The sequence below is a fragment of the Rattus norvegicus genome, chromosome 5 (assembly GCF_036323735.1).
Source record: "Rattus norvegicus strain BN/NHsdMcwi chromosome 5, GRCr8, whole genome shotgun sequence".
NCBI classification, from domain to species: Eukaryota; Metazoa; Chordata; class Mammalia; order Rodentia; family Muridae; genus Rattus; species Rattus norvegicus.
This window is the reverse complement of record NC_086023.1, coordinates 121,399,667-121,688,024: the sequence shown is the minus strand read 5'-3', so window position 1 is coordinate 121,688,024 and position 288,358 is coordinate 121,399,667. Positions and strand designations below refer to the sequence as shown.

The 288,358-nt window shown below is 40.9% G+C and overlaps 2 protein-coding genes and 2 pseudogenes across 8 annotated transcripts; 2 read left to right on the top strand and 2 right to left on the bottom strand.

Annotated features, from left to right (window-relative positions):
- The first annotated feature begins 35,622 nt into the window (after positions 1-35,622).
- Positions 35,623-38,346, top strand: Pramef12-ps1 (PRAME family member 12, pseudogene 1; annotated as a pseudogene).
- A 50,417-nt stretch (positions 38,347-88,763) lies between these two features.
- On the top strand, positions 88,764-91,486 carry Oog3-ps1 (oogenesin 3, pseudogene 1; annotated as a pseudogene).
- A 3,337-nt stretch (positions 91,487-94,823) lies between these two features.
- Lepr (leptin receptor) lies at positions 94,824-278,290 on the bottom strand. Of its 7 annotated transcripts, none has more exons than XM_039109265.2 (19): positions 213,843-214,095; positions 203,727-203,786; positions 200,092-200,421; positions 197,581-197,704; positions 187,621-187,826; positions 183,472-183,614; positions 181,728-181,872; positions 172,276-172,566; positions 172,007-172,124; positions 169,154-169,353; positions 166,994-167,142; positions 165,456-165,615; positions 165,258-165,340; positions 134,808-135,024; positions 132,209-132,391; positions 127,983-128,078; positions 126,373-126,478; positions 125,249-125,324; positions 94,824-97,717 (listed from the first exon to the last, which is right to left on the bottom strand). In XM_039109265.2, the coding sequence occupies exons 2-19, from the start codon at positions 203,764-203,766 to the stop codon at positions 96,896-96,898; spliced, it is 3,489 nt and encodes a 1,162-aa protein (XP_038965193.1). In that variant the 5' UTR covers positions 203,767-203,786; positions 213,843-214,095; the 3' UTR covers positions 94,824-96,895. The 7 variants fall into 7 exon arrangements, with proteins under 7 accessions (XP_038965193.1, XP_038965192.1, NP_036728.2 ...); XM_039109264.2 differs by having other exon boundaries at positions 213,423-214,094; NM_012596.2 differs by lacking the exon at positions 213,843-214,095 and adding an exon at positions 278,237-278,290 and having other exon boundaries at positions 96,812-97,717.
- Positions 270,752-282,855, bottom strand: Leprot (leptin receptor overlapping transcript). Its single transcript, NM_020099.2, is given in 4 exon segments — positions 270,752-272,399; positions 274,461-274,647; positions 278,237-278,312; positions 282,821-282,855. Coding segments are annotated over 4 exon segments (396 nt in total). The 5' UTR covers positions 282,837-282,855; the 3' UTR covers positions 270,752-272,282.
- Between the last annotated feature and the right edge of the window lie 5,503 nt (positions 282,856-288,358).

Sequence of the window (288,358 nt, the reverse complement as noted above, 5' to 3'; positions counted from 1 at the left end):
ATCAGAATTGAAAAGGGAAAACACTCTGAGGAAAATTCAACAACACTCTGATGATATTTAAAAAATCATCAGATACAACTACAAAAGCCTATATTCAACAAAACTGGAAAATCTAGAGGAAATGTACAATGTTCTAAACAAATACAAGGTCCAAAAGTTAAATCAGGAACAAAGAAACCATCTGAACAACCCCAAAAGGCCAAAAGAAATAGAAGGAGTTATTAAAAGTCTCCCATCCAAAAGAGCCCAGGAAAGATGGGTTTAGTGAAGAATCCTAGCAGACCTTCATAGAAAACCTCAGATCAATACTATCTAAACTATTCCACAAAATAGAAAAAGATTGAGCACTACCAAATTCCTTCTATGAAGCCACAATTACCCTTATACCAAAGCCACACACAGATCCACAAGGAGAGAGAACTTCAGACCAATTTTCCTTATGAATATCAATTAAAAAATACTCATTAAAATACTTGCAAAATAAATCCAAGAACACATCAAAATGCTCACCCAGCAAGATCAAGTAGACTTCATAGCAGAGATGCAGGGATGGTTTTAATATACAGAAATCCATCAATGTATTCTACTATATAAACAAACTCAAAGATAAAAACCACACAATCATTTCATTAGATGCTGAGAAAGCTATTAACAAAATTCAACACCCATTCATGATAAAAGTCCAGGAAATATCAGGAATTCAAGGCCAATATCTAAACATAGTGAAAGCCATATATGGCAAACCAATAGCTAACATCACACTAAATGGAGAGAAATTTGAAGCAACCCCACTAAAATCAGGGACTAGACAAGGCTGCCAACTCTCTCCCATATTTATTCAATATAGTACTCAAAGTCCTAGCCAGAGCAATCAGACAATGAAAGAAGTTCAAAGGGATACAAAGTGGAAAGGAAGAAGTCAAAAAAGCACTATTTGCAGATGGTAAGATAGTATACTTAAGTGACCCCAAAAGTTCCATCAGAGAACTACTTAACCTGATAAACAACTTCAGGAAAATATCAGGATATAAACTAACTCAAACAACTCAGTAGTCTTCTCTACACAAAGGAAAATAGGCTGAGAAAGAACATGAGGGAAATGACACCCTTCACAATAGTCACAAATAGCATAAAATATCTCAATGTGACTTTGAGCAAGCAAGTGAAAGATCTGTATGACAAGAACTTCAAGTCGATGAGGAAAGAAATTGAAGAAGACCTCAGAATATGGAAAGACCTCCCATGCTCATGGACTGGCAGGATTACTATAGTAAATATGGCCATTTTGTCAAAAGCAATCTATAGATTCAATGCAATCCCCATCAAAATCCCAACTCAATTCTTCATAGAGATAGAAAGAGCAATTTGCAAATTCATTTTCTACAGAATTCTACCAGACTCAAAAAAGTCATAGCTCCTATCCAAACTATTCCACAAAATTGAAACAGATGGAGCACTACCGAATTCCTTCTATGAAGCCACAATTACTCTTATACCTAAACCACACAAAGACCCAACAAAGAACAAGAACTTCAGACCAATTTCCCTTATGAATATCGACGCAAAAATACTCAATAAAATTCTGGCAAACCGAATCCAAGAGCACATCAAAACAATCATCCACCATGATCAAGTAGGCTTCATCCCAGGCATGCAGGGATGGTTTAATATACAGAAAACCATCAACGTGATCCATTATATAAACAAACTGAAAGAACAAAACCACATGATCATTTCATTAGATGCTGACAAAGCATTTGACAAAATTCAACACTCCTTCATGATAAAAGTCCTGGAAAAAAAAGGAATTCAAGGGCCATACCAAAACATAGTAAAAGCCATATACAGCAAACCAGTTGCTAACATTAAACTAAATGGAGAGAAACTTGAAGCAATCCCACTAAAATCAGGGACTAAACAAGGCTGCCCACTCTCTCCCTATTTATTCAATATAGTTCTTGAAGTTCTAGCAGAGCAATCAGACAACAAAAGGAAATCAAGGGGATACAGATCAGAAAGGAAGAAGTGAAAATATCACTATTTGCAGATGATATGGTAGTATATTTAAGTGATCCCAAAAATTCCACCAGAGAACTACTAAAGCTGATAAACAAATTCAGCAAAGTGGCTGGGTATAAAATTAACTCAAATAAATCAGTAGCCTTCCTCTACACAAAAGAGAAACAAGCCGAGAAAGAAATTAGGGAAACAACACCCTTCATAATAGTCCCAAATAATATAAAATACCTTGGTGTGACTTTAACCAAGCAAGTAAATGATCTGTACAATAAGAACTTGAAGACTCTGAAGAAAGAAATTGAAGAAGACCTCAGAAGATGGAAAGATCTCCCATGCTCATGGATTGGCAGGATTAATATAGTAAAAATGGCCATTTTACCAAAAGCGATCTACATATTCAATACAATCCCCATCAAAATACCAATCCAATTCTTCAAAGAGTTAGACAGAACAATTTGAAAATTCATCTGGAATAACAAAAAACCCAGGATAGCTAAAACTATTCTCAACAATAAAAGGACTTCAGGGGGAATCACTATCCCTGAACTCAAGCAATATTACAGAGCAATAGTGATAAAAACTGCATAGTATTGGTACAGAGACAGACAGATAGAACAATGGAAAAGAATTGAAGACCCAGAAACTAACCCACACACCTGTGGGCACCTGATTTTTGACAAAGGAGTCAAAACCATTCAATGGAAAAAAGATAGCATTTTCAGCAAATGGTGCTGGTTCAACTAAAGGTCAACCTGTAGAAGAATGCAGATCGATCCATGCTTATCACCCTGTACAAAGCTTAAGTCCAAGTGGATCAAGGACCTCCACATCAAACCAGATACACTCAAAGTAATAGAAGAAAAACTAGGGCAGCATCTCGAACACATGGGCACTGGAAAAAATTTCCTGAACAAAACACCAATGGCTTATGCTCTAAGATCAAGAATCGACAAATGGGATCTCATAAAACTGCAAAGCTTCTATAAGGCAAAGGACACTGTGGTTAGGACAAAACGGCAACCAACAGATTGGGAAAAGATCTTTACCAATCCTACAACAGATAGAGGCCTTATATCCAAAATATACAAAGACCTCAAGAAGTTAGACTGCAGGGAGACAAATAACCCTATTAAAAATGGGGCTCAGAGCTAAACAAACAATTCACAGCTGAGGAATGCCGAATGGCTGAGAAACACCTAAAGAACTGTTCAACATCTGTAGTCATAAGGGAAATGCAAATCAAAACAACCCTGAGATTTCACCTCACACCAGTGAGAATGGCTAAGATCAAAAACTCAGGTGACGGCAGATGCTGGCGAGGATGTGGAGAAAGAGGAACACTCCTCCATTGTTGGTGGGATTGCAGACTGGTACAACCATTCTGGAAATCAGTCTGGAGGTTCCTCAGAAAATTGGACATTGAACTACCCGAGAATCCAGCTATACCTCTCTTGGGCATATACCCAAAAGATGCCCCAACTTATAAAAAAAAGACACGTGCTCCACTATGTTCATAGCAGCCTTATTTATAATAGCCAGAAGCTGGAAAGAACCCCGATACCCTTCAACAGAGGAATGGATACAGAAAATGTGGTACATCTACACAATGGAATATTACTCAGCTATCAAAAACAACGAGTTTATGAAATTCATAGGCAAATGGAGGGAACTGGAAAATATCATCTTGAGTGAGGTAACCCAATCACAGAAAAACACACATGGTATGCACTCATTGATAAGTGGCTATTAGCCAAAATGCTTGAATTACCCTAGATCCCTAGAACAAATGAAACTCAAGAAGGATGATCAAAATGTGAATGCTTCACTCCTTCTTTAAAAGGGGGAACAAGAATACCCTTGGCAGGGAATAGAGAGGCAAAGATTAAAACAGAGACAGAAGGAACACCCATTCAGAGCCTGCCCCACATGAGGCCCATACATATACAGCCACCCAATTAGACAAGATGGATGAAGCAAAGAAGTGCAGGCTGACAGGAGCTGGATGTAGATCTCTCCTGAGAGACACAGCCAGAATACAGCAAATACAGAGGCGAATGCCAGCAGCAAACCGCTGAACTGAGGATATGACCCCCATTGAAGAAATCAGAGAAAGAACTGGAAGAGCTTGAAGGGGCTCGAGACCCCTTATGAACAACAATGCCAAGCAACTAGAGCTTCCAGGGACTAAGCCACTACCTAAAGACTATACATGGACTGACCCTGGACTCTGACCTCATAGGTAGCAATGAATATCCTAGTAAGAGCACCAGTGGAAGGGGAAGCCCTTGGTCCTGCTAAGACTGAACCCCCAGTGAACGTGATTGTTAGGGGGAGGGCGGCAATGGGGAAAGGGTGGGGAGGGGAACACCCATAAAGAAGGGGAGGGGCGGCAGCAGCTCTCTGCTCCCAGACCCGGTGAGAGAGAGACCCAACCGCCTGGTCAGGTGGGCACTCCTGAGGCTGCAGAGCGGAAGAGACCACCAACTCTGCTCACCCCTGCCCACATCCCTGGCCCAAGAGGAAACTGTATAAGGCCTCTGGGCTCCCGTGGGGGAGGGCCCAGGAGCAGCAGGACCCCTGCCTGAGACACCACCGGAACCTGAAAGAAACAGACTGGATAAACAGTTCTCTGCACCCAAATCCCGTGGGAGGGAGAGCTAAACCTTCAGAGAGGCAGAAAAGCCTGGGAAACCAGAAGAGACTGCTCCCTGCACACACATCTCGGACGCCAGAGGAAAAAGCCAAAGACCATCTGGAACCCTGGTGCACTGAAGCTCCCGGAAGGGGCGGCACAGGTCTTCCTGGTTGCTGCCACTGCAGAGAGCCCGTGGGCAGCACCCCACGAGCGAACTTGAGCCTCAGGACCACAGGTAAGACCAACTTGTCTGCTGCAAGAAAGCTGCCTGGTGAACTCAAGACACAGGCCCACAGGAACAGCTGAAGACCTGTAGAGAGGAAAAACTACACGCCCGAAAGCAGAACACTCTGTCCCCATAACTGACTGAAAGAGAGGAAAACAGGTCTACAGCACTCCTGACACACAGGCTTATAGGACAGTCTAGCCACTGTCAGAAATAGCAGAACAAAGTAACACTAGAGATAATCTGATGGCGAGAGGCAAGCGCAGGAACCCAAGCAACAGAAACCAAGACTACATGCCATCATCGGAGCCCAATTCTCCCATCAAAACAAACATGGAATATCCAAACACACCAGAAAAGCAAGATCTATTTTCAAAATCATATTTGATCATGATGCTGGAGGACTTCAAGAAAGACATGAAGAACTCCCTTAGAGAACAAGTAGAAGCCTACAGAGAGGAATCGCAAAAATGCCTGAAAGAATTCCAGGAAAACATAAATAAAAAAGTAGAAGCCCATAGAGAGGAGACACAAAAATCCCTGAAAGAATTCCAGGAAAACATAAATAAACAAGTAGAAGCCCATAGAGAGGAGACACAAAAATCCCTGAAAGAATACCAGGAAAACACAATCAAACAGTTGAAGGAATTAAAAATGGAAATAGAAGCAATCAAGAAAGAACACATGGAAACAACCCTGGATATAGAAAACCAAAAGAAGAGACAAGGAGCTGTAGATACAAGCTTCACCAACAGAATACAAGAGATGGAAGAGAGAATCTCAGGAGCAGAAGATTCCATAGAAATCATTGACTCAACTGTCAAAGATAATGTAAAGCGGAAAAAGCTACTGGTCCAAAACATACATGAAATCCAGGACTCAATGAGAAGATCAAACCTAAGGATAATAGGTATAGAAGAGAGTGAAGACTCCCAGCTCAAAGGACCAGTAAATATCTTCAACAAAATCATAGAAGAAAACTTCCCTAACCTAAAAAAAGAGATACCCATAGACATACAAGAAGCCTACAGAACTCCAAATAGATTGGACCAGAAAAGAAACACCTCCCGTCACATAATTGTCAAAACACCAAACGCACAAAATAAAGAAAGAATATTAAAAGCAGTAAGGGAAAAAGGTCAAGTAACATATAAAGGCAGACCTATCAGAATCACACCAGACTTCTCGCCAGAAACTATGAAGGCCAGAAGATCCTGGACTGATGTCATACAGACCCTAAGAGAACACAAATGCCTGCCCAGGTTACTGTATCCAGCAAAACTCTCAATTAACATTGATGGAGAAACCAAGATATTCCATGACAAAACCAAATTTACACAATATCTTTCTACAAATCCAGCACTACAAAGGATAATAAATGGTAAAGCCCAACATAAGGAGGCAAGCTATACCCTAGAAGAAGCAAGAAACTAATCGTCTTGGCAACAAAACAAAGAGAATGAAAGCACACAAACATAACCTCACATCCAAATATGAATATAACGGGAAGCAATAATCACTATTCCTTAATATCTCTCAATATCAATGGCCTCAACTCCCCAATAAAAAGACATAGATTCACAAACTGGATACGCAACGAGGACCCTGCATTCTGCTGCCTACAGGAAACACGCCTCAGAGACAAAGACAGACACTACCTCAGAGTGAAAGGCTGGAAAACAACTTTCCAAGCAAATGGTCAGAAGAAGCAAGCTGGAGTAGCCATTCTAATATCAAATAAAATCAATTTCCAACTAAAAGTCATCAAAAAAGATAAGGAAGGACACTTCATATTCATCAAAGGAAAAATCCACCAAGATGAACTCTCAATCCTAAATATCTATGCCCCAAATACAAGGGCACCTACATACGTAAAAGAAACCTTACTAAAGCTCAAAACACACATTGCACCTCACACAATAATAGTGGGAGATTTCAACACCCCACTCTCATCAATGGACAGATCATGGAAACAGAAATTAAACAGTGATGTCGACAGACTAAGAGAAGTCATGAGCCAAATGGACTTAACGGATATTTATAGAACATTCTATCCTAAAGCAAAAGGATATACCTTCTTCTCAGCTCCTCGTGGTACTTTCTCCAAAATTGACCATATAATTGGTCAAAAAATGGGCCTCAACAGGTACAGAAAGATAGAAATAATCCCATGCGTGCTATCGGACCACCACGGCCTAAAACTGGTCTTCAATAACAATAAGGGAAGAATGCCCACATATACGTGGAAATTGAACAATGCTCTACTCAATGATAACCTGGTCAAGGAAGAAATAAAGAAAGAAATTAAAAACTTTTTAGAATAATGAAAATGAAGATACAACATACCCAAACTTATGGGACACAATGAAAGCTGTGCTAAGAGGAAAACTCATAGCGCTGAGTGCCTGCAGAAAGAAACAGGAAAGAGCATATGTCAGCAGCTTGACAGCACACCTAAAAGCTCTAGAACAAAAAGAAACAAATACACCCAGGAGGAGTAGAAGGCAGGAAATAATCAAACTCAGAGCTGAAATCAACCAAGTAGAAACAAAAAGGACCATAGAAAGAATCAACAGAACCAAAAGTTGGTTCTTTGAGAAAATCAACAAGATAGATAAACCCTTAGCCAGACTAATGAGAGGACACAGAGAGTGCGTCCAAATTAACAAAATCAGAAATGAAAAGGGAGACATAACTACAGATTCAGAGGAAATTCAAAAAATCATCAGATCTTACTATAAAAACCTATATTCAACAAAATTTGAAAATCTTCAGGAAATGGACAATTTCCTAGACAGATACCAGGTATCGAAGTTAAATCAGGAACAGATAAACCAGTTAAACAACCCCATAACTCCTAAGGAAATAGAAGCAGTCATTAAAGGTCTCCCAACCAAAAAGAGCCCAGGTCCAGACGGGTTTAGTGCAGAATTCTATCAAACCTTCATAGAAGACCTCATACCAATATTATCCAAACTATTCCACAAAATTGAAACAGATGGAGCACTACCGAATTCCTTCTACGAAGCCACAATTACTCTTATACCTAAACCACACAAAGACACAACAAAGAAAGAGAACTTCAGACCAATTCCCCTTATGAATATCGACGCAAAAATGCTCAATAAAATTCTGGCAAACCGAATCCAAGAGCACATCAAAACAATCATCCACCATGATCAAGTAGGCTTCATCCCAGGCATGCAGGATGGTTTAATATACGGAAAACCATCAACGTGATCCATTATATAAACAAACTGAAAGAACAAAACCACATGATCATTTCATTAGATGCTGAGAAAGCATTTGACAAAATTCAACACCCCTTCATGATAAAAGTCCTGGAAAGAATAGGAATTCAAGGCCCATACCTAAACATAGTAAAAGCCATATACAGCAAACCAGTTGCTAACATTAAACTAAATGGAGAGAAACTTGAAGCAATCCCACTAAAATCAGGGAAGAGACAAGGCTGCCCACTCTCTCCCTACTTATTCAATATAGTTCTTGAAGTTCTAGCCAGAGCAATCAGACAACAAAAGGAGATCAAGGGGATACAGATCGGAAAAGAAGAGGTCAAAATATCACTATTTGCAGATGACATGATAGTATATTTAAGTGATCCCAAAAGTTCCACCAGAGAACTACTAAAGCTGATAAACAACTTCAGCAAAGTGGCTGGGTATAAAATTAACTCAAATAAATCAGTTGCCTTCCTCTATACAAAAGAGAAACAAGCCGAGAAAGAAATTAGGGAAACGACACCCTTCATAATAGACCCAAATAATATAAAATACCTCGGTGTGACTTTAACCAAGCAAGTAAAAGATCTGTACAATAAGAACTTCAAGACACTGAGGAAAGAAATTGAAGAAGACCTCAGAAAATGGAAAGATCTCCCATGCTCATGGATTGGCAGGATTAATATAGTAAAAATGGCCATTTTAACAAAAGCAATCTACAGATTCAATGCAATCCCCATCAAAATACCAATCCAATTCTTCAAAGAGTTAGACAGAACAATTTGCAAATTCATCTGGAATAACAAAAAACCCAGGATAGCTAAAGCTATCCTCAACAATACAAGGACTTCAGGGGGAATCAGTATCCCTGAACTCAAGCAGTATTACAGAGCAATAGTGATAAAAACTGCATGGTATTGGTACAGAGACAGACAGATAGACCAATGGAATAGAATTGAAGACCCAGAAATGAACCCACACACCTATGGTCACTTGATTTTTGACAAAGGAGCCAAAACCATCCAATGGAAAAAAGATAGCATTTTCAGCAAATGGTGCTGCTTCAACTGGAGGGCAACATGTAGAAGAATGCAGATCGATCCATGCTTATCACCCTGTACAAAGCTTAAGTCCAAGTGGATCAAGGACCTCCACATCAAACCAGACACACTCAAACTAATAGAAGAAAAACTAGGGAAGCATCTGGAACACATAGGCACTGGAAAAAATTTCCTGAACAAAACACCAATGGCTTATGCTCTAAGATCAAGAATCGACAAATGGGATCTCATAAAACTGCAAAGCTTCTGTAAGGCAAAGGACACTGTGGTTAGGACAAAACGGCAACCAACTGATTGGGAAAAGATCTTTACCAATCCTACAACATATAGAGGCCTTATATCCAAAACATACAAAGAACTCAAGAAGTTAGACCGCAGGGAAACAAATAACCCTATTAAAAAATGGGGTTCAGAGCTAAACAAAGAATTCACAGCTGAGGAATGCCGAATGGCTGAGAAACACCTAAAGAACTGTTCAACATCTTTAGTCATAAGGGAAATGCAAATCAAAACAACCCTGAGATTTCACCTCACACCAGTGAGAATGGCTAAGATCAAAAACTCAGGTGACAGCAGATGCTGGCGAGGATGTGGAGAAAGAGGAACACTCCTCCATTGTTGGTGGGATTGCAGACTGGTACAACCATTCTGGAAATCAGTCTGGAGGTTCCTCAGAAAATTGGACATTGAACTGCCTGAGGATCCAGCTATACCTCTCTTGGGCATATACCCAAAAGATGCCTCAACATATAAAAGAGACACGTGCTCCACTATGTTCATCGCAGCCTTATTTATAATAGCCAGAAGCTGGAAAGAACCCAGATGCCCTTCAACAGAGGAATGGATACAGAAAATGTGGTACATCTACACAATGGAATATTACTCAGCTATCAAAAACAACGAGTTTATGAAATTCGTAGGCAAATGGTTGGAACTGGAAAATATCATCCTGAGTGAGCTAACCCAATCACAGAAAGACATACATGGTATGCACTCCTTGATAAGTGGCTATTAGCCAAAATGCTTGAATTACCCTAGATCCCTAGAACAAACGAAACTCAAGATGGATGATCAAAATGTGAATGCTTCACTCCTTCTTTAAATGAGGAAAAAGAATACCCTTGGCAGGGAAGGGAGAGGCAAAGATTAAAACAGAGACAAGGAACACCCATTCAGAGCCTGCCCCACATGTGGCCCATACATATACAGCCACCCAATTAGACAAGATGGATGAAGCAAAGAAGTGCAGACAGACAGGAGCCGGATGTAGATCGCTCCTGAGAGACACAGCCAGAATACAGCAAATACAGAGGCGAATGCCAGCAGCAAACCACTGAACTGAGAATAGGTCCCCTGTTGAAGGAATCAGAGAAAGAACTGGAAGAGCTTGAAGGGGCTCGAGACCCCAAAAGTACAACAATGCCAAGCAACCAGAGCTTCCAGGGACTAAGCCACTACCTAAAGACTATACATGGACTGACCCTGGACTCTGACCCCATAGGTAGCAATGAATATCCTAGTAAGAGCACCAGTGGAAGGGGAAGCCCTGGGTCCTGCTAAGACTGAACCCCCAGTGAACTAGTCTATGGGGGGAGGGCGGCAATGGGGGGAGGGTTGGGAGGGGAACACCCATAAGGAAGGGGAGGGGGGAGGGGGATTTTGCCCGGAAACCGGGAAAGGGAATAACACTTGTAATGTATATAAGAAATACTCAAGTTAATAAAAAAATAAAATAAAATAAAATAAAAAGAAAAAAAAGAAAAAAAAAAAGAAATACTCAAGTTAATAATAAAAAAAAAAAGGAAAAAAAAAAGAAGGGGAGGGGCAGGGATTAGGGGGGTGTTTGCCTGGAAACCGGGAGAGGGAATAACATTCAAAATGTAAATAAGAAATACTCAAGTTAATAAAAAAAATTCATAGCTCTATGACCAGGAGTTTATTTACTTTTTCTTTTCTTGTACTTTTCAGGGATGGTGGAACTTGGAGACAGGCTTTATCTGTGTACTCTTGGCTATCCTGAAGTGTGCTCTGTAGACCAGATTGGCACCAAATTCCCAGAAATCAATCTACTTCTCAGTGAATGAATTAAAGTTTTCCCTTTCAACATGCCAAGTTCTACTCAATTCTTCTTATAAAGAAAGAAGATAAGGAAACAGAAGAGGGGGAGAAGTGGTAGAGGAAGAGAAAATTGAGTAGGAAGATGAGGAGAAACAGTAGGAGGAGGAAGGGGAAGGAAAGGAAGAGGAAGAAAGAGAAGGGGAGGACAAGGATGAGGACAATGAGGCAGAAGAGGATGAGGAACAATGGGAATAAGAGAAGGAGGAGGGGGAGGAAAGGGACAGTGAGGAACAGGAAGAGGAAGGTAAGCGGTAGGAGGAGAAAAAGAAAGAAAGAAAAGAAAATTTAAACAATTTGACAGAACCCCTTGCCTGACCAAAACTAAGGTATCATTTAAGGTTTAATAGATATGCCCAGTGGATATTTTTTCGTCTGCCCTTGAACTTAAAATAAATAATTACTTCCCTTAGTGTGCCATTCAGGAAATGATCATTACCAATCCTATATACAATAGATGGTTAATATCTAATATATGTGATGAAAGTAAGAAGGTAGACACCAGAGAAACAAATATCCCTAATAGAAAATGGGGCACAGAGCTAAACAAATAATTTTCATGTGAGGAATCTCAAATGGATGAAAAGTACATCAAGAAATGTTCAACATCCTTAGTCATCAGGGAAATCAAAATCAAAAGAACCGTGAGACTCCATCTCACACCATTCAGAATGGCTATGATAAAAAACTGAGGCAACAGCAAAGGCTGGCAAGGATGTGGAGAAAGAGGAACACTCCTCCATTTTATGTGGGACTGTGAGCTGTTAAAACCACTCTGGAAATCAGTCTGGAGGTTCCTCAGAAAATTAGACATTGTACTACCTGAGGACTAAGCTATACCACTCCTTGGCATATTCCCAAAAGATGCTCTAACATACAACAAAGACATGTGTTCCACTATGTTCATAGCAGCCTTATTTATAATAGCCAGAAGCTGGAAAGAACCGAGATGCCCTTAAAAAGAATGGATACAGAGAATATGTTCTACACAATGAAGAACTACTCAATTATCAAAAACAATGACTTCGTGAAATTCATAGGCAAGTGGATGGGACTAGAAAATATCATCCTTATCCTAGTAAGAGCACCAGTGGAAGGGGAAGCCCTGGGTCCTGCTAAGACTGAACCCCCAGTGAACTAGACTATGGGGGGAGGGCGGCAATGGGGGGAGGGTTGGGAGGGGAACACCCATAAGGAAGGGGGGGAGGGGGATGTTTGCCCGGAAACCGGGAAAGGGAATAACACTTGAAATGTATATAAGAAATACTCAAGTTAATAAAAAAAAATAAAAAAATAAAAAATTTTATTAAAAAAAAAAACAGTTAAGTAGCTTCCATGTCCTGTTCTCTTAGATAATGGTGTTCATTTTATATAGTCACTCAATAAATCTTTACTGAACATAAAAAAAAAAGAAAATATCATCCTGAGTGAGGTAACACAATCAAAAAAAAAAAAAAACCCACACACAATGTATGCACTCACTGATAAGTGGATATTAGCCCTAATGCTCAGAACCCCCAAGATACAATTGAAAGACCTTATGAAACTCAAGAAGAAAGACAATAAAAGTGTGGATGATTCAGTAGTTATTAAAAACAGGAACAAAAATGTTCATAGGTGGAACCATGGAGACAAAGTTTGGAGCAGGGATTGAAGGAATGGCCATTCAGAGCCTGCACCAACCTTAGGGATCCTGCATATATGTGTGTGAGTGTGTGTGTGTGTGTCTGTGTGTGTGTGTGTGTGTGTGTGTGTGTGTGTGTGTGTGTGTGTGTGTGTGTACAGCCAGCAAAACTAGGAAATATTGATGAAATCAAGAAGTGCATACTGACAGAAAATTGATATAGCTGTCTCCTGAGAGACTCAGCCAGAGCAGAACAAATACAGAGGCAAATGCTAGCAGCAAACCATTGAACTGAGAACAGGGTTCCCATTCAAGAGTTAGACAAAGGAAAGAAGGAGTAGAATGAGATTCAAGCCAATAAGAACATCTATACCAATCAACCAGATCTCTGAGGGACTAAAGCACTATCCAAAGACTACACATAGACAGACCCATGGCTCCAGCTGCATATGTAGCACAGGATGGCCTTGTTGGGCACCAGTGGGAGAAGAGTTCCTTGGTCCTGCCAAGACTGGACCCCCAGTATATAGAAATGTCAGGGCAGGAAGGAAGGAAGGGAAGGTTGTTGGGGAGGAGGAACACCTTTAAGGAAGAAGGGGGATGGGTTAGGGGATTTATAGATGAGAAATCGTAAAAAGGAATAACATTTGGAATTTAAAGAAAAAATATCCAATATAATATAAATTTTAAAAAAGGAGAGAGAAATGTGTATCTTATAGCATTTTGGTGTACCTTTATCTTCTTTTCTCTTCATTCCTCCTTCATATATATCTTCCCATTTCTCCCTTTATTTCTTCCCCCAAGATCCCATGCTTTTGTGTGACACTTTCATCATCCCAACCCTGTTCTTATTTGTATATTTATCTGAAACTTGCTATACTGAGGTTAATAATTCAGTTTATTAAAAAATCTAAATCTAAAACCAAGAGCCCAGGAACTTACCCTTGGATCTAAAGGCTTCTTTAACTTTAGACTTGCCATACCAATCCACACAAAAACTGTGATCTGGGTAGAAAGCACCTGGAAACAGTTTGATTCTCCCTGTGAATGTATGGAAAAGCAGGCTAGTATTTGGTGTCAGAGTTTTAGTTACAGAGAGCCACTCACTGTCAGTCATAAAATTGGCCTAGCAGCCTGTTTCTCGAAGCCTGGATTTCCTCCTCCCTTCATATTCTCGAGTGATAAGGAGACAGGAGAGATCATGAACTAATCAGGTTAAGTCTACCTCTGCAGTCAGGAAAAGAAAGATGGAGGGTCTCTCTTCTTCCTGCCTATGTTTAGGAAATGATTTTTTTATTTTTATTGTATTATAAAAGAGAAATAGGTGAGGATAATCACTTCACTAGTTATATGCATGATTGTAACATAATAGTCTTGCAGTCTTCAATCCATAGTTCAAGAAAAGGAAGAGATTTGTATTAGAAGATTTATGGAGAAATGCATTTTGAAAGTTCATATCTCAGTGATTCCACTCTTGATTACCATGTCACTTTAAATTCCTTTTTTTGGATATTTTTACTTACATTTCAAATATTATTCCCTTTCCTGGGGGTAGAAACATTCTAAAAGCCAGAGGACCATGATTTCCAATATGAGGTAGTATTTTCCATATATGACAAAAAGGTGCAACCATCTGTAACAACATGGCCACCAAAAAGATCTGCACAAAGACAGCATCAGTTGACATGTGATAGTAGATGAGGATAATCATATCCCATATGGTTTGTTGATATCTGTCTTCTTGACTTCTTTATATATTTTGGAAATTAACCCTACGTCAGTTGTAGAGTTGTTAAAAATATCTTGCCATTCTGTAGAGTACTGTTTTTCACCTTGATATTGCCTTTTGCATGGCAGCAGATGCATTTCATTTTCATGATGCACCATTTATTAGTTGTGAGTCTTAGTGACTGTATTATTGGTGTTGTGTTCAGGAAGTTGTCTTCTGGGTCAATGAATTCAAGGCTATTCCCCATGTTCTCTTCGATCCGGTTCAGAGTATCTAGTTTTATGCTGAGGTCATTGATTTACTGGGACTGTCCTGATGGGTTGGAGTAAAATAGCCCAGAAATTGTGAGAGTGGCAATCCAATGTCTGGTCCAGTGTGAGATATACGTGAAAAAAAGGAAGCACACTCTTGAAACAGCCTGGAGGACCATAAATCAGAGGCCAGATAGCCCAGAGACCTAAGACAGAATCAAGCAAAACTAGCTAGAAAAAATAAAACCCAATGAAATGATACCAAATGGTATTCTGCTATACACATAGATTGGTTCCTAACCCAGTTGTCATCAGAGAGCCTTCATCCAGTATCTGATGGAAACAGATGCAGAACATACCTTAGGTTTGGAAAGAGAAGCTCACAGTGTGAAAGAATGGTTTATGAACCAGTGGGGTCAAGATAGTTATAAGAAAACCCAGAAAATCAACAGTGCTGAACTCAAAGTGGCACACTAAGTTTTAACCAATGAGAGACCCCGGCTTAGCAGCAGTAACGCCATTTTGCAAGGCTGTACTTAGATGACTGGTTCAGGGAAGGGTCAGAACACTGACAACATGGCGGCTGCCAAACAGGATGTTTGTAGTTGAGAGCCTGGCAACAAAAGGGAGAAATGAAAAGCCCCGGGAAGGTCCCACATCCTAGTGGAGGGCCGAGTCAGCCGTTATGTTCCAGGAAGGCAGCCAGGGAACTTGCCCCTGGGCTGAACCCTCGCCTCATTAGAATCCACCAACTATGTCCCTGTAACCATGCATCTGCTTCTGTATGCTTGCTTCTGCTCCCGAGAATCCTATAAAAAACCCGTCCCTGGTTCTGCGGCGCTCCAGTCCCCCGAGTTGACTGAAGCGCCCACAGGTGCCTCACACAGTCCCAAGCCTCAGCTTTTCTTTATGACACCTTCAGGTGTTCAAAATCAGTGCCACCTGGGTGAGGTTTACATATAACCAAGTACAGCTGCAGCATGAAGTACAACCTTGGCTATCTCCAGAATAGAGCTTCTTTGTTATCTAAGAAAGCACTTCCCAGAAGTTTTCACCTCAAAGAGGCAGACCTCTTCTCAATCACCACCAATTTCTTGGCTCCACCTAACTAGCCTCAATTTTGCCCATAGTCTCCTTCTCCACTTGTCTTTAAAGCAAGAAACTCATGGCCAAATCTGCCAAGTTCTGCTGTTTGCAGGAGAAGAAATGTGGCCCTCTTGCTCTTTTATTTTATCAGTAGCTTCCTCATTTCCAACTGCTTCAAAGCCCAAGACTTCCCATCCTGGATCACATTCTGTAGATTCCCCTTATTCAGAGATCCTGAAAACTGTTTCTAGGGATTAAAGTTGCATACCTCCACACCTGGATTTAAGCTTTTCTTCACCTAGAATGCTTTCTGTCACATCCTGGCCTTAAACTCAGAGATCTGCTTGTCTTTATCGCATGGGATTAAAAGTGTGTATCACAAGACATAGATCAAATTAAGCTGGGTGGGATCTTGACCCAAGGTTACCACTCCCTTAATTCAATTTCCTATCTTTGAACACAGGAGTAAGCTCCATTTCACTTTCAGCTGCCACTTTAATGGTTGATCTATATTTTATATCTTTCCTTTCTAGGTGTGTTCTGCTTATTCAAAATGCTCTTCATGAGACTTAACCAGAGAACAGGATCTATGATTGGTATTTCAGAGACTTCCTTTGGCAATTCAATTATTCTGAGTCTTTTCACCTTAGCCTCAGGATGACTCTCCAGATAAGGCACAAAGTAGCCATGTTCTTCCCCAAAATACCAGAAAAACAGTATGTAGGCCACATACTGAAATTCTTCCCTATAACCTGTTGGGACTTTTTGACATATGCAACATACACTGAACTAATAAAGTTTCATAGATATAAGAAACAAAAATGTAAAAACAAGGTTTTCAGAAATACATCTGATGTCAGATTGCCTAATGTTATGATAAAGTTTTGGTGATCAAGATAGTGAGGCAATTTTGAGTAATCTAAGACAAAAAAAAAAAAAAAACTGTTTTTGGGAAGACTCTCCTTACACCTCCCTGTGGTGAATCCTGAGAACAACCGGAGGGTGTCATCCTGACCCTGCCTGACCACCCGGTTCCTCCCCCTCTAAGGTATGTGCCAACTTAGTCCTTTCCCAGTGATTCTCCAAGGCCAGTATAGGGCTGGATGAGGAAATGGACTAATTGAGCCAAGAACAGCACCTTAACAGGCCAGTCAATACCTGACCAGATCTTTTTTTCCTGTGTACCACCAATGAGAATAGGCCAGCTCACCCTGTTGCTGAAGTCTGCCCTCTGTAACGAATAATAGTTGTTTCCTTTTTGGGTTCAGAGTTCCCTCTCCCTGCGCTGATGAGCAACCCCACATATTAACACTGTAAAATATGTGCCATTACAAAGACAATCTTTCTGGAGTGCCATTTCTGTATGTAAAACTCACTACTCAAATAGTGTTCCAAATAATAGTTGGGTGAGCAGAAAGGGAAAATTAATGATAAAAGTACTTATATTATCAGCTTGGAAGGATCTGTGGAAGAAATGATTAATGCCAATCAATGGCACATTTCTTAGATTCTAATCTCATCTGATAACAGAAATAAATGGCATCAGCAGTAAGAGGAACAGATGAAATTTACTTAAAGTGAACATAATGGGCTCAAAGACATCTACAGTCTTAGCCATGGTATCTGTTGTAGGTAATCAATGTGGTATATGTGTGTGCTCTTGAGGAATCACTCAACCTGAAATTATTCCATTTTGTCTTTGGATGTCTCTCCTGTGAAGGACAACTTATGAGATAACGAAGATTCTATGTAATAGTAATATATTTCTGTTCTCATTGTAGGTCACTCATTTTATGTGATTTTCCAAAATTATTCTGTCACCATATATTGTAAATTGGCCATATTATTTCCTGTTATGCATGAAGTATAAATCATTATTATCTAATTGTAATTTATAGCCAAAGATGAATAGTTAGGAAAATGTTAATTATTATACATACCAACAAAAATTCTTACACACATGCATACCTGGACTCTCTTAATGAAGCCTTGAAATAGCAACAACCCTTTTGTTAACCTTTACAATAAATGATAAGCGTTCTTTTGAGGGATGGAAAAAAAGAAAATATCATTCTGAGTCAGGTAACCCAATCGCAAAAGAACACACATGGTATACATTCACTGATAAGTGGATATTATACCAAAAGCTCGGAAGACACAAGATTCAGGCACAGACCATATGAAGCTCAAGAAAAAGAGGACCAAGTATGGCTTTTTCAGTTCTTGTTTCAAGGAGGAAAAAGTACTCACAGGAGGATATGCACAAAATATGGAGCAAAGTCTAAAGAAGAGGCCATCAACCATGAGACCATCCACCTTGAGACCTATCCAACTCAGCAAACCCAGACTCCTTTTCAGAGGCCAGGAAGTACATGATGCCCAGAGGCTGAATAGCTGTCTACAGAGAAGCTCTGCTAGAATCTGACAAATACAAATGCAGATGCTCTCAGGCGACCATTGGACTGGGAAAGGAAACCCTAATAAAGGAGATAGGGAAAAGAATGAATGAGCTGAATTATTTTTGGAACTCATAGGAAGAACAACATATCAACCAACCAGATGATCTCCCCCAGCACCAGCCAGATATCACAGGGAATAAACCACCAAAAAAGGTGTCTACATGGAGTGACCAAAGGCTATGGTTGCATATGCATTAGAAGATGACCTTGTCAGGCATCAATGGGAGCAAATGACCTTGGTCCTGAGAAAGTTCCATGTCCCAGTTAATGGTACTGCCAGGGCAGGGAGCCTGGAGAGAATGATTGGGGGAGGGGAGTTGGAACAACCTCATAGAAGCAAGGACAGTATAATTGAGACTGAGGTACACCATAGAGGAAATTCCAAAAGGGTTTAACATTTGGAATATAAATTTTAAAAAATCTAAAGAAAGAAAAAGGGGGATCCCGGCCCGCAGCAGCTCTCTGCTCCCAGACCCGGTGAGAGAGAGACCCAACCGCCTGGTCAGGTGGGCACTCCTGAGGCTGCAGAGCAGAAGAGACCACCAACACTGCTCTCCCCGGCCCACATCCCTGGCCCAAGAGGAAACTGTATAAGGCCTCTGGGCTCCCGTGGGGGAGGGCCCAGGAGTGGCAGGACACCTGCCTGAGACACCGCCGGAACCTGAAAGAAACAGACCGGATAAACAGTTCTCTGCACCCAAATCCCATGGGAGGGAGAGCTAAACCTTCAGGGAGGCAGACAAGCCTGGGAAACCAGAAGAGACTGCTCCCTGCACACACATCTCGGACGCCAGAGGAAAAAGCCAAAGACCATCTGGAACCCTGGTGCACTGAAGCTCCCGGAAGGGGCGGCACAGGTCTTCCTGGTTGCTGCCGCTGCAGAGAGCCCGTGGGCAGCACCCCACGAGCGAACTTGAGCCTCAGGACCACAGGTAAGACCAAATTTTCTGCTGCAAGAAAGCTGCCTGGTGAACTCAAGACACAGGCCCACAGGAACAGCTGAAGACCTGTAGAGAGGAAAAACTACACGCCTGAAAGCAGAACACTCTGTCCCCATAACTGACTGAAAGAGAGGAAAACAGGTCTGCAGCACTCCTGACACACAGGCTTATAGGACAGTCTAGCCACTGTCAGAAATAGCAGAACAAAGTAACACTAGAGATAATCTGATGGCGAGAGGCAAGCACAGGAACCCAAGCAACAGAAACCAAGACTACATGCCATCATCGGAGCCCAATTCTCCCATCAAAACAAACATGGAATATCCAAACACACCAGAAAAGCAAGATCTATTTTCAAAATCATATTTGATCATGATGCTGGAGGACTTCAAGAAAGACATGAACACACTTAGGGAAACACAGGAAAACATTAATAAACAAGTAGAAGCCTACAGAGAGGAATCGCAAAAATCCCTGAAAGAATTCCAGGAAAACACAATCAAACAGTTGAAGGAATTAAAAATGGAAATAGAAGCAATCAAGAAAGAACACATGGAAACAACCCTGGATATAGAAAACCAAAAGAAGAGACAAGGAGCTGTAGATACAAGCTTCACCAACAGAATACAAGAGATGGAAGAGAGAATCTCAGGAGCAGAAGATTCCATAGAAATCATTGACTCAACTGTCAAAGATAATGTAAAGCGGAAAAAGCTACTGGTCCAAAACATACATGAAATCCAGGACTCAATGAGAAGATCAAACCTAAGGATAATAGGTATAGAAGAGAGTGAAGACTCCCAGCTCAAAGGACCAGTAAATATCTTCAACAAAATCATAGAAGAAAACTTCCCTAACCTAAAAAAAGAGATACCCATAGACATACAAGAAGCCTACAGAACTCCAAATAGATTGGACCAGAAAAGAAACACCTCCCGTCACATAATTGTCAAAACACCAAACGCACAAAATAAAGAAAGAATATTAAAAGCAGTACGGGAAAAAGGTCAAGTAACATATAAAGGCAGACCTATCAGAATCACACCAGACTTCTCGCCAGAAACTATGAAGGCCAGAAGATCCTGGACTGATGTCATACAGACCCTAAGAGAACACAAATGCCAGCCCAGGTTACTGTATCCAGCAAAACTCTCAATTAACATTGATGGAGAAACCAAGATATTCCATGACAAAACCAAATTTACACAATATCTTTCTACAAATCCAGCACTACAAAGGATAATAAATGGTAAAGCCCAACATAAGGAGGCAAGCTATACCAGAGAAGAAGCAAGAAACTAATCGTCTTGGCAACAAAACAAAGAGAATGAAAGCACACAAACATAACCTCACATCCAAATATGAATATAACGGGAAGCAAAAATCACTATTCCTTAATATCTCTCAATATCAATGGCCTCAACTCCCCAATAAAAAGACATAGATTAACAAACTGGATACGCAACGAGGACCCTGCATTCTGCTGCCTACAGGAAACACACCTCAGAGACAAAGACAGACACTACCTCAGAGTGAAAGGCTGGAAAACAACTTTCCAAGCAAATAGTCAGAAGAAGCAAGCTGGAGTAGCCATTCTAATATCAAATAAAATCAATTTCCAACTAAAAGTCATCAAAAAAGATAAGGAAGGACACTTCATATTCATCAAAGGAAAAATCCACCAAGATGAACTCTCAATCCTAAATATCTATGCCCCAAATACAAGGGCACCTACATACGTAAAAGAAACCTTACTAAAGCTCAAAACACACATTGCACCTCACACAATAATAGTGGGAGATTTCAACACACCACTCTCATCAATGGACAGATCATGGAAACAGAAATTAAACAGTGATGTCGACAGACTAAGAGAAGTCATGAGCCAAATGGACTTAACGGATATTTATAGAACATTCAATCCTAAAGCAAAAGGATATACCTTCTTCTCAGCTCCTCGTGGTACTTTCTCCAAAATTGACCATATAATTGGTCAAAAAATGGGCCTCAACAGGTACAGAAAGATAGAAATAATCCCATGCGTGCTATCGGACCACCACGGCCTAAAACTGGTCTTCAATAACAATAAGGGAAGAATGCCCACATATACGTGGAAATTGAACAATGCTCTACTCAATGATAACCTGGTCAAGGAAGAAATAAAGAAAGAAATTAAAAACTTTTTAGAATTTAATGAAAATGAAGATACAACATACCCAAACTTATGGGACACAATGAAAGCTGTGTTAAGAGGAAAACTCATAGCGCTGAGTGCCTGCAGAAAGAAACAGGAAAGAGCATATGTCAGCAGCTTGACAGCACACCTAAAAGCTCTAGAACAAAAAGAAGCAAATACACCCAGGAGGAGTAAAAGGCAGGAAATAATCAAACTCAGAGATGAAATCAACCAAGTAGAAACAAAAAGGACCATAGAAAGAATCAACAGAACCAAAAGTTGGTTCTTTGAGAAAATCAACAAGATAGATAAACCCCTAGCCAGACTAACGAGAGGACACAGAGAGTGCGTCCAAATTAACAAAATCAGAAATGAAAAGGGAGACATAACTACAGATTCAGAGGAAATTCAAAAAATCATCAGATCTTACTATAAAAACCTATATTCAACAAAATTTGAAAATCTTCAGGAAATGGACAATTTCCTAGACAGATACCAGGTATCGAAGTTAAATCAGGAACAGATAAACCAGTTAAACAACCCCATAACTCCTAAGGAAATAGAAGCAGTCATTAAAGGTCTCCCAACCAAAAAGAGCCCAGGTCCAGACGGGTTTAGTGCAGAATTCTATCAAACCTTCATAGAAGACCTCATACCAATATTATCCAAACTATTCCACAAAATTGAAACAGATGGAGCACTACCGAATACCTTCTACAAAGCCACAATTACTCTTATACCTAAACCACACAAAGACACAACAAAGAAAGAGAACTTCAGACCAATTTCCCTTATGAATATCGACGCAAAAATACTCAATAAAATTCTGGCAAACCGAATCCAAGAGCACATCAAAACAATCATCCACCATGATCAAGTAGGTTTCATCCCAGGCATGCAGGGATGGTTTAATATACGGAAAACCATCAACGTGATCCATTATATAAACAAACTGAAAGAACAAAACCACATGATCATTTCATTAGATGCTGAGAAAGCATTTGACAAAATTCAACACCCCTTCATGATAAAAGTCCTGGAAAGAATAGGAATTCAAGGCCCATACCTAAACATAGTAAAAGCCATATACAGCAAACCAGTTGCTAACATTAAACTAAATGGAGAGAAACTTGAAGCAATCCCACTAAAATCAGTGACTAGACAAGGCTGCCCACTCTCTCCCTACTTATTCAATATAGTTCTTGAAGTTCTAGCCAGAGCAATCAGACAACAAAAGGAGATCAAGGGGATACAGATCGGAAAAGAAGAGGTCAAAATATCACTATTTGCAGATGACATGATAGTATATTTAAGTGATCCCAAAAGTTCCACCAGAGAACTACTAAAGCTGATAAACAACTTCAGCAAAGTGGCTGGGTATAAAATTAACTCAAATAAATCAGTTGCCTTCCTCTATACAAAAGAGAAACAAGCCGAGAAAGAAATTAGGGAAACGACACCCTTCATAATAGACCCAAATAATATAAAGTACCTCGGTGTGACTTTAACCAAGCAAGTACAAGATCTGTACAATAAGAACTTCAAGACACTTAAGAAAGAAATTGAAGAAGACCTCAGAAGATGGAAAGATCTCCCATGCTCATGGATTGGCAGGATTAATATAGTAAAAATGGCCATTTTAACAAAAGCAATCTACAGATTCAATGCAATCCCCATCAAAATACCAATCCAATTCTTCAAAGAGTTAGACAGAACAATTTGCAAATTCATCTGGAATAACAAAAAACCCAGGATAGCTAAAGCTATCCTCAACAATACAAGGACTTCAGGGGGAATCAGTATCCCTGAACTCAAGCAGTATTACAGAGCAATAGTGATAAAAACTGCATGGTATTGGTACAGAGACAGACAGATAGACCAATGGAATAGAATTGAAGACCCAGAAATGAACCCACACACCTATGGTCACTTGATTTTTGACAAAGGAGCCAAAACCATCCAATGGAAAAAAGATAGCATTTTCAGCAAATGGTGCTGCTTCAACTGGAGGGCAACATGTAGAAGAATGCAGATCGATCCATGCTTATCACCCTGTACAAAGCTTAAGTCCAAGTGGATCAAGGACCTCCACATCAAACCAGACACACTCAAACTAATAGAAGAAAAACTAGGGAAGCATCTGGAACACATAGGCACTGGAAAAAATTTCCTGAACAAAACACCAATGGCTTATGCTCTAAGAAAAAGAATCGACAAATGGGATCTCATAAAACTGCAAAGCTTCTGTAAGGCAAAGGACACTGTGGTTAGGACAAAACGGCAACCAACAGATTGGGAAAAGATCTTTACCAGTCCTACAACAGATAGAGGCCTTATATCCAAAATATACAAAGAACTCAAGAAGTTAGACCGCAGGGAAACAAATAACCCTATTAAAAAATGGGGTTCAGAGCTAAACAAAGAATTCACAGCTGAGGAATGCCGAATGGCTGAGAAACAACTAAAGAAATGTTCAACATCTTTAGTCATAAGGGAAATGCAAATCAAAACAACCCTGAGATTTCACCTCACACCAGTGAGAATGGCTAAGATCAAAAACTCAGGTGACAGCAGATGCTGGCAAGGATGTGGAGAAAGAGGAACACTCCTCCATTGTTGGTGGGATTGCAGACTGGTACAACCATTCTGGAAATCAGTCTGGAGGTTCCTCAGAAAATTGGACATTGAACTGCCTGAGGATCCAGCTATACCTCTCTTGGGCATATACCCAAAAGATGCCTCAACATATAAAAGAGACACGTGCTCCACTATGTTCATCGCAGCCTTATTTATAATAGCCAGAAGCTGGAAAGAACCCAGATGCCCTTCAACAGAGGAATGGATACAGAAAATGTGGTACATCTACACAATGGAATATTACTCAGCTATCAAAAACAACGAGTTTATGAAATTCGTAGGCAAATGGTTGGAACTGGAAAATATCATCCTGAGTGAGCTAACCCAATCACAGAAAGACATACATGGTATGCACTCATTGATAAGTGGCTATTAGCCCAAATGCTTGAATTACCCTAGATCCCTAGAACAAACGAAACTCAAGACAGATGATCAAAATGTGAATGCTTCACTCCTTCTTTAAATGAGGAAAAAGAATACCTTTGGCAGGGAAGGGAGAGGCAAAGATTAAAACAGAGACTGAAGGAACACCCATTCAGAGCCTGCCCCACATGTGGCCCATACATATACAGCCACCCAATTAGACAAGATGGATGAAGCAAAGAAGTGCAGACAGATAGGAGCCGGATATAGATCGCTCCTGACAGACACAGCCAGAATACAGCAAATACAGAGGCGAATGCCAGCAGCAAACCACTGAACTGAGAATAGGTCCCCTATTGAAGGAATCAGAGAAAGAACTGGAAGAGCTTGAAGGGGCTCGAAACCCCAAAAGTACAACAATGTCAAGCAACCAGAGCTTCCAGGGACTAAGCCACTACCTAAAGACTATACATGGACTGACCCTGGACTCTGACCCCATAGGTAGCAATGAATATCCTAGTAAGAGCACCAGTGGAAGGGGAAGCCCTGGGTCCTGCTAAGACTGAACCCCCAGTGAACTAGTCTATGGGGGGAGGGCGGCAATGGGGGGAGGGTTGGGTGGGGAACACCCATAAGGAAGGGGAGGGGGGAGGCGGATGTTTGCCCGGAAACCGGGAAAGGGAATAACACTCGAAATGTATATAAGAAATACTCAAGTTAATAAAAAAAAAATGAAAAACAAAAAAAGAAAAAAGAAAAAAGAAAAAGGGGAAGAAACCAACCACACACACACACACAAACTAAAATGTATCCATCTACAAACAAGTACATGTAGATATACAGATAAGATGATTCAATCAAATAAACACCAGGAACCAGACATTCTAGTTCTGTGTTTTTTTGTCTTTCACACAAGAAGGTCTGATACAATTAACCAACAATAGGGAAAAACAGATCGTTGATAGGATTAAGTGGGTGGAGACTCAATGAACCCATGAGAGAGGAGCATGTGGAAAGGAGGTGGTGCTACACCGGGAGGGGGAGGAGGAAGGTGTATAAAAGGGTCAGAGGAAGCCAAGAAGAATGTCAGAGTCCTAAACCTTGGAGTAATTACCTGGTCCTACTGGAGTGGAGTCCTGTAGCCAGAGTCCATAGCAGGTAAGTCATTTACTTCCAAATGAAGTCTTCATGCTTGCTAGGCTAGCCTTACCACCATCTAGCTACAACTCCATTTCTAATTAAGATTTCTATCTCGGATAGAATCCAGTTTTAATGAGAAATGGTATTAGACCGGAATTTACTTTGTTTGATATTTTATAATTCATTCCATTCATTTACATCTCAAATGACATCTTTTTCTCCATGTTGCTTCTACGCAAAACTCTCATCCAACACCCATGCAGTATAACCCTCTTCCACATTGTGTCCATGATGGTGTTACCCCTACAACCCACACTCCCCTGGCCCACCACACCAGCATTCACACTTCAGGATATCAAACCTCCACCGGACCTATGGCCTCCCCTCTCATTGTTATCTAGAAAGGACAACCTCTGCCACATATGTATCTGGAGTCATTGGTCGCTCTCTGTAAACTCCATGGTTGGTGGTCTAGCATGTAGGAGCACGGGGTGGTCTGCCCAGTTGTTTTGGTCCTTTTGATGGGGTTGCAGTCCCACTCAGCACCTCCATCATTTATTTAACTGCCCCATGTGCCCATGAGCTCAGTCTTATCATTGACTCTAAGCATCCACATACGCATTGGTCAGTTGCTGGAGAGATATCCCAAGGAGCAGGCACTCCTGATTCTTGTCAGCAAGCACCTCTTGATCATAACAACAGTATAAGTTTTGGTGCCTTCAGACAGGATGGATCTAAGAGTGGGATAGTCTCTCCTCTAGTTTTTGTCCCTTATCCTCTTTTGGACATGAACATTACTGGGTTAAAACCTTTGAGATGTGTGGGTGCACCTAGCCCTCGAACATGACCCATGCCTATAGGTAGGAGGAAGTCTGTAAAGGTTCTATCAACCCTTATTCTGGGCACATTTGCCTAAGTCATCTGTGTTGTTTGCTGTGAGCCATTCTTTTACCTGGTATCTGGGAACCCCAAGTGGCTATCTGCATTCATCAGACCCACCTGCTACATACTTTTATTCAATTCCCTGACCCTCTCTACCTCTCTCAAACACCCTTAGTTACCAGATACTGCTCACTTATTTTATGCTCTCCTCCCTCACTCCCATCTGACCTTCTCCTTCTACCTCCCATGATGATCCTATTACCTTCTCAAGGCTGGACTGAAACATACACACCCTTCTTCCTAAGATTGAATCCTGGGCATTGTGAACTTTTGGGATAATATTCACTTATTCGTTGAGTACGTTACATGTGTGCTCTTTTGTTACTGGGTTACTTCACTCAGGATGAATTTTCTAATTTTATCCACTTGCCTAAGAATTTAAGGAATTCATTGTTCTTAATAGCTGAGTAGTAATTGCTTGTGTAAATATACGACAATTTATTTGTCCATTCTTCTGTTGAGGGACATCTGGGTCATTTTCAGATCCTGGCTATCAAAAATAAGGCTGCTGTGAACATAGCAGAGTATGTGTCCTTGGTATATGTTAGAACATTTTTGGGTATACGGCCAGCAATTGTATATTTGGGTGTTCAGAAATATTTTAGATTTTCTCACAAACCACATGGTTGATTGCCAAAGTAGTTTTTCCAGCTTGCTGTTAGTCCTAACAGAAAGGTGAGGAAGGTTCCTCTTTCTCCAAATCCTATCATTTGTTGTCACCTTCATTTTTTTTTTTATCTAAGCTGTTCTGATAGGTATGATGTGAAATCTCAGGGTCATTTTGATTTGTGTTTCCCTGAGTACAAAGGATGTTGAACATTTATTTTCTTTTTCTTTTTTTTTTTTTGTTCTTTTTTTTCTTTATTAACTTGAGTATATTTTATTTACATTTCGATTGTTATTCCCTTTCCCGGTTTCCAGGGCAACATCCCCCTAACCCCTCCCCTTCTGTATGGGTGTTCCCCTTCCCATGCTCCCCCAATTACCGCCCTCCCCCAACAATCACGTTCACTGGGGGTTCGTCTTAGCAGGAACAAGGGCTTCCTCTTCCCCTGGTGCTCTTACTAGGCTATTCATTGCTACCTATGAGGGTGAAGCCCAGGGTCAGTCCATGGTAGCACATAGTGGCTTACTTCCTGGAAGCTCTGGTTGCTTGGCATTGTTGTTCACATGGGGTATGGAGCCCCTTTAAGCACTTCCAGTCCTTTATCTGATTCTTTGGACAGGGGTCCCGTTCTCAGTTCAGTGCTTTGCTGCTGGCATTCGCCTCTGTATTTGCTGTATTCTGGCTGTGTCTCTCAGGAGAGATCTACATCCAGATCCTGTTGGCCTGCACTTCTTTGCTTCATCCATCTTATCTAATTGGGTGGCTGTATATGTATGGGCCACATGTGGGGCAGGCTCTGAATGGGTGTTCCTTCTGTGTCTGTTTTAATCTTTGCCTCCCTATTCCCTGCCAAGTGTATTCTTGTTCCCCTTTTAAAGAAGGAGTGAAGCATTCACATTTTGGTCATCCTTCTTGAATTTCATGTGTTCTGTGCATCTAGGGTAATTCAAGCATTTGGGCTAATAGCCACTTATCAATCAGAGCATACCATGTGTGTTTTTCTGTGATTGGGTTACCTCACTCAGGATGATATTTTCCAGTTCCACCATTTGCCTATGAATTTCATAAAGTCATTGTTTTTGATAGCTGAGTAATATTCCATTGTGTAGATGTACCACATTTTCTGTATCCATTCCTCTGTTGAAGGGCATCTGGGTTCTTTCCAGCTTCTGGCTATTATAAATAGGGCTGCTAAAAACATAGTGGAGCATGTGTCTTTGTTATATGTTGGGGTATCTTTTGGGTAGATGCCCAAGAGAGGGATAGCTGGGTCCTCAGGTAGTTCAATGTCCTATGTTCTGAGGAACCTCCAGACTGATTTCCAGAATGGTTGTACCAGTCTGCAATCCCACCAGCAATGGAGGAGTGTTCCTCTTTCTCCACATCTCCTGCATGTGCTGTCACCTAAGTTTTTGATCTTAGCCATTCTGACTGGTGTGAGGTGAAATCTCAAGGTTGTTTTGATTTGCATTTCCCTTATGACTAAAGATGTTGAACATTTCTTTAGGTGTTTCTCAGCCATTCAGCATTCCTCAGCTGTGAATTCGTTGTTTAGCTCTGAACTCCATTTATTAATAGGATTATTGTCTCCCTGCAGTCTAACTTCTTGAGTTCTTTGTATATTTTTTGGATATAAACCCTCTATCTGTTGTAGGATTAGTAAAGATCTTTTCCCAATCTGTTGGTTGCCCTTTTGTCCTACCCACAGTTTCCTTTGCCTTACAGAAGCTTTGCAGTTTTATGGGATCCCATTTGCGATTCTTGATCTTAGAGCATAAGCCTCTGGTGTTTTGTTCAGGAAATTTTCTCCAGTGCCCATGTGTTCGAGATGCTTCCCCACTTTTTCTTCTATTAGTTTGAGTGTATCTGGTTTGATGTGGAGGTCCTTGATCCACTTGGACTTAAGCTTTGGGTGATAAGCATGGATCGATATGCATTCTTCTACATGTTGACCTCCAGTTGAACCAGCACAATTAGCTGAAAATACTATCTTTTTTCCATTGAATGGTTTTGGTCTTTGTCAAAAATCAAGTGACCATAGGTGTGTGGGTTCATTTCTGGGTCTTCAATTCTATTCCATTGGTCTATCTGTCTGCCTCTGTACCAATACCATGCAATTTTTATCATTATTGCTCTGTAATACTGCTTGAGGTCAGGAATAGTGATTCCCCCAGAAGTCCTTGTATTGTTGAGGATAGCTTTAGCTATCCTGGGTTTTTTGTTATTCCAGATGAATTTTCAAATTGTTCTAACTCTTTGAAAAATTGGATTGGTATTTAATGGGGATTACCTTGAATCTGTAGATCGCTTTTGGTAAAATGGCCATTTTTACTACATTAATCCTGGCAATCCATGAGCATTAGAGATCTTTCCATTTTCTGAGATCTTCTTCAATTTCTTTCTTCAGAGTCTTGAAGTTCTTATTGTACAGATATTTTAATTGCTTGGTTAAAGTCACACCGAGGTATTTTATATTATTTGTGACTATTATGAAGGGTGTCGTTTCCCTAATTTCTTTCTCGGCTTGTTTCTCTTTTGTGTAGTGGAAGGCTACTGATTTACTTGAGTTAATTTTATACCCAGCCACTTTGCTGAAGATGTTTATCAGCTTTAGTAGTTCTCTGGTATAACTTTTGGGATCACTTAAATATACTATCATATCATCTACAAATAGTGATATTTTGACTTCTTTTCCAATCTGTTTTATGACCAATTATATTGTCAATTTTGGAGAAAGTACCATGAGGTGGTGAGAAGAATGTATATCCTTTTGCTCTAGGATAGAATGTTCTATAAATATCTGTTAAGTCCATTTGCTTCATTATTTCTCTTAGTTTGTCTATGTCTCTGTTTAATTTCTGTTTCCATGATCTGTCCATTGATGAGAGTGGGGTGTTGAAATCTCCTGCTATTATTGTGTGAGGTGCAATGTGTGTGTTGAGCTTTAGTAAGGTTTCTTTTATGTATGTAGGTGCCCTTGTATTTGGAGCATAGATATTTAGGATTAAGAGTTCTTCTTGGTGTATTTTTCCTTTGATGAATATAAAGTGTCCTTCCTTATCTTTTTTGATGACTTTTAGTTGAAAATTGATTTTATTCGATATTAGAATTGGTACTCCAGCTTGCTTCTTCAGATCATTTGCTTGGAAAGTTGTTTTCCTGTCTTTAAATCTGAGGTAGTGTCTGTCTCTGTCTCTGAGGTGTGTTTCCTGTAGGCAGCAGATTGCGTACCAGTCCTCATTGCGTATCCAGTTTGTTGATCTATGTCTTTTTATTGGAGAGTTGAGACCATTGATGTTGAGAGATATTAAGGAATAGTGCTTATTGTTTTCTGTTATATTCATATTTGGATGTGAAATAATGTTTGAGTGCTTTTCTTCTCTTTGTTTTGTTGCCAAGATAATTAATTTCTTGCTTTTTCTAGGGTGTAGCTTGCCTCCTTATGTTGGGCTTTACCATTTATTATCCTTTGTAGCACTGGATTTGTAGAAAGATGTTGTGTAAATTTGGTCTTGTCATGGAATATCTTGGTTTCTCCATCTATGTTAATTGAGAGTTTTGCAGGATACAGTAATCTGGGCTGGCACTTGTGTTCCCTTAGGGTCTGTATGACATCTGTCCAGGATCTTCTGGCTTTCATAGTCTCTGGAGATAAGTCTGGTGTGATTTTGATAGGTCTGCCTTTATATGTTACTTGACATTTTTCCCTTACTGCTTTTATTTATTTTGTGCAGTTGGTGTTTTGACTATTATGTGATGGGAGGAGTTTTTTTTCTGATCCAATCTATTTGGAGTTCTGTAGGCTTCTTGTATGTTTATGGGCATCTCTTTCTTTAGGTAAGGGAAGTTTTCTTCTATGATTTTGTTGAAGATATTTACTGGTCCTTTGAGCTGGCAGTCTTCTCTCTTTTCTATACCTATTATCCTTAGGTTTGATCTTCTCATTGAGTCCTGGGTTTCCTCTATGTTTTGGACCAGTAGCTTTTTCTGTTTTACATTTTACATTTTGACAGTTGTGTTGATGATTTCTATGGAATATTCTGCTACTAAGATTCTCTCTTCTATCTCTTGTATTCTGTTGGTGATGCTTGTATCTATGGCTCCTTGTCTCTTCCTTCCATTTTCTATATCCAGGGTTGTTTCCCTGTGTTCTTTCTTCATTGCTTCTATTTCTATTTTTAATTCCTTCAACTGTTTGATTGTGTTTTCCTGGAATTCTTTCAGGCATTTTTGTGATTCCTCCCTATAGGCTTCTACTTGTTTATTTATGCTTTCCTGCGTTTCTCTAAGGGAGTTCTTTATGTCTTTCTTCAAGTCCTACAGCATCATAATCAAATGTGATTTTAAATCTTGATCTTGCTTTTCTGGGTGTTTGGATATTCAGTGTTTGCTTTGGTGGGAGAATTGGGCTCCAATGATGCCATGTAGTCTTCGTTTCTGTTGACTGGGGTCCTACGCTTGCCTCTGGCCATCAGATTATCTCTGGTGTTACTTTGTTCTATTTCTGACAGTGTCTAGACTGTCCTATAAGCATGTGTGTCAGGAGTGCTGTAGACCTGTTTTCCTGTTTTCTTTCAGTCAGTTATGGGAACAGAGTGTTCTGCTTTTGGGTGTGTAGTCTTTCCTGTCTACTGGTCTTCAGCTGTTCCTGTGGGCCTATGTCCTGAGTCCACCAGGCAGGTCACTTGGAGCAGAAAACTTGGTCTTACCTGTGGTCCTGCGGCTCAAGTTTCCTCGTGGGGTGTTGCTTTTGAGCTCTCCATGAGGGCGGCAACCAGGAGGGCCTGCACAACCGGGAGCCCCCATGCACCGGGGTCCCAGATGGCATTAGGTGTTTTCTTCTGGAGTCAGAAATGTGGGCAGAGTGTAGTCTCTTCTGGCTTCCCAGGCGTGTCTGCCTCTCTGAAGGTTGAGCTCTCCCTCCTATGGGATTTGGGTGCAGAGAACTGTTGATCTGGTCCCTTCAGGTCCTGAACATTTCTTTAGTGCTTCACAGCCACTCAACATTCCACAGTTGAGAATTTTATGTTGAGCTCTGTACTACACATTTTAATAGGGTCAACTGGCTCTCTGAAGTCTAACTTCTTGAGTTCTTTGTATATTTTGGATATTTGCACTCTATCTGATGTAGGTCTGGTAAAGAACGTTTCCTAATCTGATGGTTTACATACTGTCCAACAGATAGTGTTCTTTGCCTTACAGAAGGTTTCAATGTTATAAGGTGCCATTTGTGAATTGTTGACTTTAAAGCAGAAGTCATTTGTTGTTCTGTTAGAAAGTGTTTGGCTGTTCCCAAGTATTCGAGCCTTTCCCCCACTTTCTCTTCTATCACATTCAGCATATCTGGCCCCAAAAATTCTACCAGAGAGCTCCTACACCTGATAAACATCTTTGGAAAAGTGGCCGGATTAATATAGACATGTAACTCTAACAAATTGGTAGCCTTCCCCTACTCAAAGGATACGTAGTCAGAGAAAGAAATTAGGGAAACAACACCTTTCCAAATAGTCACTAATAACTTGAAATATCTTGGCATGACTCTAACCAAGTAAGTGAAAGAACTCTATGACAAGGACTTCAAATCCATGAAGAATGAAATCAAAGAAGAAATCAGAGTATGGAAAGATCACCCATGCTCATTGATTGGGAGGATAAATATAATAAAATGGGCCCCTTACCGAAAGCCATCTGCAGGTTCAATGCAAACCCCATCAAAATTCAAACTCAATTCTTCATAGAGCTAGAAAGAGGAATTCTCAAATTCATTTGGAATAACATAAACTTAGTATAACAAAAATTATTCTCAACAATAAATTAACTTCTGAGGGAATCAGAACCCCTCACATCAAAGTATACTATAGAGCAAAAGTTATCAAAACTGCATGGTATTGTTACAAAGACAGGGAGGTAGATCAATGGAATAGTAGTGAAGTCCCAGAAATGTATCCACACATCTATGGTCACTTGATATTTGACAAAGAAGCTAAAACCATCCAGTGGGGGAAAAAAGCCAGCATTTTCACCAAATGTTGTTGGTTGAACTGGTGGTCTACATATAGAAGAATGCAAATGAATTCATAATTTTCTCCTTGCAGAAAGCTCAAATACAAGTGGATGAAGGACCTCCACATAAAACCAAATACACTGAAACTTCGTTTTTCAAATATGATGTTGAGGAATACAACTGAGATCAAATGATCCATGCTTCTGGTGCTGTCTGGCTTTGTAGACATAGTCTGGAATTTCTCTTAGGATCATCTTTATAAATCAATCACTCCATACTCTCTTAAATTATTTTTCATATATTATGCTTTTGCAATTATATGAACTGGAATTTCCTCTTAACTATATCTTACCAATTGTGCTGGGGAAGGATTCAAGCACAGAAACACCAAGATCTTGCTATTTGCCTTGTGTCTCTGAAGCAACAACTCACCCAGGAACCAAAGCAATAGGCATGTTCTGATTTCAGTATTGTTCAGGTGACTAGACATTGTATCAAATATGGATAGGTGTATGTATGTATATATGTATGTATGTATGCATGTATGTATGTATGTATGCGTGTATGTATGTATGTATGCGTGTATGTATGTATGTATGTATGCAGGTATGTTTTTTATGAAAAAATTCCTACAGCAGTCACACCAAAAAACTTGAATTATAGTCCTAGGCACAAAATATCATAATCCAGGCTAGTACTGATAGATATATTGTCTCATCTCTTTCTGCATGAGGAATTCAAATTGTCATGGAAAACTCTCCTTCCCATAGCCTATGTAAACTTGTTTCTCTAAGACTCACATGAGCAGGTCATCTCATTCCGTAGAATAGATTTCCAAAAGGTCTGGTTAAAGTTGCACAGATTAATTATGTTTGCCACTTCAGAGATGGTCTGATTGCATAGCCAGGCGGCCATGAATTAACAAACTTTAAAGCTCACATCCTAAATAAATATAATATAGTCCAGTTTGTGCACACTGGTCTCTAAATTGTTAAGTAAGTAGCACAATCTACAACAATGACTTCATGAAATTCATAGGCAAATGGAATGAACTAGAAAATATCATCCTGTGTGAGGTAACCCAACCACAGAAAAACACACTTGGTATGCACTCATCGATAAGTGGATATTAGCCAAAAAGCTCGATTACCCAAGATGCAATCCACAGACCACAGGAAGCTCAAGAAGTGGATGACCAAAATGCAGATGCAGATGCTCCCATTCCTTCTTAAATGGAGAAAAAATCCATAGGAGGGGATATGGGAGCCACGTTTAGCACGGCGACTCAAGGAATGGCCATTCAGAGTCTGACCCATATGTGGCATGGAGATATATATATATACCAAAACTAGATAAGATCGATGAAGCTAAAAAATGCATGCTGAAAAGGACCGGATATAGATCTCTCCTGAGAGACACATCCAGAGCATGTCCAATACAGAGGTCACTGCTAGGAGCAAATAATTGAACTGAGAATAGGACCCCCTTGAGGGGAATTAGAGGAAGTATTGAAAGAGCTGAAGGAGCTTTCAACCCCATAAAAACAAATATGCCAACCAGCCAGAGTTTCCAGGGATTAAACCACTACCGAAAGACTATACATGGACTGAGCCAGGGCTCCAACTGCATATGTAGCAGAAAATAGCCTCGTTGGGGCATCAGTGGAAGGCGAAACTCTTGGTCCTGCCAAAGTTGGACCCCCAGTCCAGGGGAACATGGGGGGTTGGGCAAAAAGGGGGGATGTATTCGTGGAATACCCATATGGGGGAGGTGGAGGGGAGGGAATGGGGGCTTATGGACAGGAAACCGGGAAGGGGAATAACGTTTGAAATGTAAGTAAAGAAATATATCTAATAAAAAATAAAAAAAACACCTGGACAAACAAAAAGCAAAACAAACAAACAAAAAAAAGTAAGTAGCACATAGGAGTTTCTCTTTAGCTCTTCACAAGAGAGATCAATCTGTTGAAAATACAATAAGGCTGGTCTGGAACTGTAACATTAGCAATATATTCTGTTAAGGGCCCGCATCCTTGTTCAGTGTGTTTTTCCTGTAATAAAGTTCTGGTCAGATTGTAAGCTACAGAATAACCCTTCTGAATAGGCATGCAATTAAGAGGAGAAGAGATTGGCATCCTATGGAACAATGGTTAATATTTTTTCCTCAGTGGGTGCTTACTGGAGAATTGGTGATGAATGTCTAGCTTGGAGACCACAACATTGGATGATTTGTTAGACTGAGCTCTCCATTATTGCTATGCTGGTTCCTGCAATGAGTAAGAAATAGGAATTTCCAAAACTTAGCCTGAAATTATGTTTCCTAAATGCATGTTTTCCAGGTTCTGTCTGATTGAATATTTACCAGAATGAGCAGCTACAACCCTCCCACACTCGTGCAGCTGGAAGTGAAGGCACTGCTGAAGAAGGATGCCATAGACATCTCTGATCTGGAAGACCTGCCCACTATGGTCTTCCCACCACTCTTCATAGAGGCCTTCAACCGCAAAAACACAAAGCTCTTGCAGGCAATCGTAGTGGCCTGGCCCTTTCCCTACCTCACTGTGGGGCCACTGTTGAAAACCGCCAGTGTGGAGATGATGAAAACTGTGTTGGATTGCATAGATATACTGCTGACACATAAGGATCATTCCAGGTAAGTCAGGCCCAAGGAGGCCTGAGGGGGAATCCCCGGGTTACTTGTAAGAAACATACACACACTAGGGTACAAAAAATGGGTACAAGCAGAACAGAGGCTAATGATGTCATCTCCTTGGGGGTCTGTGGTGTTACTGCTGAAGCTGGAAGCTGATGTAAATGACAGTCATAGGTGGAGGACAGCTCAGAGTACAAGTAGCCATAGTAGGAGGAGCCTACAGAGACTAGATATGGAAGAGACTAGTCAAGAGCAACTGAATGGAGGGAAGCAGGGCATGTGTCCAGATGCAGCTCATGCAGTGACCTTGCCTACATGGGGAGAGCCGCTATGGTGGAGCTGACCTTAGACAAGTGGGGTGTAACCTGATACCATGTTGTTTCTTCTTTTACATTATAAAACACTATCTTTTTCCCTCACATCAGGGGGAAGCTTCAAGTGTTGGACTTGAGAGATGAGCACCAGGATTTCTGGGATGTATGCAATGGAAGAGAATATGGAGACTGCTCAGCAGACTCTTGGAGCATGAAGCAAGTTCCTAAGAGCCTTCCTACTTGTGTACCAAGGCAGAATTTGCAGGTGGTCACTAATCTGAGCCTCTGCTTCTATCTGAACAAATACCAGAAATGCTTGCTGCAGTGGGCCCAGAAAAGAAAAGACATTTTGCAGCTATGCTGTGTGAAGATGTCGATTTTTGCCTTACCACAGGAGATTATCAAGGAGGTCTTGAACATTGTCCAGCAAAACTATATTGAGGAATTGGAAATACACACACAGGAGGTCCGGTCCTTCCTGGATTTCTTTGCACATTTCCTTGGCCAGATGAGAAATCTTCTCAAATTTGATCTAAATCAAATAGACTTCAAACATAATGTTGTGGACACAGTGACAGATGTAAAGAAGTGTGCTGGCAAATTCTTTTCTCAGTTCTCCCAACTTAGACATCTCCAGCATCTCTCCATGAATGGTGCCCACTTTGCCAATGACAACATGAAAGAGCTCTTCAGGTAAGCAAGGATGCTGAGCTGTTTATGCTCTGGTAGCATAGCTTTCCCTTTATTTGGAGCATTAGTGTTAACCTGGGGTGTGCCAGTCACAGAGGATGTTACAATGACAGACACATTACTGGAGTAATACAACTGAGGATTGTTTGTTTCTTAACCGATCTCACTTGGTTCAATTCCCATTTGGATAGCACAGTCTGAGCTAGGGTAGGGGATATTGAAAGAGCTGCCCTGCAAGCATGCCCAGGGTGTGCTTCACATGAATCCTCTTTGACATCCATGTACAGTTACATGAGGGGAAAAAAAAAAACAAAGCCGATGGCTGTAAGATGTAAAGGCTCCACACCTGCTCTCTACAAAGATACATGTGAACAGGTACCAGCTTTTCCTCTTTTGGAGTCAATCAACCTCTAATTCTCCCTCAAAGGGAGAACAAAAGTAAGGACTAAGTGGATAGACACTGGGCTCCAGGTCATCAAATTCAAGAGTGGAAAATTAAATCAGGAATACAGATTGTGGACATAACAGACATAGATAAACTCTGCAGGACATTAGCTAAGATGTTGCCAGAAGCTTTCTGTGATAATCCTTTCTAGTTATGTTCTCCTGACATGATGGGCAAGCTCTAGTTCTCTGAAAGAGTGTCGATGGTAAGTTTCAGATGTCTGTGCTGAGCCCATCTCACTAGTTAATAATATGCATCAGTAGACAATACGTTGAGCAGAAACAAACATGCAGCACACTAAGATTTGATCTTCACCATAAGCATAGATTGACTCTACATGTCTGGCTTCTCTGGGTCAGTGTCAGTCTTACTAATGTCCTCCAGCACCCTGACCGTGAACCAATTTCTTGTTTTTTCTCTAGATGCCTGAAGAGCCCCTTGGAGTCCTTGTCTATTACTTTCTGCCATCTCTCAAAGTCAGATTTGAAACACATGTCAGAATGTGAGAGTCTCTTTCAACTGAAACACCTGCACTTCAATGATGTTGTGTTTTCCAAGTCAAGTTTCGAGAGTCTCCAAATTCTCCTAGAGAATGTATCTGAAACGCTGCAAACACTGCAGTTAGAGCACTGCAGGATGAAGGATTCAGAGCTCAGAGTCCTCTTGCCTGCCTTGAGCCAGTGCTCCCAGCTGTCCAGCATCAATTTCTATGACAATGACCTCTCCAGTCTTGCAATTAAGGACCTTCTGCCATGTATAGCCAATCTCAGAAAGTTGACCTTAGAGCTGTAGCCTGCCTGTCTAGAGTCCTATGATCACTTGAGTTATGTCATGGTAGAGAGATTTTCCCAACTGTGTCCTGAGTTTGTGGATATATATACTCAAGATCACAAGGCAACCCAAGTGAATCATATTTGCTGCTGGCCCCTTCCCTCCTTGTTGCATGCACTGTGGCTATAACATGAAGACCAGTCTTTGCCATTATTGACAGTAAGTAGGAGATTGATTCTAGAAGCTGGGAAATGAAATCTGAGGAAGTACATTCATCGCAGAATACCAGAATTCAAGGCTTCAGATGCATTGGAATCAAAATGGTATTTAGTGGATTGAGACCACAGGGTTGATTTGACATCAAAGATATTTAATATCTTATGGAAATAAAGACAATATTACCTTTGTAAATGTGCCTACTTCAAGACAGGGTCACCAGTGGCTTCTCCAAGTTGTAAATATATGGCCAAACTATTAACTGAATGTACTACTGAATCACTGACCTTACTCTGTTGTTTACATCCTCATTTTGTATGTACAAGAAAATTGTCATTTAAGCCATGTTGGTAGCAAAGTGCATTAAAATCAATTATGATATTTCCGTATAAGCTTGACCTCTCTATGTTTGACTTGTTGCTGTTTTATGTGCTCAGAATTTTCAAACTAATTGTGAAAGGCACTTGAAATAAACCCTCTGTTCAGATCCTTTCTTTGGATGGGATGTGATTATAAGCACAGTAACATTCCTTTTTCTTTTATGTGTGCATAACCTTATTTCTCCATCTTTATTAAATTGGGTATTTCTTATTTACATTTCAGTTGTTATTCCCTTTCCAGGTTTCCAGGTCAACATCCCCCTAACACCTCCACCTCCCCTTCTATATAGGTTTTTCCCTTCCCCGACCTTCCCCCATTACTTCCCTTCCCCCAACAATCCTGTTCACTGGGGATTCAGTCTTGGCAGTACCAAGGGCTTCCCCTTCCATCAGTGCCCTTACAAGGCTATTCATTGCTACTTATTCAGTTGGAGCCCAGCATGACAAAAATTACAACCTCTCCAGCTATTCCTGGGACATAAACTATCCCTCCATCCAGAATTTCCATGGTATCTACAGTGCTATCAGCTACCCATAGCACTGTGGCCATACTCTAGTGACACGAGAATAATGTCTTCCAAATCTAAGAGGAGCAATGCTGCTGATTTTACTATGGTATGTAACTACAATTGTGCTAAAGGCCACAGTACATTTACAGTTAGATACCTGCAGACATATTCCCTCCTTGCTGCTTCCTATATTGCTTTGCCCTAATTGATATTCAGGGTTCCCCCACCCCAAGCAAATTGTCCTTTTTGATGGTGGTGTGTTTTAGGGGTCCATCTAGCTTAAATAGAATAAAGACCTGATGTGAGTTGCATCAGATCTGCTCCTGTCTGTGTTTTGGGGGATCATTAACATCTTCCTGACACTAAATTTGGTGAATTTGCCAGGAATTCCCCCAATGACACACAGGACTCCAGATCTGGTTGTCCTTGAAGCCACCCAAATCAGTCTAGGTATTTGTCTTTTTATGTTTGTAACAAGGTCTTAAATTTCCTTGTTCTTGCTGGTCTGAGGACTGAATTTGCCCAAGTTTTCTATGACATATTTTCTGGTTCTTTTTTTTTTTTCTTTTTTTTCGGAGCTGGGGACCGAACCCAAGGCCTTGCGCTTCCTAGGTAAGCGCTCTACCACTGAGCTAAATCCCCAGCCCCCTTTCTATGACATATGTTGAGCAGGCAGAAGCCAGCTCTATAGACGTAAATATTGTAACTCTTACAGTCGTTCTCAGATGATTTACCTGTATAGATCCTGATGCCTTGTGTTGCTATGGTAATTCTTTTAGTTTTGAGCTGTGCTGAGAAATCTAAGTGTCAGAAGTTTTCTATGTGGTTTGAGAAGGTAAGTACTTGCAAAGTGCTGCAAAAACTTGTGATATGTGTGGCATATGTGTATGAATGTTAAAAGTTTTCTGTGAGATCTATAGAGTGGAAGGAAAATTTGCTTAAAGATAAATGACATTTGTTGCCATGGTAAATTCTCCAGCTGTGAGTAAACATCTCTGCAGTAGGATGGATTGTCTTGTGTGTGATTGCCGAGTTTTGGTTGGGTATTGCCATCTTTTGGTTGGTTCTTGTTACAGCAGGCTGTTTCTGTTTCTGGCTTTGTTTCTTATTGCTGGCTGTCTCTGTTCACACTTGTGTCATATTCTTCTATGAGGGCCACCTTGTGGTTATTTTTTGTTACTACAGTCTGCATCTTTTTCTCTTTTAGTTGGTTTTTGTTTCTGGTTGTACCTTTCCTGTTCCCTGTTTCTAAATGGTGCCACATCTTTCTGGGAAGAAGGACTTAGAATTTGTTCTGTGGCTAAATTTCACTTAGGACAGACATGTCTGGCAGTCATGACAAGGGCATTGTCTGGAGACAACCTGAGCTTGGGTGTGGGTCACTGAGGCTCAGGGAGATGAGGTGTAATGCCCACCTCGGCCGGCAAGGAAGACGCAACATAGTCGGATTCTTCTCAACAGCCTTTATTGCAGGAACACCTCATTGTTGATACAGGGACCCTGAGCAACAAAGGCACTCACCTTATATACATAACAGGCTATGGCTGTATATTTGTCCTCTAGGGATTGGTGGAGCATGAAATACCTCATTAGCATGAATATCACCCTGGCCTTGTTGATGCTAGAGGTATGCCAACACATGCGCTGTAAGGTTGTTTACCACAAAGGACCACCGGATGTCAGCGCCATCTTTTTATCTATATTGCAGCTCCCTACAACTCCTCCTTTTTTGTTTTATTAAAAAAAGCCATTAGATGGAAGTAGTGGTCTGAGAGAGATCAGACATGTCTCACAGAGTGCCCAGCTCGGCCATGGTGAGTCACTCTTGCAGTTAGGACTGCACCCCAATGGCGAGAAATGAACTTATGCTGTAACACACCGTTCTGGGCTATATATGTGTTTGTATTGGGGAGAAACTGGGCAGAGGAGCATTTGACCAGCCCATATGTTTAAACGGGGTATAGCCACCTCTGTCTATGACTGGTCTAGATCAGGGTATCAAGTCAATATTGTCATTGCTCCTGTTTTAGGCCATTCCTCTTGGCGACTCAGACTTACCTATCATAGGGTTACCCTATCACCACCGGGCCCCGTGTCTTAGGTTGGTCTGAGCCCAGAGAAAGTTGCCCGTCTCTGGATACATGACTTCACATGACAGTGACAAAATACGATCTAGGGCAAACTCTTAATTTTTCAAAGAGGCCAGCCATATGTTGGGAGAAGCACCACTTTCAACGGCGACCATAGCCTGGTAGACAATCGCTTTGTGTCTGGCATGCTCTCTTTTTAAATGGCAGAAGAGCCATAGACATACTCCGCATCCCAAGAGGACAATGCCCCCCCCAGGCAAACATGCCAGCCCATTCTTTAAAAAAGGAGAAAGCATGGGTAATCCATGAGGTGAAATCTCCAAACGTGATAGGTTCCAATCTAGTGTTGTTAAGGACAGCAATCTGCATCAGCAATTGTCTCGATAGTTGCTCTGCTTTCATGGACCAGTTTCCTTTCAGATACTTCGAGATTTCTTTGCTCTGTTGAGAATACTGAGAAAAATTAGCTTGCAAAGGAGTAAAGCATAAACCTCTAAGGGAGGAAATGCAGGACATCTGTGTCATATGATATAATGCTTCAATTTGTTCTTGGATTAAATCTATCCGTTGATTAGCTAATAGAAAGCCAGATGCCAAGTGCGTATTAAATTCTTCTTGTATCTCTAGTGCCACTGCAGTTCTTTCCACAATCTGATAGTCTCAGCCGTCTGTACTTGATTAGTATAGCAATTGCAGCTGTAGTTGCTGCAGCGACTGATAGTACAATGGCTGAAATTATAGCTGCCGTAATACCAAAATCCCTTTTGGTTCTTAGTAAATGAAGTATGGGAAAATTATCTGGATTTGCTTCCACAGGGATAGGCACAAAAGAGGGAATCTTGATCATCACTGCGGTATTATTTGTGCCATTCCAGCATTCAGCCAAATTCAGCAGACTGCATCAGAGTTATTACAATTCAAGACATCATTGCTTACATTAGTGCTTATCAGAAAGAAGAAAGGTGGCCTAACACATACTGAAGCACTAACGGCACTATCATTTGCTAAAAGGCCACTAATCTTTACATTTACTAAACTGGTTTTGTTATTTGTTCTAGTGGCGGAAATATTATACAATGTAAAGTCTTCACCTAATAATCAGGCAAAAGGAATTAGAGATGTGTATGCTCCCTGCTCATTTGATAATGCCCATTGATACCACGGCCAAAAATTATGCTTGCCAGTCTTATTTTCCCCCCAATCATACTGTACATGGCCAAGAGGAGGGGAAAAGTCAAATCCCGGTAGGAATTGTTTTGCTCTATGGAATGGACTCTGACATGGGGTAAAATCAGGTGGAAACTCTTGATATGGGGGGCAAGTAGGTAGGACTCAACGACAGGTAGAGTTATCCAGTGTGTGATTGCCTTGCCCCGGGCGTGATGGAAAACTACAATTATGCATCATAATCAAAGTTGTAATGTTCAACTCAGCAGAATTATTGATTGATGTGTCTCCACTGCCTGAAGAGGCTCCTTGGGTAACTTATCCCAAAGCAGCCAGGATGGTCCCAGTGCCCATAGCACTATTTCTCATAGGATCCAACCAATTAGCCAATGTGGTCCTTTGCAGCCATATACAAGGCTGGGAGGAATTTTTAAGAGTAAAACATAATGCATGCAACAAAGAAAGATTAGTGGCAGTATACCATTGGGGCAATTCTCCATTTGGCACTCTACAAGGAACATCACGCAAACAGGAGGTGGAGAAAAAAGTTGGCAAAACAGTAGAATTGCTATGAACTGGCCTAAGTACTGGCCAGGATCTGGCAATAGCCCACAGCGTGAGCGAATCAACCTGGATTACAATTCCCAGCAATAATAGAGTGTGTAGTTCCATTGTCAGGAATAGCAGGAGGCACTTTGCAAGTCAAATGCTCAGGCACCCAAATTGGATTGTCTTGATTCTGTGGAAAAACACAAACAGCTCCCCTAGATCTCAAAATCACGGGATCTGGGCCACGTCATTCATCAGTTAAGACATAATATTCAAGGGTCTTATTAGGAGAAATATGAGGATAAATCCAAAGAAGCAGTCCTTGTTGCCATAGCACTCCTGTAGGCTGACGAAAGGTTCTCAGTATACACAAAAGGAGATCTTCCTTTTCCTTGTACCTTCTTAGCATTGCCTTTTCCAGTCTTTCTTCTACTTTCCTTAAGGATAATAGTGCTTCCTTGGTTAAAGCACGGGGTGAAGTAAGCTGAGAATCCCCTTTCAGGATCCCATAGAGTGGTTGTAACTCTACATTGGGCATTTTAATATAGGGTCGAATACAATTTATGCTTCCTAGTAATTTTTGAAAATCATTTAATGTTTTTAAATGATTTTTTTCTATTTCTTATTTTTATTATTTTTTTTACATTTTCTTTTTTATTATGTTTTTTAATTTATTTAATACTTAATAATAATTCTTTGGTTTCCAGGCAAAAATTCCCCTCCCCCCTCCCCTTCCTTATGGGTGTTCCCCTCCCAACCCTCCCCCCATTGCTGCCCTCCCGCCAACAGTCGAGTTCACTGGAGGTTCAGTCTTAGCAGGACCCAGGGCTTCCCCTTCCACTGGTGCTCTTACTAGGATATTCATTGCTACCTATGAGGTCAGAGTCCAGGGTCAGTCCATGTATAGTCTTTAGGTAGTGGCTTAGTCCCTGGAAGCTCTGGTTGCTTGGCATTGTTGTACATATGGGGTCTCGAGCCCCTTCAAGCTCTTCCAGTTCTTTCTCTGATTCCTTCAACGGGGGTCCTATTCTCAGTTCAGTGGTTTGCTGCTGGCATTTGCCTCTGTATTTGCTGTATTCTGGCTGTCTCTCTCAGGAGAGATCTACATCCGGCTCCTGTCAGTCTGCACTTCTTTGCTTCATCCATCTTGTCTAATTGGGTGGCTGTATATGTATGGGCCACATGTGGGGCAGGCTCTGAATGGGAGTTCCTTCAGTCTCTGTTTTAATCTTTGCCTCTCTCTTCCCTGCCAAGGGTATTCTTGTTCCCCTTTTAGAGAAGGAGTGAAGCATTCACATTTTGATCATCCGTCTTGAGTTTCATTTGTTCTAGGCATCTAGGGTAATTCAAGCATTTGGGCTAATAGCCACTTATCAGTGAGTGCATACCATGTATGTCTTTCTGTGTTTGGGTGAGCTCACTCAGGATGATATTTTCCAGTTCCAACCATTTGCCTACGAATTTCATAAAGTCATTGTTTTTGATAGCTGAGTAATATTCCATTGTGTAGATGTACCACATTTTCTGTATCCATTCCTCTGTTGAAGGGCATCTGGGTTCTTTCCAGCTTCTGGCTATTATAAATAAGGGTGCTATGAACATAGTGGAGCACGTGTCTCTTTTATATGTTGGGGCATCTTTTGGGTATATGCCCAAGAGAGGTATAGCTGGATCCTCAGGCAGTTCAATGTCCAAATTTCTGAGGAACCTCCAGACTGATTTCCAGAATGGTTGTACCAGTCTGCAATCCCACCAACAATGGAGGAGTGTTCCTCTTTCTCCACATCCTCGCCAGCATCTGCTGTCACCTGAGTTTTTAATCTTAGCCATTCTCACTGGTGTGAGGTGAAATCTCAGGGTTGTTTTGATTTGCATTTCCCTTATGACTAAAGATGTTGAACATTTCTTTAGGAGTTTCTCAGCCATTCGGCATTCCTCAGCTGTGAATTCTTTGTTTAGCTCTGAACCCCATTTTTTAATAGGGTTATTTGTCTCCCTGCAGTCTAACTTCTTAAGTTCTTTGTATATTTTGGATATAAGGCCTCTATCTGTTGTAGGATTGGTAAAGATCTTTTCCCAATCTGTAGGTTGCCGATTTCTCCTAACCACAGTGTCCTTTGCCTTACAGAAGCTTTGCAGTTTTATGAAATCCCATTTGTCGATTCTTGATCTTAGAACATAAGCCATTGGTGTTTTGTTCAGGAAATTTTTTCCAGTGCCCATGTGTTCCAGATGCTTCCCTAGTTTTTCTTCTATTAGCTTGAGTGTATCTGGTTTGATGTGGAGGTCCTTGATCCACTTGGACTTAAGCTTTGTACAGGGTGATAAGCATGGATCAATCTGCATTCTTCTACATGTTGACCTCCAGTTGAAGCAGCACCATTTGCTGAAAATGCTATCTTTTTTCCATTTGATGGTTTTGGCTCCTTTGTCAAAAATCAAGTGACCATAGGTGTGTGGGTTCATTTCTGGGTCTTCAATTCTATTCCATTGGTCTATCTGTCTGTCTCTGTACCAATACCATGCAGTTTTTATCACTATTGCTCTGTAATACTGCTTGAGTTCAGGGATACTGATTCCCCCTGAAGTCCTTTTATTGTTGAGGATAGTTTTAGCTATCCTGGGTTTTTTGTTATTCCAGATGAATTTGCAAATTGTTCTGTCTAACTCTTTGAAGAATTGTATTGGTATTTTGATGGGGATTGCATTGAATCTTTAGATTGCTTTTGGTAAAATGGCCATTTTTACTATATTAATCCTGCCAATCCATGAGCATGGGAGATCTTTCCATCTTCTGAGGTCTTCTTCAGTTTCTTTCTTCAGTGTCTTGAAGTTCTTATTGTTCAGATCTTTTACTTGCTTGGTTAAAGTCACACCGAGGTACTTTATATTATTTGGGTCTATTATGAAGGGTGTCGTTTCCCTAATTTCTTTCTCGGCTTGTTTCTCTTTTGTGTAGAGGAAGGCTACTGATTTATTTGAGTTAATTTTATACCCAGCCACTTTGCTGAAGTTGTTTATCAGCTTAGTAGTTCTCTGGTGGAACTTTTGGGATCACTTAAATAAACTATCATATCATCTGCAAATAGTGATATTTTGACTTCTTCTTTTCCGATCTATATCCACTTGACCTCCTTTTGTTGTCTGATTGCTCTGGCTAGAACTGCAAGAACTATATTGAATAAGTAGGGAGAGAGTGGGCAGCCTTGTCTAGTCCCTGATTTTAGTGGGATTGCTTCAAGTTTCTCTCCATTTAGTTTAATGTTAGCAACTGGTTTGCTGTATATGGCTTTTACTATGTTTAGATATGGGCCTTGAATTCCTATTCTTTCCAGGACTTTTATCATGAAGGGGTGTTGAATTTTGTCAAATGCTTTCTCAGCATCTAATGAAATGATCCTGTGGTTTTCTTCTTTGAGTTTGTTTATATAATGAATCACATTGATGGTTTACTGTATATTAAACCATCCCTGCATGCCTGGGATGAAGCCTACTTGATCATGGTGGATGATTGTTTTGATGTGCTCTTGGATTCGGTTTGCCAGAATTTTATTGAGTATTTTTGCGTCGATATTCATAAGGGAAATTGGTCTGAAGTTCTCTTTCTTTGTTGGGTCTTTGTGTGGTTTAGGTATAAGAGTAATTGTGGCTTCATAGAAGGAATTCGGGAGTGATCCATCTGTTTCAATTTTGTGGAATAGTTTGGATAATATTGGTATGAGGTCTTCTATGAAGGTTTGATAGAATTCTGCACTAAACCCATCTGGACCTGGGCTCTTTTTGGTTGGGAGACCTTTAATGACTGCTTCTATTTCCTTAGGAGTTATGGGGTTGTTTAACTGGTTTATCTGTTCCTGATTTAACTTCGGTACCTTGTATTTGTCTAGGAAATTGTCCATTTCCTGTAGATTTTCAAGTTTTGTTGAATATAGGCTTTCATAGTAAGATCTGATGATTTTTTGAATTTCCTCTGAATCTGTAGTTATGTCTCCCTTTTCATTTCTGATTTTGTTAATTTGGACACACTCTCTGGGTCCTCTCGTTAGTCTGGCTAAGGGTTTATTTATCTTGTTGATTTTCTCAAAGAACCAACTTTTGGTTCTGTTGATTCTTTCTATGGTCCTTTTTGTTTCTACTTGGTTGATTTCATCTCTGAGTTTGATTATTTCCTGCCTTCGACTCCTCCTGGGTGTATTTCTTCTTTTTGCTCTAGAGCTTTTAGGTGTGCTGTCAAGCTGCTGACATATGCTCTTTCCTGTTTCTTTCTGCAGGCACACAGTGCTATGAGTTTTCCTCTTAGCACAGCTTTCATTGTGTCCCATAAGTTTGGGTATGTTGTACCTTCATTTTCATTAAATTCTAAAAAGTTTTTAATTTCTTTCTTTATTTCTTCCTTGACTAGGTTATCATTGAGTAGAGCATTGTTCAATTTCCACGTATATGTGGGCATTCTTCCCTTATTGTTATTGAAGACCAGTTTTAGGCCGTGGTGGTCCGATAGCACGCATGGGATTATTTCTATCTTTCTGTACCTGTTGAGGCCCGTTTTTTGACCAATTATATGGTCAATTTTGGAGAAAGTACCATGAGGAGCTGAGAAGAAGGTATATCCTTTTGCTTTAGGATAGAATGTTCTATAAATATCCGTTAAGTCCATTTGGCTCATGACTTCTCTTAGTCTGTCGACATCACTGTTTAATTTCTGTTTCCATGATCTGTCCATTGATGAGAGTGGGGTGTTGAAATCTCCCACTATTATTGTGTGAGGTGCAATGTGTGTTTTGAGCTTTAGTAAGGTTTCTTTTACGTATGTAGGTGCCCTTGTATTTGGGGCATAGATATTTAGGATTGAGAGTTCATCTTGGTGGATTTTTCCTTTGATGAATATGAAGTGTCCTTCCTTATCTTTTTTGATGACCTTTAATTGAAAATTGATTTTATTTGATATTAGAATGGCTACTCCAGCTTGCTTCTTCTGACCATTTGCTTGGAAAGTTGTTTTCCAGCCTTTCACTCTGAGGTAGTGTCTGTCTTTGTCTCTGAGGTGTGTTTCCTGTAGGCAGCAGAATGCAGGGTCCTCGTTGCGTATCCAGTTTGTTAATCTATGTCTTTTTATTGGGGAGTTGAGGCCATTGATATTGAGAGATATTAAGGAATAGTGATTATTGTTTCCTGTTATATTCATATTTGGATGTGAGGTTATGTTTGTGTGCTTTTCTTCTCTTTGTTTTGTTGCCAAGACGATTAGTTTCTTGCTTCTTCTAGGGTATAGCTTGCCTCCTTATGTTGGGCTTTACCCTTTATTATCCTTTGTAGTGCTGGATTTGTAGAAAGATATTGTGTAAATTTGGTTTTGTCATGGAATATCTTGGTTTCTCCATCTATGTTAATTGAGAGTTTTGCAGGATACAGTAACCTGGGCTGGCACTTGTGTTCTCTTAGGGTCTGTATGACATCTGTCCAGGATCTTCTGGCCTTCATAGTTTCTGGCGAAAAGTCTGGTGTGATTCTGATAGGTCTGCCTTTATATGTTACTTGACTTTATTCCCTTACTGCTTTTAATATTCTTTCTTTATTTTGTGCATTTGGTGTTTTGACTATTATGTGACGGGAGGTGTTTCTTTTCTGGTCCAATCTATTTGGAGTTCTGTAGGCTTCTTGTATGCTTACGGGTATCTCTTTTTTTAGGTTAGGGAAGTTTTCTTCTATGATTTTGTTGAAGATATTTACTGGTCCTTTGAGCTGGGAGTCTTCACTCTCTTCTATACCTATTATCCTTAGGTTTGATCTTCTCATTGAGTCCTGGATTTCCTGTATGTTTTGGACCAGTAGCTTTTTCTGCTTTACATTATCTTTGACAGTTGAGTCAATGATTTCTATGGAATCTTCTGCTCCCGAGATTCTCTCTTCCATCTCTTGTATTCTGTTGGTGAGGCTTCTATCTACAGCTCCTTGTCTCTTCTTTTGGTTTTCTATATCCAGAGTTGTTTCCATGTGTTCTTTCTTGATTGCTCCTATTTCCATTTTTAATTCCTTCAACTGTTTGATTGTGTTTTCCTGGAATTCTTTCAGGCATTTTTGCGATTCTTCTCTGTAGGCTTCTACTTGTTCTCTAAGGGAGTTCTTCACGTCTTTCTTGAAGTCCTCCAGCATCATGATCAAACATGATTTTGAAACTAGATCTTGCTTTTCTGGTGTATTTGGATATTCCATGTTTGTTTTGGTGGGAGAATTGGGCTCCGATGATGCCAAGTAGTCTTGGTTTCTGTTGCTTGGGTTCCTGCGCTTGCCTCTCGCCATCAGATTATCTCTAGTGTTACTTTGTTCTGCTATTTCTGACAGTGGCTAGACTGTCCTATAAGCCTGTGTGTCAGGAGTGCTGTAGACCTGTTTTCCTGTTTTCTTTCAGCCAGTTATGGGGACAGAGTGTTCTGCTTTCGGGCGTGTAGTTTTTCCCCTCTACATGTCTTCAGCTGTTCCTGTGGGCCTGTGTCTTGAGTTCACCAGGCAGGTCACTTGCAGGGGAAAAGTTGGTCCTACCAGAGGTTCCGAGGCTCAAGTGTGCTCGTGGGGTACTGCCTAAGTCCTCTCCGCTGTGGCAAGAACCGAGAAGATCTGCGCCGCTCTTTCCGGGAGCCTCCATGCACCAGGGTTCCAGATGGTGTTTGGTGTTTTCCTCTGGCATCTGGATGTGCGCAGAGTGCAGTCTCTTCTGGTTTCCCAGGTGTGTCTGCCTCTCTTTAGGTTTAGCTCTCCCTCCCACGGGATTTGGGTGCAGAGAACTGTTTATCCGGTCTGTTTCCTTCAGGTTCCGGCGGTGTCTCAGGCGCAGGGGTCCTGCCGCTCCTGGGCCCTCCCCTACGGGAGGCCTTATACGGTTTCCTCTTGGGCCAGGGATGTGGGCAGGGGTGGGCAGTGCCGGTGGCCTCCTCCACTCTGCAGCCTCAGGAGTGCCCACCTGACCAGGCGGTGAGGTCTCTCTCCCATGGGGCCCGGGAGCAGAGAGCTGCTGCGGGCCAGGATCCGCAGGTGTGGGACTTCCGGTAAACACAGGAAGTGCCGGGTCCTAGAGGAATTTTGCCTCTGTGTGTCCTGAGTTCACCAGGCAGGTCACTTGCAGGGGAAAAGTTGGTCCTACCTGAGGTTCCGAGGCTCAAGTGTGCTCGTGGGGTACTGCCTAAGTCCTCTCCGCTGTGGCAGCAACCGGGAAGATCTGTGCCGCTCTTTCCGGGAGCCTCCGTGCACCAGGGTTCCAGATGGCGTTTGGTGTTTTCCTCTGGCGTCTGGATGTGTGCAGAGTGCAGTCTCTTCTGGTTTCCCAGGCATGTCTGCCTCTCTGTAGGTTTAGCTCTCCCTCCCACGGGATTTGAGTGCAGAGAACTGTTTATCCGGTCTGTTTCCTTCAGGTTCCGGTGGTGTGATGATTTTTTTTCTTAACCTTAGCCAGATTGGTGGGGCATTTCCCAGGCCCTCTGAGACCCACCCTTGGAGCCTGGCGGTAGACCTGGGTGTTAGATGTCAAGTGGCTGACAAAAGAATTGTAACCAGTTCACCTGGGACTTTCAGGGCCTCAGTAGCAGCCCTTTATCAAACTGTCTCATTGGTCTAAAAGCCCATGGAAAAGAAAACATTAATCTTGACCTTGGCCACAGCCTCCAGTTGGAGTAAGCTGAAGAGCTGGTGCCAAGACTTTCTCCTCTTATCATCCTAGAGTAAAGCCTGTTCTGTCTGGCAAAACAAGGTTACTCACAGTCTGCTGTAGACTTTTTCTGAAATTACTTTAGGGGCTCCCCTGTCCCCAAACCTGGGGCATTTTGACCACAGAGGCAGGAACTGGCTGCTGAGAGGATAGGATCAAAGGCACTCTCCATGTTAATGATGACCAACGGGAAAGGTAACTTAATGATGGAGATCAACTCCTCTCTTGGAATAAGGCCAGCAGATAAGTTAGACTCCCTTAAAGAACTTCTCTTAATGAACGCTCTCTTTCTGTGAGCAAGAATTGAAGGTCAGGCCACTAAAGGCAGCAACTGGAATGTCTTTTTTTTTCTCTCTCTGACCCTGTTCTTTGAGGGATGGATAAATTCCTTTCTTGTTCTTGTTTTCCTTAGAGTCCTCCCATGCCTCACTCTCAGCATTTTCAGATCGTTCCTCCTATAGCATTTCTAGTGCAGCTTGTCCCTTTTCTATAGCCTGCTGACAGCATTTCTGATCTTCTAGGCAGCTACGCACTAAGCACCATACTGGCCGAACCCCTGCCTTCAAGGTTCTTTGCTCCCAAGGAAAATCTAAATCCTTCCCCAGCTTATCCCCGCTGTCCACCGTGAGATTCCCAGAGACAGCTAACCAAGGTGCAATGGCATCGCACTCACTAAGAAATCTCTCTATAGTGCTTCTTTTCATCCTAAGCCTTTTTCTTTCAAACAGCTCCTGAAGAGCCAGAAAAATTGGGTGAGACTGAGAAGTCTCCATGCTCACTGCAGGAGCTCCGCAGGTAGTTTTTCTCCCCCCTACTGTGTGGGCTGTGAGCACAAGCACAGATAAAACACTATGATTCAAAAAATAACGTTGGCTATCAACCAACACACCGCCACTAGAGCAGGGTCCATAAAATTAAATTTCCTTTCAATTTTAAGCTTACGCTGACCAAGAAGCTCCTGAAGAGCCGACAGGAGCGGGGTGGAGTGTGAGTTTCCCATGCTCTACGAGCTTATTTACGATCGATTTATGAGCAGGGCAGGTTGACGTGTTTATTTACACACGATCTTGTAGCTCATTAGTGGGCTCTTTCCAGCAAACGCACTCATGCCCGGGACGGTGGCAATTCAAACAGTAACAACGCCACCACACAAAAAGGGTAAAAGGCAAAAGTGTGAGTCCGACCCACAGGGGATCAATAGGGGAAAACAACATTGCCGTGTACCATAGACCTTTTAGCCTCTAAATCAAGGCTTTTATAGTCTCTGCTTACCTCCAGAGAACTTTATAGTCCCTTACCTGGGAGCTTCCTGACATCACCGTCCTGAGTTTGAAGAGTTCTGAATCCATGAGGATGTCCTCGGATCACATAGTCGGATTCTTCTCAACAGCCTTTATTGCAGGAACACCTCATTGTTGATACAGGGACCCCGAGGAACAAAGGCACTCACCTTATATATATAACAGGCTATGGCTGTATATTTGTCCTCTAGGGATTGGTGGAGCATGAAATACCTCATTAGCATGAATATCACCCCGGCCTTGTAGATGCTGGAGGTATGCCAACACATGCGCTGTAAGGTTGTTTACCACAAACGACCACCGGATGTCAGTTTTATCTATATGTGCCGCTCCCTACAATGAGGTATCCAGCTGTCTGAAAACAAGACCTTGATTTTGATTTTATATTCATGGCCAGTTGCAGTTAGGGATAGACATATCTGGGAGCTGTAACTACAGAGAGGCCAGGAGACATCCTAAGTCTTGATCTGGGAAGTGCATGGGCACAGAGGAGATGAAAAATGCCACCAATCCTGTTCTTTTCGTGTGTGTGTGTGTGTGTGTGTGTGTGTGTGTGTGTGTGTGTGTGTGTGCGTGCACGCGCGCACACCCCTTCTGGATGTTTTTAATTTCTCCCTGATAGAGAGAAAAGATTGGACTTGTGTTTTGAGTGGCATAGAGAAGTCTTTTTCATGAATGCCTATTTCTGGTGTTTCAGGTATGTGTCCTTCAGAGAGGAAGGGTTGTATATGTGTTTTTTATGTTGTGCTTGTACTTCTCCTTACAAGATGACTTTGAGAAAGTAACTTTGACAAGATAATTTTGAAGAGATGACTTTGACAGATGACTTTGTTGGACTTACTAATGTTTGACAGGCTATATCTATCATATTCTGCAGGTTCCCTTCACTTTGAAGGTAAGACAGGGATCTTGGTCTACTGTCAGGCTCTGCTGGCAAGTCTCAAGTTCGATCCCAGAAGGCCCACAATTATGGCCAGAGTATATGACATTAGACAGAGAGAAAATAAACAGTCATACAACTTTTATAGAAAGGGTCATAGAGACATTTTAACAATAAACCTTCATGGATGCTGAATCACCAGAAGAAATGGCAGCATTCAATCTAGTTTTATCAATCAGTCAGTGTCAGATATTAAGAGAAAGCTCCAGATGGTTGAAGGGTTAGGAGAAAGGAGTCTGTGAGACTTAGTGATAGTGTAAGAGTATTTAATAGAAGAGAGACTGCAGAGGAGAAGAAGATGTGAGGACAAGAGCAACAGACTCAAGACCTAGGAAAGGTCCTTTTGGCAGCCACAGCCAAACCAGAACACTGTAGGAGAAACCTAAAAGAGATAGCTTCAGAGGAAGAAAGAAAGGAGGGCCCTGAAGATCAAAACTGATCCCTCTCCAAGCCCAGGATAACTCTAAAAGTAAAAGACAGATCCATTTTTGTTGAAAATTAATAAAGTTTAATATTCTGTCTTTCTAAAACCCGAAGATAAATTATCTTCATCACTCTTGACTGGCAACCTGGACAAACTCACATATATCCATGTGATCGCAGATTCCTTACTCTCCTATCTCATTACAGCCACTGCTCCCCTCAATCCCATTTTCACTGGAAAGTGTACCCTGAATCCTCAATACTTAGAGCCACTAGTTATGGACAATTTATCAACTCTCCAGGGCCCCAAAACCAGCTCAGAACCACAGGCCCCAGCCTGATAGTTAGATTAGGCCTGGACCCTTTAAAGTTTACTTGTTTTTTATTATTATGTAAATTGATTGAATCAGATACCAATGAAGGAAAAAGAAATATTTGACTTTGTCATTGGGTACCTCCATAGAGTTTCTCTACACACTCTGACATCCAACTTTTTAAACTTTAAAATATTTTGGATTTTCTTTTCAGAGAGGGTTTCATAATACATCTTAGTTTGTTGTGCCAGAGAAATGTTAGCAATCCCTAAAAACACAGACAAGATCCAAACTGATGCAACTCACAGCAGGGTCTTTATTCTGTTTCACCTAGCTTGGGCTTCCCCAGTGCACCACAGGCACATAGGATGTTTTTGGCGGTGGTGGAGCCCTGAATACCTATCTGTGCAAGGCTTCATGGTAAGCATCAAACAGGAGGAAAGTGTATAAGCATCTAATTCGAAAACTACCATAGCCTTTAAAATAGGTGGCTGATGCTGGGATTCATAATGTTGTAAGACTTCATAGTGTCCTTGCCTCAGGAGCACAACTCACAAAGGACAGATTGACAAAGTTACTGCTGGAATAGCATGAGGGTATAAGATTTTTATTCCATATACTTGAGATTGCTCATCCATGCAGGGAGAGGCAACCCTGAACCCAAGAAGCACACAACTTTTATTAATTTCAGAGGGCAGACTTCAGCAACAGGGTTAGCTGGCCCATTCTCATTGGTGGTACACAGGACAAAGGATCTGGTCAGGTATTGGCTGCCCTGTTCAAGGGGCTCTTCTTGGCTAAATTAGTCACTTTCCTCATCCAGCCCTACACCTGGCCTTGGAGAATTACTGTGAAAGGGCTAAGTTGGCACTTCCCTTAGAGGGGGGAGGGTGAACTGGGTGGTTAGGCAGGGTCAGGATGACACCCTGTTCTCAGGATTCATCACAGGGAGGAGTAGGGGGGGTCTTTCTGAGAACAGTTGTTTTTCCTTTGTTTTGTCTTAATTAACTTAGTCAGAATCTTGATCACCAAAACTGATTTCATATCACTGGACATCATGACGTCAGATGTATCTCTCAGAAAGGTCACAAGTTTGTCATAGGCATCCTGATCACCAGATATACTTCTCAAAACCTTGTTTTTATAACTTTGTTTCTCATATCTATAAAACTATTAAACTTTGTTTCTTCATTCTTCCCTTTTTCTTTTGTCATGGTTTTAATCTTAAAATCATAACTTGATTTCATCACCAGTGATGGGCCCATATTTTTGTCTTAACAATACGTTCTCTAATAAGCAATAAACCAGAGTTGTGAACCAAAGGGAAGAATTGAACCAGGTTTCAAAACAACTTTTGCCTTCAGTTTTCTCTCTCTTCTTAAAAATTTTGTTTTAATCTTTCTCTCTAATCTCAGCCAAATTGCCTTTATCTCTTTCTGAGTGATCTATATAAAACTTTTTTTTTCATGTAGCGCAGAGGCCTCCTTTTTTAAGGAATAATAGTAGGTCTAATGTTCTCTTAGTCTGAAGGACTATCTCTGAGAGGGAGGACAGGAATTCTTGGAGGTCAGCTAAAATCTTTTCTATCCTTTCAGTATCTAAGTCAACGGCGGTTTTTAATTTTCTATAAGCATTGTGTTTCAGGGCAATGGCATATGTCCCTGTAGCTGCCCGTACAGCACCTAAACTCAGCCCTAAGATAATTGCCAGAGTAATCCCCAACTCTCTTTTGTGTCGCACTAAGTCTCTAACATCAGGATCCTAATAGTTCAGTATGTTCTCATACGGATGGTATAACAATCTGGACACTATCTGATCCAACATACAAAAGTCATGATTGCCTTTTAGAACTTTCAAACTTATAGGGCTTGTGATTCCTGAGGCAGAGGCCCAAGAAGTGTTAGGAGTACTAACATATGCAATGCCTTCATAGGAAGGGGATGTTACATCATTTGCAATAGAAAGCACACGCTTACGTTTGGGGGGACCTATCTCAATGGAACACAGAACAAACGTAAAATTCTTGTTTACAAAGCACACTCCTCAAGTGAGGATTACAGCAACCCCATCACAGCAACTCCCCAGTTACCTCTCTGATGTATCCACTTATTTAACATATAAGTCTAGGGAGCTTTTTAAAGATCTGAGTGTCCCTCTAGGTCCCAGCTCCAGAGCCCCAACAGTTAATATGTGGCTGGTGAGGGCTGACACATGATGGCTGTCAGGGTGGTCAGCAGTACTGGGTACAGTCCTTTCTAGCGAGGCTCAAATATCTGGGCCTGGGATTGTCGAACATGGATGGAGTCTCCAGTCTGGAACTGGTGAGATGTCTCAGGGGTCCCTGGAGCATAGGCTGCTGTCAGCTGCAACCAGACTTCTTTCTGGATCATCTGTAGGACTTTTAGACTGACATACAAATCATTATTACAATGACATGTTGGTTCAATAACATCATCTAATACAGTCAGAGGAGCTGGGACCCTGTATGAGATCTTAAAGGGGCTAAGACTGAATCTGGAAGGGTATTTCTTGCTCTGAAGAGAGCAAGAGGGAGGGAGTGCCACCCAGTCTGTGCCAGTCTCCATGTTCAATTTGGTCAGGGTCTCTTTTAGAGTTCTATTCATTTTCTCTATCTGTCCTGAGCTTTGAGGTCTGTAGATGTAATGTAATTTCCAAACCCTGGCTTACCTTGGCAATGAAACCAAGGCCGTTGTCTGATCCGATTACCTTGGGCACCTCAAACCGGGGGAAGATTTCCTCCAGTATCTTCTTGATGACTACCGAGGCCATCTCTTAGCAGGATCTTCTTTCCCATTGAGGTGTACCAGAATCTCTTCCTCGGCTTGGCTGGGTCATGGAGGGCCCTTAACAGAGCCAGAATCTCTTTTTTCTTGCTGTCAGATGTCAGCAGGTCCTTCTGTTGGTGGGCTTTAGCAAAGGCATACCTGCTGTCCACATAGATGTTAAGTCTCTTTCTCAGCTCAAGGGCTTTGGGGAGGGGAGTAAGCTCTGCTCTCTGAGCAGAGGTGCCTTCTGGTAGGGCCTGAGTCCAGATGACTCTGTTTCCATCTACCACTGCCACCTCAGCCCGTCTTTTTCCTTCCTATAAGATGCTCCTGTCTGTGAACCAGGTGACATCTGGCCCTTCTAGTGGCTGGTCAGTCAGATATTTATGCCACCCCTGTGCTTCTGTGAGCACCTGCTGACAGTCATGAAAGGGGGGTCTAGTTTGGGCTCCAGGAGCAGGGTTGCAGGTTCAGACTTAGCAGAGCAGTCTGGGATCACAAGGAACAAGTGGGATACCCAGCCTATGCCAAGGTCCAACGTTCTTCAGGTAGTCCATGAGTATTGTTTGTTGCTGGTAGTCCTCCGTATCCAAGGTCTTTTGTTAGACAGTAGCCCATTTGGTCTTAGGAGCACAGAGTGTTGGGTTCCCATATTCACAAAACAAGTCTGGGTGGGCTTCCCTTCTATCTTTGTGCATAGTCAGCATTCTAGGACCGAGAGGCTTACCTTTGAGGCTGCTAGAGAGGCCCCTCTTGTTTCTACTGGGGCAGTCCCTGACCCAGTGTTCTTTTTCCTTGCAATAGGCATACTGATCTTTAGCCAGGAATTCTCTTCTGTTGCCAGGTATTGTCTTCCTAGTCTCTCTAACTACTGTGGCTAGTATAAGTTCCTCTCTTGTCTTTTATCTCTCTTTAGCTCACTAGCTTCCTCTTCTTTCTGTCTCTTTTCTTCCCTAGCTTCACTCTCTTTTTGCCTTCTTTCCTCTTTCTCTTCTTCAGTCTCTCTGTTATGATATCCTCTGCATCTTCCTTTGCAGCTCTTGTCTTTTATCTCTCTTTAGCTCACTAGCTTCCTCTTCTTTCTGTCTCTTTTCTTCCCTAGCTTCACTCTCTTTTTGCCTTCTTTCCTCTTTCTCTTCTTCAGTCTCTCTGTTATGATATCCTCTGCATCTTCCTTTGCAGCTACTAAATGCTGTCCACTTATGTGCACAGACCCTGAACCACACTTCAAACTTACTTTCTCTGCAACTTACACTAACTCTCTCAGTGACTTAGCTTAATCCCTCAAGTTTCTGCAACTTTCTCTTCATATCTTTCTCTTACCTTAGCTAAATTAGTGGGGGCATTTTCCAGTCCCTAAAGACCCACCATTGGGGCCTGGCGGTAGGCCAGCAGCACTCCCTACCTTCAGGGGTATTGAAGTCAACAGGCAGGAGTGAGAGCCTTCCATCCATGTCTGGAACATTCTTTCTGGCCTCTAGTAGGATTCTGTCTTTCCTCAGTGGTAAAGAAGACTTGTAGCAGCTAACTAACAAGCATCTCAAATGGGCTGGTGAGGAAAAAAGAAGAGAGTCTAGAAAAAAGAGGTCCGGGGATTGGGGATTTAGCTCAGTGGTAGAGTGCTTGCCTAGCAAGCGCAAGGCCCTGGGTTCGGTCCCCAGCTCCGAAAAAAAAAATAGAAAAGAAAAAAAATAGAGATCTGCTGAAGAGGACAAATAGCATTCAGTCACACAGCTAAAAGGGGAAGCTTTCTTGGGACGAAACAGCCAATGCAAAAATAAGCACAAGCCTTGTGCCTGTGAAACAGAAAGGCAAGAGGAGGGGCAGCTGTTCTGTTACTGACTGTCTCTCTGGAAGTAGATTTTCCCTTAAGGAGTACCTCCCTTAAGTGTCAGCTTGGTGGCTTCATCTCTCAAGAGACCCAACCTCCATACAACACTAGGCTTCCAGTAAGAACTAATAACAAAAGGATGGAGACATGGTTAGGACCTGGATGCTACATGCCAAGTGGCTGACAAAGAATTGTAACTGGTTCACCTGGAGCTTTCAGGACTTTTTCTACTCCCATTCCTGAGGCAGGAGTTAAACTGGGCTTCCTGCATTTTACATCCAATAAAGAGATTACTAACACTGGAATACTAACCTTTAATAAAACTACAGCCCACCCATACCTCGGAGTTCCAGCACTGCAGTAGCAGCCCTTCACCAAGCTATCTCACTGGGTTAAAGGCCCATGGAAAAGAAAACATTAATCCTGACTTTGGCCACAGTCAAAGTCTGAATTCTGACTGGCAAAACAAAGTTCTTTGCAGTCTGCTGCAGATTCATTCTGAAACTTCTTTAAGGGCTTCCCTGCCCCCCAACCTGAGGCATTTTGACCACAGGGGCAGGACCTGACTGCTGCGGGGATAGGATCAGAGGCACTCTCCATGTCAATGATGACTTAATGGGAAAGGTGACTTAATGTTGGAGACTGACTCCTCTCTTGGAATAGGGCCAGCAGATACGGGGAGGGAGGCAGGCTCCCTCAAAGAAAGTTCTCTTAATGAACACTCTCCTTCTGTGATCAAGTATTGAAGGTCTGGCCACTGAAGGCAGTGACTGGAATTTTTTTCAGGGCCAAAGGTCTCATAATAGTCTTTAAAACAATCACTAACTCTGCACTATCTTTTTGCTGTCAAAGCGTCAGCCCCAGCTGACGGCCCCTTCGCCTTGAAACTCCTCTCGCACCAGCTCGGCCTGAGCTGTGCCATTGCCCATGCGCAGCCTGCAGCTTGCTTCATAGTGGGCCTGCATGCTTGCCACCCTTAGTCCCACATTTCCTTACTCTATGTCATCCCTTCCTTAGAAGCTGTAAATGTCTAAGCAACAGGGAGATCCTTTCTTCAGGATCCAAGGCAAAACCCCCAGATTCCTGGCAATGCCCCCTTCGGACAGATTCACTCACTAACCTGGAGTCCTTCATACACACGTGTGATGAACTGTTGACAGCAGCTAGACTGGGCAAGGGGAGCAAAGGGAGGGGCATCTCTCCTCCCGGATGAGGCTCAAGGGAGAAAGACAAAACTCCCAGGCAGAAAACAATTTCTCTCAAGCAACTATTCCCAAGTTAAGCACCAAGAGGACCAAGTAAAACTCTTTGACAAACAAAACAAACAGTTCCATGATTTCAAACACAGTCATCAGCCCAAGTCCAAAAACAAAACAAAAGCCAAAAAGACATGACAATACCACAGAGAACAAACATGACAAATAAGACCAAGACAAGGCATCCTAACAGATGCCTAATACCTTTCAGTGCCTGGCCCAAACTGCAGCTTAACCTTAGCTTCATCTGGGATGAGTTAGACCATCTGATCCCACCTCCCAAGTACTCTAGAGCATCCTCTAGAGCCTTTCTCCTCCTAGAGCACCCTCTAGGGCCTGTGGCCTGTGACAACTAGCATATCTGCCTCTGACAGCTGGAAGCCCCTTATGGGACCAACAGTGACCACTGAGGGGACTCTAATCCTTCTCCAGGGGGACTCAAACCCCTCTCTGAAGGGATTCAAACACTCAGACAGCAGACATGAACAACATAAGACAACATGAAACAAAGACAAGACAACATGACATAGAGACAAAACAGAAAATAACACAGAACACAGATTTGCTTGAGCTTACCTCCGATCTCTTGGCCAATTGTGGTATGGGGGGAGCGCAGTTTCTGGCCAATGTACCAAAATGTTGTAAGAACCATAGTGGCCTTACCTAAGGAGTGCAACCCACAGAGCTCAGATTGACAAAGTGACTGTTGAAATAGCATGAGGGTATAAGATTTTTATTCCACATACGTGAGGTTGCTCGTGATGCAGGGAGATGCAACCCCAAACCCAAAAAGCACACAACTTTTATTTGTTACAGAGGGCAGACTTTGGCAACAGGGTTAGCTGGCCCATTCTCATTGGTGGTACACAGGACAAAGGATCTGGTCAGGTATTGGCTGGCCTGCTCAAGTGGCTGTTCTTGGCTAATTAGTCACTTTTCTCAAACAGTCCTACATCTGGCCTTTGAGATTCACTGTGAAAGGGCTAAGTTGGCACTTCCCTTAGAGGGGGGAGGGTGAACTGGGTGGTCCGGCTGGGTTAGGATGACACCCTGTAGTTGTTCTCAGGATTCACAACAGGGAGGGGTAGGGGGGTCTTTCTGAGAACAGTTGTTTTTCTTTGTTTTGTCTTAATTAACTTAGAATCTTGACCAAAACTGATTTTATATCACTGGACATCATGACGTCAGATGTATCTCTCAGAAAGGTCACAAGTTTGTCATAGGCATCCGGACCACCAGATGTATTTCTCAAAACCTTGTTTTTATAACTTTGTTTCTCATATCTATGAAACTATGAAACTTTATTTCTTCAATTACCTTAACTTAATTTCTATTGCCCTCTGCATTAGTGGATGTTGGACCTGGCCCCCACGCCTGTGGGATTAGTTGCTCTGCTAGCTTGTTGCCCAAGGCTATTGCACACAATGAACCAGCCTTGGTTAGAATGGCCAAATAGCAAAGTCCCAATTGATTTTGGTGTTCCTGTTTTTATCCTGAGAACATAAACTTATGCACCTAGTGTTTTTCCACTGTGCTGCCTGGGTTATTCCACCAAGGGATAAGATAGAGAGATAGATAGATAGATAGATAGATAGATAGATAGATAGATAGATAGATGATAGATAGATAGATAGATAGATAGATAGATAGATAGATAGATAGATAGATAAATAGGCCTGAAACCTTGAGTAAAGGGCATTCTCTTAGCATGAATGACCTATTGTTACAGTTTTTTCAAATCCTTAGGCTTTCGCCCATCTCTGGGCAACTCTGGTAGTACAGGTACCATCAGACGGTCATCAGGTAAGGGCCTTGTAACCAAGGGATGCAGGTTTGTTGGGGGAATAACCTAGAGGCTGATCTTCTTGAAGGTATAACCAGGAAACACTGGTCTTGTTGGAGATTAGACTAGAGACAGGAGCTAGGCTTTGGTTTTGTTGGGAAGGGGAGCTTAAAGACTAATGCGAGGTACCAGCCCATTAGTTTACCGGTGTTTAAATGTAGGTCAGGTTTGCTAAAATGTGTTCTGAACTTAAAATATTTGGCTTCATAGTACATGGCACAGCAGTGGTGTTGCAGAAAGACACCCCAGCACTATTCTTGCTTTTATCCTCCCTCCATTCCTACATTACTTCCTATGTTTCTTTATTTTGTTTTATTTGGGTATATTGAGAGAGGGTCTCTCAGTTTAGCCCTGGGTATGCTGTAACTCCTTTATAGATAAGGCTGAAATTGAACTCAGTGATCCTCCTGTCTCTGCTTCTAAACAGTGGGATTAAAGCTCTTGGTCATCACCTGGCTCCAGTCCCTTTCATAGTATCTGTCTCAGCAGATGTTTGCCACAGCCTCCAGCTAAGGCAAGCTAAGGCATAATTCAGGCAGACTGATTATTTTGACAGGGACACAGTCACCTGGATCATGGTAAATTTAGATTCATGTGTTCTGTCTTTCAGAAACACACTACAAACATTTCTGCAGTGTAATCAGAACATCAGAGAACTGACATTGTGCAGCAGCTCTCATTTATAATTATATTTCATAGGCAAAAGTGAAGGCGGGAGGATTACGAAGAGTTGGAAGGACACTCATTGGAGTTCCAGGTTGACGTAGGGTATGGGACACTCTGTAAAAAGAAAATCCAAAATCAATAAGTTTTTTTTAAAAAATAGAATTCAGAGTCTGCGGAGAGAATCCATGGAAAGCCAACTGACCATAGAGACAGTTATTTCTCTTTTACCTCATGGAGATATGATTCAATCAATATACCTAATAACAAAAAACTATCAGATTACAGCATCTGGTTGGGAGCTGGTGTTGGGGTCCTGGAGAGTTGATCAGCATCAGTTGTCCATAAATGGGTGGTCTAAGCATTTAGATTCCACGTGAGAAAAGGATAAACAGGAACACTGGCTATAATGAGATGGGACAGGGGAATGTGTGATCTCATAGGTAACTTTCATGGGTTAATTTGTTTTTAAATTAATGTTTGTTACCAACAGATATTAGGGGCAGAGAGTAAAGGGCATTGTCTTAATTGTGACTCTGGCCTTCAGAGACTCTGATTCCTTTGAATGGAGAGATGAAAGACTTCCCAAGCCTTAGCCTGACATTGTGTTCCTTTGGAGGTGTCTACCCAAAACTCTGGACCCTGAGAAACAATCAAACTGAGTGTCTCAGCTCAGCTCACATCCCTGCAGGAGGCAGGGCAGTGGCTGCTGACAGGCAAGGTTTGGTCATACCTGCTCTGGAGTACATCAGCAGGAGTTTTCCCACAATTCTTCAATAAGGCCTTGACTGGCAGACTTCCTAATATGTTGAGGCAATGGTGGAAGCCTGGCCCTTTCATTGCCTCCCATGGGGGCCTCACAGGTGGAGACTTGCAAAGTTGTGCTGGATGAACTTGATGATCTCCTTATACAGAAGACTTAGTTTAGGCAGGCAAGACCCACCTAATGGTCCACAAAGTTCAGTCACAGGTCAACTAGGGTCAGAAAATTTGGGATCACATGTGGATAGGAAGTTGCTCACTGAGCCAGGTTGGAAGTGTGCCAAGGCATCTCTGCTTAAAGAGGCTTCTGCAAAGGTCAGTCAAGCTTGGGGGGCAACATAGTTCATATTTAGCCACAGAGGAGTAAGACTGTCTCAATTCCAGGACTCATGGGAAGGAAAGTAGAGAGCAGTTAAACAGAATTATATTCAAGAGAAGAAAAGGGCATATTCAGGGCATGATGCCTGGACTTAATGGCTAGCACTGAGAAAATATAACTCTCTCTAATAAAGTGTAAAAGGAAAGGTGACAGCTTTATCTATGAAAGAATAGCAGATTATGTAGACCCTGAAATTGTTACCTATTTCAATCCTTCCCTCAGGAGGTGTGAACACAGAGTGCTTCATTTTCAGAATAACCACAAGGACTTCTGGAAGGTTCAGTTAGCAGCTAAAACCCACAGGTCCTGAGTCAAAAGCAAATAAGAGAGGACCCTCCAGAGTGTGGCGAGGAGAAGCCCTTGACGGGTTGGTTGTTCTAACCTCTTTGGCAATATCTCAAGGAATTTGACAAATACCTGATGACATGGCCCGGGCTGAGAGAACATTCGGTGCAGCTTTGCTATGAGAAGCTGAAGATCAGAGCATCACAAGCCTGCATTGTATACAGGTTCTGAAAGTTCTGGGCAAAAGCTGTATCCAGAAGTTGGAACATCATTCCCTGTGGCATCAGGGAAGCCAGGCCTTGTTTGTGTGTTACTTGGGACAGTTGAAAACTATTTGGAAACTCCTCCAGACAATCTACAAGATCTTTAATGATGAACACGCCTGATCAAAAATGAAGATACGTGCCACTGTGTCTGTTCCTGAGTCCCCCATCCTCACCTGTCTCTAGCATCTCTACCTGAATAATGTACACTTTCTATAAAGCAATTGGAAAACATTGCTAGGTTAAGATGGGAGCTATGCTGCAGACAGGAGCAAAAGCTTTCTCTGGAGTGGACAACTCTATCTGCCCTTTTGGCACATATGTTTGCCAATCATAGTGGACTCAACACTGCTGAAGGGACTGAAAGTGTGGCAGCCTGTCTCTGTCTTTGTGTGGAGCACAGATAGAGGATGAGAAACTGACAAACCATTCCTTGCATTAAGGTTGATGTCAGAGGCTGGGGTGAAGCAATGTGAACTGGAATTCAGTCTGTGTGCACATGTACAGATGTTCTGCAGAGACATCCCAAGCATATGACTAGGCCTAGACTGGTGTGGTCCTTACATTGTGTGCTCTGTAGCCCTGAAGTGCTCACTACTGGGGTATGCTCCTTTAGTAAAGTAGCAGCAGTGCGCAGTTTCTGAACTTTTCCATTATCATATTAAGTGACCTTGGTTTAGATTGCTGTAACTTGAGTGAGAAGACACAGACCTCATCCTGCTGAGCATATCCATCATGTAGTAAGGTTGAACTTGACCACTGTAACTCTTCCCACCTCTTGTCAGTCCTGTCACCTGTATGCCACAAGTCCATTTATCTCTCCCTAGGTGCTTGTACACCCCCTTAGAGTCCCTAGCCATCACTCACTCTCAGCTCTCACAGGGAGAATTCAATCATCTAACCCTGAGCCTGGTCTTCAATCAGCTAACACTCTTGACCCTCAGTGTTGGGGTAGTATCCCAGTTAAGTACTGGTATCCTCAATGTTCTTCTGAAGAAAGTTACAGCCACTCTGAAGATCCTGATTTTGGAAGGCTGTAGGATGAAAGTCTCCCAGCTCAGTGCTTCCCTGCTTGCCCTGACTCAATACACTTAGCTTACTGAGATCAATTTCTATGACAGTGAGAGCCCCATGGCTGTACTTCAGGACCTTTTCAACCACTCAATTAACCAAGGTCAGCTCACCATGGAGATAAAGTTTGCTCCTTGGGAATGCTATGATAACATAGACATGCCTTTGGGGAAAAATTTGCCTGACGCTGTCCTCAGTCCTTAGATCTTCCCAGGGCCATAAGGCAACCCAAGTCTGTCTGCTTTCCTCTTGATGACATTTTCTGTGTTATAACTAGAGAACAGACTTATCTTCCTTGGCAGAAATGGCAATGGGTTACTCTATGCACTGTGATGTGAAGTCCACAGGAATGTTGTCTCATCAAGCAGGCACAAAGTGTGGAAAACTGCAGATTCCAAGACACCAAGCAAGTTAAAAGTCAAAAATATACATTATTACTAATAAAAAATTCATCAAATCCAGATTAGTGAAATGCTCTTCATTACATCATGTTTGTCTCCTTCTTTTTTCGAAATCCATAATATGGAGATGTGAATGTTTACCACCTGACTTCCTTTTGCACATTATCCTGAACACCTGTTGGAGGTCTTATGATTTTGTATGTGAAGGAAAAAGCACTGAGCTTTTGGGTCTGGGAGGGTGGGTCCAATGAACTCCTGCCTTCAAATATGTTGGAAACAACTTCTGGGAACAAAGACAGATTTTGTGTGCTACATTAAAAAATTGCAGTAACACTAAAACTATTAAGTAAACAAACTCATGAAGACCAAAACAATTTGGTAATTCATGGTGAATGGGATTACAAAAACCATGAAGGAAAGAAAGAAGAAAAGAAAGAAAGAAAGAAAGAAAGAAAGAAAGAAAGAAAGAAAGAAAGAGAGAGAGAGAGAGAGAGAGAGAGGGAGGGAGGGAGGGAGGGAGGGAGGAAGGAAGGGTGAGAAAGAAAGCAAGCCCTGGAACTAAAGTAAAATGAAAAGAAAGCTCATTTTCTGAGATACTGAGAGCAGTACTATAAGGGCAGATTATAGTTCACATATCCTGTATGAAAAAATATATATACTTATATATTGAAAATTAAACAAACAAATCATTGAAATTAATAAACTGAAACAAAGAAAACAATACAAAATATTAAAAATCTGAGGTGAGTTTGAAAAAAGATAAACAGAATTGACAGAACTTTTGCCCAACCATCCAAAAAAAAACCAAAAGTAGACACCAAATAACAAGATATGAGGTCAACCAAGATTGAAGTTTACAACAATCAGCAGAGAAAATGGATGTTATAATATTCTAAGAATAACTATGTATCATTACTTTAAAAACTTTTACTCTGGGGTTGGGGATTTAGCTCAGTGGTAGAGCACTTGCCTAGAAAGCACAAGGCCCTGGGTTCACTCCCCAGCTCTGAAAAAAAGAAAAAAGAAAAAGAAAAAAAACTTTTACTCTATTAATTTGGAAAACATAAAGGAAATTTTGAGGTTCAGCCAAACCAACAAATTTAAACCAACTAGAAGTCAACAGCCTGCTAATGGTGATGGCATACACCTTTAATCCCAGCTCTCCTGAGGCACAGGTAGGCAGATCTCTACCTGGGTTCAAGGCCAGCCTGGTCAACATAGTTAGTTTCAGGACAGCCAGGCCTACACAAAGCAACCTGTTCTCAAAACAAAAACAAACAAAAAAGTCAGCAACCTAAACAAAACAATAACACATGAGGAAACTGATATAAAATCAAAATACTTCCTGTTAAAGATATCTAAGATGTCAAATCCTATGGGAAAGAGAGATGAACACTCAGAAGTGCAGACATCCTGAGACATCAGGACAGACTGCCACTTCTGCACACCTCTGCCCACATCCCTGGTCTAAGGGGAAATTACACAGTGCCTCTGGAAACAGGAGTGCAGCAACAGTCAGCTGCCAGTACTGTGGTTCTGGTCTGTGCCGAGGAACGAAGTGAACCTGTCAAACAAGCTACATAAATCCCATTGAAGAGAGCTGGAGTCTCGGAAGCCCGGACACTCCTGAAAAATCATAGGATACTACCCTCTGCCCACATTCCAACCCAAAAGAGACTTGCCTAGTGCGAACTGTGCCCCCTGGGTGCAAGGACCTAGAAGCGATCAGGGGCAAGACACTTCTGAATCCTGCCTGTGCCTAGACCTGAAAGACAATCACCAGGAGTGCCTACACACCTTAGATCAGAGCACCAGTTCTCAGAAAAGGCTAAAAGAAAATAAGAAAACAGTTCTACAGGAGTGCTGACACAAAGGACTACAGGAGGGTCAACCCACTCTCAGAAACAGCAAAACAACCAAACACCAGAGACAACCCTATGGTAAGGGGCAAGTGCAGGAATCTAAACAACAGAAACCAAGAGTTCTTGACATCATCAGAGCCCAGTACTCAACCAAACAAAATACTGAATATCCAAACACACTGCAAACACAAGATTTAGGTTTAAAATCACATTTTATAATGATGATGGAGGACTTTAAGGAGGACATAAATAACTCCCTTAAAGAAATGGAGGACAACACAAGTAAACAAGTAGAAGCCCTTAAAGAAGAAACACATAAATCCCAAAGAATTACAGGAAAACGCAAACAAACAGGTGAAGGAATGGAACAAAACCATGCAGAATTTAAAAATGGAAAGAGAAACAATAAAGAAAGCACAAAGGGAGAAAACACTGGAAATAGAAAAACTAAGGAAGAAACCAGGAGTCATAGATATTGGAATCACCAAGAGAATGCAAGAGAAAGAAGAGAGAATCTCAGGGGCAGAAGATACCATAGAAAACATCGACAAAACCAACAAAGATAATGAAAAACACAAAAAGTTCCTAGCCAAAAGCATCCAGGAAATCCAGGACACAATGAGAAGATCAAACTTAAATATAATAGGTATAGAAGAGAGTGAAGACTGCCAACTTAAAGGGCCAGTAAATATATTCAACAAAATTATAGAAGAAAACTTCCCTAACATAAAGAAAGAGATTCCCATAAACATACAAGAATCCTACAGAACTACAAATAGATTGGACAAGAAGAAAATTCCTCCCATCACATAAGAGTTAAAGCACCAAATGCACAAAACAAAGAAAAAATGTTAAAAGCAGTAAGGAAAAAAGATCAAGTGACATATAAATGCAACCTATAAGAATTACACCAAGGGGTTGGGGATTTAGCTCAGTGGTAGAGTGCTTGCCTAGGAAGCGCAAGGCTCTGGGTTCGGACCCCAGCTCCAAAAAAAAGAACAAAAAAAAAAAAAAAGGAATTACACCAAACTTCTCCCCAGAGACTATGAAAGCCAGCAGATCCCAGACAAAGGTCATACAGACCCTAAGAGATGACCTCAAAGATAAGAACCACATAATCACTTCATTAGATGCTGAGAAAGCATGTAACAAAATTCAACACCCCTTCATGATAAAAGTCCTGGAAAGATCAGAAATTCAAGGCCAATATCTAAACATAGTAAAAGCCATAGATGGCAAACTAGTAGCTAACATCTCACTAAATGGAGAGAAATTTGAAGCAATCCCATTGAAATCGGGGACTAGACAAGGCTGCCTAATCTCTCCCTACTGATTCAATATAGTACTCAAAGTCCTAGCAGAGTAATCAGTCAGAGAAAGGAGTTCAAAGAGATACAAATTGAAAGAGAAGAAGTCAAAATATCACTATTTGCAGATGGTATAATAGTATACTTAAGTGACCCCAAAAGGTACACCAGAGAACTACTTAACCTGATGAACAACTTCAGCAAAATATCAGGGTATAAATTAACTCAAACAAATGAGTAGCCTTCCTCTACTCAAAGGAAAAACAGGCTGAGAAAAAACTTAGGGAAATGACAGCCTTCCCAATAGTCATAAATAGCATAAAATACCTCAGTGTGATTTTAACAAAGCAAGTGAAAGCTCTGTATGACAAGAACTTCATGTCGACTAGGAAAGAAATTGAAGAAGATCTCAGAATATGGAAAGACCTCCCATGCTCATGGATTGGCAAGATTAATATACTAAAAATGGTCATTTGCCAAAAGCAATATATAGATTCAATGCAATCCCCATAAAAATTCCAATTCAATTGTCGTAGAGATAGAAAGAGCAATTTGCAAATTCATTTGGAATAACAAACAAACAAGGATAGCAAAAACTATGCTTAAGAAACCCCGTGGGAGAGAGATCTCACCGCCTGGTCAGGTGGGCACTCCTGAGGCTGCAGAGGGGAGGAGACCACCAACACTGCCCACCCCTGCCCACATCCCTGGCCCAAGAGGCAACTGTATAAGGCCTCTGGGTTCCCGTAGGGGAGGGCCCAGGAGCGGCAGGACCCCTGCGCCTGAGACACTGCCGGAACCTGAAGGAAACAGACCGGATAAACAGGTCTCTGCACCCAAATCCCGTGGGAGGGAGAGCTGAACCTTCAGAGAGGCGGGCGCGCCTGGGAAGCCAGAAGAGACTGCACTCTGCGCACGTCCAGACGCCAGAGGAAAACACCAAACGCCATCTGGAACCCTGGTGCACGGAGGCTCCTGGAAAGAGCGGCGCAGATCTTCCCGGTTGCTGCCACAGCGGAGAGGACTTAGGCAGTACCCCACGAGCAAACTTGAACCTTGGAACCGCAGGTAGGACCAACTTTTCCCCTGCAAGAAACCTGCCTGGTGAACTCAAGACACAGGCCCACAGGAACAGCTGAAGACCTGTAGAGAGGAAAAACTACACACCCGAAAGCAGAACACTCTGTCCCCATAACTGGCTGAAAGAAAACAGGAAAACAGGTCTACAGCACTCCTGACACACAGGCTTATAGGACAGTCTAGCCACTGTCAGAAATAGCAGAACAAAGTAACACTAGAGATAATCTGATGGCGAGAGGCAAGCGCAGGAACCCAAGCAACAGAAACCAAGACTACTTGGCATCATCGGAGCCCAATTCTCCCACCAAAATAAACATGGAATATCCAAACACACCAGAAAAGCAAGATCTAGTTTCAAAATCGTATTTGATCATGATGCGGGAGGACTTCAAGAAAGACGTGGAGAACTCCCTTAGAGAACAAGTAGAAGCCTACAGAGAGGAATCGCAAAAATGCCTGAAAGAATTCCAGGAAAACATAAATAAACAAGTAGAAACCCATAGAGAGGAGACACAAAAATCCCTGAAAGAATTCCAGGAAAACACAATAAAACAGTTGAAGGAATTAAAAATGGAAATAGAAGCAATCAAGAAAGAACACATGGAAACAACCCTGGACATAGAAAATCAAAAGAAAAGACAAGGAGCTGTAGATACAAGCTTCACCAACAGAATACAAGAGATGGAAGAGAGAATCTCGGGAGCAGAAGATTCCATAAAAATCATTGGCTCAACTGTCAAAGATAATGTAAAGCAGAAAAAGCTACTGGTCCAAAACATACAGGAAATCCAGGACTCAATGAGAAGATCAAACCTAAGGATAATAGGTATAGAAGAGAGTGAAGACTCCCAGCTCAAAGGACCAGTAAATATCTTCAACAAAATCATAGAAGAAAACTTCCCTAACCTAAAAAAAGAGATACCCATAGGCATACAAGAAGCCTACAGAACTCCAAATAGATTGGACCAGAAAAGAAACACCTCCCGTCACATAATAGTCAAAACACCAAACGCACAAAATAAAGAGAGAATATTAAAAGCAGTAAGGGGAAAAGGTCAAGTAACATATAAAGGCAGACCTATCAGAATCACACCAGACTTCTCGCCAGAAACTATGAAGGCCAGAAGATCCTGGACAGATGTCATACAGACCCTAAGAGAACACAAATGCCAGCCCAGGTTACTGTATCCTGCAAAACTCTCAATTAACATAGATGGAGAAACCAAGATATTCCATGACAAAACCAAATTTACACAATATCTTTCTACAAATCCAGCACTACAAAGGATAATAAATGGTAAAGCCCAACATAAGGAGGCAAGCTATACCCTAGAAGAAGCAAGAAACTAATCATCTTGGCAACAAAACAATGACAAGAAAAGCACACAAACATAACCTCACATCCAAATATGAATATAACAGGAAGCAATAATCACTATTCCTTAATATCTCTCAACATCAATGGCCTCAACTCCCCAATAAAAGGACATAGATTAACAAACTGGATACGCAATGAGGACCCTGCATTCTGCTGCCTACAGGAAACACACCTCAGAGACAAAGACAGACACTACCTCAGAGTGAAAGGCTGGAAAACAACTTTCCAAGCAAATGGTCAGAGGAAGCAAGCTGGAGTAGCCATTCTAATATCAAATAAAATCAATTTTCAACTAAAAGTCATCAAAAAAGATCAGGAAGGACACTTCATATTCATCAAAGGAAAAATCTACCAAGATGAACTCTCAATCCTCATCTTCGGTTTGTTTATATACAAGTGTGCAATTTCTAGGCTTGAAAGTAAAATGATGCTATCTGGTGCTGGATAGAGGAGCCTTATTTTTTATTATGGCAGCTTGCAATTTTGTAACATGGTGATTTGGTTGAACACAATAAAGTACAGTAGTAACTGATCTCCCCTTCTTCCTGGATGAGTGAGGAGATGATTAAATGTTGATGTCAGCATCCTTGAGCATATTCAGATGAGCTTCTGCTTCTGTTGAAAAGGATGCTGTGTTTGATTGTGGTCCGAAGCTTTGAAGCACTACTTGGCATCTCCTTCCTTGGAGGTCTCACTGTTTAAACATAACAGATTTGATAGATTGTTGGTAAGGTGAGGTCCAGCTTGTCTCCACTAGGTCATCTTCATGTGAATCCGGTGGTTATACGGTTTTGTTTTAGGGATATTTCATTTTTTTTAATAACGGTTTTAGCTGACATTCATGGAGAGAATGAATCCTTAGAACTGTGCCACTAGTGAAAGGAAATCCTGTCTAGAGTATGTTTCTTTACAAAGCTGTGTCACACCATCCTTTGGGCCCTCTGCTGGAAAAGTAGAATCAAGTCTCAAATAATGCCTTTTAAATTGTATCCTCTAGTATTATAGATGTAGGACAGTCCTGTATCATACCTCTGTGGATGTAAAATAGCTTGTACCTGCTTTATGATACGTAGTAGTGACCGTGCTTTATCAGAGCTGTTTTTAATGATGTTGCTCAGAATGTTTTCTTTCCAGATGATGATTGAGAAGCTAATTTAAAAAAAAATGGTGCCAGGTACCACAAGAGTAACAGAACTGTGCTATTTTCCCGGGTTTTGTTTTTTTACTTTTTTTTTTTTTAATGGAGTGTGCTGGATGTCTCTACAGTTTTGTTCAGATGGCTGCAGAACCTGGAAAAGCTGTTGCTGCTGTTGATGCATAACACACTGCTATTATTGGTCTTTTTATATAAATATAAATATATATATACAGATTAAAAAGAACTATGCTTAACAATAAAAGAACTTTGGGGGAATCACCATTCCTGACCTCAAGCAGTATTACAGAGCAATGGTGATAAAAACTGCAAGGTATTGGTACAGAGACAGACAGATAGACCAATGGAATAGAATTGAAGACCCAGAAATGGACCCACACACCTATATGGTCATTTGATTTTTGACCAAGGAACCAAAACCATCCAATGGAAAAAAGATAGCATTTTCAGCTAATGGTGCTGGTTTAACTGGAGGTCAGCATGTAGAAGAATCCAGATCAATCCATTCTTATCACCCCGTACAAAGCTTAAGTCCAAGTGGATCAAGGACCTCCACATCAAACCAGATACACTCAAACTAATAGAAGAAAAAGTGGGGAAGCATCACGAACACATGGGCACTGGAAAAAATTTCCTGAACAAAACACCAATGGCTTATGCTCTAAGATCAAGAATCGACAAATGGGATCTCATAAAACTGCAAAGCTTCTGTAAGGCAAAGGACACTGATGTTAGGACAAAATGGCAACCAACAGATTGGGAAAAGATCTTTACCAATCCAACAACTGACAGAGGTCTTATATCCAAAGTATAAAAAGAACTCAAGAAGTTAGACTGCAGGGAGGCAAGTAACCCTATTAAAAATGGGGTTCAGACTCCTCCATTGTTGGTGGGATTGCAGACTGGTAAAACCATTCTGGAAATCAGTCTGGAGGTTCCTCAGAAAATTGGACATTGAACTGCCTGATGATCCAGCTATACCTCTCTTGGGCATATACCCAAAAGATGCCTCAACATATAAAAGAGACACGTGCTCCACTATGTTCATCGCAGCCTTATTTATAATAGCCAGAAAATGGAAAGAACCCAGATGCCCTTCAACAGAGGAATGGATACAGAAAATGTGGTACATCTACACAATGGAATATTACTCAGCTATCAAAAACAACGAGTTTATGAAATTCGTAGGCAAATGGTTGGAACTGGAAAATATCATCCTGAGTGAGCTAACCCAATCACAGAAAGACATACATGGTATGCACTCATTGATAAGTGGCTATTAGCCCAAATGCTTGAATTACCCTAGATCCCTAGAACAAACGAAACTCAAGACGGATGATCAAAATGTGAATGCTTCACTCCTTCTTTAAATGAGGAAAAAGAATACCCTTGGCAGGGAAGGGAGAGGCAAAGATTAAAACAGAGACTGAAGGAACACCCATTCAGAGCCTGCCCCACATGTGGCCCATACATATACAGCCACCCAATTAGACAAGATGGATGAAGCAAAGAAGTGCAGACCGACAGGAGCCGGATGTAGATCGCTCCTGAGAGACACAGCCAGAATACAGGAAATATAGAGGCGAATGCCAGCAGCAAACCACTGAACTGAGAATAGGTCCCCTATTGAAGGAATCAGAGAAAGAACTGGAAGAGCTTGAAGGGGCTCGAGACCCCAAAAGTACAACAATGCCAAGCAACCAGAGCTTCCAGGGACTAAGCCACTACCTAAAGACTATACATGGACTGACCCTGGACTCTGACCCCATAGGTAGCAATGAATATCCTAGTAAGAGCACCAGTGGAAGGGGAAGCCCTGGGTCCTGCTAAGACTGAACCCACAGTGAACTAGTCTATGGGGGGAGGGCGGCAATGGGGGGAGGGTTGGGAGGGGAACACCCATAAGGAAGGGGAGGGGGGAGGGGGATGTTTGCCCGGAAACCGGGAAAGGGAATAACACTCGAAATGTATATAAGAAATACTCAAGTTAATAAAAAAAAAATGGGGTTCAGAGCAAAACAAAGAATTCACAGCTGAGGAATGCTGAATGGCTGAGAAACACCTAAAGAAATGTTCAACATCTTTAGTCATAAGGGAAATGCAAATCAAAACAACCCTGAGATTTCACCTCACACCAGTGAGAATGGCTAAGACCAAAAACTCAGGTGACAGCAAATGCTGGCGAGGATGTGGAGAAAGAGGAACACTCCTCCATTGCTGGTGGGATTGCAGACTGGTACAACCATTTTGGAAATCAGTCTGGAGGTTCCTCAGAAAATTGGACATTGAACTACCTGAGGAACCAGCCAAACCTCTCTTGGGCATATACCCATTAGATGCCGCAATATAAAGCAAAGGCACATGCTCCATTACGTTCATAGCAGCCTTATTTATAATAGCCAGAAGCTGGAAAGAACCCAGATGCCCTTCAACAGAGGAATGGATACAGAAAATGTGGTACATCTACACAATGGAATATTACTCAACTATCAAAAACAATGACTTTATGAAATTCATAGGCAAATGGAGGGAACTGGAAAATATTATCCTGAGTGAGGTAACCCAATCACAGAAAAACACACATGGTATGCACTCATTGATAAGTGGCTATTAGCCCAAATGCTTGAATTACCCTAGATGCCTAGAACACATGAAACTCAAGATGGATGATCAAAATGTGAATGCTTCACTCCTTCTTTAAAAGGGGAACAATTATACTCTTGGCAGGGAATAGAGAGGCAAAGTTTAAAACAGACACAGAAGGAACACCCATTCAGAGCCTGCCCCACATGTGGCCCATACATATACAGCCACCCAATTAGACAAGATGGATGAAGCAAAGAAGTGCAAGCTGACAGGAACCAGATGTAGATCTCTCCTTATAGATAGCCAGAATACAGCAAATACATAGTCAAATGCTAGCAGCAAACCACTGAACTGAGAACGGGACCCCTGTTGAAGGAATCAGAGAAAGGACTGAAAGAGTTTGAAGGGGCTCCAGATCCCATATGAACAACAATGCCAAGCAACCAGAGCTTCCATGGACTAAGCCACTACCTAAAGACTATACATGGACTGACCCTGGACTCTGACCTCATAGGTAGCAATGAATAGTCTAGTAAGAGCACCAGTGGAAGGGGAAGCTTTTGGTCCTGCCAATACTGAAACCGCAGTGAATGTGATTGTTGGGGGGAGGGTAGTAATGGAGGGAGGGTGAGGAGGGAAACACCCATAGAGAAGGGGATGTGGAGGGGTCGGGGGATGTTGGCCTGAAAACTGGGAAAGGGAATAACAATCGAAATGTAAATAAGAAATACCCAAGTTAATAAAGATTAAAAAATAAGACAGCATTTTCATAAAATGGAGGTGGTCCAACTGGCTGTCAGCATGTAGAAGAATGCAAATCAATCCATTCTTATCTCCTTGTACAAAGCTACCATCCAAGTTGACCAAGGACCTCCACATAAAACCAGATACACTGAAACTAATTGAAGAGAAAGTGAGGAACTGCCTCCAACACATGGGAACAGGGAAATTTTTCCTGAACAAAACACCAATATTTTATGCTCTAAGATCAAGAATTGACAATTGGGACCCCATAAAACTGCAAAGCTTCTGAAAGGATAAAGATACTGTCATTAGGACAAAAGAGCAACCAACAGATTGGGAAACCTATATCCAACACATTTCTAATATCCAATATATAAAACCAATTCCAGAAGTGAGAATCCAGAAAATCAAATAGTCCTATTAAAAATGGGGTACAAAAACTAAAGGAAGATTTCTCAACTGAAGAGTATCAAATGGCTGCAAAGCACCTAAAGAAATGTTCAACATCCCTAGTCATCGGGAAACACAAATCCAAACAACACTCAATATCTACCTCAAACCAATCAGAATGGTTAAAATAAAAAACTCTGGTGTCTGAAGATGCTAGTGAGAATGTGGAGAAAGAGGAACACTTTTGACTGTTGGTGAAAACGCAAGCAGGTACAGCCACCCTGGAAATCAGTCTACCATTTCTTCAGAAAATGGGACACAGTTATACCATTCCTGGACATAGACTCAAAAGATGCTCCAACATACAACAAGGACCCATGCTCCACGATGTTCATAGATGCCTTATTTAAAATAGCCAGAAGCTGAAAAGTGGCCAGATCTCCTTCAACAGAGAAATGGATACAGAAAATGTGGTACATCTACTCAATGGAGTATTACTCATCTATTAAAGACAATGACATCATAAAATTCTTGGGCAGCTGGATGGAATTAGAAAATATGCTGAGTGAGGTAACCCAATCACAAAAGAACACACATGGTACACACTCACTGATAAGTGGATATTAGCCCAAAAGTTCAGAATTCCCAAGATACAGTTCACAGACCATATGAAGCTCAAGAAAAAGGAAAGAGTAGCTTTTTCAGTTCTTCTTACAAGGGGAACAAAATACTCACAGGAGGATATGAACAAACAAAGTGTGGATCAGCGACTAAAGGAAAGACCATCAAGAGGATGCCCCTCCTTGGGACCCATCACTTCTACAGCCAGCAATCCCAGACACCTTTTCAGATGACAAGAAGTACATGCTGACTGGAGCCTGATACAGCTGCCTCCTGAGAAGCTCTGCTAGAATATGACAAATACATAGGAAGATGCTCTCAGCCCACCTTGGACTGAGAAAGGAAACCCCCAGAAAAGGAGATAGGGAAAGAACTGAAGGAGCTGAAGGGTTTTGCAACCCATAGGAAGAACAAAAATATATCAACCAACCAAGTCCCCCAACACACACACACACACACACACACACACACACACACACACACACACACACACACCCAGAGCTCACAGGGACTAAACCACCAACCAAAGTATTCTAATGGAGTGACCAATGGCTCTGGTTGCATATGCAGTAGAGGATGGCATTATCAGGCATCAATGGGAACAGATGACCTTGGTCCCAAGAAGGCTCCCTGAACCAGTAAATGGTAATGCCAGGGCAAGAAGGCTGGAGAGCTGGTTAAGTGGGTTGGAGAACAACCTCATAGAAGCACGGGGGGTGTGGGAATGGGACTGGGGTTTACAAGAGGAGAAAGTGGGGAAGGGTTTAACATTTGGAATGTAAATAAAGAAACTATCTAATGAAAGAAAAAGGGGAAGAAAACACACACACAAACACACTCTAAAATGTATCCATCCATAAACAAGTACATGTAGATACACACAATGATTCAAATAATTACTAGGATCCAGACATTCTAGTTCAGTGTTTTTTTTCTTTCCCACAAGAAGGTCTGATTCAATTAACCAACAGTAGGAAAAATGAATCTTTAACAAGATTAAGTGGGTGGAGCCTCAGTGGACCAATGAGGTAGGAGCTTGTGGAAAGGAGGTGGTGCTACATGGGGAGGGGGAGGAGGAAGGTGTATAAAAGGGTCAGAGGAAGCCAAGAAGAATGTCAGAGTCCTGAACCTTGAAGTCAATGTCTGGTTGTGCTGGAGTGGAGCCCTATAGCCAGGGTCCATAGCAGGTAAGTAATTTACCTCCAAAAGGAGTCTTCATGCTTGCTAGGCTAGCCTTATCACCATCTAGCTACAACTTCATTTCCAATTAAAATGTTTATATAGAATACAAAGCAGTTTTAATGAGAAATGGAATTAGATGGGAATTTTTTATTTTTTTTGTAAGTCATTCTATTCATTTATATCTCAAATGATATCTTGTATCTGGGTTACTTCTCCACAAACCCCTCATCCCACATCCATGCACCATAACCCCTTTCCCCATTGCCTCCATGATGGGGTTCCCCCACCAACCCATACTCCCCTGTTCCACCACTCCAGCATCCACTTCTTTGGGGCATCAAACCTCCACCGGACCTAGGGTATCCCCTCTCATTGTTATCAGGAAAGGCCATCCTCTGCCACACATGTATCTGGAGTCATGAGTCCCTCCTTGTGCACTCCTTGGTTGGTGGTCTAGTCTCTAGGAGCACTCAGTAGTCTTCTCAGTTGTATCTGTCCTTTTGATGGTGTTGCAATTGCCCTCAGCACCTTCATCCTTTATCTAACTGCCCCATGTGCCCCCTGAGCTCAGTCTGCATTGGTCAGTTGCTGGTGAGACATCCCAAGGAGCGGCCACTCCAGGTTCCTGTCAGCAAGCACCTCTTGATCACAGCAACAGTGTAAGATATGATGTCTTCACATGGGATGGATCCCCAGGTAGGGCAGTCCCCAGATGGCCCTTCCTTCACTCTCTCCTCTAGTTTTTGTCCCTTATCTTCTTTTAGACAAGAACATTTCTAGGTTAAAACATTTGAGGTGGGTGGGTGTCCCTAGCCCTCTACCAGGGCCCATGACTATACGTAGGAGAGGTCTCTGAAGGTTCTATTTCTCCTCTCTCTGGGAATTTTACCTAAGTTATTTGTGTTGGTTCCTGGGAGCCATTCTTTCCCCTGGAGTCTGGGACTCTCAAGTGGCTATCCACATTTCTTCATACCCACCTGCTACATATTTTTAATCAATTTCCTGAACCTCTCTATCTCACTCCAACCCCCTTAATTACCTGAGACTGCCCACTTATTTTCTCTGCCTCATCCCTCACTCTTTACCACCCATGATAGTCTTATTACCTTCTCAAGGCTGGACTGAAGCATCCACAACTTCCTCCTAAGGTCTATATACTCAGTGAGTTGAATCCTGAGCATTGTGAGCTTTTGGGCTAACATCCACTTATTAGTGAGTACATACCATGTGTGTTCTTTTGTAACTGGGTTACCTCACTCAGGAGGATATTTTCTTTTTTTTTTAAATTTATTTAATACTTAATAATAATTCTTTGGTTTCCGGGCTAACACCCCCCTCCCCCCCCTTCCTTATGGATGTTCCCCTCCCAACCCTCCCCTCATTGCCGCCCACCCCCCAACAGTCTAGTTCACTGGGGGTTCAGTCTTAGCAGGACCCAGGGCTTCCCCTTCCACTGGTGCTCTTACTAGGATATTCATTGCTACCTATGCAGTTGGAGCCCAGGGTCAGTCCATGTATAGTCTTTAGGTAGTGGCTTAGTCCCTGGAAGCTCTGGTTGGTTGGCATTGTTGTACATATGGGGTCTTGAGCCCCTTAAAACTCTTCCAGTTCTTTCTCTGATTCCTTCAACGGGGGTCCTATTCTCAGTTCAGTGGTTTGCTGCTGGCATTCGCCTCTGTATTTGCTGTATTCTGGGTGTGTCTCTCAGGAGCGATCTACATCTGGCTCCTGTCTGTCTGCACTTCTTTGCTTCATCCATCTTGTCTAATTGGGTGGCTGTATATGTATGGGCCACATGTGGGGCAGGCTCTGAATGGGTGTTCCTTCAGTCTCTGTTTTAATCTTTGCCTCTTTCTTCCCTGCCAAGGGTATTCTTGTTCCCCTTTTAGAGAAGGAGTGAAGCATTCACATTTTGATCATCCGTCTTGAGTTTCATTTGTTCTAGGCATCTAGGGTAATTCAAGCATTTGGGCTAATAGCCACTTATCAGTGAGTGCATACCATGTATGTCTTTCTGTGATTGGGTTAGCTCACTCAGGATGATATTTTCCAGTTCCAACCATTTGCCTACGAATTTCATAAAGCCATTGTTTTTGATAACTGAGTAATATTCCATTGTGTAGATGTACCACATTTTCTGTATCCATTCCTCTGTTGAAGGGCATCTGGGTTCTTTCCAGCTTCTGGCTATTATAAATAAGGCTGCGATGAACATAGTGGAGCACATGTCTTTTTTATATGTTGGGGCATCTTTTGGGTATATGCCCAAGAGAGGTATAGCTGGATCCTCAGGCAGTTCAATGTCCAATTTTCTGAGGAACCACCAGACTGATTTCCAGAATGGTTGTACCAGTCTGCAATCCCACCAACAATGGAGGAGTGTTCCTCATTCTCCACATCCTCGCCAGCATCTGCTGTCACCTGAGTTTTTGATCTTAGCCATTCTCACTGTGTGAGGTGAAATCTCAGGGTTGTTTTGATTTGCATTTCCCTTATGACTAAAGATGTTGAACATTTCTTTAGGTGTTTCTCAGCCATTCGGCATTCCTCAGCTGTGAATTCTTTGTTTAGCTCTGAACCCCATTTTTTAATAGGGTTATTTGTCTCCCTGCAGTCTAACTTCTTGAGTTCTTTGTATATTTTGGATATAAGGCCTCTATCTGTTGTAGGATTGGTAAAGATCTTTTCCCAATCTGTTGGTTGCCGATTTATCCTAACCACAGTGTCCTTTGCCTTACAGAAGCTTTGCAGTTTTATGAGATCCCATTTGTCGATTCTTGATCTTAGAGCATACGCCCTTGGTGTTCTGTTCAGGAAATTTTTTCCAGTGCCCATGTGTTCCAGATGCTTCCCTAGTTTTTCTTCTATTAGTTTGAGTGTATCAGGTTTGATGTGGAGGTCCTTGATCCACTTGGACTTAAGCTTTGTACAGGGTGATAAGCATGGATCAATCTGCATTCTTCTACATGTTGAGCTCCAGTTGAACCAGCACCATTTGCTGAAAATGCTATCTTTTTTCCATTGGATGGTTTTGGCTCCTTTGTCAAAAATCAAGTGACCATAGGTGTGTGGGTTCATTTCTGGGTCTTCAATTCTATTCCATTGGTCTATCTGTCTGTCTCTGTACCAATACCATGCAGTTTTTATCACTATTGCTCTGTAATACTGCTTGAGTTCAGGGATACTGATTCCCCCTGAAGTCCTTGTATTGTTGAGGATAGCTTTAGCTATCCTGGGTTTTTTGTTATTCCAGATGAATTTGCAAATTGTTCTGTCTAACTCTTTGAAGAATTGGATTGGTATTTTGATGGGGATTGCATTGAATCTGTAGATTGCTTTTGGTAAAATGGCCATTTTTACTATATTAATCCTGCCAATCCATGAGCATGGGAGATCTTTCCATCTTCTGAGGTCTTCTTCAATTTCTTTCTTCAGTGTCTTGAAGTTCTTATTGTACAAATCTTTTACTTGCTTGGTTAAAGTCACACCGAGGTACTTTATATTATTTGGGTCTATTATGAAGGGTGTCGTTTCCCTAATTTCTTTCTCAGCTTGTTTCTCTTTTGTGCAGAGGAAGGCTACTGATTTATTTGAGTTAATTTTATACCCAGCCATTTTGCTGAATTTGTTTATCAGCTTTAGTAGTTCTCTGGTGGAACTTTTGGGATCACTTAAATATACTACCATATCATCTGCAAATAGTGATATTTTCACTTCTTCCTTTCTGATCTGTATCCCCTTGATTTCCTTTTGTTGTCTGATTGCTCTGCTAGAACATCAAGAACTATATTGAATAAATAGGGAGAGAGTGGGCAGCCTTGTTTAGTCCCTGATTTTAGTGGGATTGCTTCAAGTTTCTCTCCATTTAGTTTAATGTTAGCAACTGGTTTGCTGTATATGGCTTTTACTATGTTTAGATATGGGCCTTGAATTCCTATTCTTTCCAGGACTTTTATCATGAAGGGGTGTTGAATTTTGTCAAATGCTTTCTCAGCATCTAATGAAATGATCATGTGGTTTTGTTCTTTCAGTTTGTTTATATAATGGATCACGTTGATGGTTTTCCGTATATTAAACCATCCCTGCATGCCTGGGATGAAGCCTACTTGATCATTGTGGATGATTGTTTTGATGTGCTCTTGGATTCGGTTTCCCAGAATTTTGTTGAGTATTTTTGCGTCGATATTCATAAGGGAAATTGGTCTGAAGTTCTCTTTCTTTGTTGGGTCTTGTGTGGTTTAGTTATAAGAGTAATTGTGGCTTCATAGAAGGAATTCGGGAGTGCTCCATCTGTATCAATTTGTGGAATAGTTTGGATAATATTGGTATGAGGTCTTCTATGAAGGTCTGATAGAATTCTGCACTAAACCCGTCTGGACCTGGGCTCTTTTTGGTTGGGAGACCTTTAATGACTGCTTCTATTTCTTTGGAGTTATGGGGTTGTTTAACTGGTTTATCTGTTCCTGATTTAACTTCGGTACCTGGTATCTGTCTAGGAAATTGTCCATTTCCTGCAGATTTTCAAGTTTTGTTGAATATAGGCTTTTATAGTAAGATCTGATGATTTTTTGAATTTCCTCTGAATCTGTAGTTATGTCTCCCTTTTCATTTCTGATTTTGTTAATTTGGACACACTCTCTGGGTCCTCTCGTTAGTCTGGCTAAGGGTTTGTCTATCTTGTTGATTTTCTCAAAGAACCAACTTTTGGTTCTGTTGATTCTTTCTATGGTCCTTTTTGTTTCTACTTGGTTGATTTCAGCCCTGAGTTTGATTATTTCCTGCCTTCTACTCCTCCTGGGTGTATTTGCTTCTTTTTGTTCTAGAGCTTTTAGGTGTGCTGTCAAGCTGCTGACATATGCTCTTTCCTGTTTCTTTCTGCAGGCACTCAGCGCTATGAGTGTACCTCTTAGCACAGCTTTCATTGTGTCCCATAAGTTTGGGTATGTTGTCCCTTCATTTTCATTAAATTCTAAAAAGTCTTTAATTTCTTTCTTTTTTCTTCCTTGACCAGGTTATCATTGAGTAGATCATTGTTCAATTTCCACGTATATGTGGGCATTCTTCCCTTATTGATATTGAAGACCAGTTTTAGGCCGTGGTGGTCTGATAGCATGCATGGGATTATTTCTATCTTTCTGTACCTGTTGAGGCCCGTTTTTTGACCAATTATATGGTCAATTTTTGAGAAAGTCGTATGAGGAGCTGAGAAGGAAGAAGGTATATCCTTTTGCTTTAGGATAGAATGTTCTATAAATATCTGTTAAGTCCATTTGGCTCATGACTTCTCTTAGTCTGTCTATGTCTCTGTTTAATTTCTCTTTCCATGATCTGTCCATTGATGAGAGTGGGGTGTTGAAATCTCCTACTATTATTCTGTGAGGTGCAATGTGTGTTTTGAGCTTTAGTAAGGTTTCTTTTACGTATGTAGGTGCCCTTGTATTTGGGGCATAGATATTTAGGATTGAGAGTTCATCTTGGTGGATTTTTCCTTTGATGAAAATGAAGTGTCCTTCCTTATCTTTTTTGATGACGTTAAGTTGAAAATTGATTTTATTTGATATTAGAATGGCTACTCCAGCTTGCTTCTTCCGACCAGTTGCTTGGAAAGTTGTTTTCCAGCCTTTCACTCTGAGGTAGTGTCTGTCTTTGTCTCTGAGGTGTGTTTCTGTAGGCAGCAGAATGCAGGGTCCTCGTTGCATATCCAGTTTGTTAATCTATGTCTTTTTATTGGGGAGTTGAGGCCATTGATGTTGAGAGATATTAAGGAATAGTGATTATTGCTTCCTGTTATATTCATATTTGGATGTGAGGTTATGTTTGTGTGCTTTTCTTGTCATTGTTTTGTTGCCAAGATGATTAGTTTCTTGCTTCTTCTAGGGTATAGCTTGCTTCCTTATGTTGGGCTTTACCATTTATTATCCTTTGTAGTGCTGGATTTGTAGAAAGATATTGTGTAAATTTGGTTTTGTCATGGAATATCTTGTTTTCTCCATCTATGTTAATTGAGAATTTTGCAGGATACAGTAACCTGGGCTGGCATTTGTGTTCTCTTAGGGTCTGTATGACATCAGTCCAGGATCTTCTGGCCTTCATAGTTTCTGGCGAAAAGTCTGGTGTGATTCTGATAGGTCTGCCTTTATATGTTACTTGACTTTTTCCCTTACTACTTTTAATATTCTTTCTTTATTTTGTGCATTTGGTGTTTTGACTATTATGTGACGGGAGGTGTTTCTTTTCTGGTCCAATCTATTTGGAGTTCTGTAGGCTTCTTGTATGCCTATGGGTATCTCTTTTTTTAGGTTAGGGAAGTTTTCTTCTATGATTTTGTTGAAGATATTTACTGGTCCTTTGAGCTGGGAGTTCACTCTCTTCTATACCTATCATCCTTAGGTTTGATCTTCTCATTGAGTCCTGGATTTCCTGTATGCTTTGGACCAGTAGCTTTTTCCGCTTTACATTATCTTTGACAGTTGAGTCAATGATTTCTATGGAATCTTCTCCTCCTGAGATTCTCTCTTCCATCTCTTGTATTCTGTTGGTGAAGCTTGTATCTACAGCTCCTTGTCTCTTCTTTTGATTTTCTATATCCAGGGTTGTTTCCATGTGTTCTTTCTTGATTGCTTCTATTTCCATTTTTAATTCCTTCAACTGTTTGATTGTGTTTTCCTGGAATTCTTTCAGGGATTTTTGTGTCTCCTCTCTATGGGTTTCTACTTGTTTATTTATGTTTTCCTGGAATTCTTTCAGGCATTTTTGCGATTCCTCTCTGTAGGCTTCTACTTGTTCTCTAAGGGAGTTCTTCACGTCTTTCTTGAAGTCCTCCAGCATCATGATCAAATATGATTTTGAAACTAGATCTTGCTTTTTTGGTGTGTTTGGATATTCCATGTTTATTTTGGTGGGAGAATTGGGCTCCGAAGATGCCATGTAGTCTTGGTTTCTGTTGCTTGGGTTCCTGCGCTTGCCTCTCGCCATCAGATTATCTCTAGTGTTACTTTGTTCTGCTATTTCTGACAGTGGCTAGACTGTCCTATAAGCCTGTGTGTCAGGAGTGCTGTAGACCTGTTTTCCTGTTTTCTTTCAGCCAGTTATGGGGACAGAGTGTTCTGCTTTGGGGCGTGTAGTTTTTCCTCTCTACAGGTCTTCAGCTGTTCCTGTGTGCCTGTGTCTTGAGTTCACCAGGCAGGCCACTTGTAGCAGAAAAGTTGGTCTTACCTGTTGTCCCGAGGCTCAAGTTTGCTCGTGGGGTGCTGCCCAGGAGCTCTCCGCGGCGGCAGCAACCAGGAAGATCTGTGCCGCCCTTTCCGGGAGCTTCCGTGCACTAAGGTTCCAGATGGCGTTTGGTGTTTTCCTCTGGCGTCCAAGATGTGTGTGCAGAGTGCAGTCTCTTCTGGTTTCCCAGACGTGTCTGCCTCTCTGTAGGTTTAGCTCTCCCTCCCACGGGATTTGGGTGCAGAGAACTGTTTATCCGGTCTGTTTCCTTCAGGTTCCGGCGGTGTCTCAGGCGCAGGGGTCTTGCCGCTCCTGGGCCCTCCCCTATGGGAACCCAGAGGCCTTATACAGTTTCCTCTTGGGCCAGGGATGTGGGCAGGGATGGGCAGTGTTGGTGGTCTCCTCCGCTCTGCAGCCTCGGGAGTGCCCACCTGACCAGGCAGTGAGGTCTCTCTCCCACGGGGTTTGGGAGCAGAGAGCTGCTGCGGTCCAGGATCCGCTGGTTTGGGACTTCCGGTAAACACAGGAAGTGCCAGGTCCTAGAGGACTTTTGCCTCTGTGTGTCCTGAGTTCACCAGGCAGGTTTCTTGCAGCGGAAAAGTTGGTCCTACCTGTGGTTCCGAGGCTCAAGTTTGCTCGTGGGGTACTGCCTAAGTCCTCTCTGCGGCGTCAGCAACCGGGAAGATCTGTGCCGATCTTTCCGGGAGCCTCTGTGCAACAGGGTTCCAGATGGCGTTTGGTGTTTTCCTCTGGCGTCTGGATGTGTGCAGAGTGCAGTCTATTCTGGTTTCCCAGGCGTGTCTGCCTCTCTGTAGGTTTAGCTCTCCCTCCCACGGGATTTGGGTGCAAAGAACTGTTTATCTTGTCTATTTCCTTCAGGTTCCGGCGGTGTCTCAGGCGCAGGGGTCCTGCCGCTCCTGGGCCCTCCCCTACGGGAGCCCAGAGGCCTTATACAGTTGCCTCTTGGGCCAGGGATGTGGGCAGGGGTGGGCATTGTTCGTGGTCTCCTCCGCTCTGCAGCCTCAGGAGTGCCCACCTGACCAGGTGGTGAGGTCTCTCTCCCCAGGAGGATATTTTCTAATTCTATACATTTGGCTAAGAATTTCCTGAAGTCATTGTTTTAATAGCTGAGTAGCACTCTCTTGTGTAAATGTATGAAAATTTCTGTATCCATTCTTCTACTGAGGAACATCTGGGTGGTTTCCAACTTCTGGCTATTATAAGTAAGGCTGCTATGAACAGAGTGGAGCATGAGTCCTTGTCTATATGTTGAAACATGTTTGGTATATGTCAAGTAATGGTACAGTTGGGTCTTGGGAAATATTTCCTATTTTCTCAGAAACTCTCAGGGTGATTTCCAAAGTAGTTTTACCAGCTTTCATTCCCACCAGAAATGGAGGAAAGTTCCCCTTTCTCTACATCCCAACTTGCATCTCCTGTCTCCTCCATTTTTTATGTTAGCCATTCTGATTGGTGTGAAGTGAAATCTCAGGGTCATTTTGATATGTGTTTCCCTGGTTACTAAGGATGTTGAACATTTCTTTAGTGCTTCGCAGCCACTGGAGATTCCTCAGTTGAAAATTTTATGTTGAGCTTTGTATTCAATATTTTAATAGGGATATTTGGCTCTCAGAAGTCTAACTTCTTGAGTTCATTGCATATTTTGGATATTAGCCTCTATCTGGTGTAGGTTTGGTAAAGATCGTTTCCCAATCTGTTGGTTGACATACTGTCCTACAGAGAGTGTTCTTTGCCTTACAGAAGGTTTCAATTATATGAGTTCCCATTTGTGGATTGTTGACTTTAAAGCATAAGCCATTGGTGTTCTGTTCAGGAAGTGTTTCCCTGTGCCCTAGTGTTTGAGGCTATTCCCCACTTTCTCTTCTATCAGACTCAGTGTATCTGACCCCAAAAATTCTACCAGAGAGCTCCTACAGCTGATAAACAACTTGGGAAAAGTGGTTGGATCTGGATAGAAAATTAACTCTAACAAATCAGTAGCCTTCCTCTACTCAAAGGATAAATGGACAGAGAAAGTAATTAGGGAAACAACACTCTTCCCAATAGTCACTAATAACATGAAGTATCTTGGCATGACTCTAATCAAGCAAATGAAAGATCTATATGACAAGAACTTCAAATCCCTGAAGAAATCAAAGAAGCAATCAGAATATGGAAAGATCACCCATGCTCATTGATTGGCAGGATAAATATAGTAAAATGGACCTCTTGCTGAAAACAATCTGCAGGTTCAATGCAATCCCCATCAAAATTCAAACTCAATTAATTCTTCAGAGATTTTGAAAGAGGAATTCTCAAATACATTTGGAATAACATACAACCTAGTATGTCAAAAACTACTCTTCACAATCAAAGAACTTTGAAGGGAATCAGAATCCTTTACATCAAATTATATTATAGAGCAATAATTCTAAAAGCTGCATGGTATTGATACAAAGACAGGAAGATAGATCAATGGAATAGAAGTGAAGGCCCAAAAATGAACCTACACATCCATACTCACTTCATTTTTGACAAATAAGCTAAAATCATCCATTGGGAAAAAAGGAAAGCATTTTCAACAAATGGCGCTGACTTAACTTGTGGTCTACATATAGAAAAATGCAAATGAATCTATTTTTCCCTGGTAGAAAGCTCAATTCAAGTGGATCAAGGACCTCCACATAAAACCAAATGCACTGAACCTTCATTGTTCAAGTAGGATGTTAAGGAACTTTCCATATTTCTGGTTCTGTCCAGTTTTACAGACTTAGTTTGGAATTTCACTTAGGATCATCTTTATAAATTACTGGTTCTGCAGTCTCTTAAATTATTTTTCATATATTATGCTTTTTCAATTATATGAACTAGAATTTCCTCTTAACTATACCCTACAGATTGTGCTGGGGAAGGCTTCAAGCACAGAAGCAACAAGATCTAGTTATTTGCCCTGTGTGCCTGAAGCTACAGCTCACCCAGGAACCAAAGCTATAGGCATGTTCTGATTTCAGTATTGTTCAGGTGACTAGACATTGTATCAAATATGGATAAGTGTATGTATGTATGTATGTATGTATGTATGTATGTATTGTGTGTGTGTGTATGTATGTATGCAGGTATGTATTTTATGAGAAAAATCATACAGCAGTCACACCGAAAAACTTGAATTAATGTCCTAGGCACAAAATATCATAATACAGGCTAGTACTGATAGATATACTATCTCATCTCTTTCTGCATGTGAAATTCAAATTGTCATGGGAAACTCTCCTTCCCATAGCCTATGTAAACTTGGCATCTCTAAGACTCACATGAGCAGGTCATCTCATTCTGTAGCACAGATTTCTAAAAGTTCTGGTTAAAGTTGCACAGTTTAATTTGGTTTGGCACTTCATAGATGGTCTGATTGGATAGTCAGGTGGCCATGAATTAACAGACTTTTAACCTCACATGCTAAATAAATATAATATAGTCCAGTTTCTGCACACTGGTTTCTAAATTGTTAAGTAAGTAGCACATAGAGAAAGGCAGCACATAGGAGTTTCTCCTTAGCCCTTCACAAGAGAGATCAATCTGTTGAAAACACAATAAGGCTGGTCTGGAACTGTAACATTAGCAATATATTCTGTTAAGGGCCTGCACCCTTGTTGAGTGTCTTTTTCCTGTAATAAAGTTCTGGTCAGATTGTATGCTACTGAATAACCCTTCTGAATAGGCACTCAATTAAGAGGAGGAGAGATTGACATCCTATGGGAAAATGGTTAATAATTTTCCTCAGTGGGTGCTTACAAGAGAATTGGTGATGAATGTTTGGCTTGGAGACCACAACATTGGATGATTTGTTAGACTGAGCTCTCCATTATTGCCAGAGAATGGGCTGGCCTTCTGGTTCTGGGAATGTGTGAGAAATTGGAATTTCCAAAACTTAGCCTGAAATTATGTCTCCTAAATGCTTCACCAGGTTCTGTCTGAATAAATATCTATCAGGATGAGCAGCTACAATGCTCCCACACTCGTGAAGCTGGAAGTGAAGGCACTGCTGAAGAAGGATGCCATAGACATCTCTGATCTGGAAGACCTGCCCACTATGGTCTTCACACCACTCTTCATAGAGGCCTTCAACCACAAAAACACAAAGCTCTTGCAGGCAATCGTGGTGGCCTGGCCCCTTCCCTACCTCACTGTGGGGCCACTGTTGAAAACGGCCATTGTGGAGATGATGAAAACTGTGCTGCATTGCATAAACATACTGCTGACACAGAAGGATCATTCCAGGTAAGCCAGGCCCAAGGAGTCCTAAGGAGGAATCCCTGGGTTACTTGTAAGAAACATATGCACACAAGGGTATGAAAACTGAGTCCAAGCAGAACAGAGGCTAATGATGTCATCTTCTTGGGGGTCTGTGGTGAATGGAAGCTGATGTAAATGACAGTCATAGGTGGAGGACAGCTCAGAGTACAAGTAGCCATAGTAGGAGGAGCCTACAGAGACGAGATATGGAAGAGACTGGTCAAGAGGGAAGGGACTGAATGGAGGAAGCAGGGCATAGCTCCAGATGCAGCTCATGCAGTGGCCTTGCCTACATGGGGAGAGGAGCTATGGTGGAGCTGACCTTAGACAAGGGGGATCTAAGCAGTTTTATATTATAAAACACTATCTTTTTCCCTCACATCAGGGGGAAGCTTCAAGTGTTGGACTTGTGAGATGAGCACCAGGATTTCTGGGATGTATGCACTGGAAGAGAATATGGAGACTGCTCAGCAGACTCTTGGAGCATGAAGCAAGTTCCTAAGAGCCTTCCTACTTGTGTACCAAGGCAGCATTTGCAGGTGGTCACTAATCTGAGCCTCTGCTTCTATCTGAACAAACACCAGAAATGCTTGCTGCAGTGGGCCCAGAAAAGAATAGACGTTTTGCAGCTATGCTGTGTGAAGATGTCGATTTTTGCCTTACCACAGGAGATTATCAAGGAGGTCTTGAACATTGTCCAGCAAAACTATATTGAGGAATTGGAAATACACACACAGGAGGTCTGGTCCTTCCTGGATTTCTTTGCACATTTCCTTGGCCAGATGAGAAATCTTCTCAAATTTGATCTAAATCAAATAGACTTCAAACATAATGTTGTGGACACAGTGACAGATGTAAAGAAGTGTGCTGGCAAATTCTTTTCTCAGTTCTCCCAACTTAGACATCTCCAGCATCTCTCCATGAATGGTGCCCACTTTGCCAATGACAACATGAAAGAGCTCTTCAGGTAAGCAAGGATGCTGAGCTGTTTATGCTCTGGTAGCATAGCTTTCCCTTCACATGGAGCATTAGGGGACACCTGAGGTGTGCCAGTCACAGGGGATGTTACAAGGATGGACTCATTACAGGATAAAACTGTGGATTGTTTGTGTCCTATCGAGCTCACTTGGATAAATTCCCACTTGATTTGTACAGTCTGAGCTGAGGTAGGGAATATTGAGTGAGCTGTCTTGCAAGCATGTCCATTGTGTCTTCAGATGGGTCCTCCTTGGGATGCATGCAATGCTAATAGAAGGGAAAAAAACAGAGAAGAGGGCCCTAAGATGGGGAGGCTCCACACCTGCTCTCTACAAAGATACATGTGAACAGGTACCAGGTTTTCCTCTTTTGGAGTCAATCAACCTCTCTAAAAGGGAAAACACAAGTAGGGACTAAGGAGATAGACACTGGGCTGGGGGTCATCAATGTCAAGAGTGCAAAATTAAATCGGGAATACAGATCGTGGAGATAAGTGAGACATGGATAAACTCTGCAGGACGTTAGCTAAGACGTTGCCAGAAACTTTCTGTGATAATCCTTTCTAGTTATGTTCTCCTGACATGATGGGCAAGCTCTAGTTCTCTGACAGAGTGTCGATGGTGAGTTTCAGATCTCTGTGCTGAGTCCATTTTACCAGATAGTAATAAGCATCAGTAGACAATACTATGAGCAGACACAAACATGCTGTATCCTCAGGGTGGACCTTCACCATAAGCATAGATTGACTCTACATGTCTGGCTTCTCTGGGTCAGTGTCAATCTTACTAATGTCCTCCAGCACCCTGACCCAAAAAAATTTCTTGGTTTTTTTTCTATAGATGCCTGAAGAGCCCCTTGGAGTCCTTGTCTATTACTTTCTGCCATCTCTCAAAGTCAGATTTGAAACACATGTCAGAATGTGAGAGTCTCTTTCAACTGAAACACCTGCACTTCAATGATGTTGTGTTTTCCAAGTCAAGTTTCAAGAGTCTCCAAATTCTCCTAGAGAATGTATCTGAAACGCTGCAAACACTGCAGTTAGAGCACTGCAGGATGAAGGATTCAGAGCCCAGAGTCCTCTTGCCTGCCGTGAGCCAGTGCTCCCAGCTGTCCAGCATCAATTTCTATGACAATGACTTCTCCAGGCTTGCAATTAAGGACCTTCTGCCATGTATAGCCAATCTCAGAAAGTTGACCTTAGAGCTGTAGCCTGCCTGTCTAGAGTGCTCTGATCACTTGGGTTATGTCGTGGTAGAGAGATTTTCCCAACTGTGTCCTGAGTTTGTGGATATATACTCAAGGTCAAAAGGCAGCCCAAGTGAACCATATTTGTTGCTGGCCCCTTCCCTCCGTGTTGGATGCACTGTGGCTATGACATGAAGACCAGTCTTTGGCAATATTGACAGAAAATGGAAGATTGATTCTGGAAGCCGGGAAATGAAATCTGAGCAAGTACATTCATCGCAGAATACCAGAATTCAAGGCTTCAGATGCATTGGAATCAAAATGGTATTTAGAGGATTGAGACCACAGGGGTGATTTGACATGAAGGATAATTAACATTGGGTGTCTTATGGAATCAGAAAGACAATATTGCATTTGTAAATGTGCCTCCTTCAGGACAGTGTCACCAGTGGCTTCTCCATGTTTTAAATATATGGCCAAACTATTAACTGAATGTTCTCCTCTTGTGTGCTACTGAATCATTGACCTCACTCTTTGTTTACAACCTCACAATGTATGTACAAGAAAATTGTCATCTAAGCCATGTTCGTAGCAAAATGCATTAAAGTTAATTATGACATTGCCTTCTAATCTTGATTTCTCAATGTTTGACTCCTTGGTGGGTTATGTGCACAGAATTTTCCAACAAATTGTGAAAGGCACTTGAAATAAACCCTCTATACAGAACCTTCCTTTGGATGGGATGTGATTATGAGCAGAGTAACATTCCTACAAAAGACCCTGAAGGTGAAAACATATAGAAATTGTGGTGGGAGGTAGCTGCTAGCACTTACAGCTCAATAAGTGCTCAAAGGTGGGCTATCATATGACTTGCTGTGACCATGGGGCATCTTGCTCTTCCAAAGTGTTGCATAGTTTTATCCATGAAATTGTGGCCCCACAAAACAACTCATTCAACACAAGTAGAATATATTGTGTATCCATCCCTGAGAGGCTGAACCCTCTACTGCTCAATTCATTCACAGAAATGTAGAGACAATGTAAGCAGGTTTCCCATGCCTCAGGCACATCTGGGATTTCTATTCTTCATGTCCAGACACTGTTTTTAAGACTGTTTTTAAGACAGTTGTCTTAGTTTTCCTGTGGAGTAGATTCATCCTCCTACATCTTTTGGTTCATTCTTTCTGGGTTCAGCTTCAGTTCAAGACTGTTTCCTCAGCCTTTTAGCTCTGCCTCAGCACCTCAGAGAATGAGCACACACACACACACACACACACACACACACACACACACACACTGTGTTTAGGTTGTGTTGTCCAGATGATTCCAGCCTATAGAATAAATGCATCCTCTATTTCCAGACTACTGAGTACCTCTCCCTCAGGTGTGTACCCTACTTCAAACAGGGCATCTTAGGGTCAAGAGCGATGACCCAGCAGATTAGAGTTTTTGCTATACTTTTAAAGGACTTAGGGTTCTTGTCTGCTATGAACCTGAAAATTTTCATTCATCTATCTCTCTGTAACTCCACATCCATCTGATTCTATGCTTGCTTCTGACCCACTATGTGATACATATAAGTGCACACCAGTGAAATATACACCTACATTAAAATAAATAAATCTAAAATATATATTCACAGTTTGAAAATACTGTTCAGCACTGGACAATCATAAGGTTTTCCCTAGGGAAAAACACCTCTTTTATTTATTTATTATGATACAAATCATCATTAAACAGAAAGATTTCCTTGCCCTGTACTTATATACATGTTTCAAAAGTAAAGTATTTACAACATAGGAATCTTAGTACTAAATTAAACATCTTCCAAGTTTATCATCAGGTCCATGTTGTTTGATTAAAGTGTTTTATTTACAACAAACACACAGTGATTTTTATAACATTAAATTTAATGTCATGCATCTTAAGCTCAGCAAATTTTGAAAAATAGACATTTTCAAAAGCAGCTTTCCAAAATAAATATTGATGAATTTTGTATAAAAATAATTCATTCCTTATAAATGCTCGTCCATGGAATTCACTTCAGGCTGCTCATACAAAGGCAGGTCACATTGTATCAGTGGTAAAACAGTTGTATGTTAAGTTGCTCCCTCCACATTGACAACTGCAGAAGCACTTTACTCTTCCAAACTAGAGGCTCTAGAGAGTAAACTTACTGATGGCTCTCCACATGCTTTCTAGCTACAATTGGGAGCTATCCCACATGCGGTCTCAGCTTAATCACAGTACAGTAGGCCATTTTAATTTTGTGCTTTCAACTTTGAGAATAGCTTTATTCAGGAATTACTTCTGAGTGCTCACTAAAATAATTGTCAAGATGAGTCCTGGAAGATGAAGAAAGATTACATTTCTTCTGAAAGTCACTGGGAATTAGAGGTTTGTTAACACTCGCTGGTGGTGACATAGAATTGTAGCTATAGTAGGTCTTGACTCATCAGTAGACTACCAATACTTCCGGGTGTACACCTCACAATTCTCCCAGTCAAAAATGTGTTTTCCTGCCGCTCTGGGTATCTAATATCCTCATTACTGAAGGAATGTGAACATATTTTTGATGTTAGAAAGAAAAAGATTAGTTTTACAGGAAAAGGATAAAAAGAGTCGCAAGACTGAGTGGAAATTCTGACACTAAGCCCAGGCTCTTCCACTGGCTTGGGAACTTGACTCAATCTATATAGTGTCTGGCACTCATTTTAGGGAGAAAGGGAAATCTCTTGTCAAATGCAGAACATCTGGAAATGGAACATAAGGCTGCAATAGGAGCATGGCTCCCCGAGAGATGCAGAGTGACTTGCTGTGCGTCTTTGCTCTTGGGAGTGTACATTTAATCTATAAACAAAATCTTGCCACTCCTAACACACAATTTATTGTCTGGTTGTTATAAGGTGAAGCAATAACTCAAATTATGGGTTCTCTTTCTGTAAAATTTTAATTTAAAGACACTTGTTGCTTTTCAACTTAAGGCCTTTAGAAGACAGACATATGCAAAATTCCATATTCATTGAAAATCTCTAAGAGGCCAAGGTTGGAAGTTGTATCTCAATGTGTTAGAATTCTTTCCAGACGTGTGTGAGGCTTGAACCCACACCCAAACACTGATAACACAAAAATAAAATTCAAAAGCTTTAATAAAACAAAACTCTAAAATTTATGTTGAACTCCTAGATCTCTGGAAACTTTATAGAACCCTTGGGAAGAAATGTAAGATTATTCTGGAATATCAAACATCATACACACCCCATACATTTTTAAAAACTTGATTTAGGGGGTTGGGGATTTAGCTCAGTGGTAGAGCCCTTGCCTAGCAAACGCAAGGCCCTGGGTTCGGTCCCCAGCTCCGAAAAATAGAAAAAAGAAAGAAAAAAAAACTTGATTTAGTGAAAAACAGTTTTCAAAAGGACACAGTAACTAAAGTGTAGTAATACTGAAATATAGTTTCCAAATGGAAAATCAGATATAAAGCTCACTGGCAAGAAATACAGTCTTATCCTGTGGGTATTCATTGGCCAAATTCTATAATTCAGTCCCTGTTCTGAACTTGGTGAAAGATGTCTGTTTGTGATGTAACTTTTGGTTTTGTTTTTTTTTTTTTGATTTGTTTTTTTTTTAAATAGAACCAAACATGTGCACAGTATCATTGAGCTCAGACCAATATGCTGTCTCTAGATTACTCTAGCTCAAACCTGCAGCATAACAATAACTCTTGTCCTGTGAATTCACTGTAGCTCCCATACTAGATGTACCCATGAACTGACTAAAATAGCCATTGGTTTGTCTTGCCCATTGTTCTGGGCCCCAAAGCCCAAGCCAATGCTTATACAGTTGACATGCTAAAGGTTAATCCCCAATTACACACGGACTGGGGCAATTTCAAATTTTCCATCTCTCCTATACTGAGAGATTTACAGACTTCAATTGATACTCTACCCAATAAGCAAATATTAAATGTGATAGGTCAACTTCAACATGTAATAATTTGTTAGTGAATACCAACAGAAACAAAAACATATCTTAAAGTAGAACACCAACTAGTGGTCTTCAGCCCACTGCCTTCTCATGACAAAGCAGGTGTCAGCTTGTGTGGGGACCGTGAGACATCTTACTGACTCAGGACATATGAGAGCTTTGCTGACTTCTGAACATCAAATGAACATGAAGTCTGAAAACAAATCTGACTAGTGTCAGGGATCTCTCTCATCACATAGAACACTTCATCCATAAAGCTAAAATTGGACTAGAGAGCCAATGGCAGGATTTACTTAGGTTAATGGTAAAATCAGCAAGCCAGTGTCAGGTTAGTAAGAATGCTGATGATGCTTGGCAATACATAAGCATAGGTTTCAGCACTGATGTACTCACATTGATGATTCTGATATTATTGGAATTCTTCTAGCCATTGAACTTCTGAGTATAAGGGAGTTTTGAATTTCTTATTTTTCAGGCTGTCATTGAATCAGCTTGCCATATCAAACACTGAAATGAATAATACATCCCCAAACTCATTTTGAAGTCCAACACCAGGTCCCAATCATTCATGTATCACTGTGCTTCCTTGTATTAGGTCTTCTTTGATAGCATCAGTTGGTTTGTTTTTAAGGATGGCGATGTAATATTTAGATTAAAATTTGATAGAACCATTAAAAAGATGTGAGTTAAATCTGAATTCTGCTTCCATCAACCACTAAATCTGGAACTTTTGGGCAAATGATGTAATCGCCTCATTCATAATATCAATAATACAGTGAGAATATATAGCATGTACCTTGTGCAATTATTGCTGTAATCAAGTTAATGTACACAAGTTGTGAAGTACAGTGGTTGTGAATCCCACTGTAGATTGGGAGTGATGATGATTCTTGAATAGTAAGGAGTAACATGTGTCAATCTGTCCGGAAGTCATCACTTCAGTGTAATAGAGAGGTAAAGCCTGACAAGTCTTGGAGCTGTTCATACTGCAAAGTGCTGGTGATAAAACTGTAAAAGGATTAGTTAACCTATTCCTCTTCAAAAGAGTACTTCTTGACCTAAGTTCAATTCTCCCCTTAAATTCAACATTTAATGGAGTGATAAAGGGGATAACATTTGAAATGTAAATAAAAAAGCCAATAATAAAGTGATATTTCAAATAGCATGGTCAGAAGGCACAAACTACAAACATGTCACATATTTCCAAAACATACAAGGATACCTATTCAGTTTAGCTGTGCACTGCACAAGTGAATTTGCACAACACAAGACAATTCAAGGTAAAACAAATACACCCCTGAAACAACTATGTCTCAGAGATGTTAATTTGAAGCCTTTTTTTCAGCTGCCAATATAATGTTGAAATTTGTTCTTTCCTCAGAGGTCAGATGTTTAGATAGACTATAGTTCCTGAAATTATTTTTAGCTAGAATCAGAAGACCCTCTCTGCAAAAATATCTTGGGAGTGTGTTCAATAGGAGTGGATCTACATCACTAGATTCATGAAGAATTCCTCAAATGCTTTGTCCAAATTACTGAAAGAAGATAGGCACACTTAATTCAGAAACAATAATTTTCAAACTAGACTCTGGTAGTTTTCTCCCACATCCACAACAATAAAAGAACATATTATACATGACACACTCTACTGGAATGGAACCTGGAAGTTTTTGGACAAGATTACACAGTTAAGTCACACATCTTATTTTCTATTATCTTATGACTGTGAGTGGAACAGGATTGAAACTGGGGCATGTAAGGTACAAAGTTCTTACCAGAGGTCCCTAAATTCAAATTATTTTCTACAAAGTGTGAACAACTCTCCTGGAGGATTCTGATGTCACTGAACAGACAGTGAGCTGGGAATGGGCACAATACCCCTGCCTCATCAGTCAAAAGCATATCATTCTCTCTTTTGTTTCCTGAGGAGACTCCTAGATAATACACAGATTTTTCCCCGTGATTTTCTTCAGGAAAATTTCCCTCCAGTTCCAAAAGCTCATCCAACCCTGAGAATGAAAGTTGTGGTGAAATCACATTGGGTGGATGATCTGATAAAAGGAAAAATGCCTGGGCCTCTATCTCCCAGGAGCTGCTAGAAAAAGACTGTCTCAGCGGGGAATGTTTCCTGGCGATGCACTGGCTGACAGAACTATGTATAGCCCCTTGCTCTTCATCAGTTTCCACTGGTTTCACGTTGCTGACCAGCGTTGCATATTTAACTGAGGGTTGACTCTGACACTCATCCTCACAGGTTCCCTGGGTGCTCTGAGCCCCAGAGAAGTTAGCACTGTTACACTGGTCACTGATACAAATAGAACCCCTTGTGGAATCTGGAGTGGTCAAAAGAAGTGAGACCATAGCTGCTGGTACCATCTCATCTTTATTTTTCCAAGCTGTATCGACACTGATTTCTTCTGAAACTGGTTCAGGCTCCAGAAGAAGAGGACCAAATATCACTGATTCTGCATGCTTGGTAAAAAGATGCTCAAATGTTTCAGGCTAAAAGAAAAGATACATTGAACGCTCAGTATGTCAAATCTTCATTCAGTCACATTTGCAGAAAGGCACGTGTGTAAGGTTCAAAGCAAGGTACATCAGTCAGCCACAAATGACACAGTTGGCGACCGGAGAGACAGCCTCAGTTTTTCAAAATCCAACAAGAAAAACTCTCAGGCTTCAGTTCTTCAAATGCAATGAACACAAACACATGGTCCTCTCTTCATGGGTAAAAATTAATTTGATGCTTGATCATGGTCATGGGATATATTAAGTGAGCCATGCCTGCCAATGCTTAGTTCTTGGGAGACACTGGTTACTGTGGCTGGAAAATACTCTCTTCTGAAAAATCATCCCATTCTATAGTAAATTATATTAGCACAAAATGAAAAGTTAATCTTAATGGATAAAAAAATAAGCAAAAACAAAAATCAATCAAACAAACCAAACCAAGCCAAAAAACTCAAATGAAAACAAGAACATGTAATACAGGAGAACGAGCAAAACAAGTCTTTCAAAGATGGTAGCAACATCTACTTTGTAGCTCATAACTTGGAAAGGTAAAGCAACTGTGACTGACTTAACATATCAGGTCACAGTGAGAATCTGCTGGAGGCTGTCTGAAAATAACAACTGAGGGTACCCACTGGCTGAAGGTAACGAGAGCGAAAGAGACATCAACAAACTTGAAACTGTTATTCTCTATACATAACTTCATGTAAAGATATAGCCTATGGAACACATGGAATGAAGACAAGCACACAAGACAAATGTACAATATGGTGTTTTATAAGAACAAGGGTTACATAACAATGAATTCCTGCTAAGCAGCTAAAAATCAGAACTTCATGTACATAAAACTCAGTACAAACAATGCAAACATGTCAAGATGCAAAATGAAAGCTACTACAGATATATCACATTTAATAGTTAACACAACTAATAGAAAATGTGTTCAATTCAGAGGTTGTACATGTAACTTGGCCTTTCCATGTTACAGTGTTTTAAGCTAATAGAATTAAGTATACTAAACACTAAATACAGTAATAATTGCATAGCCCTATGTAAGTGCTAAAATACTGAAGGATAAATACAAGTATATGATGAGTAAATTGATCCTACTCCCATCTTGTGTCTCTCAGAACCTTTGTGATTTTATTCAAACATTTTGTTCCTTAATGCTTCTATTACTTAGATATCTTCATAGGGTTCCAAAAATTTAACTGAGTTCAGCATCTGATCGACTTATTGTCTTCATTCTTCAATATGGAAAAATCAAAGCAATACAGAGCACGCAGTTGAGTTCATGCCTCTATCTGAAATGATCTGTTTCATATACTCTATGGTTCCCAAAGCTTCTTAATGAGTAATTAGTTGTGAAATAAGTCATTGCCATCCTAAACAGATTCATGGGGAAGGTTTCACTAAGCAATGTTTTTCTTTTTTATAACCACTATGTCTGAACTATATCTGATCAGTGGTCAGGAAACTTCTACAAAGTTTACTTCATCAAATTTTGGTTCCCTCTATTGGTGAAAAAATGAAAACAATTTCGCAGTTGGATTTTATATTATAATGATATCTGTTAATAGCAAATGAAGAAGAAAAAGGGATACTGCCTTTGTGGTGTCTAAATTTTAAAAATTTAGACATCCAAATAAAAATATTGAACACCTTTAAGTGACTCACATGTCTTAAACATTTTAATGTTACTTGTGTCGGTCAGTTTGGTTTATTTTGAATGTAAGCAATAAAGTCTATGCTATATTACCATCATACAGACATGGCAATTTATCTGTTTTTCAGGGAGAAAAACCCCATCCTCACCATGGAGTATTTGTAAAACTCCAGAAAGTCTCCCTTCCCTGCATATTTCCCTATTTGCCAGAAGTCTTGGCTGTGACAGTGGAAATAAAATAGATTTATGTAGGTTGGTACCCTTTTTGACTCTAAGCAATCTGACCTGAGTGTGTAGGGTTATCCTAATAGCTACCACTGCCCTGTGATCTATAGTGATCTTTAATAAAATAGGTTCTGAAAGCAAGAGTCATATCATTATTATTTTATGACTTAATAAAAATAGAAAGTAGAGTACATGAATATTAACTTTAGAATCCCTGAAAATCAAGCATATGCCCCAACTGAACTACATCAAACCTACATTGTGACCACAAAGATACACTTCTCTATTAAGCTCATCAAATGTCATTTCTTAGTCATTCAAACCATAGTTTAGGTTTGCTTCCTTCCTTCAAAATGTAAACATCTTCTAATATTCTATGGACTGTTGGAAGGTTGGTAGATTGGATTCATCTGTAGTGGTCATGAGATACTTCAAAGAGTGTCCGCTCTCTGTTTAAATAAAATAGAACAAAATAAGAAAGCAAAAATAAAAACCTTGTTTAGAAGGCTAAAGACAAATGATCTCCAACACCTTGTTTTTCGTGGTTGCAGGCTTGAGGGACAGTGTCTGGAGGGACTACTCTCACTTTACTGGATGTCATACATACTTTAAGGACAGCTTAATTACTCCAGCAAGGAAGACCATAGTAGCATTGGCAGAATAGGTACAAGTACAAGGGTGCAATGAATAAGAGGTGAGGTAAAATCAACATGCACACTGAAGAGTTTGACAGGATAGCAAAAAGTAAGGATTGAGACAGGAAGAAAAACTGAAAGAAAATAGACTTTGTAAAAAAAACAACACAGTGACCTTAGACAGTGATTTTTTTATCATCATCATCACCATCATCATCATCATTACTATTACTATTGGTTTTTTGAGATAGATTTGTCTGTGTACCCCTGGTTGTCCTGTAACTCACTCTGTAGTCCAAAGGAGATCAACAGCCTATGCCTCCCAAGTGCTGGTATTAAATGTGTGCATCAACACCACCTGGCTAGAACAGTGATTTTTAAGAAATTAAAGTGACAACCCAAAGCCCTTTGGGGGAGAGACCTGGACTCTCAGAAGTGCAGACAATCCTGAGAGCTCAGGGGAGACATCCACTTCTGCTCACATTCCTGACCCAAGAGGAACCTGCCTAGTGCCCTCTGGATACAGGAACCTAAGAACAGTCAGGGGCAGGAACCTTCCGGTTCTGCCTATACCCAGAGCTGAACCAGTCCCACAGCTCTCTGTATGCAATTCCCAAGGGAGAAAGAGCTATACTCTCAGAGGTGTGAACACACCTGAGAGCTCAGAGGAGACAACTACTTCTACTCATATTTCTGGCCCAAGAAAAACCTGCCTAGTGTCCTCTGGGCCCTCTGGGCACAGGAACCTTACAGCAGTCATTGGCAGGACTCTTTCTGTTTCTGCCTGCAACCGGGGCTGAAAACCAGTCACCAGGAGACCTGACACACCTGAGACCAGAGGGAAGACAAGCTCATTTACTCCAAGCAACTCCCCTGAAGGAGCAGCTCTCTGTTGCAAGATCCACAAAAATGCTTAAAGGAATTACAGGAAAAGAAAATCTAACAGGTGAAGAAATAGAACAAAACCATCCAGGATTTAAAAATGGAAATACTAACAAAAAAAAGAAATCACAAACTGTGACAAACCTGGAGAGAGAAAACCTAGGAAAGAGATCAGGAGCCATAGACACAAGCATCACCAACAGACTATAAGAGATAGAAGAGAGAATCTCAGGGGCAGAAGATATCATAGAAACCATTGACACAACTGTCAAAGATAATGTAAAACACAAAAACTTCCCAACCCAAAACATCCAGGAAATCCAGGACACAATAAGAAGATTAAACCTAAGGATAATAGATAAAGAAGAGAGCAAAGACTTCCACCTTAAAGGGCCAGTAAATATCTTCAACAAAATTATAGAACAAAACTTCACTAACCTAAAGAAAGAGGTGCCCATAAACATACAAGAGGCCTGCAGACCTCCAAATAGATTGGACTAGAAAAGAAATTCCTCCCATCACATAATAGTCAAAACACCAAATATGGAAAACAAAGAAAGTATATTAAAGGAAGTAAGGGGAAAAGGTCAAGTAACATATAAAGGCAGACCTATCAGAATTACACCAGACTTCTCACCAGAGACTATGAAAGCCAGAAGATCCTAAATAGATGTCATATACAACCTAAAAAAACACAAATGCCAGCTGAGGCTATTAAATCAAGCAAAACTTGCAATTAATATAGATGGAGAAAACAAGATATTTCATGACACAACCAAATTTACACAATATCTTTCTACAAATCCAGCCCTAAAAGTGGATTTAATAGATTTTTATAGTGGAACCAAATGGATTTAATAGATTTTTATAGAATAATTAATCTAAAACAAAAGAATATACTTTCTTCTCAGTACCTCATGGTACCTTCTCCAAAAGTGACCATATAATTAGTCACAAAAAGGCCTCAAAAGATACAAGAAGATTGAAACAAGCCCATGCATCCTATCAGATCATCATGGAATAAGGCTGGTCTTCAATAACAACAAAAACAACAGAAAGCCCACATACACATGGAAGTTGAACAACACACTACTCAATGATAATTTGGACAAGGAAGAAATAAAGAAATGAAAGACCTTTCAGGATTTTAATGAAAATGAAGGCAAACATGGCCAAACTTATGGGGCACAATGAAAACAGTGCTAAGAGGAAAAGTCATAGCTCTGAGTGCCTCCAAAAACAAACAGGAGAAAACATACATTAGCATCTCTACACAATACCTAAAAGCTCTAGAACAAGAAGAAGCAAATACACCCAAGAGGAGTAGATGGCAGAAAATAATCAAACTCAGGGCTAAAATCAACCAAGTAGAAACAAAAAGAACTATACAAAGAATCAACAACACCAGGAGCTGATTCTTTGAGAAAATCAACAAGATAGATGAACCCTTGGCCAGACTAACTAGAGGGCACAACGATTGTATCCAAATTAACAAAATCAGAAATGAAAAGGGAGACATAACTACAGAATTTGAGGAAATTCAAAAAATCATTAGATCCTACTACAAAAGCCTATATTCAAGCAAAGTGAATATAACAATGAAATAAACAATTTTCTAGAGGGATACAAGGTACCAAAGTTAAAGCAGGATCAGATAAACCATCTAAACAGTATCATAACTCCTAAAGAACTAGAAGCAGTTATTAAAAGTCTCCCAACTGAAAGAAGCCCAGAACAGGAAGGGTTTAGTGAAGAATACTATCAGACCTTCATAGAAGACCTCATACCAATACTATCCAAACTATTCCACAAAATAGAAACAGAAGGAGCGCTACCCAATTCCTTCGATGAAGCCACAAATGATGCTTATACGTAAATCACACAAAGACTGAACAAAGAAAGAACTTCAGACCAATTTCCTTTATTAATATTGACACAAAAATACTCAATAATATTCTCCCAAACCAAATTCAAGAATACCTCAAAACGATCATCCCTCATGATCAAGTAGGCTTCATGCCAGGCCCAGGGATGCAGGGATGGTTCAATATATGGAAATCAATCAACATAATCCACTATATAAATAACCTCAAAGAAAAAACCACATCACTATCCAATTAGATGCTGAGAAAGCATTTAACATAATTCAACATGAATGTCAAAAGAAATAGAGAGAAACTCGAATCAATCCAACTAAAATCAGGGACTAGACAAGGCTGCCCACTCTCTCCCTACTTGTTCAATAGTTTCCTCAAAGTCCTAGGCAGAGCAATTAGACCACAAAAGTATGTCAAACGAATAAATACTGAAGAGGAAGAAGTCAAAATATCACTATTTGCAGATAATATAACAGTATATTAAAGTGATCCCAAAAGTTCCACCAGAGAACTTTTAAATCTGATAAGCAACTTCTTCAAAGTGACTAGGTATAAAATTAATTCAAACCAATTAGTACACTTCCTCTAATCAAAGGATAAAAAGGCTGAGAAAGAATTAGGGAAATGGCACCATACACAATGGTCACAAAAACATAAAATCTGTCAGTGTGACTCTAACCAAGCAAATGAAAGATCTGGATGACAAGAACTTCAAGTTTCTGAAGAAAGAAATTGAAGATCTCAGAAGATGGAAAGGCCTCCCATGCTCATGGATTGGCAATATTAATATAATAAATATGGCCATTTTGCAAAAAGCAATCTACAGATTCAATGCAATCATGATCAAACTTCCATCTCAATTCCTCATAGAGTTAGAAAGAACAATGTTAAAATTCATTTGTAATAACAAAAAACCCAGGATAGGGAAAACTATACACAACAATAAAAGAACTTCTGGGATTCCTTCTATGAAGCCACAATTACTCTTATACCTAAACCACACAAAGACCCAACAAAGAAAGAGAACTTCAGACCAATTTCCCTTATGAATATCGACGCAAAAATACTCAATAAAATTCTGGCAAACCGAATTCAAGAGCACATCAAAACAATCATCCACCATGATCAAGTAGGCTTCATCCCAGGCATGCAGGGATGGTTTAATATAAGGAAAACCATCAACGTGATCCATCATATAAACAAACTGAAAGAACAGAACCACATGATCATTTCATTAGATGCTGAGAAAGCATTTGACAAAATTCAACACCCCTTCATGATAAAAGTCCTGGAAAGAATAGGAATTCAAGGCCCATACCTAAACATAGTAAAAGCCATATACAGCAAACCAGTTGCTAACATTAAACTAAATGGAGAGAAACTTGAAGCAATCCCACTAAAATCAGGGACTAGACAAGGCTGCCCACTCTCTCCCTACTTATTCAATATAGTTCTTGAAGTTCTAGCCAGAGCAATCAGACAACAAAAGGAGATCAAGGGGATACAGATCGGAAAAGAAGAGGTCAAAATATCACTATTTGCAGACGACATGATAGTATATTTAAGTGATCCCAAAAGTTCCACCAGAGAACTACTAAAGCTGATAAACAACTTCAGCAAAGTGGCTGGGTATAAAATTAACTCAAATAAATCAGTTGCCTTCCTCTATACAAAAGAGAAACAAGCCGAGAAAGAAATTAGGGAAACGACACCCTTTATAATAGACCCAAATAATATAAAGTACCTCGGTGTGACTTTAACCAAGCAAGTAAAAGATCTGTACAATAAGAACTTCAAGACACTGAGGAAAGAAATTGAAGAAGACCTCAGAAGATGGAAAGATCTCCCATGCTCATGGATTGGCAGGATTAATATAGTAAAAATGGCCATTTTACCAAAAGCAATCTACAGATTCAATGCAATCCCCATCAAAATACCAATCCAATTCTTCAAAGAGTTAGACAGAACAATTTGCAAATTCATCTGGAATAACAAAAAACCCAGGATAGCTAAAGCTATCCTCAACAATAAGAGGACTTCAGGGGGAATCACTATCCCTGAACTCAAGCAGTATTACAGAGCAATAGTGATTAAAAACTGCATGGTATTGGTACGGAGACAGACAGATAGACCAATGGAATAGAATTGAAGACCCAGAAATGAACCCACACACCTATGGTCACTTGATTTTTGACAAAGGAGCCAAAACCATCCAATGGAAAAAAGATAGCATTTTCAGCAAATGGTGCTGGTTCAACTGGAGGGCAACATGCAGAAGAATGCAGATCGATCCATGCTTATCACCCTGTACAAAGCTTAAGTCCAAGTGGATCAAGGACCTCCACATCAAACCAGACACACTCAAACTAATAGAAGAAAAACTAGGGAAGCATCTGGAACACATGGGCACTGGAAAAAATTTCCTGAACAAAACACCAATGGCTTATGCTCTAAGATCAAGAATCGACAAATGGGATCTCATAAAACTGCAAAGCTTCTGTAAGGCAAAGGACACTGTGGTTAGGACAAAACGACAACCAACAGATTGGGAAAAGATCTTTACCAATCCTATAACAGATAGAGGCCTTATATCCAAAATATACAAAGAACTCAAGAAGTTAGACCGCAGGGAAACAAATAACCCTATTAAAAAATGGGGTTCAGAGCTAACAAAGAATTCACAGCTGAGGAATGCCAAATGGCTGAGAAACACCTAAAGAAATGTTCAACATCTTTAGTCATAAGGGAAATGCAAATCAAAACAACCCTGAGATTTCACCTCACACCAGTGAGAATGGCTAAGATCAAAAACTCAGGTGACAGCAGATGCTGGCGAGGATGTGGAGAAAGAGGAACACTCCTCCATTGTTGGTGGGATTGCAGACTGGTAAAACCATTCTGGAAATCAGTCTGGAGGTTCCTCAGAAAATTGGACATTGAACTGCCTGAGGATCCAGCCATACCTCTCGTGGGCATATACCCAAAAGATGCCTCAACATATAAAAGAGACACGTGCTCCACTATGTTCATCGCAGCCTTATTTATAATAGCCAGAAACTGGAAAGAACCCAGATGCCCTTCAACAGAGGAATGGATACAGAAAATGTGGTACATCTACACAATGGAATATTACTCAGCTATCAAAAACAACGAGTTTATGAAATTTGTAGGCAAATGGTTGGAACTGGAAAATATCATCCTGAGTGAGCTAACCCACTCACAGAAAGACATACATGGTATGCACTCATTGATAAGTGGCTATTAGCCCAAATGCTTGAATTACCCTAGATCCCTAGAACAAAGGAAACTCAAGACGGATGATCAAAATGTGAATGCTTCACTCCTTCTTTAAATGAGGAAAAAGAATACCCTTGGCAGGGAAGGGAGAGGCAAAGATTAAAACAGAGACTGAAGGAACACCCATTCAGAGCCTGCCCCACAGGTGGCCCATACATATACAGCCACCCAATTAGACAAGATGGATGAAGCAAAGAAGTGCAGACCGACAGGAGCCGGATGTAGATCGCTCCTGAGAGACACAGCCAGAATACAGCAAATACAGAGGCGAATGCCAGCAGCAAACCACTGAACTGAGAATAGGTCCCCTGTTGAAGGAATCAGAGAAAGAACTGGAAGAGCTTGAAGGTGCTCGAGACCCCAAAAGTACAACAATGTCAAGTAACCAGAGCTTCCAGGGACTAAGCCACTACCTAAAGACTATACATGGACTGACCCTGGACTCTGTCCCCATAGGTAGCAATGAATATCCTAGTAAGAGCACCAGTGGAAGGGGAAGCCCTGGGTCCTGCTAAGACTGAACCCCCAGTGAACTAGACTATGCGGGGAGGGTGGCAATGGGGGGGAGGTTTGGGAGGGGAACACCCACAAGGAAGGGGAGGGGGGAGGGTGATGTCTGTCCGGAAACCGGGAAAGGGAATAACACTTGAAATGTATATAAGAAATACTCAAGATAATAAAAAAATAAAATAAAATAAGATATCACAGGGAAAAAAAAAAAGAACTTCTGGGGAAATCACCATCCCTGAACTCAAACTGTATTACAGAGCAATAGTGATTAAAAACTGTGTGGTATTAGTACAGAGACAGCCAGGTAGATCAATGGAATAGAATTGAAGACCCAGAAATGAACTCACACACCTACAGTCACTTGATCTTTGACAAAGGAGCTAAAACCATCCAGTGGAAAAAAGATAGCATTTTCAACAAATGGTGCTGGTTCAACTGGAGGTCTAAGTGGATCAAGGATCTTCACATCAAACCAGATATACTCAAACTAATAGAAAAAAGTGAGGAGGAGTCTAGAACACATGGGCACTGGGAAAAATTTCATGAACAAAACACCAATGGCTTATGCTCTAAGATAATCTAAGAATCAATAAATGGAACCTCATAAAACTGCAAAGCTTCTGCAAGGCAAAGAACAGTAGGACAGTAGGACAAAACAGAAACCTAGAGATTGGAAAAAGATCTTTACCAATCCTACATCTGATAGAGGGCTAATATCCAAAATATTCAAAGAACTCAAGAATTTAGACTCCAGAGAGCCAAATAACCCTATTAAAAAATGGGAGGGGGCTAAACAAAATATTCTAAGCTGAAAAATATGGAACGTACATAAAGCACCTAAAGAAATGGTCAACATCCTTAGTCATCAAGGAAATGCAAATCAAAACAAACCTGAGATTCCACATCACACCAGCAGAATGGCTAAGATTAAAAACTCAGGTGACAGCAAATGCTGGCAAGGATGTGGAGAAAAAGGAACACTGCTACATTGTTGGTGGGACTGCAAACTGGTACATCCACTCTGGAAATCATTCTGGAGGTGCCTCAGAATATTTGGACATTCTACTACCTAAGGACCCAGCTATAACTTTCCTGGGCAGATACCCAAAAGATGCTCCAACATACAGCAAAGACGAATGCTCCACTATGCTCATAGCAGCCTTATTTATAATAGCCAGAAGCTGGAAAGAACCCAGTTGCCCTTCAACAGAGGAATGAATTTTAAAAAAATGTGGAGACACGCCTGGGAAACCAGAAGAGACTGCACTCTGCACACAGCTCGGACGCCAGAGGAAAACACCAAACGCCATCTGGAACCCTGGTGCACGGAAGCCCCCGGAAAGGGCGGCGCAGACCTTCCTGGTTGCTGCCACTGCGGAGAGCTCATAAGCAACACCCCACGAGCAAACATGAGCGTCGGGACCACAGGTAAGACCAACTTTTCTGCTGCAAGTGACCTGCCTGGTGAACTCAAGACACAGGCCCACAGGAACAGCTGAAGACCTGTAGAGAGGAAAAACTAAACACCCGAAAGCAGAACACTCTGTCCCCATAACTGACTGAAAGAAAACAGGAAAAGAGATCTACAGAACTCCTGACACACAGGCTTATAGGACAGTCAAGCCACTGTCAGAAATAGCAGAACAAAAGAACACTAGAGACAATCTGATGGCGAGAGGCAAGCGCAGTAACCCAAGCAACAGAAACCAAGACTACATGGCATGATCGGAGCCCAATTCTCCCACCAAAACAAACATGGAATATCCAAACACACCAGAAAAGCCAGATCTAGTTTCAAAATCATATTTGATCATGATGCTGGAGGACTTCAAGAAAGACGTGAAGAACTCCCTTAGAGAACAAGTAGAAGCCTACAGAGAGGAGTCACAAAAATCCCTGAAAGAATTCCAGGAAATCACAATCAAATGGTTGAAGGAATTAAAAATGGAAATAGAAGCAATCAAGAAAGAACACATGGAAACAACCCTGGATATAGAAAACCAAAAGAAGAGACAAGGAGCTGTAGATACAAGCTTCACCAACAGAATACAAGAGATGGAAGAAAGAATCTCAGGAGCAGAAGATTCCATAGAAATCATTGACTCAACTGTCAAAGATAATGTAAAGCAGAAAAAGCTACTGGTCCAAAACATACAGGAAATCCAGGACTCAATGAGAAGATCAAACCTAAGGATAATAGGTATAGAAGAGAGTGAAGACTCCCAGCTCAAAGGACCAGTAAATATCTTCAACAAAATCATAGAAGAAAACTTCCCTAACCTAAAAAAAGAGATACCCATAGGCATACAAGAAGCCTACAGAACTCCAAATAGATTGGACCAGAAAAGAAACACCTCCCGTCACATAATAGTCAAAACACCAAACGCACAAAATAAAGAAAGAATATTAAAAGCAGTAAGGGAAAAAGGTCAAGTAACATATAAAGGCAGACCTATCAGAATCACACCAGACTTTTCGCCAGAAACTATGAAGGCCAGAAGATCCTGGACAGATGTCATACAGACCCTAAGAGAACACAAATGCCAGCCCAGGTTACTGTATCCTGCAAAATTCTCAATTAACATAGATGGAGAAACCAAGATATTCCATGACAAAACCAAATTTACACAATATCTTTCTACAAATCCAGCATTACAAAGGATAATAAATGGTAAAGCCCAACATAAGGAGGCAAGCTATACCCTAGAAGAAGCAAGAAACTAATCATCTTGGCAACAAAACAAAGAGAAGAAAAGCACACAAACATAACCTCACATCCAAATATGAATATAACAGGAAGCAATAATCACTATTCCTTAATATCTCTCAATATCAATGGCCTCAACTCCCCAATAAAAAGACATAGATTCACAAACTGGATACGCAAGGAGGACCCTGCATTCTGCTGCCTACAGGGAACACACCTCAGAGACAAAGACAGACACTACCTCAGAGTGAAAGGCTGGAAAACAACTTTCCAAGCAAATGGTCAGAAGAAGCAAGCTGGAGTAGCCATTCTAATATCAAATAAAATCAATTTTCAATTAAAACTCATCAAAAAAGATAAGGAAGGACACTTCATATTCATCAAAGGAAAAATCCACCAAGATGAACTCTCAATCCTAAATATCTATGCCCCAAATATAAGGGCACCTACATACATAAAAGAAACCTTACTAAAGCTCAAAACACACATTGCACCTCACACAATAATAGTAGGAGATTTCAACACCCCACTCTCATCAATGGACAGATCATGGAAACAGAAATTAAACCGAGACGTAGACAGACTAAGAGAAGTCATGAGCCAAATGGACCTAACAGATATTTATAGAACATTCTATCCTAAAGCAAAAAGATATACCTTCTTCTCAGCTCCTCATGGTACTTTCTCCAAAATTGACCATATAATTGGTCAAAAAAACGGGCCTCAACAGGTACAGAAAGATAGAAATAATCCCATGCGTGCTATCAGACCACCACGGCCTAAAACTGGTCTTCAGTAAAAATAAGGGAAGAACGCCCACGTATACGTGGAAGTTGAACAATGCTCTACTCAATGATAACCTGGTCAAGGAAGAATAAAGAAAGAAATTAAAAACTTTTTAGAATTTAATGAAAATGAAGGTACAACATACCCAAACTTATGGGACACAATGAAAGCTGTGTTAAGAGGAAAACTCATAGCGCTGAGTGCCTGCAGAAAGAAACAGGAAAGAGCATATGTCAGCAGCTTGACAGCACACCTAAAAGCTCTAGAACAAAAAGAAGCAAATACACCCAGGAGGAGTAGAAGGCAGGAAATAATCAAACTCAGAGCTGAAATCAACCAAGTAGAAACAAAAAGGACCATAGAAAGAATCAACAGAACCAAAAGTTGGTTCTTTGAGAAAATCAACAAGATAGATAAACCCTTAGCCAGACTAACGAGAGGACACAGAGAGACTGTCCAAATTAACAAAATCAGAAATGAAAAGGGAGACATAACTACAGATTCAGAGGAAATTCAAAAAATGATCAGATCTTACTATAAAAGCCTATATTCAAAAAAACTTGAAAATATACAGGAAATGGACGATTTCCTAGACAGATACCAGGTACCGAAGTTAAATCAGGAAGAGATAAACCAGTTAAACAACCCCATAACTCCTAAGGAAATAGAAGCAGTCATTAAAGGTCTCCCAACCAAAAAGAGCCCAGGTCCAGATGGGTTTAGTGCAGAATTCTATCAAACCTTCATAGAAGACCTCATACCAATATTATCCAAACTATTCCACAAAATTGAAACAGATGGAGCCCTACCGAATTCCTTCTACGAAGCCACAATTACTCTTATACCTAAACCACACAAAGACACAACAAAGAAAGAGAACTTCAGACCAATTTCCCTTATGAATATCGACGCAAAAATACTCAATAAAATTCTGGCAAACCGAATCCAAGAGCACATCAAAACAATCATCCACCATGATCAAGTAGGCTTCATCCCAGGCATGCAGGGATGGTTTAATATAAGGAAAACCATCAACGTGATCCATTATATAAACAAACTGAAAGAACAAAACCACAGGATCATTTCATTAGATGCTGAGAAAGCATTTGACAAAATTCAACACCCCTTCATGATAAAAGTCCTGGAAAGAATAGGAATTCAAGGCCCATACCTAAACATAGTAAAAGCCATATACAGCAAACCAGTTGCTAACATTAAACTAAATGGAGAGAAACTTGAAGCAATCCCACTAAAATCAGGGACTAGACAAGGCTGCCCACTCTCTCCCTACTTATTCAATATAGTTCTTGAAGTTCTAGCCAGAGCAATCAGACAACAAAAGGAGGTCAAGGGGATACAGATCGGAAAAGAAGAAGTCAAAATATCACTATTTGCAGATGATATGATAGTTTATTTAAGTGATCCCAAAAGTTCCACCAGAGAACTACTAAAGCTGATAAACAACTTCAGCAAAGTGGCTGGGTATAAAATTAACTCAAATAAATCAGTAGCCTTCCTCTACACAAAAGAGAAACAAGCCGAGAAAGAAATTAGGGAAACGACACCCTTTATAATAGACCCAAATAATATAAAGTACCTCGGTGTGACTTTAACCAAGCAAGTAAAAGATCTGTACAATAAGAACTTCAAGACACTGAAGAAAGAAATTGAAGAAGACCTCAGAAGATGGAAAGATCTCCCATGCTCATTGATTGGCAGGATTAATATAGTAAAAATGGCCATTTTACCAAAAGCAATCTACAGATTCAATGCAATCCCCATCAAAATACCAATCCAATTCTTCAAAAGTTAGACAGAACAATTTGCAAATTCATCTGGAATAACAAAAAACCCAGGATAGCTAAAACTATCCTCAACAATAAAAGGACTTCAGGGGGAATCACTATCCCTGAACTCAAGCAGTATTACAGAGCAATAGTGATAAAAACTGCATGGTATTGGTACAGAGACAGACAGATAGACCAGTGGAATAGAATTGAAGACCCAGATATGAACCCACACACCTATGGGCACTTGATTTTTGACAAAGGAGCCAAACCATCCAATGGAAAAAAGATAGCATTTTCAGCAAATGGTGCTGGTTCAACTGGAGGTCAACATGTAGAAGAATGCAGATCGATCCATGCTTATCACCCTGTACAAAGCTTAAGTCCAAGTGGATCAAGGACCTCCACATCAAACCAGACACACTCAAACTAATAGAAGAAAAACTAGGGAAGCATCTGGAACACATGGGCACTGGAAAAAATTTCCTGAACAAAACACCAATGGCTTATGCTCTAAGATCAAGAATCGACAAATGGGATCTCATAAAACTGCAAAGCTTCTGTAAGGCAAAGGACACTGTGGTTAGGACAAAATGGCAACCAACAAATTGGGAAAAGATCTTTACCAATCCTACAACAGATAGAGGCCTTATATCCAAAATATACAAAGAACTCGAGAAGTTAGACCGCCTGCAGGGAGACAAATAACCCTATTTAAAAAATGGGGTTCAGAGCTAAAGAAACAATTCACAGCTGAGGAATGCCGAATGGCTGAGAAACACCTAAAGAAATGTTCAACATCTTTAGTCATAAGGGAAATGCAAATCAAAACAACCCTGAGATTTCACCTCACACCAGTGAGAATGGCTAAGATCAAAAACTCAGGTGACAGCAGATGCTGGAGAGGATGTGGAGAAAGAGGAACACTCCTCTATTGTTGGTGGGGTTGCAAACTGATACAACCATTCTGGAAATCAGTCTGGAGTTTCCTCAGAAAATTGGACATTGAACTGCCTGAGGATCCAGCTATACCTCTCTTGGGCATATACCCAAAAGATGCCCCAACATATAAAAAAGACACATTCTCCACTATGTTCATCGCAGTCTTATTTATAATAGCCAGAAGCTGGAAAGAACCCAGATGCCCTTCAACAGAAGAATGGATACAGAAAATGTGGTACATCTACACAATGGAATATTACTCAGCTATCAAAAACAATGACTTCATGAAATTCGTAGGCAAATGGTTGGAACTGGAAAATATCATCCTGAGTGAGCTAACCCAATCACAGAAAGACATACATGGTATGCACTCACTGATAAGTGGCTATTAGCCCAAATGCTTGAATTACCCTAGATGCCTAGAACAAATGAAACTCAAGACGGATGATCAAAATGTGAATGCTTCACTCCTTCTCTAAAAGGGGAACAAGAATACCCTTGGCAGGGAAGAGAGAGGCAAAGATTAAAACAGAGACTGAAGGAACACCTTCAGACCCTGCCCCACATGTGGCCCATACATATACAGCCACCCATATAGACAAGATGGATGAAGCAAAGAAGTGCAGGCCGACAGGAGCCGATGTAGATAGCTCCTGAGAGACACAGCCAGAATACAGCAAATACAGAGGCGAATGCCAGCAGCAAACCACTGAACTGAGAATAGGACCCCCGTTGAAGGAATCAGAGAAAGAACTGGAAGAGCTTGAAGGGGCTCGAGACCCCATATGTACAACAATACCAAGCAACCAGAGCTTCCAGGGACTAAGCCACTACCTAAAGACTATACATGGACTGACCTTGGACTCTGACCTCATAGATAGCAATGAATATCCTAGTAAGAGCACCAGTGGAAGGGGAAGCCATGGGTCCTGCTAAGACTGACCCCCAGTGAACTAGACTGTTGGGGGGAGGGCGGCAATGGGGGGAGGGTGGGGAACACCCATAAGGAAGGGGAGGGGGGAGGGGTATGTTTGCCCGGAAACCGGGAAAGGGAATAACACTCGAAATGTATATAAGAAATACTCAAGTTAATCAAAAGAAAAAAAAAGAAAATTATAGAAAAAGTAACATTTCAGATAAAATAATGATTTTAAGGGAAAAGCTATTATACATCAAAATGTTTTTTATTGTGGGCAATAAAAAATATAACAAAAAATGTGGTACATCTACAAAACAATCAAAAACAATGACTTCATTAAATTCATAGGCAAATGGAATGAACTGGAAAATATCATCCTGAGTGAGGTAACCAAATCACAAAAAAACACACTTGGTATGTACTCATTAATAAGTACATATTAGCCAAAAAGCTTGAATTACCCAAGATGCAATCCACAGACCACAGGAAACTCAAGACGAAGGATGACCAAAATGTGGATCCTCCTACCGCTTCTTAAAAGGGGGAACAAAAATATTCATTGGAGGGAATATGGAGGCAAAGTTTAGAGCAAAGACTGAACAAACAGCCATTCTGAGCCTGTCCCACACGTGACACACACACACATACACACACACACACACACACACACATATGTGTGTGTGTGTGTGTGTGTGTGTGTGTATGTATCCACCAAAACTAGATAAGATTGATGAAGCTAAAAAGTGCATGCTGAAAGGGACCAGATATAGATCTCTCCTGAGAGATACATCCATAGCATGTCAAATCCAGAGGTCAATGCTAGCAGCAAATCACTGAACTGAGTACAGGACCCCCGTTGGGGGAATTAGAAGTAGGACTGATAGAGCTGAAGGGGCTTGCAACCCCATATGAGCAACAGTGCCAACCAACCAGAGCTTCCAGAGCTTCCAGGGACTAAACCACTACTCAAAGACTATACATGGACTGGCCCAGGGCTCCAACTGCCTATGTAGCAGAAAATAGCCTTGTTTGGGCACCAGTGGAAGGGAAAGTCCTTGGTCCTGCCAAGTTTGTACCCCCAGTTCAAGGGAATGTCGGAGGGGATGAAGTAAAGGAGGTAGATGGGGGGAACACCCATATGGGGGAAAGGGTGAGGATGGGGGCTTATGGACAGGAAACCATGAAAGGGAATAACATTTGAAATGTAAATAAAAAAATATATCTAATGAAATAAATAAATAAAAGAAATTCTGGGGGAATCACCATCCCTGACCACTGTATGGGAATGGTACAGAGACAGGCAGGTACATCAATGGAATTTAATTGAAGACCCAGAAATGAACTTGATCTTTGACAAAGGAGATAAAACCATTCAATGAGGAAAACGATAGCATTTTCAACAAATGGTGCTGGTTCAGCTAGAGGTCAGCATGTAGAACAATGCAAATCAATCCATTCTTATCCCCCTGTACAAAGCTTAGTCCGTGTGGATCATGGACATTCACATCAAACCAGATATACTCAAACTAATAGAATAAAAAGTGGGAAAGAGCTTAGAACATACATGCACTGGGTAAATTTTCCTGAACAAAACACCAAGATCAAGAGTTGAAAAATGGTACCTCATAAAACTGCAAAGTTTCTGTAAGACAAAGGACACTGTCAATTGGACAAAATGGCAACCTACAGATTGGGAAAAGATCTTTACCAATCCTACATCCTACAGGGGGCTAATATCAAATATATACAAAGAACTCAAGAAATTAGACTCCAAAGAGCCAAATAATGCGATTATAAAATGGGGTAAAGGGCTAAACACAGAATTCTCAGCTGAGGAGTATAGAATGGCTGAGAAGTTCCTTAGTCATCCAGGAAATGGGATTGCAAGCTGGTACAACCACTCTGGAAATCAGTCTGGCAGTTCCTCAAAAAACAGGATATAGTAGTAGCGGAGGACCTAGCTATACCTCTCTTGGTCATATTCCCAAAAGATGCTTCATCATAAAACAAAGACACAAGCTCTATTATGTTCATAGCAGCCTTATTTTTAATAGTCAGAAGCTGGAAAAAACCCAGATGCCCTACAACAGAGAAATGGATACATAAAATGTGGTACATTTGCATAATGGAGTACTAGTCAGCTATCAAAATAATGACTTCATGAAATTCATAGAAAATAGATGGAACAGGGCTGGGGATTTAGCTCAGTGGTAGAGCGCTTACCTAGGAAGCACAAGGCCCTGGGTTCGGTCCCCAGCTCCGAAAAAAAGAACCAAAAAAAAAAAAAAAAGAAAATAGATGGAACTGGAAAATATCATCCAGAGTGAGGTAACCCAATCACAGAAAAACACACATGGTATGTACTCATTGATAAGTGGCTTTTAACCCAAATGCTTGAACTACCCTAGATGCACAGAACACATGAAACTCAAGAAGGATGACCAAAATGCGAATGCTTCACTCCTTCTTTAAAAGGGGAACAAGAAAACCCTTGGCAAGGAATAGGGAGGCAAAGTTTAGAACAGAGGCAGAAGGAACACCCATTCAGAGCCTGCCCCACATGTGGCCCATACATATACAGCCACCAAACTAGGTAAGATGGATGAAGCAAAGAAGTGCAGGCCAACAGGAACCGGATGTAAATCTCTCCTGAGAGACACAGCCAGAATACAGCAAATCCAGTGGCGAATTCCAGCAGCAATCCACTGAACTGAGAACGGGACCCCCATTGAAGGAATCAGAGAAAGAACTGGAAGAGCTTGAAGGGGCTCAAGACCCCATATGAACAGCAATGCCAACCAACCAGAGCTTCCAGGGACTAAGCCACTACCCAAAGACTATACATGGACTGACCCTGGGCTCCAACCTCATAGGTAGCAATGAATAGCCTAGTAAGAGCACCAGTGGAAGGGAAAGCCCTTGGTCCTGCCAAGACTGAACCCCCAGTGAACATGATTGTTGGGGGGAGGGTGGTAATGGGGGGAGGATGGGGAGGGGAAGCCCATATAGAGGGGGATGGGGAGGGGCTAGAGGTATGTTGGCCCAGAAACCGGGAAGGGGAATAACAACCGAAATGTAAATAAGAAATACTCAAGTTAATAAAGATAAAAAAAAAAGTATCATCCTGAGTGAGGTAACCCAATCACCAAAAAAAAAAAAAAAAAAAAAAATCATGGTATTCACTCACTGATAAATGTATATTAGCCCAAAAGATCGAATTAACAAATAGACAATCCATAGACAAGAAAAACAATTACCAAAGTGAGGATACTTCAGTTCTTCTTAAAATGGGGAACAAAAATATTCATAGGAGGAAATATGGAGAAAAGGTTTGGACCAGAGACTGAAGAAATGGCCATTTAGGGCCTGCCCCACCTGGGGATCCAGTCCAAACATACATACATACATACATACATACATACATACATACATACATACATACATACATGTATGCGCGCGCACACACACACACACAGCCACCAAACCTAAACAATATTGGTGAAGCCAAGAAGTACATGCTGACAGGAGACTTATATAGCTGTCTCCTGAGAGGTTCAGCCAGAGCAGGCCAAATACAGAGATGAATACTAGCAACAAACCATTGAACAGATAACAAGGTCCCCAATGGAGGAGTCAGAAAAAGAAATGAAGGAGGTAAAGGGGCTTGCAACCCCACAAACTAAAATACCAACCAACCAGAGCTTCCAGAGACTAAACCACTACACAAAGACTACACATGGACAGACCCATGGCTCCAGCTGCATATGTAGCACAGAATGGCCTTGTTGGGCAACAATAGGAGGAGAGGCCCTTGGTCCTGCCAAGGCTGGACCCCCCCATTATAGGGGAATGTCAGGGCAGGAAGGTGAGAAGATGGATATTTTGAGAGAAGGAACATCCTTATAAAAGAAGAAGCAGGGGGATGGTATAGGGAGCTTATGGTCAGTAAGTGGAAAAGGGAAGAACATTTGAAATGTAAATAAAAAATTTCAATAAAAATGCTAAAGAAATCAAGTAAATAAGAAATAAAACGTATAATGTGTGTATGTATTTTTTTAAAAAGTAGTGGTTTAAATGTTTCTCTTTGGAAAATAATAACTCAGTTTATCGAAAGGTTCAGAGAACTGAAAACCTTACAGAACAATGTGCACATAAGTAAATGCCCCAATGTTGTGAGTATGTGGTACCATCCACATGCTGTTGTAAGAGCACTAAGTATTCAGGGACACATAAGTGACCTGTCAAGAAAAGTAAAACCAAAACAATTGAAAGTACTGTCATTGTGGGAGGGATGAAACAGGAGGCTATACCATTAATAGTCTTCTGTACAAAGCTACACACTTGTATTCTTTCAGACCCATAAAAGAGCAAACAGAAATCAGAGCATGCACCAGAAAAAAAAAACAAAAAAAAAAAAACAAAACTCTGGCACCCATGCTTCTACTAGCAGGGGTGGTATATTGCTCAGGGAAGGGAAATCTGGCAAATGATGAACTCTCCCATGGGGCGAGAAGGGTGACCATAAATATGCAGTGTTCACAGGATCAAGGAACCACCAGGAGACAGCTCAACAGAGTCTGGAATGACAAGGGCAGTATGCCAACAATCAGGACCCCTCAAAGAATTACTGATCATTAGTGACACAAACCTGAGTGCAGGCAGGAAAGTCTGGGAGTATGAAGTGAAAGGGGGAATCTATAGAGGAAAAGAAGGGGTCAGCAAGAAGAACAAACTGGATCTCTACTTATTATGAGGAATGAAACAAATACGGAAAAATCAAAGATATAATATTAAGTCATTTGTTTTGGTTTTTAAGATACTATGTCATTATAGAGGCACTACTTTTTTCTAAGCTGAAGACTGAACTCACAGCTCCTACATGCTAGACAAGTACTCTGCATGAAGCAACACCACCAGATCTTTTATTCCTCTAGTTTGGTATGTGTTTATCATATGAAATTTAAAAGACAACAGGAAGTATTGTATACAAAAATATCTTGGGAGAAATATGTTTAATGACATGGTACTGCTGTACTATTTATTATCAGGGCTGACAGGTAATTAAAAAGTATATTTGAGAGTGAGTCTAAGAGAGTGGGAGTCAATGGGAAAGTTCAGGTGCTTGTACTTGCCTTCCACCTTGTTTGAGACAGTGTCTATTAGTTTTCAACCATTGTTTCTATCAGCTACATGGCCTGAAAACTTCTTGGAATTTTCTGTGCCCCTGCTCCTACTATACCCTAAGAGCACTGGGAATATAGACATCATGCCACTCTATTGGTTCCAGTGGGTCAAACTCCAGTTCCTTCTATAGTAGGTATTATACAAACTGAGACATTTCCGAAGTTCTTTTTCTTTGAAAAGATTTTATACTGCTGCCTTTTTCACCTTAAACTCACATCTTTAGTTTAGTATATGTGGTGGTTTGAATTAAAGTGGGTCCCATAGGCTCACATGTTTGCATGTTTATTTCCTAGTTGATGATCTGCTTGAGAGGATTAGGATTCAGGGATATTGTCTTGTTCAACCAGGTATAAACTTGTTGGAGAAGGTCTGTCACTGTCTTGTTCTTGTCCTAAGAATATGATAGATGCTAAAATGGAAGAATTAGATTAATGGCATTGGCAGAGGAGATTCAAGGACAGTCTAGTATTGACTGTGTCATGTAGTTATAATTGATATACAATAAAAACAAAGCAAGTGAGGCAAGGAAAAATACAAAATGTACAGTTTGAGTAGAAAAGACCAATCAGTAAAGGTAACAGAGCTAAGTCCTGTGCTCAAAGAAATAAAGTATTTAAAGACACTATTCTATTTAGTTTGATTCTAAACAGAAAAAAAAGAGGAGTGGAATTTCAGGGCAAGATCCTACCCAGTTAAGTTTTGAACTTATGAAAAGAAATTAAAGGAAAGCTTAAGTAGCACAGAAATCCACTAACAAATGAAAGTTTATGCAAATACAGTACAAAAGAGGGCCCAAGTTGCAGCCTCAGCAAGCAAAAGAACTGGCACCTTCAGTTATAGAGTCAAGGATACATACAGGAAAGGGATTATAGACTCTTACTCCAAGCTTAGGAAAAGCTAATGAGACCATGCATTTAATGGGGAAGCCTTCTGCATGGAGACCCAGAGGAGTCATTGTGTGAAGCTGTGAAGATGAAGCCTGGATTGTGTTGCAGACCCCAAGATGTTAGAGATGCCAGAGTCACTGGATGCCTGCCGAGGAGATCTCTAACATGGGACTGAACCAGCCTCAGAGAGAGAAATGTGTGGTAGTCAATGAAGCTAAAAGAAGATGGACATATGAAGAGCTCTTAGACATCACACATGGAAGATTCAAAATTTGGACTTTGCCCTGATGGGTTTCGGTCTTGCTTTGGTCCAATAGTTCCTTACTATGAGCCCTTTCCTTCCTTTTGGAATGGCAATATATATTTTGTACTGTTGTATACTGGAAATGTGTGGTGTGATTCTTTTATTTTGATTGTACATGGGGTTATAGTTAAGAGATTTCCTTGAACCTCAGAAAAGACATGGACTTTGGACTTTGAAGTAGTGTGGACACTATGAAAGACTAAGAAGACATTTAAATTTCGACTGAATGAATTTTAGCATTATGATATATGTATAAGCTTATGGTTGCAGTGGAGTGGAATGTGGTGGTTTGAGTGAAAATTGCCTCCATGAGTTCATATATTTGAATGTTTAGTTCTTGATTGATGAATGGTTTTGGAAGTATTACAAGGATCTAGAGGTAGGCCCTTGTTGAAGTAAATGTGGCAGTGTTTTAAGAGATATGTCATTGGGTGAGCTCTGAGGTTTTGAAAGCCCACACCAGGCCTCTTTTTGCCTGTAGTATGTGGTTCAGAATGCAAAACTCTCAGCTGTGTTTCTAGTACCAGGTCTATCTGTGTGTAGCTACATTCCTCGCCATTATGATAATGGAGTAACTTTCAGGAACTGTAAGTAAGCCCCTAAATGAATGTTCTCTTTTATAAGAGTTTCCTTGATCATAGTATCTCTTCACAGCAAGAAAACTGTGACTAAGACAGTATAGCTTTTGTTATAATACAAACCAAAGGAAAGGAAAAATTTTTAAAGTAGACGGAATTAATTTCAAAAAAATCTTAAGAGATTAAATGCCCAGAATTTATAGGTATAGTGCACATTCGTAAAGAGCAACGTTCATGAAAATTAGGATTCAAAGAACAAAATAGTTTTATATAAAAGACATATTTATTTACAATTGTAAATATTAAAAAACACCTTTAAAAAAAACTACTGCATTTTATTTTTTAAAATAGTTTCCCATTTGCTGTTTGGTGTGCAGTATCTAGGGTGTATATATGCACATTTATTCATTTTTCCGTTTATTTTTAATTGGATATACCATATTTGTTCATCCATCATTTGAAGGCCATTTGGATTTTTTTCAGGTTCTGGCTACTATTAATAACTCCTATATGAATATTCAAGAATATTCATCTGTAAGTTTCGTCTTCTTTTTTGCTAGATATGTTAAAATGGATTGTTGAGTCCTGAGTTAAGCTGGGAAGAACTGCCAGGTCCTTTAAAAGGCCAGCACTGTTTTTACATCCCCACAGCTGTCTGAAAGCCTAGGTGTCTGTGGATTGGTGTTTCTGTCCTTTCAGTGATGGACATCTCACAAGCTGTGGAGAGCACCTTCTGATTTTGATTTCCATTTCCCTGATATCTAAAGATATTCACTACGTGTTCCCTTGCTGTGATGGACATCTCCAAGCTGTGTAGCCTAGCTTGTGCTCTTGACTTGCACTTCCCTGATGTTTAAGGATGTTGATCATTTGTTTACTTGTAAATACAAAGGAAATTTTGTGTTTTGTATATATTGTCTCTAGAAAAATGCACAGTCAAAGCTCATACCTATATTTTTTTAATTGTATAAAGGTATATGTAACACATAACGGACAATTTCATCTTACTTTGAGAGTTGATTTCAAGACAATTAACTACATTATGGTTAAAATGTTAATATAAAAATGATGGCAAGGTTAACACAATGTCAGAAGGATTTGTGTTTGAAACCAAGTTGGGTATGTGGCCAGCGCAGGGTATCAACCCATCTTCAAACTGTCTTATCATTGATTGATTCTTGTTAGTTAGTTTGTTTTTTTCTTTGATTGTTTGGCATTTTTTGAGACAGTGTTTCTTTGTAGATACCCCTAGATGTCCTGAAATTTCTTTGTAGAACAGGCATGTCTCAAATTCATACAGATTTACCTATCTCTGTTTCCTTAGTACTGGGATTAAAGGTGTCTGTCACTACCATCTGGATTATTGATTTATTCTTTTCCTTTATTTATTCTTAATATTACATCTTTGTTATGCCTTAGAAATACTTAAAAACTGTGACCACATATATTGAAAATGAGACAGTAAAATATGAATACATATACTAAAAATGAGAAAAAGTGTTTGCAAAGGTAAGAAAGAATTTCTCACAAATGAGGATCTTCAAACCCCAATTTTTTTTAATCTATACATGAGGGACTGAAAAGATGGCTCAGCAGTTAACAGTGCTTGCAGCTCTTCCAGAGGACTGAGCTCATTCCCAGAACTCATATCAGGCTCACAACTGTCAGTTCCAGCTCTGGGGCATCTGATGCCCTCTGCAGATTTCGGTGGGTACCTGCACACATATGTGCACACACATAAATACAATAATTTTTGAAATTCACTTCAGTTTACCAGAATCTGGAAATTTAGGGTGATATTTCAATTAACTTAAAATATCTGCCAGATACCCTGCTAAATACAGCACCACACTTAGCTCCAATAGGGGAGATGTGAGACAGCCAGGGAAGCCAGAGTCTAAAGGCATTTGTCGGCATCCACTCTATATCCTCTAATTTCTGCCAGGCATTATCTGGAAAGGAAGAAACATTTATCCAGTACAGGTCCAAACTGCATTTGCTCATGACAGACAAGTATGTCTCTGTCTCAAGTAAAACTTAAATTACTTTTTCACTGTAGTATGAAGAAAAATTGACAAATACGCCTCACTGGAGGGAGAGAGTTCTAACTTCCTCTTACCACGCAGTCTGATGACTGACCTGATTCATCTGTTCCCACTTAGTGAAGCGTTCCCATATTTAGATAGAATTTAGTCATTTTTGGTTTTAAAAAACACTCATATTTAAAAGGAAAATGTGCACAGTCTGTCAACTATGTTTCCTCTTGAAAACGTATTATCAGTTGACCTGCCAGGTGTCTACCCTTTGCATCACAGAGCCAGATACTGACTAGACACCAGCCAGATCTGACTCAAGTATCAATTTCTCTCCTCCCCCAGCCCTCTTCCTTTAAACTTTTATCATTTTTTCCCATTTTGTTTGTTTGTTTAGACACTGTTCCTATGTAACCCATGCAAGACTCAAAATCATTATGCAGCACTAGCTGGCCTGGAACTCACAATAATCTTCCTTCCTCAGTTTTCCAAAAATTGATATGCATTCCAGGTGTACAACACAACCCCTAGGTCCAGTGTCACCCTGTGCCCACTCATACCCATCCATGCTCCAAGCCAGGTTCCCACATCCTAACCCAGAGCACATTGTAGCCTATGGCTGTGACATTAGTTTTAATGATCTATATTCTTTATCTTCCCCACCAGATGATACATACAACACAGGAGAATATACAATTTTTCTTCTCAATATAGCTCCAAGGTCTAGCAATGAGATTGGCAGAGGACAGGTTTACAATGATATTGTAAGATAATAAAAATTAGTATGAATGAATATATGTGTGTAAAATGAACAGACGTTACAAAAACAAAAGGACAAGTTCTTATTCCTTCAACCTGGCCACTCTGCTCAGCCCTACTCTTATTTCTTGGAGTGCAAAGATGATTTCTTAAAAATCTGTTCATGTAGAGTTGAGCAGCAATCTCTCCTTACCTATAAACATGCACTCTGAGCCTACAGAACAAATGCACGAATGACAGATACACGCATCTGAGATATTACCACAATTATGATAAATGTTATTATATGAATTAATTGTGAAAGAGAAAGAAGAGTAATGTTGTTTGAAAAAAATGAGTAAAACTACCAAAAGAAAGGAGTCTATGGTTAGACAGAGGGAGAGTACAGCTGAAGGGCCAGAGGCATATGGCTAGCATTAGGAAAAGCAAAGACTAGATGCAATGGTATCAGGATGATTAAACGCAAAGTTGCACAGTGACCTCTTTGAGAACAAGGTTTTGTTTCATCTGTTTGAAAAATGCTTCCAACAGAGCTGTTGATGGCGTGTGCTTGGTTCGTGGTGTGTACAGGAGCGTGTGCTTGTGCATTCATGAATAAGTTGTAGAGCAGTGCGATGTGGACTGCGAGTCATATGCCACTTGAATGTTGACAGATTGGCTCAGTGGGTTGCAAATAGCACTTTAAACAAATGGAAGAAAGTTTTAAAAGCACTCTATTTTCTCTCCTCCCAGCAATTTTTCTCCTCCTATCTTCCAAGCAAGATGTTTTCCGCAAATTTCACTTCATTCATGGGGGGGGGCATGTTTATTCTAGGCTGGAAGGTAAAATATTTCTACAAATGGAGAAAGTAACACTGATTCTGAAATAAGAACCTAACCAGTATAAGCATTGGGTTTTTTTTTTCTTTCTTCCTCTCTCTTTCTCCCTTTCTCTCTCTTTCTTTCTTCCTTTCTTTTCTACATTTATGACAGAATAGCCCAGGTTCAATACAAAGGCTGCATTAGTCTACAAGGTATAAATGTGAAGCAGTAACATAAAATAATAACATATTTATTATAACCTTTAAGTACTGCCAAGTGTCTCCTACTCTCATCTACAAATCTCCATCACTCTGAGTTTTATTATGTTGTATCCTGAAGTCAGATTGTAGTGTCTAAAAATAACACTGTACTTGTAAGTCATGATGAATTTTGAATAGCAGAAACTCATAATATTGATCCTAAACTTTTTGACTAAAGAAAGCCCTTTTAGTCAGTTATCTATTCTCCATCTATAATGTTCCTTCCTCTTGTAGTATTTATTTTTTTATGTACAGTGACGAGAAAAAAAAAAGACACCTTGTCAACTCTCATGTGATAAATGACTGAACTTTGTTTCCTCTGATCAAATCCAAAACCCAGCTATTGCTATAGACAAAGGATAAACGGGATTAATAAAGTGAACAGGACAAAATAAAGCCTTTTAAAGATGTTTAAAGATCTCTATGTAATAGAGTATCTAAACTGCAACCTTAGATATCTTGGGTAAATACTTAAAAAGTGACCTTTTGGAAATTAAGTCCTTGTGCCCAGGAACAATTCTTGGGGTTTGGAACATCATCCCAAAACAACTTTTTCATTCTGCAAAGGAGAAATAAAGCACAACGATTACAAAAATGTACAGACTTAAAATATTAGCATTTAACATACATGATAAGCATCAGCTCAGTAGGGTCAGATCCACATTTACATTTGAATCCACAAAATGTTCAATAAAATTTTATGAAGACCCTCTCTTATGCTGTGTGCCAGGCTCTGTACTCCCTTACATAGGGTTCGCTTAGAAAATATTTTAAACGGCCACTATATGAAATATGAGAAGTAAGTTCATGGGATATGGTACTACAGCACTCATTCAACTGAAACACAAGGTCAGAATGTAATGCCTACCCTCCTCACTTGTTTGATAGAGGACTTAAGCTTTTGTACATCTGACGTGTGTGAGATCACCCTGTGGTCTAGGTGTCTCGGCAGTGTGGTATGATCCCTCAGAGCCACCAGAGAACTTAAGGCCATTTACTAAACCAGACAGCTTAGAGCTTTCTGAAGCAATGTGGAACCCCTGGAGCCCTGTGAGGACAGAGTGCTGCCCACTGCCATGATGGAATGCATCTGGTTCACAGTGAAACAACTACTTTTGGGTCTCATGGTTACACTAACACCTTCTCTCCCAACTGCAGAGCTTAAAGGCCATTTTTACCAAGTCTAGGAGCATGCCCTCATGGATTTCCGGTTATCAGTCAGCTAATTCCTGAATGCATATACAAAACTTCTGTTGTTGTTTCTTTTGAAACAGTGTTTCTCTGTGTAGCTCTGGTTGTCCTAGAACTCAGAGATCCACGTGTCTGCCTCCTAGGTGCTAAGATTAAAGCCACCAACACCATTCAGTTTACAGAAAAACATTTTAAAGCTCAGTTCTGCCTTTAAGTGTACTCTTTCATATCAAGACGAAAAGGGATTTCCTGAAAACGACCTTCCTTTTCTGTCGTTTAAATTGCATAGGGAATATATGCAAAAACCTTATTAGTGCATCTATATTTGTTAATATTGTGAGTTAGGGTTTATGTCAGACTTTCAATATATTTAAGTTACAATCTTTATGGCAAAAGCCCTTATCCAAGTGCAATACCTCTGGTGTGAAATTAACAGTGTTCCGAGCAGCAGGACACAAGAGGAAATAATTATCGGTACAATGACATACAGCCCTGCATCATTTTGCTGTTTGGCGATATCATCTGAAAGAGACATAAAACTATTCTGTAAAATCATGCTCAGGACACATTCTAACTCCACACATGTCTACAGTACTTCAAACATAAAGAAATTGATAAAGGAGAAAAGAGGGGCTGCAGAAGTGGAACGGGGCTAAGAACCCAAGCTCTCAGTGCTCTTACACAGGGCTGAGCTCCAGTTTCCAGTAACCGCCGGGCAGCATACAACCATGTGTAACTCTAGAGTCAGGATATCTAATAACTGATTTCCTCTGGCCTCTGAGGTGATCAGGAATGTATGTTACACATGCATACACATTCAGGAAAACAGTCATACATGTAAAAATTAAAATAAATATTGTTAAAGGAGAAATGAAAATACAATGTAACCACTCTAATAGTTGTTTTTTCTAGTATTGTACTTGAAGTTAAGTAAAAACATTGTTTAGCATGCATTGCCCCGCTGCTCCACCTTTTAAACTGTGAGACAGAGCAGCAGTTAAACTGCTGTGATGAACTGACCACCAGCTTCTGCAGACCCTGCTGCCAGCACCTGCCCATCTCCATCTTTTAAGCTGTAGGCACACCTGGATCTTTGTTGCTGAAGGTCTCAGGTTATTTGCATGAGCCATTCTGGCATGATGTTCTTGATACTGCTTCAGCTACCACATTCAAGCCTTGGGGTGTGGCACATGGCCCCCCAGCCTACAATGTTCTTCTCTTCTGTACTCAGACTTTGCTCGAGCACTGGAGCCCACAGGAAATCATCTCTATCCTTTCCCTGCCACATTTTAACTTTTCTGATACTCACTGGATTTCCCTTCATAGCATCGACTTGCACCTGGTGCTCTATCTTAAATAATGCATTGAGTGGCCATCACTGCCCAGGCAGCGATGAGACTTAAGTTCCACAAAGACAGACTTATGTTCACCACTTGGTCTCCAGGCTAGGGAACATGCTCAACATATATTGTCCAGTAATAAATCAAGATGATTCTAGAAGCCATTAAAATGCTTCACTTTGAATTCTATTATTGGTTTCTTTGGGTTTAATAACTTAAGAAGTAATAAATATTAAAACATGGGTAAGTGCAGTAATCCAAACAAAAGGTGCCTGCTGAATATAACTATCCAATTCCACACCAAAAATAAATAAATAAATAAATAAATAAATAAATAAATAAATAAACAAACAAATAAATAAATAAATAAATTTCCTTGAACTACACAATGACACATGTAGCTCTTCCATGATCCTATCAGGAAGAGATTATCCAGTGGTAGCCTAACTTCTGACAAACCTCAAAGTATACAGTGAAAAGAAGAGTAAAGTAGGGTCAGGGAGTCATCTCAGTAGCAAAAGTATTTGCATGCAAACCCGAAGACCTGAGTTCAACCCCCAGGACCTGGAGTAGAAGGAGAGGAATCCTGGCCTCTAGTTGGGTGTGGGTCACTTGTGCAGAGCATCAGTACTCCACTGTATCATACACAAATACATTTTTAAAAAGAATGTACGTATTTTTTTTACCTTTGGTGAAACCATTAATTATCTTTGGTTTTCCAACTCCTTCCATAAATACTGGGTAAAGACTAAACTGATATTTCTCGATAGGAATAAAATTATCTGAAAAGAGAAAAAAGTTCGTGTAAATTAAGAATAAAACCTATAGAGAAAACTGAAGGCTATTCTGTCTGAACATTAGTCATTATTTAAAGATTGGCTTGATGGCTATCTTAGTTAGAGTTTCCATTGCTATGAAGAGACACCATGATCAAGGCAACTCTGATACATTCAGATTGAGGTTGGCTTACAGGCTCAGAGGTTTAATCCAGTATCATCATAGCAGGAAGCATGGCAGCATGCAGGCAGACATTGTGCTGGAGAAGGAGCTGAGAGTTCTGCATCTTGATTTGAAGGCAACCAGGACAGACTGGTATCCTCAGGCAGCTAGGAGAAAACCTTCTTCGACAATGGGTGGAGCCTGAGCATAGGAGGAGACCTCCAAAGTCCACGCCAACAGTGCCATACTTCCTCCAACAAGGCAATACCTCCTAATAGAAGGGCCAAGCATATTCAAACCACCACATTCCACTGCCTAGTCCCCATAGGCTTGCTCAAACACATGAGTCTATTATGGGGCCACACCTAAACATAGCATAATGCAAAAATACATTTAGCGCACCCTTAAAAATCCCCAAGGTTCCAGAGTCTCATCAATACTTAAAAGTTCAAAGTTCAAAGTTCATGCCATCTCTGAATCGTAACCCCTTATAAAACTGAAATCAAAAAGCAGATCAGATATATCCAACATATGATAGAACAGGATATACATTACCATTCTAATGTCATAGCGAGGAAATACTGGACAAAAGCAAGACCAAAAACCAGCTAATAAAACCCCAAACTTTACGTCTCCATGTCCAATTTCAAAGCACCCTACAGCTCTCCAACTGCTTTCATTCTCTGTGGGCAGATCTGCGATTCAGCAGCAACAAATGTCATTCTTGTAGGCGGTTCCACTCCCTGTTAGCAGCTTCTCCTGGCAGGCATGCCACAGCTTTGCCAACTAACACTTTGGAGTCCCCAAGGCAACTTCAACTTTAGAGCTTCTTATTCCAGGATCTTCTGGCCTCTTCCAAAAGGCTTTGGTCACATGTCAACCTCCTCCCTCTGTAGAATTCTAAGATCAGGTTGACTGACTCCATTACTGCTGTTCTTGGTGATCACCCCATTATACTGTCATCTTGAATACACTCAAGTCTTCCACAAAAACTAGGCTTCACCAATAGCCTCTCATAGGCTCCAATCATCATGCCAAGACTCAAAATCTTGGATGACCCTTTTGGTCCTAAACTATCAACTGCACCTGAGGCTTCGCCTTCACCAATGGCCTTCCCTGGCCTCTCACAGTGCCAAGTCCCAGCTGCTCTCCATGACCCTTTCATTCCTCCAAAACCAGTACCACCTGGGTGATTCTTATACATGAACAATTCCACGTGCAGCATGAGGTGCAACATTGGCTATCTCTGGAACACAGCTTCTTTGTGATATCAGAAAATACCTTCCCAGAAGATTTCACCTCTGTGATGCTAGTGTCTTCTTAATCACCACTAATTTCCTAGTCCAGATAACCATCAACTGTCCCAGTAACCCCTTCTATTCTTGACTCTAAAGCTAGAGCCTCATGGCCAAGGCTGCAGATGTCTTCCGGGAGCGGGAACAAACCCTCTTTGTTCTATTACATCATCACTAGTACTCTGTTTTCCAACTCCAACTTTGCCTAAGCTTGGCTGTATTGGAAGTTGCTGTGTAGATAGACTTTGAACTCAGAGATCTGCATGGCTCTGTGTACGAGTTCTGGGATTAAAAGTGAGTACCACCACTCATGGATCTAAGCTTTTCTCTACTTGAAACTTTCTCTGTATCAGGCTGGCCTTGAACTCACAGATCTGCTTGCCTATCTCTCCTGGGATTAAAGACATGTACCACCATACCAGGGTATAAGCATTTCATGGCTTCTATTCCTAAAGATCTAGATAGAAAGGTTCTGTTATCCAACCCCAAAATCTGGATCACAGGTATGCCCTCCATTTCTGGATTGTAATTATTTCAGACTAAAAGTTCAAATGAAAACAATTACTGGGTAATAATAATGCCTAACATATGTAACTATTCCTTGTTCAACTGCAAACTTATAAACAATAACCTTAGCTGGATCAGATCTTGACCCAACATGGATTCCAGGATAGAGCTCTATTGAACTTCCAGGTGCCCTTTTATTACATGAACCATATATTTTTTATGTTTCCTTTCTAAGCTTGCTATACTTGATTGAAATGCTCCTCATGAAATTAAACCAGAGGACAAAGTCTATGCTGGGCTTTCCTGGGACTTCCTTTGTCAATGCAATTAATCCGAAATTTTTCACCTAAGCCTCAGGCAGACACTTCAGACAAGGACAAAAAGCAGCCACATTATTCACCAAAATATTACAAGAATGGTCTCTAGGCTGCATAATAAAACTCTTCTCTGAAATCTCTAGAGCCAGACCTCCAGAATTCAAATCACTTTCTGCAACACTGCCTTCCGGACACTTACTAAACTGGCCCATTATGCTCCCCTTAAAGCATTCCACTGCTTTCCAAAGTCCCCAAATCCACATTCCTCCAAACAAAAACATGGTCAGACCTACCACAGCAATACTATAATCCCTGATACAAACTTCTGTTTTAGTTAGGGTTTTCATTGCTATGAAGAGACATCGTGACCAAGGCAACTCTTATAAAGGAAACATTTTCTTGGGGCCAGCTTACAGTTTCAGAAGTTTAAACCAGTATCATCATAGCAGGAAGCATGGGTGCATGCAGGCAAACATTGTGGTGGAGTAGGAGCTGAGACTTCTGCATCTTGATTTGAAGGTAACCAGGAGAGACTATCGGCTCAGGCATCGAGGAGAAAGCTCTCTTCCACAATGGGTGGAGCCTCAGTATAGGAAGAGACTTCCAAGACCCAACCACACAGTGATGCACTTTGTCCAACAAAGCAACAATTCCCAATTCTACCACTCCATATGGGCCAAGCCTATTCAAATAACTACAATGGCTAAAAGAATTTCAAAAATAACCTAAGCACTCCAAAGTTTGCCTGTAATGATCTTTGTTTTAAATTTTAAGTTTTCAAAACTCCTAAGACTAGTTTTCCAAGGACATGCTCCAGTTAGAGCCAATTTGTTCGAGTTCAAGGAACATTTTCTGTTGTTCCTGAGTTTTCTACTCTAGGATAGCATGTTCTCCCTTCTCCTATCATCCTCAGAGTAGGGAAGATTTTCTTCCTATGTGAATTTAACTTACTTAGTTTTCCCATTGAATGTAGTCTGCAAAAGTCATACAACGAATGGCATGAAGACAAAGAATTCTCTTGTGCTGTCTTGGGATCTAAACACATGGTACATGACAATTCCCACAGCAATGTTCAAGACAGATCTGACAGTGATTGTCATTGATACTAACGATGTGAGGACAGCAGCCCACAAATGGCAGAGCTCTGAGAGGTCTACATTCATCATTCGTCTGATTTACAGTATAACTACCAACAGCACGGACCGTAAACGTGTTTCCATGCCTATAATTTAGAAACAAATTCAGCCTGAAGATAAATTGTGGGTGTTGAGCGTAAAAGGGAAGTGTGGGTCATCTAGATGGTGTAAGCAAGCAACCCCCGGCCTCCCTACCTAATCCTGCACAATTCTGTCAGGCTCTGCCTAGAGCTGTTGCTGTCCTAGACGCTTACCTCTCAAGGAAACTGGCCGCTCTAGGAGAGATAACTCTGACCTAGGTCAGCAGGTGCAAAGTCCTCAGACTTCCAGCCTAGCCCTCCCAGGCACTGCTTGGTGACATTATAATTAGGTACTGAGTTGGTATGAAATTTATCATTAGACCTTTTAAGATATTAAAACGTAAGACAAAAGCAACACGAGCTCAACTAAATACCCTATGTACACTTATAAAAGCTTATACGATTGTCCCATTCTGACAGAACGAGTCGGGGAGAAGGTTTAGGACACCTGATTGCATCTGTGTAAAATATAAAAGAAAAATGCTCACAGAAATACAGCAAACATTCTGACCAGGCAAGAAGATTATAATTCAGTTGGAAGGTTGACATCCTTGCTTGAGGTTGTCATTAAATGCTTTATTATCAGAATTGCCAATCTACAGTGTCATACTAATTAAGTAAAAGCACAGTACACATACCATGGATATAATACTTGTTAACATTCGAAGGGATTCTAAGCCACTTCATTCCATCATCATCATTAAGGTTCTTCCATTCAATAACCAGATATAACAGACTATAATCATTAGGTGACAGTGTCCAGGAAAGGATGACGCAGCTGCTGCTCAGGGGATAAGCACTGAGTGACTGCACAGCATTCACTGAGGGGAAGAGAAGGAATTTATTTTAAATTTGAGATAAATGAAAATTTACTATCTGCATTGAGAAACAACCCAGAGGGATAAAGGAAGAGGCAGACAATGGATACAAATGGCACGGAGATCACACAAGCATAATGCGGGAGTCTATGATATGGAGAAGAAAAGCGATTCTACCCAAATCTAAAAATAGAAGTTTGATAGGGTCAAAATTGTTCTCACCTGGAATCCCACACAAGTCTATTAACCATACTCTCTTATTCCCACATGCTCTTCTCTCCCACTGGTGAATGACACTTTCAAATACTGTCCTTAGTAGAGTCATTGAGAAATCCTTGGTGGATTTCCACATCTGAGAAGCACAGGCTCTGTCTCAATCCGTTCTCTGATGAGTGTGTTTTTCTATGCAGAAGTCACCCTTGTTTTGCTTCATTTTTTCTGAGCTGTGAAAACCTGACAAAGTGTACGTCTACTGGAAGCTAAGACTTCTCCACCCCAAACCCATGGGAGGAAACTTAGTTCCCAATCAAGAGCATCCCCTCAAGATGTTTTCTCTGTCCTGATTCCAAGATCAAGTTCCTGGTGATTTTCTTTCAAAAAAAAAAAAAAAACATATTCCTGTCCAGGCATGTTGGCACGTGCTTTCTATCCACCTCTGACAGGATAGACAAGCAGGTCTTTATGAGTTTAAGGCTGGACTGGTCTACATAGTGAGTTCTGGGCCAGCCAGAGCTATGTGGTGACATCCTATCTCAATCTATAGGACCTACATAGAGGTAGAAGGTGAAATCAATTCCACTAAGCTGTCTGCTACCTCCATAGACATGCTGTGGTATTTTTTTCCCAAAAATACACACCACAATGTACACACAGAAAGATATGTAGCAAAGTGTTAATTAAAAATAATAAATTATCTTTATAAATGTAGACTATGCCCTATACTTTAAAAAGGAGATACAATGTATTCAACATATTCAAACAAGAATTGAAAGACTGGCATTTTAAAAGGCTAGAAGCTTGGCAGAGATACCAGAAATGACTACTTTCTATTTAAAATAAGATTTTCAACACATAATCCAGATTAGAAGCTACTATTGGGAGTGGCTCTTCAGCCAGGAAGGAAGTCCAGAAGATAAGCACACTATCATCTACCCTAACAGCCTCAGTTAGATTTCCTAGGATCTACTTGTTTGAAGGAGACAACACCCACAAGTTGTCCTTGACCTCCAAATACATACTCTGTCTTATGCATCCATCCAAGATTAGTTTTACAATATATATTTTTAAAGAAAGCATCAATGCTCACAATAATCAAATGTACTAACATTGCTAAAGGGAGATGTTCACCTACTCATATCAAATAAAGTCCATAATAGTTTCCAAGTCTCAGGAATTAATTTGAGTCCATATAGCCTATCATACTATTAAAAATATATATAGTATTTTATATATAGGTAAAAACTTTAAATACACTACATGCAAATATATACCACGGTATATATAGTAGTATATAAAAAAACTATATGTATCAAATAGTTTACATAGAAAATGTTCAATATTCTAATTTTTAGAGAGTGTAGCCCATCTTTGTTACTTCAAAGAGTTTAAGTATTATATTTACTAGAATGTTCTATTGCTGATAACACCATTTCAGAAATCTTGTCCAGATAAACATATTTCTTTACAATATATTGTTCACACAGAGAAAGTGTAAAAGTGGATCTTGGACCACTCATAAGTTAGATAAGAAGCTCTGTGCAGAGGTTACATAATAAAAGGGGGGTCTCCAACTCCACCTGATATGTCTTTAGTGCAATCTGTACACCTAAGGTTCAGGAAAAATCACAGAAGACAAGAAGGAAAGACTGTAGGAGCCAGAGGCCCAGGATGTCTATTGTTGACAGTGGCCCCTAAACATGAACTCTAAACAATATGGCTGCCTGAACAAGACCAGCATAAATGGCAACAGCGGTTGACATACCAATGTGACAGAGGAAATTCCATATGGTCCCATCACTAGATGAAGAGCTACAGGGAATCAGTGTCTGTTGAGAGAGAGGAAGACTTGGTCTCCTCCATAGATGAGTTCCCTCACATATTGACTAATCCCAAGCAGCCAGCCTTGAACACATGTACAGACATATGAGCAGAGCTAAATTGATGGAGTAAGTTATGTCATATGTGTGTATAATATTCAATAAATAAAGAAGTCATGAATTTTGTTGGAGGTTCATGAGAGGAGCTGGAGAAGGGGGGCAAGAATGATAGAGATGTACTGCTGTAGAAGAATAGCCATTCCAGCAGGTCACATCACAATTTAATAGTGTCGCTGAAACCATGAACAAGAGGATTCTATGTGAACCACCATAAGAATAAATAAATTGACTGGAGTAGTCAACTACTCCTCAACATCTCTTACCTTTACTCATGGGCCATGAGAACGTAAGGTTAAAATTCACAAGGGAGGCACCGATGGAATTGATGGCCAGAACTGTAACAGTGTGTGCTGATTCTGCCCACAGAAAAGTGAGATTGGTCTGATTTCCCACATCTTGTGACCATGTCCCATTGTGGGCAGTACGATGCTTCACCACATACCTCCTCACACTACACAGTGAGTCATTTTTCATCAGTGGCTGTAGGAAACACAAGATTTAATTAGCACAGGGACCCCAGTGTCTATACCAAAGCTCATGGAATTCTTACACATTCCCACCAGGAAACAGGAGTTAGACCAGGCCAGGAACTGCCCAATTTAGTGCCAAGGCACTGGGGGAGAAGGGGAGAGTCAAAATGTACAGTGCAGTAGGCTTGAGCACAGCTAGCAGTCATCCAGCACATTGAAATTAGTTTTCCTTCCTTGACTATTTTTCTTCAAATCCAGAGCCTAATTCCCTTAAAGGCAGTGAAGCAAAATGCGATTGGGACACTAGAAATATTCCAAAATACATAGGAAATGTTAAGGCTTTCCACTCTAATCATAGAGTAAAAAGGAAGTCTCTTCATCTAACAAGCAAGTAAAGGAACTGCTTAGATTCTGTGAAGAACCAAGGAAGCTCAGATGTCACGACCATTTCGTCAACCAACGTAGCTCAGATGTCACCACTGTTTCGTGAACCCAAGTAAATCTGCCACCATTCCCCCAGGAGGTGCTTGGAACATGATCCAAAACAGAAAAAAAGGAACCTTGAAGGATAACAAATAGCAGAGGCTATTTGTGGGCCCTAGGCATTTCCATGTCATATATCTACATCTATATCTATATCTATATCTATATCTATATCTATATCTATATCTATATCTATATCTATATCTATATCTATATCTATACCTATATCTATACCTATACCTATTCCTATACTCTACCTATAGAAATTATTCTGTGTGAGGAAAGATTCCTGCATAGAATACATACCAGCTCCAATCCTGTTCATTCATTCTGAAGAGTCTAATAACACTCTTCACTTCAAATGTTTACCTTTTCCTATTGCAGTAAAATTAAATCCTGCCAATCCCTCAGAAAGCTTCCACAAACTGAATTGTATAACACAGACTAGAACAAATGTCTCTGAGTTAGAAGTCGCAGACACTCTCATACAGATACATGTAACCTGTGTGGTTGGGACCCTGTCTGTGGTAGGGTAGAAGTAAGGTGTAAGCATCCATCATAAGAGAAAAAGTCTATGAGGAAACAGCAGTTTGATTTTACCTGAAAAGCTGATGTCATTTTGATGTGCTCATGTTTATTTTTGCAACCATTAGTCAAAAATGTTAAAGATATTACAAGATGCTTCATGGATCATCAATACATTTACTGCCCCAACCCTTAAATGAGCAATTCTCTCAAGTCCTAATTTCTTTGACAGAATAATAGTGTTAAAAAGATTCCTTCCTCCAGGACTGTCTTAACATTTAGGCCCTCTCAGCTTACAAAACCAAGTGTTATATGCATGTTTACTGGCCTCTCTACATACAAATATCTCTAAGGATTTCTGTAAGAAGCCACCTAGGGTTTATGTTCATCTCTAACTCCAATCGATGACTACAAGAATTTTGGCTGACATGTTTGCTACTCTGGAGCTTCCTGAGCTAGCGGGGAAAGCCACAGGCTCACTTCTATTCATCTTCCTGATTCTTCCATTCTGAAATAGACATATACTGATGAAATAACTATTAGCCTATATCCCTGGAAGAATGCACCACTGGAAAAAGTATCTGTATAGTATCTTCTATCTTACACACTTCACACACTTCAGACTCATTTCCAAAGTTAATTAAGCCTTTTTCATTGCCACCCTCAGTGAGATAATTTCACACACTTATGATAAAGATAACCTAGTCACCATCTGTACTACACACCCTCAAATCCACCAATCTCTGAGTTTTCTTAATTTATGTATTTTAAGGTTTCATCATTGATCCATGAAATTTTTGGTCTGGGCAAATATGTAGAGTCACATGCCTACCATTTCAGTTTTCCACAGAAGTGTCTCACTTTGGAATAATAATTATGAGGGTAGTGGTCTGAATAACTCTCATGCAAGTATTCATGTTGAGAGATTTCAACCCACTCAGGGAAGGAGCTGTGAGCATGATGCTCCAGCAAGACTACATTTAACTTGCAAGGTGACTGCACAAGTTTTCATTTCTATTAGCAATAAACCAAGTTTCTTTGCTGTTCTGTATTCTCAATCAGCAATTTGTAATATCTTTAAAAATAATTAGCCATTCTGATAGATATCGAATTGTACCCTATTGCTGTTTTACTTTATAAATCCCCAATAATGACAAGCAGTCTTGAGAAACCTGTTGTCCCTTTATTTCTCACCTGTGGGTCTACTTTGGTTAGAATTCTATTCAGATATTCGGCTCACATTTTGGTTGAGCTCTATGTTTTCTTATTATTGAAGCTGAAGCATCGTCATTGCAATGAATTTTTTATTATCTTGACCATCTTTCCAAGGTCAGCATTTACTTTAATAAAGTTCAACTTACTAACATTGAAAGGAGTGTTGGAGAGATTGTGAGAATGAATCATTTTGCCAACAAGCCTGATGGCTTGAGTTTGATCACCAGGAGCCACATACTGAAGAGAAAGAACCAATTTTTGTAAGTTGTCTTCTCTCTGACCCCACACATGTGTCAGAGATATGCAAGTGTCCACATAGCACACAATAAATGGACAAATAAATGAATGTAAAAAGTGTTGCCTGGTATTTTAGGTTTGTTTTTTTGTTTGTTTGTTTTAAATAATAACTCCAAAGATGGGGATGTGTCAGAGACAAGGCTCAATTCAAAGAGTTTCTAATAACTAGAGTAGGAAAACTGTGAAAATGTAATAAAATAGTTCAGACTGGGTATACCTAAATCTGGTATCCTAGATTGTGTGCCGCAACCCAAAATTCATAAAGTTCTAGCATGATGTCCAAGAAGTTTCAGATCTCAGAGCATTTTGAATTGCAAAATTCAAATGCTTAATTAAAAATGTTTTACTGGTAAAGAATACACAAATATTCCAAAATCCAAACCCTCAAAAATTGGAAGTATTTCTGAAAAAAAAAACCAATCCACCTTAAACCAAATACATAACTCAATATTCAGTCCTCATTGGCATAAATATTTGGATAAATAAATATGATGCACCATAGATTCAGCCATGAAAAAGAATTCTTAGTCATTTTCATAGATTCTCTATTCACGGGCAGAAACCTAACTCTTGCTCTTCAGCAGCAGTTTGTCACAGTGACTTCATTCCAAAGAGTACATTACAGAAAGGGAGAGAGTCACTGTACAGTGACAGCTTTATTCTAGCAACAAAACGTTGCTTTAAAAATGTGGATTTTTTGTGTCTTTGCCTGCTTGCTTTCATCTTACTAGCAAGCCCATTTTTTTCATAGGCGTTAGAGCCCACTTCTTCAGAATTCCAGCACATACTGAAGAATGGGAACACCTGAGACTTCAAACCTTGTGGACTAAGTCTTCTAGTCATTATATTTTTGGCGAAGCATTAAAATCTGCACTGCGGTTTTACCGGAAGTCCCACACCCGCGGATCCCGGCCCGCAGCAGCTCTCTGCTCCCAGACCCGGTGAGAGAGAGACCCAACCGCCTGGTCAGGTGGGCACACCTGAGGCTGCAGAGCGGAAGAGACCACCAACACTGCTCACCCCTGCCCACATCCCTGGCCCAAGAGGAAACTGTAGAAGGCCTCTGGGCTCCCGTGGGGGAGGGCCCAGAGGCGGCAGGACACCTGCCTGAGACACCACCGGAACCTGAAAGAAACAGACCAGATAAACAGTTCTCTGCACCCAAATCCCGTGGGAGGGAGAGCTAAACCTTCAGAGAGGCAGACAAGCCTGGGAAACCAGAAGAGACTGCTCCCTGCACACACATCTCGGACGTCAGAGGAAAAAGCCAAAGACCATCTGGAACCCTGGTGCACTGAAGCTCCCAGAAGGGGCAGCACAGGTCTTCCTGGTTGCTGCCGCTGCAGAGAGCCCCTGGGCAGCACCCCACGAGCGAACTTGAGCCTCAGGACCACAGGTAAGACCAAATTTTCTGCTGCAAGAAAGCTGCCTGGTGAACTCAAGACACAGGCCCACAGGAACAGCTGAAGACCTGTAGAGAGGAAAAACTACACGCCCAAAAGCAGAACACTCTGTCCCCATAACTGACTGAAAGAGAGGAAAACAGGTCTACAGCACTCCTGACACACAGGCTTATAGGACAGTCTAGCCACTGTCAGAAATAGCAGAACAAAGTAACACTAGAGATAATCTGATGGCGAGAGGCAAGCGCAGGAACCCAAGCAACAGAAACCAAGACTACATGCCATCATCGGAGCCCAATTCTCCCACCAAAACAAACATGGAATATCCAAACACACCAGAAAAGCAAGATCTAGTTTCAAAATCATATTTGATCATGATGCTGGAGGACTTCAAGAAAGACATGAACACACTTAGGGAAACACAGGAAAACATTAATAAACAAGTAGAAGCCTACAGAGAGGAATCGCAAAAATCCCTGGAAGAATTCCAGGAAAACACAATCAAACAGTTGAAGGAATTAAAAATGGAAATAGAAGCAATCAAGAAAGAACACATGGAAACAACCCTGGATATAGAAAACCAAAAGAAGAGACAAGGAGCTGTAGATACAAGCTTCACCAACAGAGTACAAGAGATGGAAGAGAGAATCTCAGGAGCAGAAGATTCCATAGAAATCATTGACTCAACTGTCAAAGATAATGTAAAGCAGAAAAAGCTACTGGTCCAAAACATACAGGAAATCCAGGACTCAATGAGAAGATCAAACCTAAGGATAATAGGTATAGAAGAGAGTGAAGACTCCCAGCTCAAAGGACCAGTAAATATCTTCAACAAAATCATAGAAGAAAACTTCCCTAACCTAAAAAAAGAGATACCCATAGACATACAAGAAGCCTACAGAACTCCAAATAGATTGGACCAGAAAAGAAACACCTCCCGTCACATAATTGTCAAAACACCAAACGCACAAAATAAAGAAAGAATATTAAAAGCAGTAAGGGAAAAAGGTCAAGTAACATATAAAGGGAGACCTATCAGAATCACACCAGACTTCTCGCCAGAAACTATGAAGGCCAGAAGATCCTGGACTGATGTCATACAGACCCTAAGAGAACACAAATGCCAAACCAGGTTACTGTATCCAGCAAAACTCTCAATTAACATTGATGGAGAAACCAAGATATTCCATGACAAAACCAAATTTACACAATATCTTTCTACAAATCCAGCACTACAAAGGATAATAAATGGTAAAGCACAACATAAGGAGGCAAGCTATACCCTAGAAAAAGCAAGAAACTAATCGTCTTGGCAACAAAACAAAGAGAATGAAAGCACACAAACATAACCTCACATCCAAATATGAATATAAAGGGAAACAATAATCACTATTCCTTAATATCTCTCAATATCAATGGCCTCAACTCCCCAATAAAAAGACATAGATTAACAAACTGGATACGCAACGAGGACCCTGCATTCTGCTGCCTACAGGAAACACACCTCAGAGACAAAGACAGACACTACCTCAGAGTGAAAGGCTGGAAAACAACTTTCCAAGCAAATGGTCAGAAGAAGCAAGCTGGAGTAGCCATTCTAATATCAAATAAAATCAATTTCCAACTAAAAGTCATCAAAAAAGATAAGGAATGACACTTCATATTCATCAAAGGAAAAATCCACCAAGATGAACTCTCAATCCTAAATATCTATGCCCCAAATACAAGGGCACCTACATACGTAAAAGAAACCTTACTAAAGCTCAAAACACACATTGCACCTCACACAATAATAGTGGGAGATTTCAACACCCCACTCTCATCAATGGACAGATCATGGAAACAGAAATTAAACAGTGATGTCGACAGACTAAGAGAAGTCATGAGCCAAATGGACTTAACGGATATTTATAGAACATTCTATCCTAAAGCAAAAGGATATACCTTCTTCTCAGCTCCTCATGGTACTTTCTCCAAAATTGACCATATAATTGGTCAAAAAACGGGCCTCAACAGGTACAGAAAGATAGAAATAATCCCATGCGTGCTATCGGACCACCACGGCCTAAAACTGGTCTTCAATAACAATAAGGGAAGAATGCCCACATATACGTGGAAATTGAACAATGCTCTACTCAATGATAACCTGGTCAAGGAAGAAATAAAGAAAGAAATTAAAAACTTTTTAGAATTTAATGAAAATGAAGATACAACATACTCAAACTTATGGGACACAATGAAAGCTGTGCTAAGAGGAAAACTCATAGCGCTGAGTGCCTGCAGAAAGAAACAGGAAAGAGCATATGTCAGCAGCTTGACAGCACACCTAAAAGCTCTAGAACAAAAAGAAGCAAATACACCCAGGAGGAGTAGAAGGCAGGAAATAATCAAACTCAGAGCTGAAATCAACCAAGTAGAAACAAAAAGGACCATAGAAAGAATCAACAGAACCAAAAGTTGGTTCTTTGAGAAAATCAACAAGATAGATAAACCCTTAGCCAGACTAACGAGAGGACACAGAGAGTGTGTCCAAATTAACAAAATCAGAAATGAAAAGGGAGACATAACTACAGATTCGGAGGAAATTCAAAAAATCATCAGATCTTACTATAAAAACCTATATTCAACAAAATTTGAAAATCTTCAGGAAATGGACAATTTCCTAGACAGATACCAGGTATCGAAGTTAAATCAGGAACAGATAAACCAGTTAAACAACCCCATAACTCCTAAGGAAATAGAAGCAGTCATTAAAGGTCTCCCAACCAAAAAGAGCCCAGGTCCAGACGGGTTTAGTGCAGAATTCTATCAAACCTTCATAGAAGACCTCATACCAATATTATCCAAACTATTCCACAAAATTGAAACAGATGGAGCCCTACCGAATTCCTTCTACGAAGCCACAATTACTCTTATACCTAAACCACACAAAGACACAACAAAGAAAGAGAACTTCAGACCAATTTCCCTTATGAATATCGACGCAAAAATACTCAATAAAATTCTGGCAAACCGAATTCAAGAGCACATCAAAACAATCATCCATCATGATCAAGTAGGCTTCATCCCAGGCATGCAGGGATGGTTTAATATACGGAAAACCATCAACGTGATCCATTATATAAACAAACTGAAAGAACAGAACCACATGATCATTTCATTAGATGCTGAGAAAGCATTTGACAAAATTCAACACCCCTTCATGATAAAAGTCCTGGAAAGAATAGGAATTCAAGGCCCATACCTAAACATAGTAAAAGCCATATACAGCAAACCAGTTGCTAACATTAAACTAAATGGAGAGAAACTTGAAGCAATCCCACTAAAATCAGGGACTAGACAAGGCTGCCCACTCTCTTCCTACTTATTCAATATAGTTCTTGAAGTTCTAGCCAGAGCAATCAGACAACAAAAGGAGATCAAAGGGATACAGATCGGAAAAGAAGAAGTCAAAATATCACTATTTGCAGATGACATGATAGTATATTTAAGTGATCCCAAAAGTTCCACCAGAGAACTACTAAAGCTGATAAACAACTTCAGCAAAGTGGCTGGGTATAAAATTAACTCAAATAAATCAGTTGCCTTCCTCTATACAAAAGAGAAACAAGCCGAGAAAGAAATTAGGGAAACGACACCCTTCATAATAGACCCAAATAATATAAAGTACCTCGGTGTGACTTTAACCAAGCAAGTAAAAGATCTGTACAATAAGAACTTCAAGACACTGAGGAAAGAAATTGAAGAAGACCTCAGAAGATGGAAAGATCTCCCATGCTCATGGATTGGCAGGATTAATATAGTAAAAATGGCCATTTTACCAAAAGCAATCTACAGATTCAATGCAATCCCCATCAAAATACCAATCCAATTCTTCAAAGAGTTAGACAGAACAATCTGCAAATTCATCTGGAATAACAAAAAACCCAGGATAGCTAAAGCTATCCTCAACAATAAAAGGACTTCAGGGGGAATCACTATCCCTGAACTCAAGCAGTATTACAGAGCAATAGTGATAAAAACTGCATGGTATTGGTACAGAGACAGACAGATAGACCAATGGAATAGAATTGAAGACCCAGAAATGAACCCACACACCTATGGTCACTTGATTTTTGACAAAGGAGCCAAAACCATCAAATGGAAAAAAGATAGTATTTTCAGCAAATGGTGCTGGTTCAACTGGAGGGCAACATGTAGAAGAATGCAGATCGATCCATGCTTATCACCCTGTACAAAGCTTAAGTCCAAGTGGATCAAGGACCTCCACATCAAACCAGACACACTCAAACTAATAGAAGAAAAACTAGGGAAGCATCTGGAACACATGGGCACTGGAAAAAATTTCCTGAACAAAACACCAATGGCTTATGCTCTAAGATCAAGAATCGACAAATGGGATCTCATAAAACTGCAAAGCTTCTGTAAGGCAAAGGACACTGTGGTTAGGACAAAATGGCAACCAACAGATTGGGAAAAGATCTTTACCAATCCTACAACAGATAGAGGCCTTATATCCAAAATATACAAAGAACTCAAGAAGTTAGACCGCAGGGAAACAAATAACCCTATTAAAAAATGGGGTTCAGAGCTAAACAAAGAATTCACAGCTGAGGAATGCCGAATGGCTGAGAAACACCTAAAGAAATGTTCAACATCTTTAGTCATAAGGGAAATGCAAATCAAAACAACCCTGAGATTTCACCTCACACCAGTGCGATTGGCTAAGATCAAAAACTCAGGTGACAGCAGATGCTGGCGAGGATGTGGAGAAAGAGGAACACTCCTCCATTGTTGGTGGGATTGCAGACTGGTAAAACCATTCTGGAAATCAGTCTGGAGGTTCCTCAGAAAATTGGACATTGAACTGCCTGAGGATCCAGCTATACCTCTCTTGGGCATATACCCAAAAGATGCCTCAACATATAAAAGAGACACGTGCTCCACTATGTTCATCGCAGCCTTATTTATAATAGCCAGAAGCTGGAAAGAACCCAGATGCCCTTCAACAGAGGAATGGATACAGAAAATGTGGTACATCTACACAATGGAATATTACTCAGCTATCAAAAACAACGGCTTTATGAAATTCGTAGGCAAATGGTTGGAACTGGAAAATATCATCCTGAGTGAGCTAACCCAATCACAGAAAGACATACATGGTATGCACTCATTGATAAGTGGCTATTAGCCCAAATGCTTGAATTACCCTAGATCCCTAGAACAAACGAAACTCAAGACGGATGATCAAAATGTGAATGCTTCACTCCTTCTTTAAATGAGGAAAAAGAATACCCTTGGCAGGGAAGGGAGAGGCAAAGATTAAAACAGAGACTGAAGGAACACCCATTCAGAGCCTGCCCCACATGTGGCCCATACATATACAGCCACCCAATTAGACAAGATGGATGAAGCAAAGAAGTGCAGACCGACAGGAGCCAGATGTAGATCGCTCCTGAGAGACACAGCCAGAATACAGCAAATATAGAGGCGAATGCCAGCAGCAAACCACTGAACTGAGAATAGGTCCCCTATTGAAGGAATCAGAGAAAGAACTGGAAGAGCTTGAAGGGACTCGAGACCCCAAAAGTACAACAATGCCAAGCAACCAGAGCTTCCAGGGACTAAGCCACTACCTAAAGACTATACATGGACTGACCCTGGACTCTGACCCCATAGGTAGCAATGAATATCCTAGTAAGAGCACCAGTGGAAGGGGAAGCCCTGGGTCCTGCTAAGACTGAACCCCCAGTGAACTAGTCTATGGGGGGAGGGCGGCAATGGGGGGAGGGTTGGGAGGGGAACACCCATAAGGAAGGGGAGGGGGGAGGGGGATGTTTGCCCGGAAACCGGGATAGGGAATAACACTCGAAATGTATATAAGAAATACTCAAGTTAATAAAAAAAAATAAATAAAAAAAAAATGTTTTACTGGTAAAGAATACACAAATATTCCAAAATCCAAACCCTCAAAAATTGGAAGTATTTCTGAAAAAAAAAACCAATCCACCTTAAACCAAATACATAACTCAATATTCAGTCCTCATTGGCATAAATATTTGGATAAATAAATATGATGCACCATAGATTCAGCCATGAAAAAGAATTCTTAGTCATTTTCATAGATTCTCTATTCACGGGCAGAAACCTAACTCTTGCTCTTCAGCAGCAGTTTGTCACAGTGACTTCATTCCAAAGAGTACATTACAGAAAGGGAGAGAGTCACTGTACAGTGACAGCTTTATTCTAGCAACAAAACGTTGCTTTAAAAATGTGGATTTTTTGTGTCTTTGCCTGCTTGCTTTCATCTTACTAGCAAGCCCATTTTTTTCATAGGCGTTAGAGCCCACTTCTTCAGAATTCCAGCACATACTGAAGAATGGGAACACCTGAGACTTCAAACCTTGTGGACTAAGTCTTCTAGTCATTATATTTTTGGCGAAGCATTAAAATCTGCACTGCGGTTTTACCGGAAGTCCCACACCCGCGGATCCCGGCCCGCAGCAGCTCTCTGCTCCCAGACCCGGTGAGAGAGAGACCCAACCGCCTGGTCAGGTGGGCACACCTGAGGCTGCAGAGCGGAAGAGACCACCAACACTGCTCACCCCTGCCCACATCCCTGGCCCAAGAGGAAACTGTAGAAGGCCTCTGGGCTCCCGTGGGGGAGGGCCCAGAGGCGGCAGGACACCTGCCTGAGACACCACCGGAACCTGAAAGAAACAGACCAGATAAACAGTTCTCTGCACCCAAATCCCGTGGGAGGGAGAGCTAAACCTTCAGAGAGGCAGACAAGCCTGGGAAACCAGAAGAGACTGCTCCCTGCACACACATCTCGGACGTCAGAGGAAAAAGCCAAAGACCATCTGGAACCCTGGTGCACTGAAGCTCCCAGAAGGGGCAGCACAGGTCTTCCTGGTTGCTGCCGCTGCAGAGAGCCCCTGGGCAGCACCCCACGAGCGAACTTGAGCCTCAGGACCACAGGTAAGACCAAATTTTCTGCTGCAAGAAAGCTGCCTGGTGAACTCAAGACACAGGCCCACAGGAACAGCTGAAGACCTGTAGAGAGGAAAAACTACACGCCCAAAAGCAGAACACTCTGTCCCCATAACTGACTGAAAGAGAGGAAAACAGGTCTACAGCACTCCTGACACACAGGCTTATAGGACAGTCTAGCCACTGTCAGAAATAGCAGAACAAAGTAACACTAGAGATAATCTGATGGCGAGAGGCAAGCGCAGGAACCCAAGCAACAGAAACCAAGACTACATGCCATCATCGGAGCCCAATTCTCCCACCAAAACAAACATGGAATATCCAAACACACCAGAAAAGCAAGATCTAGTTTCAAAATCATATTTGATCATGATGCTGGAGGACTTCAAGAAAGACATGAACACACTTAGGGAAACACAGGAAAACATTAATAAACAAGTAGAAGCCTACAGAGAGGAATCGCAAAAATCCCTGGAAGAATTCCAGGAAAACACAATCAAACAGTTGAAGGAATTAAAAATGGAAATAGAAGCAATCAAGAAAGAACACATGGAAACAACCCTGGATATAGAAAACCAAAAGAAGAGACAAGGAGCTGTAGATACAAGCTTCACCAACAGAGTACAAGAGATGGAAGAGAGAATCTCAGGAGCAGAAGATTCCATAGAAATCATTGACTCAACTGTCAAAGATAATGTAAAGCAGAAAAAGCTACTGGTCCAAAACATACAGGAAATCCAGGACTCAATGAGAAGATCAAACCTAAGGATAATAGGTATAGAAGAGAGTGAAGACTCCCAGCTCAAAGGACCAGTAAATATCTTCAACAAAATCATAGAAGAAAACTTCCCTAACCTAAAAAAAGAGATACCCATAGACATACAAGAAGCCTACAGAACTCCAAATAGATTGGACCAGAAAAGAAACACCTCCCGTCACATAATTGTCAAAACACCAAACGCACAAAATAAAGAAAGAATATTAAAAGCAGTAAGGGAAAAAGGTCAAGTAACATATAAAGGGAGACCTATCAGAATCACACCAGACTTCTCGCCAGAAACTATGAAGGCCAGAAGATCCTGGACTGATGTCATACAGACCCTAAGAGAACACAAATGCCAAACCAGGTTACTGTATCCAGCAAAACTCTCAATTAACATTGATGGAGAAACCAAGATATTCCATGACAAAACCAAATTTACACAATATCTTTCTACAAATCCAGCACTACAAAGGATAATAAATGGTAAAGCACAACATAAGGAGGCAAGCTATACCCTAGAAAAAGCAAGAAACTAATCGTCTTGGCAACAAAACAAAGAGAATGAAAGCACACAAACATAACCTCACATCCAAATATGAATATAAAGGGAAACAATAATCACTATTCCTTAATATCTCTCAATATCAATGGCCTCAACTCCCCAATAAAAAGACATAGATTAACAAACTGGATACGCAACGAGGACCCTGCATTCTGCTGCCTACAGGAAACACACCTCAGAGACAAAGACAGACACTACCTCAGAGTGAAAGGCTGGAAAACAACTTTCCAAGCAAATGGTCAGAAGAAGCAAGCTGGAGTAGCCATTCTAATATCAAATAAAATCAATTTCCAACTAAAAGTCATCAAAAAAGATAAGGAATGACACTTCATATTCATCAAAGGAAAAATCCACCAAGATGAACTCTCAATCCTAAATATCTATGCCCCAAATACAAGGGCACCTACATACGTAAAAGAAACCTTACTAAAGCTCAAAACACACATTGCACCTCACACAATAATAGTGGGAGATTTCAACACCCCACTCTCATCAATGGACAGATCATGGAAACAGAAATTAAACAGTGATGTCGACAGACTAAGAGAAGTCATGAGCCAAATGGACTTAACGGATATTTATAGAACATTCTATCCTAAAGCAAAAGGATATACCTTCTTCTCAGCTCCTCATGGTACTTTCTCCAAAATTGACCATATAATTGGTCAAAAAACGGGCCTCAACAGGTACAGAAAGATAGAAATAATCCCATGCGTGCTATCGGACCACCACGGCCTAAAACTGGTCTTCAATAACAATAAGGGAAGAATGCCCACATATACGTGGAAATTGAACAATGCTCTACTCAATGATAACCTGGTCAAGGAAGAAATAAAGAAAGAAATTAAAAACTTTTTAGAATTTAATGAAAATGAAGATACAACATACTCAAACTTATGGGACACAATGAAAGCTGTGCTAAGAGGAAAACTCATAGCGCTGAGTGCCTGCAGAAAGAAACAGGAAAGAGCATATGTCAGCAGCTTGACAGCACACCTAAAAGCTCTAGAACAAAAAGAAGCAAATACACCCAGGAGGAGCAGAAGGCAGGAAATAATCAAACTCAGAGCTGAAATCAACCAAGTAGAAACAAAGAGTACCATAGAAAGAATCAACAGAACCAAAAGTTGGTTCTTTGAGAAAATCAACAAGATGGATAAACCCTTAGCCAGACTAACAAGAGGACACAGAGAGTGCGTCCAAATTAACAAAATCAGAAATGAAAAGGGAGACATAACTACAGATTCAGAGGAAATTCAAAAAATCATCAGATCTTACTATAAAAACCTATATTCAACAAAATTTGAAAATCTTCAGGAAATGGACAATTTCCTAGACAGATACCAGGTATCGAAGTTAAATCAGGAACAGATAAACCAGTTAAACAACCCCATAACTCCTAAAGAAATAGAAGCAGTCATTAAAGGTCTCCCAACCAAAAAGAGTCCAGGTCCAGACGGGTTTAGTGCAGAATTCTATCAAACCTTCATAGAAGACCTCATACCAATATTATCCAAACTATTCCACAAAATTGAAACAGATGGATCACTCCCGAATTCCTTCTACGAAGCCACAATTACTCTTATACCTAAACCACACAGAGACACAACAAAGAAAGAGAACTTCAGACCAATTTCCCTTATGAATATCGACGCAAAAATACTCAATAAAATTCTGGCAAACCGAATTCAAGAGCACATCAAAACAACCATCCACCATGATCAAGTAGGGTTCATCCCAGGCATGCAGGGATGGTTTAATATACGGAAAACCATCAACGTGATCCATTATATAAACAAACTGAAAGAACAGAACCACATGATCATTTCATTAGATGCTGAGAAAGCATTTGACAAAATTCAACACCCCTTCATGATAAAAGTCCTGGAAAGAATAGGAATTCAAGGCCCATACCTAAACATAGTAAAAGCCATATACAGCAAACCAGTTGCTAACATTAAACTAAATGGAGAGAAACTTGAAGCAATCCCCCTAAAATCAGGGACTAGACAAGGCTGCCCACTCTCTCCCTACTTATTCAATATAGTTCTTGAAGTTCTAGCCAGAGCAATCAGACAACAAAAGGAGATCAAGGGGATACAGATCGGAAAAGAAGAGGTCAAAATATCACTATTTGCAGATGACATGATAGTATATTTAAGTGATCCCAAAAGTTCCACCAGAGAACTACTAAAGCTGATAAACAACTTCAGCAAAGTGGCTGGGTATAAAATTAACTCAAATAAATCAGTTGCCTTCCTCTATACAAAAGAGAAACAAGCCGAGAAAGAAATTAGGGAAACGACACCCTTCATAATAGACCCAAATAATATAAAGTACCTCGGTGTGACTTTAACCAAGCAAGTAAAAGATCTACACAATAAGAACTTCAAGACACTGAGGAAAGAAATTGAAGAAGACCTCAGAAGATGGAAAGATCTCCCATGCTCATGGATTGGCAGGATTAATATAGTAAAAATGGCCATTTTACCAAAAGCAATCTACAGATTCAATGCAATCCCCATCAAAATACCAATCCAATTCTTCAAAGAGTTAGACAGAACAATTTGCAAATTCATCTGGAATAACAAAAAACCCAGGATAGCTAAAGCTATCCTCAACAATAAAAGGACTTCAGGGGGAATCACTATCCCTGAACTCAAGCAGTATTACAGAGCAATAGTGATAAAAACTGCATGGTATTGGTACAGAGACAGACAGATAGACCAATGGAATAGAATTGAAGACCTGGAAATGAACCCACACACCTATGGTCACTTGATTTTTGACAAAGGAGCCAAAACCATCCAATGGAAAAAAGATAGCATTTTCAGCAAATGGTGCTGGTTCAACTGGAGGGCAACATGTAGAAGAATGCAGATCGATCCATCCTTATCACCCTGTACAAAGCTTAAGTCCAAGTGGATCAAGGACCTCCACATCAAACCAGACACACTCAAACTAATAGAAGAAAAACTAGGGAAGCATCTGGAACACATGGGCACTGGAAAAAATTTCCTGAACAAAACACCAATGGCTTATGCTCTAAGATCAAGAATCGACAAATGGGATCTCATAAAACTGCAAAGCTTCTGTAAGGCAAAGGACACTGTGGTTAGGACAAAATGGCAACCAACAGATTGGGAAAAGATCTTTACCAATCCTACAACAGATAGAGGCCTTATATCCAAAATATACAAAGAACTCAAGAAGTTAGACTGCAGGGAAACAAATAACCCTATTAAAAAATGGGGTTCAGAGCTAAACAAAGAATTCACAGCTGAGGAATGCCGAATGGCTGAGAAACACCTGAAGAAATGTTTAACATCTTTAGTCATAAGGGAAATGCAAATCAAAACAACCCTGAGATTTCACCTCACACCAGTGCGATTGGCTAAGATCAAAAACTCAGGTGAGAGCAGATGCTGGCGAGGATGTGGAGAAAGAGGAACACTCCTCCATTGTTGGTGGGATTGCAGACTGGTAAAACCATTCTGGAAATCAGTCTGGAGGTTCCTCAGAAAATTGGACATTGAACTGCCTGAGGATCCAGCTATACCTCTCTTGGGCATATACCCAAAAGATGCCTCAACATATAAAAGAGACACGTGCTCCACTATGTTCCTCGCAGCCTTATTTATAATAGCCAGAAAATGGAAAGAACCCAGATGCCCTTCAACAGAGGAATGGATACAGAAAATGTGGTACATCTACACAATGGAATATTACTCAGCTATCAAAAACAACGAGTTTATGAAATTCGTAGGGAAATGGTTGGAACTGAAAAATATCATCCTGAGTGAGCTAACCCAATCACAGAAAGACATACATGGTATGCATTCATTGATAAGTGGCTATTAGCCCAAATGCTTGAATTACCCTAGATCCCTAGAACAAACGAAACTCAAGACGGATGATCAAAATGTGAATGCTTCACTCCTTCATTAAATGAGGAAAAAGAAGACCCTTGGCAGGGAAGGGAGAGGCAAAGATTAAAACAGAGACTGAAGGAACACCCATTCAGAGCCTGCCCCACATGTGGCCCATACATATACAGCCACCCAATTAGACAAGATGGATGAAGCAAAGAAGTGCAGACCGACAGGAGCCGGATGTAGATCGCTCCTGAGAGACACAGCCAGAATACAGCAAATACAGAGGCGAATGCCAGCAGCAAACCACTGAACTGAGAATAGGTCCCCTATTGAAGGAATCAGAGAAAGAACTGGAAGAGCTTGAAGGGGCTCGAGACCCCAAAAGTACAACAATGCCAAGCAACCAGAGCTTCCAGGGACTAAGCCACTACCTAAAGACTATACATGGACTGACCCTGGACTCTGACCCCATAGGTAGCAATGAATATCCTAGTAAGAGCACCAGTGGAAGGGGAAGCCCTGGGTCCTGCTAAGACTGAACCCCCAGTGAACTAGTCTATGGGGGGAGGGCGGCAATGGGGGGAGGGTTGGGAGGGGAACACCCATAAGGAAGGGGAGGGGGGAGGGGGATGTTTGCCCGGAAACCGGGAAAGGGAATAACACTCGAAATGTATATAAGAAATACTCAAGTTAATAAAAAAAAAAAAAAAGAAATGTAAAAAAAAAAAAATCTGCACTGCACCAACTCTTTCTCTAATAAAGGCTATTAACTTACTAAAAAAAAAAAAATTGTGGATTTTTTACCAAAACCCCTATGTGGGAATCTAATCCGGAGCTAACATCAGAATATTTGGGAGAAATTATACAAAATTCCAGCTTGCCTGGAATCAGTTATGAACTTGAATTACAATGATCTCAAGTATATTAATGTTAGGTGTAGAGAAAACAAAATATGGAGATTTGACAAAATTCTTCATGTTCGTAGCAATTTTCCTATAGGTCTAAAACTATCCTAAAATTTCATATATAAAAATGTCAGAGAAATTGTTTTTATTTATTTTTTTAATTACATTTATTTATTTATTTATTTATTTGTGTGTGTGTGTGTGTGTTTGTGTGTGTGTGTGTGTGTGTGTGTGTGTGTGTGTATGGCATGGCACTCATGTGGAGGTCAAAGGACAACTTGGGAGTCAGTTCTTCCCTTCCTCGACTCGAGACCCCAAAAGTACAACAATGCCAAGCAACCAGAGCTTCCAGGGACTAAGCCACTACCTAAAGACTATACATGGACTGACCCTGGACTCTGACCCCATAGGTAGCAATGAATATCCTAGTAAGAGCACCAGTGGAAGGGGAAGCCCTGGGTCCTGCTAAGACTGAACCCCCAGTGAACTAGTCTATTGGGGGAGGGCGGCAATGGGGGGAGGGTTGGGAGGGGAACACCCATAAGGAAGGGGAGGGGGGAGGGGGATGTTTGCCCGGAAACCGGGAAAGGGAATAACACTCGAAATGTATATAAGAAATACTCAAGTTAATAAAAAAAAAAAAAGAAATGTAAAAAAAAAAAAAATCTGCACTGCACCAACTCTTTCTCTAATAAAGGCTATTAACTTACTAAAAAAAAAAAAAATGTGGATTTTTTACCAAAACCCCTATGTGGGAATCTAATCCGGAGCTAACATCAGAATATTTGGGAGAAATTATACAAAATTCCAGCTTGCCTGGAATCAGTTATGAACTTGAATTACAATGATCTCAAGTATATTAATGTTAGGTGTAGAGAAAACAAAATATGGAGATTTGACAAAATTCTTCATGTTCGTAGCAATTTTCCTGTAGGTCTAAAACTATCCTAAAATTTCATATATAAAAATGTCAGAGAAATTGTTTTTATTTATTTTTTTTAATTACATTTATTTATTTATTTATTTGTGTGTGTGTGTGTGTGTGTGTGTGTGTTTGTGTGTGTGTGTGTGTGTGTGTGTGTGTGTGTGTATGGCATGGCACTCATGTGGAGGTCAAAGGACAACTTGGGAGTCAGTTCTTCCCTTCCTCCATTTAGGTCCTAGAGATCAAATTGAGGCCATCATGTTTGGTGGTGTCTTTACTCCCTGAGCCATCTTGCCAGAAGTTCGGAACTTGTTTTTTATTTAAAAAGAGAAAAAAGAAAGAAAGAAAAAGGTATGCAGACACTTACCTTGTAGCTGTGTAAAATACTGAGTCCACAGAATACATACCCTTAGAAAAATCTTACTCCAGTTTTAGAACTTAAATTGGTGAAGTGACATGGTTTGGCTCTCGAATATCTCCCCCACAGTCACATGTTTAACATGCTTACCACTAGGAGCAGTCAGGGTCAGGACCCTTCAGGCTTCTGCCTGTGCTGAAAGCTGAAGGTCAGTTGCCAGGAACCCCTACACACCTGAGAGCAGAGGTAAGTCCAACTTTTCTGCTACAAATGACCTACCTGGTGGCCCCAGGACACACAAAGGCAGAAGTCCTCTGAGACAGGGCACTTCAGGTTTTGGGCTGTGCCCGGAACTGATCTGAACTGATCCCACAGCTCCCTATACCCAAATGCCATGGGGGAGAGAGCTGGACTCCCAGAAGTGTGGGCAATCGTGCAACATCAGGATAGCCCACCACATCTGCCCATCTCTGCCCACTTCTTCCCACATTCCTGGTCCGAGAAGAAACCATATAGTGCCTCTGAATACAGGATGATAGGAGCAGCCAGCAGCAGGAAGCAGCTGGTTTCTAGCTGGGCCCAAGAACTGAACGGAACCAGTCATAGCTCCCTTCATGCAAATCCTGTTGGGAGAGAGAGGTGGACCTGCAGAAGGGTGGACACTCCTGAGAAACCAGAGGCAATAAAAATTTTCTGACCACATTCCTGACCCAAGAATAAATAGCCTAGGAGCAGTCATGGGCAGTGCGGAGAGCTGAAGATAGAAATAAACCCATGCATACTATCATATCACCATGCACTAAGACGGGTCATCAATAACAACAATAATGAAAGAAAGCCCACATATACATAGAACTTGAGCAATGCTTTACTCAATGACAACTTGGTCAAGGAAGAAATAAAGAAAGAAATTAAAGACTTCTTAGAATTTAATGAAAATGAAGATACAACATTCCCAAACTTATGGGACACAATGAAAGCGGTACTAAGAAGAAAACTCACAGCTCTGAGTGCCTGGAAAAAGAAACAGGAGTGAGCATATGTCAGCAGCTTGACGGCACACCTAAGCTCTAGAACAAAAAGAAATAAATAAACCCAAGAGGAGCAGAAGGCAGGAAATAATCAAACTCAGAGCTAAAATCAACCAAGTAGAAATGAAAAAGGCTATACAAAGAATCAACAAAACCAGGAGCTGGTTCTTTGAGAAAATCAATAAGATAGTTAAACCCTTAGCCAGAGTAGCCAAAGGTCACAGAGAGTATATCCAAATTAATAAAATCAGAAATGACAAGGGACACATAACAAAAGAAGCTGAAGAAATTAAAAAAATCATCAGATCCTACTACAAAACCTATACTCAGAAAAATTGGAATATCTGGAGGAAATGAACAATTTTCTAGACAGATACCAGGTACCAAATTAAATCAGGAACAAATAAACTATCTAAACAACCCATAACTCCTAAAGAAATAGAAGCAATTATTAAGTCTCCCAACCAAAAAGAGTCCAGGTCCAGATGGGTTCAGTGCAGAATTCTATCAGACCTTCATAGAAGACCTCATACCAATACTGTTCAAACTATTCCACAAAATAGAAACAGATGGAGCACTACCGAATTCCTTCTATGAAGCCAAAATTACTCTTATACCAAAACCACACAGAGACCCAACAAAAAAGAGAACCTCAGACCAATTTCCCTTATGAATATTGATGCAAAAATACTCAAAAAAATTGTTGTAAACCGAGTCCAAGAACACATCAAAATGATCATCCTTCATGTTCAAGTAGGCTTCATCCCAGGGATGCAGGCATGGTTAAATATATGAAAATCCATAAATGTAATGGACTATAAAAACAAACTCAAAGATAAGAACCACATGGTCATTTCATTAGATGCTGAAAAAGCATTTGACAAAGGTCAATTCCCCTTCATGATAAAAGTCCTGGAAAGATCAGGAATTCAAGTCCATATCTGAACATAGTAAAAGCAATATACGGCAAACGAGTAGCCACCATCAAACTAAATGGAGAGAAACTTGAAACAATCCCACTAAAATCAGGGACTAGACAAGGCTGCCCATTCTCTCCCTACTTATTCAATACAGTACTCGAAGTCCTAGCCAGAGCAATCAGACAGAGAAAGGAGGTTAAAGGGATACAGATTGGAAGGGAAGAAATCAAAATATCACTATTTGCAGATGATATGAAAGTGTACTTAAGTGACCCCAAAATTTTCACCAGAGAACTACTTAACCTGGTAAACAACTTAAGCAAAGGGTTGGGGTATAAATTAACAAAAACAAATCAGTAGCCTTCCTCTACTCAAAGGATAAACAGGATGAGAAAGAAATTAAGGATATGACACCGTTTACAATAGTCCCAAATTTCATAAAATATCTTGGTGTGACTTTAACCAAGCAAGTGAAAGATCTATATGACAAGAACTTCAAATCTCTGAAGAAAGAAATTGAGGAAGATCTCAGAAGATGGAAAGATCTCCCATGCTCATGGATTAGCAGGATTAATATATTAAAGATGGCCATTTTGCCAAAAGCAATCTACAGATTCAATGCAATCCCCATCAAAATTCCTACTCAATTCTTTATAGAGATAGAAAGAGCAATTTACAAATTCATCTGAAATAACAAAAAACCCAGGATAGCGAAAACTATACTCAACAATAAAAGAACTTCTGGGGGAATCACCATCCATGACTTCAAGCAGTATTACATAGCGATAGTCATAAAAATTGTATGGTATTAGTACAAAGACAGGCAGATACATGAGTGGAACAGAATTTAAGACCCAGAAATGAACCCACACACCTATGGCCAATTGATCCTTGATAAAGGAGCCAAAACCACCCAATGGAAGAAAGATAGCATTTACAACAAATGGTACTGGTTCAACTGGCAGTCAGGATGTAGAAGAATGCAAATTGATCCATTCTTATCACCATGTACTAAGCTTAAGTCCAAGTGGATTGAGGACTTCCACATCAAACCAGATACACTCAAACTAATAGAAGAAAAAGTGGGGAAGAGGCTCAAATACATGGTCACTGGGGAAATTTTCCTGAACAAAACACCAATGGCCTATGCTCTAGATCAAGAATCGACAAATGGGACCTCATAAAACTGCAACACATTTGTAAAGCAAAAGACACTGTCACGAGGACTAAATGGCAACCAACAGATTGGGAAAAGATCTTTACCAATCCTACATCTGATACGGGGCTAATAACCAAAATATACAAAGAAGTTAGACTCCAGAGAGCCAAATAAGCCTATTAAAATTGGGGTACAGAGTTACACAAAACATTCTCAGCTGAGGATTATCGAATGGTCAAAAAGCACCTAAAGAAATGTTCAACATCTTAGTCATCAGCAAAATGCTAATCTAAACAACCCTGAGATTCCACCTCACACCAGTCAGAATGGCTAAGATCAAAAACTCAAGTGACAGCAGATGTTGGTGAGGATGTGGAGAAAGAGGAACACTCCTCCATTGTTGGTGGGATTGCAAACTGGTACAACCACTCTGGAAATCAGTCTGGAGCTTCCTCAGAAAATTGGACATTCCACTACCTGAGGACCCAGCTATACCTCTCTTGGGCATATGCCCAAAAGATGCTCCAACATACAATGAAGACACATGCTCCACTATGTTCATAGCAGCCTTATTTATAGTAGCCAGAAGCTGGAAAGAACCCATATGCTCTTCAACAGAGGAATGGATTCAAAAAATGTGGTACATCTACACTATGGAATACTACTCAGCTATCAAAAACAATGACTTCATGAAATTCCTAGGCAAATGAAATGAACCAGAAAATATCATCCTGAGTGAGGTTACTCAATCACAGGAAAACACACTTGGTATATACTCATTGATAAGTGGATATTAGCCAAAAAGCTCAAATTACCCAAGATGTAATCCACAGACCACAGGAAGCTCAAGAAGAAGGATTGCAAAAATGCAGATGCTCCTACTCCTTCTTAACAGGGAGAAAAAAATATCCATATGAGGGAATATGGAAGCAAAATTTAGAGCAGCAACTCAACAATGGCCATTCAAAGCCTGAACTACATGTGGCCTAAATATATATACAGCCACCAAAACTAGATAAGATTGATGAAGCTAGAAAATGCATGCTGAAAGGGACTGGATATAGATCTCTCCTGAGAGACACATCCAGAGCATGTCCAATACAGAGGTTAATGCTAGCAGCAAACCACCTAACTGAGTACAGGACCCCCTTGGGGGAAATAGAGGAAAGATTGAAAGAGTTGAAGGAGCTTGCAACCCCATAAAAACAACAATGCCAACCAACCAGAGCTTCCAGGGACTAAACCACTAACAAAAGACTACACATGGACTGACCCAGGGCTCCAAGTGCATATGTAGCAGAGAATAGCCTTGTTGGGGCACCAGTGGAAGGGAAAGCCCTTGGTCCTGCCAAGGGTTGGACCTCCAGTGCAGGGGAATGTCAGGGGGGGTGGTAAGGGAGGTGGATGGGGGAAAAGCCCATATGGGGGAGGGGGTAAGGATGAGGGCTTATGGCGGGAAACTGGGAAAGGGAATACCATTTGAAATATAAGTAAAGAAATATATCTAATAAAAACAATTTTTAAAGATAAAGAAAGAATTCGAGGCCCATACCTACACATAGTAAAAGCCATATACAGCAAACCAGTAGCTAACATTAAACTAAATGGAGAGAAACTTAAAGCAATCCTACTGAAATCAGGGACTAGACAAGGCTGCCCACTCTCTCCCGACTTATTCAATATAGTTCTTGAAATTCTAGCCAGAGCAATCAGACAACAAAAGGAGATCAAAGGGATACAGATTGGAAAAGAAGAAGTCAAAATATCACTATTTGCAGATGATATGATAGTATATTTAAGTGATCCCAAAATTTCCATCGGAGAACTACTAAACCTGATAAACACCTTCAGCAAAGTGGCTGAGTATAAAATTAACTCAAATAAATTAGTAGCCTTCCTCTACATGGACTGACCCTGGGCTCCAACCTCATAGGTAGCAATGAATAGCCTAGTAAGAGCACCAGTGGAAGGGGAAGCCCTTGGTCCTGCCAAGACTGAACCCCCAGTGGATGTGATTGTTGGGAGAAGGGCAGTAATGGAGGAAGGATGGGGAGGGGAACACCCATAGAGAAGGGAGGGGGGAGGGGTTAGGGGGATGTTGGCACAGAAACCGGGAAAGGGAATAACAATTGAAATGGAAATAAGAAATACCCAAGTTAATAAAGATGAAAAAATAATTTTGTAACATTGGTAACAGGAAAAAAATAAAAGCCTTATGTGCATATGGAAAAAAAGATAAGGAAAAACACTTTATATTCATCAAAATAAAAATCCACCAAGATGAACTCTCAATCCTAAATATCTATGCTCCAAATGCAAGGGCACTTACATTCATAAAATAAACGTTACTAAAGCTCAAAGCACACACTGTACCTCACACAATAATAGTAGCAGATGTCAACATGCCACTCTCACCAGTGGAGAGATAATGGAAACAGAAATCAAATAGAGACATAGAGAAACTAATAGACGTTATGAACCAAATAGACTTAACAGATATTTAGAGAATATTTCATCCTAAAACAAAAGAATATAACTTCTTCTCAACACCTCAGCAATTTCTCCAAAATTGACCATATAGTGGGTTACAAAACAGGCCTCAACAGATACAAGAAGATAGAAATAATCCCACGCATCCTATCAGATCACCACCAACTAATGCTGGTCTTCAATAACAAACAAACAAACAAACAAAAACAAAAACATAAACAAAAACAAAAACAAAACCTGGTCAGAAAGCCCACATATACATGGAAGTTGAACAATGCTCTACTCTATGGTATCTTGGTCAAGAAAGAAATAAAGAAAGAAATTAAAGACTTTTTAGAATTTAGTGAAAATGAAGGCATAGCATATCCAAACTTATGGGACACAATGAAAGAAGTGCTAAGAAGTAAACTCATAGTTCTGAGTGCCTCCAATAAGAAACAGAAGACAGCATACATTAGCAGATTGACAGCACATCTAAAAGATCTAGAACAAAAAGAAGCAAATAAACCCAAGAGGAGTATAAGGTAGAAAATAATCAAACTTAGGGCTGAAACCAACCAAGTAGAAACAAAAAGGACTATACAAAGAATCATCAAAACCAGGAGCTGGTTCTTTGAGAAAATCAACAAGACAGATAAACCCTTAGCCAGACTAACCAGAGGGCACAGAGAAATTAAAAAATCATAAATAAAAATGGAGATATAAAAACAGAATCTGAGTAAATTCAAAAAAATCATCAGATCCTACTACAAAAGCCTATATTCAACAAAACTGGAAAATTTGGAGGAAATGAACAATTTTCTAGACAAATACAAGGTACCAAAGTTAAAACAGGATCAGATAAACCATGATAACAACCACATAACTCCTAAAGAAACTGAAGAAATTATTAAAAGTCTCCCAATCAAAAACAGTCCAGGATCAGATGGGTTTAAGGCAGAATTCTATCAGACCTTCATAGAAGACCTCATACCAATACTGGCCATACTATTCCACAAAATTGAAACAGATGGAGCACTACCGAATTCCTTCCATGAAGCTACAATTATGCTTATGCCTAAGCCACACAAAGACCCAACAAAGAAAGAGAATTTCAGACCTATTTCCCTTATCAATATTGACTCAAAAATACTCAGTGAAATCCTGGCAAATCGAAACAAACAACACATCAAAGTGATCATCATTATCAAGTAAGTTTCATCCCAAGGATGTAGAAATGGTTCAATATATAAAAATCCATCAATGTAATCCACTATATAAACAAACTCAAATCAAAAAACCACATGATCATTTCATTAGATGCTGAAAAAGCATTTGACAAAATTCAATATCCCTTCATGATAAAAGTCCTGGAAAGATCAGGAATTCAAGGCCCATACCTAAACATAGTAAAAGCCATATACAGCAAATCAGTAGCAAACATTAAACTAAATGGAGAGTAATTTGAACAATTCCACTAAAATCAGGGACGAGACAAGGCTGACCACTCTCTCACTACTTATTCAATATAGTACTTGAAGTCCTAGCCAGAGCAATCAGACAACAAAAGGGGGTCAAAGGATACAAATTGGAAAGGAAGAAGTCAAAATATCACTATTTGCAGATAGTATACTATACTTACGTGACCCCAAAATTTTCACCAGAAAACTACTAAGCCTGATAAACAACTTCGGCAGAGTGGCTGGGTATAAAATTAACTCAAACAAATCAGTAGCCTTCCTCTAATCAAAGGATAAACAGGCTGAGATAGAAATTAGTGAAATGACACCCTTCACAATAGTCCCAAATAATATAAAATACCTCGGTATGACTCTAACCAAGCAAGTGAAAGATCTGTATGACAAGAACTTCAAGTCTCTGAAGAAAGAAATTGAAGATTTCAGAAGATGGAAAGACCTCCCACGCTCATGGATTAAATGATTAATATAATACAAATGGCCATTTTGCCAAAAGCAATGTACAGATTCAATGCAATCACCATCAAAATTACATCTCACTTTTTTATAGAGTTAGAAAGAGCAATTTCCAAGTTCATTTGGAATAACAAAAAATCCAGGATAGCAAAACCTATATTCAAAAATGAAAGAACTTCTGGGGCATCACCATCCCTGACCTCAAGCAATATTACAGAGCAATAGTGATAAACACTGCATGGTGGATGAAGCTAAGAAGTGCATGCTGACAGGAACCAAATATAGATCTTTCCTGAGAGACACAGCCAGAAAATGTCAAATACATAGGCGAAATCTAGCAGCAAACCACTGAACTCAGAACAAGACCCCCATTGGAGGAATTAGAGAAAGGATTGAAAGAGCTGAAGGGGTTTGCAACCCCATAAGAACAACAATGCCAACGAACTAGAGCTCCCAAGGACTAAACCACTACCCAAAGACTATACATTGACTGACCCATGGCTCCAACTGCATATGTAGCAGAGGATGGCCTTGCTGACCAATGGAAAGAGAAGCCCTTGGTCCTGCCCAGGTTGGAACCTCAGTGTAGTGTATTGTGGGGGTTTGGGGGAGGGGATAAGCAGGGTTGGATGGGGAGGGGAACACCCTTATAGAAGAAGGAGAGGGGGAGGATATAAGGGGCTTATGGACAGGAAACTGGGAAAGGGAATAACATTTGAAATGTAAATAAAGAAATATCCAATAAAAAAAAAAACTATATACTATTGGTACCAAGACAGGCAAGTAGATAGGTGGAATAGAATTGAAGACTGAGAAATGAACCCACATTCCTATGGTCACTTGATCTTTGACAAAGGAGCTAAAACCATCCAATGGAAAAAAGATAGCATTTTCAACAAATGGTGCTAGTTCAACTGGAGGTCAGCATGTAGAAATATGCAAATTGACCCATCTTTTTCACCCTGTACAAAGCTTAAGTCCAAGTGGATCAAGGACCTCCACATCAAACCAGATACACACAAACTAACAGAAGAAAAAGTGGGGAACAGTCTTGATCTCATGGGCACTGGGAAATTTTCCTGAACAAAACACCAATGGCTTATGCTCTAAGATCAAGAATCAACAAATGGGACCTCATAAAACTGCAAAACTTCTGTAAGGCAAAGGACAATGTCATTAAGACAAAACAGCAACCAACAGATAGGGAAAAGATCTTTGTCAATACTACATCTGATAGAGGGCTTATATCCAAAATATACAAAGAACTCAAGAAGATAGACTCCAGAGAATCAAATAACCTTATTTTAAAAATGGGGTACAGCGCTAAACAAAGAATTATCAGCTGAGGAATATCAAATGGCTGAGAAGTACATAAGGAACTGCTCAACATCCTTAGTCATCAGGGAAATGCAAATCATAACAACCCTGATATCCCAACTCACACCAGTCAGAATGGCTAAGATCAAAAACTTAGGCAACAACAGATGCTGGTGAGGATGTGGAGAAAGAATAACACTGCTCCACTGTTGGTGGGATTGCAAACTGGTACAACCACTCTGGAAATCAGTCTGGAGCTTCCTCAGAACACTGGATATTCCACTACCTGAGGACCCAACTATACCTCTCTTGGGCATATACCCAAAAGATGCTCCAACATATAACAAAGACACATGCTCCACAATGTTCATAGCAGCCTTGTTTATAATAGCCGGAAGCTGGAAAGAACCCAGATGCCCCTCAACAGAGGAATGGATACAGAAGATGTGGTACATCTACACAATGGATGAGTACTACTCAGTTATCAAAAATAATGACTTCATCAAATTCATAGGAAAATGGATGGAACTAGAAAATATCATCTTGAGTGAGGTAACCCAATCACAGAAAAACACACCTGGTATGCACTCACTGATAAGTGGATGTTAGCCCAAAGGCTCAAATTACCCAAGATGCAATCCACAGACCACAGGAAGCTCAAGAAGAAGGATGATAAAAATTCAGCTGCTCCCACTCCTTCTTAAAAGGGGGAACAAAAATATTGATAGGAGGATAACTGGAGGCAAAGTTTAGAGCAGAGACTGAAAGACTGAAAGAACGGCCATTCAGAGCCTGTCCCACATGTGACATATATATATATACACTTGATAAGGTTTATGAAGCTAAGAAGTGCATGCTGACAGGAACCAGATATAGATGTCTCCTGTCTCCTGTCTCCTGTCTCCTGTCTCCTGTCTCCTGTCTCCTGAAAGACACAGCCAGAGCATGTCAAATACAGAGGCAAATGCTAGCAGTAAACCATTGAACTGAGAACAGGACCCCTGTTGGAGAAATTAGAGAAAGAATTGAAAGAGTTGAGGTGGCTTGCAATACCATAAGAACAATAGTGCCAACCAACCAGAGCTCCTAGGGACTAAACCACTATCCAAAGACTATACATGGACTGGCCCAGGGCTCCAGCTCATATGTAGCAGAGAATAGCCTTGTTGGGCACCAATGGAAGGAGAAGCCCTTGGTCCTCCCAAGGTTGGACCCCCCAGTATAGGGGAATGTCAGGGGGTGAGAAGGGGGGTTGATAGGGAGAGGAACACCCTTATAAAAGAAGGAGAGGGGAATGGGATAGGGGGCTCATGTCTAGGAAACTGAGAAAGGAAGTAACATTTGAAATGTAAATTTAAAAATATCCAATAAAAATAAAAGTATAAATAAATTTTAAAAAATGCCTACCACCAATGGGAAGAGATACAAACTTTAGACCATAGTGGAAAAGAATACAGATATTAGAGGAATCCCTCAAAGGGAGTGTTAGAGTTCTTCTCTGTTTTCTTTCTCTCTTTCAAATCCCTGATGCCATTGGGTGGGGATGTCATTTGCTCCCATCATAATGGTCCCAAAGTGGCACCAACAAAAAACACGGAGCTTTGAAACCCTAAGCCAAGATAAACCATTCTTCCTTACAAGCTATTTATCACAGGTAGTGATGCAACATGTAACTAACACAAGGACCATTATCACTTAAATACTACTCATGTTAGGAAACCAAAGGAACACAAAACAGAACATGAGCTACTGAAGGATAGATAGTCCATCCAAGAAAAAGGCATTCAAGTACTTTGAGAGTCAGCAGGTTAGTTAGGGTGCTATCCCTGTCTTCAGATCAACCCTGAGGAACCTATACCATTCTATTCTCCCATAACATATTCCCCAGTGGCCATTTAAATTTCAGTTAATTAAGTAAAAAAAAAAACCGAAATTTTAGATTTTTACGTCACACTGGACACAACTTAAGCCAAAAAGCCACAGATGGCTGCCATGTTGGAAAAAGCACACACAAACTGTTCTTGCCATTACAGAAAGTTCCATCAGGCAACATCACTGAGGAAACATGGGAGCCAGGCATAAGGAAAGAGTGAGAACTATCTGGAAAGAAAAGCCATTGTTTTGTTCAAGGGCATGATGGGATTATGAGGAAGGAGGTTGACTGTAGACTGGTGCATGGGGCAGTTTTTATAGCTATGAGGACAAAGATTAAAAATGAAAATAAAGAAAAGCTACTTAGATTCTGTTCATGGCTGACCCTAGCAATGGCTGAGCAATGTCACTGTCTATCCCTCTGTACAGGAACACTCAATATCTAACAAATACCACTGCCAATTAATATCAGTTTCAAGCGAAAAGGTCAAAGTGGAGACCATTTGGAAATTGCATTACCATGTCAACAAGACCATATAGTAACTAGAATTACAAACTAAGCATACACAAACTCTTAAATAGCCCAATTTTTATAAGGGGATTGGTCTTAGATCAGGAAATCATTTTAAAACATGTAATAACTTCCTCTTGGAGAGAGAAATTCATTTCAGATTTATATAATAAACACAGCATTACCTACCTCATGTATATTATTCCTAAATTGGTCTTCAGCTTGATGTCTACTAATGAGATTATTTACTTGGGATAGAAATCAGCTCTTTAGGAGAATGATTACCTTAGCATTTCCAAATTGATCATCCACCATATGGAAAACACTCAGCCTATGCCATCACATAGGTCAAATACTCTCTTACATCTTCGGAAAAGCTATGTTTACATTGTTCAGCATTCAACTGACTGAAATCCAATCCTGGACTTAAAACAACACTAGTTATCACTTAGTAATCTTAATCCTGATAGAGATGACAAGTGTGAAGACCAAAGAGTTCAAGACTTTGCCAAAATTACAATGACACAATTATAATTGAACTGAGAAAATAATAAAGGCTCCTGACAATGTCAACACTCCAGATAGTTAGCTCTGATAACCACATCCCCAAACTGCATTAAAACATAAGATCTGGGGTCATTTGTGAGATAAACAATGACAGGGCTATGAACCAAGTATAGACAAACCTCAGTTCAGAAGAAAATAAAAGGTAGAAATTGGAAATACCTTCCAAAGCAAGGTGACATTTCTCTCCTTTTTAGTAATATCCCCATCCATTATTCTCCAGAATTCAGGCCCTCTCATAGGAACTGCAAAATAACAAGAAGCCGGAGTTGGGCGCATGTTCTCAGGAGGAATGTTTTCAGTCATGTTTGAAGCAAATGCTTCTGCATTCTCAAGAAAGTTTAACAAATGTTCACAGACCTTTTACATCCATGACAAGAGTGTAGGCTGGACTGCTCCAATTACTCCAATACCCTAGTCCATCCAACCGCCGGCAGCGAACCTGTACCACATAGACCGCACAGAGATCTGACACTGGCAGGCTGGCCGATTTTGATTTTGCATCGAATACCTCGTGTGTCTATAAAGGAAGTCACACTGTCAACATACCTGCCTCCTGTGGGTCCTGAAGTGTGCTTTCATTTTAAACCTTAACAACATTCCGAACTTAAGACCGAGGAATGTATTTTCCCACTTCAGAAATCACGAAGTTAGGCTAATCAAAGGAACAGAACACTGCCTCCCACATCAGTTCATTCATTCCCTTGTGAACAGGCTGCCCTTGCAAGGTCAGTGCCAAACTTGCTCTCACCCCACTGCTAAGCCTTGTCCTCTGGTCCTCTCTCCATCACCAAGACAAGAATTCTAGCATGGTGGTCAGACAGGGCTCTCTCTAGAAAATCAAGTGGATAAGACTCAAATGCACTGCAACAAGGTCATTGTGCTAATAATGTAATCAGGATTTCTTGTATTTCCAGATTTAGCAAACTGCTGCTGCAAAACTAACACAGTTCCCCATATGCACACTCAAACACTCAATAAAAGTAGCCTCTATCAAAATGCCCATGCATACACATAAAGAGCCATCAGAAGACCTTAAGAGAAATATAGTCTCTGAAAAAAAAATGAGTGCGGGTAAAAAGGATGAAATATGGCAAATGTTTTTTCAAAACAGCCTTCTCCAAACATGTAATGTCACAAAGTACATCTCTACACTAGAAAGGTACAGTGAGGCAGGGTTTCCTCAGCCTATTTAACCATGCAGTTTCTTTTTCACAGAACATTTAGTTGGGAAAACATGCTGTCAAGAATCCTTCAGGAAATGCCGGATCACGACATTTTGTTCTTTACAAAGATTAAAGTTTGACAGTCTACGTAATGAAAGTGACTACACACACAGTAGAGAAGAGTACACTCTCTCTTTGTGTGCGAGGAACAATGATAAGATGCTATTGCATGTTTAACTCTCTGCAGCTGTGATACCTACATAAGACATACATAAGGTTGGTCACAGAAGGGAGAAGGGCTCACAAGGCCCCCAGCTCTCCCCGAGGATTTTACCACTGCTGGGTAAGATGAGACTTTTTCATTGGTGATACAGCTGACCATGGTCATGTGGGGAAAACCTTCTTACCAAAGATGTAGAATGACAACTGGCTAGCAAGAGGAAAGGGACCAGTGGTAGGGGAACAAGAGGTGGTAAGAAAGGGTGAATATGATCAAACTAAAGTATATGGATGAAAATATCATAATAAAATCCATTATTAAGTATGATTAATAGACACTCTTAAAACACTTAAATAGCATCTAGTAGTCCTGGGACTTGAAAGGCTAAGCAGCAGGAATATGAAAGTTCTAGGCCAGTTTGAGCTGCACAGTGACTTTGAGGTTAGCCTGAGCTAAGAGAGAGACACCAATTTACAGAGAGAGAAAGAAAATCAATTTGAAATAAAAGATACCTTCCATTGTATTTCTTTTCCATTTAAGCCATATCGAATCTGGAACTGAAGGTTATTCTCTGGAAAGACTGGCTTTTCCCAAGATACTTTCAATAATCCAGTGTTTATAGTAATCTCTGCTTTTACATTAGATGGAGGTAGTGGTTTTACTAAAAAATTTAAAAAATAATAATATTAAGTAATAGTAATTTAAATATCCTTTTTAAAGTCTAGTCTTTTCTGTGGGTCACATCCCATAAATGGAGTAATGGGTTCTGCTGCCATAGCAACATGTTAAATTGCTTAAGTACTGTATTATCACAGTAGCTAATAAGGAACTTTTTCTCCAGAGGGCATGTCCTCCTATCTCAGATCCCATCATCTCCCTTCCACAGCTGCCAAGAGTCAGAATCTAATAGGTTAACAGGAGGTAGAGCCCAAGGTCTCTAGGATGATGGCCAGAATACTCCTCTTCTTCCCTTATTTTGATGGGTACCTCTGCCACTGGCACATCCAACGAGAGATAGCCATTGACTGGAATAGGAAGTACACAACTCTAGCAGCTGAAAGGAAATAGAATCCCTAAATTGAAAAGTCCCAATTAGGCCCATGTACAGGCATTGTACAGAGAAGTTAGGAAAGGCTTCTATAGACATTCCTGGCCTACCCACTCAATCCGGTGACTCCCTCAAGCTCTGTAAGTCAGCACAGCATTGACTCATAGGAAACAAAGAAGACCTGCACTGCACATGAATGTTCACCATCATTCTTTCCCTCCAAGTCTCACTTCTGAAAACAACCATTGTACACAAAGAGCAGTCTCTTGTTTGAACAGTAGTTTTTGGTCACTAAAAAAACCAACACTAGTACTTTAGATCATCCACGATAAAACGCCTCAAATTTGTCATTGGTATGCAGTTTCTTATGATCATTAAAGTCCTCACAGTTCATGAAAGTATTCATCTCCAAGCCAGGAAGATGATAAAATGTTTATCCCTAGAAAAGGCCATTGTTTTCCAAGAAAGGAAATGTCAAGCATTTGAGACTGTGTAAGAATTAATTCTTTGGTTGTGCCTCAATCGATCACATAGATAGATTCAGTGCCTGCCAAGCACTGCCAGTGCAGTATCTACACTGGCCAGAGTGGTGCACACATCGGGGGTGTATGATGGATGATACAGAATGTTTTCCTGCCTAATCCAAGTTTTAAAGTCTAGGAAGGGCACAGAGGTTTACATCCTGAAGCTTTATTTCCACATTGCTTTCCTCCTAAGGCAAGATGAGTCCAATTTAAACTGTTTTAGTTTTGGAAAGCAAAACACCCAGTGTTATTCAGATAGCATGTTGTTGATTCCATGTTGTATGTGAATGTTCATGGTCCTTTATTACCCTGGAACACTGGGTAACAGAAATATACCAAGTATAGTAAAAACACAGTGGAATGGTGCAAAGGAAAAGATAATCAATTAAGTAGGCATCTTTATCAAAAATTGAATCTAGTAGTTAAAATACATTCATCCTATAGTTAACAAAATCTAGATTCTATTTCAAATATGTGCAGACCAATTTTTTAAAAAGTCATGAAAAAATTATAGATTTTTTGCCATAATTCCTAACAGAATAATGTATGGCAATAAAATGAATAACCAAAAGTCAGTCATTTCTTCAAATATTCTGTAGTAACTCTGGAAGAATGTGTTAAATGTCTCAAAGATGCTTTGAATCCTTTGATCTCAAGATACCCTTTGAAACTTGTGAGTAAGATTACAGATCTCACCAGCTGCATCAATTTTCTTCACTTCCTTTAGCTATTTTGAATGTTTCTTACCCAGCATTTTACCCATTAAAGTCTTGAAACCTTTAGATTATCAAATAAAACTTCCAGAATAAAATAGCAAATTCTCACAGAACTACACTAGAAACCTTACAACATTGCTTTCACAGTGACACCACGCAACTCACCAAGTACTATATGAATATATTACCCATATTTATAAACAAACAAGCTATGAATATATAAAAAATAATTCAAAATGGTAATAAAAAGTCAAAACTAGAAAGCTTCTAAGGCAAATCATCTTCTCAACTACTCCATAAACAGAAACTTTTTTCTTCAAAATATAGTACAATTAGAAAATGACATCCAAATCTAAGGAAAATACGTAACACAGTTTGACATACCTACGGAGTCAGGAAGGACACACGTTGGTGGAGAGTCAAGTGAACCTAAAGAATGGTTGATCCTGATCCACATTGTATAGCCAGATAATAGAAAGATTGGCTGGAAAACACATTCATAAAAGCCATCTGTCTGTAAGACGCAGTTTTTGAGCTCTGATGTAGGACGAATAGATGGATTATCGGGACAGTACAGGCTGCGCCTTAAAAGATATTTTTTTTAAAGTAGCCAGTTAATATGTAGTATTGATTTTTAAAAAAAAAAGACATTCAGAATTCAGATTTGTTGTTTGACAGACATCATTTTCTCTGTCTAAAAAGTGATGCTGTTGTTAGGCCCTCTTGAGCTCCGAGCTCTAGCTAGATCTTATCCTTTCCACAAAAAGTGACTATAAAAAACATTGCGAGGGAGGTGGTGAAGGACAGATGTGAGAAGAGTTGACAAGAAAGTAAATTAGGCACAGAGTCGCAGAACTGTGGTGGTTATACTAGTGCAAGATCTCAGCCTTTCTAATGCTGAGACTCTAACGCCAATCCTCAGGCTGGGCTGAACCCCCCAACCTTCCTACTGCTGTGACCCTGTAACACACTTCCTTAGGCCGTGCTGAACCCCAACCTTCCTACTGCTGCGACCCTGTAACACAGTTCCTCATGCTGTGCTGAACCCCAACCATAAGATGACTTTTGGTGCTACTTCATAACCACGTTCATGTGAGGATCAGGATTGGTATTGTTTTCATTACATCAGTTTGGACTAGACAGTATTCCAGCCCTGCCAGTCAAGCCAAATATTGAGGTCAATTACATTCTCCATTTCTGTTGGAATTTAACACACTGTTTAAAGCAAGAACAAAATAAATAAATAAACAAACAAACAAACAAATAAACAAGCCTGCTTTCCCTCCACCCCAGGAGTCCCCCCAGTCCTATTTTTAATTGTTATTTCAATAATTATGTCACTGATGCAAGCCTCTGGTGTGTTGGTTCTCAACCTGTGGGTCACAAACCTCTATGTCCAAAAAATAAATAAATAAATAAAAATAAAATAAAATAAAGAAATCACTCATTTTCTTTTTTCATTTTTTTACTCACTTCATTTTTTCATATTTAAACTCATTTTTTCAGAAATGAAAATTCTTTAAACATTAAGAGTCATAACCAAACCTAACCTACTTCCTCATAGCACACAAAGCTTTTCTTCTCTTAGAAACAGCCCTCCTGTCACTATTTGCTCTGAAAATGGTATTCAGATGACTAAAGCCATCTCTACAGGGATGAAACGGAGAAGGAAAAAGAAACCTAAAACACTAAAATCGTTTCTCATTTACCATCTTTGTAATATCTTCTGCTCAAGTGTGTGTGTGTGTGTGTGTGTGTGTGTGTGTGTGTGTGTACATTCGAGTACATGTGAGTGTTCAGATAATTAATTAATGATTGGTGAGGAATACAATGACAGAAGGATGTGTAATCATCAGTGTGCAGCACAATAGCAGTGTGGAAACACAGTGGCAAAGGTCTAATCCTGAATGGTTGGCTTCGTCATCATGACAGTAGTAACCATTTATTGATTGCTCAAATGGGAGAAAGTTTTCTAGGAGGAGTCATATTACTTAATTACATCCAAATGAAATGTCATTATTTTCCCCCAAAAAGCATATAGACTCTACCATTCTCTGCATTTTACAGACAGGGAAACTAGCACTTGGGAGGTTCAGGAATGCATTAAGGATTTGGTGATGATGTGGTGAACGCATTAAGGATTTGGTGATGTGGTGATCCCATGAATGTCTGGATGGTGAATGAGTTGTGGGGCTTGTAAGTGGTTTTCTGCAGACACACGTTGGCATGTGAAAATGCACAGAAAGATATAGATAATTAAAATGGCCAATCGCAGACTTCCAATTGGTATTAAAAACACTCAGAGCATATAGGATGAAGGCACTGATTTTTCCCATCTAAGAAATGCAAAAATTGACATTTTTATTCCAATAACACAGAGGAATTAACTCAGAGCGTGAGGCACAGAGCTCAGATCATAGGATTGAAGAGAAGGGATATATTTTCTGGGTTGAAATTTTTAAACTTTAAGAATAAGTGGGTGCCTTATGCAAACTGAAATTCTCCAATTTAAGTAAGTGTCAGAGTCTAGAATATAAGAGCAGCAAATATACTGGACAAGTACTGTGAGAGGCTTTGCAAACAAGGATGTGTGTGCCTTCTTTATACCAGTGGGACATCATTTAGGACACACCTGTGTCCAGACAAGGGGGGATGCTATTCAGAGATGTCTTAAATTATTTTTGAGCAAAGAAAGGTAAAAGGTAAATGAGTGCAAATTTCTCTTTAATAGAACCCATTACCCCTATTAACGACAGCTTGCTATCTTACTTCAGTCACTACATTCTAAAAAAAAAAAAAAAACAAGACCAGTCAGACAGTCACACCCTGTAGAAGCTTGTCCCTCTGTCTGTTCTCTTCTAATACTGACCTTTAGCTGGATGAAGTTAAGCTTATTAAAACAGTGCACAGCCGACCTTAGCCCGTTCTCTGGGTCAAAATGCATTGCATATGAAATAGCTCCCTTGCACGTCACTCAAGAGTCAAAACGCAATTCCCGAATTTGGTTAGTAAACATGATAATATGAAGTGAAAGCAAAATACATCTTGTAAGCCTCAGGTATAAATGTTTTCAAAGATTGTAATTTATGAAATTCCTCACAATCTTTCTAATGAGTTATATTCAAACTTCTGCTCAGGGAGAAAAATGGACCAGATGTCTGCTATAGCAATAGAGTAACAGAAAATTTAACCGTGTCACGCCCAGAGAAAAACAAAAGAAGCAAATGCAATACACACCTGTGATACCTCAACTGCACAGTGCTTCCCACTAGTGATTGGATTGTGCTGGGTGACCATCTGCAAGTCATTTTAGTTAAGTACCCGTCAGTTTCACATGATATATTGATATTGACATCTATTTAAAACACATTAAAATATTAATATAAAGTAAAAACACCAAAAATCATGAAAAAAAAATTTCCTCACATCTTTAGTGGGACTCTAATGCAGTCCAGGATAACAAGTGATCTCATAGGACAGAGTGGATGAGGCCTTGGGACTCTTACCGATCACATATAATTCAGCGTAGCGGTGATGGCATGCCTGCTCATTGCAGCAGTACACTGCATCATAGGTAAACTTCCCTCGAGGTCTGGTGGCTTTCAGGTTGGAGAAAGTGACTTTGCTAATGTGGTCACTCACAGTGTTGTACTGTGTCTCGGGGATCTTCTCGGCTAGATTCATCCACCAAACTATTTGTTTTGAGGAGATAGTCTGGTTCTCATTTTTGTAGATGCAGCAAAAGGAAGCATTGGATCCAACACTCGTCAGAATTTTGGGTGGAAAATACATGACATCTGTAACAAGGAAAGAACGGTGGGTGTGCAGATGGAAAGGGAAACCACCATGGGAGCAGTCTTACCACGGGAAAAAGATTCCCACATCCTGGTTACCCTGCCGAAATCAAATCCATACATGGAGAGCCTTGCTGCTGCCGTGGGCGGCCCCTTAGAGCTGCAGGAACCCCTGCTCTCAAATGAACAGAGCCCCTGTAAGAAGCACAACAAAGCTTCCAAACACGTAGCTTATTCTTTGCAACGATGTCTTAGCAATTGTCATCTTTCAAGCGACACGCAAAATTAACTAAGTGACGCATCATATACTTGCACAATAATCCATTTTCCACCAGACTATTAAAAGTGAATGTGCACGTGCAGGCACACACAGAAAAATAAGTAAGTGAATAAAGAGAGAGAAAAGGAGGACAGAAGAAGATGGCTTAGCAGGTAAAGGTGCTTTCCACCAAGCCTGATGATCTGAGTTCAATCCATAGGACTGACATGCTAAAATGAGAGAATTGACCCCTACCAGTTGTCCCAGGGCCATGGCACATGTATGAATTCAAAACAAATGCAATTTTAAAATTCAAGAGAATTGGTAAAACATAACGTGTGTTTGGGTTTGGTTTTTTTTGTTTTTGTTTTTGTTTTTTTAACATGTATTTATTTTACGTACGTGAGTACACTGTTGCTATCTTCAGACGTACCAGAAGAGGGCATCAGATTCCATTATAGACGAGCCACTATATGGTTGTGGGAAATTGAACTCCGGGACCTCTGCAAGAGCAGAGCCATCTCCCCAGGCCATATGGACCATGCATTCTTAGCACAGGCCTGCTGATTTCTCTTTAAAGAGAAAACGCAGAGCCTGCTTACACAGACTGTGATTCAGCACATATTACTGACCATTACATCAGCACAGAGGATGATAGTGTAAACAGAAATATTTGGGGGAGCTACGTGAGTGGACAAGTTTTTGTTCCTACTGCAAGGGCCAGTGTTTTAGTTTCTTATATGGGGAGTTTCTTTCTCTTAACCCTCACCTACCAGCAGCTGAGCCATCTGAGTTTAGCAGGCAGCATCATGGTTGAGACCCTAAATGTCTCTAAAGGCTCATAAGCTGAAGGCTGGGACAACAACCTATGCGGCTACTGGGAACTACGAGAGCCTCATGGGGGACAGTGTAGTGCAAGGAGTCAGGTCACTGGGAGTGTGACTGAGACCCCAGCTCCTTCATCTCCTTTGCTTCGAACAAACTTTCTCTCCTACAGTCACCCATTGCTGATGGACTATGTTGTCACAGGCTCAAAGCAAAAACCTGAAATATGAGCCAAAATAAAATTTTCATCTTTTAAAATCAATTTGGGAGAGGAGGTAATTTTGACTGGACAGTGGGTACTTACTTATGTTTTGTTCGTTGTTGTTGTTGTTGTTTTTGGAATATGTTTCTGTTTGAATGTTTGAAGGTTAGAGATACACTAGAGTGATAAATAAAAGTCTAACTATTCTAAGTCACATGACTGGCTATTGCCCGAGCAAACAGACCAACAAAGGTGTGTGCATGTGTGTGCTTTGTAAAATAATTTGACGATATTATATGAGAATGCAAAACATGAGCTGGCATTTGAAAAAAAAAACAAATTTAAACTTGCAGATATTGACATACACTGTAAAGAAGAACAGAACCAGAAACATATCCACCTAAAGACCTAAACTGAATGAGATCAAATATTGATCAAAAATGCAGCAAATCAACCAGTATATTCTATGGAGTTTCTAGAAAAGCATTCATATTCAGCTTTGAACCCTAGCAAACTTTGAAAAACAGCACTGATTCTTTTAGCATTGCTTCTTTTTTAATGAAGAAGTTTTAACTTTTTACTATGAAATTAAACAACAACAACAAAAAGCTTTCTACATTCCCACACTGCCCCATGGAATAATAAAGACAAACTATCGGAGCAGGGGCCTTCTATTCCCTTTGTACAACTCCCCCTTCCTTCCCCACCTGGCCCCATACTCCACACAGAAGCCTCCACCTGAGATATTGTCATTTCCATCCCCCTCCCATGTGACTCATAGGGCAGAGCTGGTCAGGAAGACCAGATCATACTATAATCAGCATCCTTAGGAAACAATGAAAAAGTTCAACACTCAGTTTCACTCCCTCTCACAATCTCATGTTGCATCAAGCAATTAGTGTCTACCTTCCTGTAGCAGGAATGGGGGATGGGGGACCTGTATGTAAATGTCAGAGGCTGTACAGCCACAAAAGCATCTCCTGCAGGAGGACCAGATTGAGGACTGCCTGAGAGACCAAGGATTGCTGGTGCAGACGATGCCAGCCAATCGAGAACTGCTGTTTAGAAGAGATGCGTTCTTGGGACCAATGGGGCGTGGGTGGAAGTGTTGAGCAGTGCTCAGATGAGCTTACTGCAGCTTGCTCACCTGCCCCTGGAGTCTGTGTCTTTGACTCTGTGCCACCTCACCTCCAACCCCCAAGGGCAGGGCAGGGTCAGTATCGAGCAGTCCAGGGCACAGGCAGCATCTTCCCTTCTCTAGGTTTTGAGATACTGAATACCTAGACTGCAGATTCATAAACTAAAATTGTATCTGATACTCACTAAAGGTCTGTTACTGTAATAAGCACTTTGTTGTATTATTTTCACACAGACAAGAAAACTGAGGCACAGAAAGGTTAATAGCCTCTCCAAAGAAATCATAATGTTGGTCCTTGCATAAACTTCAAAATCAATGCTTCTAAGACACGGATGCGACCTGCTTACTGACTAATTAACACTTCCTAAATACTAAGTAATCAATCTGGAAACTTGTTGAACAAAATGGATTGATTGTGCTCAGTATTTTACATTGCTATTTCTGTGTAACCACAATGAACCTGAGTGAAAATGAACAAGCAGACTACCAAAGATACAATTAAGTGTCTTCCTGAATTCACAACTCAACTGTCTCAGGGGTGGAAACTACACAAGATTCTCTGGGCTCTGAGAAACGCCTCATCTCACCTCTCTGAGAAAACTGTAAATACATCACAGTATCTCTGATGTTAAAAATAACTTGGAAATTAGGGAGAAAAGAGAGGGGGCTGGAGACCAGACACACAGGTCTATGAGTCATTGCAGGGAGACAGAGAGGCCAGGAGATCGCTAACACCTGAAAAGGACTGTTGAATCGCATGTGCCAGAGGTGGAAGTCTAGGTCAAATGTAGGGTAGCCTTAGTGAGCATCCAAGTGTGTCAGCTGTACCTACAGTGCTCTCAGCAGTAATAAGCTCTGGGGTGGATACCAGGCAGAGTTGAGCCAGGCATTGTTAGCTGATACCAACAGGTTGTGAAAGCAGTTATAAACATTGAGGTAGCTGATTCCAAGAAAAGAACAGGACCCACCCACCGTGGAAAATGCTTCTCTGCTTTTGCCAAGCTTGCATTATTGGTAGAAAAATCTGCCATAGGGGTAAAATCAAATTTTAACTGCTGACACCAAATACTGTGGAATAGCAGACATGCCCGTAGGAAACCGTGGCAAGATATTGCAGCACACTGACTGTAGAATGAGACACAGCCTTCGAGATGGCTGGATCTTCACTGATACCCTCAAGGCCTTTTGGCATAAATACAAGTTTGATCCTCTGTAGTTATTGTGAATCTAGAGATTAAACCAAAGAGTGCAAAATAGCCAAAAAATGAGAAGAAAGGAGAAAAGAAAAGAAAAAGGGAGACAGTTTTAGGGTCTGCTGTCACTGCATTAGGAAAACATGGTATCCACTATTGTGGAGGGCTACCCTCTAAAGATTGCTCTAGTGCTGTTTGATGGCACTACAAAAGATCCTGGGTTTAGGAGGGCAACTGGTGATCATAATCCCCAGATCCTTGCTGGATTACCTGGCCCTGTGCAAGGGGCATAAGTCCATCCCAGCAGGCAATGACTGCATAAGAAAGAAACACCCAACATTTTCCATTCCCACCTGTACCCTGACTTCCAGTAACTGGAGCTCCTCTACCTGGTTTGAGACCACTCTTGGACCCACCAACTGGCCTGGCCCCAGCTCAAGGAACATTGATGTTGATGTGAGTGTCTTGTTTCATGAATGAATGCCCTCTACCAGAAATTACCTTCCCTCGGAATGCATGCACCAAGACCCTAGGATGTTGCTAATGAAGATGATTCTTTCTTCCCCCGAAATACATCTTGTGAAATTATATAGCCTGTGAGCCCTTTGGCCCATCTTTCTGTGTTAATTATAGCTAATAAAAAGAAATACACAGAGCAATTAAAAGAAAGAACTCTGAAAGTGTGAAGACTTTATTCCGAAAGCAGACTGGTGAGATGAACTAGTGACTGAAATGCTTGCTGCCCAAGCCTGAGAACCTGAGTTCAGGAGCCCAAAGCCACAAAAAACACTGAGCCTGTGACCTTGACCCTGGAAGGTAGAGATGGGATGATTCTAGGGGCTGGCCCAACTACGAAACCCTGATGAAGAGACCCGTCTCAAAAAATAAGGTGAAGAATGATAGTGAAAGACAGCCAAATTGCACACACACACACACACACACACACACACACAAATGCCCACCTCTAAAGTTAAACATTTTTAACATCCTATGTTTATATTGAATGAATATACTGAGGTTCTAAATGTAAAGTTAAAAACTAACAACATAAATGGTATGCTCTGAGTTCCTAAAGTGGAAATTTCAAATTAACTTTGGACGTTTTAATGAAGGTTTTCACTATGTAGCCAAGGCTGGCCTCAAAACTCATCATCCTTCTGCCTCATGCTCCAGAAAACTGAATGCATAGGCATGGGCCATCAAGCCCAGCTTAAATATTTCTCTTTTCATATTAAAAAATAACTCAATACGAGAGTGTTTTAGAAGCACATACATAGGAACTCAGATGCAATTTTTATCAACAGATTAGCCTGATTGAGACATATATATATATATATATATATACACACACACACACACACACACACACACACACACACACACACACACATCTATAAACCCTGCACTCAAGAGACTCTGAGGCGGGAAGTCCCACACCCTCGGATCCCGACCCGCAGCAACTCTCTGCTACCAAACCCCGTGGGAGAGAGACCTCACCGCCTGGTCAGGTGGGCACTCCTGAGGCTGCAGACCGGAGGAGACCACCAACACTGCCCACCCCTGCCCACATCCCTGACCCAAGAGGCAACTGTATAAGGCCTCTGGGTTCCCGTAGGGGAGGGCCCAGGAGCGGCAGGACCCCTGCGCCTGAGACACCACCAGAACCTGAAGGAAACAGACCGGATAAACAGTTCTCTGCACCCAAATCCCGTGGGAGGGAGAGCCGAACCTTCAGAGAGGCAGGCGCGCCTGGGAGGCCAGAAGAGACTGCACTCTGCGCACGTCCAGACGCCAGAGGAAAACACCAAACACCATCTGGAACCCTGGTGCACGGAGGCTCCCAGAAAGAGTGGCGCAGATCTTCCCGGTTGCTGCCGCCGCAGAGAGGACTTAGGCAGTACCCCACGAGCAAACTTGAGCCTTGGAACCACAGGTAGGACCAACTTTTCCCCTGCAAGAAACCTGCCTGGTGAACTCAAGACACAGGCCCACAGGAACAGCTGAAGACCTGTAAAGAGGAAAAACTACACGCCCGAAAGCAGAACACTCTGTCCCCATAACTGGCTGAAAGAAAACAGGAAAACAGGTCTACAGCACTCCTGACACACAGGCTTATAGGACAGTCTAGCCACTGTCAGAAATAGCAGAACAAAGTAACACTAGAGATAATCTGATGGCGAGAGGCAAGCGCAGGAACCCAAGCAACAGAAACCAAGACTACATGGCATCATCGGAGCCCAATTCTCCCACCAAAATAAACATGGAATATCCAAACACACCAGAAAAGCAAGATCTAGTTTCAAAATCGTATTTGATCATGATGCTGGAGGACTTCAAGAAAGACGTGGAGAACTCCCTTAGAGAACAAGTAGAAGCCTACAGAGAAGAATCGCAAAAATGCCTGAAAGAATTCCAGGAAAACATAAATAAACAAGTAGAAACCCATAGAGAGGAGACACAAAAATCCCTGAAAGAATTCCAGGAAAACACAATCAAACAGTTGAAGGAATTAAAAATGGAAATAGAAGCAATCAAGAAAGAACACATGGAAACAACCCTGGACATAGAAAATCAAAAGAAAAGACAAGGAGCTGTAGATACAAGCTTCACCAACAGAATACAAGAGATGGAAGAGAGAATCTCGGGAGCAGAAGATTCCATAGAAATCATTGGCTCAACTGTCAAAGATAATGTAAAGCAGAAAAAGCTACTGGTCCAAAACATACAGGAAATCCAGGACTCAATGAGAAGATCAAACCTAAGGATAATAGGTATAGAAGAGAGTGAAGACTCCCAGCTCAAAGGACCAGTAAATATCTTCAACAAAATCATAGAAGAAAACTTCCCTAACCTAAAAAAAGAGATACCCATAGGCATACAAGAAGCCTACAGAACTCCAAATAGATTGGACCAGAAAAGAAACACCTCCCGTCACATAATTGTCAAAACACCAAACGCACAAAATAAAGAAAGAATATTAAAAGCAGTAAGGGAAAAAGGTCAAGTAACATATAAAGGCAGACCTATCAGAATCACACCAGACTTCTCGCCAGAAACTATGAAGGCCAGAAGATCCTGGACAGATGTCATACAGACCCTAAGAGAACACAAATGCCAGCCCAGGTTACTGTATCCTGCAAAACCCTCAATTAACATAGATGGAGAAACCAAGATATTCCATGACAAAACCAAATTTACACAATATCTTTCTACAAATCCAGCACTACAAAGGATAATAAATGGTAAAGCCCAACATAAGGAGGCAAGCTATACCCTAGAAGAAGCAAGAAACTAATCATCTTGGCAACAAAACAGAGAAGAAAAGCACACAAACATAACCTCACATCCAAATATGAATATAACAGGAAGCAATAATCACTATTCCTTAATATCTCTCAACATCAATGGCCTCAACTCCCCAATAAAAAGACATAGATTAACAAACTGGATACGCAATGAGGACCCTGCATTCTGCTGCCTACAGGAAACACACCTCAGAGACAAAGACAGACACTACCTCAGAGTGAAAGGCTGGAAAACAACTTTCCAAGCAAATGGTCAGAAGAAGCAAGCTGGAGTAGCCATTCTAATATCAAATAAAATCAATTTTCAATTAAAAGTCATCAAAAAAGATAAGGAAGGACACTTCATATTCATCAAAGGAAAAATCCACCAAGATGAACTCTCAATCCTCATCTTCGGTTGGTTTATATACAAGTGTGCAATTTCTAGGCTTGAAAGTAAAATGATGCTATCTGGTGCTGGATAGAGGAGCCTTATTTTTTATTATGGCAGCTTGCTATTTTTGTAACATGGTGATTTGGTTGAACACAATAAAGTACAGTAGTAACTGAAAAAAAAAGATATAAAGACAACAGTCCAGATAGTCTCATATACATAGATGGTTTTCACAAACGTCAGAAATCCACAAAGTATGAGATTTAAAGTTATTTATCTTTTTTTGAGACATATCTGCTCCTAACTGTTCCCCTTTGGTGGATTTAACGAAGAATGTGAACATCTCTACCTTCAGGTGAGGAAATAATTTGTGGCTAGGCAGCCACTTGACAAAACTGCCTGTTTCATCTGCAGACTATACTGTCCAGAAAAGGACAAATTATGCAGAATATTTGACTGATAAACTCTGCCAAGACAGGGTGATTAGCCCTTCAAAATCTCCATTTCAAGAGTCTGTCAGTTGATTTTGGGCCCGAAGACTGAAGACTTGCACTCACATGTTCCTAACAGGCGACTGCACTAGTGGAGATTTGTCTCTACAACCTCTCAGTTCTGGAAGCCATGTTAGGCTTCCTATGAGTATAGATATTTGGTCGTTCTCAGATTTCTGATGGGGTTGAAGACTGATTCTAGTTTCATAGCCTATCAGGCTGTTTAACTCTGAAAATACATATTTTATTGGATAGTTATCAGATAGTGTACAAGCTAGCAAGATATAATATAGATTTTAGGCCTTTCTTAAATAATGGATAATAATGGAATGGATAACTAAATATTCTGTATAACTGATGTAGTGTTGGACTGGGTGTTAGATATATTTTATGCTTTTAATTACAAAATGATAATAGTTGTGCTCAGCTTTAAAAAAAAAAGAAAAGAGAAGAAAAGAAAAGAAAAGAAAAGAAAAGAAGCCACGCTATGGATCAGCAGCGGCAATATTGTGTATTTATCTCTTATGGGTGCAGCAAACCATTTGGGAACAGTTTATGGAGCAGAAATCCCAAATTAACCCTTCACTCACTGTGTCATGATATAGAACCATGGCGGTCTCGCTGTCCCGCCGTGTTGTAAACTTCGATTCTTTTAATTGGATTCTTTAGGTTGTTTGTGCATTAAGGATGCATTAGGTAAAGGGAGGAAAGAGTGTGAAGGTGTCTTTAAAAAAAAAAAAAAGAAATGATGGAATTTTCCCGATATTTTTCAGCATCTAATGATATAATCATGTGACTTTTTTCAGTTTTTATATACTGAATTATATCAATGGATTTCCACATATTGAATCATCCCTTCATGTCTTGAATGAAATCTACTGGACTAAGACGGATGATGTATTGATGTGTTTCTGCATTCAGCTTGTGATTATTTTACTTTTTTTTAATAAATGATCCTAAGAGAAAAAAAAAAGAAAAGAAAAGTTCTTTAAATAAAAATAAACCACAAAAAAATGTAAATGCAGACTATAAAACATTCTTAGAACTTTAAAAGCTTGATCAGCATCCATGGATAAATGGATTCAAAGTACTCCTGATATTGATCCTAATGGCTTTGATTGGACAAGCAAGAATAAAGATATATTTATAATCTGAAAAAAAAAAAAAGAGAGACTCTGAGGCAAGAAGAACGTCAGTTCAAAGTCAGCCTGGTCTATATACCCAGACCTTGTCTCTAAAAAGAATTTTAAATACAATTTTAATATTATCTCCCCCTCTTGTTTGTGGGAAATAAAAGTTGAAGACGCCCCTGATGTAACCAATGGCAAGAAAGGCAAAGTCCGGGAAAGTATCTCCAGAGCAACGTTACAAGGCCTACCTTGTGTGGTAAAGAGTTGAGGTAAACTCCAGTCACTCCAGACTCCTGAGCCATCCAGTCTCTTGCTCCTCACCTGGACCTCGTATGAAGACCCAGGAAGCACGCTGTCTACCAGCAGAGATGTATCCGAGACGATTTCAGCAGCCTGTTAAATGTTATGTTGAAATATCAGGACGTCAAGTTGATGTGGAATGTTTGCCAAACTGATAATACATAAGCCTAGGCAAATTTCAAGAAGTTATAATCTTACAGATGAACTGTCTGAATACCGAATTAAAACAGAAACCAAAGGCCAAATGAAAAAGAAGTACAATGCACCTGTCAATAAAACATTAAAAGGCCGTAGATCAAGCAACTGATGTGACTATTGACAAATGGTAACTGAACACTAATGTCCATATGGTCTTTAAGATTTTAGAGGAACTACCCCAAAGTTATTGGGAATCTTGTAGCGACTTTGCCATCAGTCACTCTGGCAGAAAACAATGTGGAGAGGTGGAGCAAGACCTGTAAGGTTCTGAAGAGAGACACGAATGACATTAAGATCCTGACCGAATGGTGATCTATACACTGCTCATAACTAAAGGAGGAAACAGCTAAGGCCAAAACCCTGCAGAAACCAAACTCTAGCTAGGCTCTGTGTGGCTCATTCAGTTTTCTAAAAAAATGTGCTTCAATTGAACTCCCTGGTCTCTTCAAGACTGTGAGTGGAAGAAAGGGGTCATAGGTTAAAAATTATGAATAAGAATAAGGTATACTTAGAACAGTATCCGGACCTTACATTTACAGTCCTATGATCTCTAACTTCCTAATGAGAAAGTATCTTACAATAGCTTTCACTGTGCATATGTTTATACACCCAATACCAAGAATTCCCAAACTGCTCTCTGCAAAAATTAAGGTCTTAGAAAAGTAACACAGTTCTAAAGAGAACGATTTTCTTTTTTTCACCTTAGAATGATGTAACACTTAGGTTCATTATGTGCCATGAAGGTTTTCACATGACCCCATTGGCCACTTGTGACCTCCTCCTCCCCACCCTCCCCATCTCTGATATTATCCACTGGCACAGTCCTCTCAGCCTCAGCCACACTGGCCCTGCATTGCTGATCCATCTGCTTGCCCTCCAACTCCCCAGACACCTACATAGCCATCTCCTTCAATCTTGGTTCAGATGTCACCATCCCAGTGAGGTCTGCCCCAACCTCCACTCACTATGACAATCTTTCATCATCCTCTTAGCCAGCTCCATGACCCCTAGGTATCTTGCTATATCTAGAACATCTCCTGGCAACAGACGGCCTCTCAAACTATATTTCAGTGTATAATTAAAAGAGGATGCTGGTCAATTTCACAACAGAAATGCATACATTGTTTGTCAATACACTAAGCAATGAAAAAGAAAAGATGCAATGTAAATCAGCAGTCTACAGATAAAAACAGTTATAAGTTAAAATGCTATAACTGGTCAGGTGGAGGCACACACCTTTAATCCCAGTACTCGGGAGCCAGAGGCAGGCAGATCTCTCAATCTAAGGCCAGCCTGGTGTACAGAGCATAGCCAGAACTACATAGAGAAACCCTGTCTCAAAAAAAAATTATGCCTGGCATAAACTATCTCAATATGCAACAGTGAATATAGTCTATTCTGCTCTAGAAAGCACAGGCAAGGGTAATTACTAAGAGACTCAGGAATCTCTAATTGCTTCCTAACATTTCACTTTCTTTACCAAAATATACTTACCTCTCTTACGATTGTAGAATTCTCTAAATATTTCACCTGATATTGAAGTGGAAATGGTGCTTTTGTTTGGCTGTCCCATGAAATCTTTAAATTACCATCATCTGTGACTTCCATACGCAAACCCAGCGGTGGATCGGGCTTCACTTAAGAAAAAAAGAACAAAAAGACTTTCAAGCTAGCCAATTTTCAGGGCAATCATATATGAATAAAATACTTAAGATGTTACCTCATTTGAGGATTAATTACAGAGTTAAAGCAGAGATACAGAATGGGCTCTTCCCTGGTACCACCCTCATGCCTGGAAACCCTGTCTTCATTCTCTCCCCTGTGTGGGAAAAGCTATAAACCAGCAAATGAGATGGCTTTGATAAATGTGACTGCCTTCTATCAAAGTCTACCCAACTTCACATTGCTAGTAATCTTCAGTCTTACTTGGAGTTGCTGCCTAGTCCCAGGCACTGTGCCTGCTTTTGCTGGTATGAAGACAAGAGCAGTGTGCAGAACAGTATTCATAAAATTCACAGACCTGGGCAAAGTCAGCCTATCTATCTATGTAAAATAGCAATCCAAGCACATCTCCTCACCTCAAAACAAACATGACCATGCAATAAATGCATCATTAGAAGGACCTGTCTCTCTACAGTCATGGGAGTGGGGTTTCTTAGTTTAATAGGGATTTTAACTAAGTAAATGATTTCTGAATTCAAATGTACATGTACATGTAAACATTCTATATGCATGTGCACATAAGAACTTAATTATTTCAACTGATAAGAAAATACTTTAAATATGTGAAGAAACAATTTAAACATCTTGCAGACAAAGATTACTTTAACAAATTATGGTGTATACCATAAAGGTATGAATTCAAGCAGCCATTAAAACTCACATTGCAGTAGAATATTGAAAATGTTTGACTTCTAAAGTTCAAAAGGATTATCACAAATTCATACTTTAGTTGTTCTATAAAACCTATTCTATTTTTATTTATATGTATATGTGTGTACCTGTTGGTGGATATGTGCATTCAGTTGCCCTAGGAAACCAGAAAGTAATGTTGGAGCCTCCAACAGCTACACGCAGTTATAAGCTGCCATGTGGGTACAGGGAACTGAACCTGGGTCCTCTAGAAGTACTTCAAATGTTGAGCCGTGTCTCCAGTCTCCATACTTGTGAAACTAGCAAATATTGTGTATTGAAAAGAAGTGTGCGTGAATACCAAACTGTACATCCATTTCCACCTCAGCGTGTCTCTACATCTGCAAGGTGTGTACAATGAATAGGAATTGGTGAGTTTGTGGGCATTGCCATCATAATAACAACACAGAAACTTAAAAAATTAAATACAACAAAGAGTACTGAAATTATATACAATTGCAGGCTATTTCATATTTCCTGTATTCCACCAGTATACACTCATATGAAAACATCCGTAAAGATATATACATTTCTTTATGTATTATGTAAAGATGTTTCCCTGGCTCTCCCATACCCAGCTCAGCACTGCTGCTGCTCACCCACTCTTTAAGAGTAGGGAAGACCTGCCTTCCACCTAAGCAGCCTACCTTGGTCAGCTCCTCACCAATCACAAACTCTGCTGTGATCAAGATAACTACCCTTTACCAAGTCTGATGTCATTCTCCAATTAAATTTATTCTGCCCCTCAGCAGTGTGCCACACAGCTCCATACACCTTCAGTGAAATGGTTTTTATCCACAGTTTCTAAGACAACACAGTCTCCTTAATTCTTACTAAAGTCTATTAGTGTTTTTCTTCCTGAATTCTAACTGGATGATCTGACAGAATCCATATGCTAACAACTCCCAAAGATGTGTGTGTGTGTGTGTGTGTGTGTGTGTGTGTGTGTGTGTGTGTGTGTGTGTGTATTCCCCCTAAACTTTGGAGTCTTATATCCAACTGCCTATTCGATAGCTCTTAGGATTCTAAGAGTTAAGGGACTGAGGATTTAGCTCAGTGGTAGAGCGCTTGCCTAGAAAGCGCAAGGCCCTGGGTTCAGTCCTCAGCTCCAGAAAAAAAAAAGGATTCTAAGAGTTGTCTCAAACACAAAGGGACCTTGATTTCTCTCTCTGAAGAACCTGTGTTTTCATTAATGGAGATTTTTAGGGACAAACTGAAGGATACACCTTAATTCCTTAATTCCTCTATGTCCTACAAAGGAATCTCATCAGCTCCATACACCTTTATTGCTTCAGCCCTAAACCAACAGCCTCCCATCTAGGCTCCTCCTCCTACCCATCTGCTCTTTAACCTTTAATAATTACATTCTTCACAAGGTAGAATAGAATCTGAACATACAGATATGTGCCATCATATCACACGCCTGATCCTTTCAACCCATAATCAAAAGTTTCCATATGAATGGCATCAAGCCCAACTCTCTAACCCTGGTGGCCTCTGGTGTTCTCTGTCCCTTAATAACTCTGATTCAATCTCCTATGTGGCACATTCCATCAACTCCACATGTGGGGACATCCGAGTGCTCCTAGTTTCATTACAGGGATTTTGTCTTTGACATAGGCAATGTGTTCTGGCTTGAAGCACTTCTTACTCTGGAGTTTTACATGTATACCTCTTCTTCATTTAGTTAATACTAAATAGATCATTGACCATCATAGCAGAACTGACAATCCCCGAATCAACACTACGACATAATATGCCTTCATTCTTTCACAGCATTTACAAATTTTGGATATTTTAAATTCAATTATAAGAAATTGATTTTTTTTCCTAATATCTCTGTATTAGGACAGAATTAGGAATCTCTGAATACATATAAATTTAATGGTCACATGGTACCTTAACTACTCTTCTTGGAAATCAAATTAAATGCAGTGCTGATCTAAGTGTTTTTTAAAACTACCTAATTTTGAAAGGACAAGAATATGACACTAAATATTGTATCATTTTTTTCCTGTGACATAATTCCACAATTGAATTGTTTGGGTGTTATTATCATTATGTTGCAAAAGAGCCATGCTATGTCTCTAAAGAACGAATTACATGGACGTTCTACTGTTAAAATTGTTAAGCAAGGGTCCAAAATACCATCTTAAGTCATGTAAAAAGAAGCAACGTTTGGAGCTCTGTAGAAAAGTGTGAGAAATAGAAAAGTGTGTTCAGTGGCATCAAGATCCATGAGTCGAAGGCAAATGTGGAGAGTTGCTTAGCGGGTGGTGAGAATGCTCTCCTGGAAAGTGTCTACCACTCGAGGTTGGATCCCCAGCATCCACATGTAGGCATGGTGGTGTGTGCCTACATTCCTAGTGCTGAGGGGCCAAAGACAGGAGGATCCCTGGAGCTCACGACCCAGCTAGTCTTGCCAAACTGTTGGGCTCCAGTCTCAGTGAGAAGCGCTCTCACAATAAAGTAAAATAAAATAAAATAAAATAGAGCAATAAAGGAGGAAATTCAACATTGACTTTTGCCCTCCACATGCACCTGCCCACACACGTGCACACATATGAAGAGATGCATGTTATCATTTCAGAAAATGGAAATAAAAGATAGTAAAAGTGCTAAGTAACATACAATTGAACACAATGTATGTCGCTGTGTATATAAAGCTAAGTAAGTACCTTAATACCTGCCTAGGTTAATTCACAACTATGAATTAAATATGTAAGTTTATTAAAGGAGACTTGAAGATCTTTGCAATAAAGATCTAGTATGAGTGCTCCACTCATACAAGGTTGTCTTGGACTTGGCCTGCACAGTGGATGGCTTGACTGCTTACTGCTCTGTATTGATCTGCTCAGTACCACAACTCTGCTGTGTGAGTAGGAACCCTGCCCCATTCCTCGCAGTGTCTCCAGCCGCAATACTAATCCCTGCACACATGACTTCTAAGATATAGTTATTGAAGAAATAAATTCAGGTAAAAATGTTTTTAATAAGAAGGCACGGCTGCTTCAAAAGATCATTTCACTGTTAAGGTTAGGACATTTACTACCGAACACATGGAGAAGTTGCCTGTAACACCCTAGGACTGCATTCCCCATGTTGTCTAGTAGTGATCACAGTGATGTAAGCCAGTAAAAAAAAAAATCTTTAACCCACAAGGACCCTTTCAACATCTTTGCATGATTGATTTCTTTTTTAGGGCCACTGTCATTCTGAAGTACAACTTACCAACAAGCATGGGCTGCAGTGACATTAGAGGTGACTGGAAACTCACACCGGCAGATGTGATTTCTAAATACATCAGAAGAGCGTAGTTGACTTTGGCTCTGGGTACTGGTACATGACATTCGCATTCCTGAACACTGCAGTTGCACTGGACAGTCTGAAAGCTGTCTTTCAGTGGGGGCAGAGGCAAATCATCTATAACTTCAGGCCTATATTTAAATATAAGAGCAAACTGTAAGACAGATATAGAGACTGGGCAGGTTTGGGAAGCAGAATATCAAATCCAGGTTAAAAGCAGACTATATCTGAAAAACATGGAGAATTAGAGCAAATTGACTGTCAAGGCAGCATAAGCAAGGGAACAAACCACTAACCAGAAAGAGAAGCCACAGCCCTAACAGTGAAAATATCCGTAAAATCAAATATGAAATAAAGGCTTTTTCAGATATGCCTACCTACACTTAACGAATCATCTTCAGATCTGCATTATAAAAATGTTATAGGAAGGCTCTGGACACAAGAAAATAAAAGCAGCTTGAAATCTGGTGTCATACAAAGGAATGAAGTTGACTCAAAGGATAATTATTTATTAGCTGATTAAATCAAGGTTGGCAGCCATGTATTTACAGGGTATTGCGTAGTCCACACTAAAGTATGTAATACTAACACCAAGCTTGGAGGGAACTGGAGCTGTATAAAATGACACACAACAAAGCGGTATAAAGTCACTTACATTCTAAGATTTGTCATAATTCAAGCTACTAAACTAATAGGTCATGCAGATAAAGCTAACAAGCAACAAAGCAGATTTAATGGAATCATAAAAATGAGCTAAAACCAAGAAAAAAAATGCAACCAGTTGCTCACATCTTTAATCCCAGCGCTCGGGATGCAGAAGTAGGCCTTTTGAGTTCAAGGTCAGTCTGGTCTACAGAGCAAGTCCCAGGCCAACCAGAGTTTCACAGAGAAACTGACTCCAAAATACAAAATACAAAAACCAAAAAAAAAAAAAGACAAAGAGAAAAAATAAAAAAAAAAGAAGGCTTGAAACTAGAGTTGGTGGCATTAAATGCAAATAGCATAAATACACCAATTAGAAGGCAGTCAGTAGCAAATTAGGGGAAAAAGTAATAAGACTCAATTATAAACCTCTCACAAGAAATCAATTTTAACACTAAGACTCAAGTTTACTCAAGAAGATGGTTAGAAAAAGATATGCTATTTCAAGACAAATCAACACTGAAGAGCTACATTTGTGTCAATAAAGTCGAAAGCAGTGCAATAATTATTTACCAAGGGAAAACAGGCCATTCATAACAAAACGGTTGTGGAGGGGGTCACCGGAACTACATATAATATGTGGGTACATAATAACAGGCAGAACTAGGCTACTTCATACTTACTGGTGAAAAGTTCAACTCTTCTCTAATAATTAATATAACAAGGAGACAACATGCATCAGGAGTAAGAGCCGAACAACACTGTCAAACAATTTGACCCACGCCGTGAGATTAGTTCTCCACATCCTAGCCATACTAAGTTCACCTTGCAACAACCCATCATTTAACATTGCCAAATTGTACAAAACAAGCCATCCCTCCCACAGAAAAACAGTGTTTGCCAAGAGCAGTAGACTTTCTGCTAAGACAAGGGGAACGGGACCCAAAAATGGAACTTGCTACTATCTATTTAATTATTACTTACCTTGAAAAGTAAATACACTTGTTCATATATATAAAAATTAAATTTAGTGATTATGGTGGTTTGAATAGGTGTGGCCCCCATAGAATCATACTTGGCCATAGGGAATGGTACTATTAGGAGCCATGTGTTTGTTGAAAGAAGTGTGGACTTTGAGGTTAATACTCCTTTGCTGCCTGTAGATCAAGATATAGAACTCTTGGATCTTCCAGTATTACGTTTGCTCATTGCCATGCTTCCTGACATAATGATAATAGACTAAACCTCTGAAACTATAAGCCAGCCTCAATTAAATGTTTTCCTTTACAGGAGTTCCTGTGGTCATCGTGTCTCTTCATAGCAATGAAACCCTAAGACACGTGCGAAGAAGAAGAGAAAGAATGTAGAGGCTGAGGGGATGTCTCAGTGGGTAAAGTGCATGCTATACGATCATGAGGACCTTATTTTGAATTCAATGAAGTCACATAAAAGTGGGATGCAATTGCAAGCATCTGTGATCCCAGTACTTTCACTATACAATGGAAGCAGAAATAGAAGAATCCCCACAAGCTCTCAGGCTAGCTAGCAACCAACAAGACACCCTGCCTCAAAACAAGATGGGATTTAATGACTGACACTCAAGGTTGTTCTCTCCCTCTCCCTCTCTCTCTCTCTCTCCCTCCCTCTCTCTCTCTCCCTCTCTCTCTCTCTCCCTCTCTCTCTCTCTCTCTCTCTCTCTCTCTCTCTCTCTCTCTCCCCCCCTCTCTCTCTCTCTCTCTCTCTCTCTCTCTCTCTCTCTCACACACACACACACACACAGAACTAGTATTTAATCCTTTATGTGAACAAAATGTACTTGAAAGAACATAATGATGCAAGAACATTTGTCAAATTGATTTTAAATTTGACTTCTTTATGAACTTTACCTTGAGCAAATTTTTCTAGTTAGTGACATAAGTATTTAGAACTTAAAATTCATTGTTAACAGCCACACATAGTTCACAGAAGGTACATTTGGTCCTCTGACTTTTGGTACAATTTTTTCTTCCCAGAAATTTTCTCTATAAAATCATTAGCATTTTCTAAGCCAGGCCTAAGCTAAATTAGTGTAAGAATACCACCAAAGTGTACTACCTAAAGTCCTGACTTAAAAAAGTTGGCAGTAAACCCCACTCCCCAGCTCTTGAATAAGAACTTTACCTATCTTAGCTTTGTAAATTGCCTATTTGATGTTTCGTACCAGTGAGCTGTAAAAATGGTTCAACAAAACTTTACCCTACTAATACCAAATAATACAAAGACTAATGATTCTTAGACCTCATCTGAAAATTTCATAGATTCTGTGTCTTTTAAAAAACACAAACATTCTACCTCTACCTGAGACCCACTGGCTCGGCCGCAGTAGAAAGCTCTGAGCTAGATAAATCGTACAGAGGAGGTAAACTGTACTATACCAAGTTCTTTCTCCAAACAAATGGAGAATCAACAAGGACAAGAGGAAGAAAGAAAAGAAAGGTATACACAGAAAGAAATCTCATGGGCAATCTGCTAGATTTAGATGAGAAGCCTAAGTATTAACCTACTTCTGGGAATAAGAGAATAGACTCTTGCCCAGTTGTTGACAGGGTGTCTAGATCTCTTAAACAGAGATTGTTTAGAAAAAAGATGAAGTCTCTCCAGGGCCAGAAGTAGAACTTAGATTCTGGATACAGTTTTGCCTTAGTGGGCCTGCATAGGGCCTGGATTCAACTACTTTTTCATAGAGCAATTTAAATTCTAAGGAGGAACTTTTCTTTCTAATGTTACTAAAAGAACAGAAGATAGGGTCCAAAGTCAGGAGGGAAAGTTCCGTCCTTGTTGGCTAGATAACCAAAATATGTCTAGCTCCCTCATTTGAGGACACAGGAATTATGTGACATCTAGCTTCTCCAAAAGTAAGTTAAAGTCAAGAAATGGTTCTGGGCAAAGACAGAGGGGAGAAGGGCTTATCCACAGGAGAAAACGAGCTTTTAGAATAAACCCTAAAGCTACGGTAGGCCAGCGAAATAGGAAAAGCCTAGTGACCCTGGATCACATGAAAAAGCTTGTCTGATTCTCCCTGGTTAAGCAACATCCAGAACCTTCACGTCATCCCCATGGGTAATCTGGGGTCAGGCATTTCCTGGTAGAGAGGGAGATAAACAAGACTGTCTTAACTTTGTGTCCATTAATATTGGACACAAGCGCAGCAAGAGCTGAATATGTCCAGTAAAGCTGTTTGCCAGGGGGAAACTCAGGAAAGGATTCAGGTGTCTCCCATTAAGAAAGGGTCAAAAGAGGGTGGTCATCAAATGAGACTAAGTACCCCAAGAGACGATAAGATTCATGGAGAACCATATCTGAAGTTATAGGGGGATAGGAATAGCATAGTTGAGAGAAGGGCTAGTCAAAGTGTGGAATTCTACACATTGAGTTTCTAGGAAGAGCAGGTTTATAAGTGACATCAAAAGAATGTGCTTCACAATGTGCAAATTAGGTAGGGTCAATCAAAACAGTGAAACCAAGGCACCAAGGCTCAAACAAGTGGTTTTTGCAATCACCATATGCTGATTTAAAGAAAACCAAACCAAAACACACACACACACACACACACACACAAAAAAAAAAAAAAAACGGGGATCGAAAAATGGGAATCAGCTGTTAGTAGCCAAGAAGGTTCAAACACCCAGGTTTGACTTGGCAGGCAGCGCTTCCTCATCTGACCTGGCCCATGGTCCTCTGTGTTTAATGGCTTCCTAGCTCAACCACATTCAGGCTTCAGTCCTCCAGCTGTTCTGACTGTGCCTTGTACACTGACAAATGCTCTGCACTCTCTCCTGTCTACTCTTAATTTCTGTTGGATGTTCCTTAGTTCATGTGTCCTGTCCTTCTCTTTATTACATGGCCACACTTTCAAACTTGGCTGTAGCATTTTATGTTTTTAAAACATGCTTCAGCTCCACAATGAAACATATTGTGTAGAGGTTTCCTAACAGATTGAAACATTCCATCATATAGGAAAGGTCTTTAAGTCAGAAGGTAAATAACACAAATAGCTTCAGGAAGTCCCTGAAACTGATCAGATTCACTATTGCTGCCCCCAAACCCAGAAGAAACAATAAGAAGCAGAAATCAGTCAAGCTAACTGGAAGAGGTTTCGACCAACTGAATCACTTGGAAACTCAAGTTGTTGAGCTGCCTCCATGTGTGTAGTGTGTCCCAGGTCCCCTGGCTTTGGTGAGCAGTCATTAATGCTGGGATGGAATTTAGTGATGTAGCTGTATTTGAGTCAACTCTTCTCATGTAAATAACCCTTCACCCATATTCCTATAATTAACCCCAATAAAACTCATTGGTTTACCAGTTGGATTTTTTTTTTTTCGGAGCTGGGGACCGAACCCAGGGCCTTGCGCTTGCTAGGCAAGCGCTCTACCACTGAGCTAAATCCCTAACCCCACCAGTTGGATCTTGATGGTATCTTCACTTTGGTCTACCATGGGCTCCCTATCTGGAGTGAATAGTCATGTGTGTAGTCTCTCTAGGAAAAAAAGCATGTGGTAAACACTGTTGCCCACACTCAGCTCAGAATGTGGTTGTATACTGTAGGGACCTTACAAAAGGAAAGGAAGAACTTCCTCCTTGGTCTAAAATGAATGTCTAAAGCAGTCTTGGAATATCACATTTCTTAGAGCAACTCTCCTTCAAGTGCGCAGACAAACATTAATATCTGAGCTCAAACAATACTCTTCCTTCAAGGATGTATTTATAGGTTTTTAAATCCTTTTTAAACATCAGATTTTAGCTCCTGAAAAATATACTTTTTCACACTTTGAAAGATGTCTCTTGTGAATTTTAATAGAACAAGGGGGTGATTTCCTTAAAATAAAATAACACCTTTAATTACTATTTTAAAGCAAGTCCCAACATTTCTAAATAAGTAAGATTAGTCATAAAATCATTATCATTATCAAAGCATTCAGAGATGTTGAAGTGGTTTTCAAAATGGAGTTGGATCTAGAAGCTAAAGATCCCGCTATGACACTCAACTGTAACCAACATCCTGGAATCAGTGTCTGGACATAGGACAGGGGATGTTCTCTCTGACTTCCAAGCTCCCAGCTTTTCAGAAGAAATGACCTTTCTGGGCATAAGCACCCATACACACTGGTGAAAGAAGCAAAGAGCTTCCCATCCATAAATGCAACCAGCACTCATGACCGGACAACAAAACTAATTTTTAAAATCTAAACATGGAAAAGATAACTCATAAAGCTTCTATTGGGAGTAGACCATTTTATAACGCCCCTTACCCTGACCCCAGCTGAAGGATGATCCTGGGTATATAGCATACATGGAATATGACACAAGCAGAAGGTCTGGAAATCCTGGCAGATTATGCCACAGACAGCAATTGCCCATGTGAGCTGACCCAGCAAGTGGGAGACTAAATGCCCTAACAACTAGATACAGGCCAGGGATTTACCCATCTGACCTTTGGAAGTACTTTCCACTGGACGATCATGATCATTCTCATTTAAAAATTAAATTGTTTTAGTTTTCTTTTCTATTAAAAAGAAAACAAAACAAAAAGGACCAAAAACTGCTTGAGGGGGAAAGGGTGTCTAGTCAAGCCCATGATGGGAGAGTATGACCACAGGAACTCAAAGCAGGAGCTTGAAGCAGAAATCACAGAGGACTGCTGCCTGTTGACTTGATTTCTATATAACCTAGGCCCACTTGCCCAGAACAACACTGTCCAGGAAAGCTGGGCCCTCCCATCAATCAGCAGTCAAGAAAAAGCTGCACAGACATGTACATAGGCCAGTGTGATGGAGGCAGCCCTGATATGTGTCAAATTGACAAAATCTAACCAGTGTAACCAGTTGGTTGTGAAATCTACCAGACCATAATTTGTTTAGCTGGTTCCCTCTCTAACCTGGCCAAAAATTAACTAGAAAATTAACTAGAAATATCTAATTATGATATTTTTCCATGTGTCTGGTAAGCCAATTTATTCCAGGTGCAAGGACTGTCAAATTTGACCTTTCAGTATTCAGTCACAGCAATTACTAGTTACAGACAAAGGCAGCCATGGAGGTACAGATACAGTATTTCTAAAAGTGTAATTATTTTTACATTTTCAGCTTTTTTATGTACGTGTTAAAAGATAAATTAATATGGTAAACTATGCTTGCAGGACCAACACCACCTGCACTGCACTGACTCTCATTTCATTGTTTACAGACATGTTAACTGAACACAGAAGGGAGGCAGTCACTGGAAGCACTTCTGTTGGGGACAACTGCAACTCACCAACTTTCTACTTTCACAGATGTGTGCAGAGCCCAAGGTCTTGGTGAACCAAAAGTCTACCACAGAAATGAAGACGGTAACTCTTCATATTTGACACGTTGACACTTCCTCTCAACTGTTTACTTTCTTCATTTTGTATATTGTTTTGAGGTTTTCTTTCCTTTTTAATTAATAGCTTAGGTGATAATACAGGTCCTAGCTTTCACTGCGGCTTCTTCATAGCTGTGTGCCCTTACACTTTGTTCTCAGCCATTTCCTTCTCCACTGCTCCCATATGACCCCCTCACCTCTGTAGTTGGCTCCCTCTCTACTGGGTTAGTTCTCCACATTTTTTTTTTTTAGTTCTCCACTTTTGCTTTTCAATTATGTGTATTTCATTATCATATTTCCTACCTTCCTTAAGAATATCTCCCTCTCCTCTCATGATCCCCCCTATAGACTCATGACCTACAAACACACATATAAATAATATAGATATACACAGGGATGTGTGCATGCATGCATGCACACACACACACACACACACACACACACACACACACACACACAGCGATAGGTCTATCATACAAGGTCTTTATGTTGAGGTATTTTTCCTTCTATTCCTGGTTTCTTCAAGGCTTTCGTCCACAAAGGGATATTGAACCCTGTCAAAGGTCTTTCCTGTATCAATTGAGATGATCATGTGATATGTTTCCATATATATCTATATACATATATATATATATACATATGGATTATTTGTAGTTATTTGTGCATGTTAGCTCACAATGAATCACCAAGGGTTTCAAATGTATAAGACAATCAGTGTAAAGCTTTCCTGGTGTCAGGTAGAAAGGAAGAGCTTAGAAGAAGTGCAGTAGACTAAGTATTCTTATTTGGATTTAGAGATTATTATTATTATTATTATTATTATTATTATTATTATTATCATTAAATCAGTGGTCCTCTTTGACCAGAGTGATTCAGAGAGATCAACTAAACTCTACCTAAATTATAGCTGTAAATTTCTCAAGCCTGGGAATCTTTTTTTTCAATCACTTTAAAAAATAATTTTCCTTCTTTCATACAGATAGAATGGCATATGTCACAGGAATTGCCTTACCAATCACTTTAGCCACCAACTGAGACCACAGAGGGGCTCAATGTACATAATAGCTCATGTGGCAATCTGGGTGAACACAATCTGAATTCCATTTGACAAATTACACATTTTTGATAAAGATAATAAGTAAATATGGCATGGGCTAAAGGCCTCACAAACATTTATTCTTCCTTTTATCACCAGCACTTCCTGTTGGAATTTTATTTATTTCATGTAATGTGAGTACACTACCACTGTCTTCAGTCTCAGCTCTGGAGCTTCTGCTGGGTTATAAGAGGAGGTGTCCTTTTACCACTGCCTTTCAGACCAGAGATGGAAGCGACACCTGTGCTTAGTCATGAGCACATGCCTTTCAAAAATACCTGGACTAAACCTAAACAATTCATGTCTTTTTGTCTTATGTTGTGACTCACTGACATTAACCAGGGCCACCAGAGTGATCATGGGGCCAGAGGGGGCTCAACGGTGGACAAGTAAAGACAATGACTCCTCCTCTCCCAGAATCTATCTGTAGCTATCAGTTCAGTATGGAGGGTGTGGTCTATTTGAATAAGAATGGCCCCCATACACTCATATATCTAAATACTTGGTTCCCAATTAGTGGAACTATTTTGGAAGGATTAGGGGGTGTGGCCTAGTAGGAGGAAGTGTGTCATTAGGGGTTGGCTTTGAGGCTTCAAAGACTAGCATCTTTTGCCAAGGTACCCTACCTCCTACTTTGCATTTTGAAATGAGCTATCCCTGCTGCCATGCCTTCATTCAGCCATCATGGACCCTAACCCTCTGAAACCATAAGCTCAAATTAATTTTTTTTTTTTTTTATAAATTGCCTTGGTCATCGTGCTTTATCACAAAAAGTAACCAGTACATAGAATAGAGCCCCCATGAAATCCTCCCACATCCATGACTGACTACTGACAGAGCCAGTCTTGAGCATGCTCAGTGCAAGCAACCACAACCACTGTTAGTTTGTGATTTCAATATCTGTGCCCTGTCCAGAAGATGGCTTTTTATAGCCCTTCTCTCTATCTTCTAGCTCTTACTATGTAGGTGTTTCAAAGACAGAAGTGAAACGTTTGATTCATTTTAAGCACATTGCACTCTCCCAGAATCTTTAAAATGGAGAACTGTCTTATGACAGTTTAATTAACCCACAATGGAAACTAGGGTCTTCACTTTTTTTTTCTCATTCCATTTCATCACTGAAGTGTTATCAATTCTTTCAATTTGGGTGTTCTGGACACATCTCTCATCTAACTACCCTCTCCAGAAGTCTGCTCCTATAAGGGGGACTGCCTAAAAAACCCAAGTCCTCCTGCCATGGTGGTGCTGAGTTCTACTGACTTCAGGAATTCACCAGATCATTAGAAAGCTAGAGACTCTTCACTCTTTTCATCACATCAATCCCTCAGTAAGACTACAGTCCTTCTAACACACTTCAAACTGCTACCCATCCATTTAACTTCTTTTGGTCAATATCAAGTTTTTAATTGGTTTATACACAGTGGAAAAAACCTCACACATCTAGCAAGTGGATAGGGATGCATCAAAAAGAGCATGGCATAGTTCATATAATAAACACATTGGGCAATTCACACAGAGACATATCTTACAACATCCGCATGTCTTTTCGTCCAACCATATCTGCAGTATCTCTGTGCCTAAATAAACAGGAAGAGAGATAGGAAAGCTAATAAAGAAGACTGTTGTATAAAAGGCATCCAAACCACTCTCTACAATGTACACAGCTGCAAAAAGAGGTACAGGGAGGGGAGGGGTTCATAATCCACTTCTGTGCTTTAAACAAATCAGGTCATACAGCCAGCCAAATTAATTTCATCAGTACTCACAGATCATATAAAAGGTGAACCTTAGAGTCATAATTCTTGAAGGGGTTCTTAAGTAATGGTTCCATATGACAGATGAATAATGTCAAGTCCCCTTTCATCCAGCACTCTATGTCCCAGTTTACACCTGCATTAAAAATAAACTGCATTAAACCTGAAAAACACTCTCAACAACCCAGTGAAAGAGAAGCACTAAATTGAATTTAGCAGTGTTCTGATACAACTTCCGCTGGTCATTCTGAGAGGGGGAAAACAGGCCCTAGTAGGGATGTACTTGCATGAGCTTTTCAGTGTCTTTCACCTTCACTTTAGTCCCTAACCCCCATCACACCCCAACCTGTTGCAAATCAGAAAATTAAATTCAATTATTATGTCTCAACTCGGTTTTAATCTCAAGCCACCCATACAGGATGAGATTCATTTTTATTTACCTAGTTAATGTTTACTTTTCAAGGGAAATCACAACACCAAATAAGACAACTACCTGTAACCCCTTGTAACTCCAGCTCCTAGAGATGGGAGGACATTTTCTGGCCTCCATGGGCAATCGAACACAAGTGCCATCGTTTGTACAGAAAAATATATGTATGTATAAATAAAAAATGAAAGTAAATCTTTTTTAAAAAATGTATGACATGACTAACGAGACAAAACTAACTTGAGACAACATTAACATATTTCTCCAAATGAGAAGTATTCCCAGTTACTGGGTGCCTTGTATAAAAGGGAAACCTATGTGAAAGAATAACAAATCGAAATATTTACTAGTCATTACTTACCCTATTATTTTAGTCACAAAAACAGTTCCCTTAGAAAATAACTAGTTATAAGTCACTTTCATACTAAGTTAAAATATGCAGTATGGTAATCATTTCCCACCCCCAGAAGTAAAGAATGTGATAACATTTTTATCATTCAAGACTCATTACTAAGATTCATTCATTCTTAGCATAATTAAAAATCAATGGATTGGTGGTAATGGGGGGAGGATGGGGAGGGGAAGCTCATATAGAAGGGGAGGGGGAGGAGTTAGGGGGATGTTGGTCCGGAAACTGGGAAAGGGAATAACAATCGAAATGTAAATAAGAAATACTCAAGTTAATAAAGATTTTAAAAAAAGAGTTAAATAAAGCACAGTTTAATAAAACACAGAGTTAAGAGGAAAAAAATCAATGGATTGGTTAAGGCATTCCTTTACTAGTAAAAAAAGCTTCATTCAAAATGATATTAACATTTATGGGCTGAAATTAGTCCTACTAACTTGTTTTTAAAATCTAGTTTTATAACATAATTAAATTTCAACATTATTCTTTTTGCAATGATTTATTTTGTTTTATTTCTGTGTGTGTGAGTATGTGTCTGTCTGTGTGTGTGAGTGTGCGTGTGTGTGCGTGTGTGTGTGTGTGTGTGTGTGTGTGTGTGTGTGTGTGTGTGTGTGTAGAGTACCGAAAGCATGCAAGTGTACAGAGGCCAGAAGAGAACTAGAATTAGAGGTGGTTGGTGTCTTCTGACTTGAATGGCAGAAACTGAACCTGTGTCTTCCTCAGGAGCAGCAAGTGCTCTTACTCACTGAGCCATCTCTCCAAACCCTTCTTACTCATAAACTGGTTTCAACACGGGGTGCTTCTTCTCCACATTATCAAAAGTGAACAACTGGGTAGAGGAGGGACCATCTGGCAACCTCCGAAGATTGCTTTAGTTGGATTTCCTTGTTGAGACAGGGTTCTCATTTTGTAGCCCAGGCTGGACTGGACCACCGAAACCTCCTGCATGTCTTTGTCTCTCACACGCCACGGTGGTGGCTGGAGATATTTCTTGTATTGTTGGATAGAGACCAGGGCTATCATTAAACATTCTGCAGTACAGAGGTCAGTCTGAAGAATTATCTGGACAGAAGGGTCATTAGCATCGAATGTGAAATCCGAACAAACACCATACATACAAGAGTCCTTACTTATGTGTAACTATTTTTCCATAATTTGGATCTTTTCATCTAATTGACTCAATTAAGTCTTCTCAGCCCTTTCAGAAAACTTAGAAATAATTTTGTTGTTTTAATTTTTATATGCAAAATTAACCAAGCTTTTGGGATATATAATTCTTAAGACAACAATTAAACTCAGTATAACATGTCTTGTTTCGGGGAGACTCTTAGCCTGCACGATTCATTATAATTCATAAATATTTTTAAATTTAGTTACTTCAACAGTGTTGTTAATAATTTGATACTTTATCTGTTTAAAGTGTGCATTTTCTACTTCCAAGAAAATTTAGATCCCAGTGTGTTTACAGGTAAAAGAGTTCTCTTAATGACAGTTTTATAGGATATAAAATGTTCAGAGCATATTTACTAGTCACACAATTAGTCCTAATCTTCATACTAATACAAAATTATAATATATGTTAACTACATAAAAACCCATCTAATCCATAGAAGTTTCAGAGAATGGAAACGCTTTGCTGAATGCAGGCAGAGCACAGCACTGTATACACTTGGGGTATCAAGGTACTTACCTAGTTGGCGGAAAACTAAAGGCTTCACCACTGAAGCCAGCGTCTTCCCTTCAGTGTTGCCTGTGAGTGCGGAGCAGTTTTGACCTTGCTCATTCCCAAAGCAACAGTGGAAAATGGTTTTGGATAACTCAGAAACGTAGATACCAGTTGAATTAAATTTAGCTTCAACAAGTGCTTCAGAAGCCCCCTTCAAAGACGAAGTATTGTTTGGGACTCCAGCAGGAGAGAGAAAGGAGTCATCAGTTGTACTCGGTGGCGCACAAAACAGCTTAAATCTCCAGGGAGAGGTTGGATAGGCCAGGTTAAGTGCAGTTATCACATACAGAAATTCTGTTAGGAGAGCAAAAAGACACAGAAAACGAGCCATCATCCTGATGAAGATTAACTAGGGAATACTTGAGATTAAAAGGTGCAGCGTTTCTGAGTAGAAATATTTAACCTTCAGGGTGCTGAATCCGTGTCTAGTAAACAGCCCTGAGTGTCTACCTTCCAGTGTGGTCCACTGGAGAAGTTGATATATTTACTGGACTAATTCCATTCCCTGGCATCTCTCCTCCGGAAATTCTTGCCTCAATTTTCCTCATTCATTTAACACGTTTACATCTTAGTATGAGAAAATTTACATCAATTCTCTTCCTTTTTATACAAAAATTATCTAACTTTAAGAACAAATAAGAAATATCAGAGTGTTTATCAGTAAGCACGAAAGCACTCTTAAAATTCATTAGAAGAGTCAAAACAGTATGTTAACAATTTCCGTGATCACATTCAGAATTTGTCCTTAGCGACAGTTTGATGTCTCCTGAACCTTCCCAGGAGCCTCCAGATGTTTGCTGTCACATAGGAAATACCCCATAGGCTCTCCAGGAAATGACACAAAACAACACACTCCTTCCAGGAAATTCATACTGTGGATGAACCATGGCCTTTTAAACATAAACCTAAGAACACTCACAGAACTGTGCCTGAAAAGCCTCGGGTTTTACATTTACCTTTAAATAATGCATTCTGAAGGTAAACAATTGACTCACTATACATCTTCATTTTACAAATGTCCAAATAGTCTGGTGACTTCTCACTGTGGATATTCACCAACAGAGAGAGCTCTAATTTGTGTATGGATTTGTATGGAATGAAGGTTTGGAGAAAGTGTAAAAAAAAAAAAAAAAACAGAAGCAAACAATGTTCTTTGATGTCTAAATGGAGAAATAGACTGCATAATTCAGACAAAGGCATAATATTCAGTTCAAAGAGAAGTATAAAATCAAGCCATGAAGAGACATAGGACATTTACATGTATGTCCCTAACAACCCATCACAATGATATAATCTGCATGATTCCACCAAGGACACCGGTTGCCAGGATTTCAGGAACAGAAGGATGAAAAAGCAGGACGTGGAGAAAAAGCAGGCAGGAACGCCGGTTTCTATAGTAGTCAGGAAATGTCATCTTGCCTTTGTCCAAGGCTCAGGATGGACAAAAGTGAACCCTGATATGAGCTACACACTTCAGATGACAATGATCATCAAAACACAGGGAAAAGATTTCTTTAAAAAAAAAATACACTTATAGAGCATTTGCAGTTCCAGCTACTCAGGAGGCTGAGGCAGGAGGATCATTAGAGCCATCAGTTTCAAGACCAGCCTGGGCAACACCATGAGAGCCCTGTCTCAAAAGAGGGGGACTGGAATAAAAAGGGAGAGGATGTCCCATTTATAATAACTACATTTTTAAAAGCATCAAGGCACTGAAAGATTTCTACACTAACTATAAAACATGACAGAAATGAAAGACAACACAAATGGGAAAATGCTCTATTTTCATACAATTGAAAGAATAGCTATTTTTAAAAAAATCTACTACCCAAATGAGTGGACAAATTCAGTGCAATCCATATCAAAATGCCAAAAACATTCTCAACAGAAATAGAAATAAATGATACAAAGGTTCATGTGAAAACATTAAGGACTACCAAAAGCCAAAGAATTCAAGATCAAGAACAAAGCTGACTGCAGCTATGAATGGCAGAGCGTGCCTGGCCTGTAGTTGAAGCACTCTGGAGGCAGAAGCAGGCAGATCTCTGAGTTTGATGCCAGTGGTCCTCTGCAAGTTCTAGGATGGCCAGTGCTACACAGAGAAACCCTGTTTTGAGATCAGAATAAATCTGATTCCAAACATAAAGCAGTTCAGTGCTGGCATAAAAAGATGCATGAGCCAATGGCTCACAATCGAGAACTCAGGAATAAATCTGTGTTTCTAGAACCAATTAAGCTTCAACAAACTGCCTGCCAAAAATGCCCTGGAGAATAAATGGTCTCTTTAGTAAATGGCACTGGCTAAAATAGATATACATAAGTCAAAGAAGGAAGGAAGGAAGGAGGGAGGGAGGGAGGGAGGGAGGGAAGGAGGGAGGGGGAGGAAGAGGAATAGAGGGGAGGGGAGGGAGGGAAAAAGAATATCCTCATCTTTTCATCACACACAAAATTAACTTAAGATGGATCATTAGCCCAAATAGCAGAGACAAAACCAGGAAAGACTGACACTGAACTACATGATAATTTGGGACATATTCCTAAGTCACTGGCAATTACAGCAAAAATAGTCAAAGATTATGTCAGACTCGAGATTTGACACTGCAAGGGAATACACAACAGAATGACTGTTCATATGTCGAACTTCAGAATGGGATGAAATGTCTATAAACTGTATGTCTAATATGAAGTTAATATCCACAATAAACAAAGGACCACAGGGGGACAGGAAGTTGGGAGAGAGATGTAGTTACTGGGAATATGGAAGGAGACAACTATGACAAAGATATATGTGTAAATATATGTGTATATATACATATATATGTATGTATATATATAAATGATAATTGATGTGTGTGAAATGTTCAGCCTCACTAATCACCAGATAAACCAAAACAAAATCACAATGCTGCATCACCTGACTCCTGTTAGAAAAGCAATTCTCAAAAAGACAAAACTGACAGGCATTAGCCAAGCTGAGCACCATTCTTTGATAACATCCCCTAAGAGCATCAGATTGTCGTTATTACAAAAGTGTACACCTGTGTTTATACACATGAATGTAGTTGTGTACGTGTGCATCAGACCTTTACACTTAGACACCATTGGCTTTCCCGGGTCTGCAGTTTTCCAACGACAAATCTTAGAACTGAATTACGTGATCCAGCCGCTTATGAACATCTTCATGTGTGTACACAGGTGTGCACACCTGTGTACACACACACACATTATCACCATCATCAGTTCTGTCTCTCTATGGAGCCTTAATGCAGAGCTAAAAGTCTATTACATATTTTAAAATTCTAAAAGTTGTCTAAGACTAACAGATAGTTGAAATGTACGAACTAAAAATCTCATTAGAAATAAAGGTAGTTTAAAAAAATCAAATAGATAAAATTGAAACAAAATGTTTTGTTTACCCTATCAAAGGGTAAAAAGGGTAAAAAGGTAAAGTAGGGTGAAAAGATGCTCATGGAACTACAGAACAGCTATTTATAGACCTGGGTTTTGACCACAAAACACATTGTTCAACATAAAGCTCCTCTTTAGGAATCAATCTATAGAAATATCCTTCCAAATACACAAAGGCGTATGCGACTTACCCCAGTGTAACAAAACCACATAGAATTTCTGACACGTCATCTTACTTCAGAGATAGACACCTGGAAAAGAATAAATCAAAAACAAATCAGTGCACATAGAAAATCCATATGTACTGGCAGTCTATGGAAAATACAAAAGACAAAAGATTACAAATAAGCCTTACACTTCCGTGTTTGGGTATACTGGGTCAATAGCAGAGAACCAGTCCCTTGCACATTAAATTACATGCCTGTGTACGAGTGTGTATGGATTTGTAGGGAGATGTATTATGGCGTATATATCTTGACTATGAAGTGAGGTGTGTGTGTGTGTGTGTGTGTGTGTGTGTGTGTGTGGTGCACATCTGTGTATGGTGTTGATAGGATACGATGTACATGTTGTATATGTATATGGTGTGTCTATGGGGTATATGGTGTGTATATATGTGTGGGGTGTATATGTGTATTGTGTATGTGTAGCCTATTATGTGTATATGTGTATATAGTATGTATGTATGTATGTATGTATGTATGTATGTATGTACGTTGTATATGTGTGGCTATGTGTATTTTTATAATATGTTTATATGTGTATATAGCGTATATACATGCATATGTGTGGTTATGTGTGTACATAAATTTGTGTGTGTGAGGGTGTGGGATATAAGTAGAGTATTTACATAGTGGGGGTTTCCATTGCTGTGGGCAACTTGGGAGCAAAGGATTTATCTCATTGGCACTTCCACACAACAATCCATCGTCATTAAGGAAGTTAAGGTACAAACTGCAGGACCCTGGAGGTAGGAGCTGAAGGAAGCTTACTAGCTTTGTCCACCAGCTCTCTTACAGCACCAGGAACTACCAGCCTAGGGTGCCAATGCCCACAGTGAGCTGGCCCCTCTCACATCAATCATCAAGAAAAACAAAACAAAACAAAACAAAAAAACCAGCACAACAGGCTTTCCCACAGGCCAGTCGGATGAGGATATTTTCTCCATTGAGAGTTCCTCTTCAAAAATGACTCCAGCTTATGTCAAGTTGGCATAAAGCTAGCCAACACAATGGATGTGTCATATATATGTAATGTACTACCTATATATGTGCACACTCGTGTTTATATATGTGCATTATGCTATATGCATGTGTATAGTGTGTGTAGTATGTGCATACATGTTATTAGGAGGGTGTGGTGTGTGCCCTTGCTAATGCAGATGTGTGCGCATGTGCGTATAAGAGGCATCCACTTGAGTGTGCACAAATGTGGTAGCATGAGTGTGACCTGGTGTCTTTCCTCAACTGCTCTCCACTTGTATCTTTGTTCATACAGGTCTCTCACTAAGCCTGAAGCTCATGAGTTCACCTAAGCTGGTTGGCCAATGGGAGTTAAGGATCCTGTGTCTAGCCCTCCAGCACCTGACCTACAAGAGAATGTCACTGTCTCCAGCTTTTCACTGGTTCTAGGAAGAAACACTCAGGTCCTTCTGCTTGTGTGGCAGTCATTTTGCCAGCTTATCCATCTCCCCCAAACTCATACTTGAGTTTTGGTTTTTTTGTTGTTGTTGTTGTTTTTTTTTTTTCTTTTTTTTCGGAGCTGAGGACCGAACCCAGAGCCTAAATCCTCTGAGCTAAATCCCCAACCCCCATACTTGAGTTTTAAGAATAAAATGTGTTTATATCTTCTAAGAAACATAGTAGGTGCTTGTAAATATTTGTTGAATACATTCACAGATGATATACAGCCCCATAGCTTAAAAACAATACTCTTTAAAGCTATTTAGGAATTTAAGCAGAGAAAAATGGCTGGTTGAATGTACAAAATTTGAAGAAATCTTTATGTAGAATCCAGAAGCTCATCCACAGTCTGATCTGAAAGGAATGCTCATGACTTTTGGAGGGCCAGTCGGTCATCCGCCCTGCAGAATGCACCCAACACTGAGGGCCTAGTAAATACATCGATTGCTTGTCTGTTGTTACTATAAACTCTAAACAATGAAAATCAGACCCTGTGTTCTCCTGAGTGATCAGATTATGGGTTTCCAGAGGAAGAGCAGGGTTCATTTTTATAACTAATGATTACGTTGTCATTTTGATCTACCAAATCCACAAATATAAAACAGAACAGTCTCAGTCAGTGTCTGAATGAGGGGTTAAACTGAATCAAAATCATTTACAACTTGCTCCAGTGGCTCCAATCTCTGAGGCTGTGGAGACACTTGTAAATAGAAAACCAACTCCGCTCGTTTTCACAGACATCTCAAGTGGCTCCATCTGCTTACTAATGTTTCTGCACTTTCTGCTAAGGAAGCCTCAATTTCCTACTTAAATAAAAGACACTTAAGCATTCTATTTGAATATACGTGAACCACTACTCCTTCAAGAGCCAAGATTTTTAACAAAATATATGCAGCTTCCTCTATTTCTAGTGACTTTATAATTTCACTTATGCCTACTTTTATTCACTAAGAATAGGAATTTGCCACACATTCCCATCAATATGCCTGGTGCCTGAAGAAGCCAAAAGTGGGTTCCAGGCAGCAGTGAGTCACCACCTGGGTGCTGGGAATCAAACCCAGGACCTCTGGAAAAACAGCCAGTGCTCTTAGCCATTGAGCCATCTCTCCAGCCCCTGAAATCATTTTGTAAAGTAAAAAAGACTTCTTCCCAGGTAGGGTGATACATTCCTATAATGGTAGAAGGGCAGAGACAGAAGATGGCCATAAAAATCAGAGCCAGCACAAACCTGCACAACTACACACAACTATAAAACAAAATAAATCTTCAAAAATTCTCTTAAAAGATAATTCCTTAACTAAAATGTTTACTTTTTGTACTTTTCTTATAAGAATAAAGTTTGAATTTTTAAACCAGGGTTTAGCACAGTGGCTCTGTTGGCGAAATCACCCACTGCCAAGCCTGACAACATGAGTTCAATCCCCAGGACCCACAGGTAGAAGGAGAGAACTGACTCCCACAAGATGCCCTCTGATCTCCTCACTCATGCTGTGGCAGATTCATATTTATGTGTATACATGAATAAATAAAGTAATAAGTAAGTAATAAAAATTAAAATAAAAAATATTCTAACTGAATTATTTCAGTAAGTATAGAGCTAGAGTTTTAAACAAAAAAATTATAGTTAAGTAATAGGTATCTTAATCACATAAAAATGGTCATTATCTTAAAAGTCTATGGCATACAGTATTTAAAGAACTCAACTATTTAGAAAGAGTGAATCATATTATATTTACTTAAAATTTGCAAATTGCCCAAAAGTGACTATTTGCTTGCCCTTTCCCTAAAGAACATGGAGGGATGCGAAGCCCACTGTCAGTACAGGGAGATGGCAGAGATCAGGCATGTGTAGCAGTAAGAGACAATAGGAAACCCTATGGAAGAAATGATTTGTAAGTTAGGAATGTGTTATCAAAAGATTAGGAAGCCATGAGCCCCAAGCACTGACTTTTAAGACTAGTCTCTACCTTCTATTAGTTCTATGCAAAAGTCTTTCCCTTAGTCACACCCATGACCAGTGACACTGTTCTAAACCCAAGTTCTTATCCTCCTCCCACATAGGTCTAATATAATTAATATGTATGGTTTTAAAGACTGTACCTTATAAATACAATAGCAATTACAATTAATGAATATTTATGTAGGTGCCAGTGGGTTTTCTGTTTCAAATGAGTCAGTGGTCACATGCTATCTAGTTCTATCTCTTGTCTCTTTCTCGCCATCCTTCTCTTACATGCACACACAAACACCATAACTATGTATGTGCACGATTTATCCTTTTTCATCTCCTAGACACTGACCAGCTTGGCTTGGAAATTCTGTTGGTGGATACAGCATACAATTGTTCGATTATCTCCTGTTTATAGTTTCTTAATTTCCATAGTTTAGACACTCAAATCACAGCTGTCAATCAAAGCAAAATGAGGAAATATAATTCTGGGAAAAACTAAGTTGTCCTAGCCTTCATGAGACAGACATTTGGTAACAGCTGTTCTTAAACATGACTTCACATTTTTTAAAGCCAATTATAACGTCATTATAGAAGCTCCTGAGAATCTCTGTATTGGCTAGTATTTAGTATGAATAATTACCACACTTATTACCACACATGGTGAAACTTAGGGTCTCAGTATGCAGCTCTGGCTGGCCTGGAACTCCCTGTGTAGTCCAGACTGGCCTCAAACTCAGAAATCCTCCTACAAGTGCTGAGATTAGTAAAGGCATATGTTAGCGGGCATATTTTGCAGGGTTGGGAATTTAGCTCAGTGGTAGAGCACTTGCCTAGCAAGCGCAAGGCCCTGGGTTTGGTCCCCAGCTCCAGAAAAAAAAAATTATTTTGCACCATGTACTGAAATTCTTGTAGTCTTCCGTATTGTCAGCTTCCATTGTTCAAATACATTCCTCAAAGCACACATGTTGGAAGCTCAGCCTACGGTAGAGCATTATTAGAAGGTTAAGGCTTAACAAGAACTGATAAGGTCACATGCAAGTTAAGACTGTTGCTGGAGTGGTTTGATTTGGGTTGTGTTTGGCTTTCTTGGCCTCTGTCTCATGCTTGTTTGCAATGCTGTCAGATTATAATGTATCAAGAAATGTCCCGTACGTGTGGCCTTTTGCTGTTGGATTTTCTACCTCCAGAATCCTGGAGCTGAATATTCTTTATGTTCTCTTCTTTATAAATTCTTCAACTGTGGCATTCTGTTACAGCAACAGTATGAAAGGGAATAATGGGGGGGGGGGGGATCCGTAAAGGAAAAGAAACTAAGTATCCATATTGAGATTCTACTTTAAACTTACTCTAGTCCTTTTACAGTGTGAATCTCAAGCGACTGATTTGAACCCTCGTTCTACACTTCCATAGAACAGGACGTTCTGAGGTTTCAGGGGAGGAGTCATCTCACTCAGGGAAGTGGGTCACTGGGATTGGGCCCTACAGGGGGTACTATCTTAGCTGCTTCCAGACCACTGTGATAAGAACAGTTGTCTTTCTCCACACCCTCTAGCCTACATGCCGGTCTGTTGCACTGACCGGAAACAAGAGACTTAGACCCAAATCCTCTCAAAACTTGATCTAAATTAGGATTTCCCTACCTTTAGTTATATCTGTCATATATTTGATCATATAATCTCAAAAGTAACGAACACCTTCATCTATTGCAGTCGTTCTCCACATGTGGGTCATGATCCCTGGGGGAGTGTCACATACCACATATCCTGTACATCAGATATTTAGCTTATGATTCATAACAGTAGCAAAATTACATTTTTAAAGTAGCAACAAAATAACTTTATGGTGAGGGAGGGGCGTCACCACAACAGAAGGAACTGCATTAAAAAGGTGCAGGGTTAGGAAGGATGAGAACCACTGGATTTCTGTCAATGAAAATAGCCAGTCAGTCAATAGGAAAAAAACAAAAACAAACAAACAATAATCCTGAACAATTCTGACATGCTACTCCTAAGTCCTAGAGTTAACACTGAATGAAACACACACACAAAATTAAAATGTGGGCCCTTGTGAAGTTCTCATTCTAGTGGTAATGAAACTGAGAAGCATGCACACAGCATGTTAGAGCATGAATAAATGCTATGGAGGAAAAAAGCAAAGGAAAGAAACAGGAAATATATACATTGCAAAGTAAGAAGCCAGGCAAGTTTAACTATTGCCTGGAGACATTTGAACAAAGACCTAAGGGATATGTGTGTAACAGAGCAAACTACGCAGATATTCCAGAGATGAGCACTCCAAGCAGAAGAAACTAAAGTACAAAGATGGTTGCTGATACACTCAGGGAAAGCCCAGGAGGAGGAAGAGATAGGAAGAGGAAGGATGAGAGCACATAGGGGCTCATAATTATGACAAAGATTTGGGCTTTGACAACGTAAGAACTGGAAAGCCATCAGAGTATTCGGAGCAGAAAAGGGTCGTGATCTGATGTGTGTTTTACTAGGATTTTTAAGTTTAGGGGCTGTAGAGATGGTTCAATGGTTAGCTCTTCCACAGAACTCATGTTTGATTTGATTTCCCAGCATTTCCCACATGAAAGCTCACAACTATAGTTGCAGTGAATCTGACACTCTCTTCAGGCCTCCATGGGCACCAGAGATACACATGGTACACCTACACACACACAAAGTACCCTACCCATTAACACATAAATTTTATTTTTTTAATTTTTTTATTATTTCTTCATAAGTGTATATGTTTGTGCACATGTGTGTGCACACCCATAGAAACCAAAAGAGGGTATTAGAGGCCCCTAGAATTAAGAGTTGGGTGATTGTGAGCTGCCCAATATGGGTGCTGGGAACTGAATCACACTCCTCTGGAGGACCAGCAAGTATCTTAACTGCTGAGCCATCTCTCCTGCCCCCTCACATATATTTTAAAAGGAAAACTTGTTAAAGAATAGATTAAAGAGGAAAAAAAGGACACGAACAAATTAATAAATAGATCCTTGGAATAATACAAAAGTAAGGGTAGACTGTAATGGCCACTGAAGTTATAGAAGAGATTGTGGTCTGGATTTGTTTTAAAAATAGTGCAAAGATTTACCTTCACATATATGTAGATACATATGAGCTCTGGTAGAATATAAAGGATCAACAATGACTCCCCACTTTAAGGGCCTAACTAATTTCAAAGATGAAGATGAGAGAGACAGTTTATCGTGAAGATTCTATTTAGAATACATTGAAGTAGGATGTATAGTTATAGAATGCCTACTAGATGACCAAGAGAAAATACTAAGCAGGAAGCTGGGAAAAGAGGTCTGAGGCTCGGAACAGGAAGCCAAGACATGAACTGTCATGGCCTAAGTCCTCAGTACACAGTGGGTCACAAGGGATTTTCAAGAGTAGAGGGAGAACAGAGCAAAGACTCTGAAGAGCGGACCACCAGAGTGGAAGAAGGGTGGAGCCTGGGAAAAAGACACTTGGGAAGCTTACCATGCTGTCCTGGGTATCAGGTAAAAGATGGGACAGCCGGGACAAGGCTGCTAGTAGGTGAAATGGAATGAACACTCAGACCACACGGCAAAGCTGATGTCATCACAGACCTGATAGCTCCCTAGACCTTGAAGAACTTGGGCAGAGTATTCAAAACTAATGTTGGATAGGAATGAGTTTAAAGAGATAAAAAAGTAAAAAAAGAGAATATAACCAGCTCATTAATAATATTTTGATTTGAATGGAAGAGAAGGAAATAACAATATCACAGACACAATATATAATCTACAAAAAGATACATTCAACATTCATGTAATTGCTTCTTTTAAAATACGCAAAACAAGGCTTGTGGTAAGGAAGAACAAGTCTGAGTATCCTCAGGTTGTCTTTCTTAAACAATGAGTAGAAAAGCATTTGTCTTACAATTGCCCATTGCAATGATATGCTATATGGTTTACCAGACAATAATTTCACTGTGTGCATCTCTCGCTATATTTGTCAGGGTCTAAATGTTAAAAATGTTAAAGACTAAGATCAGGAGTGTGAAAAGACAACAGATAGTATCACTATTGCATCTGCAAAATCACTTAAAAGAGCTGCAGGTGTCATTCACTCCTTAAGAGTGCTTGCCTAGGAAGCCCTGGGTTCGATTCCCAGCACCCCATACACCAGGTGGTCCAGACCTGTAATCCCAGCACCCAGGCAGCAGAGCATGAGAAATCCAAGGTCATCGTCAACAACAAAGTGAATCTGAGGTCAGCCTTTGCTGATACTGTTTGTTTGGTGGTAGTGGGTGTGGGTGGGTGTGTGTGCTTCAGAGGGAATATTCTAAACTATAAAAGATCAAATTTAAATATAAACCCCAAAAGCATGTACGTACAAAGTCTGGCCAGTAGGTGAACATTTGCACTTTTCTAATTTAATTAAAATTGGAATTTGTAAATCACAAAATCTTAAGAATTTAAACTGAGCATAAATAAGCCTTTTCTTCATTTTTGACTCCACGGGACATATTTTAGTATGAGTGTTTGCCTCTAAGGATAAAAAAAAAAAAAATGCAATACAGTGTCTGCCAAAAAAAAAAAATTCATTTATTTTCACTTTTTTTTTTCTTCTGGATATGTTTAGGTCTTATTTCCAAGACCTCCCACTTCACAAACACAAACCATTTGGTCCAATATTAGTGATCTAAGTGTGAAGCAATGACTGTTGTTTCCTCGATAAATTCGTGGGAGAGTAAAGCCCCACATTGCAAAAGAGGAAAGGGTCCCTGCCAACCTCCACTGCTCCCAGAGCTGTGAATGAGCTGGCCTGGATCTAAGCATCAGATGCCTGCAGTGTTACCATTGTTTTTCAAGCATGCACCAGCAGGGTATCTGGGCTCTAAGACTCCCAGCCTAATCAGCAAGGAATCCACTTCACTCTGCTCGAATTTCAAAGGAGATGACCCTCTGTTTCACGAGGTACTGTGAGAAAGACAATTTCCAGCCAAAAGACAGAGAAAGTACTGAAAATAAGTTAAAATCTGTTCACAAAGGAGTATTTCAAACTCATATTGCTCTCTCAGATTGCACACAAAGCGTTTGTGGGTGGTAAGATATTATTTCATTTTAGACCATAGCCAACAGAAGTAGCTAGAAATGCCTCTACACCTAGCCTAACTGGCAGTGTCTAAATCCCAAATAATTTAAAAAATATTAACAGTAAAATATTTGTATGTGGGGAAAAAAAAGCTACTGTCTCATTTTGTGCCCACGTATATGAGTCAAGGTGTTCTGTTTTCTCAAAAATGAAGCAAAAAGTACACTGCCACGTTATAGAACGGGGTGTGTGTGTGTGTGTGTGTGTGTGTGTGTGTGTGTGTGTGTGTGTATTCCTAATTTCTGGTTGATCTGTTTAGTTAACCTCTGCTATTTTCTGGGATTCATTCCAAGATTATAAAACCTATCGCTGAAGTTGTCATCTCTGTTATTGAGATTCATTTCAGAGAAACTCTGAAGTGGTCTGGAAAACCACTTTTTAAACATTCTGCGCACAACTTTATGCTAAAAAGCCACAAGTGCCACACAGTAATTGATGAGAAACCTACAATTTTTGGCTTTCTACATTTTTTTTCTTCCAAGTATACAATACAAAAAAAGTACTATGTTAAAGCCACAAGTTATTTATGTAATTTAGGTACTTCTTTCTTTCTTCCTATTTCTTCTCAGTGTTTCAATGTTGCAGACACTGGTTTAAAGGTAACCTGATTCTTTGAGAGCCGGGTGATCTATTCTGGTATAAACTATATATTTCCAAGTTCTTTACAAATACAATGATTTCTCTACCACTATTGCCTGGAAAATCCTGAAAACAGACTGTTAAGGCACATAAGAACCCCAACCCCAACACCAATGGAGTCTTTTAGTTTCATGAAATTAGCAAGATTGGCAATTACAGAAGTCTACATTTTTAATATGGGATACACCTGAGGTATTATTAAAAAGCCCTCAGAAATTAAATGAATCCAACCCTCTAAATATGATAGACGAAGAAACCCATGGAGATTAGGCTAAGCACACACCCCTGAAGATAAATTTGAAACTACAGCAGAACTCAGGTGCTATGGCTCCGTGTCCGCAGCGCTGTCGCTGCGCTTGCGTCACTGTCTGGATACTCATAGACCCTTCAGTCCCCTCCGAAGAACTCCTCTACAGGCAGGAGTTCACAAGTAGCGTCGCACCCAGATACCCAGTGTCTTAGATGGCGTCAACATACCTGGATTTGCAGAACGATTCCTCGGTCGGGTCTGGTTTTTTCCTCACCACTGCAAATCCTTTTAAAGGAGTGATCCGACTAGGGCTCGCCTTGGGGCTTTGGTTGGCTGGAAGGCTGGCTTTTCTATTTGTTTTGCTTTTAATTTGCTCGGAAGGGGAAAGAGGGTGGGAAACTTAACCCGCCCTACAACACATTTTTCCCTTGTGTCTTTCAAGCCAACCCACCCTCTTTCCGCCTCCGGGACTTAAGGGGTTGATGGCGCAGCCCCAGGCAGTTTCCAAAGTAGCTGGAGGCCTGGAGAAGTTACGTGGCCCTCTGCAGGTACCGCCCCAGTCTGCCGCCCGGTCCCCGAATGTCCTGCGTCCTGCACAGCCTTGGATGGCCCCGCGCCAAGGGTTGAGGACTGGAAGAGGGTCCCACCTGTGTCCTGGAGTGGCGTAAGGCAGGGATGCCTGGGCTCTGTGCCGCTGGCTCAGAAGGTGCGGGCCACCCGTGCGCGGGCGCGACGCTGCGGGGCACTGGCCACTCAGGTGACTGCGCGGCGGGGACGCTGCGCGCGTGGCCGAGGCCGGAGCTTGGGCAAAGCTTTAGGGGCTGATTCTGTTCTCTCTGGCCTCTACAGCAGCAGATGTGGGAAATGCTACAGTAATAATCTCAAGGAAAGTGCGAAGTGGGAAAGAGAACCAGGAAAGATCCCAAATAGAGAAGTCCTGAGCTCTGAATCCCCTGATTTGCATCCTCAGCCTTACTTGTCCCAAAGGTAAAGAAGGCATTCCTGCATCTAATTGACTAATAACATCTTCGTTTTCCATCCTGGAACTCAATGACATTTGATGTAGCAAGTTACTGAATAAATAAATTAATTGATTAAAAAAATCTGTCCTTAGAGAATCAGAATCCAATCTCAAAGTACATAGACATTTGTTGCTCTCAGCTCAAAATGTGTATTCACTTATCTGCTTACTTCCTTAATGAATGTTTATTGAGGACATGATGTATTATATTACTCTCTCTCTGAACTTGGGGAAGGTGGACACAAGCATTTATAAAATTCCCAGCTGTACAGTTGATCTGAAAGCAAAACAGTAAAGGTGAAAGAAAGAAGTGAGTAGAGGGACTTTAGATTGGGTAGATCTATTACAAGCAAAGGCCTCTCAAGGTTAATTTGACCAGTGTTCTCCTAGGAAAACCTTTGAAACTGGGTTCCACAAATGAGTTACCTGAATTAACCCAGCCACAAGAGAACTCAGAACAGAGCTCCTGCCCATTACAGGAGCCGGTACAGAAATTGCCATGCGTGAAATCTGTAATAGACTCCTCCCTATAGACATGGGCTTTCAGGACCAGTGGCACTTTTCTGACAAGTGGTGGCCCTGTGGATCATATGTTGAAGTCACTTTATTCAGAAATGCCACGATTACCCATTAAAAGGTTTCATGGGCATATGAGGTAGGCAACATTAACCTAGAAATGCTAAGCTTTGGTGGAGGGGGTGATGGGAAACAAAGCATAAGGACACATGTGTATGCAAGTGCCATGAGGAAATCCGTGACTTTATATACTTGCTGAAAGAAAGAAAGAGAGAGAGAGAGAGAGAGAGAGAGAGAGAGAGAGAAGGAAGAGAAAGAAAGAAAGAAAGAAAGAAAGAAAGAAAGAAAGAAAGAAAGAAAGAAAGAAAGAGAAAACCTGTGCATTATAGAAAACGAATGCTTCAGGAAAAAGTTCAAACCTCAAATTCTCCATTTCTGTTTGATTCCCAAGCATTGCAGCACACTGTAAGCCATCATTATTGCCAAAGTGTATCCCACCTAGATATCCCACCTAGACATATTTCTGCACCATGACATAGCATGGAGTGTCCACTTCGGTAGCTCCACAAAGCATGTATATTCTAATTAACTGGACATCTTTGAGTCTCAATCCTGATGACACTATGCTTGGTTACTTATCTCAGCCATGGTAAAGGACTATTAAGGAGTAAATGGTTAAAGGAAATCACAACCAACCTGTTAAGAACTGTCACCACACTGAAAACCATCTCTAAAATGAGATAGAATTTACCAGAGCAAAACAAATTAACACCCTGACTCACTCCATATTTTTGGAGGGAAGAGGGGGAAAAAAATCCCTAAAAGGAAATGTAGTGTAAAAAATAAATTAATGTGTTCACCCATTTTCTCTTTAAAAAAAAAAATCAATAGACTGCCCATTTACACAGAGGCAAACCCTACTGGGCACAATCAATCACGAGTGAGCTTACCATCACACGAAGTGGGTAAAATATTTTATCCAAGTATTTTGGTTGTTTGGTTCAGAACATAAACATTGCCTGATTACTATGTTGGTAAGCCTGATGCTGCTCTTCTTGGATGCCTGCCCGTGACTTCCATGACTCTCTCCAAGATCACCTCTTTCCTCATTAGCTTTTACTCTCCCATTGCCACCATGTAAAAACTAACAGACATGTACCCACCACACTGAACCACACTGGTGACTTACAGGCATCATAGATTCATCCAGGACCCAGCCCTGTGGCTGGTGAATTGGACGTGACCACATTCCAGGAAGGAACGCCTTGTTGTGTATGTACAAACACACACACACAAACACACACACACACAGACATGCATGCACGCACACGCATGACTGGACTTTGTGGCATAGGTGCATGAACTCCTACATCTAACAATAAAAGGAGGCTGTACTTGAAAACTAAAAAGATGTTATAAGTTTTTTTTTTTAAAGAAATTCACTAATACAATCAATAACAAATATTCAAACAAAGTCCTGGACCTTTGTATATTTAATTTTACTGGGCTGCATTTGCTTATAAATAAGAAAACTAATTAATTAAATAATGGATTCTGAGGCCCAAGTAAACAGTAGCAAAGAAAAGTTTGGCACAATGATGTTTTAAGTTGGGGTCAGATGACAAGCCATTAGCTGATAATTGGCAGACCCATTTACTTAAATAAGTAGTAGCTAGCCCCTCTCTCTGTACCAGAAATACGTTTAGAAGGGGGAAAGTTCAAAGCAGATAACAATGTAAAAATGAAAGCCTATGATCAATTTTCCATAGTGACACAAATAGTGTCCCTAAAATACACTCACTTTTCCAAAGACTTTAGCAGGATAAGCAAACTAAACAAGAATAGTTAATAATCAATGAAAGAAAAATAAAATGTTAAGAAGAATAAACAAATCTGAGGTCTACCATTTGATAAACAGGATACTATGACCAAAGCAAGCTGAGCTAATTCACAGGCTAGCAATTCTGCCTTTAAATCAATGATATTCAAAGGCTCTTCTAATAAGTGCTATCTCCGGGCTCAGAATTAACCAGCTCCTCTGCTGATCATTAAATATTATAGTATATATTGTACACTATATGTGATATATATCATATTATATACAATACTAGTGTTGTTGATCTACAAATGCTTTTTGAATAAATAAATGCCATGAAAAGAAACATGGTGGGGGGACAAATATATTCAGAACAAATACCTGTCAAGCCCTAAACTGTCAAACACAAGAGGCTAGAGATGAATCAGTGCTTAAGAGCATTTGCTGTTCTTGTAGAGGACTGGAGTTTGATTTCCAGAACTTACATGGTAGCTCACGAATGCCTTTAACTCCAGCCTCGGGGACTCTTGACACTGTCTTCTGTCCTTAGGCACCCACATGCACATTCAAATACTAATATGCACACAAAAATAAAATAAAATAAATCTTTTTACGAAACAAATACTAGCCGGATGTGGTGGCATATGACCTTAATCCCAGCCCTGCTGACACAGCGGGAAGAGCAAGAGTTAACAGGAAGAGGCAAGAGGCAAAAGGCAAGAGGCACCTCTGAGTTCCTGCTTACCAGCTGAGTGTGTATGCTAATTTCACAGTCAGTCAGGCAAGAGGTCATTCAAAAACAGCTATATGGGAGTATGTCTCCTTATTAAATGAGCCCTGGGAAATAGAACCATTCATCTGGTCCTGAGAGACTAACGCAGCCCAGTCACTTTTCAGTCTGTTTTCTCACCTAGTGCCACAATCCATAAGGCATTTAATCTAAATTACTCCCCCTAGGGAATGCTGTTGGCAAGGATACAGAAGAATCCTATTACCTTGACTGCCAGGGAAGTTCATAGCCCCTTTGTACACCGTGATTAAAAAAAAAAAAAAAAAAAAAAAAAAAAAAAAACTAAGGAGCAACAGGCTGGACAGATGGCTCAGTGGTTAAAAATGTTTACTGCACAAACAGGAAAAACAGAGCTCAGAGCCCAGTATCTATGTGAAAAACCAGCCTAACATACCTCTGTTACCCCGATACTAATGGGGCTAGAGGCAGGGGAATTGCTAGAGTTTGCAGACTGCTTGCCCAGCTGAAAAATACTGGGTTCCTGGGGTTGGGGGTTTTGCTCAACAGTGGAGTGCTTGCCTAGTTAACATGAGGCCCTGGGTTCCATCCTTAGTAAAGGGACAGGCTCAGGGAGAGACACCAGCCTCAGAAGATTCCGGCAGTGAGTGCTAGAAAGGACACCTGAAACCCTCCACTGACCTCTATGCACATACAGGCCTGCTCATACACTATACACACACCACCCACCCTCACCACATGCACACGCACAGATAGCATTGTTTTAAGTTTATATTAAGAATGCAAGTTATATCAGCAATGATTAAATATTGAAAGAGTGTACCCCTAAACGGGGAGCCGCGTCTCTCGCTCCAATCGCGGGGTGGGGTGCCCCCAGGAATCACGAGTAGCCAGTCTTGATGTAACAGCAAGAGGTAGCTTTATTAACGAGATCCCTATTAGCGGGATCCCGGGTCGATACGTATCTCACACAGGAGACAGAGGAATCGACCCCGAGCTTCCAAACTCGGGGGTTTATATAGGGGAGGTTAGGGGCATTCGAGCGGTTACACATGATTGGTCATTTCAAATGGTACACAGTTACTTTCGGCGCGAAATTACATCAGCAAGGAGTACGTGCTATCTAGCAGCTCAGCAGTGCGGGTAGGGTGGCTCATCTCACTCAGGGGGGTGAAGGAAGGGGAGGGGGTGGCTATGGATGGTCAGTGTCCTTGGGGCTGGTAGCTGGTCCGGCAAGTCCTATCTCTGGCTCTCCCTCAGGCACGTCCGGCCCTGCACATCCGGACTCTGACAATGAGTAGCCTTTTTAAAACTCTAGTTCTACAATATCAGTACAAGAACACAATTTTCCCCCCTCTGGGGTTTTTCATTAAAACTGGTTCAGTACTTCATGCTGTATCTTTATATTTGCGGTCTCTCTGCCAATTTATCAGAAATGGACACCAGAGTGTAAGAAAATTTCATAAATTCACCAAGTTTTACATGTGAGCCAAATTTGTTATTTCCTTGCCCCTGAAATATGAGAAATAAAGTTATGATAATAAGCATTGGGAACGCACTCCTGAAGCATTGTCTGAAAGGGGGCTATAAGTCCATGATTGGGCTGAAAGGAGAATTTGCAACCAAATACAGTTTTCACAGAAATGCATTTTAATTTATGTCCCTAAGGAACTCAAAATGGTCAATACTTCTGATTTTCCTGATGATCTATCTGTACACACACACACACACACACACAGTACGAACCAATTTTCACATAGCACAAGTACATTGTTCTCTGCAGGAATATAATGGGATTTGAGAGCAAAACCCACCAGGCCTATTCACTGAGTGATAATCCAAGTCCTCTAGGTACCTACTACAGAGGTTACAGATTCATGGTGAAGAGCCTAAGGGTTATTTTTTCCAGAACCCTGGTTTGGAATTAATGGATGGTGAGAGATAAGTTATCTCTTGCCTTGGCCCTTGGTGTAGCTCTGAGGAACTTTCTCAGCCAGCTCCCTTCTCTCTCCTCTGCTCAAAGAAAGCACCCCCTGTGTTCCCCTTGACTCTAAGCCCTTGAATCTAGTCATGCTGTCAGGTACAGTATCTTGGCTGCAAAGGAAGGCCACACACAGCATGTGGCCTATGCCTGTGACTCCAGCTGGAACAGAGCATGGGAAAATGATTGGAGACAGGTCAGTCCAGATTGTTCTCTGAGGCTTTTCAAACAGGATCTGGGAATGAGATACCAAGGTGTGCCAGCCAAGGCAGGAAGAGTTTCCCTGTCAGCTGCTGAGTGCTGTTTGCCTACACGCTTCCCCAGGTCCAACCAACAACAGATGGACAGTATTTTTCAATTGTGTGTATACTGATTATGTGTTGGTATTTCTTTGTCATTATCCCTTCATGACACAACTCTTTATATCATACTAAGTATTCTCACTAATGTACAGGAGGTATAGCAGATGGGAGAAACTGTAAGAAACTTGAATATCCACAGATCTTGGCATCTGTGGAGGTCCTAAAGCCACTCTATGGCTGATACAGGGGCCAGCTGCCTGTGTAGCTGTGAGCTGCAGCTGAAGGGCAGCCACGTGAGCAGCACGCCCTGCGATGAGACACAGAGTGAGACTTTCAAGCCATATAAATAGATGTCATATATTGTGGCTGTTTTGTCATATATCTGTTTACCAACGGATAGATACTGTTAAAGAATCCCTATTCTTAATTTTTGCTTTGTTTTGTTTGTTTTGTTTTCACATCTAACTTCCAAGCAGGGGACCATGGGAGGGAAAAGAGGACGGGGTCAGTATGAGCAAAGTCTCTGATCCCTGGACGTCTGTTGAATTTGGCCTCGGCCTCTTCTATCTGGTTTTGGGTGTTGATCTACATGGATCCCCGCCAAAGGCTACTTGAAACTAGTGACTGTCCTTGTTTGCTCGATGCCTCCCTGAAGTGCTCAGAGACATGTGCCCAACACAGCTTGGGTTACAGGCCCCATACTGAGGCTTCCAAGCCAGTCGGGGTATCTGTCTCTTGCTTAGGAATTCTTTTTCTTCTAAGCTTTGTTGAGTTGAGTGAAAAGGGATGCTAGCCCTTTCTGCTGCACCGAGTCTCTCAAGACATTTCTCTCCAAACTCATTGAAAGCATCTACATCTGCTTCCCACCAGACTCAATCTGAGTTTACTGGGAGCCTGAGACCCTGTGTTCTGGTTTATACTGCCTGTCCTGACCTTCTAGAGCGCAGTTGATTTCAAATACCACTGAGCACAAATGCCTGCTGAATGCCATTCTTGATATAATTCTCCCAAGGGCGCAGGGCCCTTTAATCTGTGCAACATCGATGTTGCATCTCTTAGTTTTCAGAGTTTGATTTTTTTCTTTTTAAGCCTCGAAACACAACATGCTATGACATCTCCTCTTTTGGTAATGTACCAAAAATACAATGGGTTATGAGGATATATAAAAAAGAATGCCAGGGTGGTAGAGCACTTGCCTAGCAAGCGCAAGGCCCTGGGTTCGGTCCCCAGCTCCGAAAAAAAAAAAAAAAAAAAAAAAAGAATGCCAGGGAATAACTCAAGAAGCAAAGGAGTTGGTTGGTTGGTTGGTTGGGTTCTAGAAGGCAGAGCCAAGCACTTGGAATGACACACAGAACCAAGGAGCAGACCCATATTTTCTTCATAATCTCCTGTTCTCGGTATTGTACCCTCTGTCGATGGTTATTTTGGTTATCTTCTTGAGTTATCTTACTCTCTGCTTCCATTTTTTTTCCACTTACAATAATTCCAGCTACATTTCTATTACTCACACCCTGTAGAACCCCACCCAACATGACAGACAGGCCAAAAGACAGTGGGTTGTGTTATCTCCTTAAAACAGGGATATTTCGATACTCAAGTAGCAGGAAAATCAGACATGTGGGTGGTCCCCAGAAGCCCTAAAGTCACTGGGAACCTCCATGATCTTAGCTTTTTTAAAAAATTTCAGGCTTATCATCATCATCATCATCATCATCATCATCCTCATCATCATCAAGCCTAGAATCCATGGTCTTCTTGCCTCTGCCCCACAACAAAGGGTACAATGACTGGTGTGAACCACCTTGACAAGCTTTCCTCACTTTTTTGATATGAGTATAGTATGCACACTCTATGACCAACTCCCTCCACATTATAGAAAATCTACTGAAGCCAACTCCCTGACTTTACATAAACTACTTCCCAACAAAAAGTAAAAGGAGAAAGGAAAGAGGAAAATCTCCTATCATTTGGTTTCCATAGTAAAAATTTAAAAAGAAGGAAATTCTTGAGTTTATTTATTCTCTCATGTCAAATAACAGTTGGCATTTGGATTATAACTATAGGACAAAATTCTCTATAGTTAAGATTTATAATTTAACTTTTTTATGTGTACAAGTGTTTTGTCTGCATGGTCTAAGCATATCACATGCATGCAGCACCCTCAGGGGCCCAAAGAGGGTGTCACGTTCTGTGTAACTGGAGTTACAGATACATGACTATACATGTACTAAGGGTCTGTGTGAGTACATGTTTGCGGATGCTGCTGGCAACTGAACTCGGGAGTAGCAAGTGCTCTGAACCACAGAGTCTTCTCTCCAGCCACTGATGAAGCTTTTAAAGCAACATTTCAGATATGCATGAAGAAAAATGAATTTTAAAAGATTGCCTTGTATTTTTGTATCACAGAAAAGAAAGGTAATGAGAATAAAAACACACAGAATTGTTTCAAAACAAGAGGCAATTAAATGTTAATAACTTTGCAAAACAAAAGTTAAGCATGATTTAATACAATAAATGGGACATTACATTCTCAACTTGGAATGATTTAAATTCAAAAAGACTGATGTAAATACATACCTTCGGTTCTTGTACATCACCCAGTCATAGGTTACTTCAAAATTCTTGTTTCAATCATAAATTAGATGTACCTGACATTATATAACACATTTAGTTTGAAACACCAGTAAATACAAATGTCCAGTGTGTGTGTGTATTGCTTAGTGATGGGTTCATTTATAAGTGAACTTCAGTAATTGTTTATAATCAAAGGCTTGGTTATGTTGAAGACATAGACATTTCTGATATATGATCCTGAAATTCCTTTCTTTTTACTCACTTCCCTGCCCCATCAACCGTGTCTATCCCCCACAAACCCATGAACGTAGAATTTCTAACCACTGTCACCAAACATCCATAGTCACTGAGCCATCTATGAACTTCTTGTTAAAACTCCCCAGTGCCCTCCTGACCCCCACCCCATCAAGTTTTCAATGAAACACAATACTGTTTTCAAGGCACAACCACCACATGGCCTAACATCTCCTGTGGCAATGGAAACAGAAAAGAACCACTTGAATTTTTTCACTCTCCTGATGCTATTTTCCCTTTACCAAAAGTGGACAATAAGTTATGCAAACAATGGGACCCCAGGAACTTGAGTGTCCACAGTGACCATCATTGGCAACTGTCACCAGTTGTGTAAGATTCTTGTGGTTAAAAATGAATCGTGGCTGAATTCCCTTTGTATCCCAAGTTGGTTCTCATTTAGATGAATGGTTCCCAGGCTCCATACTTCAAAAGCAAAATTTCAAAAATGTGTGGAGATCCACCTTGCATGTGTTGGTTCTTACCTTTGCCAAATAAGAATTCAGAGAAAATAACATTCTCTACCAACAGCACCATTTCACACACACACACACACACACACACACACACACACACACACACAAACCAAAATAGAAAAAACAAAAACAAAAACAAAAGTCTCTCTTTCTTCAAAAAAAAAAAAGATTTATTTATTTCTATGAGTGCACTGTCACTTTCTTCAGACATACCGAAGAGGGCACTGGATCCCATTACAGATGGTTGTGAGCCACCATGTGGTTGCTGGGAATTGAACTCAGGACCTCTAGAAGAGCAGTCAGTGCTCTTAACCACTGAGCCATCTCACTAGCCCCCAAATCTCTTTTTAAGTCCAACATAAGACATTGTTTTAGCTTAAAAGGAGAGAGGGAATTCATCTATCCCAAGAATATATGCTAATCATGTCTATCAATATTCTGACAGAGAATAAGTAATACCTTCAAAGGGTCAGATTCAAAATATTTTAGTAAAAAGACGACTTATAAAGGGAAAATTATAAATATACATCTTAAAGAAGATGCTAAAATACACACACATGTGGGGAGAGAAAGTGAGTTCCCTAGAAACCAGCTACAGCTGGAAGCTGTTAGTCCTGCACAGGCTGAGGAGGGAAGAGAATTGTGTTCCAGAGCAAAATGAGAGCTGGCGTTGATTAACAGAGTGAGAGAAAAAGGAAGAGTGGAGCAACCAGATGCTGACTATCCACCATCCTGTCTGAACCAAGCAAAGGTCAAAGTAATAGGGCCTGAAGACTGGCAGTGGATGTGTCAGCCCCCTGGAGCAGAGAACAGGCCAGACAAGGTGAAAAGCAGGAACCATGGAGAGGGCCCAGCAGAGCCCAGCTTCATACACTGTGGATGGAGATTCCATCTGGTGTAGAAGAAATGAATTTGGGGACTATGGGAAAAAAATGTCATCACAACTAAAAATCAACTCAACCTGAGGCATAAATAAATGTTTTAAATGAACATATTTAACATAAATAATACGTTAAATAAACTCAAGGTTTTCCTGGCAGCACTAGCCTGGGTTATGGTGTGTGACTTCACCACAGCCTTGGCTCTGTTCACATGATATGACTTCGCACTGTGCACAGCACCAAGGCCTGCTGCCCCAGCGAACACCACTCAGCTATGAGACCATATGTTACTGTATTTTACAGATTGCAGTGTTTTACTGTACATAGGAAGTTTTCTGCTCTTACAGGAACCTGAAAGGTTAATTATGAAAGAAAAAAAATTTTAGTATTTTTCTGCCCTCATTTTCTTCAGCATGTAAGCAGCGAATTAGTGTATCTGTGTCAGAATGTCTGATTTAAAAACTGCTGTTTGAGTTGCTGGCTTGAGTTTTATAGAAGATTATTCCGTGAATTTTGGGTTGGGATTAAGACAGAATTTCCAACTTCTGAAATGGCCGTACATACTCCTACCCTCTTGCACTACGTCTTTTTGTGAAGAATATGTCTCAGCATGGCCAATTATAAAGTCAAAATGGCAGCCAACTCTGAACCATACTGATGTTCTACATGCTTCCCTGGGAAAGACTCAGCCGGGATCTCACTCTTTATGTTTCAATAGAAACAGGACTCTCCATCTCCTCAGAGTTCAACCTTGTTTTCGTCATGGATAAGTGGTAATATGATGCATACACCCAAGAATTACTGTAAGATAAACTTCCTATGTCTTATCACCTGCAAAGTTTGAGTTTTATTCCTGTCACACACTAACAGGATAACACAAGTATCAAGTACAAAGGAGTCAGACACAGGAGCGATTTAGGGAGCCCTGCACTAAAACGTACTGATGGGCTCTGGCAATGGAGGGCGGAATGGGAATTACAGAGCACAGTTTATGTATGCATATCAATGACTCTTTTTATTTTCATTTGTTTGTGTGATCAGTGTTCCCAACCTTCCTAATGCTGCAATTCTTTAATACAGTTCCTCACGTTGTGGTGACTCCTCCAACCATAAAATTATTTCTGCTACTTTGTAACTGTCATTTTGCTACAGTTTAGAATTGTGATGCAAATATCCGCTCTGCAGGATATCCGATGTGCAGCCAGCAGGGCCACGACCTACAGGTTGAGAACCACCGGAACAGAGAGTGCCTGTGTATGTAGAGGCTAGAGGTGGATGCTGGGTGTCTTACTTTATTATTCTTCCCCTTATTGTTTTTGAGACAGGGCTTCCCACTAATCTACAACTTGCTGTTTAAACTAGACTGGCTGGCCAAAGAGCCACTGGAATACATACACACACACACACACACACACACACACACACACACACACACACACACAGACACACACAAAACCTCTGCCAGTACTGCACTTACAGATGTGTGCCATGATAGTCAGTTCTTACATGGACTCTTGGCATTGGAACTGTACCGTCATGTGTGTGCAGCAAACATTTTACCCACTGAGCCATCTCTCCATCCTTCCCTTTTTCATTTTGGTAGAGGAAAGTTGTAGGAGAAATTTTAAGATCTAATGATGCTTGTAATTACACTTGATACTTCCTCAATTAATGGCTCTGTATCTAATGGCATGGCATCAAGTGGTGCTGAAATGGACAACTTATTCCAGGACTTCATATTTATCTCTCTGATTAAAAATACTGCCACACAAAGGTATAAAATAGAAACAAACACTTCATTCGATTCAGAACATCTGTCATGAGTTACAGAGTGCCACTTTTACCAGAGCGTTCCAGACTGCTGGGAGCTTTAAAACACTCTGGTGCCTGGCTCCCATCATCATACATACTGGATTGGTTGGCACAGAGTAAAACTTGGACAAGGATTTTTTCAAGAACCTTATTTTTTTATATTATTATTATCATATATTATTATTCTTTTAGAAGCTTTTAATTTATAGAAAATTTGATCATAAAGATAGTCATGCCCTTAAACTGAGTCTCTCTTCTGACCTGTAACCTGCATTCATCAGGTGAACTGGTCTAATCAATAAACAGATACTAACTCCACACATTATTCATATTTTCTCTTTTTCCCCAAGCATCCTTTCTTGCCACAGGATCCCCCTGGGCTTTGCTGGGTTTAGATAGAATTGACAGCCTGGAGAGTCTTGATCTTGTGAGATCAGCCTCAGCCACTGCCTGTGTTCTCACGATTAGTCTGTGGCTGTGTGAACACAAGAGAGGTAATGTGCTCCCCACTTCTTCTCATTGCATCACGCCAAGAGCACCTGCTACCAACATGACCCCTTCCTGCCAATATTGGCCTTAGTCACATGGCTGAGGTGGCAGCATCAGGTTTTACCTCTTAAAGCAACCCTTCCTCCTCTCCACAGTCTAGTCTTTGGGAAGAAATCATCTTGTGTTGCCCACACTTAGGGACTGGCGAGTCAGCTTTGTGTCCTTGAAGCTCCCCTCCACAGATCTGTTTTCAATCACTTACTGGTGTGTTGAATTATTTATCTATATCGGTAGATATAAATAATGCTTTCAGTTCTAGGTTATAAGTTAATGATTCTTTACAATGATGCCTAACTGTTTTTTGGATCATTAAAGGTCCCAAAATATGGCTTTTGTTTCCATTTAACAAAGCCCATCATTGTAGGTATATTTTTAAAGTGTTTCTTTGCTTTGTGTTACAATAACCCATTCTACACTCATTTGTCTACCTCCTGGTATTGAATGAGTCATCTCTCTAAAGATGTCTGGTTCCTATTATTGCAATGGTATTAGAAATAAGACTGAATATGTCCTTGCTTCTACACCCTTCCAGCTGGCATGGCAGTCTCTGTCTCTGTCTCTGTCTCTGTCTCTGTCTCTGTCTCTCTCTCTCTCTCTCTCTCTCTCTGTGTGTGTGTGTGTGTGTGTGTGTGTGTGTGTGTGTGTGTGTGTGTGTGTGTGTATTTCCATATAGGGTTTCTTCTCTCATCCATGTCCACAAGGGTCAGTCTGCCATCTCACCTCACTAGCTTACAAGCTCTTTTATCAATGGCTAGAAACCATTCACCTAACTGTTTGATACCAAGAAACATCTGTTTACAGCTCTTCATTGCCTCTATCAGCTAGACCACAGGGCTTACGGATAATCCCTATATCCACTTCCAAAGGTGCGTAGGTCAGCAACCTCACTCCCGATCCCTCTGAAGATTAGAAAATATGAATAAATTGTTTTTCGTGTTCCATATTCTACTTTGGGATCCTCCTGACTGTTTATTTTTTAAATTTTATTTATTAAGGGACACTGTATACTGTAAAAAAAATCCTATGGCTTGGACAAATCCATGCATTGTGTTGACTGAATCAACCATTACACTAGGCAACAAAACCACTTACATAAATACTGTCTGTGCTTCACCTTCTCAGTCTTCCTCCTTCTCTTGGTCCAAGCAGCAACTGAGATTTATTTGTTGTCTTTGTAGTTTTGCCTTTCTGAAATGACCCACAGATAAACTCATATAGCTTATGACCTTTCAAGACTAGCTTCTATCTCTCAGTCTCTCTGTCTCTGTCTTTGTCTCTGTCCCTCTGTCTCTCTGTGTCTCTGTGTCTCTGTCTCTCTCTCTGTCTCTCTCTCTCTGTATGTGTGTGTGTGTTTGTGTGTGTGTGTGTGTGTGTCTTTGTTCTCTGCCTGTGTGTCTGCTTGCCTGACTGTCTATGTATATGTCTGTCTGTCTCTGTCCCTCCCTCCTTCCCTCCCTCCCTCCTTCCACGGCCCTCATCCATCATTTTTCCATTTTTCTCTGTATCCACTCTGGAATCTAGCTTGCTTCTTCCACAGGTTCTGCAGTGTTCTTCCTCCTTTTCTTCAGTGTTGCCCCTTCTTGCCCTTCACATGTCAGCTCCACTGGCCACTCACTGCTGTCTTTGAACAGTCACACAACACAGTCCCAGATGGGAGTTTCCCACTGTTAGCCCCTCACATGAGATCCTCTCTTGCTCCACATGTTCCTATCCATTTCCTTCATCTAATTCCAATGTTTGCTAAAATGTCACATCCCAATGCAACCTTTATGTACTCAAAATTGCAACCCTGTGTGACAAATTCCTTTCTGTTTGTAGCTCTTGGTCCTGTGTGACATATTTTACTGATTTATAGCTACTACCTTTCTATAGCCACTGGAACATCAGCTCCATAATGAAGCTTTATCCTAAACACAGCACAGTATTGGAGCCATGCTAATGGCCAGCTAGTTAAATCACTTTAAAAATTAGTCTATTCATCTATGAGGGCTGGGTATATCAAACAATAAAATTTTATTTTCTTCAAGTTTGGAAGGCTGGAAGCCACGCTGGAGGTGCTTGTAAGTTATGTTCCTCCCACAGCCTGTCTTTGGCATGAGGATTGCGGTGTTGGCAGGGCTCTTCTGCAAGCCTGTCCCTCCAGTAGCTCCCTGTGTGTCCACATTGGCTCTTCTAAGGACACTGGTCAGATAGAATTAAGGTCCACCCTGATGGTCCTACCTCTGAATACATTCATGCGTGGAGCCTCAGCATATATATTTCAGGGAGGTGTAGCACAGAGCATAATAATTACGCCTCCAGGGAACAATTATTTCTCGTTTTCTATTTGGAAAGGGAAGAGACATAGTGGTTCTCAGTCTCTGAACCAATAGAACGTAGGACACGAATGGAGAAGATACTTGCAATCAGACTTTGTCCTTAAATGTTAAGCAATAAGGATTTTGAACCTATCTCTGAACATTGAGATACAATTCAAGAAGCATACATTAAGGAGGTTGTATATGAAATGTACAGAAATACTAGGACAGAAGCAAAGATTGGTGAATTACAGCCAAAGAAGATGAAGACAGTACAATACTCAACAAACAGGTTCTTCAGATCCAAACCACAGTGAGGGGTTGGGGAAACGTGCTGGGGTTACCATACCTCCGCAGTATGTCAAGCTTCCTATAAGTTTGCTACTAACCATAACAATTCTTCCTTGTGGTAGAACTCATTCTGATTGTAAATGGTTGCTGTGGAACTGAGTCTCGGAAATGTCAAGTATCTTTCTTAGCTAGTAAATGGGTAGTGTGGACTTCCAGCTCAGAGCTCCTGTTTTACCTGCACAAGGCCCTGGAGCCCATCCCTCGCACCACAATGATAGAGAGAGCCGACATTGGTCCCCATTGATCAAATCTATTTTAGGTTCCTGTGGTTAGGAATCTCATCAGCTTATGCCAAAACCAGTTCACAGCTCCTGCTGCAGGTATGGGCTATTTGGAAAACTCACTGAATGGGGCTCAAGAAATTTGTTTTTTTTTTTTAATTCAGTTTGTTGGCTCCCCAAAAACCTGTGGAAACACAGTTATGATCTGGCAAGTTTGCTATCTGTATCCCTCATCTTCTTAGCTCCAAAAGTGCAATGTTTGATTCATAAATGTTTAATAGCCTCTCCCTTTTGCGGTAGACTGGTGGACATCAGCAACGCAGCAACACGGTAAAGACAAGCACCCTCTCAGGTACCTGGAGATGAGGGCTGCGGCGCAAGTGTGCACTGGTTTCCTTTTTCAACTATGGCCACACAGGGCTTCTTTGTCAGAGACGTCCCCATGACCATTTAATCTTGAGACAGACATGAATGAACCAGACAGTTGTCTAATGACACAACTAGAAAGAAATCTGAGCCTTGATTCCTGCTTGTAAGCAGATTGCCTCCAGATGAAGACAGACTTTGAAAGGGAGTATCTCTTTGTGTCTGATAAAAGAAGACCCAGGGTATTCTTCTTGAGCTTTTAAAGAAAACTTTAAGCATTTATACTTAGATAATAAAGCATGAAGTCAGCATACACCTGCATAGCACGGACATTTAGAAGAGCCATTGATGTCATTGTGAGGTAGCTAGCTGCCCTCTGAAGAGTCTAAACTAAATTAAAAATGGGAGGGAGGGCCTGGGTATTAGGAAAGAAAAGTACAGGGACCCAATAAATGCATTTCCTTCTTCTGTTTATATAATAAATGCTCTTATTGTTGCCATGGCAAAGGGGCCAGTCTGTTTTCTCCTTCCTCTGCCTCTACCTATTATTATATCCAATACCAGAAAATGCCATGCTTCCTACCACCATCCGGGATCACTGCATTATCCATGTCCTCTGTATTCACCTCTCCCCTCCACAGCCTTGGTCATGGTGATAGAGAAAGGGCAGTTGCCACAATGGGCAGGATTTCTACTGCATTAGTAGAATGATGGGAAGGAAGGAAGATGAAACATTAAGTCGGGAAGGCTTCCTAACCTTGGAAAGCCTCCATAGCCCAACAGAAAAACTCTAAAAATGTCATTTGAAGCAAATGTATTGGTTAGCTAAATTGACTTAGTACGGGTTATTTTGGCCTTCGGAATACAGCTGTAACAGCGAGAACCATATTCTTGTCTGTTATAACTAGGTTGACATCATCAACTACACAGTCTGAATTAGGACTGACAGTAACTCTGCGGTGGCTGGACAGCTATGACATGTCCTGCCTACCTCCTCATCTCACAGCGGGTGAGGGACAGACACACACTGCTATGCTTTTAAAATGTGACAACAAAAGTTTTATAATCACATCACCTCGTTCATCAATTCACCGGTGTAGTCACCATCTATTAAGAACATATAATGTGCGAGTGGGGTTGAAATGCAAATAAGTCAAAGTCTCTCAAAAAGTCGACATTCTGGTCTTGTCATATGAGAGAGGCAGCTGAATAAACAGGGTATTTTCATTTAGAAACTAAAAGAGTGAGTTTGGAAAGCTGTGCCTGGGAGGATGGAAAATTAGGGGAAAGCTGCCATCCTCAGAAAATAATCAGGAAAGCCGAAACAAGTGTCCTCATCCTGTTTGTTTGCTCTGGGGCTTGGATGCACACGCTTAGGATGTTCTTGCTCACTCCCATTCCACCCATCCTGAGGGCAGAGGGAGATGCAGCCTCACATCCCTGGCATTTATGTAAAAATCACCCCACGAGCAAAGATACCACTGGCAAGCTCGGGGCAGGAAGGGTTCCAAGTCTCCAATCTCAGAGGAACCCAGTCAAGAAAGCATTTGGATCCCATCTGCAAGTGTTTTGATAGTTGTTCTACGCAATGACGAGTTAACTTAGGCTTAAAGCTACAAGAGTCAAATTTGAGATAGCTGACCAAATATTACCAAGGAGAAGCTTTTCAATCTGTGCATTTACAAAATTCCCCTGAAGCAATACTTTTCAAACTGTAATGTGCATATGGTCCTATAAAACATGAACTTTGTTTCAGGTCCTGATTGGGGTCAGAGGTTCTGCATTCCTACCACGATCTTACGTTGTTGTGATGCTCTCTGCTCTAGAACAGACTCTCAGGTCACATTGAACACAAATCATCCAACTGAGGTTCCTTTGGATGTACTGGATTGCCAATCAATGACGGGGTTTAAGTCCCATGTGTAACTCTCTGCCAGCATTATAGGAGAAAGTGTTTCCACACAGCATGCAAGAAAATGTTTCCTTTCACGTCAAAAGGGTTAGATTCAGCACTTTTATAACAGAAATGTCCATGCGGATATTTCTTTCAAATCTTGAAATGCTTTCACATAAGTATTTTTATGTGACTTTCTACTGCACTTCAATGGAGGCCAAAAAAGATCTTACTTGTATAAATGACTAGTTCGGTATTCACTCCATTGTCCAGCAAACATGCTGAGGAACCTACTTACTCTGAGCTAATATCTGAAGCAGGATGAACGTTTAACAATGAGCTAAACAGAGATGGTTCCTCCAAAGACCACGCTCAGGACATACCTGTAAGATGCATTTTATCTAGTATTTGTGCACTGTAGTTTCAAGCAGGCTTGGATTCGAAAAATACATGTAAAAAGAAAAGAAAAGGAAAAGGAAAGAAAAGAAAATTACATTGTAATAGTGAGCCTAAGGATAAGACCATCCGTCATTTAATGTGTCAGAGGCACAGTAAACACCAAAGAAGAGTGTTGCTGGACTTCCCAAGCAGCTCTGGCTCCTTCTGGATGCACAGCATGACCCTGGCTCTTTGATAGGCCAACTTTTCACCCCGCTTCAAGAATAGTGGCAAGAATTAAATCATCGCAACTACTATAAACAGAATAGAAGCTCTGAGAATTCCATCTACTCACTTCCCCACAGATGACTTACCCTCTGCCTCTTACTTTGGAAGAAAGAACAGAACAGGTGGTGAGGCTGTGGCCCTCTCTCATACTACAGCAGAAGACACATGGGACCTCAGAAACAGCTAACAGGATCCAAGACCTCACAAGCTGAACTTGTATAAACTTACAGATTTCTTTCCTTAATAATCTGGCTCAGACAGCTTCCCTCTCTGCCTTCCTCCCTCTCTGCTGAGCCTCCACCCTTACAAACAGCATCCAAGGCAAGTTCTATCATATTTTATCTACCTTTCCGGTGCCTGGACTGCTGTTAATCCCATTGAGAGGGGTGGTAAGAGAGCCAGACATTCAAGCATGGGGACCTGAGTTCAGATTTTTAGCACCCACAGTGAAAGCTGAGCGTGGTTTCACCAGTCCTGAGGTGATGAAGAAGGCAAGTGAGCACTAGAGCTTGCTGAGAAGCCACCCTAGACAGGAAAAAATAAACAAACAACAACAGCAACAAAAAAATAAGGTCTCAGAGGCAGGCAGATCTCTGTGAGTTCAATTCCAGCCTGGTCTACAGACTGAATTCCAAGACAGCCAGGGTTACACACAGAGAAAACTTGTCTCAAAAAAACAAAACAAAAGCAAAGCTAACAACAAAAACAAAAAAGAAACAAATAGAGTTAGAAGAAGACACCTGCTGTTCATCTCTGGCTTTTACACATGCACAGGTGCTCAACCAAACACACACACACACACACACACACACACACACACACACGCACACACTCACTGACGACCCTTTATGAGTCAATTTCTTCTGTCTCCTGTTTCACTCTTAACACAAGGTTCAAATCCTTTCATTGTTTTCTTAGCTTTCATCTCTTTCTACCATTATTCCTCTTAATATTTAAGCTCATATATTAGAGGAAAAGATCGAAATAAGCTGATATACTTTTGTATGATGTCAGGCCCTCTCACTGTGTATCAAATATTGATTTAGCCCAGTAAACAGAGTCTGAGATAGAGTTTTGAGGGTAGGTGGTTGGTTGGAGAGTGACATCACCTATAAAGGAGTGGGCAGCTAGGGGGAAAGGCAAAACAGGTGCTACAGATGTCTAAGCCTGTTACATGAAGAGCTCTAATTGCAGAAAATAGATGCTGCCTTTCTGCCCCCCCCAAATTGGTGGGTCCTAGGACTGTCTTCTGAACTGCAAGCATCATCTGGACAAATCACATCTCTTCTTCTACGAGCAAGTTCTACAGTTGGACTTATCTGTGAGGTGTCAGCATACTGCTCACATCCAGGGAAACAGGAGTGTTAATTCTCCAGGGGCTATCAGAGTAGCAGGAACAGCATCTATTCCTATCTTGACCTTGTGAGAGATAGCAATGGTCTTGAATTCATTTGCTGTAGATGTTAAATTCATGTCATCCGGAAGAAGGTTATCCAGGAACCTAGTTTGTCTTTTCTCTTGGCAAAGTCTACAAGGTCAAGTTGATGGAGCAAACTGTAGCACTGCCTACCACAATGAGCCTTCAGTCACCGCTGAGTCTCACCCTCCTCCTTTACTTTCTAGTCCTGCTTCTCTTTGCCCTCAGCTACTGTCTCTGATAGTCCATGTGGCTGAATGGCAGATAACTCTGACTGTCATTCCTCAGATGGATGAAACTCCTACCATCCTTCTCTACCCACGCCATGCTTCCTGTACTTACACACTTACCAACTCAGGCAGGATGGGGTCAAAAGACATCCCACTTAGCTTTTTCTTCTTGCCATTTTTCCAGTCTTATAACTTTTGATTGCAAGATAGGGGTGTTCTTTTCAACAATAGTAACTGAAATCAATGGGCCAAATTGAGGATTTGTCTTACTTTGTCAAGGAGTTGGACTATTGCTAATGTTTCTGTGGCTGTACTTGACAGTAACTTCCAATTGGTCTTGGTTCTCCAGTTGGGATGGTTTGCATATGCTTAGGCCAGGGAGTGGCATTATTAGGAGGTATGGCCTTATTGGAGTAGGTGTGTCACTGTGATCATGGGCTATAATACCCTAATCCTAACTGTGCCTGGAAGTCAGTCTTCTGCTAGCAGCCTTCAGATGAAGATATAGAACTCTCAGCTCCTCCTGCACCGTGCCTGTCTGGATGCTGCCATGTTCCCGCCTTGATGATAATGGACTGAACCTCTAAATCTGTAAGCCAACCCCAATTAAATGTTGTCCTTATAAGAGTTGCCTTGGTCATGGTGTCTGTTCACAGCAGTAAAACCCTAACTAAGACACCAGTTGATAAGTGTGTATCCTACTGAAAGCAGGAAAATTATTCTGAAACACTATCCACAAGGCTGAACCTGAACCACCAAATAGTGTGTGGCAGATGAGAGCTCCATATCTCACTGTCTGAGTAGGAAGCTACAGAAAAGAAGAGGGGAAAGGCTGGGAGGACTCATTTGGCTGCAGCTTGAATTTATGTTGAGCTTAATACAGATATAGGTGTGAGCAAGTGAACTTGCGCCTAGCTGGATGTGGATAATAGGTGGATACAAACAGAAACATCTATAGATGTATGACTATACAGAGACTGGCATTAAAAACTCATGTTCCTTTCTCTGTCAGGTGCAGGAGTCCAGAAGCAATGACAACTCACAAGCAGAACATCTCAGACATTTAGATCCTGGATTCTAAAACATTCTCCAGTAAACAACAAACCAGAAATTGTTAGAGAAAGGGCTGGTTCTATGACTACAGAAAAATTTACCAATCAGGTATAAAGCATCCTATAGTGCCAGAAGCTATTGAAGGAAAACCAAATAGAACAAGCCATTCCAACAGCAGCGTATCATAAGGAACAAGGAGCCAACAGATAGAATTCAAAGATGACCAAAGGTGAGCCAATTTTAAAACAAACTAAATCAAGTAGTGTTGGATTATAATATAAATATAAATATTGGTGAGTTCTACACTGACATAAATGAATGGCTGAATGAAAAACTCTGCCTTGCTGGGGAATTCAAAACATGTGTATGGCTCCTCCTTTGCCACATCTTCTGGTGTGGGTTGCAGTAACTTCATCCCAAAAAGAATAATGCATAATCAAGACTGTGGGTGTAACTTTACAATTGAAAAACCTAATAAATACCACATCAGCCAAGGGCAGAAAGTCAACACACCCATGAGGAGACATCATGGGGACGGCTCCCTGAAGAAAGCTGCACAGGACCTTCTGGTCTTCCCCTGACCAACATATCACTCCAGTTTAATCATAAAAAAATCAGACAAATTTCAAAGAGAAAAATTTTACAAGTACTGGATCATCACACTGAAAAGGTAATGAGGTCATCAAAAGTAAGTGTAGACACTGACACATCCATAAGGCCTCTCTCAGGATGTGACAACAAAGCAATTTAGCACCTTGGAGAGACCCTCGAGAGTAGAAAAAAATTGGGAAGGGAGTTTTTAAAGAAATCTGGACATAATTGTCACTTACTGATATTGGTTCATTGATAATGACAAGCAAGTGAGTGCATAATAGTAAGTGATATCATACTGGGATATAAGATGTTAATGTGTGGACTAGAAAGATGGCTCAATGGTTAAGACAGATCCAAGTTAGGGTACCATCTCCTATGCAGGGTATCTCCTAACTGTCTACAACTCCTGCCTCCACAAACATCCATACATATGGGACATATATTCACAAAAGCACCTACACAGTTTTCAAAGTACTTTTTAAAAAGTTGCTAATAAGGAGAATGCAGACAGGGAACTGAGGACTCTCTCTCTTCGTTGCTTTTATTTAGCTGTAAAGCTGCTAAAAGTAATTTTGAAAAAACTAAGCTCCTCTAAAGTGTGTAGCTAACCTTCTACTCTAAAAGACGAAGAAGTTGCTAGTACATGTGCAAAAAAATTCCACTACAATCCAGACAGAAGCTAGGATAAAATAAATAATTATAGATTGATAATCAAAGAACCATGAAGCAGAAGAAAGTTAAAGTCTAGACATGCACAATAAAGGAAATGGGAAGAACCTGGTGATGCAGTAAGGACCAGGGAACAGAGAAGTCGGGGCTCAGTGTCACTGCCACGACTGAGGAAGATGGTGCACAGAGTACCTAATAACCAGGTAAAGGTTTTTGGCACTGTTATTGGGTAAATGCTACTTGTGTAAACCAATTGGTTTAAGGTTTTTTGTTTGGTTGGTTGGTTTTCTTTTGAGATGGAGAATATAATGCTTGGGCGGGGGTAGGGAGAAGCCACAGAAAGCAAAATGCAGGTGGAAGAAAAAGAGAATTTCAAGAAACTAGAAATTCAAATGAGAAGCATGAGTCACCTGAAGAGCTCTAAAAGTGGGAGGCTGAGATGGGTGGTGGTGGCACATCCTTTAATACCAGCGCTCAGAAGGCAGAGACAGGCGGAGCACTGAGGCCAGCCCGATCTACAAAGCGAGTTTCAGGACAGCCAGGGCCACACAGAGAGACCTTGTCTCAAACACAAGCAAACAAATAAAAACAACAATATAAACAAACAAGCAAACAAAAAAAGGGGGGGGGGTTGAGGGAAGAGAATGTGTTTCCTCTAAGTCTGAAAGACGGGTGACATGGAAAACACACTCTGTGAAGCTAGTTGCTGGTGATGTGCATGGACCTATCTTACAATAGCAATGCTTCAAATATTTGCTACACTGGGTTTAATCAATGTGCAATGTTAAACTCCAGTACACAGCGGCCACATCAAGTGAGAGGAAGTTACAATTTATGTGTTGCCATTTAACTGGAAAAATACTATGCAGCACAGAAACTTCCCTTGTTTGATTGTGTGTTCCTGGCTTGCTGCCTTCTTAAAGTAAACAAGACAGCACTGCCCATCTCCCAGAACAAAACAACAGCACTATGAACAGTCAAGCCAAAAATCAGAACTCCAAAGCAGATACAACCAACCCCTTGTGCCAACTTCTAACTCTGCTGACGTTTCTCTCTGATTACATAAGTGGGAATGTTTTTACGATACACAAAATTTCAGCCAAGCCTGGTGTGTGGGCCTGTAATCCTGGCGACTTGGGAAGCTGAGGCAGGAGGACTGCATATTCAAGGCTAGCCTGAACAACCTAGTAAGACCCTTTCTCAAAGTAAACAGTGAAAAAGGCAAGTTTAGGATTATAGCTCAGTGGAAGAGTGCTTGCCTAGAATACAGAAGGCATCAGTCCCTAATACTGTAAAGTCAGTAAATATGGATATGTACAAATATAAGGAAAGGATACAACATGTTAAGAGTTCTAGAGATCAGCTGAATTATAATACAATTCAATATAATTAAAAGAGTTAGCATGTTGTGTGGATTAGTTTTTCTAGGGTTTTCTGGGAGGCAGGCACGTCTCTGTGGCATTTTCTTGGTTAGTGGTTGATGTAAGATGCCTACTGTGGGCCATCCCATCCCTGGGCATGTGATTCTGGGAGGTATAAGCAAGGTAACTGAACACAAGCCAGAGAACAAGACTGTAAACAGCATTCCTCCATGGTCTCTGCTTCAGTTCCTCCCCTCCAGACCCCTGCCTCGAGTTCCTGTCCCAGCTTCCCTTCACTAGCTGTGATCTGAAATAAACCCTTTCCTCTACAAGTTGCATTTGACCAAGGTCTCTATCAAAGCAATAGGGTGACTTAAACATATAAGGTGGAAGGGGAAATTTTTCTGGGGCACCACCCTTAGACAAAGGACTACATGTGATAAGTGACTGCTGGGAGAGGTAGCCTTTCCCAGGAATGAGCTCCCTTATCAGTTATCCAATACAGAATGTGCATCCCATGGGAGGGGAATACCCTCAAAGAAGAAGGGAGAGGGGGATGAGATAGGAAGTTTATGAATGGGGAAACCGGGAAAGGGGATAAAAATTGAAATGTAAATAAAAAATAAAAAAATACTTTCAGTAAAAAAATAAATAAAAATGCTCATCCCTGAAACCATATGCACACAAGCAAGACTCAATTTGCTTTATTTATATGTGCATCCATATACATTAATAATATAAGGAAAAGAAGCTACCAGCTTGAGAGTGGGGGATGGAAGGTGCTTGAGGGAGGGGAAGTGGGAAGGGTGGAGGGAGGAAATGGAGAGAGGTAAGTGATGCAATTCTACTTTAATATAAAAAATTAAAAACATAAAAATTTTGTTATGGATATTTCACCACAATTAGTTTTTAGTTTAAAAATAGAATAAAAGTGTGCAGTGGTCATTACTTGGCCACCGTTCCTATAGAGAAGAGCGAGCAAGGCTGGAATCGCCCTGAGCCAGGCAAGACCAGCTTCTGAGGATTGCCACAAAGACAAAATTTGACCCAAGTATATCCTACTTAGAAAACATGAAGTCAGTTTAAAATTCACCGTGAGGACTAAGAAAAGAAATAGAGAAACAAACAAAGCAGGTCATAAGTTGTGGGATGTTGCAGAAAGACAGACAATTGGCGAGGCCAAGAGTGCGCTAGCAATGAGGAAAACAGAGCCAGCAAACACTCTGGGTGTGTTATGGACGCAGTTCCTGACGTGTAGTTACAAAGCTGGGACAGCCAGAGCATGAAGCTGGAGAACCAATTGCATAGTTCTGCCAGCGTGGAGAGAGGAAGATTGGGGGCGCCGGGCGGGAAAGTGACGATTCAAAGCTTTAAAAGAAGACAGATTTCTCCAAGAACAATGGAGGAGAGCATTTCCACATGACAACAGAAACATGTCCCTGGAAGCCAGGAAAAGCCAATGACGGGGTTGGGGGTGGGGAGAAAGCAGGTGCGGGAGATGTGCAATGACACAAATGTAGGAAAAATAAGAAAACAAAATAAGAAAGTCAATCCGAGAACAGGACCTTAACTGGAGTAGAGATGTGCATATGTAAAATAGGAATTTGCAGGTTCTATTCAGTGACCCTGATAAGGAGATTGAACCCATTGTGAGGCTTCATCTAGCATTTATAATGACCAATACCCTGTTCCTAGAAGGAAAATAGCCAATTTTTGTTGAATTAATAAACTAATATATACTAAAATGTATTTAATTATTTTTCAGGGTCTTTTTCATTTTTTTACTTATAATACCTAATATAAATTTGATAAGAATACAGAATTCTAGACATTTAAAGAGAGGTGAAGGATGGGAAGGAGACAACATGACAACAGATGAGGAAGAGACCACATGAAGAGCTAGAGTCAAGACAGGAGCACAGAACCAGGAGAGAGCAAAAGGAAAGGGGATGGATGGGGTAGGACTTAATGGGGGAGGTGGGAGGCAGATCACAAACTCTAGCACGCCACTGGGATATTGGGGTTCTCAGTCCTGCGGAAGTTTGTATGGCCCTTGGTCTGTAACAGTTATCATTCTATGTCATGTCATACAAATAAACATCTTATGCTTTAAAAAAACACAGCATTCTAGAAATAATGGCAAGAGAAATCAATCTGTTGTAATACAATCCCCTTGCTCCTCCCCCACCTCATCTTCCCCCACCTCATCCTCCCCCACCTCATCCTCCCCCACCTCATCCTCCCCCACCTCATCCTCCCCCACCTCATCCTCCCCCACCTCATCCTCCCCCACCTCATCCTCCCCCACCTCATCCTCCCCCACGAAGCCCCCTTGTCTTTTTATTGTGCATGAGTTCTATTGACCCCACCCTTCTTTGGTTTCTTATTTTTCCATCATCTCATGGGTCCTTTTCTAGTTTCCTGGCTTCCCCTCACACTTCCACTTAAGTACACATCTTTAACCTTTAGAAGGCCAAGAACCACGTATGAAAAATAACACTTAGTGTTTGTCTTTCTGAGCATGGGTTACTTCACATAATATGATATTCTGCAGTTCCTGCAAAGTTCACCGTTTCTCTTTTCCTGGAAGTTGAATAAAATCCCACTGTGTATATATGTGACGCATTTTCATTACCTGCTCATCTGCTGAAATGGGGTTTTATGTAGCCCAGGGTATCCTGAAATTTAACTATGGCCAAGGATGAGTTTGCATTCTGGATCCTTCTGCATCTACTTCTCAAATTCGTCAATGACTGGCCCTCACTGCCCCACATATACTTAAGGAATGAAAAATGAAATGGAATGTGGTGGTAATGAAAATCAGAAACACATAAAAATTGTCCACAGAAACGTTAGATGGTTCAGTACAGATCAGAGGGGGAAAAACTTACAATTCTGAAGTGTTGAGCCTGAGAGCTCTGAGGGTGAGGGAGTGAGAACCAGGAGCTTCCCAAGCCTACCTGTGCACAGGCTAGACTGTTTCAGTGTTAGTGCTTCTCACTATAAGCCAGAAGGACTCAACCTGTGGGTTAAGAACCCTTTAGGTATGGAACAACCCTTACACGGGGGTCACGTCAGATATCCTACATATCAGATATTTACATTATGATTCATAACAGGAGCAAAATTACAGTTATGAAGTAGCAACGAAATAATTTTGTGGTTGGGGTCACAACACGAGGAACTGTATTAAAGGGTCACAGTATTAGGAAGTTTGAGAACCACTGCTATAACAGACCTTGGCATATGCACACAGTATAGGAAGGATCACAAGTGACTGTAATTGACACAAAGTTAAGTTCACATATTATTTAGCTCTACCTCTTGGATTAGCTAGAAATAGTATTCTCAGGCGGCCTCAAAGGATTCTAAGCCACTGTTTGCTTCAGCAAATGGGTACCTCAGCTCCTATTCAGTTTCTCTCAGTAACGAATACAAATCCAAACAAAAAAGCTAATTAAATAGAAAAGCTGCCTTATAGCTCACTTCCCAATTTCAGAGGCCATCCACTTTGCTTTGAGTACTCCTAACAGGTACCTTCTAAAAGGCAAGGGTACTGGTAAAAAGAAAACTCAATGTCCCCAGCTCACAATGTCTCCCTCTCTGCCCTGGTGGAGGAGAGAGTAATAAGATGGCCTGCATACTTCCCTCCACAGTATCTGGCTGCTTCTGGAAAAGAGGTTTGCTTTCCATACCCCAGACACAAAGAAGTCCTCTAGGCCAAAAGTCATGTGGGGAAAGGGTCTCTCATAGAACACGAAATCTGAGACAGTGAGCCAGACTGATGGATTTGATCATAATTCTGTTTGAAAGCTTGACTGAAGACCAGGAAAAGATGGTGTTGGTAACCTAAATACTTGTTCACCAGTAATGAGTTACTTACATGAGATGTTTGCCTAAAAAAAAAAAAAAAAAAAAAGAAAAAGAAAATCTCATTTCTTGCTTCAGAGTACTATAATCACTTTAGATTTTTCTGGATTTCTACCATCTAAGCACAAATGAACACACAGGCTGGTCCTCTTTGATGTTCTCTGACACATTTTGTGTATTTGGAGAAACAATGGTAATTTTAAAATGCAGGACAAACTTTAATATCTTTCATATCTGAAATAGAAAACATAGCAACTATAGAGAGGGTGCAGCAAAGAAACCAAGCACGGGGCTGGGGAGGTGGCTCAGCACCGAAGAGCACTGGATGCTCTTGCAGAGGACAGGGTTCCATTCCCAGCACCCACATGGTGGCTCACAACCACCAGTAATTGCAGTTCCAAGGAATCTGACACCCTCTTCTGGCCTGGCCTCTGTGAGCACTGGGCATTTACATAACGCACAAACACACATGCATATATTTTAATATATATTTTAAAAAACTGAACACATTACAAAAATCAATCTCTCTCTCTCTCTCTCTCTCTCTCTCTCTCTCTCTCTCTGTGTGTGTGTGTGTGTGTGTGTGTGTGTGTGTGGGCACTATTTAGCCAAGAGCTCTCATTTAAGTCTACCTTCTGATCAAGAGTTAACCCATCAAAGCTCCATCAAATCTCCTGCTTTTTAAACAGTGCTCCACCCTGCTACTTAAAATCCACACTGTAGATCCTACGGCCATCCGTCCTCCTCAGCCTTCCTGTGAGTTTGAGCAGGCATTTCATGAATAACACAAACTATTTACACTTGGAGAGCCACAGTGCATTCTAATTCTTGGCTCAAATTTGAGGAAACTCGCTCAGGAAGGAGCTTGGAAAATACTTCCCCAAATCATTCAAGAGGGTGGAGACCAACACACAGGGACTCCAGCCTTCAAAGGCATGGTAGCTGGCTGGGAAGAACTTTTTCCTAAGACCAAAGACAAAAACACACAGAGAAGAAGTTCTAAGATGAAATACTCCCGTGGCAGTATCCAGTCTTCAATCACAACCACGTTTGTCTTAAGCAGCGATCCTTTCCCACACCTTCCCTCTAAATGCCATTCCTGCCACAGACCAAGTTAAAACAACCATCTTCGAAGGGGGAAAAGTTCAGAAAACCCACAGTGAATTAGGGAAAACAAACTCTATGCCAAGAAAACAAAAACTTAAGAAGCACAAGGGAATCTGCTTGTGGGGAAAGAAAAGAAAGAAAGCCTGGGAGAGTCCTCTCGGGGGAAATTCCTGTTCTCCCCAGGAAAGGGTATGATTTCCCTGGGCACGAAGACTGTGTTTCCTCCAGCAAATTCTTACCATTTTAAAGCATCAGGATGTCCAACAAGTGCGCCATGCTCTTGTAGAATGTCTCCCTTTATCCCATTTTCAAGGTGCTCTATCTCTTGTTAAGGCCTTAGATAGTAGAATTCCCCAGTAATGAAAATGTTAAATGTTTCTCACTGATGGCCTATTTTATAAGGGATTATGTGAAGTATTTTGCAGTATTTTAACCTGCACAGAAATTCCTGTAAATTGGTAGTATCCATCACCTTTGAAAACTAAATAAACAAACTGAGTCTCTACAAACCAAGAGAATGACTGAAAGATTAGCAGATTGGGTATCCAAATCACTGGGCTGTTCTGTGGGTAAAGGCATTTGCCACCAAGCCTGACAACCTGAGTTTGATACCTGGGACCCACGTGGTAAAACGAGAGAACAGGAGAGAACTTCCAAAGCTGTCCTCTCTGACCTCCAGGGCGCACATGCATTCAGCCATACACATACAAACAGAAAATGCAGTTTTTAAAAAGTGGGTTTTTTTTTAAGAAAACTGATTTCCAGATTGTGAAACTTGGTTTATTGCACTGGCATTTGCTCTAGAAAAGCAATACATGGGTCCCCTGCCCTGAAACTGTACCCACAAATGAAAGAGACCACAGATCCCAAGCAGTATGGAGAAAATTCCCTTGAAGATAAGTGTCTAAATGTTGATTAATTTGGCTGAAGTAGGGAGTGGGATGGAGGAAGTAGGTGAAGAATCCAGAATTAATATGTTTAGTGTTATTCAAGACACATAATTAGAACAAGACTCTAAGTGCATCTGTTGATCTGCAAATATTACCATTAGTCTTTATGGAAACGTGACCATTATTTCTCATTGTTTGATCCTAACAAAACCTGTACTCAGTTTCCCCATACACACACACACACACACACACACACACACACACACACACACATCCTATAAACATGTCATATATGTATATAAGATATAATTATATATAGATGATGTCATTATATGCATAAGACTCATATACCTCTCTAGTTATCTAATATTTACCACTATATCTTCAGCAACCCAAGACCTTAGAGAGAAACAGTAGGCAAATGTTCTCTCCGTGTTCCAAATAGATATGCTAAAAGCATGTGTTCATCAGAGCCTACATCTTCCCTGGGCCCATGCTGAAAACTTGTGATCTTTTACTTTCCTTATCCTTATCCTTGTTCATTGGTAGCATGAGAGGCTTTCACTCCACTAGTGGTAAGACAATAGGGAGAGAAAGTTGAGGGCTATGGAGATAGTTAATAGTTTGTGTCATTCTTACAAAGGACCTGAGTTTGATTCCCAGCACCCACACTGGGCAGCTCACAACCATCTATAACTCTGACCCAAGGGAGATCTGCATACAGGCATGCACATACACAAATTTTCCTTACGGTCTTCAAAACATCAAAAATGGTGCTCACATACAAAGTCACTCGTTCTGATTCTGAACTCCATCCCCTGAGGCTTCATTTTGGCATCTTAGAATTAAGAGACTTTTCCTGCCATGCTGGAACCCCCTCAACAGTGCTTCTGACAATTATTGCCACTTGCTAGGACGGCAGCAAGTCCTGGCTCTGCCATAAGTGGGAGCCATGATGACTTCCGATGTTCCAGTTCACGGCAGAGCCAGCTCTTGCCGCCACGCTACACTCTCGCCCTCTCCCCTCTCAGACGGACTCTGTGTACAGACGGCATGGCAGAAGCATTAAGAGAGCCTGCTGAGGCTCCAAAAGAACATTTTATCATCAACGCTGAAGGCTGACGGTACAGGCCAGTAATACAAGCACTATACGATCTCCTGTGACTAATCTGTTTTTAGAACAATACTGAGAAGTGACACCACTTCTAACAGAAAGGGAAATAGACTGACCTCTCTGAGTGTATTCTCTGCCTGTGACGTGATGAAAGGTTTATGTAAGCAGCCTTGAACATCATGTATATCCCCAGCTCCCTTGCGAAACAGAGTGCCCTTGGTAACCACAGAAAGAGGCAGTAAGGCAAGCATCCATACCCTGCCCTTGCAGCCCACTCAGTGTGAACTTAAGTCCTGGCTCATTCATCCCCACTGTTTCCTTGCTTACAAAGTGTGTGTAATAAGCTGCATCATCCGACCAGTGAGAGAAAACAATCACACAGTAAGGCAAACTTGGTGCAGTGACGCTCCTGTGGTCCCGAGTACCCTGGTGGAAAAGAAGCAACCCTTTCCACCTCTTTCAACCAAAACCCCTTGACCTTCATTTTCTTCTGTGTCTTAAAGCTCTCATTTGTACAATTATCAGATTGGGATAAGTAACCTTCAAACTCCTGCCTGTTCTGACCCTCAACCATTTTTGTGGGTGTTTTGATGCTTTTCCTTTCATCCTCTGGGAATGGAGATTCTCTATTAAAAGTCTGTGTTAAGCAAACACAGCTTTTTCTGAAGTCTACCAAGCAAAGCATGACCTAGATTTAATATCCTCAGTGTCCTAGTTGCTCTCGAATGACCTGATCCATACCTGATCTTTAACTTATCATGACCTGTAAAACTTTTGTTGCACATTTTTTTTCCTTTCTTGTCTCCCCTGAAGCTCTCTCCTTCTGCTTCATATTTCTGTATCATTTCCCTTACCAGTGTATTATTTTACCAATGAATTATAATTTAATGTACAGAATGAATGAGTTTCAGTCGACTATTAAATCAAAAATACTCTCAGCCCTATACAATGGAGAACTTTATTCTTTGAAAAAGATCCCCGGGCATTAAATATGCTTAAGCCTAATCTGGAAAGCAGAGGAGGTGAGAACAGTCCCGTGGAGCCCATATTCATGATTTGCTCCCACTGAACCTAGAGGCCTTACACTCCTATCAGCAGAGCAGAGCCCGAGAGAACCATGGGCAGGCATTTTCCACTGGCTTTTTGCAGACTCTTCTTGGCAAACAGATTCTGTCTAGCACACCTCATCCTTTCCCATCACAGCTTCGAGACAGGTCACACAGCCATTTTCAGGACAAGATCCTAAGGCCCCTCCCTTCCCTCAACTGCCCACCAAAGGATTCCAAATCTTTACCATGATTCCAAGTCAGAAGTCTCCGAGGCAAGCCACACATCTGGTTATTGTCTAGGTGCATCCTTTGGGACAGAACTTCCCAATAACTATTCAGCAAGCATCCTTCCATGAAGGTTAATACTCTTTGCAAAGCAGAAGTGAAACACAATATAGCTACGTACATTTGGGGAGCATCATGCTAAGCAAAATAAAGCGAGTTCCCCAGGGCTTTCCATACACTACTATTCCTTGCGAATGCCTAATATTCCCAGACACTTTTAATCATAGTTTCATGTTTTTTCAAAATACATCTGTGAACATTCAGATTAATAATTCCAGTCACTCCAATGGCCTCCACCAAAGGTGAAGTATGCTCTCCACCCTCACTGAGGTTGGTCCTGATGATGTGACTGGCTTTGGTCAACAGAGAAGAGGGTATAACTGGAGCCAAGGCCTCAACTATTTTTTGTACAAATTAGCTTATCTTTTGACTTCTGTCTTTCCCATGAGGACTCATCCTGACTACTTGTTTTAAAATAATGAAAAACACATGGTGGAGACCCAAACATAGCCAGTAGCTTAAAAGTAAGCCCAGATGACCCACAGGCTTGAAGTAGAGGCACTCAAAAAGCCCAACATAAATGGGCTGAGTCCTCCTGTTCTGGAAGTTTTGTTTTTGTTGCTACATAGTATTTTTTCACTCCTTCTTAAACAAGGCAGGACCTAGCTGGCCTCTAGTTTCTCGATAAGACAGGATGGTGGTGGGTGACTAGTTTTCTCAGTATGTAACTGAACAACGATATATTTGTTTTACATACAGAAAGAAATCAAAACAAGGGAAGATTTATTTGGCTCAGTGTTTCACAAGGTCTGTCCATGGTTGCTTGTCCCTGTGCATGTGTGCTGACCACCATGGAAGCAGGAGTGTGGTAGAGTTGATTATCCACACTCATGGTGGACAGGAAGCGAGGACACACCTCTAGTGACATACTTCCTCCTGCTGTGCCCTACTTCCTAAAATCTTCAGAACCTCCCCTCATCTCTGGAGGCTCTGCTTACATGACAGACAAATTTGCTGACACACTCCAAATTCAGCATCAGGGTCCGCCCTTCTATTTTCTTCCCTATCTTTTGTGGTTAATATGTTCCCTCCTCTCCACTGAGGTGGGTTTAAGTTTTTTCATTGTGGTGAGTTTCACTCTACATCCCTAGGAAGACCAAGTTTACTCATTTCCATTTAAACCTCCCCTAGACATATTGGGCCATGCCTGTGAGGGAGAGCTCAAGGGGCTGTGGCAGGAGGATTATCACCGGTCCAAGAACAAATAACAAAACCAAACCTAAACTTCCAGCCTGGACTCCAGACAAATCACCATAAGAATATATCCGTGCAGCTTCCAAGTCTCTGAAAGATGGTGAATGACCGTAGAAAGCGCTAAGGACATGTAACTGAAGCATAGTTCCAGGCAAAGCCCTTAGGGACATGAGCTCTGTGGTCCTTCAAAACCGCTCCTCCTACCAACTACCATTATTCTCTAGTGTTCAACAAAACTGGGGCAGCCATTTTGGACTGGGTATACTTTCAGCTTTCCTTGCAAGACTCATAGTTCTACCTGATAGTTACGGCTTGTGAGCTGGGGTAGATGAATCTACCACCAGCCAAATGGGGGGGGGGGCTTTCAGGACTAGTGACTACCAGAGACACCAAGGACCAGGTATCCTGAATCCTGTCATTAGTACTTTTCTCCTTCAAATCTGTTATCCTTCTGAAATTTAATATAAAACAAAGAAACAGACAAAAACCCATGCCCGTCTGTGTATTTGATTCTAATTCATATCTACTGTCTTATTTGGAAAGACATCAAATAATGACTTCAAACCAATCTTCGGTGAATAGGAGGGTGTGCTGCGTGTTTCTGAGCATTGATTCTAAGAAGCCTTTCATTTATTTAGGTGAACAAAAATAGAAATCCAGTGTCCTCTTACCCAATAGTTCAAGCAACTTTAAAAGCTACTCCAAAAAGATGGAGAGTTGGGGAAATGACTAAATGACACTGAAAGCAGCACTCTCTGCTTTAAAAGTTCAAAAATTAGGCAATCTCTGTGTCAGAAAGATAGGAGCTGCGGGAATCAGGGCATGGCCTTGAACGAGTCCCAGAACTGATAATGTAGGCAAGTTATGTGCTTACGTCCTGAAACCAACAGCTGGGTGTGCTTGAAAACATCCCTGTTGAGTCCATTTGAGGGCAGATGATGGTCTCTTCATCATGTCTTTGTATATAATGCCTGCTCTTAGCCAAGTGGCTCCAGCACAATACACACTGCTTTGATGTGGCAAACTACTAACTTAGTGCCTACCCCAGAGTTCCTTAGAAGCATGCAGGTAACACTTCAAGGTTTTGATCACCAAAAATGTTTATCTGGCAAAGTACTGCCACACACTTCTTGTCTGACTGGAAATAGAAAAATTGTGAAGGGTATTTTGGTTATTTTACCCAGTTATGAACTTATACACATTCACACTTCATTATTGGACAATGAGACATAAAGCTAGTTCTCAGGAGTAGGAAACATAGTAGTAAAACACTTGCCTAAAAAGCACAAGGCACTGGGTTTGATTGCCACATCACAGCAACCATCAGAAAGAAACTTCCCTGTGCCAGCTCCCTTCCAGGAATTGGTGATACTGGAAGCAATACAGGCAAAATCCCTTGCTGGATGGAGTGAGAGAAGGTGAGTGAGTGGCAGGTTAGTCACTCTAGGCAACTAAAAGTTTTCAGTAGTAGAAAGGGAGACCGTCCAAAGAAACCACCTAAGCATCAATAAAGACAAAGTATGGAGATGGGTTAAAATATTAAGAAAGGCAGTGAGGGAAGATCTTATTGATAAGGTGACACTTGTCTTTATATTATGCTTTAAGTTCCTACCTATTGGGTTGGTCTGCATCATGGGATCCAACTAGCCAGAGAGAAGAACAAATCTAAGGGCTCTTCCCTGAGAAGCTAAATACAACCTGGGAAGGCTTCTGATTCCAAAGACAAGTCAAGGTAGTGCTTACAGAGGAGAAAAACAAAACAAGCAAACAAAAACAGGAAGCAGAGAGAGCAGACTAGAAATGGTATGAGTCTTTAAACTCTTAAACTCGGTGACATGCTCCCACCAGTAAAGCCACAGCACCTAAAGAGTGCCACAAACTAGGGACTGAGTATTCAAACACCTCTGCTTATGGAAGACATTCTCACTAACACCAACCAGAGAGAACAACGATAGAGGAAGATGCCCACCATTGATACCTACACACATGCACACACATATATGCATATCTACACACATGGACACACATGCATGCATACATACACACATACATACATGCATACCTGCACACGTATATACATATACATGCATACCTACACACATGCACAAGTGAATGAGTGAACATACAATGGCAACAGAAACAAAAAAGTGGTCATGGGGGAGTGAGATCTTACGGTAAATAGATCGTAAAACATGTTATACAATAAAGAAAGGAAGGAACAATGTGGGGAAGAGGTTTAAGTGGTAAGAAAACTGGGAGAGTAGAGCAGAGGAAGGGGGTATAGAGAGGGCTAACACTAAGATAATTGATAAAGCCATATGGATACCTGCTATCTTTAGAACACACACACACACACACACACACACACACACACACACACACACACTTCATGTAGTGACCCTACACTGAAGAGAATTTTCTCCTCCTAAAAGTCATAGGTTGTGAAATAAAAAGTCCAGTGCTAGATATCAGACACCTCCCCTCAAGTTGTTGGTAACCTGGAGACCCCTAAAACAATACAATACACTGCAGTGCCCTTTGGTCTTGATTGCCTACCAGAACTTGATGGTAAGATGTAGTGAAATTTTCCCCTAATTGATTAAATGATAAAGAGGACAAGAAGCCAATTACTGGGCAAGGAGGAGGCGGGCCTTCCAGGTCTGAGAGAGGAAAAGAAAATGCAGGTGCACAGGCAAGAGTGTGCCCCCAGCTAGCTGTAGAAATCTGGTATTGCGGAGTGAGACTGGCAGCACTCATCTTCATCAAGAAGTCTTTATGCAGCAAATAGCAGTTATGGTAGAAACAACTCATCAAAATACAGAGAATAAGTGCCTCTGGAGTAGTCGGCCTCCAATGGAACATCTAGACCTCTCTCCTGAGGCTCAGGGAGCATCATGGGAAATGAAATGGAAAGATTATAAGATCCAGATGTTTGGAGGATGGAGACAAAGAGTGTCTTCTGGACCTAACAAGACTCCTCCACACATGATCTCACAATAGCTGTAGTTGTCTGCATAATGCCTTCACAAGGTCAAGTCAGACAGCATTCCAATACAAATGTGGGGGAGAGGTTCAAGAGTTCCCAACCTATTAACTGAGGAGCTAGTAACTGTTGATATGCTAGGAGAGAGAGAGAGAGAGTCAGTTTTCTTAAAGATGTGGTCTCTGGTAGATCACCTATGCTCCCAGGCATAGCCCTACACCCATGAATAAATGGGTAGCACAAATCAGAATCATTATGTTTAAAAATTAAAATTAAAATAAAAAGAGGGAAGGGTCATGAAGTTGAGGGTAGGTTGAAAGCCAAGACATGGATCTGGGAGATATTGGAAGAAGGGGGTAAGGGAAGAAGGGGGATGATTATGATTGAGATATATGAAAGTCTCAATGAATTAATTTAAAATACTATATAAAAAGCACACATACTTGTTCAGTTTTAGAAATATAAAATAGTAGCACATTGGTAGAAGGTTAGTGTGAAGCTCCAGATATCCTAGTTTCCAGTCTAGGAGACAGTTAAATGATTCAACTATGTCACTATCAGATGTACAGAACATTAGGTCAGTAGCAGCTTAAAAGCAAGAATTACCAGGGTGTATAGTAGAAAAAGACAAAAGCACAGGGAAAAGATTGTACCTGGCTGTCAAACTCAACTCTAACGCCAGTGCCCACAAATGAGAACAAACAACTTCTCTTCCCAATGGCCTGAGGCAACAGCTTGAGGTACTGATAGTATTTACCAGCCTGCAGGTGACAGCAAACAGGAAGGATTAAGACACTGGGTGACAAAATCAAGATCCTCTGTCAACCTCTCAGCTGAGATTTTACTAGGATGGCATTTTCAAGTTCTTATACTTATATCCAAAATCCAAATTTATGAATATGGTATTAGGGAAGTCTGATTTGATAATGGCTAAGCAGGCTTAACTTCCTTTAAGTCAAAGAATAATGAAGCCACCACCACTCATAGATCACAGCATTGGACACGTGCTTTGTAAGCGTGCCCTAGAAATTTTCATAGTGCTAAAAGGAGGGAATCACTATCATCAACATCTCCATATAGACAGAGTAGGGAATCTGAAATTTTAAGTAAAATGCCCAGAGTCCAGAAGCTAATCAGTATTGAAACCTGGAGTATTTACCAATATATTGCTGTATTATTTAAAAATAACAGTATTAGTGAAAGACTCAAAGTTTCTTTCCAATGGATATATCTCAGTTGTACAGATATCTACATGTAGAACTTCATTTCTTCTTTAGACATAAATAAAAATTAGGTAATAGATTCAATAGGTTGGTGGATTGATGACAAGACATATGATAGATAGATAGATAGATAGATAGATAGATAGATAGATAGATAGATAGATAGATAGATTGTTAAGGATGATAGACAGATGATAATAGATAGATAATGATAGATGGATAGACAGACACACAAACAATAGAAAAGACCTTTCAAAGGCATTGTCATAGCATGACCTGAGCGTGCTACAAAGCATGCTCCATAAGATGTGAATAGAGAAACTAAGAACTCAGTGTCAGAGGTGATGTCAAATGCACAGATTAGAAGTAACAGCCATGTGCATTATCCAGAAATGGGCCTGTGTTGAGTTCAGCCAAACTCTTCTGAGTTTTGTGACCTTGCATTAGTCACCTGTAAAGTATGTAAGATAACCACTTCTCAGTACCACTGCTTGGAAGCATGAGAAACAATGAATATGAAGTCTCTTGGCACAGTCCTGAAACGTGGAAAGTGGCCCAAATAATATGACTGCTATTTCTGGAGATAAAGAGCAAAGACTCTACCTCCAATGGCAGCTGTCAGAGAACTCGCCTCCAAGTGAGCATCCATCCCTAGAGCCAGAATTACAAAGGGAAAGGAAGGGACACTAGAAGTAAGAGACACTAGTTTTCCAATAAAACATGAGTCCTGTTATAGATGAGATTCTGTAAAACGTGTATTTTCTCTTTCCTGCCGAATGATGTCACCAGCAAGCAAAGCCCACACCTCCAGTTGCAGCAGTGGGGTAAGAGTAAGAAGACACACCTCCTGTCATTTCCACTCTCCCTGGGTTCAGTGGCATAGCCCTTCGAGGAGATCAATGGAGAAAGAACTGTTTGTATGCTCAGGCTGGGGGGAACCTTCATTTAGGAAGCAGCCCTAATGGTATCCAATGGGCTTTTTTTTTTTTTTCTTAAGAAAGGAGAACTCCATTAATGCATTCCTTTTTACTTACAGAAATAGCTAAATGACCCAGAGGAAGAGTTAGTTGAATGGGTTAAAATCAAATATGAAAAGACTGCAGTTGCCGTACTTAGTTCTCCCAAGTTCCAGTCGTGGTAGTGTGATTTCCAATGTGGGGTCAGGCACTGTTGTTTTACTGCCTCACACCAGCACACCATTGGTGGAAGGATTTTTATCCATGCCTTTTCCTTAATGAGAGTGTTTTGAGGACCTGAGTTGCTCTTTGCCTTGTCACTTGAACTATATTTCATCACAAGCCGTTTTACTATGTTTGGAAATTCATCCAGGATGAGGAAAAGGCCAAATTACAAACTGGCCTCAAGCCCCGGCGAAATATCTTGGGCATTTTGTTTACAGGCCAGAGGGCTGACATCTGCCCCTTTGAAGGTTTGCTCTTGACACATTTCTGGCGAGACTACACTAAGGAAGTAGATGTTCTAAGTGCAAGGGATGTTGTGTTTCTCTTTCAGGGTTTGGAAAGTTTTCACAATGTGAAATGGATTCAAGCAGAAGCACGCTCTGTCCCACACATGATCCTGCTGCCTGAGGATGGCCTCCCCTCACTCCTGGACAGAGTACTCTCCATGCATCCTTAGATCCTTGCTCCAAGGTGTCAGTCTCTCACCAAGCTGTCCCCCACAGCCCTCCAAGCTGCAGCAGTGTCCCCACTCTGCCACCATGCTCCCTTTACAGTGCTGTCTCCTCCAGTCTCCCGCCGCTCCACAGTTATGTATTTTACTCTGTGGTGATTATTTGCCTCTCTCCCCAGATAAATATGAGATGTTATTTGATACTGTTTTCTATTGTATCCTGACACTTAGCACAGTACTGATACAAGGAAAAAGTATTTATTGGATGAGTTAATCCATTCCAACTTTATATGCCATTAAATCACACAGCTAAATAACTCAATATCAACAACTTCTCAAGAACTAAGGCTTCTCAGAAAATTAAGAGGTCAACCCAACCTCTCACCACAGCTACCTATTCCCTTCTTTGGTCCCCATTTCCTAACTTTAAAAAATGCCCTGGGCCAGGGATGGTGGCACATGCCTTTAATCCCAGCATTAGGGAGGCAGAGGCTGGAGGTTCTCTGTGAGTTCAAGGCCAGACTGGTCTACATAGTGAGTTTCAGGACAGTCAGAGTTACACAGTGAGACCCTGTCTCAAAAACAAATAAGAACAACAAAATGTCACCATAGAACGTGTGAGTGTGTGTCTGTGTGTGTGTGTGTGTGTGTGTGTGTGTGTGTGTGTGTGTGTGTATCCCTGAAAACATGATTCTGTTTGCCCATCAAAGTCGGACAAAGGTCCTTTAGGAAAACAGATTGGGGAGATCTTTCTTGACTGGCCACGTGGGCAGAAGCATTCATGCCAAAGGGCATGAGTGACACAGTGTATAGCCCCAGACTTGATACATCCCAGTACTATGTAGGACTACACTGTTTGCAGATAGTGTTTATGGAAAAAGTAAAAATTTAACTCAAAGGTACACGTGTTTAGCTAGTAGTGATGGTTTCTGACCAGGCAACCTGAGAGATTTGCTTCTGGGTTTTGTTTTTTGGGTTTTGGTTTTTTTTGTTGTTTTTTGGTTTTTGGTTTTTGGGTTTTTGTTTTTGTTTTTTGTTTTTTTTTTTTTTTTTTTTTGGCTTTTTGTGTTTTTATGGCCTTAAGATAAATTCACATGAGAATTAAGTCCCCCATCTTCCTCTACTTATAGCAGGCATTCAAAATCCATCCTGACTGACAATGGAGCCCACCCTCCATCTGGTCAGTTTTTCCTTTGTTGTTTTGTTTAGTTTTGCTGTAGGGAGACAATTAGAAATAATCAACCAAGACACCTCTGCAGGACTCAGTAGAGTAATGTTGCCCGTGTGATTATCTATTGACCCTACATAGCATCCCAACAACAGACCAAAGAAATAGTCCTGCCCACTAAGTTAGCTTAGTGAACCAGTGGATGCATTGCGTTTACTTGCAGAGCGCAGGTGAGCCATTACCTACAGAAGCATGGATGACCAGCAGACAGGTGCAACACCAAAATCTATCCAACGTGGGTGACAGCTCATGAAAGCTGCCTCCCCCAAGCTCCCAGAGGGAAATTTACACGGATCATCTGAAATTGTCTTGGGGAGGAAGGTATGAATCTTGAAATTTTCAGGATCTTTCCGAGATTTGTAAATTCCTTTTCTTCTTGGGTCTAACAGAGTACTCCTCCAGGAGTGAATGTTTTCTTTTTTTTTTTCCCCCTCCATCTTTATTAAATTGGGTATTTCTTATTTACATTTCAATTGTTATTCCCTTTCCCGGTTTCCAGGCCAACATCCCCCTAGCCCCTCCTCCTCCTCTTCTCTATGGGTGTTCCTCTCCCCATCCTCCCCCCATTACCGCCCCCCCAACAATCCTGTTCACTGGCGATTCAGTCTTGGCAGGACCAAGGGCTTCCCCTTCCACTGGTGCCCCTACTAGGCTATTCATTGCTACCTATGAGGTCAGAGTCCAGGGTCAGTCCATGTATAGTGTTTAGGTAGTGGCTTAGTCCCTGGAAGCTCTGGTTGCTTGGCATTGTTGTTCATATGGGGTCTGCAGCCCCTTCAAGCTCTTTCAGTCCTCGCTCTGATTCCTTCAACGGGGATCCCATTCTCAGTTCAGTGTTTTCCTGCTGGCATTCGCCTATGTACTTGCCATATTCTGGCTGTGTCTCTCCGGAGAGATCTCCATCTGGTTCCTGTCAGCCTGCACTTCTTTGCTTCATCCATCTTATCTAATTGAATGGCTGTATATGTATGGGCCACATGTGGGGCAGGTTCTGAATGGGTGTTCCTTCTGCCTCTGTTCTAAACTTTGCCTTCCTATCCCCTCCCAAGGGTATTCTTGTTCCCCTTTTAAAGAAGGAGTGAAGCATTCACATTTTGGTCATCCTTCTTGAGTTTCATGTGTTCTGTGCATTTAGGGTAATTCGAGCATTTGGGCTAATATCCACTTATCAATGAGTGCATACCATGTGTGTTTTTCTGTGATTGGGTTACCTCATGCAGGATATTTTCCAGTTCCATCCATTTGCCTATGAATTTCATAAAGTCATTTTTTGATAGCTGAATAATATTCCATTGTGTAGATGTACCACATTTTCTGTATCCATTCTTCTGTTGAAGGGCATCTGGGTTCTTTCCAGCTTCTGGCTATTATAAATAAGGCTGCTATGAACATAGTGGAGCACGTGTCTTTTTTATATGTTGGGGCATCTTTTGAGTATATGCCCAAGAGAGGTATAGCTGGATCCTCAGGCAGTTCAATGTCCAATTTTCTGAGGAACCTCCAGACTGATTTCCAGAATGGTTGTACCAGTCTGCAATCCCACCAACAATGGAGGAGTGTTCCTCTTTCTCCACATCCTCGCCAGCATCTGCTGTTGCCGGGGTTTTTGATCTTAGCCAATCTGACTTGTGTGAGGTGAAATCTCAGGGTTGTTTTGATTTGCATTTCCCTTATGACTAAAGATGTTGAACATTTCTTTAGGTGTTTCTCAGCCATTCGGCATTCCTCAGCTGTGAATTCTTTGTTTAGCTCTGAACCCCATTTTTTAATAGGGTTATTTGTCTCCCTGCAGTGTAACTTCGTGAGTTCTTTGTATATTTTGGATATGAGCCCTCTATCAGTTGTAGGATTGGTAAAGATCTTTTCCCAATCTGTTTGTCCTAACATCAGTGTCCTTTGCCTTACAAAAGCTTTGTAGTTTTATGAGATCTCATTTGTCAATTCTTGATCTTATAGCATAGGCCATTGGTGTTTTGTTCAGGAAATTTTCTCCAGCGCCCATGTGTTCGAGATTCTTCCCCACTTTTTCTTCTATTAGTTTGAGTGTATCTGGTTTGATGTGGACGGGAGTGAATGTTTCAATCCGAGGGAGTAGTTACACAGCAAGATGGAAACTATAACCAATAGGTTGCTGGAGTCAAAAGGAAAATCTGAGTGTTGAGTGCTCACCGTGGACCCAGATGTAAGAGAATTCTTTCCCAAAGGGCTTGGCCAGGCAGAGTAAATGCTAGGGGAGTGGGGTGGGGGGTGGGGGGGAAGACACCCTCCCCCACCTTTCATGTTTCTTTCAAGGAGTGCAGGGAAAGACAGGAACAATTTGGAAACATTTTGTGGTGTGGAGATGGTGTGTCGTTAAGGAGAGGCCAGCTAAGCACCCAACCAGCTGTTGCTTTATCAGACCCAACTGGCCTAAGGGGAATCCTAACTCTAACCCTGTCCAGCCTTCCTTACGCATCTAAAGGAGAAAACTTTCAAGACTCCCTCCTGAGATGCGGTCTCACTCTGAGACCTCACTAAAAGACTACAGAATGCTTCAATTCCCTCTACTTAACTCTCACATCACTAAAGGCCTGTTTACAACCATTTACCCGGCACATCATGTCCTGCCATATATATGTATGCATGCATGTATGTTTGTTTGTATGTATGTATGTATGTATGTATATACTGCTGCTGCTGTAATACATTCTTGTAATCCCAGCTATTAAGAAGGCTAAGGTGAAAAAAAAATTGTGAGTTTAGTCCTAACCTGAGCAACATGGCAAGATGAGAAGGAGAGAAGAGAGAGAGGGAGGGAGGGAGGGAGGGGGGAGGAAGGAAGGAAGGGAGGGGAAACATGCTAAAAGATGAAGACAATTTCAGGAAACAGAGCAAAGCATTAGACAGAAAGAGTGGCAGCAGGAACGCCTGCATGCCTGACACCAACTTTAAAATAGTGATTAGTACATAAAAGGCTTTACTGGATAAAGCAGCCTGTGAGCAAGAGAAAATTTAAGCAAGTAAAAAAAAATGTAAGAAAGTGGGGGGGGGCACTAAAACAAACACAATGCCTCAGACAGGCTATTGGTAGGCATGGCTAAAGACTCTGTCTTGGACAAACTCATAGCAGAGAACTTCAAAGCCAAGAACACAAAAAACTACAACTGAAAACTTAAAACAGAGTAGCTCAAGAGCTGTGGCACATCTGTAAAGATATTAACTGAGGAAATAATAGGAGGGGAGGCTAAGTTAAATAAAACATTTTCCTTATTTTTAGTTGTCCTGACATAACATGTTGTTGTTCTAAAAGCATCAGGAATACATGAAGTTATGCAGGGATGGCTATTCCTTATGTGTGCTCATGTGCATGGTTACCGACAGTAAAATCAACAACAGCCATGGCAGCAGGGCAGAGGAAGGAGTTCAGCTGGTTTGCTGTTACAAAACATGAACTGTATCCATGAAACTACATGTAGTTGTTTGAAAGTACAGTTAAGTTCACTGTAAACTTATATTGCAAAATCCAGGGTCACCACTCAAAAAGTAAACAAGGAGCAATGGGGAGAAGAAATACTAAGAAAGGAGGAAAGTGGAATTATGTAAGATGTTCAAAATGGCAAAGGTCAGGAAAAGCATGAAGACAAAATCTGGAACAGAGAATAAGAAGAAACCCCACAAGTCTTTCAGATATTGCTCTGTGACTCGCAATCATTTTGAACGTCAATGGTCAACAGAGAGGTCACTATGGTGGCCCAGATCACACCCAACTATACATTAGGAAACCATCAATAAATCAAGAAGTAGGACGTTCCAGTGTTTCTAGAGTCCTGTTATATTCTCTACTGACAACCTTAGGAAACACTATTCTGATGTCAAAGGACAGGGGTTATAGCTTCTGGGTTTGGCAAGCACTTGTTTTGGACCTAATTTCTTTCACAGCACATTATGTTCATGAGCATCATCTAGATCTTATGACAACAAGATGGCTGCCAAGTTGTCAAAAGCACAAACAGGAGCCTCAGAGATACACTGACCTGAGACAGATTCCAATGTCTGAAACTGGGCCTGACAGGGGAAACAACTTTTTGGTATCAAACATCCCATTGAAAGGTTTGAGAAATACTAAGCATTCAGTTTGTCCTCTGTCCTGTACATTAAGATGGGCCAATAAAATCTGTAGTCTTCCTGATTTGCATTAGCTCACAACCATCAAATTTTCCTCAATCTTGTATTTCTCTCAAAGAATGCTCTGCCCATTTTGTGTCATGGATGCTCTGTGTATCCTCCCAGTTCATTATCCAGCTGTGTTTTTGTGGTGACTTTTAGATTTTGAGTCTGTTCTGTACAAAAATAAACCTGCTTTTTTGTGATGTATGTGTGTGTGTGTGTGTGTGTGTGTGTGTGTGTGTGTGTGTGTTGGGGAGAGGGTATATACAGGTGCACATGCACATGTATGTACCCATGTAGGAAAGCCAGAGAGATCAACCATGGGCGTTGTTCTGCAGATGGCTGCCCATTTTGCCAATTTATTGTTGTCATTATTGTTGTTGGTTGTTGTTTTAAGATAATAAGGTCTCTCACTGGAACCCCAGGCTCACCAATTAAAAAAATTAAACTAAGCTGGATAACTAGAGAACCCCAATGATCACCCTGTCTCCATCTCCATGATTAGAAGCACAGGCCACTGATAGAAGTAGGAAATGGAGCTGCTGATCTGATTGGAAACCATTTTGGTGGGTTGTCTCTCCTTCCCTCCTGGAAACCATTTTGGTGGGTTGTCTCTCCTTCCCTCCGTCCCATCCTTGGTCCCTACCTTCTCCTCCCTACCCCATCCTACCTCTCCTACTGTCTGTGAATTGGTTCTTCTCTGTTATGTTCTGACCTTCACCTCATTGACTCCCAGCTATTCTCTTATAGGCTCAGGCAACAGACCCCACCACATCAGGAGGGCTACTGCTATAGTGTGTGCACCTCAACTAGATACACCCTTTCTTCCCGTTTCCTCCACAGCTCCCTGTGGAGGGCTCCCTCTCCATTCCCTGTGGCCCAGGAATCAGGCACAGCCTGGGTATAGGTCTGTGGTGTGGATTATTCATGTAGGACATGAAATAGCCCCCTCCCCTGAGACCTAAAGAAGGGACTTCTGTCTCATAGCTATTGTCTGTCATTGGCATCATTCTCCTGATGTTGGGAACAAGCAAAGGAAACTTATCCTAAGAACTACCATTTCATTTTCAGACAGTCTCCTTGTTTCTTCTACCTCACTCTCAGCCCCTTCTACCAAATCAGATGCCAACACCTCTGCCTCTATGCTCAATACCAGAACCAGGCAGTCACTGCAAAGGACATGACACATCCAGCTTAACTTTGTTAGGACAGAGTTTCAGTTAGTCTAAGTTTATACAGAATTCTCTGCCAACCTTACTGGAAGCATGTTCCCATAAGATCTTATCTCATTCCACTTGCTGCTAGCTAAATTTATCAGCATGGAATTATTAATTAGGGACTGAGCTATTTCCTGAGCACTTTTGACATAACTGTGATTTTTGTGACTCCGTGATTCACTCTCATTGCTTTTGCCATCTGTCCCTGAGCAAAATGCATTTATTTATGTTTGCAGTTGTTTGTTGTTCTCTTTTCTTTCTTTCAAAGACAGATTTGGGGAAGCGATTTTTGGAAGAACAATCCTCTTACCACCACCACCACCCCACCGCCCCTTACAGAATACTTTTAATTAAAACGCACCAGAGCAAGCCCATTAGGAGTCAAACCATGCCTTCTCAAAAACCTCTTGTCCTAGCCTCAATACCAGAGGGTTTTAGGGTCAAACCTCAGGCTCTGGCAGCCCTAACAAGTTAGGCTCTGCTACTATCCCCATTAGGCTAATTACAGAGAAGAGAAATGAGGTAGAGCAGAGAAAGATTTATTCAGTGTAGCCATATTGGAAAGGGAAACAATTATAGAGCTCCAGTGATTGTCTCCTGACAAATCCATTTTCAGGTCAATTAAAATGGTAGGCAAGCTGCCCTTCCTGGACAAGATGTGGCATATCACCAACACAGCCTTGTCTCAGCTCCTGCCTCACAGTGGCCAGTACTATGTGAAAACTCTTTCCAGGAAACAAATCTCCTCTGGCTTGTAACCTGACAGCAACATGAAGACTCCCAGGAGAAATTCCAATTCCCTAGGGCCTATGATCTCAACAGTCTGAGAGCTGAAGGAAAGGGAACATATTTTTAGGATATCATCTTCACTCCTGCCAGGACAGTTACAGGTTTTCATCTCTCAATAAATGTTGAAATCCTTACAAGGATCTTTGAGGCCCTGGGGGATATAACCAACCCTCCCACACTTGATGGATTAACCATAATATTCACCCATCAAGCTTCGAGCCAAGAGATGTGTTCTAGCTCAGGACTCTGCACTTGCTTATCCCTCCTTTTGGATTATCCTCACATTACTGCCTGGACTAGGCTGTCTTCTATGTCCTTCAGATGCCATGTGCTTAGTGAGCTTTTCCTATTATGTCATGGGCACAAGTCTCCATCACCTGCCCACATCCAAGTCCATATTCATAATAGTCTATATCTTTTCCTTTATTGCTGTTTCACTTTCTTTCCTTTGTTCTTTATTTATTTATTTTTTATTTTTTGGATGAGGAAGGGGCTTCAAGACAGGGCTTCTCTGTTTAACAGTCCTGGCTAGCTGTCCTGGAACTCAATCTGTAGAATAGGTTGGCCTCAAATTTACAGAGATCTGCCTGCCTCTGCCTCCTGAGTGCTGGAACTAAAAGCACGCACCACTACAACCAGCTGTCTTTTCACTTTTCATTAACACAATGTATTTTTTTTTTTTTGCTCTCTACCAAAAAAAAAAAAAAGCCACCTAAAGGGGGTATTTTAGTTTGCTTTCTATTAATGTAATAAATACCATGATGAAAAGTGACTTGGAGCAGGGTAGCAGTTGTTTGGCTTACAGAGTTACAGTCCATTATCATGGAAAGACAAAGCAGGGACTTGAAATAGGAACCTGTAAGTAAGAACCGAAACAAAGATCACAGAGGAATGTGGCTTGCTGGCTTGTGTCTAGACTCAATCTCATCCACTGTGGTAGTCTGAATGAAAATTGCCCCCATAGGGTCATAGGCCCTATTAGGAGGTGTGGCCTTGTTAGAAGAAATATGAAACTGGGGGTGGGCTTTGAGTTTTCAGATGCTCAAGCCAAGGCCAATGTCACTATCTCTTCCTGTTACCTGCTAATCCAGATGTAGAACTGTCAGCTTCCTCTCTAGTACTATGTCTGCCTGTACACTGCCATGCTTCCCACCATGATAATGGATTAAACCTCTGAACGCTGAAGTCGGCCTCAATTTAATATTTTCCATTATAAGAGTTCTTGTCAGGGTAGGGGGATGCTGGAGAGATGGCTTAGCAGTTAAGAGCACTGACTTCTCTTCCAGAGGTCCCTGAGTTCAACTCCCAACACCCACATGGTGGCTCACAACTATCTGTATTGGGATCTGATGCCCTCTTCTGGAGTGTCTGAAGATGGCTACTACTATGTACTTATATACATAAATAAATAATTCCTTTTATTAAAAAAAGTCTCTATCTTGCCCACTTAAAGGCATGTTCCATAAGATCACAGAACTTGCATGTCTTGATTTGTTTTAGAATTTTTTTCTAATTAAACATTGACCATATATGGATAAATATATTCCTACTTTGGATTCTGATCCACTAATTTATATGCGTGTCCTCAACAGGTCTAAAAATCAAATAGTATATTAATTTTCTTTTTTTGGTTTGTTTTTGGGGGTTGTTTGTTTTCTTTCTTTCTTTCTCTCTTTTCTTAAAGACAGGGTTCTCTGTGTGGCCCTGGTTGTCCTAGAACTTACTCCATAGCTAGCCAAACTTGGAGATCTACCTGCCTCTGCCTTCCAAGCTCTAGTACATTAATTTCTCCATTTTTTAAAGAAATTTGATGGCACTGAATTGAATCTGTAGGTCAATTTTTGGAAAACTGACATGTTAATAATGAACCCCGTATTGGATAGACACATATCTGAAGATCCTCAAAGCAACGAAGACTATATCCTGTTCCTTTGAAACCCATGGGAAGGTGACAAGATCTAAGAAGGGAGGTAGGCATGTGGTCTTAAGCCACTTTTGTACCAATAGTACCCCCACCCCACCAGGACAGGATTATGTAATCTAAGGCAATGAGCATCTCATCTGTAACTAATGATGAAAATCAGTAGGAAGACTGTACCCTATTCCCTGACTTCAGACTTGGGACTGTCCGGACTCTGGGATGTCCGGGGTTCCAGTGACAGGAGAACTGGAACTAGGGGTGCCATATGGCAACTAGAAACAGGAAGCATAAAACTGGTCAGATCAGATGAAATTAAAACAAATCAACATCAAGAAAAAGAAAAACTTAACTATGGGGTTTCCAGTGAAACAAACCCAATTGGAATGGTGAATGATAGGGAGGTAGACAGACAGACACTTTTTTTCAGACAGACTTTTTAATGAAAAGTTAGTTCATATAATTATACAGACTGAGATTTGCCAAGATCTCTAGTCAGCACTCTGAAGGCCTAGGACACCCAAGCATAGTCCCAATCTGTGTCCAAAGGCTGAGAACCAATTAATGTACTAGAGCTTGGAAGGCAGAGGCAGGTAGATCTCCAAGTTTGGCTAGCTATGGAGTAAGTTCTAGGACAACCAGGGCCACACAGAGAACCCTGTCTTTAAGAAAAGAGAGAAAGAAAGAAAGAAAACAAACAACCAATGTCAATGATGTCAGTTCAGTTAAGTCCAAGTCCAAAGGGAAGACTAGTACCCCAGCTCTAAAAGAGCCAGGCAGAGAGAGGGACATCTCTTTTACTTGACTTTTTTTTTCTTTTTCTTTCTCCCCTTTCTCCCCACTCTTTCAGTTCACCAGTGTTTGGATTAAGCCCATACATTCTGGAGAGAGAAATCTACTTCCCTAGGAAAAATTTGCCAAATGTTAGTATCATCCAGAAACGTTTTACACACACATCCAAACAACAGTTAATCACTATTCTGACACCCATTACTCAGTTAAGTTGGCATATAAAATTAGCTATCACTTCAGATAATTTTTGTAATAGTTTCTGGACTAAGACTGGTACCTATATGAGACAATAATGGTGGGAAAAGAGGCATCAAGATTAATTCATGAAGGTTGGGAAGATGTACTTGTTATATAATATGAAAACTTGAGATCAAATCTTCACAAGCCACATAAAGATCCATATAAAGATGGATTCATTAGCACCCATCTGAAATTCTAGTGCTTCTAGCAAGAGATGAGATACAGACACAGAAGACTCTGGAGCTCCTCAGCCAACTAGTCTAGCATATGCAGCAACAAAGAGAACCTGTCTCAAACAAAAGGAAGATTAGGATTAACAGTTGAGATTGTTCTTTGATCTCCAGTGTGTCCTGGAATGTGTGTACTCACAATTATACTCACAAACAAACACACACATCACACACACACACACACACACACAAATTGACATTTTTATTAAAAAATATTAACACAAAAGAAGTCAGCTGGCAAAGACTAGAACCCCCTTTACATGTGGGATGCCTGTAACAAAATAGAGCACGTGCTTTCTAGAAAATCCCTGTGATCTCTGAGTGAGGGATGAAATGGATACTACATAAACAAGGTATAGATACATGATCAGGAGTCTTACAGCCACAGGCTTTTGAGCCATGGACCTGGCCCAGCTCTCTAACCCATTTCCACCCTCAGAAATGCCCCTCCCTTTTTTTCCTTAATCAACTTGTTTCTATTTCTATCAATACCCATGTGATACTCATCAAATTCTTTGTTCTGGGACTCAAGAATCTAGAAATGTCAACAAGTACCCTCTGGGCTCTGGACCACACCCTTGTTTTAGGGGGGTAAATAGATTCACCAGCTGATCTAAATAGAAAAAGAGGGAAAGAAGGGGGAAGTGTAGAAGAATTTCATCTTTTTTTAAAATTTTTTTTTTCTTTTTCTTTTTTTCCGGAGCTGGGGACCGAACCCAGGGCCTTGTGCTTGCTAGGCAAGCGCTCTACAACTGAGCTAATCCCCAACCCTGAATTTCATCTTTTTTAAATGTTTTCATACAATATATTTTGATCATATTCTTTCCCCTCTCAGCCCCTCCCACATCCTCCCTCAGCCCCTCCCACATCTTCCCTCAGCCCCTCCCACATCCTCCCTCAGCCCCTCCCATATCTTCCCTCAGCTCCTCCCATATCCTTCCTGCCTTTACTCACCCAGTCTCATGTTCAATCTCTCTCAAAGAGAAAAAAAATCAATACAAAAACAAAACAACAACAAAAACAATAAGACAAGGAAGGATGGAAGAAGGGAAGGAGGATGGAAGGGAGGGAGGAAAAGAAAACAAAAAGCCCACCCCTCCCCCCTAAAGGAGATCATGTTGTGTTGGCCACCACTTCATTTTCTTAATTTACAGGTAGTTGTATGAAGTTGCCATGTACATTAACATGCTGCCCACACTGGCCATTATTTTAATGACTCAGCTTCCCAAATGCTGGGGCTTACAGGTATGTGTCTTTTTCATTGTGACCACAATCTGAGCAGTGTCCCAGCTAGCACATGTCTGCAGTTCCTAACTATATTAATTACTTTTTGTAAATTACTCATTAGCTCACAGCTTCAGAGGGTCTGTCCTCGGTGAATTGGCTCTAAGTTTCTGGGCCTGCTGGTGGCAGGGAAGCTACAGAAGATGTTCACCTCACGGTGGACAGAAGCACAGAGAAGGGGCCTGAACAAAATACTGCAAGGATCTATGCCCAGCCTTCAGGCTGACTCTACCTCCCAGAGTTTACCCGGCCTTCCAAAGCACAAGCTGGGAACAAAGTGTTCGCAATACGAGTCCGTGGCAAACACTTCATATTCAAACCACAACAGCAATTAAAGGGGCTATTTTGTATTTTAAGTTGTTTGGGGAATTTTTAAATAACCACTTATTGGGATGATGGGTTTGCAGATATTATAACAGGTGTAACTGGAAAAGGCAAGCAAGGGAGCACTGAGTGAAAAACAAATCAATTTCTAAAAATGTACATTTTAACATGCACGAATTCCGGAAATTTCCAAACACCAGAATAAGCTAGGATACATTGCATTAGTAACCACAGGGGTGTGGGGTGTGGGGTGTGGGGTGTGGGGTGTGGTGGTGCTCTTCATAGAGCCTCTGGAAAGTACTTTGAGAACCATTTGTCTAAACATTTAAGCTACTTTGCTGAGTTAAGAGACAAGAGAAAACAGCAAGCTAACCTCCCACCCAACCTTAATCTGGAGCTGCAACGCAAGCTTGCCTTCCCAGACTCATTGCACACTAGTTATCTATAGAGACAGGCTTCAGAGCCATAGGACTTCCTGGAGTTCCAAGGGGGTGGGGAAGGGAAAATGAGTAACTTCTAACGCATATGCAACTTCATGTGGGATGGTGACGACATTCTGAAATTAAAGGTGGTGGCTGCACAGATCTTTGCATATACAAAAACTAATGGACTTCATATTTGTAGAGGGTCAATTTTGTAAGACTGGAGAGAGAGAGAGAGAGAAAGAGAGAGAGAGAGAGAGAGAGAGAGAGAGAGAGAGAGAGAGAGAGAGAGAGAGAGAACCTTTCAAACATTCCAAGTCTTGTGGCCCAAGAAACTGGAGGCTTAAAGAAAAACAAGACCGTGACCTTCAGTGTTGTATATTGAGACTCAAGTGAACAGGACATATTGCCAGCTTTATATTCTGGGGATGAGAGGAGTCTGATTTAGAAATGTGAGCCATCTGCCTATAGAAGGTAAAGTGTGGTGGTTTGAATGAAAACGTCCCCTATAGGCTCAAGTGTATGAATACTCAGTTCTCAGTTGGGAATAGCGTTCAGGGAAGTCTTGTAAAAGGAAGTGTGTCACTGGAAGCGGGTTTCAAAGCCATATATCATTTTCAACTCACTCTCTGCTTCATGCTTGGAGTTTGAGATACGAGTCCTAGAAGCTCTCAGCATCCAGTCCAGCCACCATGTCTGTTGCCTATTGCCCTGTTGTCTCCCCATTAGGGGTCCTAACCTTGTGGAACTATGAGCTCAAATAAGAACTTCAGTAAGTAGGTGGTGACATGGTGTTTTGTCACAGCAACAGAGAAGTAACTAATACCATGAGACAGCATGAAATCTCCAAATCAGTGAGCAGAAGGTAGGAAAGGTTCATGTTGATGGTTTTTCCTTATGGATTATATACTTCCAGCCAAACAAGGAAACTGTCTCCTGATGTCTTAGTTAAGGTTCCATTGCTGTAAAGACAATGGCATGACCAAGGCAAGTCTTATAAAGGACAACATTTAGTTAGGGCTGGCTTACCATTTCAGAGGTTCAGTCCATTATCATCATGGCAGGAAGCATGGCAGCATGAGGTAGACATGACGCTGGAGGAGTCCTACATCTTGATCCACAGGCAGTCAGGAGGGGACCGTCTCTTCCACACTGGGGGAGTTTGAGCATGGGACCCCAAAGCCTGTCCCCACAGTGACTTCCTCCAACAAGGACACACCCATTTCAACAAGGACACACCTCCTAATAGTGTCACTCCATGTGAGCCACGTATTCAAACACATGAGTTTATAGGGGCCAAATCTATTCAAACCACTACACCTGAAATAAACCTCATGCAGTGCTGGTAACTTGTCAGACTTCCTTGAGAAGAGACTAGAACAGAGACAGTGATGGACATGACCACATCTTGACCAGACTGCTTAATTATGCATAGACTTGAATATTTAATCCCAAACTTCATGTTAGAATGCAGAAGATGGACTTAAATCATTGGATCATTTTCTCTCTTCCCAATGTAGCCCTACTATGCAACTCTCAATCCATCCCTCCTTCTGTCTGTTTTTGTTTCTCTCCCTCCCTCCCCCCTCTATTTTATTTTAGTTTTAGTTTTTACCATTTCACTATTTATTTAGCTCTTTTAGCTGGCTTATTAAAGTGGGTGACCAGATTGAATGTGGTGGTGCACACCTTCAATCCCAGCACACAGAAGGCAGAGCCAGGAGGATCTGAGTGATTCTGAACCCACCCTAGTCTACATAGTGAATTCCAGGATAGCCCAGAGCTCCAAACTGAGATCCTGGATCAAAACAATACAAGAAAGGGTGTTGCTGGGGTGGAGGTGGTGCTGAAACCTGGCTTACTGGAGTATAAGCAGATGTGCTAGAGAACTGTGGTTGTGTCAGGGGAACGAGCCGACCTTTGGGAGAGCTCTTAGAACTCTCCCGAATAGAGTGGTGGTAGAATAGATAGAGAGGTGATAGAGGGGATGAAGTCTTAAGACAGAAGCCTGGTACATTCATGCTTTAACATATAAAGTGAATGGTTATCAGAGATACATAGATGATAGCCGAAGCACTGGTAATTAATAATTGCATGACAATTATTAGCACTGCTACATTTTAATTTTTTTGAGAAAGGAAAATGAATGCATACCTTTGTCATCCACTAACGTGAAAGTGTGAGAAGTGCCCTAGCATCCTTTTCAAATAGTCAACATTGAAGGGACCCAATGCAATCTCCATGGTGTGCTGCGTTCCAGTGAATGGTCTCAAGTCTCCCACTACCCTGTATTCCCAGTGCTAAGGATGGACAGTTCTTTCAAGATTGTTACCTATTGGTTTTCCTTGGGAACTGTTCTTTTTGGGGGCCTTTTATACTTACATCTGCATTGCCAAGTTTCTGTTTCTGGTAGTTGAACTATGCAGCTGTGAGGTAACACAAACAACTAACTTGTAAGCTAGTTGCCCAAACCCACTTGTGAACATCAGATTCAATCTTCCTTAATATACAGAACATGAGGACCAAGAGTTCCTTCTGTGTCACTTCACATTTGAATATGCCCTTTCTGCAGTTAGATTTGCCTCCCTTTTCCAGTACAGCATACTTTCTCTTGCGTGTATGTGAACAGGTACATATACCTACATAGCCCCAGATATGTGGAATACATGTGGAGGCCAAAGTTGATGTCAGACATTTTCCTCTACTGTTCTGCACTTGCCAACTGGGATAGTCTGGCTAGCAAACTTCTCAAGGATCCCATGTACTGAGATTACTGGTGGGCCACCACACCTACTCAGCTTTTTATGTGGGTGCCAAGAATCTGAACTCAGTTCTCACACACTGGTAGCAAGCCCTTTATCCACTGACGCACGTCTCCACCCGTTCACTACAGCACAGTGTGGATTAACCTCGCCATCTGCACCTAAGTCTGCCACCTCTCAAGGCAGACTATCCCCAGTCCAGTGGTAATGGAGTCCTTCCTGGCAGATACTGCTTTCAGCACCAAGAATGCTCCTCTTCAACTAGTGTGAGAGCAGGTCACAGCCAGTCACATTTATATCAAGATCATCTAGACAAAAGCACTGGAAAACAAATCTTCTGGTCCTCCTTCCAAATATAATGGGCCCCAAAGCACAGTAGAATCTTTTTAATTTAATGACGTGCATAAAAGCCTCCGTGGTTGAAGTGTTAAGTGACAAGTTTTACTTGAAAAGTGATCATTTTCATCACACGCCCTGCACCTGAAAACAGACTCGTGATCTTTGGCATCGTGGTTGGGTTGTCCACACCACTGCGCTACCCTTGCAGCCTGGCCATTTAAAAGCAAATCATAACTCATATGCTAGGACTTTTGTAAACAAAGGCAATTCTCTAGGAAAAATAGAATAGAAACACACAAGTTACACTCATCTACTCAATTAAGATGTCCACGCTATAATTAAATGTGATGTGTGGGAAATGCCAGCATCATCATAAACATTTTTTCGGTTCTACTAGGATACAAAATTTGATTTAGTCAATTATGAGAAAGCATACTTTTTTTTTTCTTTTTTCTTTTTTTCGGAGCTGGGGACCAAACCCAGGGCCTTGCGCTCGCTAGGCAAGCGCTCTACCACTGAGCTAAATCCCCAACCCCGAGAAAGCATACTTTATGACGTCATCTGAGCACTCTTTTCAGAGTGTCAGAGGTATCGTTAACATAATGACATTTCAGCTTCTGGAAAAATTCCCAGTGAGGAGGTAACTAAGAGGTAGATTTCTGGAGGTCTTTAAGAAATGTACATGGGTTCCTTTTCAGGGGGGAATCAAATAAACATCTCTGAACATAAAACAACTGAGAATCCTGGCCCAAGGAAAGGATGGGTTGTCCCACCCCAAACACTATCATGTTCTCTACATGGCTGGGCTGCTTGCTCTTTCCGTGACTGAGCACCAGGACGGAAGTTCTCTCACAAGCACACAGCTGTGGCACATGGGGCACCTGCTGCGATGGACACCAGTTTCAGAAGAGGAGGGAAGAGGAGGGAAGAGGAAGGCATCTATTCCTTCGGTGGAGAAACTGAATCAGACGACTTTCAACAGCACATGGTTTGTCAGCTGAGCTAGAAAGCTGATTAATGGGGAGAAATGGGGTGAGGATGGGTAAAGTTGAAGTAGGAAGAGAGATGGGAGGAAAGACAGGGTAAAAAGAAGATTCCTGGTTGGAAGAGGAAGTCCTGAAACTCACAAGAAGGTGCCTAGACAACATGGGTACCAGGGGGCAGAGTGAAAAGCAAGGGAGAAAGGCCTTGTTCTGAAAAAGAGGTGGAAACTCCCACTATCTTCCTCCAAAACTTGTCCACACTTTTGGGACAGGATTCCTGTTTCACACTTGGGTAGAGACCTTTAGCCTCACAGGTCAGGGTCAACAGTTTACCTGCTCCTGCCCATTCATAATAACTTGGCTGTGGAATGGTGTTTTCCATTCTCCTAGAAGCTAGTTGATAGAATGTGTCAGTCCCCACGTGAGAATTCTTACTTGTGGGCAAGTCTTTAAAGTGTAGTCTCAGTTTTACAAATGTAATCAATATGCTCTGAACTTTTAAATGAATTCTACAATATAAGGATGGGTGCTTCTTGGAAGGAAAGAAAGACATCCATCATTCTGATCAGGAAAAAACTGTAAATACTCCTATATGGCTAACATTGCTTAAAATACTTGGCACTATGGAATAAATGCTTTAGATACACAACAAATCTAATAATAATCTATCAATTCAAATACTTTTTAAAAGATTTCTTTATTTCATGTATATGTCTCTGTGTGTGTGTGTGTGTGTGTGTGTCTGTGTGTGTGTGTGTGTGTGTGTGTGTGTGTATGTCTGTGTGTGTCTGTGTGTGTGTAGGTACTGCAGAGCCATAAGGTACTGGATACCTTGGAATTACTGTTGAATCAACTTAAGTTCGTGCTGGGAACTGAACCCAGGTCCTCTGTGAGAGCACCAAGTGCTCTTAACCACTGAACCAGCTCTCCAGCCTTTCAATACTCTTTATGCAGGTACATTTCATCCTTCTAGAAATAAAATCAAGAGGTAACTCTTAAGCCAGATATGGTGTATGTGCTTGTAATCAAAATACTTGTATCAAGTGAGCTTGAAGGTAGGCTGGGCTACTGAGGAAGACCCTATCTTAAAAAGAGAAAAGAAAGGGGGAAAGGAGCAGTACTTTAAGCTCCTATATGAAAGTTATCTTGGTTATTTGAGATGTTCATTATCAAACAACCAAGACACTTCCAAAAGAAGTCAAATAAACTAATAGCTTTGCCATCTGTGGGAAAGAAAAGTTACTAAAGCCAACCGGACAGTCAAAATAGTATTGCAGAGGTCCATTCTAAGACAGGATTACTGCTCAGAACTCCAAAGTGTGAAGAAATTGTCATTCATCTTTTAAACAACGTAAATTGAGATTAAAGATTTATGAAATTCAATTCTCCTTCAGTGTTAAAAGTCAAATTTATTACAACAGCAAGTGCCATGATTAAAAATGCCAGTTAAATGATCATGTATCTAAATAATTTTTCTAATGTAAATACTAGAAATGACAGCTCTAACAATTTTATATGTACACAAAATATTGAAAACATAATGTACTGCACAGGCCAAAAAGTAACACTGCACACTGTCCTCTGTCCGTTCACCTGCTGGTCCCAGCGTCACAGCGGCCAGCCCTGGCCTGGTGTGTCCATTCCTCTGACCACAAGCCTCAAAGGAGAGTGCTCTGAACACTCATTAACTAGCAGCATCAACACCGAAACGCCGCTGATGACATCCTTAGAGGGTAATTGTAGTTTTGAACCTTCTCCCGCTAGGGTCCAGATAAAAGAGAGGAGCTAGAAAAACCAACGTGACGTGGACCCCTGTGTTTCCTGAGGAGGTGACATCAAGTTCAATACAAAGGACGAACAGTGCGCTGAGGTGTGACTTCAATGACCCCTGCCCTTCGCTTGCTCTTGACTTAAGCCCTTCAGGAGGCCCACTACCTACCAAAGGGGAATGTGAGTCGGGGATGGGGGCACCACAGAGGGGCGGGGGGAGCACCACCTCTTGAAGGGACATTTTCAAGAATTGTCTAACCTGCCCTCCACTTAAAGTAGGGACCAATTCCATCCCCATTTCCCTCTCTGCACCCCAGAGAGGATTTTTGGTTATTTTTGTAACTTATTCTGAGCAATCAGCCATTGCCTTTTAGATGATGTTAGGACTTATCTGTTCCTTCCTAAGAACAGCCCCTCCCGCCCCCCAAATTTCAGGAACAACACAAATATTATAGACTTAAACATGTTAGAAACACCTAAAGTCTGAATTCATTCACAACATGGGGCAGGTGGGTTTTTTTTGTTTTGTTTTGTTTTGTTTTTTCTGCAAATGAGCATGCAACACCCAGAGAAGGCAAGTGGCTGTGCCAAGAGGAAGACAGCAGAGCTGCGATGTACATTTCTCTACACAAATCTTCTTACACATCAGTATGTGCCAAGTGTGGAATCTCATCCACGGTACCCATGGGATTCTCTGATCCTGATGGGATTCTCTGATCCTGCATCCCCAGTAGCCCCCTAGCAGACGCTGATGCTCTGTGTGCATGAGACTCACTCTGAGATGAGTCTACAGGGTACGGGGAGAGCGCCACTTACGTTTGAGCTGTAGGAGATCTGCTGCCCCAGTGTTTCTGATTACACAAGCATATCCCAAAGGTTTAGACCCCCTGGGTAAATGAGTGGCTGTCTACAGGGCCATAGTAACAGGTTTTCTGGGAACCAGAAGATAAAAACAATTCACTTTGAGTCAATGGAGTGACCTGTTTGCCAGGAGTAAAACTCATCGTTTGTTTACAACATCTTCCCTAAGATGATCATGATATAAAGGTATAAAACTCAGCATATTCAAATCTGTAAGAAAACACAAGTGCACACATATACGTACAATACAAATTCTAAGACACTCCATGCTTCCCATGAGAAGGAAGTGCTACCACTGTTCCCAACTGAAATCATCTCCTCTCCCAAAGACGAGGAAGAAGCCTTGGATCGTGAGGAAAATAACAGCATTGCCAGCCAGCACAAGACCACAGGCTCCCCACTTGATCTGAAACACAAGAGAAGTGTTAAGTCCTCTTCATGTTGTATTCTTCCTGACTCTCTCACTCTTCTCCATCAGACACCCCACTGAAGCATGACACAATGTTGCTAAGTGATGTCCTGGGTGGAGGATAGTGAGCTTCCCGGTCATGTTTGATTGATTCCACAATGCTTGTTAATTAAGTCTAGTATCACCCTTAATATCATCTCTGTAAGACTCGTCTCTACTTGTTTTTATTTACGGTAACTGCCTCAAGGAAAACACGCGTAGCAGGATTATCACTGATCCAATTACAACATGGGGTGCAAACAGTTCCACAGGCACCAACCTTTCACAAAGAACAGAAATTGGAAAGTTATGAATCTGTTTGCTTCTTTTCCAGGCAAGACACACTTTGAACATGAACAAGAATCCACAGCTGGGCAGATGGTTCTATGGATGCATAGCTGGGGATGAGAGTGCCCTCTAGTGGGTATTCTCATTCATATTCTCTCTCTCTCTCTCTCTCTCTCTCTCTCTCTCTCTCTCCCTCCCTCCCTCCCACCCTCCCCCTCTCTCTCTCTCTCTCTCTCTCTCTCTCTCTCTCTCTCTCTCTCTCTCTCTCTCTCTCTCTCTCCCGCCTCCCCCAAGTTAACCAAAAGAAACAACCATGAAAGCTGCTTCTCCAAACACCATCACAAGGCTGAAAACAGGAACATTTACCACAAACCTTACGGTTGATGAATGAGGCCAGAGTCAGCTGAGCTCAGAGCGTCATTGTTCCTCAATGCTTATGTAAAGTTCAAGCTGAGGCAGCCTTCGGGGCTCTGCTGAGCAGGCTTCAGGGAACTTACTCTTACCACCTCCTTTCAGCTTCATCATATTACACTGTTACATAAGCCATGCACCGCTTTTTCAGACTCGTGTGCCATTCCAACCCTCTTCTCTACTTTAATCCGAATCCTAGCTGGCCTTAGAGGCTCTTATCAAGCAGCGGCTGCCCTCTCTCTCCTCTTGGTCCTCCTAGTACTCTCATCAGTCTCCCTCCCCATCTGTGGTATTCTTCAGCATGCTCATCAGGCCGCTATCAGTTCTCTGAGTGCTGACAGCATAGAGCTTTCAGTCTCGGCATTTCATAAATAGCAGATGTCCCTGAGATAGTTAATATCCAATAAACAAATAAATACATTTTAAAAATACAAATAAAATATAAATACAAATACATATACTTGTATTTGTAATACATAAAAAATAAATATAAATAAAAAATACAAATAAATACAAATAAACAAAATTGTGCATTTCTGATAGCCAATATGATTGGCAGAATAAAAACAAAAAGCAGGCAAGTCGGAGAACATCAAGAATCTGAATAAAGTGGGGTGAGTGGGGTGGGGACATCCTTGTGAAGATGGTTGGGGGGTGGTATGGGATGTGGAACCCTCAGGGGGCGGGGGGAGGTTTGGACTGGGAGGGGAATAAAATTTGGAGTGTATAAATAAATAAGAATAAATTATAGCACAACCTTTGTTTTCTAGTAAAAAACAAAAACAAAACAAAAGCTCACTGGATATTCCTCAGTACACTCCAGAATCCCTGAGAAGTCGGTCCCCGGTTCCACTTTGATATGGCCTTCATTCTGTGATTGGAAAAGCCTTATTTGTATTGATTAACTTATGGATTGCCCCATGGTTTAAGAGGCAGGAATCTAAGAACGACTGAAGAGAATAGCTTAATATGGAAAAAGAAAGACATCATATGCTTTGACTAAAAGTTGTAAGAGAGGGGTTGGGATTTAGCTCAGTGGTAGAGCGCTTGCCTAGCAAGCACAAGGCCCTGGGTTCGGTCCCCAGCTCCGAAAAAAAGAAAAAAAAAAAAAAAAAAAGAATCTCACTACCAAAAGTTGTAAGAGACACCAAGAAAGCACTCTCAAGGTATGACCGAGACACTGACCAAAAGGAAAGAGAAACTAAAGCTACAGCCAGCTCCAGGGAGAGCCGAAGCAATGAAAATAAACTTGAACCCTCAGACACAGGCCTTTGAAACAAACCCTGACCACTGAGTAAAACAACAGAAAACAGAACTCACCACAGCCACGCGAGCAAGAATAACAGGAAATCCAAAGGCAGAAACAACAATCCCAGTGGTGAAGAAATATGCCAGTTCCCGACAGGCACTGCTAGTCGCGTCCGAGTCATAGGTGACCCTTTTGGCAATGAAGTAGGGGATGGGGGAGATGACGTAGAAAATCAAGACGAACAGGGGCCAGTAAACGCTGTTGTCAGTGGAACGCAGAAGAAACCAAGAAGAAAAGTTACATCTTAGCTCAAAGGCACACTGTTGTTTCAACATCACTATTTTAAATGTCTAAGTAAAAACATTAATCACTTATGAATATTAAAACATGAGGATATTTCTGCCAGGCACAGATTAAGTTAGAAAAATATTCCTTACTGATACGTATGCAGTCTATGTTAAGAAACAAGTATTCAGTGTACGACTGAGGAACAACTGCTTTTTATGTTAGAGATCTGCGGGTTTTTGCATGGGGACTGAACCAAGGACTGTGTACATGCTAGGCAAGCACTCTACTGCTGAGCTGCACCACTGGCCCTGATGAACAACCCTCGGAACAGGACCGTAAAAGGCCACCTCTGTTTGCCCTACAGAACACATTACAGTGCCTTACACGAGCTAACTTCTGAGTGCACGTATGCCTGAATGGTTCTACTGACTGAGAAGTTACAAATGAGGCTTCTTACCTGCTCCCTTATGTCTCTTCCTCTAACCACTCTGGACTACCCTACCCTCATTCTCTGACCCTACAGCCACTGCAGTCTTCTCCCTATACACTCTGGTCCCAAGCCTGCCTTGGGCTCTCTCACTGCTGTGCCGTCTAAGCTTCCTGAAGGTGACCCCAGCTGATCCTGGCATACAGCACCCCTCTCTAGCTTTCTGCACAGCCATCACCTGGTATCTTTGTGATCATTAGAACAGAGATATGATTTGTCTTAGTCAGTCTCCATTTATCCCAGAACCTAGAGTGGGACGTTCCATTTGCACTTGATGAAAAGGTAGGGAAAAAAGAGATTTTAGTGTGGAAGGAATGAAAATGAACATTTGCTCACTAGATGTACCCAACCCTACCCGTATTACAGTAAATCACAAACATAATCTAACACAAAGCAAAACTACCTGCAGTTGCTAAGAATTCCCACTGAATTTCTAATTGGGTTTCCCTATAAATACTTTCAAAACAATGTATCATCCTTGTTGCCTTCAGTTAGACACCCTTTAAAGAAAACAGCTCACCAGCCAGTCACTATCATAAACACTCGAAACAATAATAGACCCTATCACCAAACTGTAACCATGCGATCCACCCACAGAGCAAGCAGCCTTGAGCAGGCTGCAGTGAAGCCCCAGATGTAGGAAGTCAGTCAGGGTGACAAGCAGGAAGCAGAAGGGAGTGTTCTGCAGGCTCTGGATGGAAACGAAGAATGTGGGCTCTCCATTTGAAACTCATTTGAAAGTGAAGAGATTTCCAGAAATACATTCCAGAAACCAGCAGAAAGTACTGTTGCAAGAGGCTATTAGGTGATGTCAGGACAAAGCCAGTGAGGAAGCAAGCTACAGAGAAGGGACCTAACTGTCACCTGATGTCTCTAGGAAAAGAGCCCTGCACTCTTCCTAGAATACTGTGGCAGTTTTCTGAGGCACAGTCTAGGAGATGGCCTCCATGTAGATTAAGCCTTGAAGTAAGTCTTTTCATATACAAAATTTAGACATTAAACATAACATTATTTATAAAATGGAAAGAGACCAAACAGAAAACACGAGTGGCTGGTGACCACAGGTCTCTTCACCTCTACACCCTGCCTCTGTGCTGCAAAAGCAGTGATAGTGGTCCCAACACAGCCTTAACCACAGAAGTGGGCAGCAGCTACACTGTCCACTCTGCCAACTGCTGATGCAGATGAAAGTCCCAAGTTACTGTCACCATGAGTTGCCTCATGGTGGCAGTAATGTGTGCTGTTCTCATCCTACAGAGACACGGCACATTACAGGGAATTCAAACACCTGGATTCAATTAGTCCTGGAACAACAGTGCCACAGGAGAGTTAGAGCACAGAGACACAGCCACGTCTGCCATTTACTGTTGTACGATGAGCAAGGTTTCTGATACTCTGGGCTTTGGTGTTCACTCGGGAAGGGGAACAACATATTCCTAAATGAAAATACAGTAATAGCTGTGAAAACTCTGAACAAATGCTTTTGGTTACATCATATTTAAACAATTCCAACTCCACGGTAGATTTGAACTCAGCAATGTTTTCCTGACTAGTTTCTTACCAACTTGACACAAGCTAGAGTCATTTTAGAAGAGGGATTCTGGCTTGTCAGTTTGGCCGTGTAAGTTTGGTCTACAGCAGCAGTTCTTAACCTATGTATAGGTCATGACCCCTTTGGGGGATTGAATATCAGATAGCCTATATATTAGATAGTTACACTACTATTCATTAACTGTGGCAAAATTACAGTTATGAAGTGGCAACACGAAATAATTTTATGGGGGGAGGGGTTCACCATAACATGAACTGTAATCTTTATTAAAGGGTCGTAGCATTAGGAAGGTTGAGAACCACTGATTTCTTGATTTATGATTGATGTGGAAGGTCCAGCCCACTCTGTGTGGTGCCACCCCAGCAAGTGGCCCCAGGGTGGCAAGCAATGAGGAACAAGCCAGTGACTAGAATTCCTCCATGGCCTGTTTCAGTTCCTGCCTCCTCTAGTCCCTGACTTGACTTCCTGCCCTAACTTCCCTTCATAATGAACTGCAACTAGAAACTGAAATAAACTCTCCTTCCCTAAGTTGCTTTTGGTCTTGGCGTTTTCCCCAGCTGGTCTTAGTCACCAATTTTAGGTCAAGGTGTTCAAGCCATTCCCTGCACAGCTGGTGTGAACTCACTTGATTCCAGATTATCAGTTTATAAAACCTACTGCCACCAATTTTATCTATTACAGCCGTTCCTTAGGATTCCCTGACTCCAGTCTCAGTCAGCACGTTCCTACCTAGCCTCACATCTGGGCGAATTCCATTTGTTTTTCTAGCTTTTGTTGTCTGGGACACATAATCTAACCGCCTCTACAGAGCATACAACGCCCCCAAAAGCTATCTCTTCATATTTGATTAATCCTCCTCTAGTGGGTTGTAGGATGAAGGTTACTGATTTTCCCCTATACCGGTGATTCAGAGAAACTCTCCTTTATCCACTAAGTCTTTGCTCGTGAGAAATGTACGTCTGCTCTCCAAGTTCCTCCTGACTACAACTGCAAGGGCGGACTCATTCTCACACCCACAGCTGCTCCAGATTCAGAATGTGACAACTATTTATTAAATGAATACATCCTTTTTTTTTTTTTTTTTTTTTTTTTGGAAAAGAGGTTTTCTCTACACAAATATACTGGTGTCTGAACGGGTTGAATTCTTAATCTAGACTTCACTAACTCATGCCTTGCTGCATGGGCTACACTGATCAGGCTCTGACGGTAACAGGAACAAAGACACAGAAAGAAGTTTCCTTGAGAGCTCACAAAATGGCTCAGTAGGTAAAGGGCTGGCTGTGCGAAAACAGGGGCCTGAGTTCAATCCCTAGCACCCAAGTAAAAAGTCTGATGCAGTGGTGCATGACTGAAGCCCCAGCACAAAGGGGAGGATAAGGTGGGAAAAAAAATAACATAGAAAAGAGACTAAGGAAGACACATCACCTCCACACACAACTGCACACAAGCATACACACACACACACACACACACACACACACACACACACACACACTGATTTATTTTTCAAAACAACTTACCCATAGTCCTCCAAGGCACATCCCAGCATAAGAAAGGTCAGCCCAATTGCCCCACTGAAGGAGAGTGCCACAAGAGCTGTGGAAAACACAACTTCCTGTTAAAGGTGCTAGTCCGTAGTCATTTAGGGGTGAAAGATGTCATGGGGACAGAGCGCAGTGATGGCAGCATGGCCTTGTAAATATGATAAAGCGTTTTACATTTTAAAAAGCTGAGCTTATGGTATATATCAACAACACATTTTCACTTAAAAAGAGGCGCAAGGGGCTGGCGGAGGGCTCAGCAGATAGGGCACCTGCTGCCAAGCCTGATGACCTGAGTTCAATCTCCAGGACTCATACGACAGAAGAAGATCATCTGCTGCTGGCTATCCTGTAGCCTCCACAGGTGTGCATACCCCCCCCCCCACACACACACACATACATTTTTAATATAAAACATAAGGAGAGGGCATAAATGTAAGCAAATGAAACAACTTACTTATTTCATTAATTGATGTTACATCTGACTACCAGATGAATACGACCTATGTAACTGAATGTCTATGTACGTTTTAAATCTTCCAACTTGAGATCCTCCTGCCTCCACAGCTCAAGAGCTGGGATAATAGGCAGGCACAGCCATACACTTAGGAAGCCTTAGATTTAGATGAGGACATGGTGGTAGAGTTCTTTTGACAGAATCAGTGTCTTAACATGAGAGAAATGAACTCCAGTTCTCTTTCGCTCTGTCTCTTCCTTGATCTTGGACTTCCTGGCCTTCAGAACTCAGGATTAAGTCATAATTTAGACTATGCAGTAGTTTGTGGTTCATTTAGTACAGTAGCCCAAAGTGATTAAGAGACCTGCCTCTGTCCACCACTGTTAACGCCAAAGGTGGAAAAATGTCTTGCCACCCCAGCAGCTGGCCCTAACTACCGCGTGGGCTCTCTCTATATTTGCCGGAGGAGGACGGTCAGCCAAGTTTGTCAATACAGTCAGGGGAACTCACAACCATAGGCAGGTTACTCTTACACCTTCTGAACGCTGACTGCTCTCTTTCCCTGATTATATCCCAGACGGTCTCTGTGTGCTCAAACCACAATTACATCAAGCATTGGAGGAGTGCTTTCATGCTTTCATAGGAAACAATCCCCAACTGGCAGTCAATGCACCGCTTTCCTACACACACTGGATACTCCCAACTGAACATATTTGCCTTTTCCACTTTGCTGGTTGACTCCCAGTCACCAAATGGGTTGTTCAGATGGCCAGTCTGCGTCCGATTGTTTGCATGACTTCAGGCGGCTGGACCTCTCTGAGCCTAGTTTCTTGCTTGTAAAAGGACAAAGATGGTCCCATTTCGTTGGGTTTATGGCAATCAAGTTAGATAATCTATACACAGTGCTTGGCAAAGGGGCTCACCCAATGCTAGCTATGGGAAGTCTCCACTCACCTAGATATATTATTTGATAAAATGATAACTCAAAAGCACAGGACGCTGGGTCATCCAAACTTTCTTCTGAACATCTCTAATCCCTAATATAGTCACTGACTAAGATTTTTTTTGTTGTTGTTGCTGTTGCTTTCTCTTATTTAATCGATTGGGGGGGGGGGTGCTGTTTAATACAAAGATACTAATATCCCTTCCAGGAATAGATATCAGGGGATGATGAAGTAATCTCTATATTTGTTTGTATCTTTTTTTTCTCTTAATATGGTATTTTTAATGGACAAATACTTACCAGTTCAGAAGTTGCCTGGCCTTTCCCTTGTAGCCCTGACCCTTCTCTGTATCAGACGACCTACAGCAGTCCCTCTTCCAGCTGTGAACCCACAGCATGAAAACTACAGACCTACTTCTTCTGTTCCGATACAGTCTCTCAAATTTCACAACCGGCTGGATGCCTTCAAGCCGTGTGTGTGTGTGTGTTTGTGTGTGTGTGTGTGTGTGTGTGTGTGTGTGTTTAAAAATTGTATTTCTGCCTACTCCCTCTCTTTTCAAACTGAGTATATGAACAACGGGGTGTATAGTGCTTCACCACATGTAAACAGGACAATCTTATGAAATCAGTACTTTCCTTCCATCTTCCCATAGGCTCCTGGGATTGAACTGAGATCACTGGGGTTGTGTGCAAGCCTTTACCTGCTAAGTCATCTTGGCAACTCGTGCCATTTCTAAATTTCAGTAGGAGTTAACCGACAATTCAAGTCCATCTCTTTTCGATTCACACATGACTGCTGAAAAGCTGAGTTCAACCCAAAGTTCCCAGTATAAGAGCCAAGGCATATCCATGGCTCCAGCCCACAATAGATCCTAAGAACTCCACTTCCAGTCTGGACTACTGTGCCACAGAGCCAAAGTCACCAAGGACCTCAAATCTAAGATGTAACTCCACCCCTACCCTCCCAAACACATGCTTCATCTCCCTTGAAGGCCAATCTTAAAGGGCTGAAACCATAGCTGTAACTGTAGCAAATCAAAGTAACTCATTTTACCCAGACCTCATTCAAAACTACTGTCTTCTCTTGAGCTCTGTGCAGGGCATCGGGTATGCTCGCTCGCTGCCTGCTGCCAAACCAAGCACCTTCCAGTCCTTCCTTCACATATGCGACAGGCACTTGTGTGTGTTAGCCTGCATGCTGTCCTTCCACTAGAGGCTCACTACAACCCGACCCCTAACTTCTCCAGCTTCAATGCTCCCTACTCTGCCTGCAAGAGCCTGTGGAAATGAAAAGACAAGATGTGTTCTGCCATGGCTTCAGCCCCAGTCTTGTGAATGTATTCTGGTCTCAACCCAACCTTTACAGAGCCCTGTAAATTCAGCTCAAGGATTGATCTTCTGCTGATTTCCCCCATACAGTGGTCATCCATATTAGCTTCACAACGGATTACTACAGTCAGGGTGACTCTGAACAAGGGAAATTAATTCTCAGTTCTAGAGGCTAGACTTCTGAAATCAAGGCGTCGGCTGGGCCATTCTCTCTTAAATCTTTAGAGAGCAAGCTTCCTTGCCTAATGCCCAGTGTTGCTAGTGTCTATACCACTGCTGGGCTTGTAGCTACACCACTTCAATTTCTGTTACTGTTTTTTCTTTTAATTACTTATTTAGGTTTACTACTTAGAGCCAAGCACCATACTGCATGTGCAAATGGGGAGGTCAGAGTTGGTTCTCTCCTTTTACCCTGTAGGTCCCAGGGACCAAACTCAGGTCTTAAGGCTCGGCAGCGAGTGCCTTTCCTACTAAGCCATCTTGGGGTCCTCTGCTTCTGTCTTTCCAGGGTGCTTTTTCCCTTCTTATCTGAAGGACATCATTCAAGGCAATACTACCTTGGGTTGATGACATCTGCTATTTGCAAATAAGGCCACACCCTTACTTGGCATCAGGGAGTTACTACTTTAAACCTATCTTTTGGAGGAGCATGATTCACTCTACTATATTATCTCTATTTTCCCAACTGTCTCACAGCACACATCACAGCAATATAATAATTTGTGGCTATCAACTCAGTCCAAACTCCTCACTTATCTTTTACCTTAAGTCTCCAGCATAGCCAGTCTCTCAATAGCAGTTGAATTATCTGTTTTACTTCAGTGCTCTTGTCTACTTCATAGCCTGTGTTCCTTTTCACTACATTAGTACATCAACGACTGTTGCTATTTTGTACTTTCTGCCCATGACTAAAACACTCTGAAGCAGTGAGACACAATTTTTCATGCCTTCTACACTGCCTTCAAACGGATATATCATACAGTGAACACTGCCCAAGTAAACCATGATTACATGGCTGATATTGTCCTCCAAAACTGGTCAGATAAATGTATAATGCACCCACAGGAGCATACACTGTGTCCATCTTGCAGATATCGGGTAAATGGGAAGGTCTTTGTGGATAGTTTTCAAGGAAAGGAAGTCAAACACAGAGACAAGTTAAGTCTACTCTGTGCGGATGACCAGAAATCCGAATACCAGGAAGCCTCCCAATAACTTCATCTCCACTCAACCCCCATTGCTCTGCATTCATACGGATCAGGGTGATAATCTCGGTACCCCCCTGTTAACACTATTCAAGAACACAAATAGCACACCCACTGCTTTGTTCGCAGACCAGTAAAGAAAACACTCAAGAAAGTCTTGTTAAAATCCCACCTAATTGCAGCCCCAAGGTTGTGTCAAATAGAATATTTCTGGTTACTTTCCACTGCCACACGCCCGAAATTAATTCTGCCCAGCGAGAAAATCGTAAAGGAACAACAGGACCAAGTTTCCAACACACATCCTGGACACAAAGGCTCCTCTGTAAGCCACAGGAAACTGCGGCGGGGCAGGAAGGTGAGGATGTGGGACCCTGATGTGACCTACGGGGAACTGAGAAGCCCAGGGGACCACTGTGGAACGTACAGCCCACGGGGGAAGCCCCCGCCTGGGAACGGGAGGGCGTGGGCGTGGGCGCGAGCATTTATAGGCTCGGCGAAACACCTCTGCCGCGCATCCGGGAGGCCGCGGTCTGCACGAGCTCGCACACCCGCACACAGGCTGCACGCTACTCAGCCTGCAGCCGGGAGCGACCCCCACCCATTAGCCGCGGGCGAGGGTCGCAGTGTACCTTTAACGCCCGCCATGTCTCTGGAGCTGGGGCTGTCGCTGCTTCCGGCTTTCTCCAAAAGCCGCCCACACCCAGACTAGCCAGAGCCGGCGCGCGAATCCAAAGCTCGGTCCGCCCCCTGACGGCATTAACTCCATACTCAGCCAACGGAGCCCCGCCTCTTCAGCTAAGCCCCGCCTCTGATCTTAACCCCGCCCCCAGAGGCCCAACTCCGCTCTCCATGCAGAACCTGATTCCTACTGGTTTAGAATTCTGCCAATCATGACGTTTACCCAATTATGCCAGATTTTGCCCTACAGGCACTCAGCATTTCCTGTACGAGTTCCGATACCTGACACTCTGAGCTCCTCCTCTGCGGGGCCCAGTTCCGCTCCGCCCACAGTTCCGCCCCACTCTGGCACACAATCCTGCCTCCAGCCCATGGAGACCCTCCCCCGACGCCCTCCTCCACTTCGGGACTCCGCCCCCGGCTCGCAGAACTCTGGTCTTGGCCGCACCAATCCCACTCGGGTGTGCAGAACTCCGCCCCCTTGGACTGATCCCGCCTCCACCACTCAGCTCGTATTCTACTAGTTATAATTCCTGCCACTTAGAACTTCATTCCGGTAGTCTCCGAATTTACTCAGCAACCCCGCGCGATCCGGGATCTCCACTTCTAGTCTCAGCCCTCTCCTACTTTCACTACCTCAGAAGAGCTCCTTCATTTTAACTCTTCAGGGATCCTGGATTCTGAGCCATCCAACCCTGATTCTCAATCTGGGGTCCAGCCCTTTCTCACTGGCTGGCTGCTAGGAAACTTGCCTGAGAGGACAGGTGGAAAAAGTGGGGCGCTGGATAAGAATGGGGAGAAGTGACCTTCAGTGTGGGCTTAGTTAGACCTCACTTTGCAGGACAACTCTTTCTGTGTGCGTGTGTGTGTGGTTTTTTTGTTTGTTTGTTTGTTTGTTTGTTTGTTTGTTGTTTTGTTTTTCTGAGATTGTATGGCTGGGATAGTAAAGATTGGGCACCAGAAAACAGGCTTAGAGGCATCCCTTCCTAAAATCTTTGACTTTTGTATAGATTTGCTTGCTTTGTAGCTACATTAACATTTTGTGCAAACTACCATATCAGTCTGTCTCCTTCATTCATTACAAACCCTTTGGATCTGAAGTTCTCCAGCTTTTTTTTTTTTTTTTTTGCAACACAGGCCTTCTTCAGTGGAATCTTCCTTCATCTTAGAAACTATCTAGTAATCCAAGACCTCTACAGAAAGGATAGGAACTGTGCCAAACAGCTCTTTAGACAAGGTTAAAAAGACAAAACCCAACAATTTCAAAACTTAAAAGTAAAGGGGAAATAACACTCGAAATGTAAATAAGAAATACTCAAGTTAAAAAAAAAATAAAGGGGAAAAATGCTCAGACTGCTAAGACCTAGTATACAATCAGTGATTCTGAGAAACACATTTGCATAACCTACAATACAACTGTTGTCCTACTTTAAACTGTTAATCCCATTGTAACCATTACAACTTAAGCCATTGTACCCCTTGTAAGTGTATACAAAATGAGCAGAGTACACAGGGTCTGCAGTGTCAGGCATGTGCCAGCATCATGAACAAAGTACTAGGTGAAAAGGAGGGGTTACGGTACCTATAACAGCATTCAGAAAATTGCTTTGCTAAACCTGTGGTTTTAACTCCTTTATAACCACTGAGGAGTTAGGAGGAGGTAGGTTTCCCCACCTTAAATGGTTAGATTACATGATATAATCTTTCATCCTCAACCACCCCTTTTGTCCCTGCTAGGCCTTGTAGAGGGGCTTGCCAAAGCTTTCTGAGTCAGCCTGAGACTAATCCCATGATTTAAGAGAAAGTGATATCAGAGGCAAAGGGTCCTGTGAATGCCAAAGGCTTGTCAAGAAAATACTGAAAAATGGTAAGAAAGGGGAAAAAAAGAGGAGAAAGAGAAAGATTGATGTGGGCCCCCAAGGTAATGTTTGGAATAAGGATCCATGGACAGTGTTTCTCTCCAACTGCTTTCTGCAACAACAACTGTCCTTTCAGTTCACTGAAATCCATCAACAGAACCCACTGTATGAACAAACTCAAAGGAAAAAACAACACATGATCATCTTATTACATGCTGAGAAAGCATTTGACAAAAATTCAACACCCTACTTGTTAAAAAGTTTTGGAAAGATCAGGAATTGAAGGCCCATTCCTAACCATAGCAAAAGCAATATACAACAAACCAGTAGCCAATATCAAACTAAATGGAGAGAAACTTGAAGCAATCCCTCTAAAGTCAGGAACCAGACAAGGCTGCCCTCTCTCTTTCTATCTGTTTAATATAATACTTCAAGTCCAAGCCAGAGCAATCAAACAACAAAAGGAGGTCAAAGGGATACAAATAGGAAAGGAAAAGGTCTAAATATCACTATTTGTAGATTAAATGATAGTATAATTAAGTAATCCCAAAAGTGCCACCAGAGAACTACTAAGTCTGATAAACAACTTCAGCAACGAGGCTGGATATTAAATTAACTCAAAACAAATCAGTAGTCTTCTAAACAGGCTGAAAATGAAATTAGGGCATTGACATCCTTCACAATAGTCCCAGATAATATAAAATGCCTCGGTGTGACTCTAACCAAGCAAGTGAAAGATCTGTATGACAAGAATTTCAAGTCTCTGAAGAAAGAAATTGAAGAAGATCTCAGAAGATGGAAAGAACTACCATGCTCATGGATTGGCAGGATTAATATAGTAAAAATGGGCATTTAGCCAAAAGCAATCGACAGATTCAATGCAATCCCCATCAAAGTTCCAATTCAATTCTTCATAGAGTTAGAAAGAGCAATTTGCAAATTCATTTAGAATAACAAAAAAAAAAACAAGATATCAAAAACTATCCTCAACAATAAAAGAACTTCTGGGGGAATCACCATCCCTGACCTCAAGCTGTATTACAGGGCAATGGTGATTAAAAACTCCATGGTATTGGTACAGAGACAGGCAGATAGATCAATGGAATAGAATTGAAGACCCAGAAATGAACCCACACACCTATGGTCACTTGATCTTCGACAAAGGAACTAAAACCATCCAGTGGAAAAAAGGCAGCATTTTCAACAAATGGTGCTGGTTCAACTTGGAGGTCAGCATGTAGAAGAATGCAGATCAATCCATTCTTACTGCCCTGTACAAACCTCAAGTACAAGTGGATCAAGGACCTCCACATAAAACCAGATACACTCAAACTAATAGAAAAAGTAGGGAAGAGCCTTGAACACATGGGCACTGAGGAAAATTTCCTGAACAGAACACCAATGTCTTATGCTCTAAGATCAAGACATTTGGGACCTCATAAAATCGCAAAGCTTCTGTAAGGCAAAGGACACTGTCATTAGGACAAAATGGCAACCAACAGATTGGGAAAAGATCTTTACCAATGTTACATCTGATAGAGGGCTAATAGACAATGTATAAAAAGAACTCAAGAAGTTAGACTCCAGAGATTCAAAAACCCTATTTAAAAATATGGTACAGAGCTAAACAAAAAATTCTCAGTTGAGGAATATCGAAGTGCCTAAAGAAATGTTCAACATCCGTAGTCATCAGGGAAATACAAATCAAAACAACCCTAAGATTCCACCTCACACCAGTCAGAATGGCTAAGATAAAAAACTCAGGTGACAACAGATGCTGGTGAGGATGTGGAGAAAGAGGAACACTCCTCCATTGTTGGTGGGACTGCAAACTGGTACAACCTCTCTAGAAATCAGTCTGGAGGTTCCTCAGAAAATTGGACATTCACTAACTGAGGACCCAGCTATACCTCCCCTTGACATATACTCAAAAGTTGCTCCAACATAACAAAAAGACACGTGCTCCACTATGTTCATAGCAGTCTTGTTTATAATAGCCAGAAGCTGGAAAGAACCCAGATGCCCTTCAACAGAGAAATGAATACAGAAAATGTGGTACATCTACACAATGGAATACTACTCGGCTATCAAAAACAATGACTTTCTGAAATTCATAGGTAAATGGATGGAACTGGAAAATATCCTGAGTGAAGTAACAAAAAAAAAAACCCACACATGGTATGCACTCACTGAAAAGTGGATATTAACCCAAAAGCTCAGATTACACAAGAAACAATCCATAGACTACATGAAGCTCAAGAACAAGGGCGACCAAAGTGCAGATGCTTCACTCCTTCTTAAAAGGGGGAACAAAAAATATTCATAGGAGGAAATATGGAGACAAAGTTTGGAGCAGAGACAGAAGGAATGACCATTCAGAGCCTGCCCCAACTCGGGATCCAGCCCACATACAACACAGCTAACAAACCCAGACAATACTGCTGATGCCAAGAAGTGCACGCTGACAGGAGACTGACATAGCTGTCTCATGAGAGGCTCTGTCAGAGCATAACAAATGCAGAGGTGAACACTAGCAACCAACCATTGAACTGAGAAGGGGGTCCCTATTAGAGGAGTTAGAAAAGGATTAAAGGAGCTGAAGAGGTTTGCAACCCCATTAAAACAACAATACCAACCAACCAGAGCTCCCAGGCACTCACTAAACTACCATCCAAAGAGCCATGGACAGACCCATGGCTTCAGCTGCATATGTAGCAGAGGATGGCCTTGTTGGGCACCAATAGGAGAAGCCCTGGGTCCTGCCAAGGCTGAAACCCCCAGTGTAGGGGAATGTCAGAGCAGGGAGGTGGGAAGGGTTGGGTGGTTGGGGAGGGGGAACACCCATATAAAAGGGGGGGGAATATGGGATATGGGGTTTATGAATGGGAAATCAGGAAAGGGGATAGCATTTGAAATGTAAATTTAAAAAATCCAAGAAAAAAGAAAATACCCTACTCAAACTCCAGATCTTACATGGCCATACATGTAAAGCCCCAGAGCAGGTCTAAGGTCAGTGCATCGTAAATAAAAGTGTGCTATGACACTAACGGAAACCAGCATCTGCGATTTTCCACATCCAGATCTCATCCCACCCCAAGGAGACAGGTGCCAGGGGAATAGGTGTTCCCAGCAGACTTTCTCATTCCTGGACCCATTTCTGAATCTGAGGGCTCCATGTAGTTCCAGCTCCAAAACTAACAGTGTGACACCCACTTCTATTTATTATTATCAACAGTAGTAATGGTTATTGGCCGATATCTGTGTGATGGCACTTTATACACATGGTGCCTAATTCTTCCACTGAAGAGTTGAAAGGAATATATTTTACAAGTGATAAAATCAGGAATCAAAGTTTAAAGCATTTGCCAATATAACAGATATTAAGCAGGGAAAAAAATCAGCATTCAAAGCTACTCTTTTAGTTTCAAACCAACAAATAGTACCATTCCAAAAACTGTATGGTCTAGTTTTATTATAATAATAATAATAATAATAATAATAATAATAATAATAATCTCTTGATTTGAACCTATATTTTCTGAGCTGGTGTTTCCATCATGAAAAATGGCTTGTACTGGGATAACTTCTTCAGGAATTCAAGTTTTATGTTGTGTGGTCTCACATTAGTAC

Excerpts from the sequence above, each read along its gene's own strand:
- Lepr (NM_012596.2), bottom strand. The coding sequence starts at position 203,766 with ATGACGTGTCAGAAATTCTATGTGGTTTTGTTACACTGGG. Across the intron at positions 181,873-183,471 it reads ATTCTACAATCGTAAGAGAG|GCTGCTGAAATCGTCTCGGA; the intron begins GTAAGTATATTT and ends AACATTTAACAG. Across the intron at positions 128,079-132,208 it reads TAACAAGTATTATATCCATG|ATAATTTTATTCCTATCGAG; the intron begins GTATGTGTACTG and ends TTCTCTTTTCAG.